Source organism: Gobius niger (assembly GCF_951799975.1).
Source record: "Gobius niger genome assembly, chromosome: 10".
Lineage (NCBI taxonomy): Eukaryota > Metazoa > Chordata > Actinopteri > Gobiiformes > Gobiidae > Gobius > Gobius niger.
Genome location: NC_136861.1, coordinates 11883801 through 12086834, shown reverse-complemented (window position 1 = coordinate 12086834; position 203034 = coordinate 11883801). Strand labels below are relative to the sequence as shown.

The 203034-nt window shown below is 40.6% G+C and overlaps 4 protein-coding genes across 4 annotated transcripts; 2 read left to right on the top strand and 2 right to left on the bottom strand.

The window, feature by feature from the left end:
• Positions 1-21040: 21040 nt before the first annotated feature.
• On the bottom strand, positions 21041-87020 carry LOC306968833 (ras-associating and dilute domain-containing protein-like). The gene is given in 16 exon segments (XM_079564370.1): positions 21041-21801; positions 23370-23509; positions 23594-23709; positions 29562-29883; positions 31733-31911; positions 43303-43447; positions 52631-52803; positions 52909-53128; positions 61229-61396; positions 61398-61569; positions 63115-63152; positions 64474-65154; positions 73662-73996; positions 82032-82267; positions 84255-84599; positions 86829-87020. Coding segments are annotated over 16 exon segments (3504 nt in total). The 5' UTR covers positions 86960-87020; the 3' UTR covers positions 21041-21698.
• A 5907-nt stretch (positions 87021-92927) lies between these two features.
• grap2a (GRB2 related adaptor protein 2a) lies at positions 92928-117857 on the top strand. The gene is made up of 8 exons (XM_079564580.1): positions 92928-93009; positions 109638-109753; positions 110237-110328; positions 111932-112051; positions 114788-114977; positions 116218-116307; positions 116396-116512; positions 117256-117857. Exons 2-8 carry the CDS (start codon positions 109676-109678, stop codon positions 117433-117435), a joined length of 867 nt encoding a protein of 288 aa, XP_079420706.1. The 5' UTR covers positions 92928-93009; positions 109638-109675; the 3' UTR covers positions 117436-117857.
• A 2523-nt stretch (positions 117858-120380) lies between these two features.
• On the top strand, positions 120381-150764 carry fam83fa (family with sequence similarity 83 member Fa). The gene is made up of 5 exons (XM_079564475.1): positions 120381-120874; positions 136050-136217; positions 141403-141524; positions 145811-146601; positions 150378-150764. Exons 1-5 carry the CDS (start codon positions 120404-120406, stop codon positions 150425-150427), a joined length of 1602 nt encoding a protein of 533 aa, XP_079420601.1. The 5' UTR covers positions 120381-120403; the 3' UTR covers positions 150428-150764.
• A 5858-nt stretch (positions 150765-156622) lies between these two features.
• LOC306968945 (cytohesin-2-like) lies at positions 156623-179544 on the bottom strand. The gene is made up of 13 exons (XM_079564535.1): positions 179498-179544; positions 175811-175872; positions 175610-175638; positions 173564-173630; positions 169073-169191; positions 167287-167367; positions 163978-164090; positions 162082-162230; positions 159197-159308; positions 159018-159094; positions 158252-158323; positions 157539-157687; positions 156623-156897 (listed from the first exon to the last, which is right to left on the bottom strand). Exons 1-13 carry the CDS (start codon positions 179535-179537, stop codon positions 156819-156821), a joined length of 1149 nt encoding a protein of 382 aa, XP_079420661.1. The 5' UTR covers positions 179538-179544; the 3' UTR covers positions 156623-156818.
• Between the last annotated feature and the right edge of the window lie 23490 nt (positions 179545-203034).

Below are 203034 nucleotides of genomic sequence, written 5' to 3'. Positions count from 1 at the left end.
TACACATATCAAGGCCAAAATCTGAGCTTTTTAGTGCTTTCTGTGTATTGCATTATATTTTGTGAAGTGCTTTGGTCAATAGCTGTTTTCATATGTGCCATATAAATAAAACAGATTGATTGATATCAGAATATATCGCAAAATCACAGAGGTCTTCGGTCTGCCTGACACGGCTGAGAGGCTCGCGCTGAATCAATGCGGCTTTGGACAGGTGACTATTGGCCGTTCGTCCATTCTCTGTTCGAGGTCAGGACGCCCCGCTGTTCCTGCACACGTCTGCGAACAAAAGGGCCGGCAACATCTGCCTCTGATGAGAGAGCAGAGCCACGAGCCGCCCACACACTCGCTGTAAACATAGACATCGACTGCGAGAGCTGCACGGACCTGCACGTGTGCTTCTAAAGGGACATGTGCACAAGGAAAGACTACACGGCTACACGGATCACTGTGAACATTTTAAACTCAGAAAGACTGAACTTTTCTCACAATATATACCTGCATACAAAACAAGTATCTTTGTGTTTTTCAGCTTTTCCTAAATTTGTCATTCACTTCACATGTTCCACCTTCTTCAATTGCTTTTGTGTCATTCATACATACATCTCTGTCTCTCTGTTGATATGAATGCTCCTGGAACTATCTTCGCCATGTGAGCAAACAGTTTTAGTTCATTTCAGATCCTGTCTTCTCAAACGTGCTCTTCCATTACTGATAATCCGTGTCTTACTTGCACAGTAAAAGAAAATATGTAGATCTGCTGGCTTCACTTGCTTAATCTGTCCTTTCCGCAGCTTTTCCATAGTCTTGTAGCGCCTTAAAACCCATTGTCAGTCTGCGTCTGATCCCCTTATCTCTGTATTCTTGGAAGTACATGGAAGACTTCACCTCTCCCAGTCTGAATTAATTCAACTTGGATAGACTCAAACAGACAAAAGAGCCATTAGAAAAAATCATTGACATATATGTATTTCTTTGCAATCAGAACCGGGCCTGTTGGTCTCTCATATGGGGCTATTGCAGAAGCCTCAGAAGCAATAGACATTGATGTATGAATGATGGATGGTTAGTATGGATGGGTAGGTTAGTGTTGAGGATGTCTTCCCTGGAGCCTGGACACTGGTGGTGGTGTGGGAGGCTGGTGAAGGATGCTGCAGGGAGAAGAAAGGTGAAGTGGATGGTGAAGGGGTGGAGGCAGGTCGCAGCACATCTGGGAAGTGGACAAGCTGGACACTGGAGACTTAAAGGAATAGGTCACTGTTTTTTACATACTGAGATATGTTCTTACCTGAGCTTAGACGAGCTTTTCTTCCACATTTCCTTCCTTCCGTCTTTCTTTCATTCTTTCTTTCATTTATTCTTTCTTTCCTCTCTTCTTTTTTTCTTTCTTTCTTTCTTTCTTTCTTTCTTTCTTTCAGTCCTTCCTTCCTTCTTTCTTTCATTCTTTCTTTCCTTCCTCTCTTGCCTTCTTGCCTTTGTTTCCTTCCTTCCATCCATTTTTCCTTCCTTCCTTCTTTCATTCCTTCCTTCATTTCTTGCCTTCTTTCCTTTCTTTCTGTCCTTCTTTCTTTCCTTCAGTCCCGCATTTAAAGAAATAGGCCACCGTTTTTACACACTGAGATATGTTCTTACCTGAGCTTAGACGAGATTTTCTTCCAAATTTCCTTCTTTCTTTCTTTCTTTCTTTCTTTCTTTCTTTCTTTCTTTCTTTCTTTCTTTCTTTCTTTCTTTCTTTCTTTCTTTCTTTCTTTCCTTCCTTCCTTCCTTCTTTCATTCTTTCTTTCCTTCCTCTCTTGCCTTCTTTCCTTTCTTTCCTTCCATCCATCTTTCCTTCCTTTCTTCTTTCTTTCATTCTTTCCTACACTTCCTTCCTTCCCTCTTTCTTTCCTTTCTTCCTTCTTTTCTTTCTTCCTTCCTTCTTTCCTTCCTTCCTTCATTTATTGCCTTCTTTACTTTCTTTTCTTCCTTCCATCTTTCCTTCCTTCCTTCTTCCTTCCATCTTTCCTTCCTTCCTTCCTTCCTTCCTTCCTTCCTTCCTTCATTTCTTGCCTTCCTTCCTTTCTTTCCTTCCTTCTTTCTTTCATTCAGTTCCCCATTTAAAGAAATAGGCCACCGTTTTTACATACTGACATATGTTCTTACCTGAGCTTAGACGAGTTGATGTGTACCTGTCTGGTCTTTGTGAGTGCCCTCAGTCACGCAAAACGACCAAAGACGTCGTTAGCATTTAGCCTCTCCTTGCATGTTTTCACATAACTGTATTTAAACAGGAAAAACGTGGAAGAGTTTAGTAGCTTCTAACTTCACTCCTGTTTGGCGATATAGGAACACAAAAAGACAGGTACGCATCAACTCGTCTAAGCTCAGGTAAGAACATATCTCAGTGTGGAAAAACGGTGGCCTGTTCCTTTAAATGTGGGAGCGAGGGCTATGATTGGCTGAGACGAGGGTGTGGCTCTGTGCTGATAGGCTGAGGTGGAGGTGTGACCCAGCCTCTTTTAAAGCTAGCTCCAGGTTCTGCTTTTGCACTGGCTTAGTCCCAGTCCATCCCATAGTCCTGACTTTATTTTTGTGTTTTCTGATTTGGACCATGTTATATAGTTATTCCTAGTCCTCCTCTTTACCTGATCCATTCCTGTTACACTTTGGTTTCGACTTTTAAGTGTTGATATTTTCCCGACTCCATCGCGCGGTACACAACAAGGACATAAACAGTCGCCTTGCTACAGTTTGGAGATGAGCGCTATTAAAATGATAAAAGTCCGTCTGTGTCCCGCGCCTAAATCACACGAAAGGCGAAGAGAGACGGGACGAGCCGGCAGACAGAAGATTACCCAGCATCCTTTGCAAATAAAGCCGCGTAGAGAGCGGACTTATCAGGCTAATACTGGCAATAACTCAGAGACTGTACATTGGCAAAAGGCAAATGCCACGGATTTATTTCCTTCCAACTCACAGCACCAAATATTGAAACGCATAACGCATGAAGTTTCATCTTTCTCCACAATAACTTGTCCGTAGTGGAAAATATGTTTATGAATGTCCAATATTAATCAACTTTCCGAGCTTTTAACCATGTGATGATGTTTTATGCCTAGAGTTGTGCTTAGGTTTCCTTCAGGTGCTCCGGGCTCCCCATTACTCAAAACATATACAATAAGCCAGGCTGAAGGATCTTTGTGAGTTAATGATTGGAGGGTTTGCACTTCTACCAAAGGGCAGCCGTAGCTATAGCTGTGGTAACCTTTTTGTCCCGCATACCCCTAAAGTCGTTGGTTTATAGTCCGAGTACCCCCTATCTCCCAACGATCTTGCCAATATTATTCCAAAGTGACCAACTAAACTAAGATTATTCAGTAATGCATAGTGTGTTGGGTTCAACATGAGGTTAAATTACTCTCAAAATGAAACCTTTTACTGAAAAACATTGAAAATCAACCCAGACTTCTTCCCTTATTTCCTTCCTTTCTTCTTCCCTTCCTTCTTCCCTTAATTTCCTTCCTTCCTTCTTTCCTCCCTTCCTTCCTTCCTTCCTTCCTTCCTTCCTTCCTTCCTTCCTTCCTTCCTTCCTTCCTTCCTTCTTTCCTTCCTTCTTTCCTTCCTTCCTTCCTTCCTTCCTTCTTTCCTTCCTTCTTTCCTTCCTTCCTTCTTTGTTCCCTTCTTTCCTTCCTTCCTTCCTTCCTTCTTTCCTTCCTTCTTTCCTTCCTTCCTTCTTTGTTCCCTTCGTTCCTTCCTTCTTTCCTTCCTTCCTTCTTTGTTCCCTTCCTTCTTTCCTTCCTTCCTTCTTTGTTCCCTTCTTTCCTTCCTTCCTTCCTTCCTTCCTTCTTTCCTTCCTTCTTTCCTTCCTTCCTTCTTTGTTCCCTTCCTTCCTTCCTTCTTTCCTTCCTTCTTTCCTTCCTTCCTTCTTTGTTCCCTTCTTTCCTTCCTTCCTTCCTTTCTTTCTTCCTTCCTTTCTTCCTTTCTTCCTTCCTTTCTTTCTTTCTTTCTTTCTTTCTTTCCTTCCTTCCTTCCTTCTTTCCTTCCCCCCCAACCATCCTCCCTTCATTTCCCTCCTTCCTTCCTTCCTCCCTCCCTTCCTTCTTTCCTTTCCTTCTTTCCTTTCCTTTCCTTCCTTCCTTCTGTCCTTCCTAACTAACAGCAAATTATGATTAGGTTCCTGGGATTTTCTGTCTCACTCATTACTGCCTTTTCAAAACTTAAATAGTCAATGAGAGCCTCACCGCTCTGATTCTGATCATTTCAGTTCTCAAATAGCCTCCAGCACAAACCAAGTAACGGTAACAACAGCTATGGTTGAATCATTATTGAAGGACTTTTGGCCTGTAAAGCTTTATTTAACAGAGCAGCACAGGGTGAAAGAGTGAAGCGCATCGAGAGACCTTCAGCCAGTTCTGCCATGCGTGCAGAAGCCTTAACCACTATCGCCTGCACTTTTTTAGCATGTTTAAACCGCTTCACTGTCCTCTTACCATAATTCATTTCCGGCGCTAATGAAAAAATTGCATCATGGCAGTAAACATCTCTCAGAGGAACATTGTGTATTAAAACCTATTACTCAGCCTTGTTCTGGCACTTCTTACTCATCTCTGCTCTTTCATCCCGTGCATTTATTAGTTTCCCTGAAAAACCACAGCGTGTTTCATCCGCTCTGAAAGGTGAATATAAAAGACCTTACACTGTCACGCTGTTCAAAGCCAGATGGACATCCTTGGTCTGGTTCATATGAATAAATGATGGTGTGGGGCCAAAGACAGAAGAGGCTTTGATTCGGCTCAGGGCGGGATGTGTCGAGACCTCAGACGACCATTTCAATCAGAGGATTCCCAACTTCAGCTGCAGATACGGAACATTTTTTGTACTGTGTATAAAAATAAATGAACAGGAATCTAATGGTTGCTTTAGCTTTACTTTGAAATATCTGGGGAAAACACATTGCAGAAGTGCCCAAGAACCAATGAAGATGAGACATTTTGTTTCCTTTAGAGGACATTACAGTCTCATTACACAGATCCTAAATTCTGTAAAGGTTTTGTTTGTTTGTTTTTTTGATTGTTTGTTTTTTTGATTGTTTGTTTGTTTGTTTGTTTGTTTGTTTGTTTGTTTGTTTGTTTGCTGCAGACATTGACTCTCAAAACGTATTGCCAACCTTATGGTCTTTTTGTTAAAGTTCTGAATGAGAAAACATAATGACCTTTTTTCAACAAATTAAAATGGCAGTAATAATTCAAGGCACCAGACACTAAAGCAATAAAACAAAACAATAAAACATAAAAAAAAGAAAAGAAAAAATTAATAAATCAATTAAACATACCCATTCACACACACTTAGAGGTTTTCTTCAAAAACATTCAGATTGTCAAGTACATTAAGAAGAGATAGTGCAGATTTACATTTCATACATTTAAAAGATATCAGATAGTTTCCTTCACGTTGTCTCTTAAACACTGTAAAAAATAGGCTTGACTTTTTTTTCCATTTGCCAGAATGAACAAAACATTTTGAAAGGCTTAATAAAGTGTTCAAAGCATAATCCGTCTGTGAGTCCTTCAGGGCAACCCCAAAAATTATATTGTCCAATGTAAGAGTGTCCTGTTATAACCGGATTTTCGAAGAGATCCAGTCCATAAAGTCCTCCCAGAATGCATTTGTGTACATGCATTGGAAGTACAATTGTTATAATCAATACCAAACCTCACTCTAAGTAACTCACTGGATGGATATATCGTTGTTGTTTTTTTCTTACTATTTTTTTTTTAATATTTAGTTCAAATCAGCAGCAGTTAATGAGTTATGTCTTTTTTATTTTACTTTTAATTCGTTTTAAAGGGACTATACAGAGTTTAAAAATGTTAAAACTAAGTATTTTCCTCCCCCTATGCTTCAACAATGTCCTAATGTGTAGAATGAGCCCAGACCTGTTCACCACAACTGCCTCTAAAATCCTGCACTGTCACTAAAAAAGGTGTTGATTCGGTCCGAAGTGTTGTCATGTACGAGCTTAATATAGAAGGTGCAGTTACACACATGACCTGAGGTGGCAGTAGTGAGCATAAAATGGAAAACTTGCATCTAGAAAAAGGAAAATACGGTATTTGACCTTGCAGTGACCCAGCGGCTGAATGAGGGGCCAGTATAGCACCTTTTTTTTCCATCACAGCGGTCTCTAGGGCGCTCCAGGATTAATTGCGTGGAGGGTTTTCACGGCTGACAGACACTCTCACTGTGATTGAAAGTAAAGGCGCCATGGTAACCACTCATACAGCTGCTGGGTCACTACAAGGTTACATAACGCACCTTTAATTACATTTTTTCATTGTATTTTGAGGTTGTGGTCCTATTGAAAGAACTGGAAATGGGTCTCCAAGTGCTGGTTGCTCACTGCTCCTGACGGGTTGACACAGCGTTGCTAAAGGACGGGTCAAATGTGCCATAACTTGCTCCTCATTCGTCAGTGTGTATCACGTGATTAATAGTAAACCTTATGTCTTGCTTTAAAAATATACATGTTAATATCAATGACTGTCAACTGTCATCTCACCATGCAATCCATCCAAGTCCCCACCGTCCGATACTTTCTGACAAAAATATTGTTGTTTACAGACTGTGAAGTGTTTTCAAACTGTGTCAGCGCCATTAAAACGACCGGACACACCAGTGGATCTGCTATAGTGGGACATCAGAGGGGCCTGTTACATAAAAATATGTAAATACTCCTGTAGCATGGATTACAACACTGAGCGGCAACACAGCACAACAAACATTGCATAAGACAGGCATGTTAATAAACCGGAACAGTGAATTAAGCAGAGATGGAAAAAAGGAATGATGTGGTGAAAAGGTGTGACACAAAACTGTTTAATGTTATACCACAAAACGTTTCAAGTAATTGTCGGAAACTGAGCCATTCAAACTACAGACTCTCAAATATGTAGTGGACATATTCAGTCAGTCTTCGGGCAAAAACTATTTCAAGTTAAGTGACTTTAGCATCGTCACTGTCGGACTTGGGAACTCCATGGCCACCGTCAGCAACGAAAAGGCAAAACGAGGCAAAACGGCGGTCACATCTCTCAAAGCACAGTAGCAATATTGGATTTAAGATGAGGCACTACGGGTGAATAGGGAAACCTTAAATTTAGATATGCTGTAGATGACCGGGATAAATATTTAAAAAAATGTATTGCAAGTTATTTGTCATTTTATGTTTTCATGTGAAAATAAGGCCTAAAAATGGATGGAGCCAGGTTGTAGGCCAGGTGTATGGTTTTTCAGAGGGGGTTTTGGATATCTTGTTTTGAAATATAACTCTGAAGGTTGATTTAGTCAGACACCAGGATTAGAGATGTTGAAATCATTACCTTTACATGTTTCGGCCGCCACCTGCAGGCCGTCATCAGAAGCATCACCGGCGTGCGGTGCCGGTGAGGTGTCACTTATCACTTATCTCTTCCTTCCGAGGCGTGGCCAGTCTGACGGTCCTGACAGGTCCGTCAGACTGGCCACGCCCCCTGCCACCCAGAGGTCTCAAGGCGACAGGGGGTCCCAGGTGTGGGACAGGAGGAACGCTCCTTCGTCACGGTTGATGGTGTCAGTGCTCAGCTTCCTGATTTCTCTGGCTTCTTTTATCCAACGCTTGAATTTGTTGGTTTCAGATCTGATGACCGATTTTCAATAAATAATAATAGTTCTTTTATTTATTTGGCTCTGCCTTGAAAGTAAGAACAGCTGAAAAGTGACATTTCTGATGACGGGCTGCAAATGACGGCCGAAACATGTAAAGGTAAAGATTCAACATCTCTAATCAAAATGTCGGACTAAATGAACCTTGAAAGTTATATTGTAACACAAGTAGACACAATGAACGTTACAAAGTTTGTTAAAAAAAAAAAAAGCATTTTTGTATGATATAAAAATAGAGATTTCACCTTGTTTTGTCACATTCAAAACTTAAATCAGTACTAAGTAACTTGTTAACTTTAATAAATCCTTTTCGTAGTCCCTCTAGGGGTAATACAAGTGTTAATGGGATGATTGGAGGGTCTTTCATCTCCCCTTGGTGTCTCTGGCCAGAGACTGCCACCGGACCGGAGCCACCAATACACACTAGTAGAATCACAAAGAAGAAGCTAGCAGGCTAACGGGCAAAGCTAGCTGCGCGTTAGCGCCACTTAAACAGTATTTGCAGCCAAGTTGGAGTGAAAAAAACTATCTCCATTGTGTAATTGATGTACAATATCCCTCTGTCCCTTTGTCTTTTCTGTCAGCGTAGTATTTACTCTCACGGACCAATCACAACTTGCTACGACACCTGCAGTGGCACTTATGGCCTCTTGGGGCAAGAGTTACTTAGTTCTGCTTTAATAAATCAGCCTAGGAATAAGATAGCCTACTAAAAAATCCCTCTGAAAAAAACCCTTCAAAATATTGTTAAGTGGAAGACTGAAAAGTTTGAAGTCTGTATGTGGAGATGTTATTGTACCAGAAAAATGCATTTTGGGGAAATTTCCCATATAAATCTATGAAGAAACATTGAATCAGTGAAATAATTATGCACATGTTATTATGAAGATCAGGTATTTTTTTTGTTTCCAGTGAAAGTTTATATGTTAAAAGACCAATTTAGCTCACATTTAAACTACACTTAGTTTTGCCAACAGGGATTTTTAGGAGTGCTTTACTTTATATCCAACCTCACTACTTAAAAAAGAAAAGAAAGTACAAGGGGGAAAAGTAACACATGTGTGAGGGGTGACAGACCTAATTTCACACATGTATCAGTCACTAATCCTCATATACTTTTCTCTGTTGTTTCATGAAACCATTGAGATGAGTGAGAGGCCTGTCGGTTTACAGAATTGCAGTCTGTCTGTTGCATAAGACGCAGCTGAACGTGATGTATGTGAGACAGAGCCATGCGCTCAAACACCACATTCAACAGGAACATGTTACATATCAATCACAGCACACATGTCGGGGTCAATGCGGTAATATACGATCATAACCAGTGTAGTTTAGATCTAGACATGAAGCACACACAGCGGTATAGGGCTCATCAAAATCACAATCTTTACTTTGGTCAATGAGACTTTGAAATCAGGTTTACAGCATTTCTTTGGCAGAAACAGCTCCTAGTTTTAGAGGAACGAGGGGAAATGTTGTTAACCAGAAGCAACTTGGACACAATGGGAAACTTTTTAGGAAAAAGATGAGGAATACGGTGTATAATTTCAGCCAAAACTGCAGCTGAATGTGTTTAAGACCAGAATTGTTTGTATTTTTGACAAACATGCAAGAAAATAGTTGAATCGAAGTCATTATTTTCCAAGAAGTTTAGATTTAAAATGACACATTAGCCAGAAAAACGATTATATTTATGGTTTTGCTAAACCTGTACCCAGCTTTCTTTAGTTTGGCCATTTTTGTGATGTTTATAGTTTCACTTCCTTATTGGACACAGAGGAAGTGACATATGAAGCCAAATCTTTTTAAACTGTTGCCGTGCCAACCATGTTAAGTAAATGGGATATGAGTGAGTCAAACTGCTGTGGGACTTACCTTTATCTATGTCACTTCCTGTCAGCAGCTTAAAAATTCAAATATAAATAGCTTTTCTGCCCAACATTTCTTCATTAAAATGGTCAGACACATGCCGCCTGGGGCCCCCTTTGAGCTCGGGGGCCCAAAGCTATTGCCTGTTTCTTTCCCCGACTGTGACGCCTCTGGTCGTACCGCTACCTCAAACATTAAGAAACTGTATCACGGTTTCTCAAGCTATTAATCACTTTCTTTCTTTACTTACTTGTATATTTTGTATATTATTCTTGAAGAGTTTGAATATGGTGGATGGGGCGGTGTTCGGCAGCGGAGACGAGCATCCAACCAGAGACGTATTAATCACTTTGACACCAAACTCCTCCACAGTAAATGTCAGAGGCCGCTGTCAACGGGAGACGAATGACAAGTATGGATTCATAAGTGAGTGATGTGTTTTCCTTAGAGTATAAACAAAAGAATATGAAACTTCAAGACCGCAGGGGAATAACCTGAGAAGTTATCGGTGTTGACGACATACTATGGCTCCAGTATTAGGGGTATGCATATGATATATAAAAAAATAAAATATTTTCTGTTCATTGTTCATGTTATGTTTTCAGGATCAGGATGGAAATAACAAGTTACAGTTAAAACAGCTTTTTTATTCAAGATTTAATTCACCTCCTTTTACCGTGTTGTTCTGTAAAAAGGCATACAAGCCAAAAAAGGGTAAGGATAACCAAGGGTAATGAAGGATGGGTAAAAAAAAAAAAAGAACAAATTCTCTCGCTTAGTGCCATATAGACACAGTTCTGCTTGTGCAATACTTGACTCTACCACTAGATGGAACTGTAGACCAACATTAACACTGGCCCTCCTCTCTGCTCATTGGGGCCAATGGAGACTAGCTTCTTTTCAGAGGTTATAATGTTTTCAATGTTAAAGGTATTTTCCCCATGAGGACAAGACAAAACCAGGACAATATTAATTTATACTCTGAGTATCCCCTGACTTGAGGATCCTGCCAAAATTCTAACAAACTGAGCAGTTTAACATAGATGATTCAGTATTTAGAAGAGTGTTATGTTCAAAATGGAGCTAGAAATACTCTCAAAGTCAAACCTTGATTGGCTCCCTGTCACTTTTCGTTCCCATTTTCAAATCCTGGTGCTGACTTTCAGATCCGTGCATGGTCAGACTCCCTCCTATATCAGAGACTCGTTATAGCCATGTACCCCCTCTGAGCCATAACAATCAAAATTAAAACAAATAAAGGCTATACTTATCTCACTTTGCATGTGATGAGTCTGACAGTTTCACAGTTTAAGTAGAATTACAGAAATTAATGCACCTTTGAACAATATTCTAATTTTCAGAGATTCACCTATGTGGTGCATATAATAAATATAAAGTCTTTTTTATCGATTGTGGACCAGCTGATTATTTGTTGTCGTACATTAAGTGACAGTTTTGCTCACCGAAAGTCAAGTTGCTGAACTGTGCGGGGTGGAAGAGAACAGACCCGTTTTGACTCCGCTTTCAGGATGAGAGTCTACGAACAGGTGCCACGATGAAGAGAATCTGTGTCACTCACTTCACCTGACGCTTGATTGAACTCTTTGACTGTCGGTCCGCAGAATGTCTTCCTGTCTCTCCCTCCGATGAGCCGCACACCTGCACATCTCTCTCTCTCTCTCCCTTTCTTTCATTCTTCCTTTCTTTCCCCTCCTCAAAGACGGGCATTAATATGTATGAGCCTATTTCTGGGCCAGATCAAAAGCTTTCGAAGCTGAGTCATGTTTCACCGAGAGCTTGTCTCTGTCTTGTGTTAAACTTCTGAGGAAAAGACCAAAAGTAAAAGTTTCATGTGTACAGCCGGTGGTTGTCATGACAAAACTGTTGTTGTACTTTGACGGGAAAAGGAGTCCTAATAATGTTGTATTATAGCAGAAGATTTACACTTATGCATCCGGTGGCCATTTTGAATACCAAAGTAGTATTATGCAGTACTACAACATGTAACAATATCTCTACTCTGGTTGAAAATGAAAGACTGATTGACAGTGGCGTTTTTATGTACTCGTAATCATTGCTCAAGAAGAAAATGGTTAAAACATGGCCCCAGAGACAAACGTTTATGTGATATAACCAGCAAATGTGGCACAGACGAAGCAGCTCAGTCTGTCGAGCTACAGCAGGATTTATTAAAGATCTGCTTCACTCCTCAGACTAAATTAACACATCAAAGAGGAAACAGAAAACCTTTCTCTGTGATTATTGCAGTTTGTCATGTCAACAGAGTCAGTGTTTAAGCTGCTCAAGACGCTAGCATGCTACTGGTTAGCAACGGTCAACCATTTCTTCGTGGCTTCAACACGATAAACACAATTGTGGCTCACGACTATGAACACTGAGGAAATACTACAGTAACAGCTCAGCTCTGACCTCTGTCACATGTTGTATCCAAGGCTAGATGTTTGGAGTGTGGTTCAGGGCTTTGTCTTTGAGAGGCTTATCGTGTTGGAGCTAAATGCTAACCGGTAGCCTGCTAACGTCTTGAGCAGCTTAAACACTGAGGTGTGACTGCTTCTCTGGGGCCATGTTTTTACTGTTATCTTCTTGAGCGATGATTAAGTGCATAAAAATTCCACTGTCAATCAGTTGTCTTTCATTTATATCCTGAGTAGAGATACTGTTACTTGTTGTAGTGCTGCATATTTCTACTTTGGTATTCAAAATGACCGCCATAACAACAAAAGTCACATGACTGAAAGCCAAAGCAAAAAGAGATATATAATAAGCTGAATAGTAGTAGTAATAGTCCAAGTTGCCAAAGTGCTCGTCTTATCAGTTGTAAAAGTGCTAAGGTACTTCCTTGTTCCTCTGTGTCCTCATTCTTCAATACCCCTGGGGCGAGTGCAGTGCAGAGGCCCATCTCCATTTCTTGAGCTATAGGCCAGGAGTGAGCGACCACTATCTGATCCACCTATGGCCCTTTGAGCCTCCGATGCAGCGCGTTTGATCTTTGAAGGAAAAACATGTAAACTCATAAATCTAAATAAACTATAGCATCAGTCTACATCAGAGCCCATACCCTTCAGACCCTCATCTTCCCTTCTAACACAATTTATAAGAATATTTGGTCAAATTTGTGCTTTTAATTCATGTATTTATCATTCATATCAACAGTAGTAGTAGCAGTACAGTGTATAATGTGATTTTGTAATCCAACTTCAGCATTGTGTGAGAGGTTTCTTCATTTCAAGAGCTGAGGCCAAAATATGCAAGCCGCCGTCCTACCCTGCGCTCGAAAAAGAAGCAGACAAAGAATAAATAAAATGAGGTATTTGCGGTGTGTGCACGTAAAGTCTATAAAGTCTATTGTGCAATAAAGCAGCTTAGTTCACCACTGGCTCTTCTTCTTCAGCAACAACTAAATGTAGAAATCTGGATTGCAAAGCCTTTGATATTATTGGATTATAGTGTAATCTTATTCAGACATAAAGGCTTGAATCGTCAGTCATAATGAATGAATCAGCGGGTTGATTTAGTGTGGGACAGAGGTGTGGCCCGTGAGGGAGAGGGGGGTAACTCTTCCTGAGCTCATTGTTTCAGATGGACAGGAAGGATGAGTCTGGACCGAAAGAAACATCAGCACACGAGTTAAGAAGGATCATGTAATATAAGAAAACTAGAAACTCCCCTCGCAAAAACAACTGAGAGGACGTTTAGTTTGAGTCCAAGGAACAATTCACTGAAAGGTCTTTAACTCCTGATGCAGTTCACAGTAAAGTGTTAGGAAGATGGATAAAAAGGTAAGAAGAACTTTTGATGAAAAAATACTCACTATGTTTCTGGTCACATGCAGTCTTAATATTACAGGTTAAACCTCTAAACCTCCGCTTTAAATGAGGACATTTTCCCCAGTTTGGCTTTAGGGAAATCCAAAAGTGACTTTACCTTTAAAATCAAAATAACAAGGATGAAAAAGCAACAAAAAAGCATCAAAATAGCGACAAAAAAGTGACAAAAAAGCAACAAAAGAGCAACCAAAATGCACCGGAAAAGCAATAGCAATTTTTTTTTAAAAAGCAACAAAAGTGGCAACAAAAACGTGACAAAAACACACCAGGAAAGCAACAAAAAAAAGTAATGAAAAAGCCCCAAAAAGTTACAAAAACACAACAAAAAAGGGAGAAAAGAGCGACAAAAACAAAACAAAAAAAAGCACAAAAAAAGTGATAAAAAAAGCAAAAAAAAATGGACAAAAACCCATAAAAAAAATAATACACAGCAAAAAAATGATGAAAGAGCGACGAAAATGTGCCAGAAAAGTAATAGTAAAATAAAAAAGCAACAAAAAGTGACGAAAACACGTCAAAAAAGTAATGAAAACGTCACAAAAAGTTACAAAAACACTACAAAAAAGTGAGAAAAGAGCGACAAAAATATGACAAAAAAAAGCACACAAAAAGTGATATAAAAAAAAAAAAACCCTGACAAAAACCAGTGAAAAAAACAAACAAACTAAAACACAACAAAAAAATGACGAAAGAGTGACAAAAATGCGCCGGAAAAGTAATAGTAAAATAAAAAAGCAACACAAACGTGACAAAAACACGTCAGAAAAGCAACAAAAAAGTAATGAAAACGCCACAAAGTTACAAAAACACAACAAAAAAGTGAGAAAAGAGTGACAAAAACATGACAAAAAAGCACCAAAAAAGTGATAAAAAAGCACAAAAAACCTGACATAAACACGTAAAAAGAAAACTGAACTAAAACAAAAATGCTCCAAACATGTGACAAAAACCTGGCAACAACGCGACCAAAAAGCTAGCATCAGATTTGTAGGCCTTAGTTTTCAAATGAGACACTGTTGCTCTACAGTCAAGAAGCTTTTAGATTTGGGTAAAGCCGAACTGGACAAAATGTGCTCAGTTCAAGTGGGAGTTAAGAGGTTAAAGGTTAAATTCAGTTTAATTTCGTGTAATTACTCGAATCACCATGTTACTTTTAGGTACCATTATTTGTTATTGTTATATATATTGTTTTCTTCCTGTGCTGTAACGTTAAGTGTAAATATTCACATTGCCACATGACATTTTTTCATTTTGGCTCAAAGTAGTAGAAAGTAAGAAGGTTCTGTAGTCACTCTTGTCCCCCTTTCTGTCCTCTCTCTCCCGTCTCTGAGTCTGAGCTGATAAGACCACACAGTGTCCCTTTGTGAGCGGAGACATGACTCCCTCAGTACCTCCCGCTTTACTTCTTCCAGATGATTGAAGCTTTCGTAAAACGCTCATTTGTCCTTTTGGAGCTTTTAACCATGCGTCTAATGTTCCCTGATCCAGCACATGAAACTTACATGTTCATTTTTTAAAAGCTGATCAAGCAAAGGACAGAAAGTTTGATTAGTGTCTGAAAAGAAATACAGGAAATAAGTGGTTTAAACTAGTACGGCCTCGAGGCCCAGGGTAACGCCTCATTTGAAAGCTAAGTCACTTTCTGTTATTGGTTATTGGTTGGCATTTTTGTTGCTTTTTTGTCAATTTTCTGTCACTTTCCTGTTTCTATTTTGTGCCTTTTTGACGCTTTTTTGCTTTTTTTTTTTAATGTGTTTTTTGTCACATTTTGTCACTTTTTTCCCTCAAGTTTTCATGTCTCTTTTGTCGCATTTTCTTCCTAATTTTTGTCTTATTTTTGTCGCTTTTTGACTCTTTTTTTCAAAACGTCTTCTAGATTTTCAAACTGGAGAAAATGTGCTCAGTTCAGGTGGGGGTTAAGAGGTTAAACATGGGGTTTAATGGTGATAATCTCAAACCATCTTAATCACTCTGTTACATGTTGTTGGCTGGAAAATGCAATATTGATCTAACACAACTTTCACTTCCTGGTTTTCATGCGATCTCCACATAAGCCCCTCCCACTCCTCTCCTCTTGTTCCCCTCAATTAAAGCAGTACTAAGTAACTTATTTACCTTAATAAATCCTTTCCGTAGTCCCTGTGGGGGTAATACAAGTGTTTATGGAATGATTGGAGGGTCTTTCATCTCCCCCTGGTGTCTCTGGCCAGAAAACCATGTTTGCAACTTGACTGCCCCCGGTGCGGAGAAAGCAATACACACTAATGGAATCACGAAGAAGAAGCTAACATGCTAACGGGCAAAGCTAACTGCGGGCTAACGTCACTTACAGTATTTACAGCCAAGTTTGAGTGAAAAAAAAATATTTACGTTGTATAATTGGATGCACAGTAACCCTCTCTCCCTTCGCCTTTCCTGTCAGCCTCGTATTTACAAGACAGTTACTTAGTAAGCTTTAAGAGAGAGAGAAAAAAACGTGTGATTTTACTTTGCGATGAAAGATATTAAGTTTGACAGAGATTATAGGACCTAGGAGTTTTTAGGAACCTTTTCGGAGTCACTGGGGAAGATTCAAAGATTACTCAAAGATGCGTGACCGGGTTAAAACACAGCTCTGGCTATGTTTTTGATGATAGAACAACACTGTAGCATGTTAAAAGCTCTAAAAAGACCATTTCGTTCAACACCGCTCTTTAAAATACTGTATTTTCCAAAAGAGTATTGTTGATGTGAGGATTAAATAAATGTATCAAACTAAATGATGGTCACAAGAAATGTTCCCACTGAAAATGGTTTCGACATCTACTTTTGGTCCAGGTTCACCTGTTGAGAAACACAAATTGAGCAGGCCACATATAAAGGTCTAAATATGACTTAAGTAAAACTGATAAAATAAGGAACAATGTAAAATGGATGGAATAATGAATTTAACAGTCCAGTTGACGAAAATGGAAACTCCTTCTACGATGGTGAACTGCGAGCCAACACAAACATGTCTTAAAATACTTCATTCAACCTTTGACATGATTTACAGTTACAGCTTCGAACTCAGGTCAAGGAAAAATCCCAGTCAATGGAAAACTGTCTGTTATTCCTGCCGTCGGCTCGCGGCTCTAAATCACCTGGAAGCTGACGAGGGGGACGTGCAAAGATGGCCGCCCCGTAAACAAACCCTGACCCCATGACGAACTCTTTGCGACCTCTGAACTCAAGTGTTGTTCCTGCGGTGACCCGTCTGGTACAATTGTTTTACATTGGGATCGTTTTTGCAACTGGAGACGGACCAGGTGTTAAAATATTCGGTGGATGTGAGGGGGCAAGAGGGGCAAGATAATGACTTGACAGCACAGTAAAGGTTTTAGCTTTAGCTTCAGGCGTTTACTGCATACCCCTTAGCTTTTGGCATGTCTGTAATAATAATGTATGTGTTGTATAGAAAATACCCCAATAGGTTTAGAGCTGGGCTGCAGAGCCAGGGTGACCAGATTTTCCACTTTAAAAACTGGGACACAAGACTGGAATATGCCGCAAGGCTTCCAAGTCCTGACAGTCCTTTCCCATGCTGAATGCTCTACATTGTGGAGATGCTAGTATTGAGATTTTTAATTGGTTTATAGTACTTGGGACAAGGCCTCGTGGAAGACCCAGGACACGCTGGGACTATGTCTCCGAGCTGGCCTGGTGTCGCCTCGGGGTCCCCCCAGAACAGCTGGAGGAGGTGTGTGTGGATCGGGAAGTTTGGGCATCTCTGCTGAGACTGCTGCCCCCGCGACCCGGCCCCGGATAAAGCGCAAGAAAATGGATGGATGGATGGATATAGTACTTGGTAATTGGCCTGAAATATAAGTGAAACATCTTATTTTGAGGACTATATGTCATGATTCGTTTTATGTTCCCCAGTTTTTGTACGGTCTTATGCCAAACCGGATGTGCGCCAGCGTCCGCCATGATAAGAAGCTTCCAAATTGGGCTGTCAGTTAGGAAGAAGTTAGGGAAAGGAGCTTCAATGCTAACTATCATAGCCACTTTAGCATAGGGACCTCTGGGGTTAAATAACCGGAGATACGGAGATACATGCCATTTGATAAGCCACCGCGCCGCCAATATCATTATTATGATCATTATTGTGGTTCATGTTTGAGTCATTAAAGTCCATGGCCAGGAGTAATATGTTTTTGTTGTACAATATAGGTGAGGGCTGTGTTTTCCGCCCTGGATAAGGACGGTCGAATTCGACAAATGCTGCTGTAGCAAAAGTTCACTAACTGCATAGAGATCTAACACTTGACTCTATGAAAGGTTAAGGATCAGGAGCTCGGGTTAGCACACAGAAGCTACATATTTGATGGTTTCAGACGCAGCCTGTGTTTTCTTGTCTTTGTCTCTAGTCCTGTGATGTGTTTTATTTTGACATGTTTGTCCTTGTGGTTTTGCTGTACTTCCCCTGTGCTGATAACCTTCCCTGCCCTGATGTGTTTCACCTGTTCCTTGTTCCTTGTGTATTTAAACCCCTTTGATTTCCCTTGTCTTTGTCAGTGTCAGTCCCAGTTCTTTTGAGTTTTGTTTCACTATTTTGTCATCTCTGGATTTTGTTATTTGGGACGTCTTCAATTATTAAACACCGCCAGTTTTTGTTGCTGTCTTGCTTTTTGGGTTTTATTTTCCTCACTCTACCTCCAACCATGACACTATATTGGTGATAAACCGGGACAACTGAGACAGAGACTGAGTAAAACTGGGACAAATCAATGGTTTTGGAGAAATCTACTGGTACATGAGACAAATGACTCAAAACTGGAACTGTCCCGGTTGAACTGGGACATCTGGTCCCCCTGCAGAGCAAAAAATCATTTTGGTTAATTATTTTAGTCATGCAGTGTGTTTTATGAGGTGGTACTGCAGTTTTAGATTATATAGGCTAGTCCTTGTTGCTTGGCCCTGTCTGATTGGTTTGGACGGCTCCGAGGTGGTCCTTGGACCTCCTGACTCTTACGGGGTTAATCCCGTAACACGTTGAGGTCACGAGGTCCCAACAAGACAAGATGAAGACGCCGACTCCAGCCCCCATTTCCCAACGATTAATGTCCCGCTTTTTCAATGTGCGTTTAGTGAATTGCATAAAAACATTACCTTTTACACACAGAATGACGTCATCTCTGTGCATAAAATGTTCTATATAGTATAAGTGTAGAGACTGGAGCTGGTTGTCACAAGAGTCCACTGCTCATCTTAGAGCAGGAGTGACAGTGAACCCCCTGTGTGGGGCAGGTTGTCACAATGAGTGGGGTTGCTTGTCCCTATTGTTATTAATGTTTATTTTGTGTGTTAACATACATTTGAGGAGGTGAATGTTATTATTTGCTTCCTGACAAACAAAGGGAAAATAGATTTTTAAATACTCGCCAATAAATGCATAATGTGTTCATCTCACTATTTTGTAGTAGTTGTTAGTTTTTTGCAAAGTACACAATGAGCTTAAAGTACAGGAAATCACCCAATATGTGCTTAACAAACGCTAATGATTAAATGAATGCTGGGTGACACGGTAGTGCAGCTAGAAGGTCCCGGGTTCGACTGCCACCTGGACAGGGCCTTTCTATGTGGAGTTTGCATGTTCTCCCATGTGTCTGCGCAGGTTTCCTCCGGTTTCCCCGACTGTTAAAAACATGTACAATAGGCCAGGATGAACAATAGTGTGTCTGAGAGTGGTGTGTTTACATGCGTGAGTCCCATGTATGTTCATTAACATGCACTGGCCCAAATAAATCAAATAAATATGGCCATAAAAACATAGACACAAAAACATAATTTCCCCATGTGACAACCAACCCCTGACCCACCTGACCATCTGACAAAAATAAAGTTTCAACTGTTCTCACAAAGCTTAGCTTGTATCGATCAGTTCAAAGATATGCTCTTTAGCTATTTACTAAACTTTAGATTTTTCCAAATGTAGTCAGCGCCAGGTTTTTAACCAAAACCATCATAGTTGGAAAATTGGCAAAACCCTCAAAAATAACAATTCCTCTCCTAATTTCAATGTTTTTGGTGCAAACGGAAGCCTATAGGGCAGGGGAATCAGGATGTTAAACTTGTTATTCAGAAACAATATCAAGTCCTTTAATAATTGTTTGCCATTGGCCGAAAACTCTAAGAAGAACTCGAAGAACCAACCCGTGTGACCAACAGCCCAGTCTCTGTTATTTTGCATCTATTTGATAAATGCTCACTCTTTTGCCAGCGCCTCGGTCTCTCCTGGGACTATTTTGTTCATAACTGTCAGTCTGCAGTTTGGTTTGCGTTTGTGTCTGCGCAGCATAAACACAGTCCATAGCATCAGGACTTAAAAGGGGATTAATGCATCTGAACAGCAGGAGGCAGCGTCTCGTGGCAGGCTTTAATCACCACTTAGTTTGAAGTTACTGAAGCAAAAATACCTCCGCAAGTTTCTTAATTGGGACATACAGCTGTTTTTGCGGTGGTTTAGGAGGGGTTGGCTGAGAACTGAAGCCAATTGGAAGCAGTGGAAAAAGAGCTAATGCTAAAGCTAACCACAGAGCAGCTATAAACAGTTTGGGGCGACCGCTGAAGTGTGCCGAACACAGACACACCCAGACTGCTGCACATCAGGGAGCCCACCCAAACACAGTACACGGACTGTTTCATGCATCAGAAAACTAAAAACGGGATAGCCCCATTTAAAATGGGACATTTCAACCAGAGCCGGTGCTGGCCTTTCTGGGGCCCTAAGCAAAAATCCACAAAAGTGCTCAGTTCAGATGGGGGTTCAGAGGTTAAACTGTATTAAAAGGACTCAAAACACCCATTTTGGTGGGTCACTTTAACTAACAAAGCAATAAATCAAACTGAGGACACTCATAGACATTATGTATGACCCAGACCCTAACCCTAAGGTTAACCCTAACCCTAACCCTAAACCCAGTTCTAACCCTAACCCTAAAACCACACCTTGACCCTCAAGCAGTCCTTGAAATAAATGAGGAACACCCAAAATGTCCTCACTTTACAAAAATATCCTCACTCTGTTGGTTAAAAACACAAACTGGTACAAGTACACACACACACACATTCTTGTACTTCTATCTTAGTGAGGACACTCATAGACATAATGTATTACCCTAACCCAGAACCCTAAACCCCTAACCTTAATCCTAACCCTAATCTAAACCCAATTCTAACACTAATCCTCACACCCAAATTGTCCTCACTGTCCAAAAATGTCCTCACTCTGTTGGATAAAAACTCAAACTGGTCCTCACATTGTCATAAGTACAAGAACACACACACAAGATCAGTAACATATAGAAAAACAATAAGATTGACCAATATTTTTTATTTTATTTTCCAAAAATACTGACAGATATAAATATTACAAACGGAATACTGGCCTCTTTGGGCTTCAAAACTGAATGTACAGCCATAAAACACAGATTTACAGGGTTAAACTGCTGCTGGCACTAATGCTATCGTCTTAACCTTAAGTCGTAGTGTAACATGCATTTGTCTGCTTAAAGTATTGCTCATAAATACACCAACACAATAATCTCTTTGCTTTGGTCACAGTTACCTCAGTTCAGCTCAAGACAGTGTTGGGGGAAGCAACCAAACCTGTATAAATGAATGGGTAGTTTGCTTTATACCCTGCCTGCAAAGTTACTTCCTTTAAACACATGAACCACAAAAAGATAAAAAAGAAGTTATTGTCGCTCTGAGGTGTGAAATTCAGCAAGAAATCGCTTATTCTAAAATTATTACTGTGCGCGACACGTCCCAAACCACAATTTGTCCCAAAGTATTTATAAATCTTTTGACACACTTCACATATTTTCTAAAACTTTCCTAAAAGCTGTGGCAGAATCTTCCTTCCTCTGCGTCGTCTTGTGCTAAATACCGAGCCACTTTTGTTTTTTTTGTAGAACGCAGCAATTTCACAAATAGGCATTTCAGTTCTGAAAGCCGACATCATTCCCACCACAGTTTATGAGCTGGAGCCAGACTCGAGTTTGTTTATGGCCCTAAAAAAAAAAAAAAAGCTGCATTTGCGAAATATGTGACTTGTATAAACTCGTCTTGACCATAATGTCTGTTTTTGGTGCTTCGAGGCGAGTTAGTGAGTTGTGCAGTCACTTGATAAGTTTGGTTTGCGAAAAAAAACATAAAGTAAGTCGTTTGTTCGTTCATCTTTGGTTGTACGATAAAAAATACTGGCTTTGGAAACACAATGAACAGTGTTTGGAAATCTTCTCCCAAATGCGTTTGTCAAAAAGAACCGCACGCCGCTCCTCAGCATTTGGTAGTAACGGTCGCTTTGTTGATTATTTTGGGGTCGATTTTGGCGACGAGAAGTTTGAGCATGTCTCCTGATGATCGGATGAGCTCTCTCCCACTGTAGGAAAAGAAGACAGAAATATATGAGCAAGAGGATATGCAAGTTAGGTAGAAGCAGAGTCATGAAAGAAGAAACATGGACTGCACTGGAGGAAGCTGTAGTTCACAAAAAATATAGAAAAAACTTTAGTGAAATATTTCGGTCTTCTTTTTAGAGAGGGGTGCCCGAGAGTGACCTACTTTTGCCACACATATGGTTAATACTAACGCTCTCCCATTCGTTCTCAATGGTAAATATGGATGCAGTACACTGTTTGACCACCAGCGTCAAATTGGGGGCGCTGTTTCACTCCTTTCCCAAAGTTAAGGAAACACTGTCTTGGTGTTTTATCAATCACAGAGCGTCGTAGCATCAACTTTTCCAGTTTTCCAACTTTTATTGCACAGGTTGTTGACATAAACAAAGGTATGTGTGAAGAATTGACTTATAAAAGAAGTAAAATGATCTAATGTGGCATTTTATTTGAGTTAACAAATGAATGAAGTAGTAGGTGCTGTAGATACAGGTGTTTTGCACTATATTGCTGCAGTTGTTGATTTTGTTCTATTTTGGCGTGCTGGATTGAAACGGGAAGTCACTTCTTGGGTGCCGTTGTTTTGATTTCATGTTATGCACAGAGTCAATTCAAGCCAAAAGCAATTAAAGGAATAGGCCACCGTTTTTACATACTGAGATATGTTCTTACCTAACCTTAGACGAGTTAATGTATACCCGTCTGGTCTTTGTCCGTGCGCTCTGTCATGCAAACGGAGCACAGCCTCTCCCACATGTCATGTAGCTCTAAAAAAGCTCACGATAGAAGCTACCAAGCTCTTCCACGTGTTCCCTATTTAAATAAAGTTACGTGAAGTGTTTTCATACAAAGTATATTTACACAGAAATGTAGCATGTCGATTTTCTAAGCAAATAAAAAGGGGTACTATATTGTGAGGCGTAATGATACGAGGAGCACAACGTCCGCGCAGTAACTCCTAAAGGTTATTGACGGAAGTGATCGGGGGAAGTCTTTAGGAGTTACTGCGCGGACGTTGTGCTCCTGTATCATTACGCCTCACAATATAGTCCCCCTTTTTATTTGCTTAGAAAATCGACATGCTACATTTCTGTGTAAATATACTTCGCATGAAAACACTTCACGTAACTTTATTTAAATAGGGAACACGTGGAAGAGCTTGGTAGCTTCTATCGTGAGCTTTTTTGGAGCTATATGACATGTGGGAGAGGCTGCGTATGTGCTCCGTTTGCGTGACAGAGCGCACGGACAAAGACCAGACGGGGATATATTAACTCGTCTAAGGTTAGGTAAGAACATATCTCAGTATGTAAAAACGGTGGCCTATTCCTTTAAGCAGCTACTCCACCCAAAACCTGCAAAGCACTGTGGTCTATACTGACCCATGTCCAGACAGTCGATGCTCATTACAACAAGGTTTAAGGTAGGAAATTTTCACGACTTTTTTTCCTCTCTTATCATTCGGATGATGTAATGCACAAACCAGGGAATAGCGAGGAGAGTCGTACACAGCCACATTGTTTTTTTAAGAGTAAGATGGTTCATGGCTCACATGTGGTAGTCCATGCCCACGAGGCTGATGCCGTTCACTGCCAGGATCCTGTCTCCGATGTTCAGTTTTTGACAGAGCGCGGCCGGAGACTCGGGCACCACCGACTTCACGTAGATCCCACTCATCTGCAGAGGGGTTTTCTGTAAGAGAGAGGAGGAGGCTTTTGTTATTCTGTATCAACCTGTTTGCCGGGATTAGCTGGTAGGTTTTGTATAGCCTCGTACCGTCCCGTCCACGAGTGCCAGCCCCAAACCGTGAGGGCCTTTCTGCAGCTCCACCGTGAACACCTCCTCAGTGTCCACCTCCTCTTCCTCCACACGCTTCTCTGAGCATCCGTTCACTGAGAATCAAAAGAAGAAACACCCGTCAGCCCAAAAATTCTTAATAATATTCATTTTCTAGCGATACAAGATGATCCTGTGGCCTTGTTCCCAGGCCAAACCACACACACACACACAGCCTGCCCCCTGCCCGTGTAGGACCGTCCCGAACAATGCCCCTCTCTCTCCAGCAGGATTCCTTTGACCAAGCCGACTGTAAATTCCCATGATGGACCTTTTCTCTCCTGACATCACCTCCACTCTGTGATTCTTGGGCTCTGGTTAAAGGATTAGCAAAATAACGCCAGTCGATGTGCCGCGCCGCCCCGGAGTGGAGGTGCAGACGTGTTCCAGAGCGCGGCCCGGAGCAGGAGCGGGGCCGCGGTTCAGCTAAAGTCTGTCTACACACAGACTGATGGACAGACAGCGTGCAGTAAGAACAAGCTGGAACAAGCTAAACTACAACAGAACTCATAAAGAGGAGACCATATGATGTATGTATACTCATGCAGGACAAACTAAACTCATCAAGCACTTTTAGCTATTTCCGCTTACCAACAGTGATTTTAACAACCTATTTTTTGACTTAAAGGTCCTACAGCTGATTTTTTTGACTACAAACAATGAAAGGGGAAGCCACAAAATTAAAATCGTCCAAACTCATTCGTAACTTTCCTAATATATTTGCAGCATCCAAATTCTTTACAGAGACAGGTTTATAGGCACATTTCACAAGGTGCAAGGTCACTTTTCAGGGTCACTTTCACAAAAATGCAAGAAAAATAGCCTGAAAGATCGTAGTTGAGTTTACAATATACTAAAGGCAAAAAAAAAGGCATTCCATTTCTTTAAGTAAAATCAGGTATAGCTCCTTTAAAGATAAACTCCTTTTTGTCAAGATTTAGTCTTAATAATTTTCTTCAATTTTAGTCTAGTTTTAGTGCGTGCAAATTTAGTTGGCTAAATCTAAGATCAATTCAGTCAACTTTGCATTCATAATATTTATTATTATCCTCGGCTTCATGGAGCTTCTCCCACAGTGACAAAGCTCAGACCTGTTCCTTTGGCGGTGAATTTACATGATATGAGGCTCTTTTAAATATCATCATGATAAGTTTTGATGACATTAGTCTTTTCATTATTATGTAGTCATATTTTAGTCAATGAATATATCTTAAAGTTTTACTCTCATAAACAACTTGAAATTTAGTTCTAGTGCAATTTTAGACAGCTTCCTTATAGGGCGGGGCATTTAATTGAAATGACAGTCTGTACTTTGGTCAATAATCGTCATGGGACGGCCATTTCTTTGGCACAAACAGTACCTAGTTTAGGACTTTTGTGTGATAAATGAGACTTGATGAAAGCATTTGACTTTGTTTGAGCTGCAGTTTGAATAAAAGATACATCTAATTTTAAAAACCAGCAAGATGTATTTAATTTACTGTGAAAAAATAAAATCGAATCAAAAATCAAGATTGATCAATTTTTCCCCCTAAATTGCCCAGCCCTACTTCCTTATATTATACCTGATTTTTTAAATTGTGTCCATCGGTATATTGTAAAGGCAGAGATAAAAGGCCTTTAAGTGAGCTACCGGGTAATTAAATTATCTATGTGTGTTGTTTTGATTTACTTTACTGTTTCTGTATTGCTTCCCGAAAGATGCAAAATGTGCTTAAACTTATCCCTAGGAAAACTTAGGAAAGGTATGAATGAGTTTGGACCAGTTTAAACTTCACACACTACTGCTATAGGTCTTTTAAATTTGTTTAGTTAAGTCTATTACATGTATATCTAAATTGGTTAATACTTTTGTAGGTGAAATGCCTTATATAGCGTAGCTGATGTAAGTCACATGTTTCTGGGCAGTTGACATTTGCTGACGTCCTTTTTACGTAACGCTCCCACAAAAAAAGGACCATTAATTTCATTTGACAGAACTTATCTCCTTAACAGGGTGCAGAAATGTGAGGTAGAGCGGCTGACTTCGGAGAGCTTTAAACACTCAAACGCATGTGTTCAAAGAGAGGCCCAGATGGTTTCAATGTAATCCTGAGGCCATTACGGCAAATGCCTTCAAATAAAGGGAAAAGTCCATTTAACAAGTGCCCATTGAAGGTAACACTATTTGATTAAGACAGAGAGTCCAGCGGCTTAGAGGCTTTTACGCGATTGGCCGAATTTGGTCAGCAGCAAGGGGCGAGCTGAACCCGTTTAATCGAGTTTGTGTTTGAAGGTTTTGCCAAAGCGGGCGGTGGTTTGCTTTTTCACACGGGCTGCTCCTCACTCCCACACGTGAAGAGGAGGAAGCCGTCCCAGAACAAAGCGGTACAGAGAGAGAGAGAGCGCGCATGCTCGGTGGGACAGTGAGAGGTAAAAGGTACATGATGTGATTGAGTTTGCATTACATCACATTCTGTCTCAGCTGTGGGTCCAAAACGCACCAATGTAAAAGGTTTTCACCAAGTGGGACAATACGGAACACGGAGCCTCAATCAATAATATGCTGATTGAAGTACTGAATAAATACTAAAGTACGAAAGCAATTCTACACCTGTCATTGTAACAGGCTCGGCTTTAGTTTTCAAACTTTTTTCCAGATTGACCTGTTAACCCCCACCTGCACATTTACTCCAGTTTGTCACTACCTAAATCTAAAAGCTTCTTGAAAAAGCCCCCAAAAAAAAGTGATACAAAAAAAAAAGAAAAAACAATAAAGTGATGGAAAAAGTGACAAAAATGTGATGAAAACACAATAAAAAGCCAAAAAACAGCAACAAAAAAAGCGATGGAAAAAGTGGCAAAAAAACGACGACAACATGGCAACAATGTGAGGAAAGCTTAGATCAGTTTTGTAAGTCTTAGCTTTCAAATGAGGCGTTACACTGGCCTTTAGGCTGTGAGCTCCAGTCGAGAAGCTTTTAAATTTGGGTAAAGACAAACTGGAGGAAATGCGCTTGGTTCAGATGGGGGTTAAGAGGTTAATATTCTAAAAGTGTTCCTTAGAAAAGGATATCAACTCAATGAAATGTTTTTGTGACCCACCAGCTACAATAAGATTGTAGCAGGGGTAAACAACGTCAGGCCCAGGAGCCAAAACTGGCCCTCCATCAAAGAACCTCTGGCCCTCAAGATGATTTAGAGGAATATTATTACACAAATCAAATGCCTGTTAAAGTAAAATGTGAAAAATACTGTCAATTCCTTTAAAATTTCGGAGAAAACTCATTTAGGCCATAATGATGCACAACACTGGCATTTGTAGAGATTGTTGCTTTACTTTGGCCAAAACTTGGAGGGTCTGGCCCTTGTTCTTGGCCCTTGTCAGGATAGGCCCTCGACCAAGCAAACTTGCCCAACCCTGGTCGACAGCATTTCAGTCTGCCTCGCATTAAAGGAGAACTCAGTGCCTTAGTACTTTATTACTAGTACTATATTTTCATCATTATACATATTATTTTTTATGTATGTTGACATTAGTCATTAATTCAGTAGATGACCTTTAAAATATTTTGAAATAGGGCTGATTACTGTTCATTTTAAACAATATTCGGTTTACAATACAGATACCTGAACAATACTTTCTTCCAATACCTATACTAAAATATTTGTCGCCTAGAACAATAAAACGTTCATTTATTCCATAACAGACAATTTAAATTAACGTATTTTCCGGACTATAAGTCACATTTTTTTTCATAGTTTGGCAGGGAGTGTGTCTTATACTCCGGAGCGACTTAAAGTCCGGAAAATACGGTATTGATTTAAGCTAAAACAACCACTTTCTTCAGTGCTGTGCCTGAACCCAACCGACATCAAAACTCCTCTCTAAAGATTGTTTTTTTTTCCAATTTGGTTCCTGTTTTTGATACCAGTAGTACCTTAACTTTTGTTTCAATATCATACTGGTATTGCTTTACGGTACCAAGCACTGCTTTTACATTACGTGGATGGCGTCTTTCCAGCAGCCCATGTAAATGTCAAGCTACAACACAAGAAACTTGCCATGACAGGTATTCAGCCTAAAGGAGCAGCTCTCTCAAATCACCTCTGTTTGAAGGTTCGTTAGGAGTTTGCGGTGGTCCCCTTTCACTCCTGCTGCCTTTCTCTCCCACCCGTGAGCTCATAAAAGGGAGGTGTCCAAAAACAACGGCCCTGGGAGAGGAAACACTCCTTCCTCTACGCACACAGTCACCGGCACTGCCTTTCCCACTTCGAATTCCTCGCTCCTGGACTCATGCCGGACGATGAAGGGACAAGAAGGAGGGGTGGGGGAGGGCGTTTTTTGTGTGTGTCTGGTGCACCGCTGACTAGACCTGGACAAGTATGCAGCGGTGCAAAAGGGTCAAGGTACTAAATGCTCGCCTTAATAGGTGCCGTCAGTCAGAAAGGCTAAATAAGGTGCTTTTTTTGGGGAGAGGTTTAGGAGAAGGAGTTGGGGCGGACATGTTGGCAGTGACAGAGCTGTGTGTCACATGAATTAGGACCTGATGTGGACAGGATGTGAGTAGCCTTTCACTTTTAAGGCGGTTTCTGTAAGAGAATGACCTGCGATGTTAAGTTTCACAGCTGTTTTTGTGGTCCAAGAAGAACAACATGAACTAAAAAATGGCAGCACTAAATCCGACCATATCAGGACTCCCACATGTGATGTCGCAAATGATAAAACATCAAAGTCAGGCTCATTATGTAAGGATCAGGACTGAAATGGATTGTGAAGCTCTTTGGGCTTCTCCTATTCTTATTTTGCTACACTAAACCTGCCAATATGTGCATTGAGAAAGATTTGCCCCGGGATGTTCACAAGCAGCAAGTCATATTTATGCTTTTTATGCAATCTGAATGACCAGATTTAATGTGTTTAATGCCACAAGTGCAATCTGTGCACTTCTGAAGGTTATTAACAAATACACAGAGGAATGATGGGAAATTTGTATGTTCGAGAAACAAATGGACACAATGGCGTCGGGGCGACAGTGGCACAGTTGGTAAAGCGGGTCGTCTCCTGATCGAAAGGTCTGGAGTTCGAATCCCAGCTCCTGAAGAAGAAGATCTGTCGTCGTGTCATTGGGCAAGACACCTCCAGTGTCTGCCTACATTGGTGTATGTATGAGACTGTTTACTTTCTGCCTAATGAAGGTAGAAAAGCACTTTATAAGTTGAGACCATTTACCGCTTTACAATGGGCAACATTTGACGGTGTCGAGCGGTATGTATTTCGCCTGCCTCGCACGTGCCGCTTGTCCGCGATCGTCAACGCAAGAAGTAAATAGTTAATAAGAAATATATATATATATATATATTTTTTTTTTAAAGAACTTAGTTTAGGCGGCAGCCCGGTGTTTTTTATGCGACCGCCTAAACAGGAAAGCGCTGAGGAAAACCCTGCAGTAGATAGAGGTAAAGATCCATAGCAGTTTGATTCACTCATTTCCCATTGACATAACATGGTTGGCACGGCAACAGTTTAAAATTGTTACCCTCGATCTATGTCGCTTCCTGTCAGTGTCCAGTAAGGAAGTGAAACTAAAAACATCATAAAAATGTCCAAACTAAAGAAAGCTGGGTACAATTGTGTCTAATGTTTCATATGCACTTTAAGGATTTAATTTCGGTCTGCCTTCCTTCCTTCCTTTGCTAAAGAATATACAAACCACTTTTTCGAACAAGGGTTCTAACCACTGTGCCACCAAGACATAAAATAAGCAGAACTGTGTGCTACTTAAGGGCACAAGTGTGTGTGCTGATTTAAAAAAAAAGAAAAAGCCGTAATCAGGCTTTTACACAACACAAAAAAACAATAGCTGTGAGATCGTAGCTGAGAAAGATTTGCAGGTTCTTAGTTGATTGTACACAAAAATATCGTTACCTCTCCTCTGCTGGTTGGCCCCCTCTCTCAGATCAGCCTCCAGCTCGGCGAGCTCCATTCCCTGGGGCGTGTTGGGCGGGGTGAGCAAACAGGAGGGGTCCAAAGCCAGGCTCTTGTGGGACACCAGGTCGGCCTGTCCCGGAAGAGCGTTCTGTATCTCCAGACTCTTGAGTTTCTGGGTAAGCTCGGCCTCGCAGCTGCTCAGGTCGGAGTGCGGGCCGCGGGGGTGACTGGGCTCCACGGGGGGGCTGCCCTGGTCCTGGCTGAGATCCGGAGGTGCCCCCAAACAGGTCTGGGTCGTAGACTGGCTGTCTGCAAGTGTCTGTAAAGAGAGTGTAAAGTCAATTATTTGCAGATGGGGAAGCCTTTTGAAAATGTATAAACGTCAACAGCAATGTTTATTTTGATGTTTAATTTGATGAGCTTATATATTTTACAACGTTGTTTTTAATATTTTAGTTGCAACATACTGGAACCGGAGTAAGCAAATTAAAAATACTACCTACACTTGTTGGCAAATTGTCCCCTGAGAATTGTAAGGTTCTATCTGACATATTTTTTTTTAAATTAAGTTCTTCACATATTCTTATCCCTGGACCCATTCTGTACACTATCCCAACTTACTATAGATATTGGTGCATTTTTGAGGTTTCCATGTTCAAAAAATAGAAGGCCTACACATTTCCGTTTTGTTCTATGAGTGGTCAAAACTTTAAACCTAAATATCTTATTTATCAGAATGCAGACAGAACTTTATGATTCCAAGGAGACGATATGCTGAACTGTGTGACAGGAAGGTCCATTTTAGCATAAGTGATAATAAAGTATTGATTGAGATAATCATCTTATGATTTAAAGCAGTAACTCATGCCCCTAGAGGCCATAAGCGCCGCTGCAGGTGTTGTAGTATGTGTTTTTTTTACTCATTAATTGTCTGTGTAAGTAAATACTACGCTGACAGGAAAGACAAAGGGAGAGAGGGATACTGTACATCCAGTTAGTTTAGTTTAGTTTAAGTGTGCAGAAGTGCACAAATTTATTTGAGCAATTTTACATTCATCTTATCTTCCAAAATTCGTACAGTGTGGATGCTCAAAATGGAGTCGGCTGAAGCAATAAGCTTATAAGTGCCGACCCCATGTTCAATTCAATGAACATTTACACAACATAATCAATTATTAGGTCTAGATCACATTGACTTTTGATGCAAGTCCTTCCTGAGCTAAACAGATACAGATGTTTAACGATACAATCATCAGTTTTAAGCTTCACACAAAATTTTCCATGAAGAGCATTTACACATAACACAGCAAGTTTTTACATTTGTACATTTTGTAGAATGGACCAAAATAAACAGAACACTTGGTAGGACGAAGTATGTCTAAAAAGAATTACTACGTCATTAATCTTACTTAATTCGAAATTAATCACAGGTATACACTGTAGTTCTTTCTGATATTGGTACCAATAGCAACACAATGGAGATCCTTTTTTTCACTCAAACTTGTAAATACTGTTTAAGTGGTGCTAGCTTGCAGCTAGCTTTGCTGATAGCATGTTCATCGTGATTCCATCAGTGTGTATTGGGGCTCCGACCCGGAGGCAGGGAAGTTGCAAATGTGGTTTTCTGGCCAGAGACACCGGGTGGAGATGAAAGATCCCCCAATCATCCCATTAACACTTGTATTACCCCCAGGATTGTACAGTGGGGAAAAAGTATTTGGTCAGTTCCCCATAGACTTTCTATTGGATACTTTTTTTCCACACTGTATTAAGGTAAAAAAGTTACTTAGTTCTTCTTTAAGGGATACTGTGCTACTTTGAGAGATGAACAGAGATAATAAAATCCCTTGTTTTGAAGGCAGAGGAGGGCACAGATCTTTTTAACAACATCCCGTGAAAGAGCAGGAAGACAGAGGGAATACTTTCAGCAAGGAGCAGGAGTTGCTCAATGAGCCTAGTATATGTGCTGTCTAAACTCAAGACTGACCACTGCATTATAGGCTATGATAGCCCTGAGCCTCAGCATGTAGCGTAATAGGAAAGCACTTTAAGTCCACCCTGGGAATTAAACAGGACCAGTGCCTTGGTAGAAGTCTGATCTTGAGTACATTTGTGATTTGATAAACAGTTGTTAGGAAGCATGAACTGTGTAATGTTTATCTTTTTACCTGTTGGACCTCCTCTGTTTCGGTCGTCTCTTTCCGTGGCAGTTCTCGGATAAACCTCTGCATCACTGAGAGCTGCTCGAACAGGCCCTGGTCCACTATGGGCTTCCCCAGCTCCAGGTTAAAGGTAGCGCTGGGCAGGATCAGCGGCGGGTGGTTGTCAAAACTCTCCAGGATGTCGGCTACGGGACAAGAGAGAAATACAAATCCAATAATAAGAATAGCAACAGTGTAAAGTTTATAGTTCTATTTCACAATTGACCAGTAATTAATTGAGCCTCCAAAGGAAATCTCTGCTCCGGTTAAAGCTGGGATAAGTAGGTTAAGACTTAATTAGAAACTGTAAATACAGGATGTGACAAATGCTGTGAGATTGGATTAATAGTTGAGGTTTTGGTCAGCGGGACGTCATCAAAGTGAGAACCACAAAAAGGACCAAACTGCAGGCACTGAGCGCACAGGCCAGGGGGGCATCAGAGGAGGGGGCTCACTGGGCAGGGCTCCACACACAAAAATTATAATAGAGTTAAAGGAATAGGCCACCATTTTTCCATACTGAGATAGGCTCTGACCTGAGCTTAGACGAGTTGCTGTTATTCCAAATAAATAAATCAAATGCTGTCCCAGTCAGAGCCGAACAGCAGAAAACGACAGTTTATTTAATCTAAATTGATTTATATAATGATGAAGAATAAAACCATTAAATATAATACAGTTATTGAAAAGAAAAGGGCCAGGATCAAAGTTGAACATTTCGGCTCTTGGTCTCCACCCCTGGTTTAGCCAATGTTTATAATCCTGAGTCATGAGCAACTTTTACTGAACCCTATTCAATCAAGTTCTTTTAGTTATATTCTTATGGGACAGAAACTACTTTCTGACGTCTTTTGTAGGACTTGATTTGTAGAAGTGGAAGAGAAGAGAGCTTGAACACTGAAATGATTGATTGGCGAGGAGTCCCGTGAAGACGTCTGGAGTTTAAAAACACAAAGGAGAACCTCTTGACATGAGCAGGTGGGAGGCAAGCGTTTGATCTCTTGAGAAGAAGATGGACTGTCATGAAGGAACAATATTTTAAGAAGGCTACTAGCTCAAAGCCTCTAAAGAAAGAAAACCTGAACTTCAAAACATGGGGCTCTCATCAAACATAAAAAGACTATTGTTTAGCCCTAAACATCCCTAATGGCACATGATACAATAGTAATTTTGAGAACTTCCGAATGTCTGTGTCCGTCAGGTCTGAACATGCACTCAGACATTGTTCAGAGTCTAGTTACTGCCAATGACAGTAAATAGAGCGAGTCGTGTTGTTGCCAAGACCTGTCAACAGAACATGAATGGGAAAACGTCATCTAAAATTACTACCTTGGGGTTTTCAGACTTTAAGAAGCAGCTGACGTCTGTCTGCGGACGTACTACTAAGGGATTAAGGAAAAGGCGCTGTTTGGAAAATGGTGTACGATGGCGTTTTCTGTCGGTAATACACGCTGTCATTTTGGAAAGGGAGGAGAGGTGACACAAAACTGACATTCGATCTGTATTCAGCATATTTTCCACTACCTGTGTACTTAATCTCAACCTATTTTACTGTGGGAACTCTGGGAATGTTCAAGGACAAGTGACCTGCAATTGTTATTTTCCAAAATGCCATATAGCAACATTCGGAAAGGGATAATAATAATCATTTTTGATTGAGGTGACAATAAAATATTCTCTCACAGGATCCTTATTCCTCATTATGTCCACAATCTGTGTACTCGATTTTACTATAGAAATTTTGTGAAAGTTCAAGTGGAATATGCCGTCAAAAGTAAGTGTGTGTCAGAAGAAGTACTACACCACTGATTACTGAGGGTCTTATTCATGTTTCAGGGTTTATATGCAAATTATGAAGCTTTTGTCATTTTCTTAAAGCCGCTATCACAAATGACAAAATAAAATGTCTTAAGTCTCTGTTCAAAAGATCAAGCTCTAAGGCAGACCTGGGCAAAATACGGATGTGGCCCACGAGATGATTCACTCCGGCCCTCAACTTGTAGAGCATAAATTCATAAGTATGGCGAAAAAAAGAGTAAGTCTCTAGCCCATTCCTGTGCGGAGTTATGATTTTTTTTATTACCAGAATGCTCACTCCAGCCACTAGGGGGCAGATTAAATAAAAATAAAAGTATAGAATTCCACAGGTCTCCAGCAGAGGGCACTGACATAATAAGAAATCAGGATATAAACACCACATTGTGTGACTTGCGAGTGGGAAATGGACAGTCTGCCCCTGGGCAGCTGTGGCTACATTAGAAGCTTACTACCACGGAGTGTGGAGTGAATGAATATTGACTACAATGAAGCAGAGACTTGTGACACAGGCTTGTAAAGTGCAATAAGTGTAGTCGTTTTTATGAGGCTACAGTCCTGTCAGGCTTATTATTATTCATTTAATGGAAAAAAAAGTCCTCAAAGTATTTTCCCAATCAAAACAATTTTTTTTTTTTGAGTTATTGTTGGTGCCCACCCCTGCTCTAAGGTGTCTCGAAAGTGACAGCAATTGGATAAGTACAGAATGTTATTACTTCAAAATAAAATTACAAATTATTGAGAGATAAAACTGATGTACAACTGCTTCAAAAGGTTACTCAGGTACATGCTGGTAACTGAGTACTACAGACCTCTGTTTATGGCAGACATTAACTTTGTCAACCATAAACTAAACAGCACATACCACCGTGTATAATATTCAGTTAACTGTGAACAACGTCTGGAATGTCAACCTTTCCATTTTAATTATTTACATGTGAGCTTTCTCCCAGGTTATAATGCTCTTCACAAACATATCCAACATCGGTGCTTTGTTTCGTCCTCGTTTACGTAATCTCTGGAATTGCCCGTCTGTCATCTCAGAACAGCTCATTTCTTCCTTCACTCCTCCAACCCGCCCACTTTAGGAAGGAAGCTGCCTCATTTCTCATTTCATCCACATTTCCTAAATATTTAAAGTATTTCCAAACACTTCTTGCCCATCAGAAAATGTAATATTGATTTAAAACAGCTTATTCACAGTCCCCCCTTCCTGTTTAGTGCAAGAGGGGACAATTTGAGCTTTTTGTGCTCTGCGTTAGAGGTGTACACAGCTCTACGTGTGTTTCTGTTGAGGGAACATCATTATAATATGGCAAAAAGCTTGAAAAATTAAAAAAACTGGAAAACTTGACTTCTTTATTAATTCTAGTTCCACATCTGAGAAACAAGGCCCTGATTGACACAGGAACTCTGGCTCCTGCCCCCATCTGAGAGCGGGACATCATCACGCTCTCAAGGCTACGCAGATTGGTTGCACCTGCTGGGACAGGAGTGCAGTGTTTTTGAACAACAAACCCATTTAGAAAGAGTCCCTGTGCTGTCCTCACTCTGAAGTTCACTATTTCACCAGCTAGACAGCCAGATAACGGTGCCACAAAATAATCAGGCTTTTCTTTCTTTCTTTCTGCTGTTTATTTGTGGAATGGCCTCTGACCATTGCTCTTTTTAAGCCGACCGTAAAACTGGAAGAAGCATACAAACATGGCATTAGCTTTGCTAAAATAACAAGTTAGCTATGCTAGCATAAAGTCACAAACGTTCAATACAAATGTCAAAACTGACATGAAATTAAACAATATAAATTATTCAACACAAAACAAACTTACGGACAAATCCTGTCCAAGCGACAACATAAAAAAAGGTCACCATCGGCTCAAGCATGGCCTGCCCTGCGTTGCGTGCAGCCATCTTGGTTTTTCTCCCAACGTAAACAAAACACTTTTCAAATGCGACCACAAGAGGGTGCTGTTGCGTAGCATATAAACTTTACTGCTCTAACTTGCACAGGGCAGAATACTCCCCGTCTGGTACAATAAAATTGTGCCACTACAAATTAAATTTTCTATTTAACATTTTCAACAAAAAATACAACAGTCTACTTATCTTCAGGTAAAAGCAAAACCATATCAGAAATAGGTCTCAAAAACACTTTTACATTTCCATCTTTTACAGTTTTCACTTCTGCTTTTCGAACCTTATTGTCCTTACTCTCAAGTGTTTTCACAACTCTTCCCATAGACCAGTCATTTCTGTGCGCGAGAGCATCTTTCAATAGAACAATGTCTCCAACGTTTATGTTCGGTTTATCGTCAGTCCATTTTCTCCTTTGCTGTAGAGTTGAAAGGTATTCACTCCTCCACTGTTTCCAAAAAGAGTCCGCCAGACACTGTACTTGCTTCCATTGCTTTGAATAGAGGTCCGGAGGTGCAAAGCTTCCTGTCGGCGCAGATACCGCATTGGTCTTTTGGGTAAGGAGCATTGCTGGAGAGAGAAGGTTTGGTTTGTCTGAATCAGTTGACACTGGTACAAGTGGTCTTGCGTTCATTATTGCCATTACTTCTGACATGAATGTACTTAACACTTCATGTGTGAGTTGGATATGAGTAGCTTTCAAAAGTATACCGTCCAGGATACGTCTTGCAACTCCAATGAGTCTCTCCCATGACCCACCCATGTGTGAGGAGTGTGGGGAGTTGAACAGCCACGTACATCCTTTCTCCTGCAGGTAAGAGTTCAGTTCAATGTCTTTGTGGTCAATTTTCAGTTCATTGCATGCTCCAATAAAATTGGTGCCTCTATCCGAGCGAAGTATTTGAGCAGGTCCATGGATGCTGAAAAATCTTCTCAATGCATTGATAAAGCTGGATGTTGACATTGATTCAATGAGCTCAATGTGCACAGCTCTTGTGGACATGCAGGTGAAAAGCACAGCCCAGCGTTTACTGTCTGCACTTCCTCCTCTGGTGCGACGTGTGGTGACCGTCCAGGGGCCAAAGACGTCCAGTCCTACACTTGTAAACGGTGGCATTGGTGACAACCTATCAATGGGTAAATCTGCCATCTTTTGCGTCTGCAGTTGTCCTCTGAGCTTACGACAGAGAACACATTTGTGTATGACAGAAGAGACGAGCCGTTTACTGCCAATAATCCAAAATCCGGCTCCTCTAAGCGCTCCTTCTGTTATATGGCGCCCTTGATGTGCTACCTTCTCATGATAGTACCTGATAAGAAGGACAGCTATGTGGTGCGCGTTTGGGATAATGAGTGGATGTTTCTCATCTTTTGTCAGATTAGCAGGTGCCAAGCGTCCTCCTATTCTGAGGAGCCCATCTTCATCTATGATGGGGTTTAACTTTTTCAGGCAGCTTTGTTTTGGAAGTGGCTGATTTGCTTTTATGCATCTGTACTCTTCTTTGAACTTTTCATTTTGTATTGTGCTGATGATAAACTTTCCTGCTTTAGATAGTTCATCTGCAGTATTGGTCTTTCTAAAACACTTCCAGCCTTTACTTTCTGTGTCTGTTTTCTTGAATGATGCCGCTACACGTTTTAGCGATGCAACAGTGCAACACAATCTCATCCAATGAGAAAATCTTTCAAAGCGACATGACGGTAACTGTGTTACTGAGGTCTTTGTTACAAAAGTCTTTACCTCAGATCTGATCTCTGTATCTGTGTCAGGGTCGATCAGAGTAAAAGTATCACAGTGAGGTGACTCTATGTTGGGTTGTGTCAAGAAAGAAGGACCACTAAACCAGTTTGTGTGAGCTAGTGTGGAAGCTGCAATTGGTCTGGTGGCGTTGTCAGCTGGATTCTCACTCGTGGCAATATAAAACCACTGTGCAGGGTGTGTGGTCTTCCTTATCCTCGTCACACGATTAGCTACATAAGTGTAAAACCTCTTTGTGTTGTTGTGTATGTAGCCAAGGACGATTTTACTATCTGTAAAAAATCTGACAGTGTCCACTTCAATGTCCAACTCATCTCTAATGAGTTCATACATCTCTACAGCTAAAACTGCTGCACATAACTCCAATCTAGGGACAGTGTGAGCGGGTCGGGGGGCTACCTTGGACTTGCCCATGATGAAACCTGTGTGCCACTGACCTTCACTGTTGAGAGCTCTCAGATACGCTACTGCTCCTATGGCCATTGTGGAGGCATCTGAGAATATGCACAGTTCTTTTCTCACAGCAGTAGCCTGAGAAAACGGGAGGTAGCACCTTGATATCTGCAGCTGCTCAAGATCTTTCAATGAATTTCTCCATTTGTTCCATTCCTCTTCTCTTTCCACAGGAAGTGGTTCATCCCAGTCCTTCTGCTCTGCAGACAGTTCACGAAGAAGGGCTTTTCCCTGCATAGTGATGGGTGAAACAAAACCTAGTGGATCGTATAAACTGTTAACCGTGGCCAAGACACCTCTCCTGGTGTATGGCTTTTGTTCGGTGGTGACATGAAAGGTAAAGCAGTCATTTTCAAGATTCCACAGTACCCCTAAGCTCCTCTGCAGGGGTATGTTGTCCAGTTCTAAATCCAAATCCTTTAGATCCTTTGCTCTCTCAGCTGCAGGAAACGCTTCCACTACTCTGTGGTCGTTGGAGGCTATTTTGTGTAGCTTTAAGTTAGACTGTGCCAACATGTTTTGTGTGTTTGTGAGTATCTCGACAGCTTCTTCTGTGGTTGCTGTGGATGCAAGTCCGTCATCCACATAAAAATGTCTCATTACGAACTGCTTTGCATCATGTCCGTGCTCTTCCTCTCCCTCGACTGCAGCGCGCCTCATACAGTGAATAGCCACAGCCGGGGAGGGACTATTTCCAAAGACATGGACCTTCATTCTGTAGTCGCAAATGCCTTTGCTGAGATCATTTTCCTCATACCACAGGAATCTCAGATGATCCCTATGGTCCTCTCTCACTTGAAAACAATAAAACATTTGTTGCACATCGGCTGAAAATGCAACAGGCTCTTTCCTAAAACGCATAAGGACGCCTAGTAGCGTGTTGTTCAGGTCGGGCCCACTTAATAAAACTTTGTTAAGGGACTGTCCTTGAAACTCCGCACTTGAGTCAAAAACCACTCTCAGCTGGTCAGGTTTTTGAGGGTGGTACACACCGAAGGATGGTAAGTACCAGTGTTCTTTGTCTAAGTCCAAAGGTGGAGCGAGCTCCGCGTGGTCATTGTCCAGCATCTTTTGCATGAACTCTGTGTATTGTCTTTTCATTTCAGGATTGCGGTCCAGTGTTTTTCTGAGGGACTGGAGGCGTTTGAGTGCTTGTTCTTTGTTACTTGGAAGCTGTGGTCTAGGAGTGCGGAATGGCAATGGCGCTACCCAGCTGTTACCTTCATTTTGATACACTTCCTTTTCCATGATGTCAATAAAGTCTTTGTCCTCTACTGACAGCGCTGGTTTGTCATCATCTTTTGTTCTGACAAAAACTGTTAGTCCCAGTTGATCAGTGCATTTGTTTTCACTGTCCTTTGGGGGGGTAGGTGTGGTGTTAGGCTGGTAGCAATAACCACTTGACTCTTTGACTTGGAATGTGTTAGGACATGGGCTGAGGTAAGAAGCACGGCCGTTCTGAAGAACATTTGTTTTGAGGACGTTCACATTAGGGGGCTTGTGTGTCTTCCCCAGGCAGGCTTCCCCAACTATAACCCAGCCTAAGTCTAAACGCTGTGCATATGGCATACAATGTGGCCCATTGATTCTCTCTCTGACTTTGTGTACCTGTATAATGTCTCTTCCCAATAGCAAAAGAATAGGTACTTGTTCTTCTACAGCAGGTATTTTATCAGCTACCTTCTGTAAGTGTGAGAACTGCATAGCAACTTGTGGAGACGGGATCTCTCTTCTGTCGTCTGGAATCATGTCACATTCAATCAGGTTTGGGAGCGGGAGCTTTACTTTACCATCCACTGACTCAATCATAAAGTTTAATGCTGTTCTGCCGACATTATCTGACAGTCCTGAGCATGTCCTGAGCTTATAAGTGTCTGAGCGTGTCTTAATATTAAAAAGCTCGAAAAACTGAGACTTAGCTAGTGACTTGTTACTTTGTTCATCTAGCACTGCGTATATCTTTCTTGCCTGTTCTCTTTTGCCATTTGGATAGACTACAACAGGGCTTATTTTTGAGCATGAGTGTGGACTATCTGCATCACCACAGACTTCTGTGCATTTGGAAACAACTGAGACACTTGCATTATCCTGTGTCTCCCCGCCGTCATCTTTGTCGGCATCAGTGCTCTCTGCTGGAGCAGGTGAAGCAGGGGGTGGACCAGGATGTAGTGCTGATAAATGTCTGTCACTGCCACAGTCTGTACACTTTGTTTCCATTCTGCAGTCCTTAGCTAAATGCCGAGTTGATCCACAGCACTTAAAGCAGATCCTGTTCTCTTTTAGGAATGACTTCCGCTCATCTATGGGTTTTGCTCTAAAGCTCTTGCACTTTCTAAGTGGGTGAGGCTTCTTATGTATTGGACATAGCTTGTCAGGGCTCTCTGATGGCTTACTGTACCCGTTTTGAACTGAACTAGTATCTGTAGGTATGTCTGTTTTGTGCACACTTATTACTTGCCTGTTATTGCCTTTGAAGCTTTTCTCTGTTTTGAAGCTTGTGTTGGCAGGAGGTGTGAGGACAAAGCTCGGGTCATTTCTTATTTTGGCTTGTTGTCTTACAAATTTTGAAAAGACACCGAAAGGGGGAAAGGCGACTCTGTGTTCCTCCTTGTACTTTGCTCCAGTTGCGATCCATTTTTCCTGCAGTCCGTAGGGTAATTTGTCCACGATGGGGTTGACTCCGCGAGCCGTGTCCAAATACGAGAGGCCTGGTAAGTATCCTCCATCTTTTGCACATTCTATTTCCTGCAGAATGTCACCAAACTCTCTTAACTTTGCGTTGTCTCTGTTACCGAGTTTAGGAAACTGTTCAATCTTTTTCAACAGTGCATTTTCCACGACTTCAGGAGACCCGTAACATTCTTCGAGTCTTTGCCACACTAGGTTTAGAGCTGCAGCTGGATTGAACACGTGGACTGAGCGGATTCGTTTGGCTTGCTGGCCAGACTCAGCTCCAAGCCATTTTATCATTAAATCTAGCTCTTCTTGAGCTGTAACATTTAAGTCTTTAATGGCATTTTGAAATGAAGCCTTCCACGCCCAATAGTTCTCTGGGTGATCGTCAAACTGCAAAAGTCCTGTACTTAACATCTCTCTTCTTGCCAGGTACCTTGTAATGTCCTGTACACCCTGTATATCTGCTGGTGTTTGAGGAGTGTCGTAGGGATACAGTTTGGGGGGATTCCGTCTCTCTCTCTGTTGTGCTTGGTGCTCCACTTTAACGTTAGCCTTTTCCACATTGTGTGAACTTTTGTTGTCTACCTCTGCATTCAAAACCATTTCAAATTCTTCACGTGCAGCTTTGTGACAGGCGAGTGGATCAATTTGTAACGTGAATCCTTCATAGCAAAAGTCTGATTGTTTTTGTACATACTCTGCTGTGCGTTGCATTGGGTTGGCGGGTGTTCCTACCAATGAGCGGCTCAGTTCAGTTTTTGCGAGTCCCTCCTCTTCATAAACTGCAACCTCTGCTTCTGCAATTGCAACAGCTTTTTGACAACTTAAAATATGTAAATTAGCTTCCAGCTCAGTTTTCTGTTTCATTATGGCTGCTTCTTTTTGTGAATACAACAACTGTGCACGCGCAGCCTCTACTCTTGCTCGTGCTTTAACTGTGGCAGAACTAGCAGATGAACGTTTGGATGTACGCGTGTGTGTAGACTTTGGTCTTGAGTCTGTGTTGCTTGCATTATCCTTGTCCTCTTTATTGTCTGCATCGTCTGTGTTGTTTACTTGTCTTGTTTCTCTTGTATCTGATGTTTCTTCCCCTTCTGGAACATCAGAGAGAGTGTCCTCTTCTGCCTGTAGGCTCATGGTTGATGTGCTGGATGGATACCCTCGTGGTTGTGCCCGCTGCGCTGATGTCCTTTTACTGTGCTGTCCTCACTCTGAAGTTCACTATTTCACCAGCTAGACAGCCAGATAACGGTGCCACAAAATAATCAGGCTTTTCTTTCTTTCTTTCTGCTGTTTATTTGTGGAATGGCCTCTGACCATTGCTCTTTTTAAGCCGACCGTAAAACTGGAAGAAGCATACAAACATGGCATTAGCTTTGCTAATAACAAGTTAGCTATGCTAGCATAAAGTCACAAACGTTCAATACAAATGTCAAAACTGACATGAAATTAAACAATATAAATTATTCAACACAAAACAAACTTACGGACAAATCCTGTCCAAGCGACAACATAAAAAAAGGTCACCATCGGCTCAAGCATGGCCTGCCCTGCGTTGCGTGCAGCCATCTTGGTTTTTCTCCCAACGTAAACAAAACACTTTTCAAATGCGACCACAAGAGGGTGCTGTTGCGTAGCATATAAACTTTACTGCTCTAACTTGCACAGGGCAGAATAGTCCCACAAAAACATCAGAGCCTCCCCCATCACCCACCTGGACTGTTTGAGGTTTGAGTTGTTCTGCCAAGACAAATAACTTTTCCATTTTACTCTATTTTAAGTCGACAAAATATCAAGTAAAGTGACAGGGCTTAAAATTCTTACAAAAGTATTATTATGGACTTTTACTACAGATCTGACCTGTTCCTGCAATGTTGTCTATGTAAGTTAGAAATGCTGTTTCCAAAAGGTAAGGATATGTAAGAGTTTCTGGCGAAGTATTTATAAACATTAAGGATGTACCGATCCGATACTGGTATCGGAGCAGATATAAATACGAAATAAGCATTGCTTCAGCCTATTCCTTTTTTGGTTGAATATTTTGTTATTGTTCCTGTTTGGAAATTGTATTGATTTAAGTGCATCAATCAATCAAAATAAACCGTTCATTCAAATGCCATATCGTATATATCCGATACTGAAGCGATACCAGTTTTGGCTCTCAACGCCCTAAAAACACAACCTTTACCACCTAAATCTAAGTGAATATGGGCACCAATATGGGAACCTGGAGAATTCAACCGCTGAGTTAGTTTTAACCTTCGCAAATGCATTTTTGATGACTGCGCAAAATTCTGCAGTTAGCAATAGTATGCTAAAGCTAACGGGAGCGTGCTACTGCTAACGAAAACTAATCAACACTGGGACAGAAACTATGATGTAAATACCTAAAGAAGCCAAATAAAATATAATAACCACTGCTGAAGCCAAGTGTTTGTATTTTAGTTTAAGAAATAAGTCATCTCACATATTTGTGATGATCATCAGATCACTTCATGTGAGTTGTTTATATTAATGTAACCTAAAGCCTCACATACCCAAGGATATTATAGTGTACAAAAGTCATCCTTGTTAAATTATTATCTTTTTGTTTAATTGCCACACATCACCAGAGATCGCACTTCTACTGCAGTTTTAATAATTCCTCAAAAAGAAACATATATTGTGTGACAGAGTTGGCGTTATGGTTCCAAGCGTAAATGAAGGTGTGGGGCACGGTTTAAACCTCTCGTAAATACATCCAGTCGAATGTTTGAATGCACTAACCACCGATCTGTGACCCTCCATGCTGAATACATGTCAATATCCTTCTATTATTATGCTTTAGTTAAAATAGTGGATGAAAATACCTGGACTCTTCATATACTCTCCATTAATCACTGTATGTTTCGTTTTCATTTGCATAACTATGAGCACCCACCTGTCCTGAGCGCGGCCTCCCTCTCCTCCCCCGTAGGGCTCCAGGCGGGGGGACAGGCCCGGCCACAGCTGTACTCCCTCAGCATGTGGTGCAGCTGGGCGGGGTTCAGAGCGGCGAATTCGGCCCTCAAAGCTGACCATGACGCCTGGATGGACATAACAAAACAACACAGGACCACATGACACAGACTTAAATAACATGGGAACATTGGATCAACAGCAGAAAGGTTACAAAGGCAGACGGGCTTTTTTTCCCACAGAGTCAACGCTCCTGTTACGTTACGGCGGTGGATCTCAAACTGTGTTCGCATGTGCCACCGCGGGAGCACGGGCTTCTGCATCTGCACTTTATTTATTTATTTAAATGAGATGTATTCATTCCTTTAAACAATGCACTGAAGTGAGGTGTTTTTGATGGTTCAGACATAGTTTCCATTAAGTTTAGAAGATGATTAGTCCAATCAACCTCTTAAACCCCACTTTGACCAGGCACATTTTTTCCAGTTCACACCCACACTCGTCATGTTGTCTTTTTGTTGTCAAGTTTTTTTGTTGCTATTTCGTCACTTTTTTCACTTCACCTTTTCGGCACTTTTTGGTTGCGTTTTTTTTCTTTTCTGTTTTTGTTCCCTTTTTGTTGGGTTTCTTCATTGCTATTTTGTCACATTTTTGTCACTTTTTTCACTTTGTTGCTTTTTGGTTCCGTTTTTATCATTGCTTTTTTTGCTCCCTTTTTTGCTGCTTTTTCTTTTTTTTTCAACTTTTCTGTTGCTTTTTTTGCTACGTCACTTTGTGGCTTTTTGTTGCATTTTTGATGCTTTTTTGTTATGTTTTTGTTGTGTTTTTGTTACGTTTTAGTTCCATTTTGGGGACTTTGGGTTTTGTAGCTTTTTTGTTATTTTTTGTCACTTTGCTTTCACTTTGTTGTCACTTTGGTTCCGTTTTTGATGTGTTTTTTTTTTCTTTTTACCTTTTTGCCACTTTTTTGTGATGTTTTTTAATGTTTTTTTCCAGAATCTTTTAGATTTCGGCAAAGCTGAACGGTTCCGGTCCATCATTGTCCCTGATTTGATCTCACGTACAGTCTTCCATCAGCTCTATGCTCCTTATATGATATGGACTGGCTGTTATGTGAAGTCATCACTGGACAATAACATGAATTTGGACGTGGACTGGACTCAATGTAAATGAGGCAAAACCGTGGTGTAGCAACATTATGGCAGAAAATAGCCAGGAAAAAATGTCAAATCTGATTTCTTCCGGCAGAGGTCTAACTGCATGTTTACACAACAAGACGCCTCTTACTTTCAGGTTTTGTTAAATCAGAAAATTGCAACCACATTGATTTCCATTTGACTGCACCTCTCCATGTTACTACTCTTTTTTTTTTTTGCCTCAATTGTTCACCAAGTGTCTTTAGAGTTTTGTGATATTCTGTTAATTTGAATCTGATGAATAGACTTGCAATAACCAGAGAAACTCTTAAAACACCAATAACCAGGTACATAAGTGGCAACATCTATCAACTCTATATGTCAGGCGCTTCCTGCACACACTCTGTAGGTTTGTGGTTGGAAACTTTGCAATCGTGCATCACCACCAGCCACAATTTAGACAAGCTAAGACCAAAATTCATCAGAAAGCACTTGGGTATAAGCTGTACTTGTAAACACTGGAGATGTGTTTCAGCCAAATGATTGTTTCCTATTACAGGCGCCATGAGGACGTTTCACCATTCAAATAATATAACTTATTTTTATTTCTTGGCACACACATTTTATCACCCGGCAACAAGCACTTAAATCACAGAAATTATCACCAGGTTAAACAGTAATCTAATCGACTTGGCTGTTTTTGAATCACCAAATGTAGACGCTCTGGCGTTAGGAAATCGGTGACTCACACGCCGGACCTATTTGTGGAAAAAATGATGTGAAAATTAAAAGATAAACACTGCCAACTCCACACGGTTCATTCAGATTGCTACGCGATGAATTGGTGGAAGTCCGATCCTGCCCAGACTGTCAGGGGCCACTATCAGAAACAGGCAGCTAAATGTTATGAAACTTATGGTATGTTTTTAAAACTAGCTTTAATTCAAATGTAAAAATATATCCGTCAACAAACATGTTATGAAAATAAGTTCTTGTGTTAGTTGAGGTTAAGGTGCCAGTCTTCTGTCAAAATATCCAGTTTAGATAAGGGTTGGACTAGTTTGGACTGGCTTATGCTGGTTTGGATTGGTTTAGATCAAGTTTGGACTGGTTTAGATCAAGTTTAAACTGGTTTAGATCAGGTTTGGACTGGTTTAGATCAAGTTTAAACCGGTTTAGATCAGGTTTGGACTGGTTTAGATCAAGTTTAAACTGGTTTAGATCAGGATTGGACTGGTTTAGATGAAGTTTAGACTGGTTTATGCTTCTTTTGACAACTTTTAGACTGGTTTAGACCAGGTATAGACTGGTTTACACTGGTTTAGACCAGCTTTAGACTGATTTTGGACAGGTAAAAAAAAGAAAAGAAAAGTTGTTTGTCTACCAAATGGTAAGAACATACTTTTTATTTTTTGATGGTTGTGGGGGCAACATTAAAGGGTTATAAGCGCACAGCAGTGAACTGAATCTGTATATATTGCAAAACTAACAATATCAGATACTTCTCCAGAACAATTCTCTACACTCCATGTCTGGACTCTGGTTCTAAACATTCTGCTGCTCCAACTCTCAAAATAGCAAACGACAAGCAAATTATAGAAAGGCCACATCCCAGTAATGCAATGTGGTGTAAATCACAGCGGTGCCAGTCGATTTTTGAAGGTCTAAATACCAGATGGAAAAGCCCAAAAAGGGCGTGTTCCCTGTTAAACAGCCACAAAATGACCTCATGACAGGAGAGGCACGACCAGGCGTCCCCAGGGACCAGCTGTAGAGGAAGTTAATACGTACTTATGACAGTAATAAGCAGCATGGTAGTGGCTGCTGTGAGTAATAGTAGCAGGAGATGTAGTAGCCAAAGTAGTAATTCTGACTGTGTTGTAGTAATGCAAATTCAACAAGTAGTGATTAACAGTTGTGTTTTGAAGAGATGAAAGTTTGTAGTTGTTGTAGTGAGTAAAAGTAGGGTCAATGACGGCCGTACCTCTGTGGGTCCAGATCCGCAGTTACAGAAGCTTTTGTTTGGACGACAAAATTTGTTTTGATCTTTGATACTTAAAGAGACACTGCGTAACATTTTGGACTATACTGTTTCCATTAGTGCAAAACATGCTTCTATACGTTGGTTAAGTGGTGATGTCACAGCTTTACTTCTGGGTCCGCAGATGTGCAAGAAACTACAAAAAACTCAATACCACAATCAATATTTCTGAAACTCAACAGAGAGTTACTGAACATACTTATTTATTAGGCCCATTAGCCAAAAATGCTCTACCTACTGCTATAAAAGTAATATTTACCAAAATTGGTACTTCCCGGTTAGCGGAAAAAATGCTAACGGCGCAGCAGCTACGCTAACTCCGGAAGTACCGACTTTAGAAAAATACTTACTTTTTTAGCAGTAGGTGCGGCATTTTTGGCTAATGAGTCTGAGAAATAAGTAGGTTCAGTAACTCTCTGTCGAGCTTCAGAAATATTGATAGTGGTATTAAAAAGATTTAAATGTTTTTTTTCTCGCATATTAGCCGGTGTCTAGGACCCGGAAGCGGAAGTCGTGACATCACACTTAAAGGTATAGCGGAGGATGTTCTATTTCCGGGTGGATCATCAAGACGATTGGTCCTAATTGTCAATCATTCTGGTGATATGTCTACATAAGGCCGTCGTGCGTGCTCGCCCCTTGTTAATTTCTGCACATGCGCACTTTCAGGCCTATGTGGGTTACGCTGTTAGCCATTCATTGCTGCTCGCAGAACGCACCGAGTCGTTTGAAAATGGCAGAGGGTCGCAAGAGAAAAAGTGTCTTCGAAGTGTATGAGAAGAAGAGAAAGGCTTCAGAAGAGAGAAACAAGACCAGAGTGTTTTTGGGAGATTCTTCAGGTACAGCGTTGCGCAGGCGCATTTTTTTTAAACGTGGAGAGGGCGGTTCTTTCCTAAAATTCGGGAAAATCCTCCTGTATACCTTTAACAAATGTATTGACCAGCTTGACACAGATTATGCTATTACTGCAGGGAATAATCAAAGAATGGAGAACTTAACCTATTTAAATCTCAAATTCTTTAGTCACATCATGGAGTTGAGCTGGAGACGTCCCCGCTCCCGGAAAAGTTACAGTCATGTCTTGTGAGCTGAGCCGCTCACAGCAAAAGCACATGTTTGTTTGTACATTTATGAAGTATTTTTCCAATGATGAAATAATCTGTCATAAAATAAATGCTAGTATTTCAATTTTATTTATAAGTAAAATTCACGCGGTGTGCCTTTAAACACTGCCTGACCAAACAAATAAAAAGTTGCTGCCAAAATAAAAAAGGTAACGCTCTAATATTTCGTCGAACCGCCTTTAGCTTTACCTACAGCAGCATTCACTGAGCCGTTGTTTCAAAAAGCTTCTGCAAAGTCATAGGATTCACTGTGACATCACGTTCACAATGTGAGCCCGATGAATCCTGCATTGTCATCTTGGAAAACGCTCATGCCATCTTGGAAGAAGAAACACACTGATAGAATAATCTGGTCATTCAGGATGTTCAGGTCGTCAGCTCATTCTTTGGGCACAAAGTGTTGCAGGACCTAGACCAGACCAACTACAGGCCTCGGTCTAGCAGTAAGAGTCGTAAGTTTCACGGTTGAACTCTCAATAGACTTTCGTAGAGACTTACAAAAGACCAAGTGTGACGTTACGTGAAACATTTCATTAGTAATAATAATAGGGTGTTGTTGGTAGTAGCTAGGAGTATGTAGTAGCATGATGATGTTGAAAATGATGTTTAATACAGTGAGTCATTGTGGATTACAGTCTGAGATAATCCAGGAGTCGCTCCTTTGAGACAGAGACAGTTCACCTACATCATAATCCTAAAGTTTATTGGGTCATATGAGGACACAGAGATGGATACTTTGATACCAGTGTAAAGGGTTTGCTTAAAGCAGTAGAAATAGCTAATAGTGGTATAACAGTAGTAACATTTTAATATCAATTTGTCAAGGTAAGGTACAAACCAAAAGAAAAAGCATGTTGTAATGTTATGACAAATGTATTACTGCAAAGGCAGCAGCTCCTATATGTCAAAACCTTGTCCCGTTCGAGTGACGTAACATTTCCCGGAGCCAGAGCCTGGAAAAGGTGTTTAATCCACCACACCTGAGCCGTTTAACGTGATGTCTGTGTTTATGGGAATTCCTCAGTGAAGTGAGCGGAGTTTCCACACGTTAACCGGATCTGAATGAGTTAATGTACACTGTGTGCTTATGGGGGATTAACCAGGCGCTTATTGTGTACAGCGACTACAGTGTAAGGTTGCAGAATATTTGGAGCTGAGGAGTATGGTTAAAGTTTTGCGGGAAAAATATCTACAGCTATGCCTATATATTTACTTATCAAAGCAAGATTCAGGTCACAGTGCATATTTTTAAGATGTCCAAGGTTTATAAACAGTTCAGGAGTGAAATATGAACTATCTTTTCAAGATAACCATGTTTTAAACATGAAGGGCCCGTTTTTCCACCTTGCACAACAACAGCATTGCTCAAGACTAAGCTGGAATCTTGATTACAAAAAGCGGTGCGCCAGAGCTTTTGCCGGTAGTCTGAGGGCGTCGCTCAGAGACAAAAGGGGCCTCGGGGGCGTGCTGAACAACGCTGACTACAACTAGCGCGTGCAGCTTCCTCTTCTTTCCATTAAAGGAATAGGCCACCGTTTTTACATACTAAAATATGTTCTTACCTCACTTTAGACGTGTTAATATATCCCCGTCTGGTCTTTGTCCGTGCGCTCTGTCACGCAAACGGAGCACATACGCAGCCTCTCCCACATGTCACATAGCTCCGAAAAAGCTCACGATAGAAGCTACCAAGCTCTTCCACGTGTTCCCTATTTAAATAAAGTTACGTGAAGTGTTTTCATGCGAAGTATATTTACACAGAAATGTAACATGTCGATTTTATAAGCAAATAAAAAGGGGGACTATATTGTGAGGCGTAATGATACGAGGAGTAAAACGTCCGCGCAGTAACTCCTAAAGACTTCCCCCGCTCACTTCCGTCAATAACCTTTAGGAGTTACTGCGCGGACGTTTTGCTCCTCGTATCATTACGCCTCACAATATAGTCCCCCTTTTTATTTGCTTATAAAATCGACATGTTACATTTCTGTGTAAATATACTTCGCATGAAAGCACTTCACATAACTTTATTTAAATAGGGAACACGTGGAAGAGCTTGGTAGCTTCTATCGTGAGCTTTTTCGGAGCTATGTGACATGTGGGAGAGGCTGCGTATGTGCTCCGTTTGCCTGGCAGAGCGCACGGACAAAGACCAGACGGGGATATATTAACACGTCTAAAGTGAGGTAAGAACATATTTTAGTATGTAAAAACGGTGGCCTATTCCTTTAAAGGTGCTATACCTGATTTTGTTCTAGTAATGGAACAAAATTTGCTTTGTCCTCCTTTAGTATGTAAAATTCAGGAATTTGCGGGAAAAAACACTGTGCCTCTAATTATAATGTAGATTTTGAACAATTTTATGAATTAGAACTAGTTTTGTAGCATTTCTGTGAAAGAGACCCTAAAAAGTGACCCAGCAAGTTGACAAATGTGCTGATAAACTTGTGCCTGTGAAGAATCGGTATGCCACAAATATGTTAGGAAATTTAGGAATGACTTTGAACCACCGCTAACTTTTAAATTCTGTGACTTCCTCTTTCATTATTTGTTATAAAAAAAAAATCAGGTATAGGGCCTTTAACATCGCACGCAGCCTCGTGCCTCTTATTAAGCGCTCGCAGGACAAACTATTTCTCCCACTGTGAGTTAAACACTGTCCAGCAGCTCCTGAATATATTGACGCTCTAGCGTTAGTATTGAAGAGCGCGGTGTGAACTCCACGACGCAGACACGTGACCAAAATACCAGTGTATGCACCACCTCCTTAACCACTCGCCCACCGCCACCCACAGTAGCGGAAAACATTCCAGTCTGGTACGGCCTGTAGGAGGTAAGGCTTGGGGAGGGACGACTGCTGTGCAAAACATCACCATGGAGTCTGACCAGCCACTTACTCCATCAGGTATGAAGCTTCACAGAGCGCCCCGTCAGCTCAAAAGTCTAGTCTACAGTCCCAAGACCCCTTGGAGATTAAATATTTACTTCTTTGCACTTAACTGGTAGTTCCAACACAAATCACTAATACAAAGGTACTGGTTTTGTTTAAATCAACAGTCACAATGTATATCTGATATTGTAAACCTGGTGCCACTTAAAGGGACAGTGCTTTTTTTATGCATTCATAGTAGAGTGAAATCCATTGCTACCCAGAATATTCGTATTATGTTTACAGTCACTTGTGGGAAAATATAAAGACTTCTGCAGCACGCCTGTAAAATATCATGAGTAATTGTGAACCCGGAAATAACACCGGTGCAAAAGACATCCCTGTGGACTCCATGGAGCATGTGAGCCATGTACAGGGAAGTTTACAGTTGAGTTATTTCAGATAAAAAAAATATGAAACTGACTAAATACTATTTTAACAAGATTTTATAAGAAAAGTTGATTTTAATGATGTTTTGCTGTACATTTTTAGAATTTGTTTTAGCTTTATTTTGAACACAACACACGACTAAATACTAATAAATCTGAGTTTAGATGATCATGTTTTGAATAATTGGCTGCACTCTCGAGGTAAGGGGTGCTTTGAGTAGAGCAGAAAGACTCAAAGGGTGGGAGACAAAAAAGATTGTGAGCCACTGCTGTAGAGAATTAAGACGATAGTGATGTCTTAGGGAAGTTAAGAATATAAGCTTGGATCACAATTAGTTATTTAGAGTGAACCAGCTCCATTATTTCTGTTTGAAAACCCCAAATCAACCTCACCACTGCCTCTTGTGTAACATACAGTTTCCCGGAGTTCTGTGGTCGGTGTCATTGTTTGGTAATCTAACTGATCCGTTTCTATTTAGTCCAATCAGATGGGAGCCGTGTTGACATGCCTGGCAGTCTGAGCGGCCCACAACGACCAACCGGGGAATCATTACACTGTTTTTGTTTGGCTCTGAATAAACAGAGTTAAATGAGCTTATTTCAGGACAAAAACACGGCATCTCGCAGATTAAAAGTAAATATTGCTAAAGCTTCAGTGACGGGAAAAATGCACAGCTAAAATATTTACATTTGGCGCAGGTCCAGATCGCTGTTTGGATTAAGACTATGCACATTTTCAAACAAAAGACACTAAATTGACTCTAAAAACATATAATTTTCAGACGTTTTTGAAACAGATGGGTGGTATCACTCAAAGGACTAGTGATGATATTTTTTGGTAAGGCCATAAGCTCAAGGAGAAGATCGCAAGTGTGGGGTTCACGCTCTTAATAAAGTGTAATATTTCATTTGGATTCTGGGCTTTGTTGGAGAGGAAAGTGCAGGGTGAGAAGCGGAAAGGTTATTATTAGCCATAGCCATTTGTCAAAAGCTTAAAACTAGACTAGAAAAGGTCAAAAACATTTTAAGTGCTACAGTTTCAGTACGCCTCCTTTGAAACACCTACAAAGGTGATTGTAAGTTTTTATCATATTTTTGTGTGGCTTATTCATTGCTTTGTTTTTGTGTTTTCGTCTCTTTTTTCCCCGTTTTTTTTGTCATGTTTTTGTTTGTTTTTCATTGCTTTTATCGTTGCTTCATTGTCGTGTTTTCGTTACGTTTTTGTCCATTTTTTGGCGTTTTTCCGGCACATTTTTGTTCTGTTTTCATCCTCGTTTAAGGCGGGGTGTAAGTGGTTAATTACACTTGTCTTTTTTTTTTTAACAGTGATTCACATTTTTATTCAGAGATAACCATATTATTACATTTTAGTGTGGAAAAAAAATGTCTGATTGATTTGTGTCTATAAACACTAAAATTACAAAACAAATGTAGTTTTTATTCTTTTAAATATGTACATTTTGAACATTCATACAATGTCTTTGCTCTTAAAACCTGCCTGTATTATTGCCTATTGCCCAGCACTATCGAGTTTCCTTCCTGAGGTCAAATAAAGTTCAGTTTTGATTGATTTACTTTCACCTCATCCAGAAACACTAGTATTACAAAGAAAACACGCGGCAGCCTTTAAACGTCCCCGTCACCCGATAAGACAAACAGGAAGGGAGCAGCGGATCCGCTCTGAGCTCTGACCTGGAGAAGGGTCTCTTTGGGCGTGGCCAGCAGATTGACAGCGGCGGACAGTTTCTGGAAGAACTCTGAGGCGACGTCGGACAAACCGATGCTCTGAGTGAAATCCATGAGCAGGTCCAGGTTGGCTCGGATCTGGACGCCCCTGGACCACTGGTAAAAGCCGACCATGGAGCCTGGAAACGAGGAAAAATTATGAAAATGTCTGCTTTTGGTGGTATTGGTTAGTCAATAGATGTAATATAAATGGAAGTATCTGCAATCATTTCGGAGCAGCTCACCTCTCTCCATGAGTGCGTTGAAGAGAGACGCGTTGATGAAGAAGAAGAGGTAGGCGCAGAGCTGCAGAGAGATGTCGGGGTGAACCTGGAAGGCCGTGAGCAGCTTCAGCGCCTCCTTCAGGACGTCCAGCACATGACGCAGCCCCTCTGGCACCTTCAGCTGACCCGTGTCTGAGAACGGGTTCCCCTCTAGCAGACCGGACAGCGCAGTGTACATGGTCTGCGGACAAAAGGCAGGCAGGAAATATTTGTATTCGTTGATATGGAAAGGTAAGACATAAGGGATGCCAGGGAATAACTTCAATAACAACAAACAGCGTGGATAGCAGCTTCATGGTCGCTTGATGAACACACGTTGAGCGCAGAACTGGTCATAACCCCTTCCACAAGGGATTATGGGATTAAAATATGGAGATTGAGGAAAAATTTCGTGTTTGACCAATGAACCCAGGAGATATAAAATGGAGCATCAGCAGCAGAAGAAATAAGAATTACTAAAAACTATTTGAAAAAAGCGGAAAACTATTCCAGGTCTGTTTTGACAATGTTGTAACATGGTTTAACCTCTTTCCCCCCGCCCTTAACCGAGTACATTTTCTCCAGTTTTACCCAAATCTAAAAGCTTCTTGACTGGAGCTTACAGACTACGAACCAGAGTAACACCTCATAAAATGCTGAGACCTCATCTCAAAGCTACGACATAGATCACAGTCAATTTTGCAAGATAAATGTCTCATTTAAAGGAACAGGCCACCGTTTTTACATACCGAGATATGTTCTTGCCTGAGCTTAGATGAGTTGATGCGTACCTGTCTGGTCTTTGTGTGTGCCCTCAGTCACGCAAAACAACCAAAGATGTTGCTAGCATTTGGCCTCTCCCAGCAAAACTCCAAACGGGGGTGAAGTTGGAAGCTACCACGCTCTTTCACAAGCACGCACAAAGACCAGACAGGTACGGATCAACTCGTCTAAGCTCAGGTAAGAACATATCACAGAATGGAAGAACTGTGTGCCCTCAGTCACGCAAAAAGACCAAAGATGTTGTTAGCATTTGGCCTCTCCCAGTATATTCCTATGGCTCCAAACGGGGTGAGGTTGGAAGCTACCACACTCTACTATGGACAGTGTATCGACTTGTCTAAGCTTAGGTAAGAACATATCTCAGTATGGAAAAACGGTGGAGTGAGAAGAAAGATAAAAACATCCTCAACTCAAATAAACTCTATCCAGTCGACAATATTTAAAAGCCTCTATACACTCAACATGACATTTCTAAATCAGGATTAATCCAAAGACGACAAACGTAGAGTCCGCACACCTTAGCTTGAGAAACACTGCTGTACCACGAGAGACTGCACAGGAAAGCACTCTCAGAATATACAGGAAATTGCGCAATGGGAAACATAAAGGTCCACTGTGTGAGTTTAGTCCTGGAGCTTGCGGTTCCAAGCTGCAATTTGAGTCATTTTAAACCGTTATGTGACACAACACGTTAGAAAAAGCTTTTGATTGCTCGGGTCAGCATTTAGCCCGAGAGGTTACACAAACATGTTTAGTTTACGAAGGAATGAAGGAAACACTGTGCCATGGAGGACTTGTTATGTTAAGTACTTGTTATTCAGTAATTTAAACGCTAATTTTGCTGGATGAAATTGTGTGTCTTGCTTAATTCATAGACTAAAAATGTGTACAGTGTAAAGTGAAAGGTGGTGGTGCACTGAAGCTGTGCGAGGCAAATTAGTATGTTGTGCCTGAAGCAGAGACAGACGCACAGCTCCTGAATGTGGCCATAATATGACACGAGAGCTGCCAATCCAAACACATTCAGCCCTCTGGAGTGGAGCTGCTGTTTGGATGTTTCAGATTCCTGCGAGGGCTGAAGATGAAGAAGACGACGCTGAAGGACGGACCGCAGGAGAGACACGCATCATCTTTGTTGTTTGTTTTAACGACGCTTATTCAATTAACCGAGATGAGCCTGGATGAGTGTGAAAAGTCTTCACATATCTCTCTGTTCACACCGAGTCTAAAACCCCAATCTTAGTTTAGTTTAGATTGTACCAATGTAGTTTATACACGAGATAGACATTTTAAACAAACCTCAAACAGTGTTGGCAAAGATAAACGACCACTATTTAAAAAGCCACATGCTCTGGTGCAGCTCTTTTGATCCTTGATGGAAGTAAACCCATAAAATGTAAATAAGTGATAAGCTGCAGTAGTACATATACATACATTGAAGCCAGAAGGAAGGCAGTGACAATATACCAGTTCAAAGTTTTCATGGAAGAACCCACAAGATCGCCCTATGCTTGCTTTTGATACGATCTAAACAGCTTCAAATAAATTTACACTAAAATTACATTTTTAATCCATTTATTTTCCATCATAACATCAACATAGAAGATGTTTGCTTTGATGAAAAAAAAAGTAATTTCTGCTCTTTGAGACTTTCTATTGGTTTGAAATGGACCGAAGTGGCTTTTTTGATCATACTATTTCAAAATAAATGCTAGTATTTTAATCTATTTCTTGGGTGAAATGTTACACAGTGTTAAAGGCTGCAGACCCTGGCACTACACTATCGTTTGATACACAATGTTTTACTACCATGTTATTGTGGATTGGCAGCAGTGTTTATTTGGTCGACTAAAATATTTTGTCATAATTTTAGTCAAGACATTTTTTGCTGACTAAAATTAGATAAAAAATAGTTTAGAAGACAAAACTATGACTACAATACAGAGACTAAAATCATAAAAACATTTAAAAAGCAAGACAAAAAGAAATCCCAATAAGTCTCTTTCATTTAATAAGTTCTTGAGCAGAATGGAAAATCACAATATGGCCGCCAGAAAGGATCCTTTAAAGGATAAAACTCTAACCAGGACTTAGAGCCTGCATAGAACAAACAATGTAATATCCCGAGATTGAACTTAAATTTACGAGACCTCAAGACACTAAACGTTTGCCTTTAATTAAAAATAGCGGTGACTTTCAAAAACACAGCCATTCACTTTGGAGTTTCATTAAATAGCTTTGAAGTATTCTCATGGCTGTAAATCTTTTTATGGGGTCAGAAAGTGCAGAATTTATCATAAAGGAGAAGCGTAAACATAATTAGAAAAAGACTTGCTGCTGACTCAAGTTTCACTGCTTTTCTTTTTGCCTCCCGCTGTGCTCATTCAGTCTTGATTTAGATCCGGTTCTTATCACTGAAATCTATGGGCTGAAGGGTCCGACAAAGATGGACTATTGTTTAAAGCGATGACATCACCTGCAGTTCACAACATGACTCAGAAAGTGACCTGGGCAAAGTGAAAGGAGGAGTGAAGTGGGCCGTAAAGCTGCATTCTTGAAGCGAAACGTCAACTGGCAGCTCACAGACGGATTATACAGACCACAGCACATTTCAGTTTTACCCAAATCTGAAAGCTTCAGGACTGGAGAGCAACAGTGTCTCATTTGAAAGCTAAGGCCTGCAAAACTGATCCTAACTTTTTGGTCACCTTGTAGCCACGTTTTTGTGACATTTTTGAAGCGTTTTTTTTGTTGTGTTTTTGTAGTTAATTTGTCATTTTTTTGTCTGTTTTTTGTCAGGGTGTTTTTCCGTGTTTTCGTCTTTTTTTGTCAGGGTTTTCCCATAAAATTTGTTGCGTTATTGTCATTTTTTGTCTGATTTTTGTCTTTTTTGGTCATGTTTTTGCCGGGGTTTTTGTGTGTTTTTGTCGGTGTTTTTTGTCACTTTTTGGTCGTCTTTATGACGCGTTTTTTGTCGTGTTTTCATAGTTTTTTGTCGTGTTTTCATATATATTTTGTTGTGTTGTCATCGTTTTTTTTATTGTGTTTGTATGTATGTATTGTATGTAACTTTTTTTTTTTTCATTGCTTTTTTGCCTTGGTCTTGCAACACATTTTTGTCGTTCTTTTGTTGCTTCTTTGTTGCGTTTGTCACTTTTTTGTCATGTTTTACTTGTGTTTTTCAACATCAAAACCTTTTGTTCACTTGTGCGATCATCAATAGAAAAATGAATTCACAAGTTTATCAAGATACTTTTCAGAAAAGCCTGAGACATTCACAACATGCACAGAATAAGTAAGTGAACCCCTGTATTAAACAGCTGGCTGCTTTCCTGTAGTTGCAGGAGTTTTTAAGAATAGAGAGAGATAAAGAATCTCTTTTTCAGGGGAGTCCTGGCCCCAGAGTAGAATCTATTGTACATGCTTTTTGTGGTAGGGGAAACCGGAGTACCCGGAGAAAACCTACGCAGACACGGGGAGAACATGCAAACTCCACACAGAAAGGCCCCGTCCAGGTGGGAATCGAACCCGGGACCTTCTAGCTGCTGCGCCACCGTGCCGCCCATTCGACGCTCACAGCGATCAGGATGAAAATCTTAGACCATTCCTCTTTACAAAACTGTTGTGAGACTCAGGCTTCCAAAAATAAATGTGAAAGTAAACTTCACAAAAAAACAAGCATCTCCACTTAATCAACACTCGTGACTCACTTCTCGTCGGAAATTAAGATTTTAAAACATCCGCCTCACTTCCTCCATTTCCTCTTGGGCATATCTCTCTTGACAGAAGTCTTCCTCTTGAAGGAAACACACACTCAATCCCCACCCAAAATATTGCACAAAACACCAAAAACTACAACAATTAGTTGCTGGCAGAGAGAAAGAAAGATAAGAGAGTGGACAGCTTTGCCTACTTTCCTTTAACATCACAAGTCTGCATCAAAATAACAAGAGACATATATAACAAATGCTCTAATGCCAATATAGAGTATGAACGGTTTGGTAAAACAGTTCAATCATATCATTATCTGCTTTATTGTTCTGTGTTTTATCTTTAGTTGAAGCACTTTGGTCTTTCTTTGTGCCTTTGGGCTGGATGGACTGTGTCAGACGCTTTTCATGGAGGAGTTGGACGTGGGAAAGTCACATAAACTTTTCTTCTGGGTGTTGTCGTGTGGGCAGTAAAATAAAGATGTGTCTGCGTTAGTATCCGCTCACACCACAGAGCAGAGCACATTTACAAACAACTATTCCCCTTTGTAACGCTGTGTGGAGAACACTGAATGATTCCTGCCTGATTTCATATCATTAGCTGGACTTATGGATTTCCTTACTTTTACTTTACCGCTTGTGATTGCTACCAATACAGTAAAAGTTAAATATAGTAAACAATGCAGCACTTTTACCCACAGCTTTGCTACTGTCTATAATCTAACATCTGCGTGTTGTCAGTGAAGGCGTAATGAGTACAGTATTAGCGGCTTAATAATCAGCTGTGCACAGTCAAGCATTTAGGCGACGACAGAAAAAGTCACAGTTGTAAAGTTGCGGTGCGGCTTAATTTGGCTGCATAAAATGGCTGGAATGCAAATTGCAGTCACGCGGTTCGGTGTTAGTTTTACGCTTTAACTAGGAAGTAAAGTGTTGACCTTAATTTAAAGTCCCGCTGAGATTCAGAATGTCTTTTACAGGGGAGTCCCTAAACAAGCGCTTGTTATTGTTTATTTCTTAGATTTTCACCGGATGTTTTAGGGAAACAGCTGTATACAAAGCAGGATGGGGTGAGTGCAACAGCAGGTCCGGATAAATAAAAACAGGGTTCTTTGAGGACAAAACCCGTAGGAACATGAAACAGCAGTCTGATGGTTTAAGTTCATACGACACATTAGATACAGTTTTTTTTGCTAAAACATACAATTATATTTAAGATTTTGCTATAAAATGTACCAAGCTTTCTTTAGTTTGACATTTTTTGTGATGTTTTACTTCCTTGTTCGACACTGACAGGAAGTGACATAGATAGAGGCAATCAAATTTAGACTGTTGCCGTGCCAACCATGTTAAAACGCAACTTCATCTGAATCTCCAGCTGAAATAACAACAGATAAAAGGCCAACAACAGTTTTACACCTAATTCGAACAATATAACTCACCATTTCTCCAGGTAAAATGAACATATTTTTTATATTTGAAATAAGCCTTCATTGTGTATGGAAACATATTTTCATTATTAAAGGCAGAAAAGCATTACTGATGAAAATCCAGAGTAGATGTAATGTTTCTTTGTGATCAGATGTTTAAAAAGATCCTTGTAGTCGGCTCTACAGCAGGTTAAAATCAGCTCAATCCCATCATAGTGAATAGGGCTAAAGTTCCGTTTGACCCGGAAGTAGAGCAATTACATCATTACTTAACAAACGTATGGGAAATGAGTCAAACTGCTGTGGAACTTTACCTCTATGTCACTTCCTGTCAATAACTTTTCTTCCCAACCGTTCTTAAATTACTGCTTCACCGATCTACCGACTACGATCAGCCTAACCAGAAGTTTTGACTTTATTAATATTGTTTTGGCTAGTGCTATTGGCACTACTCAAACTCTATCAAATCCAGCAGTGAGTCCAGCTTCAGAAAATTCCCCTCTTTCCTTAAACTTTCTCAGCGTTAAAACTTTCAACAAAGCACCGTTGCCGCGGGAGACGAGATTGTGCGTGTTTGTGCAGCAGAGGGCCAGAGCGTCTCCCAGGTCTGTATCTCCCAGACCTTTCCTGAGAACGAGGCTGTTTCCAGAAGCGTATTGTGTTTTTGCGTCTGGACGTTTCTCAATCAAAACAGAAGACGGTGTTTACACAGGCTGCTATCCGCTCGGAGGATGGGAGACGTCGAGGGTTTATCAGTCTGCTGTGTGGGGCAGGGGAATCCAAACTGGACTCTTCATGGGGTAAAACATCACGTTGTTGTAGCAGCCCAACCCAGTTTATTCCCAGTCTAAGTTTCACAGTGTAAAATGTCAACACCTGCAACAACAACGAATTGAACTATTGTTGGTTGGAGCGCCTTCTGCAGGCAGCAGTGGGAATCGAAGCTAACGGGATGCAGACAAATCAGTGGCATCATGTTAGCCGCAGTTGTGATGGTTTATGGACTTTGAAATGCAGAGGATACATCTGTGTTTTATCTTTTACGCAAAAAAAATCCATTCAATACAAAGCGAAATGCTTCAGAAGTAGAGGTGGGCAATACAGCATATCGTCTAGAACAGGGGTTCCCAAACTTTTTTGGCTGGGACACCAAAATTGACACCAAAACAACTCGGGGACCCCCATTGTATAAAGTTGTTGCCTCACATTTTATAATCAAGTTAAAATGTATCTAACAGGTTATTTTGAGTAATTGAATGGATTTCACTAGTTATAGGCTGATTTACACAAAAAAATGACTAAGAACAGTAGCATTTTTCTTTTTGTTTAACCTTGAAATCATCTGGGGACCCCCACCCAAGGCCTCATGACCCCCCAAAGGGTCCCGACCCCCACTTTGGGAACCGCTGGTCTACAAGATGATATTGGAAATGCGGTTTGGATGGTATGCAAACTTACAATATTGAGTTTTATCTCCAATTTCAAGAAAAGGGGAACATTTGTAGATAAAAAAAAAAATGAAAAAGAAAAAAATGAAAAGGGGGAAAAATTGGGGGGAAATGGGAAAGAAGTTATAATGAAAAAAAAAGTTTAAATCTGGGAATATTGGGCAAATGGGGAATGCATTTTTTTCCATTGTGTTATAAATAACTAATTCCATCTGCTCACTCCTCCCGTTTGCCATAATAACCACGTTCGAGAGGGAATCTATGGCGGATTTACAGACTCCTCCTACCCTGCTGGGAAGAAGTATGTTCCTAAAAAGGACATGGCCGGGATTTTCATCGTAGACCCGGCCCTCGCGTGACGTGTAGTTCGGTGCCATTAGCTCGAATGCTAACGGTCTGTCAATCAAAATCCAGCCCTCATAAGAGTAAGAGATTTCTAAAATGTTCCTCACGATTACCAGCCTGGTTTCTTTCACTGTATATAACCCAGCCCTATCGCAGGAGGAATATCTAGCATTAGAGAGTTCCAGAAAATTAGAAACCAGTTGCTTAAAACGTCTGTAAAGTGCAATGCTTTCTGATGGAGAACTAGCCTGTTTTGCCGCCCATATATGAAGGAACTGCAGCACTGGCGTCGTGGTCGTAAAGTAGGGCAACCAGCAGCCATTGGTTAGGACTTTGAGTGACAGAAGAATGTAAATTCATGTGAAATACTTTTTTTTCTCCACATATTTCTGATAGTTTGCAAAAATCAATATCGCTCAGCCCTATTCAGAAGTAGAAGAAACGACCACATGTGTGAATGAAGCCAAATACGACTCTAGGTACAGCATGTTTCTGACGAGGAAACAACATTATGAAATGGACAAAAGCTGAAAAAGTCGATCTTGCATTATGCTGTTTGTCTCCTGTAACAAGTGTCAGTGCTAACCTTTGTGATGTAGTAGACCGACTGCTGAAAGGTGAACATGATGACCTCCTCCAACACCGTCATGGCCTCCTCACAGGCTGCACGAGTGGACGCCATCTCAGAGTCCAGGACGGCTGAAACAACACACTCATTATCAACCCAAACATTAGCATCATTACGCATTGGAGAACAGGCTGTATTTTCCTTTACCTTGGTCGGCCTGGTGTTTGAACGGCAGAAGCTGTGGGACGTCGTGTTGGATAAAATGCAGGAGTTCGATGGAGTTGGCCATCCACAAAACAAGAGGACGCAGACCTGGGATCAGAGACTCAGCGCTGAGCTGCGGCTCTGCTTCACCGTCACTGGAACAATCAAACAGCCAGTGTCACACATAATGAAATCTACTTTCATTTAAACTGCAGGATAGATACTGTACTTTTCATAGGATAGCACTTCTAACACTCAATTGCCTCTTCTTTGGTCGGGAATCTATTACAGTGACAGCTCTCTTGCAGGCTTCTACTCTGAACAGCGACTTAAAGGTGCACTGTGGAACTTTTTATGTGAAAAAAAACCCTTTTTATTAGTGTGTATCTGACTTTTTAGTGACCAGTGGTTAGCATTAAGCCTTACTTTCAATCACAGTGGCCTCTATGACGCTCCAGGCTCAATTGTTTTTACAGTTTCTGGTAGGTTATCACTGCTGATGGACCCTCTCACAAGAAAACCTACAAAACAATTGCTCCTAGAGCGTTGTGATTGAAAGTAAAGACACCGTGCCGACCACTCATACAGCCATAGGGTCACTAAAAGGTCAATTACGCACAAATATCAAGTTTGCAAAAAAAGTTGCATAATGCATCTTTAAACTGCAACATAGATACTTTTACTTTCACTCAATTGCCTCTTGTTTTAGTTAGACTTAAAGCTTATCCCAATTTAAAGTGACAGTCAGTTTACAATGTAATACTGATGATCATACTAAATATCTCTATATTTTTTTCTTAAGTCCCTCCCTTTGATGAAGTCAGCAACTATATCCCAGGCCATCACTTTGACCAACGAGACGAGCCTTCCTGGGAACCGCCCGGTCTGGTCCAATCAGGAAAAGGGAGCTGGATCCTTTACTTATGAAAGTTAGTTCTCGTTCTCGTCAATTAGCAAACTAGGAGAGGCTTTCTGGTCCAATCAGAAGAGGAGAGGTGGAACTTGACTGTTTCGTGTCAAATTCCACTCTAACTCTATCCTCATCTTACAGACTATCCCTTTAATTGAAGTGTGTTTTTACTTGTTTATTCAAAGTTAACGGTCCGTCCATACAGTAAAACTATTGTATATAGCTTTACTATGGCTCTCGGTGTAAACAGTCATTTAAGACAATAAAGCAATATCTAAAAAATATCAAATAAAAATGCGAGAGGTCAGAGTTCAGTGTCCTCAAGGAGCTAAAGGGAAAGCAGTGGGAGGCATGGCAGGGAAGGGAGAGTTCAGCTTCCTGTCAGCCAGCCGGACAAGGCTTGGAGACTCCTAAAGAGAGCACACTGAAGGAGATTGTATTTGCTTTACATTGAATTATAAGGAACTAAATATGAATCCCCTGAAAATATCCATTAAGTTTTACATCTTACATGGTGGAGCAGTGAGGTACCAGTTCGCCCCAAAAGCCTGCTTACCTCAATGCCCTCTTCCCTCCCTAAAATTACCCCTCGTGATCCCGCGAAACAATAGTAAACCACAAGAATACAGCAAATCTCAGAGAAAGTGTATTGTTTGGCTGAAGAGAATTGCATGTAAAACCACAGCGCACTGAGACGGCGAGGTGTAAAGTGTCCCCCCCCCCTCCTTTATCCTTGCACCGGGACATTGTTGTGTATTTCTGGGACATTTCTTGTGGTCGCTCTACTCACGTTTCTGGTTGGATCGCCGCGAGCTCCTTTGTCTTGTCCTAAAACGTGCAAAGACACAATAAAAGAAAACGATCAATTTCAACTTCAAGCGTCTTTCGGTGCATACACCCTTGATGGCACATTTGATTACAGCACATTATTCAAAGCACAAAGGGCAAATTTGGCAGGGACTAGATAACAGTTAACAGGTCGGCGCACAAAAGAGACCCTGTAAGCTGCGTTCACGTGACCTCACGTCCTAAAGACCTTATAGTTTGACATCGAGACTGAATTCTTTAAAACAATGTATCTTTTGATTTTCAAAACACAGATGTTTTGACTTGGTTTACGGTAAATCTCTGTAACAGAGCCACACAACATGAGAAGATGTGTGACATTTGATAACTGTCCTGATTGGATTGATATTTTCCTACACATTTCATGAAACGCAGTAGCTACGGGATAAAATGGAATTTAAAGGTACATCATGCAACTTTTAATGCAAAAATAAAGTTGACATTTGTGTGTGTTTGACCTTGTAGTGACCTAGTAGCTGTATGAGTGCTCAGCATGGCGCCTTTACTTTCGATCACAGGGGTCTCTACAACGCTCCAGGATCAGTTGTTTTGTAGGTTTCCAGGTCAGTAGTGAAAACCTTCCAAACAATAGATCCTGGAGCGTCCGAGAAACCACTGTGATGGAAAGTAAAGACGCCATGCTGACCACTCATACATCTGCTGGGTCACTACAAGGTCAAATACACACAAATATCAACTTTATTTTTTTTCATATAAAAAGTTGCATAATGCAACTTTAAACTGACCTTTTGCACTTTTTTAACATTACGATGTGTTTTTGTGAAAAAATGAATCTCAGTCACATTTGGGTATTGCAACTCCTAATATTCCCAATTTGCTACAATGAGTCATTGGAGATGACTGCAGCATTAGCTAATGCTAATGCCAACACAGAAGCACAGACTACCCACTGAAACTACATTTCTTGTAGACATTGATTAAATACGTTAGAAGAGAAACATACTTGGATTTACATATTAAATATTGGGAACAGGAATGATGTGACACATTTGCCCCCCCTCTCCAAATGTACACAAACAGTTCATAAAGTAAAGAGAGAGTCACTGATTGATTTTGATCATGGGAAAGTCTCTTCTGAATGTAACAACTTCTTGATTGTGACGTCATTGGACTGAACCATTAATATGTGGAGAGAAATAAGATTTTTTTTAATACTAAAAATAGAAAAATAATGAGATCCCTTAGTGGACAATCGGGGTGAATCCCCCATAGAGTTACAGACGTCCCATGCCCTCCATCCGAATGATGATTGTTGTGAACACAAAAAAGGGTTCATGCTTACCCACATAACTTGCTGGATTTGACCAGCTATCCGGAGGAGCAGTTTCCTCAAATGCGCCAGCTCGAACGCCGACGCCGAATGCTGGATGCACAGGCTTAGCAAGAAAGCCGGGGTTAATTTAGGTTCGCTTCCACTGGGGTCTAACAAAGTCAAAATCTTTTCTACGATCAGCTCTTCCTGGTCCAACCCGTAGCTCAGCGCCGCCTCCGTCCCTTCCAAATCCCTCCAATGCGGCGCTGACGGTTTGCTCTGCAGTTTTTCGGAGGGATCGCAGGAAAAGCAGGAGGTTTTCGGGTCGGCGTTGGGGCAGAGTTTGGTCATCCAGGGAGGGGTCTGCGAGGAGGCGGCGGAGCTCGTCGGGTCTTTGAACATGAACAAATAGTGTTTCCCCAACCCGACCAGATCACCGGGGCTTAGTTCGACCTCGTCTTTGAGAAGGGAGCCGTTTCGAGAGACCGGAGCTCCGTGCAAAGGTTTGAGCATGGTGGCGGTCTTTTTGGGTTCCCCCGGCGAAGAGGAGCCGGTGCAGTCCAGGCGCCTCACGCAGCAGTGCTGGGGCAGGACGTCCGGGGCGAATAAGAGGATGTCCACTTTCAGTCTCTCCTCGTCCTCGCCGTTACTGTGCTCACGGCAACAGCCAAAGATGGTGGTGGTCCCGCTCATCAGGTAGATCACGAAATCCTGCGGAAACAAAGACTCATTAGCAAAAGCATTTGTTTGTTTACCCATGTGTGTAAATGGACCTTTTTCCCTTTGTCCTGCATGTGCACTCACAAGTAGCCCACACTTACAGTACATTCATCCTGGCCCTTCAGGGAACTTGCTCATGAGGGCCAATAGATTTGCAAATTGTGTTTCATAATCAAAATTCAGTTCACAGCGCATTTTAAAAAGGTTCAGCAGCCTCACTATTTCAGAGAAGATCAAACCATTTCCTGCTGACTGAGGCAAAAAACTCGCAGCACTTTTGTAGAAGTAAAAACTACAATTTTAATAAGTCATTACAAAATTAAAAAAAACGCTGTAGGCAGAATAATTTTACTTTGTTGGCGTAATTTCAGCACACTATTGCTTTTGGAACATTCTAACAGGCTTTGTGGAGAGACACGTTGCAAAAAAGGGTTTTGTTGAATATAGGATGTTAAATTGACACGTGTTATAAGATAGTTTCAGAGATAAACTAGCGCCTAAACAGAAATGTAGAATAATGTTAAGTAAATGTTGTTGGGTTGTCATCGTGGTAGTGCCAATAATGTAGGAATTGGTCGACCTAAATGTCTGTTTTATATACTTACGACTAAGCCTCCAAGTTCGATATATTGAGGTGGGAAACTATCGCGATAAACAATATTATTGAACATCTTATAATGCCAGAGAAACTAACGCTAAAACTTATAAATGACAGTTAAAGGAACAGGCCACCATTTATCCATACTGAGATATGTTCTTGCCTGAGCTTAGATGAGTTGTGTACCTGTCTGGTTGTTGTGCGTCCCCTCAGTCACGCAAAATGACCAAAGATGTTGTTAGCATTTGGCCTCTCCCAATGTATTCCTATAGCTCCAAACGGGGGTAAAGTTAGAGGCTACCACGCTCTTCCACGGGCACACACAAAGACCAGACAGGTAGGTATCAACTTGTCTAAGCTCAGGTAAGAACATCTCACAGTATGGAAGAACTGTGTGCCCTCAGTCAAGCAAAAAGACCAAAGACGTTGTTAGCATTTGGCCTCTCCCAGTGTATTCCTATGGCTCCAAACGGGGGTGAAGTTAGAAGTGACCACGCTCTTCCACGGGCACACACAAAGACCAGACAGGTACGCATCAACTTATCTAAGCTCAGGTAAGAACATATCTCAGTGTATAAAAACAGTGGCCTGTTCCTTTAAGCTTTGTTCGAAAAGTACTTGATCTTAAAATATCCCACAATGAAAATGAAATACAATGAGACACAATGTATTACATTAGAAAAATTGGGTAAAACTGCAAATAAATGCACTGACAATAACTGTTTATCTGCCATTTATTGAATGAAAGTCGATAAACCTGTAGCAATTATCATGACAGCCCTATTTTTAATGCAAAACAATAAAGATAATGTCACTTTGTAGTATTAGAATTTAGTTTAAACTTCTTTAAAGTCACATTGTGGAACATTCCAGGTTATACAGTGAGTTTCTGAGCCACAACAGCATCAAAACTCTCATAAAAGTCTAAACATAATCAAGTAATTTATGCAAGTGTAAAACTAAAGTATGGAAGATGACCAAAGGTATTCTAGCAGACTCATGTTTGTCTTCACCCCTCACTAAGTCTTTCCTGACCCCCAGACGTCCCTGTTGGGAAACGCTGATTGAGAGGTACTGTGAGCTGGCTCTCTGCCACTTAAGCAAATTATCTCGAGAACAATCGGTCAAAAATGTAAACTTTTGTCCAACTTGTGACATAACTGGGATTGAGTTGAGTGAGAAACACGCTGTGGCCCCACGTGCGTCCTAATCTCTGGAGGCAGGTTCTCCCCTCTTTAGTTTCCTTATGCAACGTTTTGGCGCGGCCCCAGCGGCGCAGCTCGTGTGTAAACAGAGGCTGCGGGAGCTGAGAGGGAACAGGCCGCACTGACGGGAGGAGATTAGGAGAGAGAGATGCCAGTCACCTCCGGGTCGACTTTAAGACCATTACTGAGGGATGATAGCGCGGGGGATGCCAGGCCGACGCACGGCACACGAGAGTGAATGGAGCGCTGTGGAGTGTACTGTCTGCACGGAAGAGGTCATTAAAAAATAAAGCACAAAAATCACAATCAAATCAGATCGAGTTCGGTTGCCAGTCGTTTTGAAACTTTCCCACAAAGCACCTCCATATTTGACCTTTCACTTGCCATCAGGCTGAGATCAAAATCAAATCATTACTAATCCTTGTTTTTATTAATTCATTTTGATTCATGATTTAAAGTAAGACAGGCTTTAATACTTGTTTAATTATGGATGGAGAACATCTGTGGAAAGTACTATTCTTAGATTCATTTACACGAAGTGGACACTGAATGAAGAAAAGTTGGGAAATAAGTTATTTTTATCCAGTTTTTTTGACCGCGACATGGATAGAGAGGACAGTTCCATAGAGCTCTGACTCATTCATTTCTCATAAAACATTGTTGGCATGGCAACAGTTAGAAATGGAAACCTCTACATATGTCACTTCCTGCCCCTGTCCAATAAGGAAGTGAAACAATAAACCACATGTCAAACCAGGGAAAAACGAGTAAAAAATTGACTAAATGCACTTTATACTGCTAAGTGGTGGTGATTGGGGAGGCTTTAAGAGCCCTAAATAGTAAATGACCTCACCTTATATAGCACTTTTCTACCTTTATCAGGCCCAAAGCACTTTACAGTAAGGAACCAGTCACCCATTAACTCTCTCATTCATACACCAATGTACGCAGACACTGGAGGGAAGGTGGGTGAAGTGTCTTGACCAAGGACACAACGACAGTGTGCATTTGCGGGAGCTCGGATGACGGCCAGTTTCACACTCATTCATACATAGGCAGTGAAGTGTCTTATGTAAGGGCTAAGGAACTGTATACATTACCAGCAGAGAGGGTGGAACTATCAACCTACTGGTTGGTGATAAACCATTAGCAGAATATGCTGTCAATGGTCGCTAACAAAACTGTTTTTGATTTGGAACAGAACCCAAGCAAGAGTAAACATGCACACTGCTTGACCAAAAAATAAAGACGCAAGCAGGTCTTCTCAAACTGTTCAGCAACATTATGAGTCCAAAGAATGAGCTGACGACCTGAACATCCTGAATGACCAGGTTATTCCATCAATGGATTTCTTCTTCCCTAATTCCCTAATGGCACGGGCATATTCCAAGATGACAGTGCTAGGATTCATCAAGCTCACATTGTGAAAGTGTCCAGATCTTAATCCCATTGAGAATCTTTGGGATCTGCTGGAGAAGACTTTGCGCAGTGGTCGCATTCTCCCATCATCAATACAAGATGCAACCCTGGCTCTTCTGTCAATGCAGAAGCTTATTGAAACAACGCCACAGCGAACCCGTGCTGTAATCAAAGCTAAATGTGGTCCAACCAAATATTAGAGTCTGGCTTTAAGTGCTGTAAGAGAATCCCTACTTCCTTTACAATGTCCAATGCATACACTGGTACTCATAATAATGCATTTTTGAGTATATATACCTAGTAGTTTCTTATATTACCACTAAATCATACTACTCTGATACAAAAAAAATCGTTACTAATTAAACAGCAAAGCATCTATCCCTATGCTTAGGAGTTTCTAATACTACTTTTTGTGTTAATAACTGTCTGCTAATCGATTTTGACAACCTTAATTTGAAGTATTCAGAGGCACTGTAGCTCAAGCACCACTGATTTTTAGCTCCATTTTTTTGTGTGTCACTCGTCCCTGCTGTCCCTCTGCCTGCTGCGATTTAGCCTTTACTCATCACACAGTTGCATCAGTTCAGATTAGGAAGGACTGTCCCCGAGCACTGTGCTGTCCCCGCCATCCTGCCCACTCAGCGTTTCCACGGCAGCGGCTCAGACAAACACCGCTTCCTGTTCCTGGAAACTAAAGCCACAGCCGCACAGTCTCTGGGCACTGTCAAAAATCACTCAAAACAAGCTCAAACAAAAGGCAAAAACAGTGGTCCAGGCTCAGGTACAGAATTATTATCGAACTGAAATAGCAAGTTTGATGGTTGCAATTGGAAAATCATAAAAGCCCCAGTTATTTAGGTAATATAATGGATGTTTCTGAACATAGCTTGGAAATGTTGGGAATTTTGAACGATGCTACCCATTAATTATGTTTTTGATCCATGAAACATGCATTTGAGTGATGACCCGAGCAAGAAGGGTGAGGAGCATATCGTCAAGTCAAAACAACACAACTTTCCTAAACCTACATTCTGCTTCGTTCTCTTTGTAATAAGTTGTGGGACAAACGGCAAAGTTTTATATAATAGTTTGTTTAATCCCACTGTCATTGGTTAAATTCACTTGTCTCTAACTCAGATCATGTCAAACACTGACAAATACTGTACACGGAGTGGGCGGGGCCTGTGTCGGAGCTGCATTAAACTGAACAGACCTACTATAGACTTTTATAATATAATATTGTAATACCCCCTCCTGGAACCGCCACCTTAACGTGGTGGAGGGGTTTGAGCACCCGAAGGATCCTGGGAGCTCTGTTGTCAGGGGCTCCGTGCCCCAGGTAGGGTCTCTCATGGCAAACAGGTCCTAGGTGACGGGTCAGACAAAGAGCAGTTCAGAAGCCCATTATGAGAGACCAACAGGCCCAGTTAGAACCGTGAGGCCGTCCTTCCATGGACCCACCACCTGCAGGAGGAGCCATAGGGGCTGATGCAATGTGATTTGGGCAGCTGCCCCCACAACCCGGAAACGGAAAAGTGGAAGAAAATGGATGGATGGATGGCTATTGTAATACCGCACATACTCTATTCCATTTCCAAACTCTCTTCTTCGTATTGGCCACAACCTAAAGCACTATGTATTTTAGTGTATACCTTTCAAATCAGATTTTTATGCTTCAGATGATATCTGTCTATAAAGACCCAACCTTCAGTTGTGTTAATTCCCATATTATCGTGGAAAATTCTCAACGTTGAAAACTCCCGGAATTTTGCAACCCTACTTTTGGGTACCTGAGCATTAGTATTTTAGGTTTGGTAATTATGTCTGCATAAAGAAAAGATAGTCAGAAGAAAGTAATGGGCTGGTCAGGATTTTGAAATAGCCACGAGCGTCAAGCCTTGACTTTAGCTAAAGTTAAGGCTTGCAAATCAAATGGCACAGTGATTAACACACTTTCATGGCAGAACAGCTCAGAACAGGTCCAGTGGTGGTGGATTATGGGCTTTAAAATGTAAAGTTGATGAAAATGACAGTTTTGTGTTCTCTCTATGATGCAACAAAATCCAGGAGAAAAAGTTCGAAGCGCTTCAGCAGAAGAAGAAACATGTCCTTAAAACTGTGCGAATGAAGTGAAATACAACTCCAGGTATGTTTTTGAAGAGGGAAAGTCGATTTTTCATGACACATCCCCTTTAAAATATGCACTGTGAGCTGAAAATGCATTGGAAAATCATTGAACACTTTTCCGACTCCTCCTCTGCTGGTTATTTGTTTGTTTGCACGGCCGCGCTCCAGGAATAGTGTCTGCGGTGATCCTGCTCAGTCGCTCTTTAATCAGGGTTATCTCAGTGTTTTGGCCTCTCGCTTCCTCCTGTGACGGGACAGTGACTCCTCTCAGTGGGGCGTGCTGACTGACGAGCCAAAACGTGTGAGGTGGAACTGTTTTTCTGGACTCGGGGACAAAGAGTCACCTGTTCTGGTTCGTGATGGGACATTTTTACACACTAAAAATCTCTTATTAAGTAGGTCTTTATTCAGAGGTGGGGAAGTTTGTTCTGGTAGTTGGCTGGGGTTTACTTTTCAAGTTAAGTTGGGGTAGTTCACAATAAATTGGTTGATTCATGATCATTATTAGGCTGTACAAAAGATAGAGACACTGTTATAGTAAAAATGAAAAATTCAACTGATAAAGAAGACAAAAAAGTTCCTCATTTATCTGATATAATCTCTGTCTCATTTGCTCAGTGCATTTCTGTATTTGTTACTTATTCTGCTTAAGAGTTTGTGATTCTTAGTGGTCGGCATGGCGTCTATACTTTCAATCACTGTGGTCTCTACAACGCTCCAGGATCAATTGTTTTGTAGGTTTTCTGGTGAGAGGGTCCGTCTGCAGAGAAAACCTTCCAAGCAATTGATCCTGGAGCGTCCTAGAAATCACAGTGATGGAAAGTATAGATGCTAGGGGTGGGCGATATGACAAAAATAGAATATCACGTTTTTTTTTAATCATAAACTCCCGATTTCGATTTTATCATGATTTTTTCTTATAGTAACCAGAACTTAAAAGACTTAGAACTACAGCAAACTAACTGTATACATAAAAAACACAATAAAACAAGCAAAATAGTAACACTAATTTTTGGTAAAGGCTTGTTGTTTATGTTGCTGTTTGGCATCTTTTCTGAGAGGTCGCTCTGTCGCTGTCTGACCCTTTCACAATAAGAGTCTTCCTAAAGCGCTAACATACAGTGACTTTTATTGTGTAAAAGGCAAACCAGAATCAGTTCCATACCGTAAGTTATTACTTGACCAAGTATTTCACCAAAGTTGGAGAAGTCTTATATTTTCGAAGACATGGATAAACATTTGTGAACACGGTCCAGGATTTAAATGAGACAAACGAGACGATGCAGCGCCTGACAGAACTGAAAGGATGAAGGACACACTCGCTACTTCGTACATGTGCCAGGTACATAAATAAACACACACTGGGATCTAGGCAGAGCAGCGGCGTTACGGGGGAAAGACATAAATACTGCTGAAATAGCGACAGAACGCTGTGTTTAAAGCTCTAGATTGAGGAGTCTGGTCGTAAACACGCACTGTCGATGAGGCTCGCTGCTACATGCTCGCATTAGCGTCCATCATTGCGTAGCAGAAAGTTAGCGGGGTGAGTTTGCTTCTCTGACAGTGAAAAGAGTGATCTGTGCTGAAGTGCTTAAAACCGGAATAAAACGATCCCACAAAAACAACAGATCGTCAGTTCTGGAGATCGTAAGACGGTCTAATATCGTCATATCGCCCAGCCCTAATAGACGCCATGTTGACCACTCATACAGCCACTGCACCATTACAAGGTCAATTACGCACTACTTTTTCCCACATAAAAACTTGCATAATGCACCTTTAAGAAGTGATTATAAGGCAGACCATCAAAGAAGTCGAAATATCGAAATCCAATTAACTTAATGCATGCTGATATTGTAATAGCAGTTGGAATTTAGGCCAAGTGTTTTTCGTTCTGATGACAGCAGGGTTTTAAAGGGCTGCTCTCTGACTGGGATTTAGCCACTACACAAGGGGCTTAATCTAAGACAGTCAATCCAACACCTCCTGCGCCTCCTGTTTACAACATAATCTCCTGCAGGCTGCTCGATGCCAACAAACTCAACATTCATAGTAGCTTTCCCTGCACAAAGACAAGCTAATCAAACTCTTGTGCACAAAGTTGGTTGGAATACGATTGTGACAAGAGGCATAGTCTGCCTCCTTCATTAGTTCTTAAAATGCCCTGTGTATCTCAAAAACAAATAAATATAGACAAGACAGACCTTCATTCAACACACTCAAACCAAAAGGTGTAATTTTATTTCTTCAAACTCCAAACAATGGATCGTCCTACAGGTGTAGAATTTTACCCAGCAAAAAAAAAAAAAATTATGACAGATATTTGAATCATTGAAAAGTACTCCATACATGTACAAACCAACATGAGCCTTTGCTGTGAGCGGCTCAGCTCTCCTAAGACATGACTGTAACTTCACCGGGAGTGGGGACGTCTCCAGCTCGTCTCCATGGAGATGTCGACAACAATCAGCAGAATTTGAGACTTAAACAGGTTAAGTTCTCATCCAAATTCCATTCTTTGATTACCCACTGCAGTAATGTGTCGAGCTGGTCATTAGAAGCATATTTTTTACTGATGGCAACAGTATAGTCCAAAATGTTACGCAGTGTCCCTTTAAGCTACTTCGTTTTTCAACAAAATATAATTAACATGATGAAAAAATTAAGGAAATTCTCTCCGGATTGATATTCTTTGGCATGTTTAATAGTGAATTTTAAGCGTATGAGTCAGAGTTCTTTTTATTGTCAACTTTTCTCCAGAAATGTGGCACTTCACTGGTGTAAAACAATGATTAAATGATTTCTTTTAGAGGTATCAATAGGAAATTTTAAACTTCTGCTGTACTTTTCTTTCATGTTTTGTTTTCATATGAAATAAATGTATGCATAAAACTGCCAACATTGTCTATATTTTCAGCAATGGAATCTAAATTATGGATAGAAAAGAACGTTAAAATATTCTTAAGTACAAGACTGGAGAGTTTGGAAGCTGTAGTTGCTAATAATGTGGAGATGTTGTTGCTAAACCTTTGCAGCGCATGTAAAACATATCTCTGACTTTTTCTTTGGTGCTGCCTCTCTGAGAAATGAGGACTTTAATAGACGACATTGCAGATTTAAATAAATGCATGCAGTTGTAGAGCCTTTACCTGTCTGTGGTTGTAGCCCTGCAGCAGGAGGAAGTAGGGGAAGTCGAACGGCGGGTGGATGGAGTACTGCGTGGTGTTATCGTCGCTGCTCTCCGTCTCCTCTTTCTCCAAACCCAGCCTGAGCACGTCTTTGTCGGCCTCGGCCTCGGGGTCCTCTCTGAGCGCCGCTGAGCTCTGCTGAGCCCTGAGCGCCTCTTTCCCCATGGTAGAAACATCCATGTCGCTCAGGCTCCTCCACAGGCCCAGCCCCTCCGCCTCCTCCACGCTGCCGTCCACGAACAGGGAGGCCACGCGCGAGCGGCTCCTCTGCATCTGCCGGACCTGCGCGTTTAGACCTGTGTGGGGAAAATACAAAGAGGGTTATTTAATACATTTGCTTTAAAATTTAAAAAATCAAGCAAGAGCAGTTGTATTGTACCAATTACCATTTTTTTCACAAGTGCAAGGTCTGAAAATACTAAATCAAAAATAAGGGCAGAGCAACTTGTTTTGTTGTTATATTATGCAGTGTTCATTTTGACAACACATTTTAATTTAGTTTTAGTCTTAGTCTTTTGACGAAAATATAATTAAATTTTAGTCGAGATTTAGTCAAAAAACAAAAATCAATTTTAGTCTAGTTTTAGTTGACTACAATTGCAAGCTAATTTAAACAATTCAAGACAAATTTAGCCAACTTTAGATATATAATATTCATTATAATCATATTTAATCAAGGTCCTCGGCTTCATGGAGCTGCTCCTACATGAACAAAGCTCAGAGCTGCTCCTTTGGCAGAGAATTTACATGATATGAGGCTCTTTCAGACGGTCAATAGAAGTTTGGATGATTTTAGTCTCTCCCTTTCATTTTTATTTAGACTTATTTTAGTCGACCAAAATATCTGGGCGTTTTAGTCATAGTTTTAGTCTCATGAAAAACTTTTAATTTAGTTTTAGTCCAATTTTAGTCGTCAAAAATATCACTTTGACTAAAATTAAGACTAAATATTTTAGTCGATGAAATTAACACTGAAATTATGATTCAAACTTTTTTTCTGTTAATTACAGCTTTTCTTCCATGGGACGGCCCAGTGAAGCAATGTTTAGCTCTTTCACTTCACAGCAAGACGGTCCTGGTTCTCCTCATGTCTGTGTAGGTTTCCTTCTCCTGACTCCACATCTGGAGATGGGTCCTTGGGCGCTGTCGAGGCTGCCCACTGCTCCTTACCAATTGCCCCAGCACAGAAGACAAATTTTCCACTGGGAATCAATAAAGTACACCTAAGATATTCCAAGATGGCGATGCCAAGAGTCATTGGGCTCAACCTATGAAAGAGTAAGGGTTGACCTCACGGGTACTTTTTTTAAGGATTTGAAATTAATTCGCTCTTTGAAAGAAAAGGTGTTTAGCGAATATAATGTTTATGCCATAAGAATGCCTTTGTTTTTGCTGTAAAAGAGTGGGAGCATAAGACCCCATAATATGTATTACCCAGACCATAACCCCACTGACAATCTGTGAGTTGTGCTGGAGAAGCTTTGCACAGGGGTCTGACTCTCTTGATCCCGGAGAGAAACCATTGCAACACTGGACATAAATGAACCTTGTGACATTGTGTCTTATCAAACCAATGCCATTATCAAAGCTAAAGGCAGTGCGAGAAAATATCAGCGTGTGTGACATGTTTTTGGTGCCAACTATTCTGGACGGGCCAAGCAGTGGTTTTTATTGTTTTTTTAATGCTTGTGCAAATACCATTAGTGTTCAAACACGCACAAACCATGGCCTCAGACCAGGTTCCCACCAAAAAAACGATATGAACTTATCTGGGCTGCTCCGGTATCAGGAGCCCAAAGCCCTGGCCTGATTTCAAATGTAACAAACTCAGAGGAAACAGAGGAAACAGAGGAGGGAAAGTGCACAGTGGCCACTTCTTTAGTGATACAGGCCTGGAAGATTAAACAAATACAAATTGAGAATAAAAAAGGAGGAGCAATATTGGTTGTGAAAATTGCATTAATTCGATATTTTTTCCCCCAAAATTGTGGAGCCCTTGTGGCACAGTGCAGAGTCAAACTGTGTGAATGGCAGCACAAACACCAGTGGGTTGTATGGGGGGCATTAGGCTCAGGAATGTCCCGGGATCCCAGTCAGACCGGCGGCTCTTATCAGCGCTGGGAACAGAGGCTTTTAACACTGACCAAAGTGACACAGCAGCTAAACCGAGGTGAGACAAGTACAACACAACAAGCAAATACCAATACCTGAACGATACCAATACTAAAAAATGTGTCATCGGGAGCCAGAAAACAGAACGATAAAGTGAATTAATTCCATTATTGGCTCTTTTTTTACATTTGTAATATCATTTATATTATCATTTTTAACCAAGTAACTTCCAGTAACCTTTTAGCCCCCGCTTTAACCAAGCACATTTTCTCAAGTTCAATTTCAACCAAATCTAAAAGCAACAAAACAGGAGACAAAAACGCAACCACAGAGGCGAGAAAAACGCAGTAAAAGAGGTGACAAAAAAATGACAAAAACGTGACAAAATAGCACCAAAATACAAAAAAGTGACAACAAGGCGCCGACAAAAATCTCAGTTTTGTAGGTCCTAGTTTTTAAATGAGTCAGTGCACTAACCTATAGGCCCTAAGACTTGGGTAAAACTGAACTGGAGAAAAAATATATAAAAGGTAAACAAAGAGGCATCAAAACTTGAAAAAATAATTTCGACACTTTTCTTTTTTCAATACCAGTAGTACCTAAACCTTTTTTTAAGATACCATACTGGTATCGTTTAATGGTACCCAGCCCTTGCTTTCTCATCAAAAACACACCTGGAGTTGTGTTTCGAGCCGTTTGTGCATCTTTCAGTAGTCTTTGAATGTTCCCCTGAGGCTGTTCTCAGCAGCGCGACGACAGCTCCCAAAAACTCCTCCTGAGGTCCTACATATCCAGGAAATGAGTCACCGCTCGATCCCTTGCTCAGCTTAAAGGAACTATACCTGATTTTTTTTCTAGTCATGTCTTTTCTAGACATTGGCTTTGTCCTCCTTAGCAAATCAGTTTTATGTGGGAAAAAAATACTGCGCTTCTAACAGTGTTAATTTCGTCGAATAAAATATTTTGTCTTAATTTTAGTCAAAGTGTTATTTTTGACGACTAAATTTGGACTAAAACTAAATCAAAAGTTTTTCATGAGACTAAAACTATGACTAAAATGTCCAGATATTTTAGTCGACTAAATTAAGTCTAAATAAAAATGAAAGGGAGAGACTAAAATCATCCAAAGTTCTATTGACCGTCTGAAAGAGCCTCAGATCATGTAAATTCTCTGCCAAAGCAGCAGCTCTGAGCTTTGTTCATGTGGAGCAGCTCCATGAAGCAGAGGAACAAGATTAAAGGAATAGGCCACCGTTTTTACATACTAAGATATGTTCTTACCTCACTTTAGACGTGTTAATATATCCCCGTCTGGTCTTTGTCAGTGCGCTCTGCCAGGCAAACGGAGCACATACGCAGCCTCTCCCACATGTCCTATAGCTCCAAAAAAGCTCACGATAGAAGCTACCAAGCTCTTCCACGTGTTCCCTATTTAAATAAAGTTACGTGAAGTGTTTTCATGCGAAGTATATTTACACAGAAATGTAGCATGTCGATTTTATAAGCAAATAAAAAGGGGGACTATATTGTGAGGCGTAATGATACGAGGAGCACAGCGTCCGCGTAGTAATTCCTAAAGACTTCCCCCGCTCACTTCCGTCAATAACCTTTAGGAGTTACTGCGCGGACGTTTTACTCCTCGTATCATTACGCCTCACAATATAGTCCCCCTTTTTATTTGCTTATAAAATCGACATGCTACATTTCTGGGTAAATATACTTCACGTAACTTTATTTAAATAGGGAACACGTGGAAGAGCTTGGTAGCTTCTATCGTGAGCTTTTTTGGAGCTATGTGACATGGGAGAGGCTGCGTATGTGCTCCGTTTGCGTGACAGAGCGCACGGACAAAGACCAGACGGGGATATATTAACACGACTAAAGTGAGGTAAGAACATATCTTAGTATGTAAAAACGGTGGCCTATTCCTTTAAATATGATTTAAATTCGTCTTAAATTTAGTCAGCTAAATTTACTTGCAATTTTAGTCGACTAAAACTAGACTATAATCAAATTACATTTTCGTCAAAAGACTAAGACTAAAACTAAATTAAAATATGTTGTCAAAATTAACACTGGCCTCTAATCATAAAGCCATTGGAACGATTTTATGATCTTGCATCTCTGTTGAAGTGAACCTGAAAAGTGACCCTGTTTGTGAAATGTGCCTTTAAACTAGGGCTGAACGATAAGGACAAAATTTCACATCTCAATATTTATGCTAGATCTCAATATGATATAACTACAGGATCTATGAAAACCAAGCCTTTTTCAGAAAAATAAAAACATCATTATACAAAAGAGAGCAGTCTTGAATGTTCATATCTCGATATCGATACGATAACGATGTATCTTTCAGCCCCACTCTAAACCTGTCCCTGTGAAGAAGTGGGATGCTACAAATACGTGAGGAAAGTTAGGAAGGAGTTTGGGCCACAACTATTACTTTAATTTAGTGGCTTCCTCCTTCATTCAACAACCAGGCCTTTAATATCTTACTTTTTACTGAAACAGCTGCACAGCGAAGGGGAGCAGGAGGAGGTTTATGTGGAGATCACGCAGAGGATCCAGAAATTAATGTAGTGGATATTTAGTTTCAGCTGAAGTCTTAGATTAATATGGTATTTTATAACCAACAAAGTACAAGACAGTGAAAAAGATTAGTTTGGGGTTGTTATCAAAATCCAAAGCAAAAAAAGTGGCAAAAAAGCGACAAAAATGTGCCGGAAAAGCAACAACGACACAATAAAAAAGCGACAAAACTATTAAAGGAATAGGCCACCGTTTTTACATACTGAAATATGCTCTTACCTCACTTTAGCCAAGTTAATATATCCCCGTCTGGTCTTTGTCCGTGCGCTCTGCCAGGCAAACGGAGCACATACGCAGCCTCTCCCACATGTCACATAGCTCCAAAAAAGCTCACGATAGAAGCTACCAAGCTCTTCCACGTGTTCCCTACTTAAATAAAGTTACGTGAAGTGTTTTCATGCGAAGTATATTTACACAGAAATGTAACGTGTCGATTTTATAAGCAAATAAAAAGGGGGACTATATTGTGAGGCGTAATGATACGAGGAGCACAGCGTCCGCGCAGTAACTCCTAAAGACTTCCCCCGCTCACTTCCGTCAATAACCTTTAGGAGTTACTGCGCGGACGTTTTGCTCCTCGTATCATTACGCCTCACAATATAGTCCCCCTCTTTATTTGCTTATAAAATCGACATGCTACATTTCTGTGTAAATATACTTCGCATGAAAACACTTCACGTAACTTTATTTAAATAGGGAACACGTGGAAGAGCTTGGTAGCTTCTATCGTGAGCTTTTTCGGAGCTATGTGACATGTGGGAGAGGCTGCGTATTTGCTCCGTTTGCGTGACAGAGCGCACGGACAAAGACCAGACGGGGATATATTAACTCGACTAAAGTGAGGTAAGAACATATTTTAGTATGTAAAAACGGTGGCCTATTCCTTTAACTTAAGAGTGACGAAAAAAGTGAGAAAACCGTGACGAGAACACAACAAAAAAGGCACACAAAAGGCACACAAAAACACAACAGAAATTAAAAATACATGCACATTTCCAAAATGTGACAAAAACATGGCAAAAAAGTATCTAAAAAAATCGCAAAAAGCAACAAAAACACGATTACAAAGTGATGAAAAAGCAACAAAAACATTCAACAAGAAAGCCACGAAAGAGCGACAAAAATACGATGAAAAAGTTACGATGTAGGTCCTAGCTTTCAAATGAGATGTTACACCGACCTATAGTCTATAAGCTCCAGTCGAGAAGCTTTTAGATTTGGGTAAAGCTGAACTGGAGAAAATGGGATTGGTTAAGGCGGAGGGTTAAGAGGTTAAGATAAATGTAACACTTTCTAGAAACTAAAAAGTGCTCAATAGAGCCCAATAAAAGCTGCAATTAAAAGATAAGATTCTGGGTCTCCACTGCGGCCTTTGTGTCTCTCTGACCTCTGACCTCTGCCTGTGCCTGACGTCTGCCCAGCCTGAGCGGGTGATAAGGCGAACAATGACGACTGTTGGGCTGCAATATAAGACACAAGGACACCCCAGCACCAGCGCCCACACTGAGTGATTGATTACAGGGACGCTCACTGATCACTGACAGCTTTAGGTGGAGGAAACGTAAAATTCAGAGGCCGAGGTCTGACGTGGAATATCACTCAATATCGATTCTTGAACCCTTTATATATATAATTTAGAGGTATTGATTTGAAACGTTAGATTACTGATATAAATATGAGAAAAAATACATATTGCAAGTTTTCTGTCATTTTATAAAAGGACATGTTATGCATAAAAATGGGCAAAATTTCATTCATTATTTTGACTGAAGCTAAATAATGAATAGGGGATTTAAGATCTTGTTTAGTTTTTTATAACCTTTTAAACATCCCCTTAACTGAGTGAATTTTCTTCAGTTCAAATCTAAAGCTTCTGGATTAGAGTTTACAACCTATAGGCCAGTGTCACGCCCCATTTGAAAGCTAAGACCTACAAAACTGATCTAAACTGATCTTTTTCCTTGCATTGCCTTCTTGTCGCCACCTTTTTCACTTTCTTTTTCATCTCACTTTGCCACTATTTAGTTGAGTTTTTGTCACTTTTTTGTCGTTTCATCTTTTTTTTTTTTTGTTGTTACATTTTTTGTTGATTTTTGTTGTGCCTTTGTTATTGTGTTTGTTACATTTTTACTACACCTATTTTTTTGTTGCGTTTTCATCCTCATTTTCTTTTCGTTTCTATTTTTTCAAGAAGCTTTTAAATAATAGGTAAAGCCAAACTGGAGAAAATGTGCTTAGTTCAGGCGGGGGTTAAGAGGTTAATAAGCTAGTAATTAGTGAAAAAAATCTGATCCAATTTTGACATGCTTTGGCGGTTCAAAGCCCAATTGATCAGGCAGGGAATTGCGTATAAACCTCTTATTAACCGCTGAGCCGAGCACATTTTCTCCTGTTCGGCCAAATCTAAAAACGTATAGAAAAAATGTCAAAAGAGCGACAAAATGAGATGAAAACAAGGAGGAAAATGCAACAAAAGAGTGAGAAAAACGTGACAAAAATGTGGTGAAATGCAACAAAAAAGTAAAAAAAGGAATAACAGAAAAGTGATGGAAAAGTGAAATAATGTGTGACGAAAATGCAGCCAAAAAGCAACAAAAGAGCAGATCAGAAAAGTGAGAAAAAGCAATGAAAATGTGGCAAAATTTGATGAAAACGCAATAAAAAAAGCAATGAAAACAAAAGTCCAAAAAGTGACGACAACGCAGAAACAACTCGAGGAAAATGATCTGTTTCGACAAGTTTTGTAGGTCTTAGCTTTCAAATGAGTCCTTCCTCTTGCCTATAGGGTGCAACCTTTTTAGATTTGGAAAAAGCAGAACTGGAGAAAATGCACTTGGTTAAGGTTAAGATTTTGCTAAAGATTGTACCCAGCTTTCTTTAGTTTGGCCATTTTTGTTATGTTTACAGTTTCACTTCCTTATTGGACACCAACAGGAAGTGACATAGATGAAGGCAAATATTTTTAAACTGTTGCCGTGCCAACCATGTTAAGTCAATGGGAAATGAGTCAAACTGCTGTGGAGCCCTAGCTCTGTGTCACTTCATGTCAGCAGCTTAATTTTTTTTTTTTTTTAACTATTTCTGTCCAACATTTCTTCATTAAAAGGGACTATACAGAGTTTAAAAAATGATAAAACTAAGCATTTTCATTGTTACTTTGGGTCCGAAGTGCCGTCATGCACGAGCTTAATATAGAAGCTGCAGTTACATGTATGACCTGAGGTGGCACTAGTGAGCATAAAATGACCAACTTGCATTTAGTCTCTAAAATTCCTGCTTCACTGAAATGAAATGATAATTATGCAACTGATGGTATACTTCTAAAAAAGTCATATTTTCAAAGGCATTAAATCCTGTCATATGCACTTTAAGTTATTTCTGGGTCTCACTAACGGACAAAACTTCCTAAAATAAGCATTTCAAAGGGTAAGTTTTGTCTTTTTATTACTCTGACATTAAAACTAAGATGTTAAGAGAGAAAATTCGCTATACATTTCAACATTGAACACTGCGTGAAAAATGTATGTTTTCACCTGGCATGTCTCACCTTAAACCCCCATCCACAAAGAGTTAAGAGTAAAAAAGCATGTAGTAAAGTTTGCGATCGCCTATAACAGGACAACCCACCTGCCGTGACCGTGTCTCTGTTCTTGCGGCTCTGCTCCTCCACACTGGCTCTCCGCTGCATCTCGAAGCGTCGGGAAAAGCCCTCTTTAGGTTTCCACAGGGACTGCAGCACCAGGGGCTTCTCATTGTCCCCCACCACGCGAAAGCACTCCCTCTTCCACTGGTGATCCGCCCCCGTCTGACCAATCACGTCACACAGCACGTAGTCGCCGGGGTCTTCCTTCTCCAAGCAGTACCTGGAGGACAAGACATGTAGTTAAAGCATGCAGAATCTTCAGATGACTTCAGGATTGGTAAAAGGCAGGAAATTGATCAATTCTAGATGCCACAGTCCAGTATCCGGACTATGAAACTCACAATCATTTGCAAATAGATTTTAATCATTTCAATAAGGATGAAATGAGAATGTGCCATTATTATTATTTTCTTGTGAGCACCTTGTTGTTTCTGATATTCACATGACTGTCCGGTGGATTTTTTTCTTGTATCAGTGAAATCAAAAGTAACAATTCTTCGTTTCGCAGGCATGAAACTGAAGTCATGTGGACAAAACAACACAAAATCTGCACACTGTCATTTTGATGTAATTTATGCTCACTCAGAGTGATAAAACCTTTTTTTTTCTCAGCTCATGACATGTTTTGGAGACTTTGTAGATCAGGTTTTGTGAGTCACATGACAAAAACGGCCCAAATCAATACGCAAATATGCTCAGTATGAATCTATAAAAGATTGTAGATGATTGTATGTGATAGTATTTGTGTCCAATTTCTCACCAAGAAGCAAGACAAAAAAACCACCTCGTCGGATGTGAGAAACTCCACCCTGCAAACACTGACCTCGCCTGTTTGATCTGTCCGGCAGCAGACAGAGAGCAGCAACACGAGTGGCTGCTGTTGCTTTTATCAATGCAGTGCGGTTTGAGATGTGCCATTTCGTTTTCGAGGGCGGCCAAAGCAGATGAGACTAAGATAGAGCTTAGAACTTAGAACTTTTATTCTTGTTCAGCTTATTAAATTTATCAAATTTAATCATATCGTGACTATTACATCAAAATACGTATCAAACCGTGACTTAAGTGAATCGTTGCACCCCTATCCGCCACCATGTTGGATAATTTTTCAACAAAGTCAAACTGAACTGAAATCATAAAGCTATTAACTGCTCATTTATTCTGCCTTTCTCACTTTTTTACTGTTGAATAAGCCAAATCAGCATTGTCAGTACGCATGCATGGTAATGTTCCGGTCAAAGTTCACAACTACCCACATCATCATAGTCATAGTAGAACAACCGACTATTTAGTGACGATTATGTTGCTTAAAGGGGCTAGATGCAAGTTAGCCATTTTATACTCACTACTGCCACCTCAGGTCTTATGCGTCACTGCAGTTCTATATTAAGCTCGTGCATGACGGCGCTTCAGACCCGAATTAACACCTTTTTGACTGGCAGTGCAGGATTTTAGAAACAGTTGTGGTGAACAGGTCTGAGCTCATTCAACATATTAGTACATGGCTAGAACATGTGGGGGGAGGAAAATACTTAGCTTTAACATTTTTAAACTCTGTATAGTCCCTTTAAAGTGGTTTTACGGCGATATGCCAGGCTCGCATTCATTCTCCATTGCAGTGCGACTGTCCACATGGGTTTAATCAGCCTATGGAAGAGTTTTTCTCGATTCAAGAGTGCAATAAAGGAACCTCAGTGTTGTATATGGAGCCACCAGACGCACTCATTACATTTCCTACTGAATTGAATTTATTTGTATGTGATAAATAAGTTCATATTCCACCAGAAAATGGCTAAAAAGAGTGAAAAATGTTGTTTCCCAAAAGATTCTATTTTCCCCCTCGGCGAGGCCACGCCCCCTTCTATGACGAGATGCCGTCTGTATCTATGACGCTGACTGTCCTGCGCTACCATGGAGATCAGCTGCGATACGTCAAGTCAACATAATAGTTATTCAAATATCCGTTCGGTAGTTTCAGCCCTAATACTGCGACAATGCAAGCCTGGTGTAAGAATCCTCGGTTGCTCCTCCTTGATTTAGTTCAAACAATGTCAAACTTCAAGGCTTAAAAGCGCCGTACAACACTTGAAACCCGACGCTTTGAACACCTACTCTCACAATGGCATCAGAAGTGGTTCACATTGTCCGGGCTGAGTCCTCTTTGTGTGAGGCCCTGAGTAATGGCGCTGTCACGCTGCCAGTCCACTCACCTCTCGAGCGCCTCCTTCACCAGCTCCTTGGCATCCGACTGAACCGTGGCCAGCACACTCTTGTAGTGGGTCCCTTGGCAGATATCGCTGCCGAAAATCTTCAGAATCCCCGGCGCGGATTTCTGATGGGACAGCTCGGACGGGTCGTTGTCCGGGGCGCGCAGGTCTCCGCTCAGGCTGCCGCTGTCGGAGGCGTTGCCCCACCGAGACGTCCTGTCCCGGAGGTTGGGGCTGTGGTTGAAGACACTGGAGAGGCGGTTGTTGTGGCGGCGGATTTTGCTCTTGGCGGGCTGCCGCACCCCCACGCTCTCCGAGGAGCGGACCGTGCTGTCAGACTGGGTGGATCTTCACGGGACAGGGAGAGAGAAGACGGCATAGGTTACGACTAGGCCTGTCATGATAACAAAATCTAAAGTTTGATATATTGAGGCAGGAAACTATCGCGATAAACAATATTACTGAAGACCTTTTAACACCACAGAAACATGATGAGATGCAAGTTGGTCATTGTATGCTCACTACTGCCACCTCAGGTCTTACGCGTAACTGCAGTCTCTATATAAAGCTCATGCATGACTGTACTTCAGACTCGAAGTAACAACTTTTTGAGTGACAGTGCAGGATTTTAGAGGCAGTTGTGGTGGACAGGTCTGGGCTCATTCTACACATAAAATACTAAGATTTAACATTTTTAAACTCCGTATAGTCCCTTTAAAGCTTAAAAAATATAGCTAACCTCTTAACCCCCACCTGAACCGAGCACAGCTTTAACCAAATCTAAAAGCTTCTTGAAAGCAGAGTCAAAATAGCAAAAAAAAAAAGATGAAAGCGAGAATGAAAAGGTCACAAAACCCGACAAAAAAAGTGACAAAAAAGCATTGAATATGAAACAAAAAAGAAGCCACAAAAGAGCAATGAAAAAGTGACATAAAAGTGATGAAAAAGTGTCACAAACATGATAGGAAAAGTGATGAAAAAGTGACAAACAATGTGGCAAAAACGCGGCAACAAGGTGAGGAAAAAAAATCCTTCTAGATCAGTTTGGTAGGTCTTAGCTTTCAAATGAGGCGTTACTCTAGCCTATAGGAAGCAACCTTTTAGATTTGGATAAAGATGAACTGGAGAAAATGCACTTGGTTATGGCGGGGGTTAAGAGGTTCTGTTTGAATAAGAGGTTCTGTTTGAAAAGTACTTCATCTTGAAATATCCTGCAATGAACAGGAAATACAATACAATAAGACATCGAACCCTAACAATTAGAATATCCAAGCCGTGTTCTATTCAATGTGGAGTTCTCCTTGTGTTTGCATCGGTTCTGTGCAGTAGGTTCTTCTCCAGGACCAGGAGAAGTCCTTTGAAACTGAGATTCTGACATTTCATTGGGACTTTCCTGGTTAAATAGAGGCAAAATATCCCTGTGACCAAAAGCGTGAGAAGAAGCGGTTCCTGTTTCTCTTCTTGATCCAATATTACAGTAAATGAATAGGGTAGTTCCAAGATCGGTCACTCTTCACAAACGAGACTAAACATGTCATGTAAGTTCCCACACAGTGCTTCTAGTACATTTACTCTGCGGTATAGTGTTCGGGAATGTGACGTCATATCGCTAAGTGTTAAGGGATTAGCAGCAATTGTAAACTAATGGAGATTTTAAAGGTTAAAATACTGGAGTAATTGCTCACATTAAAACACTTGGACACCACAGTGTGTTACCAGCAGTAACTCTGCAGCTAACGGAGCTGTTCCACGGCTTTTTTCTCTACTTTTTATACTGTTTTTAGCTAATGTTAGTCAATGGAAATGTATGCTAACAGCTGCAAAGATGGTGGATCTCCATGGTAACTGTAACTCTATAGGGCTCAGACTCTACGATTTCAAACTTTACTCATTTTAATTTGAGATTATTTCATTTGTCCTTAAGTAATGTTCTTATAATGAGTGATTTTCTTTTCTAGTTAAGTCATGTTTACATCTAGTTTAGGCATAATTCAGTCCAATTTAGGGCAACATTAGACCTTTTTAGATCCAGTTTGTCCTTACTTGATCGTGAAAAGGCCACGGTTACCATGGAGATCCGCCGAGTTGGCAGCTGTTAGCATACATTTTCCATAGACTAAACTAAAAACGGTATAAAAAGCGAAGAATGCAGTGAAGTCATTAATGGTAAATACATCTAACCCACTGTGGTGTCCAAGCGTTTTAATGTGAAGAATAACGCCAGTATTTTATCTTTTAAAATCTCTATTAGTTTATTATTGCTGCTAATCACGTGATTCTTAGCGATATGACATCACGATCAAGAACACGCTTATGGTTTCTGTCTAAAAGCTTTATTTTTATTTTTTAAATAAATGTGTACAACTCCACTACCCGCAGCAAGCAGAGTACATGTTATAAATTTTATCCAAATTAATATTAAAATACGAGATTTTGCTGGAATTTCCCGGTGTCCACCTGTTGCCCACTGCTGCAGCTTTAGCGGCGCGCTTTGAAATGCTTTCTTCTCGCAGTCGACAAAATGAAGTTCAACGCACAGTTTTCACGAGTAGCGCCAAAAACGCAGCAGGTACTTACTGCAGGGATCCATTGCTGGGTTTCCTCCCGAGTTTGGCGAGGCGCCTCTTCGGGGAGCGGATCAACAAACCCACGGAAAGGTTCAGACTCTGCTTGTTATTCACGGGACTGCTTCTGTCCTCCGAAATCATTGTTGCTTTCCTTTTAATTCGTGAATTCAAACATGACAAAAAACAGGTTCAAATATCATCCTCTCTGGTTTGCGTAAAAAAAAAGAAAAAAGTTTTGCGGGTTAAAAGTTTAAAAGATAAAACAAATGATCGTGTTCCTCTTGATTGTGATGCTATAAATCCACGTGAATCCGACAGTATGCGCGTCACTTCTTCATGATAAATATCCAAATTGAAGTTTCTCCTCTGCGTAAGAAGAAGAAACCGCCGCGTCCTTTACGCACGTAGCCTCCACGTCTGCCGCTAACAGCACAAGGAGAACGAGATCTGAAAGAGGCATGTTCTTATCCCCACGCTGACCTTCTGACAGAGAAATCCGCTAAATCCCAAAGCGTGGATCACAGCGGTCTGAATGAGGGACCTGTTGCCGCGGAGGAGACGCCAGCTGGAGGCGCGGCCATGCGGGCTGCGTCACGAGGAGGGGCGAGCGAGGGCAGGCCACGCCCATGAGAGGAGCGAAAAATGTGTACTCGAGTAGCTTTACTTTGAAGTACTTTTACTCAAGAAGAAGGAAAAAGTGAGGAACAAAAAATGTACTAAAGTAAGAGTAAAAAAGTAAGTAATAAATAAGTTTAAGGTCTGTCTTATGTGTCGTATTTGCAGCTTCAAGATATTTACTCACTGTGGAACGAGTAACTTTTTTTTTTTTACCCAAGTAAGAGACATTCTATTATTACTCAAGTAGAAGCAAGAAGTAACCAATGGTAAAACTACTCTACTAAAAGTAAGGCATATAAATAAGATAAGATGATCCTTTTATTAATCTCACATTTCACTTGTTACATCAGCTCTCATTAACCTCTTAACTCCCGCCTGAACCGAGAGCATTTTCTCCAGTTCAGCTTTACCCAAATCCTGTAGGCCTGTAGGCAACACCTCATTTTGAAAGCTAAGACCTACAAAACTAAATTGATCTTTTTCCTCACATAGTCAGATTTTTTTTTTCATCACTTTTTTTGTTGGGCAGTCATCTCATTTTTTGTGACTTTTCTGTCACTTTTTCGTCAAATTCTTCGCATTTCTTTGTCAAATTCTTATCACTTTTTTGTCAATTTTTTGTCACTTTTCCGTCAATTTTTTCTCCATTTTCCGTCAAATCTTTCTCACTTTTTTGTCAAATTTTTTGTCCATTTTTGTCATTTTTTGGTACATTTTTTGTACATTTTTTGTCACTTTTTCGTCAATTTTTTCTCACTTTTTTCACATTTTCATCCTTGTTTTCGTCTCTGTTTTGTTGCTATTTTCACACCTTTTTTCCAGAAAGCTTTTGGATTGGGGTAAAGCTGGAGAAAATGTGCTCGGTTCAGGTGGGAGTGAAGGGGTTAAACACTAGGGCTGGGACAAAATATCGGATCGGATTTGGATCGCAATACTTTCTGCTGCAATACCAAGTTTCGCAATACTTTCAATACTTGTGTTTGGAGGCATGTTTATCCTGCACTCCTTTGTTTTCCAGTATGATAAACTTGGGGCTTTGGACACATGACTTTTTCTTTTTACAAATTTTAAGGTAAACATAATACAGATCATAATTACTTTTTGTATCGCAATACGTATCGGATCGGCCCCCGAGTATCGTGATACGTATCGGATCGTGACAAAAGTGGATCGTCCCAGCCCTATTGAACACTCAGGTTGTGCAAAGTAGACGGGAAATGTGCAAACAATAAAATAGTAAATAGAAGTCTTATATACAATGACTAAAACAACTTGAAGAGGCAAAAAGTACTTTACTTACTTACTGTGCTACTTAACTTTTGATATTCTTGAGTAAATTCAAAAGGTTTATCAAGTACATGCAGAGCACTACTCGCCTCTGGAGGTGCATGAAGGTTTATGCTGCTGTCTACAATGGGAAAATAAGACCAAAATTATATTGGAAAAAATAGAAAGATAGATTTGAAAATATAGCTATGTCTGATTTATTCTTACTGCTCACTACATCAGGAGTAGGTAAGGCAAGGCAACTTTATTTATACCTCACATTTCATACACAAGGCAACTAAATGCGCCTCAATGGTAACGTCAGGACCGGGAGCCAAATCCGACCCTCCGGCACAGAACCTCTGGCCCTCAAGACATTAATGAGATATTATTACACCAATCAGAGAGCACTTCAACATTTTTAGAGAAAATTTGTAATTTTGTAGGTCATATATTATGTACAACAGTGGCATTTGTAGAAAGTGGTGCTTTACTTTGGCCTAAAATCGGCAATTTTGGCCCTTGGTCTTTTTTACACTGAAGAATATTGGTTCACCCACCAAGCAAACTTGTCTACCCCTTGTCTATACAGAAAGAAATATTCTCTAGAAGCCTGATTGCTCTAATCCTTTTAAAGTATGCCGTTTTTTATTTCTAATTGATCATGGACGTGGCTAATCCATGCAATTTATACATCAAGATCTCCACCTGGTGGTCACCAGCGGTATTTACAAGCATATGTTGGGAAATCTTTGCAAATACTGACTTTTTTTTAGACCTTTTATGCCCCTAAAGTTGCAATATCACAAGCTATTTAATATTTATTCAAATTATATTTTTCCCCAAGATGGTCCCAGTTTTTTCATGTCATTCATCGTTATGGGTGAACCTACATTTACTTCCTTAGTTTACATGGCTTTTGAGTGTAATCTTATGTATTTTAACAAATATAAAGCAATAAAAATCGCTTTTTGTACAAATGGTACACTAGATAAACCTTGCCTTGCCTTTTAACTTTAGATTCACCGCCTCCTTTGTCTGAGTTCCAAAAATTCTAACCTAAGATCATGAAAATTTCTGAGTGAAATTTTCAACATAACCATTTGCATTAAATCAGAAACTTGACATATTGTCATCGTATAAGAAGAATCAAGAATAGAACAAAATTCAAGCGCTCTTCCAGGACACAAACTCTCTGTTTTGTGGTTAGAGATGGCGGATGTTTGGCGCCTCACCTGCAGCTGCGACACTCTGCTCAGGCCACAACACATTTAGGTCATGCAACAAGCTCCTCTCTGCAAAACTGCCTCGCTATGTGAAAGTGAACACGTCGTGCCAGTTGAGAAATCATGATGGCATGTACCCAAATGATATAGAATTGGACAGATCTGATTGCAATCGAGCTTAGAGTTGTCTCATCAAAACTGTCATAGTATTGGAATTACTGGAATTATGCTAATAAACCCAGAGATTTTAGATATGGAGTGCACATGACAGGAATAGGAAACTAGGAATTATGTTCTGGCTTCTGTAAATCTAACAAATCTTGTGCATTTTGCTGATTATTTTCAGTATTTGATCCTAAACTCTGTGCAATATATGTCAAACCAAGGACTGAAATGTGTGTAATATGCCAATGAAAAATGGGAGATCTTAATGTTTCACACTTCTGTGAAATCTGTGATGCATATATTCTTGTGTCAAGCTGGCTATTTTTACTCCTAACTGGTCTGTAATATGCTGCGATTTTTTGCTATCTCACTGTTAAAGATATTACGATTTAGAGAAATTGAGAAGAAGAAAAAAAAGGCCTAATTGTTGATAGCGCTATGACAGGTTTTTGGAGACTCGAGGAATCACTAGTAGCCCTGAGTTTTGAGAACGGAGGCTTCAAGTTTCAAGTTTAATGGTTTTGTATAGCCCAATATCACAACAGAAATCGCCTCACAGGGCTGCACCAAACATTAAGGCAATAAAACAGAGCAATAAATATGACAATTAAAAGTTCAGGTGAATCCAGGCAAATATAATGTCCAATAGGAGGTAACGACGAGCGGCTTCTGGTTGGCCGATATAGAACGACAGCGTCTTGGACATAGTTTGTGTTTAAATTTGATTCTAAACTCATCAGGAAGCCAGTGGAGAGACTTTAGCACAGGTGTAATGTGTTTTCTTCTCCTTGTAAGCGTTAACAATTTTGCAGCTGCATTTTGAACTTATTGAAAACTTCTTAGGGAACTTTAAGGACACGCTGCTTGCAGGCAGTTACATCAGTCCAGCCTTGATGAAACAAATATGTTGTTCCGCATCACTCTTAAATAAGTTGTTTTGTATTTTAGTAATGTTGCGCACGTGGAAAAAAAAAATGCTGTTTTACAGGCCTGGTTTATATGTGCTTTTATGGCTTTTACGCAGAACTATGCCTATCTAATTTATCCGTCTGACCTGGTTTCATTGATAAGTACAGCTGTGTGTCGTCTGAATAGCAGTGGAAATTTATATTGTAATTTCAGATTACGATACCTAATGGAAATAGCCTTTACCAGACCCTCGTACTCATTTCGTACAAGGGTCTGGACTTTCACAACTGAGCTCCGTTATCAGGTGGGAGGGATGAACTCCTTTGAAACGATTGGATCTGATTTATGCTATGCGCCCGAGTGAGTGAAGCAGCTATCATAACTCTACCATAACTCTATCATAACTCTATCATAACTCTATCATAACTCTATCATAACTCCATCATAGCTCTATCATAACTCCATCATAACTCTATCATAACTCTATCATAACTCCATCATATCTCTATCATAACTCTATCATAACTCTATCATAACTCTATCATAACTCTATCATAACTCCATCATAACTCTATCATAACTCTATCATAACTCTATCATAACTCCATCATAGCTCTATCATAACTCTATCATAACTCTATCATAACTCCATCATAGCTCTATCATAACTCTATCATAACTCTATCATAGCTCTATCATAACTCTATCATAACTCCATCATAGCTCTATCATAACTCTATCATAGCTCTATCATAGCTCTATTATAACTCTATCATAACTCTATCATAACTCTATCATAACTCTATCATAACTCTATCATAACTCCATCATAACTCTATCATAACTCTATCATAACTCTATCATAACTCTATCATAACTCCATCATAGCTCTATCATAACTCTATCATAACTCTATCATAACTCTATCATAACTCCATCATAGCTCTATCATAGCTCTATCATAACTCTATCATAACTCTATCATAACTCTATCATAACTCTATCATAGCTCTATCATAACTCTATCATAGCTCTATCATAACTCCATCATAGCTCTATCATAACTCTATCATAACTCCATCATAGCTCTATCATAACTCTACCATAACGCCATCATAGCTCTATCATAACTCTATCATAACTCCATCATAGCTCTATCATAACTCTACCATAACCCTATCATAACTCCATCATAACTCTATCATAACTCTTGGGAGCATTCCTTGCGCATTCCAAGGCTTCAATTTTAATTTCTGGATATTTGGGAGCCGAGCCAGAACGGATTGAAAAGCTTCCATTACTTTCGTATCCGCCGCCATGGCCAAACTACAACCAGCGGCTCAAATGCTTGACGTCACCAACAACACCCGCCTCCCCCGCTCGCTGAATGGTAGGTTGAAATTCAGCCGATGTAACGCAGCCACTGAGATCAGACCCAGACGTACATGTAGGGAAATTATAATTGACCGGAGTTTACGGATGGGTAAGGCCATGTTATAATGGAAATATTGCACAATCTAAATAAAATTGGCCCGAGCACTGAACCCTGTGGCACCCCATAGCACACTTTCAAAGACTGTTGGTTTACAGTAACAAATTGGTACCTATCAGATAAGTAAGATTTAAACCAAGAGAGGGCTTATTCCACTGGGAAATGTTGCAACGCGAGCAGTAACCAAATACGCAGCTATGGCACGCACCGGTGTTTTATTTTGAAGAGTCGACAGGAAGCGATCTCATCCCGTCTGTGTTGCCTTTACGCATGTATCGCTTTGATCGAGGCGGCAAAGTCTTCAGTTCGTTCTGCATCTCGTGCACTGTGCAGACAGGAGCAACGTGCCTCTCGTGTCCCGCATATTTGGCAACACATCTGAGCACAGCGGGAGTTGTAAATATTTTGTGACAGACGTTTTTTGCTCCAATTGTGTCAAAATGATGCGACCTGTTCTACTCTGCGGCCGAAATAGGGAATAAACCAACGGGGTGCGTTAATAGAGGTGCGAAAAGGTAAGACAAATGCATATTCATTTATAGAGACAGAATGGTGGATATACAACTCATTTACGTCCCTATAAACATACAAGGTTCTCTCTGATATTTTTAATTTCACATATCCACATATTATTGTTCCTGGACTCATTGTGTACACTATGTCAAAGTTTTGTAGATTTTAATGCATTTTTTAGGTTAATATGAGCAAAAGGATATTACCCATGTCCATGTCATTCTGTGAGCGGTCAAAACTTTAACCTCTTAACCCCCGCCTTAACTGAGCACATCCTCTCCAGTTTGGCTTTACTCAAATCCAAAAGCTTCTTAAAAAAAATAATGACTTAATAGTGACAAAAATGAGATGAAAACGAGAATGAAAAAGAAAAAAAACCCCTGCAAAACAAAGAATAGTGGTTTAGTGACAAAAAAGCGATGAAGTGACGGAAATGTGACAAAAATTGGACGAAAAAGCGACAAACGACACAACAGAGTAACGTAAAAGTGGCAACAAAATGACAAAAAAGCAGTGAAAAGAAATGACTACAAAAACATAAGGAAAAAGATCAGCTTAAATGTGTTTTGTAGGTCTTAGCTTTCAAATGAGACGTTACACTGGCCTATAGGCTGTAAACCTTTAGATTTGGGTAAAGCTGAACTGGATCAAATGCACTTGGTCAAGGTGGGGTTAAGAGGTTAAGCCTAAATATCTCAGAACTACTCAGAATGCGTATATAAAGGGTGGTCCTTCAGCAACAGGTGGTGAGCCTCTATACTGTGTTTTGTTCATTTATGTATCGTAATATGATATTACAATAATAAAAATTCAAAACTAAATCTCCAAAAAATGTTTGAAATCATCTACTACTTTGTTACATGATTATATAAACTGAATTTGTGCACACACTTAAAAAACATGCTGGACAATAAGTCTGCCTTTCAGTTTCGGCTTTAAGTACAGGATAGGATTAAAACTGCATTTTGTAATGTCATTTTTGTAATTTTTGTAATTTTTTGTAAAGTAATGATTTAGTTCACAGTGCAGGCATATTTGAAAGAAGTTTCAAATGTGCCTGCCTCTCAAAAACTTGAGAGGAAACTAAAATATGAACTGGTCGAGAAGCTCACACATTTCAGAACATGAGCTTGCATGTTTTTTACCCGATAATCCCAATGGAGACCGACTGTTTTGTTGTTTTCAGATTATAAATTTCAATTTGTTTTCTGTACACACATCTTGCTCCGTTATCGTCCAAATTGGAAATATTAACTTCTTTCACCAGGAAATTCAGGCTTGATGTGAATTAATGATTAACTTCTGACTGGCACTGCCTTTATCCGAGCATGTTCTTGTCCACTGTTTGAGTTGGTATTATAGCATTTGAATCACTCTGCGTTTGGGGAAGTTGTTTCAAAAGTGCTGTGGAAGGAGGAAGGGGTTCACATGGGGTCAGGAAACACGAAGGAAACATGCAACCCATGAATGTAGTGACTAAAATAAGTAGCGTGTTGGCTGGTGGTCAAATCATGAAGTTCAGTCAGTCTTTCCTATGAGTAGAAGTAAAGTCGACCCTTTAACTGCTGGAAATAATGTTTCTTTTGGCTTTACACAGTGTTCATAAACAATATAGTTTAAAGGCGTTTTAACTGTAGTGGAATCAAATTTCAGTTACGCCCATCAGTATAAGCTGACATTTATGGGGAAATGACCTTTGTCTGTTTAGCATACGGAGGAGGCTGGACAGTATTGCTTCCTGAAGGTTGAATATAATTATGAAATCATCTCTGTGAAGAATCAAGATGTTAGAAATATGTTTGGAAAAGTACTTTGGACTCAAACTAAGTAACAATTTATGCGCTCCCTCTTTCAATGCTTGTAAACAAAATAAAGTCAGGTATAGGGGCCTTAACTACATTAAAAAGGACACTCAGATATTGATGAAAGTAATCTGAGGGCCAGGTCATGTTTAGAGACACGCTGCTGGAGAGCTGGATGCGGCCCCGGGTCTGACGCTGCAGTGCTTCCCCGAGCGGCCTGAACAGACCTCTTCCCTCTGTTCATCCTCAAAATCACACTTATCGGTGGTCAAAGTACTTGATACTGCAGTATTTGCTGTAGAAAGTACTTAAGTTTAACCACAGGGCAGGGACAAATCCACTACTTACTTGTTTGACGATTAGGGCTGCAACTAACTTTAACTAACTATTTTGGTAATCGATTAATCTGAAGACGATTTTTACGAGTAAAGGCACTATGCCTGATTTTATTTCTAGAACTGGAACACGATTATTGTTTTCCTCCTTTAAAGGGACTATATGGAGTTTCAAAATTTAAAACTAAGTATTTTCCTCCCCCTACATGTTCCAGCCATGTCCTAATGTGTAGAATGAGCTCAGACCTGTTCACCACAACTGCCTCTAAAATCCTGCACTGTCACTCAAAAAGTTGTTACTTTGGGTCCGAAGTGCCGTCATACACGAGATTCATAACTCTGACATGGGGAAAAAAACATAGACATATTTAATTGACTCCGTCTCCTCACTCCCATGTTTGAAAGGGAACCCATGGTGGATTTACAGACTCCTCCTACCCTGCTCTGACAGAGCATGTTCCTAAAAAGGGCATGAGGGCGGGATCTTCACAGTAGACTCGGCCCTCACCTGACGCTTAGTTCGATCATTAGCGCTAATGCTAATGGCCTGTCAATCAAAGTCCGGCCCTCATTAGTTTGCAAGATTTCTAAAAAGTTCCTAACCCAGCGTTATCACAGGAGCAATATCTAGCTGTAGAAAGTTCCAAAAACTTACAAACCAGGCTTTACAGTTGCTTAAATCGTGTGTAAAGTGCAATGCTTTCTAATGGAAAACTATCTTGTTTTGCACATATGGAGGAGCTGCAGCAATGGCGGACAATGTCGGCCCCTAGCGTCGCGGTCATAAAGCAGAGCAACCTGCGGCCATTGGAGAAAACATGATCCATTTAATTACAAAGCATTTGTCTCAATTCGATGAACTCTCTCTGACAATGACCCTGAAAAGTGGCCCTGCAAGTTGTGAAATGTGCCCATAGACTCATCCCTGCGAAGAAAATTGTTCTTGCATAAAGCAAAGGGGCGTCGCTTTAGGACGTGTTGATATAGTAAACTTACTGCTTTTATAGAAATGTAAACACAAATTCTACTCAAGTATTGATCCTCCGAAGCAGTACTTAAGTCAATTTACTTTATGGCTGACCACCTCTGCTTCTATTGAATACTGTCTAATAATTGAAGGGAAATAGTCCTGAAAACTCTTCCTTCTACATGATACTTTAGAGTTCAGAGCTTTGGTGGTATGAAGTTCCCTGTGGGGCTGTGGTCCTCGCTCTTACAGTTGGTGTGTGAGTGTGTGTGAATGGGCAGAGCTCAGTGTGAGCAGGTGCAGAAAACAGGCTGTTGCAGACGAGCAGCTGCAGTTTTCTGATCAAATACAGTTTGCAATCGGAAGTTAGGATTAAAACAGGTCTTTGGAGTAGGTGAAGTAAGTTTGCTTTATAGTGACTTCTAACTTGTCAGGATTAATGTTTAATTTCTTTAGGAAAGGGATCAGTTCTGCAGAATCAGATAAAGATAAAGAGGGAGTTCAGTTTGGCAGGCAAAAATATTAGTTGTACTTTAACTTGGAAATGTTTTACTCATGTTTTAGGAAGTAGGAAGTAATTCAAACATCCCATAAGCAAGTGAAGAAAAGTATTAACCTCTTACCCCTGCCTGAAACGACTTTGCCCAAATCTAAAAGCTTCTCAACTGGAGAGCAACAGTGTAATGCCTCATTTGAAAGCTAAGACCTACAAAAGTGAGGTCACATTTTTTGTCAAATGGTCATTGCATTTTTCTCACTTTTTTTTTTTTTACATTTTTGTCACGTTTTGTCAATATTTTGTCACTTTTTGTCACTTTTTGTTGACTTTTCATTGCTTTTTCGTTGCTTTTTTTCAATTGCTTTTTTGTCACTGGTTTGTTGCGTTTTTCATCCTATTTTGGTCACTTTTTCATCACTTTTTTGTTGCTTTTTTTGTTGCTTTTTTGCTGTAATTTCATCACGTCTTTGGGGGGATTTCTTGTTGCTTTTTTTTTCCATTGTTTTTTTTTTGTCCCGTTTTTGTTTCTGTTTTTGTTGCTTTTTGTTTCAAGTTTCAAGTTGAATGGTTTTGTATAGCCCAATATCACAACAGAAGTCGCCTCACAGGGCTGCACCAAACATTAAGGCAATAAAACAGAGCAATAAATATGACAATTGTTGCGTTTTCATCCTCGTTTGCATCCCTAATCTGAGGTTGTTGTTTTTTTCAGGTTTTCAGGTTTTTCAGGTTCAGGTGGGGGTTCGGAGTTTAATCAAGTGCTGAGAAACAAAATATGAACAAAATGCAGATTAAATCCTCCTCCTCTTGTCATTTGTGGCATAAACTTCCAAACACAAAACATTTACTGAGGCAAGAACATTGTTACTTTCAAAATGATGCAATTCCTTCATGAAGGTCAAATACGCACATGTAAAGTACGACCCACCGCTGATATTTCACATTGACACAACAGATGAAACAGATTCCATTTCTTTCCCTCGTGTATTTATTTGCTTCAAAAACCTTTGCGTAAAATCCGACTTGGAGTTCACACAGGAGAACTCGGTGCCAATGTGAGTTATCGAGCATAGAGAGTTGGAGATTCCTGTGTTACTGGATTTCACATTTATCATGTTGTAATGTAATGTTCTGAAGAGCTTAAAGTGCTCTTTTCCACCTGCTGATGTCACGAGGTGGTGCTTCCTCTGTGAGTCACCACAATGGCTTATAATTTCACCGCTCAAATTGCCCCTAATACAAGTCATTTCATACTATTGGCTGTTTGTTCTTGTATTTCAGTCCTCATAAACGGCTTCACTCACTTCAGTAACAGCAGAGGACGAGTCCAAGCCTTTTGTTTGGAATTACAGGTGAAGGACTGAATAGACACAATTCTACAAACTTTTTTTTTTTTTCACTCCTTGAGCTCTATGGATGATCGTAACTATGGCTGATCACATATTTTATGTGCTTTAGTCGTGTTTTTGTCGCTCTTTTGCAAGTTATTTTTGTTGTGGGTTTTTTTTTCATCACTTTTTGTCTCGTTATTATCCTTTTTCATCACTTTTTTGTCTCGGTTTTGTTGCTCTTTTGCAAGTATTTTTGTTGTTTTTTCCCTCTTTTTTAATCACTTTTTTGCCATTTTTTGTCATTTATTCATCACTTTTTTTTCTTGTTTTGTCATCTTTTCATCACTTTCTTGTCTCGTTTTTGTCACTTTTTCATCACTCTTTTGTCTCGTTTTTGTCGCTCTTTTGCAAGTATTTATTATTTTTTTTCCCTCTTTTTTAATCACTTTTTTGCCATTTTTTGTCATTTATTCATCACTTTTTTGTATAATTTTTGTCACTTTTTCATCACTCTTTTGCCAGTTTTTTACTTTTCGATTTGGGTAAAGCACAAACTGGGGACAGTGTGCTCGGTTCATGTGGGGGTGAAGAGGTTAAGGCAAGATAAACATCTCACTTTTAACGTCAGAGTAGAAAAAAAAAAAAAGGGGGAAAAATTCACCTTTTGCGATGCTTCGTTTTTGATGTTTTGTTCGCTAGTGAGCCGGAGCCGGAAATAACTCTAACATTGCGGCGCACCGACCGGTTTCCCGCACGCATTCATTCTCAAATATTCACATGTTTGGTATACACGTGTAGCACGGATGGCGACCGAGATGACGCTGTAATCCAGATATGGTCATTTTCTTTCTGGTAAACAGCTCGGTTTTGTCTAAAGACGTTCTTTTCACTCTTGCAACAATAGAGCTCTATACTGCATAAGGGTTGGCAGTTGGTAGAGTGGGTCGTCTCGTGATCGGAAGGTTGCGGGTTCGAATCCCAGCTCCTGAAGGTGCCCCCTGTCGTTGTGTCCTTGGGCAAGACACTTCACCCGCCTTGCCTCCAGTGTCTGCGCTTTGGGCCTGATAAAGGTAGAAAAGCGCTATATAAGTTGAGTCCATTTACCATTTTTACCATATAAACAAAGCGACTATCCTTTTTTTCTACAGATTTGTTTTCACTTATAGAAAGCTTATTAACTTCTTAACCCCGCGCCTTAACCAAGCACTTTTTCTCCAATTGGGCTTTACCTAAATCTGATTGGGTAAGAGTCAAAATAGCGGTGAAAAAGAGACAAAAAAGCAATAAAAAAAAGATGTGGGGAAAAAAAGCAACGGAGAAGGCGACACAAAACGCGCCAAAAAGTGACGACAACGTGGGAACAATGCAAGGAATAATCTTAGCTGAGTTTTGTAAGTCTTAGCTTTCAAATGAGGCTCCAGTCGAGAAGCTTTTAGATTTGGGTAAGGCCGAACTAGAGCAAAAAAAAACAACAGATTTTCAACCAAATAAAACCTTACTTTTAAACCTCGCTCTGTCCATTATTTAGATTTTGTAGCAATTCTGGACATTTTTATTTTTATATGTTCAATAACATAAAACTTGCAATGCACATTTGTCCTCATAAATATATCAGCAAAATATCTCTAATTTCAAAATGTTTCCCCTGTTCAAGTCTCGCTTTAAGACAGTTGTGTAACTTTGCGACTTTGGCGTCACTCTGGAGCCGAGATGATGTTTCAACACAAAAGTGACTCGAGTTTCCTGTTGAAACTTCACTGTTTTACACATTTGTGCAGATTGTGATCGACACGTTGAGAACAAAAAACATCTGAAGTGTGGCTGTTTGGAGGTCACGGCAGTTCAATGTTGAATACTAAAAATGTCTCAAATCATAATTTAAATGTTTTCCACTAAACCTAATGGAATATTCATAAAAAGGGCATGTTTTACTGTCAAGCCGCATTATATTCTCTTTTTTTATTTTTGGAGTGTTGGGAAATATGAAATGTTTATTCAAAACAGTAAATACAGTCAAGTTTATTCCTGGCAGGATCCATTTATGTTGCTGAATTTATCCGACCACTAAACGGTCAGAAGATGCTTTTTTTTTTGCTGCGTTTTCATCCTCATTTACGTCTCGCTATTTTGAAGCGTTTTTGTTGTGTTTTTGTATTTCTTTCACTCTTGTGATGCTTTTTTGCTGCATTTTATGTTCTGCTCTTAAAGAGTGGGCTGAAGCAGTAAGCTCATGAGCACCAAACCCCAAACTCAATGCAATAATAAAAGTACATTTCTCAATGGCACAAAAAGAACAAAACTTCGACAAGGAAACAACAGCAAAAACATGGATTATGTGCATTATCTGATAATAGAATGACAGATTTCAAGATGGCTTGTACATGAAAGGAATATTTCAGGAGTTTTCACATGGGCCCTCATTTCCTAGTTATCCAGAGTGTTGTTGATTTCTGGAGATATTTTTTTCTTAAATTCATGCAGTTCATATATTTGAAGAGCTTAGGCTAGCGCATTTCTATGGTATCAGTTACCCTGCATTAAAAACAGTCTGACCCGCTCCACAGTGCACCTGAGGTAAATCACCACCAGACTAACCATATAAATGTCTGTGTCGATAGAATCATTATCACTGTTTTGCATTGTAATTCATGTGATGCAAGGTCAGTTATATTCAAAAAATTATTCTATCGACACAGACATTTATATGGTTTGTCTGGCGTTATAAGTGATTTGCCTCAGGTGCACTGTGGAGCGGGTCAGACTGTTTTTAATGCAGGCTAGCTGATACCATAGGAATGCGCTAGCCTTGCACTAGCCTAGCGCCACGAAACTCTTCAAATATAAGGACTGCATGAATTACAAAAAAAATATCTTCAGAAATCAACAACACTCTGGATAACTAGGAAATGAGGCCCTATGTCGAAAATCCTGAGATATCCCTTTAAGTAAGATTAACTTCACTGAAACTCATGTACTGTATACATTCCTGAGAAGGAGCAATGCTTTCTGGGAGAGAGTCGCGGCTAAAGACGTGACAAAACCTCCGGGCCCTTTTTCTCTAAATGAGGTTTTCTTTTCACTCTTGCAACAATGCCTCAACTTCAGATGCTCCACAGAATCGAGGTAGTTTTTCAGAGAGTTTTCTTTTATATGTAGTTCTTAGCTTTATTTATAGAGCTTTGAATTAAAAACAAGGCGAATATACTTTTTTATTTACAGATTTTTATGGCTTATAGATAACTCGGTTCCGGTGGGAGTTAAAGCAGTACTAAGTAACGTCTTTACCTTAATAAATCCTTTCCGTAGTCCCTGTGGGGGTAATACAAGTGTTAATGGGATGATTGGAGGGTCTTTCATCTCTCCCTGGTGTCTCTGGCCAGAAAACCATGTTTGGAACTTGACTGCCACCGGACCAGAGCCACCAATACACGCTAATAGAATCACGAAGAAGAAGCTAACAGGCTAACGGGCAAAGCTAACTGCGGGGTAGCCTCATTTTAAACAGTATTTACAGCCAAGTTTGACTGAAAAAAAATATTTCCATTGTGTAATTGGATGTACAATATCCCTCTCTCCCTTCGCCTTTTCTGTCAGCGTAGTATTTCCTCTCCAAGACAATTAATAAGTTAAAAAATCGTAACAGTTGCGCTTATGGCCTCTAGGGGCAAGAGTTACTTACCGGTAGTACTTCTTTAAGAGGATAATGATGACTGGCATTGCGATTTACAGAATTAAGATTTGCGTTTTATGTTTTCAGTCAAGATTCAGGGCTTAACACATTGATACTGGAGAGAAAACTGAAATATCACCAAACTCACACAAGACCAGCCCACATTATAGAGCAGATTTGATACAGAAACAGCCCAATGGACCTTTCTTTCTTTCGGACATCATATCGCTAAAATAATTTGCGGACTTTGTGGGTTTCTTTGTGACCATTCTCCATTCTGATTCACCTTGTAACTCCGGCACTGAACAGGCTGCAGCAACACAACAGCGTGTGCTTACTTCCCCGTTAGTTCTGGGGTCATCACATTTTAGACGAGTGTTTGACAGAGCTGCGGCTGATGAAGGAAACCGCTGTCATCGCAGACACTCTCACGTCCTGTTAAAGACACGCCATACAATATATGAGGCTGCAATTATACAGTTAAAGTAATGTCGCCTGAAATCTGGAGAGTTCCCTGGAGTTTAGACTGGTCCGATATGAAAATTTTCTGCCGATACCGATATCCGATATTTGCCTCACTGGTGTGGCCGATATCCGATATTTGCCGATATTTATTTCAACGTTAAAAATCAATAGAAAGGCTTACTCAAATGTGGTAAAGTTTGTAAATTGTTCCATTATTGGAATGTCTTATGCTTATGCCTGGGACACATCTCACACACCAGGATGAAACAATCCTTTTTATTAGAAAAACATTAAAAAGACCAATTGCAATGTTGGAGTGAAATGTCATTTTGTTTTTGGCTAAATATCTACTCAGACCTACTTATTATTATACTTTCACCCATGTCCTCTATTAATGGGAAACACTGACACTGGGAATATGCTAGGCTACTATTTATTGCATTTTTTATTAAAATATGTAGCCTACCATGTTGTTTAAGCTACATGTTTTAACTTTAAACAAATCTGATAAAGGACACACTGCTCTGTATGAAGCTTTGGAGTTGGAAATATCATAATGTCACTTTAACAGCACCTTATATGAACTTATGAGGCCAGACTGAATATTTAGAGTTGGTTTAGAGCTGGCAAAAAGCAAACAGTAGATTTACAAGATTAGCATGAGCTCTGATCTGCTTTGTTTTCAATGATAAATGTGCGAACGATCGCAAATGCGTCTAATTAAATATGCGCGAAAATGCGACATAACGCCTCGTTTTCACGGGTCATTAACATGACAAAAGTGGGCAGAGTAAACGTGAATACTGACATTATCATCACTGTAGTTAGACCTACATGATGACAGAAAGGTCATGTTTACGTGTTGTAGCCTATAGCCTGTTAGCAGCTATGCTAGCGCTAACAAACAAAGTTATAAATCTGGCGTCAGGACGGAGAAACTTTTGCAAAACTCACGTCAGATGTAGCGACAAATAATCCATCAGAAAATGATTCCTGTTAATCCTGACTCAGAATCATGTCCATGGGGCAGTTTTGGTCCAGTTTGTTGCAGCAGTAACTTGTGGCTCTGCATCTCTGGTGTCCAAGTGTCCGCTCCACTTTGTTTAAACTTAGTAAAAACATACTTTCTTTTGGAGACGTGTGAATTTATGCTGGAGGTTCTTTATTTTTAGGAGCCACTGTTTATTTTAGATCATTTGAATAAATTGTTGCCCCAGTCAGGTCAGTTTAGCCGTCTACACTGCTGCTGCATTCAGGTGCGCTATGACATTACGGTGTAGTAAATAATTAAAAAAAAAAAAAATATCGGCCGATATAATTTACCATATCGGACCGATACCGATATGGGGGAAAATGACAAATATCGGCCGATAATATCGGCGGCGCCGATATATCGGCCATCCCTAGTTCTTAAATGCATGAGGTTCTGGTATGAGTTTAGCCTTTCGTATCCGTCGTCATCTCTGAAAACACCACACGAGCTGCAACAGGCATGAAATATAATGTAGCCCAATTTGCCTCACACGCAGAAAAACAGGGGAAATACGAATAAAAGCACAGACAATAAATACTGAGACCAAGAAATGCATCGTTTTTCTGTTATTTATGGAACGACAAATACATGATGGTCAAGGGCAGTGGTTCTCAACAGCTGGGCCGGGACCCAAAGTGGGTCACAGCAGGTTGGGGGTGGGCCAAATTGTATTGCATATGGTTATACCAATATAATTTTTTCATATCGTTTTCATTTTTGATATCGGTGTGGACACGATATAATTTAAGTTATGCTCAGCCCCATCAGAGCAGCATAAACTCTGACAGGACACAGTAAAATGAAATGAAGGCATCGGCGTAAGGCTGGAGTTTTGAAGGAATTTGTCCGTTGTAAATGACACCGTTTAATAATTCGTTATTGTGATGTTTCTTTTATATATCGTAACATAGATTTTAGGCCATAGTGCCCTGCATGAGTCACAGGACTATTTCAACGGGGTCACAATCCTCTTAAGTTAAAGGAGTTATCCTTGATTTTTTTTAATTTTCTGTATTGGAATAAAATTCGTTTTGTCCTTTAGTATATGGTAAAAGCCAACATTTATCTCTCAGGTCTCTCAGGTCTCTCAGGTCGGCTGATCAGCTCCTCCTCAGCGCCCCAAAGACCGAACGAAAGCTCAGAGGGGATCGGGCTTTTGCGGTGGCTGCACCAAAATTATGGAACGAGTTGCCCTTGCACATAAGACAGGTTTCTTCTGTGCCTGTTTTTAAATCTGTTCTTAAAACGCACTTGTTCACTTTGGCTTTGAACACAGCTTGAGTTTTTTGACATTTTACCAGATTTTATTCATTTGTATTCGATGCACCTTTTCTATTGTATTTTATGTTATGTTTGACCTTTGTAGCACTTTGGTCAACTCAGTTGTTTTAAAGTGCATTATAAATAAAGTTGCCATTGCCATTGCCATTTATCCAAAAAACACTGGTTTTATAGCCTTTTAAACAGTCATAAAATGTCAGGCTAGTAGGTATATTTTACAGTGACAGTTTTCCTCCCTGAAAGTTGTTTAAACTCAGTCCTTATGACGAATGTTGATGGTGTAAATGCATTAGGAAAGTCTGTGTCTTTGTACAATCAGGTATACCTCCTCATGATGTGGAGCCAGGCTGGTGGTCAGAAACACCTGGCTGGGGGATTCACCTATTGCACATGTTTTTACCACTAACCTACATGGGGAGAACATGCAAACTCCACACAGAAAGGCCCCGTCCAGGTGGGAATCGAACCCGAGACCTTTGAGCTGTGAGGCGCTAACCGGTATGCCACCACCGTGCTGTCCCGTTAATGTCACTGCTGCATATACAGTGGGGGAAAAAAGTATTTGGTCAGTTCCCCATAGACTTTCGTTTGTATTTTGGCCAAATACTGTACACTGCAGCGCTTTCCTATTTAGGCAACCGCCCAAACAACACTGGGCGGCCGCCTTCACGCTCTTCTTCAGAACTAACTCACACATTTCCTGGGGGAAACCCTGCACTAGTTTGCAATATTGACCTAGCAAAACTCTGCAAGGAAATATAGAATTTTGATATTCTTTACTAAAACTGCATCAAATTGTATTGTTTCTCAGCTTTTCTCAGTTCACAAGCACTAGTTTTGAATGCAGTTGCTGAAGGAAGCTCATATTTGTATAATTATAATCATATATATATAAAGATAGTGTTTAAGCAGGAGTGGGATTATACATATACATATTATACATTGGCATAACAAGGCTTCACCCTGAAGATGAATACAGTATAGTATAATAATCAATTGTTTTCTGGTAAACAAACACAGACTCAAATTGAGTAAAGATGAAGAAAATGTCAGAGAGCAGAATTAGCAGTGAGAGCCTCCATTGGAATGGGAGTGTATTTGTAAAGCACTTTTTCCCATGACACAAGTCACCCAGAGCGTCTCACATTAGTGTCAGAGATTTGTTCTACATTCACTCCACACTCGGTGGTGCTAATCGACAGATATACAGTAGCTTCAGTTTGCCCTGACTGACAGAAGCACGGCTGCCACACCACCATTCACTCACACACATCATTCGTCCCTATTGTACATGTTGAATATTGAACATGCAAACTCCACACAAAAAGGCCCCGTCCAGATGGGAAATGAACCCGGGACCCTCTAGCTGCTGCCCATTCTCCATCAACATGTCCTCCAGTGTCCTGCCTTTGCTTTATGATGTAAACAGTAAAAAAAAAATAATAATTCATTCACAGTCAAGCGATTAATTGATGAATTGTTATTGTAAAAATTAATCGGTTACCATAGTAATCGTCAGTTACAGCCCTAATAAAGTATAGATACAGATGGCATCTCGTCGTAGAAGGGGGCGTGGCTTCGCCGAGGGGGAAAATAGCATCTTTAGAGAAACACTATTTTCACTCTTTTTAGCCATTTTCTGGTGAAATATGAACTTTTTTATCACACGTATATAAAGTCAAGTGTAAATCGGGTCCATATGGATATTTTCTCACAGCAGATTGTTCAGTAGAAGTGAAAAAACGGCAGTTGTAGCTCGCACTAGCTAGCCGTTAGCATTAGCACGATGCTAACATGAAGCATTCTGTTAGCATTCTCCGTTATTATGTATTTATGGGCTGTTGAACCACTTTGCTCCTCCCCATGTCTTCGTATCTTTATTTAGTAGATAACCATTTTTATAATTCAGCATTTGTTAAAGTAGTTTTTGAATAATTAGAGAAAGTTCAGATTTTTCTCCAAATTGTTTTCCCTCTTAACTGTTTTCACACATGACCATATATGGACGATTCCAGAGATGTCGTCTGTATCTATCAACTACTTGAAAGTACTGTTTTAGCTTTAACTATAGCTGTGTGCGAGTCGGCTGGTTTTATTTAAAGATTATGGTTAACACTGAGCAGCAGGGAAATACCGTCTTCCTGATTTCGAAATCGGTCACAAATATAGTTTTCCCGTAGCTTTAGTCTCATTTTCACATGGTGCTTCATTTTGTTTATTTTTAGGGCCCGGCTGATAATGAGAAATATCAGCTGTCAGACAAACGCTTGCTCATATGGCCCATTCACAGTTAATTCATTCACACTTTTTACAGAACGTGATACTTATTCTTCAGTATACAGATGTGTGGTGAGGACTGAGGAACTATCTTTACTGAACATGTGTCCTGGATCAGTTTAAACTTAAAAGTCAGAAAAACTTGCATCACTTTAGATTTTAACATGCCACATAGTATGATCATAATTAGCAGTTGTTATGTTTGAACTGTTAGTGAAAAAAAACCCAGCTAATTTATATTTTCCGATATTGGTGTTGACCTACAGGATCTTATGTTGGTGGAGCTTTATTCTTTATTAAAAACTATTTCAAAATGGCACAGTGCTGGACTGAACTGTGCACAGAGGAATTGAGACTTATAAAGCTATTATTCCAAGGGCCGGTGTGCAAACTCTTGCTTCTGCTTTGGATTCCTGATGTGTTACAATCGGTTCATAACGTGCTGGACACTTACTATTATTGGGACTAAACCTCTTAACTTCCACCTTAACCGAGCACCTTTTCTGGTAGCACTCTATTTTACAGTTCCCTTGATACATTGTACCTAACTAAATTTAGTACAATGTAATGGGCTTTGTAACAATATGTAATAAGTTTTACCTATGGGTTAGATGCACAATGGAATAATATGTATTTGTAGTTTGTAGGTAACTCTAACCTTAAGCCCAAACCCTAAGAGTCTTGTGTCCTATTACATTATGTACTTACAAAGTACTAATACAAGTTATTCCATTGTGTATGAACTACATAGGCACAAGTTATTACAGATTACAGCACATTACATTGTAGTACATTTAGTTAAGCTTCTTGAACAAAGTGTTGAAATAGCGACAAAAACGAGGCTAAAAAAGTGACAAAGCTGCAAAAGAGCGACCAATGATGAAAAGGCAAAAAAAAAGTTAGAAAAAATGCAATGAAACAGCAGAAAGAAGCAACAGAAGAGCAACAGTAACACAACACTCATGATCAGTTTTGTAGGTCTTAGCTTTCAAATGAGGCGTCACACTGGCCTATAGTCTGCAAGCTGCAGTTGAGAAGCTTTAGATTTGGGTAAAGCTGAACTGAAGAAGGTGGTGGGGGGCAAAAGAATTTTAGTCTCAATCTGGGTTGTTGTCAACTGTACAAAATATTAGATTTTTTCACTACTGCCACCTCAGGTCATACGTGTAACTGCACCTTCTATATTAAGCTTGTGCATGACGGCACTTCGGATCCGAATTAACACCTTTTTGAGTGACAGTGCAGGTCTGAGCTCATTCTACACATTAGGACATTGTTGAAACATGTAGGGGGAGGAAAATACTTAAGTTTAACATTTTTAAACTCTGTATAGTCCCTTTAAATATGATGTTTTAGGCTCCTTTTCCAACACTCCAAAGAAAGTCCTGGATGGATCATGGCATACCTGTGTATTAGCATTATACAAATATGTAATGCTCACATAAATGGGCAGCGGGACTTTCAGCTGTATAATGACTGAAGTGAAAACAGTCTGAAAGTCAGAGTCATGAGCACAGAGATTCTTTTCTTCCCGTCTGACCGTGGTTTTCCCCCAACGCTTTACAAACAAAACTGTTTTATAAAGGCTGATTGTCCCTTATGTGTTAGATCTGTGCATGTTTTATTCATTCATTTATTTATTTACTGCCACATTAGAAAGATTACGCACAATTAATAATGAAAAGAGTGGGGGGAAAGCAACAGGGAAGTTTAATCACTGGTAAATGTCACCACCAAGGCTGAGTTAGAGGAAACTAACCTTGAGACGAAAAGCTCAGGGGGAACTCGAGTCAAAGCAGGTTGGGAACCACTGGTCGCTTTTTGTTTCATTTCTGTCTTGTGCAAAACAAACCAAAGATACTCGTTATGTAATTGCACTAAGTCTGTGCGTGTGAGCAAATGTTTTGTAGGCTTTGTATTGCACGGTGTGTGTGATTGGAAAAAAACATATTATTATTATAGGACTTTTGTAGTACTACATTAGTGCATTTCACTGGCATGTATGTGGAGGTGGGTAGAGTAGCCAAAATATTTACTCATGTGAAAGTTAAAAAAAAGTAGTAGAAAATGTTACTTTAATAGTGTTCCATCCATTCCAAGATCTGGTCCGTCAGATGGATGAAAGCCGACAAAAATAAAGACTTTTTAACTCTAAATGTGAAGGGGTGGGAAGGAGGGCATGGAGTTCAGCTTCCCGATGGCTTTGTGTATGAAACTGTTCTTCAGTCGACTGGAACTGACCCGTAGATTCCGCAATCTCATAACCTTGAAGAGACTGTGTGATGGTGCGAAGGGTCCCTGGTGATTCTTACGGCTTTGCGGGTGAGACGGGTGCAGTACATGTCCTTAATGGCGGGGAGAGCGGCTCCGCAGATCTTCTCAGCTGCCCTCAGGATGCGCTGGAGGCTCCTTCGGCAGGAGGCAGTGCTGGTGCCGTGCCACACAGTGATGGAGCTGGTCAGGATGCTCTCTATAGTCCCTCTGTAGAAGAACCACACAGTGATGGAGCTGGTCAGGATGCTCTCTATTGTCCCTCTGTAGAAGAACCACACAGTGATGGAGCTGGTCAGGATGCTCTCTATTGTCCCTCTGTAGAAGAACCACACAGTGATGGAGCTGGTCAGGATGCTCTCTATTGTCCCTCTGTAGAAGTTGCACATAACAGAGGCTGGGACTCTGGCTCTTCTCTACTTGTGGAGAAAGTAGAGACGCTGATTGCTTTTCTTGACCAGTGATGTAGTGTGCATGGTCCAGGAGAGCTTCTCTGTGATGTGCACACCCAGGAACTTAGTGCTGGTCACCCTCTCCACAGCAGCACCATTGATTGTTAGAGGAGCATGCTGGACCCGCGCTCTTCGAAAGTCCACAACAATCTCTTGAGAAATGAGCTCTGATAAATCGAAAAATAATGAAATATGGACCTCTTTCATGTCTTGTGTCACGTTGTGGACTCTCCTCTCTGTCCCCCAGAGTCCGTCCTGCTGCTGTTGGTTTTTTGGGAGTTTTCGATGGAGGCCAGAGGAAAGTACGACTTCAGCGCCACAGATGAAGACGAGCTCAGCTTCAGGAAAGGAGACATTCTCAAGGTGCGTAAATTCACAACCACACACAGATTAGTGATTTCACATTCAGGATAAGAGTCTGCATTATACAGCAAACAGACGGCTTTTTTATTGATATCATTCAGCAGGAACACATTTGAATGACTTTCACTGGAAAAAATGCCATCTTATCTCAGATTAAGTGCTTAAAAGGTGCAGGAATTGAGACGATTTATGCCGATTTTGAGTAGGTTTTGACTGTGTTGAGATAAGATTGCCAATGGAACAAGCATTAATATGAGCTTGATAAGACAAACCAAATTTAAATGCGGCCATTAAGATGTAAGAAAAAATGTACAAAAAAACATGCTTATTCCATTGGCAATAAGATCCAAGTCTGCTTAAAACCAGCACTATTTCAAGCACTTTTAATCCGTTTTTATCTAAGCCAAGACGACATTTTTCCATCCAGTTTTTATATGTACCATGTCCTGAGGGTGAAGCCCGGTGTTGTGTGCTCATGTCCAGATACTGAGTCGCCAGGACGAGTGGTACAAGGCCGAGATAAACGGACATGAAGGGTTTGTGCCGCAGAATTACATCGAGATCAACACTCCCAGGTTTGGCCATAACAACAAACTGTACTGTCTGCATTCATTTATCTTAAAGTGATAGTATGTAAGTTTGAGGAAAGATGGAGTGAAATTTGAAAGTAAACAACAACTCCCCTCTTTAACCAGAAAGCCCTTCTTTGTTTGTAAAATGAGGAACGGAATTTAAGTAAAGTACCAAGCTCCTCCCCCACCTCTCCTGATTGGTCCTGACAGGCTGGTTCACAGGAAAAGCTCGTCTCATTGGTCAACGTGGGAGGATACTAGACTATGATTAGTTGCTGAGATCCGGGAAGGAAAAAAAATACAAAAAATACAAAAAATAACATATATATCTTATTACTTACTTAGCATCAAAAAGAAAGACCAGGTGATCAATTTTGCACATTTTATAAAATTTGTAATACATTTAGACTTCCAGACTATCACTTTAAGCCCCCTTTTTGTCAAAGTCCTATGAGAAAGGGATTTTCCAGTTCACTAGGTTGTCCTCTGATGTCACCAACAATCTTACGGCTTTCAATTCTTTTAAGAGGAGAAAAGTGACGCTTCAGTGGGTGGAATTAGTAGTACAGAAGGTCAGGTGCGGTTCAGGATCAAAATGAATAAGGAGGCACAAAAAGGCAAAGAATCCGAGGCACTTCGATACCTTAAAAGTCCTTTATGCCGATACATTTCGGTCGCGTTCAACCATCTTCAGGGCATACGAAGTAAAATTGTGGCTCAGGTGTGCTTAAAAAGCCGCCCAGTCATGTGGTATTACATTAGGGATCGGGCCGATACCACATGCTTGTACTCATACTCGTCCTCATTCATCAGGTGCCGATACCAGAAGAAAAATAGCAACAAACTGGAGAATTCTTCAGTGGAAATACAATATTCCACATAGAGCTGACTTTATTACAGACTGCGCTCTCTACATCAGAGTCTGTGCTGGATTTAACCAGAGCTAAATGTTAGTGCTGCAGCGTGGAGTCTGCAGTGTTTACAACATACAGGCTAAAGTTGCAGAGCTGAAGTAAAGACGAAAAGAGACCATTTAAGTAACCATCTGAATACTATTGTTAAATAAAAATTGATAAATGAATAAAGCACATGCATTGAGGAGCTTTTGGACATGTGCTGTTCTGTTTATGATGGACAATGCAATAAAAATAATAAATAATATTGAATAAAAATAGATAAATAAAATGGCATCTGTTCAATTTTGATTTGATAACTTCTCTTAAAAATGTAGCCCACTGCACTCAAGGAAATGTAAATAAGTAAATTAATTAATTACTAACCAATCTGCTGTGAAAAAGCCAGTCTATTTACCGTCTATTCATAGAAAGTCTGTTGAAGAAAATGCCTTGTACTCGTATCGGTATTTGGTATTGGCAAGTACTTAAATCAAAGTACTCTCTCTTTTCTTTTACAAAGACTTTACTCTCCAAAAAAGTGGAGAATTAGGTATAGGGCTGTAATTTTAATTTGAGATTTGTTTTGATCCTCTGTGATAAGTTTTGAAAGTTACCGACACTAATCGCGGCTTCATATTGCCTCATATCGTGCAGCCCTGTTTTAGATTCGGCCACAGAGACTGTCTCGTGTTTATAAATATTCGTTTCAGGTGGTATCAGGAGAGCGCCAATCGCAGCATGGCGGAGGAGCTGCTCCGGCTCAGGGACGTGGGGGAGTTTGTGATCCGCGGCTGCCAGAGCTCCCCGGGCGAGTTCTCCATCTCCGTCAAGTCAGTCCCTTTTATCAACTTGTTTATGTCCTTTATAGATTTTACTGCTGCAAAAGCTCAGTTTCTGCAGCTCAGAGACAAAGACCCAAGGTTGTGCAAACGGAGGAATCAATAATGTTTTAGTTAAGCTGGGAAATGTTGGTGTTTGTGGGGGCATTTTTAGGTGCATCTCCCTTTCTTATGTGTTCCTCTTTTGTCCAATTGTCACAAAACGTTTCAGAATTGCGCAAAAAGCAAGATCGAGTTACTGGTATTGACAAAGCAGCTCTACCACTACTACTACAAAGATTCTCATAATTTCGTGTCGTTGCAGCAGTTCTTCCGACTTGCCCACGGATTTCGCACTGTACCGCACGCATTTCTGGTTTCATTTTGTTCAAGTTTGGAGAGTTCCTGCTTCTCGCCTTTTTGCAGATAGCGGCACCGCGAGGTCTGACTCATCTGTCGCTGTTGCAAACTGTGCAAAAATGACACACACACACACGCGCGCCGGGTTCAGGAGTGTCGGGAGGACGTTGCATAAACTTGCATTCTAACATTTTGACAACATTGCTTCACAATAAAGTGGCTCAAGTTGAGTTTGAAACATTCTCAAGTCAGAGTATGAAAGTATTAGTCGGCTTTGTGGTTACTGCTGTCGCTTGGATCAGTTCCTGAATCGAGTGGAGGCTTCCTGTGCTGATGTTGTGTCTTCCCCAGGTCTCGATGGGTTTTCTCATGACCTGACACTTTGCTCACATGCAGAGGACACATTTCTTTTATTTGTATGGCACTTTTCACATGGCTTCACAAGGGACATCATTCATTCACTCCAATGCTAAGCTATGTATGTTCTGTATGTAACCACAGCTGCCTGAATCCAGAATCCACGCATATTTAAAAGCCCTGTACTTGATTTTTGTTTTGCTTACAAACAATGTAAAACTGTAAGTGAGACTTGGCCTTCCTCAGGCAAAATGCTAAATGCCTAGCTGGCACTTTTTTTTTTGCAAGTTTGGCAGTGTGCATTTCTTCTACTTAAGTAAGAGTAAGATTATTTCATGGTATTGTTACTCCTGCTTGAGTACAGAGGGGAGCATTTTTACTCATTTTAGCAACTACACTTCTCAGAGTAGTTCAAACAATACTTTTTACTTCTGGTAAAATTATTTTGAAGTAACGGCACTCTTGAGTAAAACAATTTATTGCACTTCCCTCTGTGAGTTTGCCTTTAAAGGAACAGGCCACCGTTCTTCCATACTGAGATATGTTCTTACCAGAGCTTAGACGAGTTCATACGTACCTGTCTGGTCTTTGTGCCCGTGGAAGAGCGTGGTAGCTTCAAACTTCACTCCCGTTTGGAGCTATAAGAGTACATTGGGAGAGGCCAAATGCTTATTGCGTGACTGGGCGCACGCACAAAGACCAGACAGGTACACATCAACTCGTCTAAGCTCAGGTAACAACATATCTCAGTGTGTAAAAATGGTGGTCTGTTCCTTTAACATGTTTAAATTGAACTCATCGTTCAAGCCCTTAGGAGTAGGCCTGTCCCGATTACATATTTGAAGTTTGATATATTGAGGCAGGAAAGTATCGCGATAAGCGATTTTATTGACTCTAACGATACTAGATACTGTCAAACCTTTGTTCTAAAAGTGCATAATCATGTCCTAAAATACCACAAGACTTAAAAATAGTGCTCAAGACAGAGCGAATCTAAAAAAGATTTAAAAATGCATATAACTGAAAGTATTATATCTACACTCTTGCCTCTTACTGCAATTGATTAATTTTATGTTGATGTGTTTATTGATTGTATTTGTTTTCTTATATTTATGCCGCTGTGAAGCACTTTGAATTGCCTTGTGTATGAATTGTTCTCTACAAATAAACTTGCCTTGCCAAACAAGCTGCAATAAACAGGAAATAGAATGTAACTCAATTTGCTTCAGTTACAAATCAAAGTTTTGCAAAGAAAGAATAGGGGGGAAATGCTAAGAAATGTACAGACGATAAATATCGAGTCCAAAAATGTATCGTTTATCTGTTATTTATTGAACGATAAGTCGATATAGCAATTAGCAATCGTGACAGCCCTACTTAGGAGCCGAGGTCTGGAGAGATGAGTTTCTAAGCATGTTCACAACTTTTCACAGCAAAGTGGAGCTTTACTGTCGCGATAATGCTAATGGGAAGCTTGTTAGTTCAGAATCTAATCGCTTTACGTTTAGATGCAGAGCAAAGTGCAGCACGGGGTCTCTTTTTCACAGATTTCTGATTTTGCAATATACAATACAATACCACAAAACAATACTAAGCCAATTTCACTCCACTGCTAGGAAGTAAATCAGGTGCAGAGCGTTTACTCCGGAGCAGGTGCAAGTTGCATGACTAAATAAACAAACACTGACGAACGTTGGAGGCTTTTCAACAATGAATGCACTCTTTCATGTTTCACACCTCGCCCACTTGTTCACAACCACAAACACGTCTGCGCTTCTGGAGAGACCGTGAAAGGAAATGCCATAATGCAGTTTTAGATTTGACCAGCAGAGGGCACTCCAGATAAGGAAATAGCAAACAATGTGACTGTGAGCAAATAGGTTGTAAAAAAACAAGATTATTTGTTTTTTATGTGTGTTTCCGCATGAATTTGGCTCTACACATAATCTGTCCTCGTCTTGCCTTGTGACTTTCCAGCATCGGCTTTAACAAACATTTCATTAATCTTGAATTTCTCCCTTTTGTGTTCAGACACGAGAATGACGTCCAGCATTTCAAAGTGATGCGGGACAACAAGGGCCAGTACTTCCTGTGGTCGGAGAAGTTCACGTCTTTGAACAAACTGGTGGAGTTTTACAAAACCTCCACCATCTCCAAAACCAGAGAGATTTACCTCAACGACGGCAGCCCGGGCGCTCGCAGCACGCCCAACGCCCAACCGGTCAGAGCATGTCCACTGTCCACTGTTATTATAGCGTCTGATGAGATCAGGGCTGAGTGCAAGGCTTTTGATTCGACTGCTGCTCAGAAAGACTGTCAGTAGTTCGTCATACTTCTCCTAATGTGTAGAACATATCTGCTTTATAGGCTATTTAATCCCACAACTGTTTGCAGTAGATTTGTCATGATGCAAAACATAATTACTCATAATGTGCACTTCCAACGTCCATTTATTATGCATGCGTCTCATAACACGGTTAAAGGCCGTTCCTCCACAAAGATGCAACACCTGCTGCACTAATGCTGCGTTCCACTTGATCTCAGAGGTCAGAATTTCCGAGCTCCATCCAGGAAATTTCAACTGGAACGTGCACCAGCCCCGTAATTGCGAAGCTCAGAATCACCTAACCCGAGAAGGATTATTTATAGATGGCTGCGCCCTACGTGACATGTAGCTGAAATAAAAAGTAAAGTTTCAGTAGACCATGTTATTTGGTAGATGTTTTCCCAAATATACTTGTTAAATGTCAGTGTGATAGATCAGCTTTTCTGCTCTGTTGCTTATGTCTCAATTAACAGTTAAAAAGAAATTCTAAAACTAGTGGTGAAAGATCACTGTATTTACTCTGAGGCATCACTGCAACTGATTTTGCATCCGCTTTCTGTGCTTTAAAATGAGCCACAAAGTTGCACCGTCCATACTGATGTTTCCGAATCTGAAATGCAGCATAACTACTACAGTTCGATCGATTTGAGTGAAGTGACTGTTTTATAAAACAAAGTCAAGATTTAAAGGCACACTGCGTAGAATTTTGCTTATAAATAAAATTTAAATACTAGCATTTATTTTATGATAGATCATTTCATCATTGGAAAATTACCTCATAATTGTACAAACAAACATGTATTTTTGCTGTGAGCGGCTCAGCTCTCTAAGACATAACTGTAACTTTACCAGGAGAGGGGACGTCTCCAGCTTGTCTCCATGGAGATGTGACTAAAGTCAGCAGAATTTGAGATCTAAATAGGTTAGGTCCTCATCCAAATCCATTCTTTGATTATTCCCTGCAATAATAGCATATTCTGTGTCGAGCTGGTCAATAGGAGCATGTTTTTTTGCACTAATGGCAACAGTATAGTCCAAAATGTTAAGCTGTGTCCCTTTAATTTATGATATAAAAACATAGTACGATGGAGAACAAAATATAACTCTGTCGATCCATTGTGTCTCTTTGTCACAGATAAAAAGAGGAAGTCTCCCAGAGACTCGTAGCTCTCCTTCCCCCAACTGCACATCTCCGAGAAGAGCGTCTGACCAGTCCCACCCTCAGGTGCCTCTCCCGACATTATAGCTGACATCACATCAGCCACTGCAGACAGATGTGTTTACTCATGTTGTTTTGGTGTTTGGTTTTGCAGACGGGACGTATCGCTCTGGAGGAGCGTGCCAACACCATCGGCCACACGGCGCGCAGTAACAGTCCCATCAGTGCAGCGCTGCCCAGACGTCCGTCTGAACCACTACCACCTCCTCAGGTGCCTTTACCGCAAATACAGACCAAGTTACTAGTGTTAACTACCACTAACATGGTAATAAACAACTACATATGAGGAACGGCGCAATCAAAACACTGCTATTCATGTTATTTCTCCTCTTGTGAAATGTTCTATATAACAACAGCAAAAAAGACAAATTTGACCCCCATTCCACAAATCTTACTGTATTATTAAGCCCATCCACCCTCTCCAGACTCGAGAGATGCTCTTTGTCAGCGTCATAGTAATTCTCGAAGTATTTGCTTTATTAAAGTGGACCTATCAAGACTTTGTTGAACTTTGAACCCTGTTATAAACAAAGACAAAGACAGACCTTAGTACTTCACTACATTCACGCAGTTATGAATAATCCTCGAGCAAAGCTGTTAAATTGAACTGCTTCTTCTTATACGGTGTCAGAGCTCCGTTCTGTACTTCCCCAAACTGTCCTCCAAATTATATCTTCTGAGTCGCTCTAACTGTGTTTATTGTGCCGTGCAGCAACTGTAAACCAAGCTGTGAATCAAAACTGGAAGTTGGTTAGTAATTCCTCCAGCTGCCAACAGGAGGCGCCCCAATCAAAGAATTCACCTCATATCTAGCGCCTGTTTTTATTATTACTATTTAATTCTTACAGACATAATTTCAAATTCTAAAAGGTTTGTAATGATGACGTAAAGGTTAATGTTTTTGCGCCCCACATGCATGACTCACTAATGACAGTGATGTGTTTTCTCCCACAGCGAGCCGCCCCTCCGCAGGTGAGGGCCTTGTACGACTTCGCGGCTGAAGAGGCCGACGAGCTGGCGTTTAAGGCCGGAGACATTATTGAGGTCCTGGACCGCAGCGACCCCTCCTGGTGGAAGGGGAAACTGCGGGGCAAGAGTGGCCTGTTCCCGGCGAACTACACCGAGGTGCTGTGACAAAGGAAAGCCAGAATTCCCAGAGGCCACGAACACACCGGCATCGAGCAGCTTTGCAGCATGTGAAATATGTGACTCCTGTGGTATTCATCAGACTGGGGCTATAGCGCTGTGAGCCGGGCTGGTGTCACACCGGTGTCAAGGCTGTAGGAGCAACAATGTGCCTTCATTTATATAGAAACCCCGGAGAAATGGGACAAAAGAGGGATGTAAAAAGAAGATAAAAAGGTTTAATTTTTATATCAGGGATCAGATGATGTCAACACATTCTATGGAGCCTATAGCACAGCACATTTAATAAAATCTGAACATTTCTTTCATTCTGGGTGTTTTTATTGGTAAAAAAAATACCTTTAAGAACATTTTACTGTGAGAAACTCCCCCTCCTCTGACCTGACAGGACTTGTTAATTATTGCTCAGGGAACAAAGTTAAAAATGAATTAATTATTTTACCGGTAAAGCAATATTTCAACACCAACAACATTTCAAAAGAGCTAATAAGTAGTTTACATATATTCTAAGTAGTTTTCAGAGTCAACATACAGGAAATAACATTTTCTGAGCTGGTTTTGCGACAGTTTAGTTGATCTTGTGGAACTTTAAACCTCAAATGTTCAAGAGTGTGGCCTTAAAGGGATATTTCAGGATTTTTGACATAGGGCCTCATTTCCTAGTTATCCAGAGTGTTGTTGATTTCTGGAGATATTTTTTTGGTAATTCATGCAGTTCTTATCTTTGAAGAGTTTCGTGGCGCTAGGCTAATGCAAGGCTAGCACAGTTCTACGATATCTGCTAGCCTGCATTAAAAACAGTCTAACCCGCTCCACAGTGCACCTGAGGCAAATCACTTAAAACGCCAGACTAACCATATAAATGTCTGTGTCGAGTAATTTTAACCATTTTGTATTTAAAATACCTTATATTTGAGCAGCATCAGCTTCGTGTTTGTATAAGCTATGCGGCGGCGGAGTGATCTGCTAGAAAATAGTCCCTCAAAATGCGATCATTCATGTGATGCAAAGTCAGTTATATTCCAAAAATTATTCTATCGACACAGACATTTATATGGTTAGTCTGACGTTATAAGTGATTTGCCTCAGGTGCTCTGTGGAGCGGGTCAGACTGTTTTTAATGCAGGCTAGCTGATACCATAGAAATGTGCTAGCCTAGCACACGCCTAGTGCCAGGTAACTCTTCAAATATAAGTGCTTGAATTACAAAAAAAATATCTCCAGAAATCAGCAACACTCTGGATAACTAGGAAATGAGGCCCTATGTCAAAAATCCTGAAATATCCCTTTAAGACGACAATTGAACACTTGGGTTTGGTGTCAGGATCATGGATCAGGGCTCATGTTCATCTTCAAATCAAACATGGATACTGTTAAACAATACGGCAAAGTTGTCCAGTTGTACAAAAAGTAAAATGCAACTTCTCTCTCTCCCTATTATTTATTGAACTTTTTGCACAAACAATGGGGCCTATATAGTGTGACTTGCATTGCTGGCATTTGTGTGAACTGAAGTTGACAGGTTAAATGAGCTTCACAAGTACATGCTGCAGCCATTATTGGCACAGGAACTATGAACAGCACGATGCCTTTCAAAATAAAGACTTATGTTTAACAAACACGTTTCCTGACTGCTCTATTTCAAAGGCTCACTTAATAAGCTTTTCAATTGTTCATTACTTTTAATGTCTAGTTTAGTTTATACATTATGTAAATTATCTGCTTCTTCTTTGCATCAGACTTAATTTGATTATCTGTTTGAGGGAATGCGTTCCCTTTTCTCTCAGTTGAACCCAGTAAAGAGTTTAAATTAAGAGTGTAAGGAGTGTTTTTGTTACTGTTTTAGCCGTTCCCCCAAAACCGTGAACTGCTGATTTACAAAGTACACAATGAATGGTTTCAAGTTCTGTAACGGTGGCTAAACCATGGGCCAAGCATTCATTCAGCTCGAGTTTGAGAGAAAACAGAGTAGACACAATGAAGACTTTGTCTCACTGTTTGCAGAACTTATGAACAAGAGAAAGTCAACAGCAGTGGATCAAACAACTTTTATGTCGAGTTCCAGTGACAGAAAAACAGGTTTTGAGGCAACAGGCAGTTTTTATTCTACTTTTGTAACATGTAGGCCCGATACTGTGGGCTGCAACTACTAACAGCCGACTTCAAAACATTGCTGCAAAAGTATTTACTCATAATTTTAATGATTATTTAATTGTTTGGAAGGTTTTCTCTGCTGACGTACCCTCTCACTAGAAAACCTACAAAATAAGTGGTTCTGTAGTGTTGTCCAGGGCACAGCCCAGTGTAAAGGTTGCTAGTGTACTCTGCACTGTGGCCGTAACACAGGCAGTGTGTGCATATCTGCAAAGCAGTAATCTCACACCAAGCCTTGGCCCGAGTCGCCATCATTAGGCATGGTCTGTTCATCTGGAGGGTTTGTGAAGGGCCTTTTGATTAAAGTAACAATACCTCTTGACAAAGTTCATAATCAGGGCCTTTATATCTGGAAATACCACTGGAAAGCAAGACTCAAATGTCATTTTGTTCTATTGTATGTCATTTGACTCATTGTTTGTAGAAATGTCTGGGACTCATCGGTTCCTCAGAAATGATGAATATGCTTCAGACACCAGAATTACAGAAATCTGAAAAATCAAAGGCTGAATGTTACAACTATGGGCACTAAATCACCAAGTGCCAGTAAAGTTACAGTCGATCTGAGCAGCCGTTTTATTGGTATATGCAATGATGAAAATCTGAAATCAAAATAAATTCTTGTATCCATTGAGTTCAAATTGTATGACGCTTTTATTCTGAAAAGCGTAGACAGGAAGTCTTCTGCTGTCTGTTGCGGTGACAGAGCGGACCCGCCCCCTTTGCTACCTGAGCTCCTCGCGCACCTGGCGCACAGGTAGACGCTTCCAGCTCGACACAGGAGCTGAACCAGCGCGAGGCCATGGCGGAGTCCCAGCTCGCGGTGATGGATGATGAGCACGTGAACGAGAAGGTCCCGGAGTCCAGACCGGAGTTTTACTACAGCGAGGAGCAGCGCGCGGCGCTCGAGCAGCTCGTGCGAAACGGCGACAGTGCGTTCAAGATGCGCCTCAAAGAAGACAACACCAAAGACTTCCTGTCCGCGCGAGAGGTCAAGACTGTGCTGAACACCTTCCAGGAGTACGAGACGGACAGCGACAGCGAGGCCACAGAAGAGCGCACCAAGGGCTCGAGCAGCGCGGACTCCGGGGTGCACTCCACCTACTGGCCGCAGATGTCCGACACTGAGGTCCCCGCGCTGGACATCGGCTGGCCCGGGAGCAGTGGCCTGTACAAGGGGGTCACACGCGTGCACGTGTACACGCACCCGCCCAAAGAGCCCGGGCCGCACATCAAGCAGGTGGTCCGCAAACTCATCCAGGAGGCGCACAAGGTACGACAGCAGCATCTCATGTGACACGGTCATGTTTTCATATTAGCCTTCATCAGTGCTGTGGTGTTTCACACAGCCACATTCAGACATCAACACTGTCATGGGGATTATCACGATATCTCTGTGGACCATATGAGTGATTTTGATCAAGTAGCTAATTACTTATTGACTATTTATTGCACATAAGATAAATCTCAACAAAGTTTCTTCATTTAGGGGCTTTTTTAACCCCAGGCTTGTCATTACAACGCAAGTTATGTTATTACACTATTTACCTCATGGCAAAATATAATAAAACCAGAATTTCTCCTGGGTTTCTTGTAAACCAGGACTGAAGAAATTCTGAACTTGGTCTAAACCAAGTAGAATAAATTAAGTAGAATAAAATAAACCTGTCCTAGATCGTACTCATCATGCTCTGATCATGCTCTGAACTAAACCAACACCAAACCGAGCCTGAGCTGCATCGAAACTGGCAGTAAATGAACTAAACCAGAACACAAAGTGCTCAAATTGTTGCCATCCCACAACATGAAACCCCCGGTGCAGTCCCAGTTTAAACAGAAACCACCTTTGGAAACGCGACGTGAGCCTTATCTGCTCCTTCTCACACTCACTGACCCACTTTAGCCAATAGCCGCCAATTGTCTGAAACAGTGAGTCTGGGGTCATGTGACTCTTCTAGAGCGAGAGCAGAGATAGTGCCAAGATCCCGGGATATCTGTCATGGAATGTAATTGGATATAAGTGATTTACTCAAGTCAAGGAAGCTTTTGTAGTATCCCAGCACGTTGTGGAAGTCGTAGGTCGCAGTTGCCATAGTAGTAAAGCTGTATGAATGCCTTTTGGATGTACTGATTTTGTAAAATGTATTAATTTTGGTGGGAAAGAACAGATAGAATAGAACACTGTGGTTGTAATAGCATTAACAGCAGTAGTGGTTGTAGTCGTCGCAGTAATTGTGTCGCATCACATACACTTGTGTAATTTTCTTTTCATTTTCTATCATTTCTTTGTGCTGGGAGGGAAGTGTCTTAGGTCAGGGTTTCAGCGGGGCATTAAAAGTCATGAAATTAATTTTGCCCAAATCAAGGCCTTAAAGGAACAGTTCTTCCATGCCATTAAAAAGCATCAAATTAGACTCAAACTGGCATTAAATGTAAAATATTGGAAAATTATGACATTGATCAACACTTTCTAGTGTTTAAGTTCATCGAAAATACCAAAAATGATGGTCTACAACAGACAGTTTGGGTGGAAATTGACCGAATTTTTGACCTAACCCACCTTTTGTCCAATTCTCCACTGTTTATTACGCAAATCTGATTTTTTTTTTCTGCATTTGTGGCATTAAAATATAGTATTTGGGTACTAAAAAGCATTAAATTTGACTTGCTGTTAGTGCTGTCTCAGGATCCTTGCTATCTAAAGAACATATTGTTTTCTGTGTCAGTTTTGATACCAGTAGCACCTTAATCTTTTTAAGATAAGATTGGACTGTATTGATCCCACAGTGGAGACACTCAATTGTTTTCCCGATACCATACTGTTTTACTATATCCAGTACCCAGCCTGAAATTGTACTCTTCTAGCATATTACTGTAGTATTTTGGAGACTGCCGTGAATAGATAACAAGTAGGTGTATGCATTTGCAGTAATAGAAAGAAGTATAAAAGTGACATGGCAGTACACAATTAATATCTTTCAATTCTGCAAGTCTATGTTCATTTTTTCTTGTATTTAGCAACAGTTTTACTTCTTCGTGTCGATAAAAAAACGCTTTACAAAATCCTTGAACTTGAACTAACTGCAGGTTTCATTGTTTCCCCACCTCTGCCATCGTACACACATAATGTTCTATAGGAACCGGTATATAAGAAGGTAAATTTAATATTTGCCCTTGGCTGCTTTACAACCGTTGAATGCAAAGTCTATTTGAAATGCGTCATCCTCTCATCTCTCAAACACAGCCCATGCAAATACTTACTCAGCACTAGCAGGTATTGATACGGGCGAGTCATGGCAGGCTCCATACGCACCCGACCCATGCCACGTTTAGGAAAAGCCACCTGAAGGAAGTCACGGCTCCAAATAAGGTCTTGGATTTGTCGAGGCAAGAAGCTGTTGAAGTAAGAACCAGCTCGAAGCCAAAACCTATTAAAATGAAAAGGCTATTCTTGTCACAAGCCCACAGGCAAGTGTTGAGTGATCAGGCAAGCTGCTGGAGCTACTATGTCTCTGCTGTGTTTGTTTTTAAAAGGACAGGTTAGAATAATATGGTAGCTAGTTCAACAATTCAACAACAGGACTGACTCACTCACTCACTATTTTACAGCCAGTCCATCCAACTCATTATAGGAATTAACCTCAGAAAGGAAATATGTATTGTTCAAGGTTGTAGCACTAATTTTCGCATGTAATCTGTAGCTTAAACTTATATGACATTAATAGACAACATAAATTCATTACGTACAAGCTAACTCATTCACCTTTGGCACATTTTCTACTGGCGTGATGCTAGGCCTGTCATAACAAATTTGAAGTTCGATATATTGAGGCAGGAAAGTATCGCGATAAACGATATTATTGACTCTAGCGATACTGTCAACTCTCAGGCATAAAAATGACAGCAAATCTTTGTTCTAAAAGTGCATAAACAGATCCTAATACCACACAAGCTGCAATAAACAGTTTCAGTTTGAAATCAAAGTTTTACAAAGAAAAGATATGGGGGATGCTAATAAATGTACAGACGATAAATATCGAGCCCAGAAATGTATCGTTTATCTTTTATTTATCGAACAGTTGAGTCGATGTAGTAATTATTGTGACAGGCCTCAGTTTTCTAATTTTGTTTCTAATGATGATAATGGCTTACACTTGTATTGCGCTCTTCAAGCCTGTGTTGTCAAGTTTCTCAAAGCGCCACACTGTTGTCATTCATCAGCCCCTCTGACCACCAACCACTCACTCTCTCATTCATTCTGGCCTATTGTACCGTAAAAAAATGCCTAATGAAGAAAAAAACAACAGATTGTGTAGGCGTACGGTTTGCTAATGTAACACATTGACGTTTAGCTACATGTAGGATAAATGTAAACGTCACATAAATAGTTCAGATAACTATAGCATAAAGAACAAACCAAACTCTCCATCTCACTCAAAATCACTAAATCCATTGAAATCTTCATCCTCTGTTTCACTTCTGAGCAGTCGCCATGGCAATGACCTGGGCACGGAGGCGTAACTGCACCGTTGACAAGCCTCTCCCGGCAGCACGTTGTTCAAGCTCTCATTTGTGAACTCGTTCCTCTAAATGTGGCAATCGAGCTTTTAGCCCGTGATTAGCTTTGTTTGTTTTCTTCCCTGTGGTTTAAAGAGTAACCTCTGCTTTTCGCTCACTCCAAACTTTCTTTCTGCTGCTCGATTAGCCTGCAGTGCCCTCTAGTGGCATGTGCAGTTAAATATTTGAATTAAAGCATTTTTAAATCACATATTAGTCACTCCGGGGTATATGATGCACCCCCATTCCAAACTATGAAAAAAAGTGTGACAAATAGTCTGGACATTACGGTACATGCTTTAGTGGTGGGGAAACCAATTCGGACACAGGGGGGAACATGGAAACAATCCCTCCGAGGATCAAACCTGGGACCTTCTACACTGCGTTCCAAATTATTATGCAAATGACATTTTTCTAAGATTTTCTAAATTGTCAACTCAAATGAGAGTCAGCATAATTTTCAAGTCTTTCACTGGTCGAGGATCATTTAAATGTGGTGGGAAAAAATTCCTAGTGATAACAGTATTTTTTTCAAAAATAAATATAGTAAAAACCTCAAAATCCACTGTTCCAAATTATTATGCAACTCATCGTTTCAATACATTTTAAAGCTTGTAGTTAACTGAAAATGGTCATTTATTGTATTTGTAGCATTAGGAGGTCATATTTACTGAAATCAAAAGCTATTTCAATCAAAAAAATATTAACAGGTCAAGTTATATTTTACCATAGGAGCCCTTGTGTGATAGCAGCTTAAAAATTCTTAAATCCATTAAAATTGTGAGTTTTTGGACAGTTTCTGCTTGGATTTCTTTGCAGGATGTTAGAATAGCCTCCCAGAGCTGCCGTTTGGATGAAAACTGCCTCCCGCCCTCATAGAAGTGTTTTTTGTTGAGGCTCCAAAGGTTCTCAATAGGGTTGAGGTCAGGGGAGGAGGGGGTCCACATCATGAGTTTCTCTCCTTTTTTGCCCATAGCAGCCAGTGATGTAGAGGTATTCTTTACAGCAGGACATGGTGCGTTGTCATGCATGAAGAGGATTTTGTTCGGGAAAGCACGGCTCTTCTTTTTGTAGCATAGAAGACAGTGGTCAGTCAGAAACTCCACATATTTTTCAAAGGTCATTTTCACACCTTCAGGGAGCCTAAAAGGGCCTAAAGGGACCGACCAGCTCTCTCACCATGATTCTGACCCAAAACATGACTCCGCCACCTCCTTACTGACGTCACAGCCTTGTTGGGACATTGTGGCCCTTCACCAACTATCCACTACTCCATTGATCTGACCATCCAGGGTTACACCACCTCATCAGTGAACAAGACTGTTTGAAAATGAGTCCTCATGTATTCCTGAGCCACTGCAGCCGTTTATGTTCATCAGCATTCAATTAACCGTTTAGGGGAGGCCCGGATAGAAGGTTTATGCACAACTGCACCAGCAGCTTCAAATACCTGTTTGCTGCTTTGTGGCATCTGTTCTCTTAATCTGATGTATTTGTCTGGCAGAAACCGTCCATATTGTGCCATTATCTGCACAAACCCGAGTGTGTCTAAATCAACCACAAATCTCTTATCAGTTCAATGATTACACTTAATCTTTCATGAAATATCGAAGGTTTTCGTACCTAGACCAAGGCATTCAACTATTTCATGCTTTTCATCAGCAGAAAGACCCTTTTTCTTTCCCATATTGCTTGAAAATGATGATCTGCTTAATAAAGTGGAACACCCTTTTCAGCAGTTTTTCCCTTAACTGGGCTTAACCTGAAAACTAATCATCCCAGGTCTCTGAGATTAATGTCAGTGATTCATAGAGCCCCAAGACACGATACCATCCATGAGTTTCATTATTATTTTTTATTTTTTTACCTTTTTGACACAAAAATATAATTTGCATAATAATTTGGAACGCAGTGTAGCTGTGAAGCACAAGCACTAGCTGCTGTTCCACCGTGCTGCCCACACAAGTAATTGTTCTTCTAGACATCATCGCCCACATCTGCAAACATGTCGACTGTGTGATCTTGTCTGACTCAGGACGTGTTTCTGTCGATCAGTGCACAGTCGGTTCGACAGCTGTCTGACTGAATTGTCCTGCTTAGTTACACCGGAGCAACTGTCTCGTCATGTTTTCTCCGTTTCAGTTTTTAATTGCCAACCGGGAAATACCCAGTGGATTTTGAAGTACTTTTGTACTATTTATAGCTCCTCTGGTTCTTTCTTTCAACAATTGCTTTGCAAACAACACATGCTGTTGTTCCATTGCCAGTAGTATTTCTGATCTTGATTTGCAACTTGTTTTTCTGGTTCTAACATCTGATGGGACTTAACAGCTTTGGCCCTTTTGAAGAAGAGAATTGGATGATTCTCGAAACATCGGGCAACTATTTAAAAAAATGTCCAGTTGAATCGATTAAGCTTTCTGTGTTTTTCTGGTTCATTTTCAGTCATCGAAGTTTGAGCCTAGTTTGTCGTGATGTAGCTGTGCAGGACCTGCTGTAGTCCATTTTACAACATAACCAGGTCCCTAATATTTAACCTGATGTAGTTTTATTGTCCCCACAGGGAAATGTTTCCTCTTCATTCGCCGCTCGGGCACTTTACCTGCCTACAGCGGCTGAATAATAGCCTTTTGTTCTCAGGAGCTTTATGGAGTGACTTGTGTTCCCACAGCCTAAACTGAACTGCCCTGAAGGCCCAGGTTGGAGTCGCCTGGTCCCCCACCAGGCGACTCCAACCTGGGGCCACCTTTGCGACGGGTCTGGAAGCGATCCATCTGGTACCAGCTTCATAAATGAGGAGCCAAAAATGAATTTAATGAATACAATAATGTCACAGAATACTGAATACTTGCTTTAAAATGTATTGTGTAATTTATTCTGTTACTCTGAATAGATGTAGGTGAGCGTTAGGAGGAGAACATAGCGAGATGTTTTTGGTTGATTTTAATACCCAGATCAAACCCACCCAGCCACAAAGGTGATAAGTGTTTCTTAGTCCATGGTAAATAATTACTCCTCAAACATGGGCACGCGATTCCTGAGGTGGTGCGAAAACAAAAATAACTGCATGTGTGAACCAGTTCACCCATAATTATCCTAATTAACTTATTATGCCTTCATGCAGACAGTCTGTAAATCTGTCATTGAGTATTACAGCAAATAGATTCAGGGATGATCTATTTTCCCGGAAGAGTTTCTTTATTAAATTCTCCAGTAACAAAGGAAGTTCTAGACTTTCTTCATGAAACTTTAGACTTGTGATATAATTGTCATTCCATTGCCTGAATTCTTTGTCACACAGAACTTAAGATCATTTGTCATTTGCATAAAGCTCATTTAAAACGTCTACTCAGTTTCACGCTGCAGTTGGGCAGGTCTAGGTTCAGCAAGAACGATGTTCCCAAAGAAAGAGATCAGCCGACTGTCTGGACGTCCTGAATGATCAGGTTACTCCATCAATGGATTTATTTTCACCTTCTTTGCAATTGAGAATCTTTGTAGTGTGCTGGAGAAGGCTTTGCACAGTGGTCACACTCTCCCATCATCAATACAACATCTTGGTTAAATATAAATGTAACACTGGATCTTTTGGCATTGCAGAAGCTTTTTGAAACAATCCCACAGCAAATGCATATTGTTATGAAAACAATGACGTCCAACGAGATGTTGACCTTTTTTTTTATTTGTTAGAAAATGCACAGGGTTCGGAGGAGAGTTGTCACACACATGCAGGGTTGGGCAAGTTACTTAAAATGTTTAATATATTATATATTAGTGATTACAGCTTTAAAAATGTAGTTTGTGTTACATACTACTGTTTCAAAAATGCAGCTGAGTTACACTAGTACTTTGAGTTACTTTTGAGTTACTTTTTGCAAAATATAAACTAAAAATAGTAATAAAGCCACAGAGAATAAGGGCAGTTAGAGATTTCCCCATTCTCTCGTGTTTTGTTTTGATGACATTGACTACAGACTGCAGGTCTTATACTGCAGCTCTTTAACCTCCAACTTGATTTGGTGCTGCATTTTATTTAGGGGGAGTTTGGCGTTCATAAATTTAAATGCTCTGCTGACTCAAGTTGCTTGAATTGTAATAATATATTAGTCATTACAATTCAAGTAACTTGAGTTACCAGAGCATTCCCGTACTGTGTAAGTAATATGTTTTATTCCTTAGTTACTAAAAGAAGTAATATATTTTTGTAACTCGTTACTTTTGTAATACGTAACCCCCAAAACTGCACATATGAGGGTAAAGTAAAAGAAGATATAGATGAAAATATAGCTGGATGTTTGGCTTTTGACACTTTTGACTTGCAGTTATTTCACCTTTTCATGTCGACCACACTGACATGAACATACGCATAACATTTTAGGTGTCGTTATCCATACTCGTCCACTCACTTTTCCATCTACTTTTTAAATAACTACATTTCTGGGGAATTTCCTGTGGAAACTTTTGAAAAAGGCTTGTTCCGAGTAAAGCCTGTGGCATTAGCCTTAACCGCCTCGTCATTAGATCTCGGTCTCAACACGTGCGCTTTAAATGTCACTCACATCCAGACTTGTACTTGTACTTGTTCTCGTAATTTTGTACTTGTATTTTTGTACTAAACCAGGACTGAGGTCTGAAGACTGTGCTGATCTGACCTCTCAGGCATGTGCCCTGTGCAGCTGGAGAGGAAAGATACAAAACGTGCTCAGGAAGATAAGATCTGTTCAGAGTGACTTTTCTTGTTCTGTCAAATTCAAACACACAGTACACAATATAATGAGACCTTCACTTCACTGAGTTAGGAAATAATAAATTAATACATTATTTATCATTTATCATTATCATTTATATTTTACCTTTGTACTTAATGCTACCTAAACGAATCCTTGAAGATGCTTTTATACCTATTCTCATTCTCATTCTTATTACTGGACTCAAAATAAACAGATCATGGGTTCCAATCCCAGCACTGACAGCCTAAAAAATCACCCAAAAAAATAATCACATTGTTTTTTGTTTAATAGGTTGAATCCCCATTGACTGCTAGTCTGTCAAAGTTATACAATTACATAACTTACAATAGAGAATAAGATTAAACACGATTTTATAACACTTCTTTGAGTGTTTTTATCTTAAGTTAATGGCTAGCACAAAATTAAGATGCCCAAGTGCCCAAGTGTGAGTTAGCCACATAATGACCGGTCAGTCTGTCTTGAGTGTACATTTTTTGTTTTTTTAAAGTGATATTCAGTAAGACGTAAATGTTTTACAAATTTAATTGAATGCGTATAAGTGACTGCCTGGGCCTGCAATTTGATATAGTGAAGGTAATGTTAAAGCAGTACTAAGTAATTTGTTTACATGAATAAATCCTTGTCGTGGTCCCTTTGGGGGTAATACAAGTGTTAATGGGATGATTGGGGGGTCTTTCATCCCCCGGTGTCTCTGGCCAGAAAACCACACTTGCAACTTCCCTGCCTACGGGTCGGAGTCACCAATACACACTAATGGAATCACAAAGAAGAAGCTAACAGGCTAACTGTGGGCTAGCGCCACTTAAACAGTATTTACAGCCAAGTTTGAGTGAAGAAAAATAATCTCCATTGTGTTATTGAATGTACAATATCCCTCTCTCCCTTTGTCTTTTCTGTCAGCGTAGTATTTACTCTCACAGACAATTAATGAGTAAATAAAAAACTCAACTTGCTTCGACACCTGCAGTGGCGCTTATGGCCTCTAGGAGCATGAGTTACTTGGTACTGCTTTAAGAAATAACACTTTTTCTAAAATCCCTCCCTCATTTTGACCAATGAGACGAGCTTTCCTGGGAACTGGTCTTTTCCCTCTTTTCCAAATAAGTTGAGACCATTGACCACTTTAACATTTTCAAATAAAGTCTTCTTCCTTCTTTTCTTGTCAATCATTTTGCAATCTTACAGTCCATCACTTCAATTATTGTTATTATTATTTTTTATTTAACTTGTTAGCTTTGAGATACAAGACAAAGAACTCCACCTTTAACGAACACAGCCCGGAAATTGTCTTTACATCCAACATGTTCTCAGGATGTTCTGCCAGCTCTGCAAGTCGAAAAGTGAATCAAGCTTTTTAAGCCCTCGACACAATGAAGCCTATTACTCACACAGCAGTATGGCCTGAATGCCCACACGCAGCAGCAGGATTACATGTAAAATGAGCAGTGATTAAAGCCTAAGTGGTTTTAAATAAGGCTGCTTACTGTGAAGGGAAAGCTAAGTGAAAGTCTTATAGGTGACTGTAAAATGTCATATTGTCGCTTCTGAAAAAAAAAAATCAATGAAACCACATTTTAGGCCAGAGATGAAGATTATGCTTTTGTGCAGACACGAATTACTTGAAAAAACATTTAGGTTTGTTGTGGCAAGTGCATTATTCCGATAAATCGGCTGTATACATTACTAATACGTTCTGCAAACAAATTGTAGCCCTGGCATCCGGTGCAGTTCAGATGTGCATCTCTGAGCTTGATAGGTGTCATTGTGCTCCCTGTCAGGGTGAAATACAGCAGAGTGAAGGTTTCTGGGATAGGTGCCAACAGTTTAAGGAAATGAATGGTATGTCACATGCGCGATGAAGTTTCCACTGCGGGCTGTAAAAGATCGAATGACGGGCAAAGGTTGTGGGTGTTTTGTGAAAGATTACATTTTATTTGTTACGATTTGACTGTGCTTCTCCAAACTGGTTTGCGCTGGTTACAGAGGTGGCATAGGTCTCTTACAATGGTGGATCGGGTTTATCGAGGGGGCGTTCTGCTTTTTGGAATGATCTCGAACACATTGTTATCACGATCTCGCACTTTGTTGGTTAGAAAGTGAGATATTGATCTAAAACATAGACTGTAAATATAATGGACGTCTCCTCCTCCCCGTTTACCACAATGACCACGCTCGAGGGGGAAATCATGGCAGGTTTACCGACGCCCCCTCCCGAGAGGCATGTTCCTAAAAAGGGCATCAGGGCGGGATCTTCACTGTAGACCCGGCCCTTGTGTGGCGTGTAGCTCGCGCAGCTACAATGCTAACAGTCCGACCCTCATTAGAACGAGATTTTGAAACCAGCCTGGTCTCTTTAATTGTAACTAACCCAACGTTATCACAGGAGGAATATCTAGCTGTAGATAGTTCCAAAAAAATTGGGACCAGGCTTTAAAGTTGTTTTTAACGTGTCTAAAGTCCAATGCTTTCCAATGGGGGACTAGCACCATATGGAGGTATTACAGCAATGGCGGCCCCTAGTGTCACTGTCAAAAAGCAGAGCAGCCAACGGCCATTGATCTAAAACAGCTGAAACTAAATCCAGTTGTTTCACTTCCTGGTTTTCACAGGGTCTCACCGTAAGTCAACCCGCCCCCCCTCCTCTTGCTCCCCATCACTAAGCAGCTGTTTCTATGAAGAGAGAACAAAAATAGACTGTGTGGCCCGTGTGGCTGTAGCAAAGCTATGGCGAGTGTTTTTTCTTTGCGCACTTTCTTTTTCATCTCACTTTTGCCACCATTTTGTTGAGTTTTTGTCACTTTTTTGACACACCTATATCGCTTTGTCACATTTTTGCTGTTCTTTTGTGACTTTTTGGAGGAAATGTGCTCAGGTGGGGGTTAAGAGGTTAATATTTGCACAGAACCATTAGGTAGAATAAGGTTATGAGTTGAAAAGTCGGTCATAAATTCAGGTTAATAATGAAATTATCTGAGCCGTTACTGGATAATGATATACCTGACGCGCTGACATTTTAATTGCCAGAACAGGTTTGGCCGTCGACAGTAAACACATTGGCTAATAGGCTTTTTAAATGATGAGGCCTTTTGTGTTTGTAGTTGCCTCGAATGGGAGCGGCTGATCCCTTTTAACGGTTCAGGGATTTCAAAACCGGCTCAAGAGGAACTTCCCTGGTTTTTAAATACGAAGCGTCGTGTGCGAACTCCTGCAGCGCTCACTGTCCGGGCCTGTCCGACGTGTCGGGCGAGATATTCAAATCACGCCGCTTTCAAAAAGAGCTGAGTCGGCAGAAGAAGAAATCAATCATTTAGCTCGTCCAAAACAAAACAATAAAGCAGATTTAGGTCACAGTGTTCGTACTTGTGTAAAACATTGGGTTTTGCCTCATGAAGGACAAACAATTACATGGTCACAAAAAGATTGACTTTAAAAAAAATAAAATATAAAGCACTTTCACCAAAACTTACTTGAGTTCTAGTAATTATCTTTTTTCTCAACAAGTGCTGAGGAAAAATCAAGCTTGTTTGTAAAACTGAAAATCTCCTGCACACTGACAAATTTGTTAAAGTGAGATTTTATTTACAAGTGGAACTTTTCAGCAACTAGGCTTTCGGCCTAGGAACGAAATCCAAAATGTCAAGGTGCCAAAACGTTGCACTTGAAATAAAATCTCACCTTTTTTCTTTTTATGTGTAAAAATAATTCCAAAGTAATGTTGTGCTTGAGTACAGTGGAGAGTACTTTTTGAAGTAACTACGGTTCTAGGAGTGTTAACACTTTTTGGGTAAGTGATATTATTTTGAAGTTACAATGTGAAGTTGAAGTAAAACACTGTGAGTAAATCTTAAATAGACACAAATTACATGAGTGAGTAGGTAAATGCTTTTATGTGTCATTGTACAACAAAATACTGCCACTGTTTTTGGAGATCGAGGAAACCGTAGCACCTGGAGGAAACCTGGCTGGCTTCAGTCTCCTCTGACCCTCTGAAACGGTGCAGCGCCTCCCCGGTTTGTCCCTGTTTCAGAGCGTGGTGTCCTGCACTGGTCAGCTCCACCTCCTCCTCCTTCTTCCTTCTGCGCAGCTCCCTCCGCTCCACAACAGTCTTTCACCATCTTCTGGGAAGACCGTAGCAGATAATCTGTTTTATTCTCCAGTGAACGTCCATTAGCCAGAACAATATGAGGCATGTGTGGTTTAGCTGTGAGTCTCGTCTGGATACCTCCTTGTTTGTCTCTTCCTTGTTTCCTGTAGCTCCTCTTGTGACGCTTCCACTGTGCTGCAGGTGTGGGGGCTCTTGGTGCCTCTTCAATATTTCAGAAGAAGAAATTTGTAGGTCGCAAATGGGTATAGCTGATAAGCTGCTGTTTACATTTTAAAGCTGCATTCAGGACCGTTATGGACTCTGTGCAGTAAAAAAAAATAAAAATCCACACATGCAGTTTGCAGAAAAGGGAAAAAAATGCAGCTGTACAGAGAGAGAGAGAGAGGGAGGTTGAGACATACAGTATGAAAATGAATCAAAGTTTAATAAATAAATGAATTTTGTATAGCCCAACATCACAGTTGCCTCCCAGGGCAGCACCAAGTATTGAAGCAATGAAACAAAACAATTAACAAGACAATGTGTAACGTTCAGGTAAACGTAGTGTCCAAATAAGCATCGACAGAAAAAACGTTCTTGTATATTCGAAATTGTTTTGTTTTCTTTGGAAATATCACAATCGTCATGATTTTTGTCTGTTTATTATCAAAACGAATCAGTCTTTCTCAAAATGAGTTTCTCAAATGAAATGTTCTCCTTGTAGGCCTTTTTTCCTCACGTGTATTTGAGTAATTATTCGGGTCACTTCTTTTTACTTCTACTTATTTTAACCTCTCACAGGAGTTAATATTTCAGCTGCTTTACCCACCTTGACTTGACCAAACATATTCTATCCAAGTAAGACTGCAATAGGTTAAATTAAGGTAACTCAAATCTCTCGTGTCAATGGGGACAGAATGACGCATTGTTAGATCAATCTGTGGTATGTAAATGACTGCAGATCTGATAAAACCACCATTGTTTTTTATTTGCATACAGAAGTGTGTAACCGCAACGCCCACAGAAATGTCTGGGGAGATTGATTTGCCTATTGAGGGTTGTTGACGGTACATCGAGTAAAACGCTGTTATCTTCTCACCCTACTTTACGCTTGTTATGACACAAACGAGATAAAAGACGGTGCTGTGGAAGTCAATGACACGACACGTCTGACCCCGAGCTACTGTTTACTGCTGCGGAGGTTCTGTTACTGTTAGAGATGCACCGATCCAGCTTTTTTGCTTCCGATACCGACACTGGGGGTTTGAGTATCTGCTGATATCCGATATTACCAGGAGTTTCTTAAAAGAGGCTTTTCTCTGAGTGAAAAAGTGAATGGTCCTTTTATCTCCATTGTGAGATCCAGTAAGCCTGATCTTTTCTTGTGATGCTACAGATCAATTATCAACATTTAAAGGAACAGGCCACAGTTTTTCCATACTGAGATCTGTTCTTACCTGAGCTTAGACGAGTTAATGCGTACCTGTCTGGTCTTTGTGCCTGTGAAAGAGTGTGGTCGCTTCCAACTTCACCCCCGTTTGGAGCTATAGGAATATACTGGGAGAGGCCAAATGCTAACAACATCTTTGGTCGTTGTGTGTGACTGAGAGCATGCACAAAGACCAGTCAGGTACGCATCAACTCGTCTAAACTCAGGTAAAAACATATCTCAGTATGTAAAAACGATGGCCTGATCCTTTAACAAGGATCACTGGACTTTTCACGCTAAATATCATATCAATATAAACAATCATTACAGCTTGTGCATTAATCTTTAAAGGGACTATATGGAGTTTAAAAATGTTTTCTTCCCCCTACATGTTCCAACGTTGTCCTAATGTGCAGAATGAACCCAGACCTGTTCACCACAACTGCCTCTAAAATCCTGCACTGTCACTCAAAACGGTGTCACTTCGGGTCCAAATTGCCGTCATGCACGAGCTTTATATAGAAGGTGCAGTTACACATATGACCTGAGGTGGCAGTAGTGAGTATAAAATGACTAACTTGCGTCTAGCCCCTTTAACAGCATTTCATAAACCTAAATACAAACACTTAGCCAGTCCAGCAGTGGCCAAATTATTTAATTTAGGCCACTTTAGGTATTTCATTCTGATCCAGCCTTGATTAGTTACCGCTAGCATTAGCATGTTACCGCTAGCGATCAAAAATACATTGGCGGAGGTTGAAACGAACTCAGCGATTGAATCCTCCAGGTTCTGCCTTTTTAAAATTAGGTGCATATTCACACTGAGATTTAGTTGGTGAAAGTTGTGTTTTTAAAATAGTCAGAGCCAAAACAGGTATTGGTTCAGTATTGGATATTTGTAGCCGATATTGTATTAATTCATCAGCTCCGATATCAGTGTCAGAGCGGTGCATCCCTAGTTACTGTAGCACACATTTATAGTTGTTTATACTTTATACGTGCTTTGACAAGGAAAGTTCTGTTACTTTTAAACCCTTGGTGCAAAAAGACAATATTTAACATTATACAGGCAGATAACAAATGCATAGTGTCTGCATACACTGGTGTATGAACAAGACTGGGGCGGTTAATGTTTGTGGAAAAAGTTCTGTATAAATCAAGGCTATTTTTATATGGAGAAGGGGAGAGTTCAGCTTCCTGACAGCCTTGTGGATGAAGCGGTTCTTCTCTCACTCAGACCTGCCATGCCAGGTCCATACCACCAGTCGGCATATTTGAGATTAAATTATTATCTGTGTATGAAAACAGTGTTGTTTGAAGAAATGCTTTTGTCTGAATGTTTCTAAGCAGAACTGTATCTGATGAATTCAAGCCTAAACTCAAATTAAAAAGTGTCTGAACAATAATTTTAGTCAAGCTAGTGTTTTGCTGACTAAAATTTGACTAAGAATAATTTGAAAGTAGTTCTTGATGATTAAAACTATGTCTGAAATGTTTATAGGTATTTTTGTGATGAAGACTAGTCTAAATGTCTAAACCAGAGCCTTAACCAGAACTAAAAAGAACCAAAACAATCTTCTGTTGGGTCGACCTATAACCTCTCCTCCCTCCCCGCTGTCTGCTGTAGGTGGTGGCGATAGTGATGGACCTCCTCACTGACCTGCAGATCCTTCAGGACCTGTTGGACGCCTCCTCTCGGCGCTCAGTGGCCGTTTACGTCGTCCTGGACGCGAGCGGGGTACCTCACTTCCTCGACATGTGCTCCCGGCTCCAGATCAGCGCCGTTCATCTGCGGGTAAGACACGCAGAGACACATTTACAGAGACCACCGTGTTCAAGTTTACAGTGATATTGTGGGGTGGCTAACTGTGCATTGAAAGAAGATACGATTTAGCTGTTAAAAAGTTCACTGCCTGACCAAGAGCCATCTGGATTTAACTGCAGTTGGACAGGTCTAGGTACACAGAGTCCAGATCTTAAGTCAACGGAGAATCTTTGGGATAATGCTGCAGGCTCTTTTGGATCTTTTGACATTGCAGATACTTATTGAAACAATGCCAAAGTAAACGCTAAAGTCGATCCAATTAAATATCAGAGCGTGTGTATGCTACGTATGTAGCTTCAGTTTCCCCTGGGCAAACTGGACTGCACACATCTGTGCCAATGGTCCCTCTGACCACCACCTTTCATTCACACACACATCGTTCATCCTGGCCTATTAGTTCTGCAGACGACGATGTCATAAATCACTCTCCTTGGGTTATCACTATCAACCATAGGCTACCTACAAACTCTTGTGCAAATGTATACAATATCCTTTATCTAACCAGGAAAGTCCCACTGAGATCAAGAATCTCATTTCCAGGAGCGTCCTGGCCCTAAATGGGAACAACATAAAAAAAACAATTACAACAGCATTAACACAACTCTTAAAACCTTGTGGGCCGTTTGTCCTTGGATGCACCTTTTATGAAAAAGGTGTTCAAACTCATCGTGGACCACATAAAAGTGTTTTCGCTTTGGAGGACAGCAGTACATGCACCAGAGGTTTTAACCACCTTACCTTTATTCAGGCTTAAAACATTACCGTAAGCCTGAATTATTAAACTTTAATTAAAAAGTAGAACCTCTGGAGATGTGTTCCTGCCAACTCTGCAAGACGCCTGAAGGCCAACAAAAATGGATCTGAGGGCCGTATTTGTCCCCCGGGCCGCTCTTCATGCTTCATGCAAACGTCATCCCAAACAAATGCATAGTGTTTGTTTATGAGTCACAGTCACACGTCTGAGCTGATAACTCCATACAACAGAACACTGTGAGGATAAGAACCTCTCGATAGCAGTTCATAGTTTTATTGACTTAATAACGAATAGAATAATAAACAGAAACTACTACTACTACTACTCACATCAGCCTTATTCATTTAGGCCTATCTCCATATTTCATAATGACCTGTGAACATATATTGTAAATCACATTGACACTGATCTAAACTCGAGCACCTGCTGCTGAAGCCACATGTTATTCTATCTGTATCGGGACGCCGTCTGCACTTTAGCTGAGGCTGACCTGGCTGTGTCACCTGATCAGGCTCTAAATAGGCCTTTTCACTGCTCTCTTTTACTCGCGCTGACAAATGCACATTCATACACTCAAAAAACAGGTCCCGAGAGGAATGAGAAACTTTACCCACGACAAGGCGACAAAAACTGTTGAGTGCTTCTGGTAATAATAGGTCGTTTCCGTTGGTTATGACAAGTTAGCAAGGAAGTGAGTTGTAAGAAGACAATTTTTGACATTTATTCATTCATTCTGCCTTGGGTATTTATTGCACTTTGCAATTTGAATGAAAGTAAGTTTGGAAAAATATAACATTGTAGTGATTAGTAGTGGTAGTTATGAAAATCCATTGTGTATGGATTGTAATGGATTTCCAAAGAGCAGCATCTTCAAAACATAAAACAAAAACACATGAAAAACAATCACACTTTTGAAATTCAATTAAATTTACTCATGATTAATCCATGTTCGTTTTTATGTCAAGATCAAATTTATTTATAAAGCACATTTACAAAACAATCATCACTGCCCCAAAGTGCTGTACAGGTACAAAGTGCACAGTACAAAAATATTGGCTTTCATTAAAGAAAACCAGAACACAACAATACATGAAACAAGATAAGAAAAGTGCACAAATAAACAGTAAAAATATGAAAAAACTTGTGTTTAAAGTCTGTGCAAAGAGATGCGTCTTTAATAGAGTTTTGAAACTCTAGACTGAAGTAGCCTGTCTAATGTTTAGAGGGAGAGAGTTCCACAGTTTATGTAACGATTATATTCATTATTAATACCAGGCTGACATAAAACGCTTTCATTTAAATGGACTCAAGATACAGGAGTGCGTTGGTTCAAAACTCATGATACGAATAATCCAGGATTAAATAGCCAGGCTGATTATGTTTTAAAGAGACTAGACGAGTTTAAAAATGTCGAAATTGTGTATTTTCTACTAGGGTTGGGTCATATCGTATTGTTACGCGACATAATTTTTTGTATCGCTGTGGAGTATAATTTATGTTCACCTCAGCTCCATCAGAGCAGCATAAACACTGACTGTGTCGAACACGGGGGCAGTAAAATGAAGGCTGTAAATTGCTTGAGTAGATCATAATTGTGAGGAAATGAGTGTAGTGCTAAATAAAAAGAGTAAACTATCAGATCAATCTTCCCAATAAGCGTAAGCCTGGGATTTTGAAGTAATTTGTCCGTTGTCAATTATATCGTCAAATTTAAGTAGTTTAAGTAATTTCTGTTTCTGAGAGTGCTCCATCCACAAGGCTGCCAGGAAGCTGAACTCTCCCCTTCTCTGTATTAAAATAGCCTTGATTTATTCAGCGCTTTTTCACATTAACCACCCCAGTCTTATTCATACACCAGTATATGCAGACACTATGCATTTGTTTTTTCTCTGTATAATGTTGAACTTTCTGTAATTTCTGTTTATATATTGGGATAGAGATTTTAGGCCAAGTTGCCCAGCTCTATTTTCTACCCCCTACTTGCTCCGGTATTGTCCTAATGTGTAGAATGAGCCCAGACCTGTTCACCACAACTGCCGCTAAAATCCTGCACTGTCACTCAAAAAGTTATTACTTTGGACGCAAGTAGCATCATGTACGAGCTTAATATAGAAACTGCAGTTACGTGTAAGACCTGAGGTGGCAGTAGTGAGCATAAAAATTACAACTTCCATCAAGCTCCTTTTAATTAAGTGTAAATTCAAGCATTCAGCAGCCCTGGCAACAGACTTATTCTTTAATTATAGGCTGCAGGAAACTTAGATACATGTTGTTCCTGTGAAAACAAAAAGCACCTTTGTCTGCATACATTTGTAGCCTAATAAATGTCAAACTTGTGAAGCATAACTGGCTCCATGTCACTTGTCGTCTTTCCAAGTCTCTTCCCTCTGAGCAAACAAGGATCAGGTGTTGGCCACTTACCCAGAAGGCGTCACTGCCGTTTGTGTCGGCGTGTCTGTGATCGATGACACAGTGACAAACGTTTATTTAGCAGTAAAGCAGCTTAAATCAAAGAACAAACTTAACTAGAAATGCAATGGCTGCGCCATTGCGATTGACTGCGGAAATGCGGGAAGCGAACGCAGAAATTGCATAAACTCTTCAAATTGCATAATCAAATTGGCATAAACTGGTAAAATGCATAAAATGTCATGTTGCATAAACTGTATAAACTGCATAAAGTGGTAAAATGCATGAATGGGTTAATTTGCATAAATTATGTAAATTGCATAAACTCTTTAAAATTCAAAAATCCTAAATGCCATAAACTCTTAAGTTGCATAAATGCTTTAAAATGCATAAACTGGTTAAATCCCACAAAGTGGTTACTTTGCATACATTGTTAATATTGCATAAACTTTTATATTCCATAAACTGGTCAAACTGTTGAAATGGCCTCAGTGCTTGATTGGCAGAAGCTGCACAAATGGCTGAAAGGCCTGGAGTCTCCCCATTGGCTGGATTCCCCCATACACACCAATGCAAAAATTTCAAACTCTCGTATAAAAAAACTGGAAAACTGCAGAAGGCCAATTTTTTCTCAAAACCCACAAGTTGCAGAAGCTGAACCTGCACAAAGTGCAGAAATTGCATAAAATGCAGAAAAAAGTGCAGAAAAGCATGGATTTGCGGCAGCCCCATTATAAGTCAATGGGAAAAATCTCCGACATTTTGGCCGATTGCGGAAAAAACGTAAGTTGCAGAAGTCCCAAAAGTAATAGCACCCTTCTCCTCAACATGCGGAACATTTTGATGCATAACTTGCATAAATTGCACAAAGCATGAAGGTGCTGAAAGCTCTAGAAAATCGGGAAAAAGATGGAAGAGGAATAATAATAAAGTACATGAAAACCAATAATTGACTGCGGAAGAATTCCGCAGTCAATCAATTATGCCATTTAGACTTATTTTGACGAAGAGTGAGAATTCAAGTAGTGATAGAAATGTGAATAGTTTCAATACTGGTGGTAAAAAAGTAGTCCTTGTAGTAATAGAAGTAGGCTCTGTAGTGGCCGTGGCATTATAGGAGATCACTTTGAATTTTGGACTACAGATGAAAATTTAGTCAAAGAATTCTCTTCAACTTTAGTATAGTTTTAGTTTATGACAATTGCATGCAAATCCAGAATACATTTACTCAACTTTCATTCATAATTCATAATCATAAATGAATATAATCTTATTTAATCAAGGCCCACTGCTTCCTGGAGCTTCTCCAACAGGGACAAGGGACCAGTTCCCTTTTTTTTAGCAGTGAATTTAAATGAATTGAGGCTCTTTCAAAAAAAAGCATTAAAAAAAGCCACAAAATCTCCACAAAACAGGTTTGCTTTGCATGACAAGAAAGCGGCAAAAACACAGCAAAACAGGCGACAAAGAAGCAACAAAAAGCGGACAAACCAGCACCAAAAATCCGATGAAAAAGTGAGGAGAAATCTTCGATCAGTTTTAAAGGCCTTAGCTTTCAAATGAGACGCTATGCTGGCCTGAAGGCTGTAAACTCCAGTGGAGAAGCTTTTGGGTAAAGCTGAACTGGAGGAAGTGTGTTTGGTTAAGGCAGGGGGTTAAGAGGTTAACTCCTTTTTAATTTATTTCTAATCCGATTTTAGTGAGTAAAAATATTACTTTGACTAATAATTGACTAGTAATAGTTAGTGATAGGTGTTGTAGCAGGTGAAGTAGCGCCAGTAGGAGATCGGAAGTGTTTGCTGACTGGTCTCGAACAGTCATTGAAGTGGTAACCATAGCAACAGTGGTAGAATTGGTTGGTGGTAATAATGGGTGGTAATAATATTTTTACACAATACCTCATGAAACCTTGATCTTGTGCTTAGTTGCTGTCGTGCTTGGATGTGCATTGAAGTTTTCTGAAGTACTGAAGTATTTGTTCTCTCCTGACAGAACCTGCGAGTGCGTCTGGTCCGGGGCTCTGGTCTGGCCCTGTCCTATGGGAAGCTGCCCGGGGCTCTCAGCTCCAAGTACATGCTCGTGGACGGAGAAAGGGTCATGTTCGGCTCGTACAGGTGAGCAACAACAAAGAAATCAATCAATACTCACATTATTAACAAACGCACTGCCTGCCCAAAAACAAAGTCGCCACCTGGATTTAACTGCCGAACTCTGATCTGGGGTTTAGCAACACGATGAACCCAAAGACTGAGATCAGCTGGATATCCATATGTGGGCGGCAAAACAAGCTAGTTTTCCATTAGAAAGCATTGCACTTTAGACACATTCTAAACAACTGTAAGTAAAGCCTGGTGCCTCATTTTTAAAAACTTTCTACAGCTAGATATTGGTCCTGTGTTAACGCTGGCTTAGTTAGCTAATGAGGGCCGGATTTGATTGACAGGCCGTTAGCATTAGAGCTAATGGCGCAGGCGTGGCTACGACCGAAGTACGCGCCCTGCGAAGGTCAAGTCTACAGTGAAGATCCCGCCCTTATGCCCTTTTTAGGAACATGCTCCGTCACAGCTGGGTAGGAGGAGTCTGTCATGTATTCCCCCTCGAACATAGTTATTATGGTAAACGGGGAGGAGTGAGGAGACGCAGTCTATTATTTCTACATTCTATGCATGCCGTCAATATTTGGGTTTAGGTCAATATTCCGGTTTCTGAAACATTTGGAAGAACCCGTTTTCATGTGTGAGCAGACAGAGTTACTCCTGTATACATGGTCATTGTAAATATATTCTCGTCAATATTCTTGTCTTTCACTACACAAATTAAGTAATCGGTTTCCTCCCTTTGCTCCAAAAGTGTGGTGCTGTGCTGTGTTAATGTTTCTTCTTCTTCTTTAGTTTATTGGCGGGTAGCACATGGCCGTGCGCAACCGGGTTATTGCTAATATCCCAATTATGAAAGAGTTTTTGACTGCATGTAAACGTAATCGTTGCCAGGCTCACATTGTGAAAGAGTGTTTCACCACAGAGTCCAGATCTTAACACCATTAAGGATCTTTCGGATGTGCTGGAGACAGCTTCAGGCAGTGGTCACACTCTCCCATCATCAATGCAAGATCTTGGCGAACAATTAATGCAACCTTGGATCTTTTGAAAGCGCAGATTGCTTATTGAGACAATGCAATAGGGAATAGTGTGGTAATCAGAGCTAAAGGCGGCCCGGCAATCTTTGGTCAGACAGTGAGGACTGGAAATATCTCACAGGACACTCCATCTTCAAGCAAGGGTTTATTTGTTTATTTTTAGCAAGTTGATATTAATGAAAACACATACGGTTAGCTCCTTTGACATTCCAGGGTGTTGACACAACTATCATCAGCGAGGTCTTGTCCAAAGCCGATTTGAATGTTTGGGACACAGTCAGACGACAGATAAATCCATTGTGTTGGTCCAGAGACACATGAGTCAGGGTTGCAGGTTGTCACCTTGAGTCTCGATTCTTTATAATGGGAGAAAACAGCCATGCATCAGAGCTGTCCGCTAAAATGTCACTCCAGCGTTTGAAACAAGAAAACATGGCCCGACAGAAAGGTCGTTGTAGGGCATGTCAGCCGTGTTTGCAGAGATTTGCTGAATAAGTTTAATGGAAAATCATCTGAAAGCAGCATTTGCTTCATTTAATACTTACCAAGGACACCTAAACAATCTTTTTAAGAGTGGGTATTAAGCTTTGTGCAGGTATCTGGTAATAATCTCATCTTTATCACTATCTTGCACGATGTTGGTAATGCAGGATTGATCAAAGAAAGCTAAGAAAGTAAAAGCTTAGCAGGAGATCGAGAGGTAGGTAGGAAAAAGAGGAGCTTTTTCAGGGGATGTCGCCTTGGGGCTAACAATGTCCACAGGAGAAGATTCAAAGATTACTCAAAGAGGTGCGAGGGGGTTAAAACACAACTCCAGGTGCTTTTTGTAACATGGCAAAAAGCTCTAAAGTTGACATTGCGTAGTACCACTCCTTTAAACTCTTACCCCCCCGCCTGAATCGAGCGTATTTTCTCCAGTTTGGCTTCATCCAAGCTTAAGAAAAAAAACATCAAAAACTTGACAAAAAAGCAATGAAAAAGCAAAAAAAAATCGGCAAAAACCAACAAAAAAGTGCCATGACAACGTGACGAAAACACAGTAAAGCAACAAAAGAGCAAAACAAACATCGTGCTGGAAAAGCAACAAAAAAAGTGACAAAAAAGTGGCAACTATAATATAAAAAAAGTGCCATAAAAATGTGGTTAAAACGCAATAAAGCAACAAAAGTGTAATAAAAAACGTGCCGAAAACACGACTAAAAATCGTCAGAAACACTTTGTGACAAAAAAGTGAGGGTCGAGCAGCTTTTAGATTTGGGTAAAGCCAAACTGGAGAAAATGGGGAGGGGGGTGTAAGAGGTAAACAGGATATGTAGTCAGAGACCTCAATATTACAATTAATTAATTTAGTCCTAGAGGGCACCCTATTGTACATGTTTTTAGTGGTAACAATAGCACCCAGAGTAAACCATATACAAATAATAATCAAAAAAGACAAATCTGAGTCGTATCTGTTGACATTATGAGCCGTTTCTTTTACGTGTAGCTTTAAAAAGAATGAGCCAAATAAACGTTATGCTTCATGGTTACTCATTTATATTCACTGTCCTCGTACAACCTCGCACTGGCCACTCTAAAGAAATAGTTTGAAAGGCTTTTGTCGTAAATTTTTTATTACCAAGGTTCTCCAAAGAGAGCCGGTGACCGTGGCATTGGACGAATTCTGAAATGATGATTGGACTGTAAAGCTTTGGTCCTTTTGTTGGAAGTTTTACAGATTTTACCAAGATTGACCGTGCCTTGCTCTCTTCTGCGCTTAAAAAGAGCAGACCAATTTGACAAAAAATGATATTCATATTTTGGATAAAGAAAAAATGCTCTGATGGGTCTTGGTATCTAACTAGGTTTTTTGAAGGATTCTAGCAATGGTCACAACATTGTTCGGTCATCAGAAACTGAACTGGACCCACTCATGAATCTTTGAGTGAACTTTGAATATTCTCCTCCTCAGGGCATGTAGGGCTGTCTCCTCCTGAGGTCCTACATATCCAGGGAACGCTTTCCTCACCTCTCGATCTCTTGCTAAATGTAATCCTTTCATTGCAGCCACATGAGCAGGGGGTGGGAGGGGCTTATGGTGGGATTATATAAAAATCAGGAAGTGGAGCTACTAAATAATTTGTTTCAGTTTTAAATCAATATTGCACTGTCTAATCAACAAAGTGTAAGATCGGGATATAGATGTGTTTGGGATTAGAGATGCACCGATCCAGCTTTTTTGCTTCCGATACCGATATCGATACAGGGGGTTTGAGCGAGAGAGAGATTAACTTAAAAGTGTCTTTCTCTGAGTGAAATAATCAATTGTCCTTTTTTCTCCATTTTGAGATAAGTAAAAGTCGCGTTGTTTCTTGCAAACGAGATGTTGTCAATTTATTAATAAACTGTAATGAATAACATTACACAAGAATTACTTACTACATTAAATAAACAACTCACATTAAAAAATATATTTAGCAGCATTTCATAAACTAAAATACAAACACTTGGCCGCTCCAGCAGTGGTTAGTTTATTTTAGTATTACTTTAGGTGATCCATAGCTGCAGCTAGCTTTAGCATTCTGTTGCTGGTCACGGCATTTTGCGTGGTGACCAAAAATATGTTTGCAGAGGTTAAAACTCAGCGACTGAACTCTCCAGGTTCTAAGATTTAAAATGACATACAGCCTGCTCATATTCACTGAGATTTAGTCGGTGAAAGTTGTGCTTTTAAAGCGGTGAGAGCCAAAACAGGTATCGCTTCAGTATCAGATATTTGTAGCCAACGATGCATTTTTTCCCGTATCGACCCCGTTGTCTGATACGGTGCATCCCTATTTGAGATCATGACCAAATAATCATGAGAAATTGATGCTATTGCATGTTCTCAACGCATCTGCATAAAAGTCACATAATCCATCGATCCATTTTCTTCCACTTGTCCGTTCCCGGGTCGTCACAGTGCACCAGCCCCTATGGCTCCTCCTAGAGGTGGTGGGTCCACAGAAGGACGGCCTCCCGATTCTCAGGCCTGTTGGTCTCATAAGGGGCTTCTGAACCGCTCTTTGTCTGACCCATCACCTTGGACTTGTTTGCCATGGGAGACCCAGGGGCCCGAAGACCCTGACAACAGAGCTCCCAGGATCATTCGGGTGCTCAAACCTCTCCACCACGTTAAGGTGGCGGTTCTGGGAGGGGAGGTCACATAATTAAATGAAATATTAATAATTAGAGAAGTCCTACTTAACAGTTTGGCCCTTATTGCAACTGTCTTTTCTCTTGCAGTTTCACCTGGAGTTCGTCCCGCATGGACCGGAACACCATCACCGTCATGTCGGGGCAGGTGGTGGACGTGTTCGACCAGGATTTCCGGGAGCTCTACGCCATTTCTGAACAAGTGGACCTTTATCGAGAGTTCAACATCACCAAACCGCCCATCGCCGTCCACGTGAAGACGCCGAAAATCCAACCCATAAGACCAATCCCCGTCACTACGTCGCGATTCCAGGTCTCAGTCGGCGACACGAAGAAGATGGATCTTAAAGTCCCTGCGCATAAATACCACAACCCCAAATATTCGTTAGTTTTCGGAAATGCCACCGGCCTGACGAGTTCCCTCCAGGACTTAACGAGCATGAAAGACTCGGTACTGAGCGGGTCGACGCAAAGAAGCGATTTGCAAAGTAGCCCTGTCCATGTTAAGAAGGACACGAAAGTGGAAAAGCAAGAGTCTCAAAGCCCGGTGTCGAACGCCGACACGGACGAGGAGGACTTGAAGCCGAATTTGAAGAAGCACCACTCCAAGAAGCAGCTGCCGTCGATCAAGAACTTGCTGAAGAAGAACGCCCACAATACGCCAGAGACTATAGACGAAGGGGTGGTGACGCAGCACAGCCCGGTTCACAATGGCAAAGTGCCGATGGTGGACGCCAATGGAGTCGCGGGGAGCGAGACAGAGGACGGATTTGAGATTTTAGAGAAGCCTGGGCTGCTGAAGAACAAGAGCAAGAAGGCGGGGAAGATAGGGCACACAAGAAGTCAGTCCATGCAGGCCCTCAACGCTGGACCAGAAGACGGTATGAAGGATTTTTTCTACTATGTTCCAAAGCTCTTCTTTCATTGTACTCTTTCTCACATAAAAAAGCAGTTCTGATGATCATGGAGTTCTGGATATGTCATTCGAAAGAGATGTTAAGAACAAAAGCATGAATTATACCCGAATATCCGCAGCCATTAACTACAAACGTCAGGAGTTCAAATCTGTTTTACAAACTTCTACTCACAACAATGTTAACACTAGGTTTTATTTTGAAACCTATGTAAACGGTTGACTCATTCATTTTAAATATACTCCAAGCTATTTTGTCTTGGCAGGAGATCTTCGTTCACTCGCAAAGCCAAAATGTCATTAACCAAACATGCAGAACCAGTGGAGCTTCAGCACATTCAAACAGGCCTGAGCTTGATCATTGTATACGCAGTAATCATTAATGAGTTGGCTTATGCTCCGAGGGGCACCTGGCCAGATCACAACAAAGATCTCCTCTTTATCGTTTATTATACATTAGCTTGCAAACATGCCATTATCTTTATTATGATTTGCTCTCATGTAGGTTTACCATTTATAGGTGAACTTTCAGGATGACTAGGACTAAAGACTGTAAATTCCAGGTCTTGGTAAACTTCAGGACTCAACCAAGTCTAAACCAGTTTCAAATCAGAACTGCAAGTCTTAACTCCTTTCACCAAATCCCGATGAACCCGACTAAAAGTGAATAAGGCGACGGGGGCGATGGTGGCGCAGTTAATAGAGCGGGTCGTCTCATGATGGAAAGGTCGTGGGTTCGAATCCCAGGTCCTGCAGGTGCACACTGTCATTGTGTCCTCGGGCAAGACACTTCATCCACCTTGCCTCCAGTGTCTGCGTACATCGGTGTATGAATGACAGTAAATGGGTGACTGGTTCCAGGCTGTAAAGCGCTTTGGGCCTAATGGAGGTAGAAAAGCGCCATATAAGAACATTAACTATGGCCAGATTTAATTTGAATCGATTTTCCCTTGAATAGTGCGATAGTGATTAAAAAAAAGCTAATTAATCGGAGTGTTGGCTCGAGCCCTCTGGGGAGAAAAGTTACAGCGTGGCATAAACTAGATATAAAACATCTTTTGCACATCTTTCCTTGTACTGCATGCCTTCCAAACAAATATTTAGTGTTTTTTTTTGTCAATGGTCAATGGTGGCAGCCATGTTGTTTCCTGTCAAAGGCCTGATTGGCCGTGGTCGTGCATCATTACGCACATGGCAACAAGGGGGGTTCAATTCTCAATGTGAATATTCATATTTTTACTAGAGCATCAAGGCAGAGTTTCTGCTATTGTGAGGGGATGTTGCCTACAGCATTAGTTCTTCTGAGAATGTCGTCATATTTAAGTCAGATAGGTACTGCGTGATAATCCTTAAAGGAATAGGCCACAGTTTTTACATACTGAGATTTGTTCTTACCTTAGCTTAGACAAGTTCATTTGTACCTGTCTGGTCTTCACCCGTGCCTTAATCACGTAAACACAGCACAGACGGCGCTAGCATTTGGCCTCTCCTCCTCTCCACTATAACTCCAAACAAGGTGAAGATAGAAGCTAACAAGCTCTTCCAGGTTTTCCCTATTTAAATATGACTACACAAAATTAAACAATGTGGATTTTCTAAGTGGATAAACAGGGGAACTATATTGTAAGGCGTAATAATACCAGGAGTAGTTTGAAATCCGTGCAGTAAAGTGAAGATATTACTGCATCTCATTCCCAGTATGTAAAAACTGTGGCCTCTTCCTTTAACTGAATCGAAACTCAATCAAATTGAATCATGAATCGTATCGGGCCCTTGTGAATCGAATCAAACCGTTTTGGGAAATTCGAATCGATACCCAGCCCTACCATTAACCATTTTTTATTAGAAGTCACATCTAAACCAGTTTTAAAGTTCTTTCTAAATGCATTTATTAGTTGAGCTCATGCCTGTCGGCATAAGGTGCAACTGTGAGAGTGAAAACAAAACCACTCTTAGTCACACGTCAGCCACACCGCATCGGGGGAAAAACGGGTCTAAACCAGAGCACAAACATGACAGGCTTTGTTCATGACTCACAATTTGTTTCTCTCTCCAACCGAAGTGTGATTATGAGGCAGAAAATGAATGTTTTTTTCCCCAAATAGTTTTAATTTAATAATACTATTTCTCTGTTCTGTGAATTGACAAACATTTCTGGAGATTGTAGGAGTTTCAGTCATCATTAACTATATTCAATTTAGTTTTAGTGTAATTTTATTCAGCAAAAAAATGGCTTTGTATGAAATAATGACCTAAATGAGGAGAAAATGAGTATAGAACATAATCTAAACCAGCACCTAAACCAGGATTATTTCCCTCTCTTTGAGTAAGTGCTACAGGTGGGACTGAAAACGAAAACAAGGCCACGCGTCAGCTCTGAGTCACGACTGCAGAGAAGTCACATGGTTCAGTCACGTCATTTTCCAAAACTGAAGATCATAAACAGGCAGGAAAGATTAGGAGGAAAGGGGAGTCGTAGGTGTGGGTGATGACTAACATTTCGAGGTTTTATAATGTTGTGTAAATAGGACTAAACATGATCAAGGATGTTTTCGTTTTATTGACTGATTACGCATCATCTTTAACTTTTAAAGCCTCGCCCAGTTTTAAATGAAAGGCTGTTGATTTCTGTGGAAGTTAATAGAGTAAAAAAAAAAATGAGGTGTTTCCAAACTTCCCAGGCCACATCTCCTCTAAATAAAACAACATATCCATTACCGTTAAACCTCTTAACCCCCACCTGAACCGAGCGTGCTTTCTCCAGTTTGGCTTTACTCAAATGTGAAAGCTTCTTGAACAATAAAAGCAACAAAATCATGCCAAAAACGTGGCAAAAACGCAAAAAGCAACAAAAGTCACAAAAGAGCGACAAAAACATGCAAAAAAAAAAAAACATGACAAAAAAGATACAAAGCCACGACAAATATGCTTAAAAAATAAATTTAAAAATGCTGCAACGTGACCAAAAAAAGTTACGTTAAATCTTGTAGGTCTTTGCTTTCAAATGAGGCTTCGCGTTCCAATTGAGAAGCTTTTAGATTTGAACTGGAGAACATGCACACTCTGTTCAGGTTAACAATTTTTATATAGTGATTTTCTGTACACTCAAAGGTGCTTTACGTTCACATTTACGCTCACTCCACACAATGTCTGTGTCCATAGAATAATTTTAACCATTTTGCATTTAAAATACCTTATATTTGAGCAGCATCAGCTTCGTGGTTGTATAAACTACGCAGCGGCGGAGTGATCTGCTAGAAAATAGTCCCTCAAAATGCGAACATTCATGTGATGCAAAGTCAGTTATATTCCAAAAATGAATCCATCGACACAGACATTTATATGGTTAGTCTGGTGTTATAAGTGATTTGCCTCAGGTGCACTGTGGAGCGGATCAGATTGTTTATAATGCAGGGTAACTGATACCGTAGAAATGCACTAGCCTAGCACCATGTAACTCTTCAAATATAAGAACTGCATGAATTACAAAAAAAAATATCTCCAGAAATCAGCAACACTCTGGATAACTAAGAAATGAGGCCCTATGTCAAAAATCCTGAAATATCCCTTTAACCCTCTGCAAAAGTACAGATCTTTAATAGATTTTCTAACATGGAAGAGCTCTTATCACGGTCTTATAAATCAGACATTGCAACATAGTCCTGTTATCTGTTACTCGGTGGAACAGGAACAAGTGGTTTGATGTTCGCGTGCAACGGTCTAATCATGTGTCTCCATCTCCAGGTTTGAAAAGTCGAAGAAGAACTCAGAAGAAGAACTGTATCCAGCAGTGAGGCGTTTATCCTGGATCGTATGAAGATAAACCGCGGCTGACGGTAGCGGCGCCGCTTTACCGGAGACCAGACTGTTTACGGCCCTTGTGCCTTTGGGCGCGGCACTCTGTCGCATGTCTCCAAGCCATGTGACCTTTATCTGAACTGAAAGAGAAAAGCGCATCTGCAAAGAGAGAATGTATGCCATTGTTTCCCATGCCTTTTGTACTAAGTTATTCTCGTTCGAAATGTTTTCTCTCATGTTTAATGATGTAACTTTTGAGTGCGTTGTGAGCGGAGAGCAGTGGTTAGCGCGCTCGCCTCACTGCAGGAAGGTCCTGGGTTCGATTCCCGAGGCCAGGCTTGAGTCTGCGTTGTGTTACGACTTTTTACACACACAAAAAAACAGCTAAAAAAAATGGAACCGGAAAAATGAGGCGTCTGTTGATCAGTGTTAATGTCGGCTAAAATATTTTGTCAAAACTTAAGTGGAAGTGACAGTTTTAAAGACTAAAATGAAACTGAACCTAATTTAAAACCAGTTATTGTGCCGTGGGCGCAGTGGTTAGCGCTCGTGCTTCACAGCTAGAAGGTCCCGGGTTCGATTCCCACCTGAACCTGGGGCCTTTCTTTGTGGAGTTTGCATGTTCTCCCCGTGTCCCCGGTTTCCTCCAGGTACTCCGGTTTCCCCTACCATTAAAAACATGTACAATAGATTCCTCTCTGGAGCCAGGACTCCCCTGAAAAAGAGATTCTTAAGCTCAGTGGGACTATCCTGGTTTAATAAAGGTCAATAAAATAAAATAAAATAAAGTTATTGATGAATAAGATAAGATAAGATAAGATGATACTTTATTGATCTCACAGATGGAGAAATTGCATTCGAAAGAGCAATGAGTAACATAGTCAGATCGCTTCATGGACTAAAAAGGACTGAACTTCCTTTGACACAGTTTGAAAGAGCCTTGTTTCTTTTAAATGTAAAACCCAAAAGAACAGGTTTACTGCTGTGTTCATGTGGGAAAAGCAGAACAATGTGATTGAATATGTTTTAATACAAAAAATACTGTATAAATGTAAAGTTGACCAAATTGATGTCAGATTAAGTCGACTGAATTTAGTAGAAACGAAGAAAACTGGACTAAAACTAAACAGAATTGACTGTGCATAACTTCAACAACGCTGCCCAAGAGTGACTTCCTGTTTCAATCCAGCACGCCAAAATAAAAGCACAGCTCGTCTCATTGGTTAGTTCAGCAGGTACTATAATATAATATTATAATATATATAATTAAATCCATACATTTTAGGGTTTTTTTTTCTGTTGAAAGTTGAACTAATGAACAAGATGGTGCTTTTATTTTGGCGTGCTGGATCGAAACAGGAAGTCACTCTTGAAAGACATTACATTTTGTCAAAAGAACAACAACTAAAACAGAATAAAATATGTTTTCAAAATTAACACTGGAAAAATGTGGGGGGAAAAATGCATTTTGACTAAATTGCCTGAGAAATTAAATTTTTCCCAAATAAATCTGTGGCGAACTGAATCAGTGCAACAATTTCTGTACTTCCAGGTGAACGTTTTAGTAAAGAGCGATAACTGAAAACCAAAACCTGAACATTTATGAAAATAGGATAAAATATCTGCAGTGTCACCTCTTTAAACATGAACAACCCATGAACTTTTTAATAGTGAGCGGCAGGACAGTGACCCACAGGCGCTTCCACGGAGTCGGACTGAATGACTTTGCGGTCGACAGGTGAGTGGCGGTTACCGTGGCGACAGGAAAAGTGATCAGGCGTGGTTTGGGGGCGGTGTCGCCTTACCTGGGACCCTTCGAAACACAATAAGACAGCACTGTACGCGCCGTGAATTATGCAGGGCAGCGAGAGGGATTATTAACGTGATCTGATCTGCACTTGAGAGGTGTTTAAGAAAGGCCGGAATAAACGGATAAAATGTGAATCTTTTGGACAACTTGAGATGTAAATAGTTTTATAGCAATGAGAATAAAATACTTTGAAGAAATTTTAACCTGTCTCGAACCTTTATTTATTATTTAATAAGTCCATCCCAGTCAGAGTCGCTAAACAAAATGTAAGTATGTTATCATGGAGGAAGCTTTATTTAAACAAACATCAAGAAATATCAGCCAGACAATGAAAGTTTTTAAATCTCAAATCTTTTGATGGACAAATAGACCCTAGAGAGTTCGGGATAATATCGCTATAAACATCATGGGATTTGCAGCAATAATAAACCAATGGAGATTTTAAATGGTGGTGCTCAAATTGCCTCCTATACACGGTTAGAGATATACAAGTAAGGGATAATGCACTCGGAGGTGTCCATTATCAGAAATAACTGGATGAGTCCAGTTATTTCTGATCATGGACACCATTATCAGGATGAGTCCAGTTATTTCTGATAATGGACACCTCAGAGTGCATTATCCCGCTTATACCATGGTCCCACAAACTGAAACTGTTCATCTGGGCCTGTTTGCTTTTTTAAAGTCCCGGGCAGGAGTTATTTCACTTTTTAAGCTTTTTTTTACCTGAAGCTAGTTCCAGCCCAATTGTTTATCGTTGCTATAGAAACGCCTGCAGTTGAGTGATGTAGACCCTTTAACTTACATCATCAGTGACATCAGCTGGAGGCAGGAAGTGATCAAGAGAAATAAGATTAAACTAAAACTAGCGATTATATGTGTACAACTTGCACCTTAAGCCACAACAGGACCACAGTTTTAGGTGAAGACTTTACTTTTTAACGGACACCCTCCAGCCAATCAGAATCGAGTATTCATCCAGTAGCAATAATAAACAAATGGAGATTTTAAAAGGTAAAATATTGGAGTTATTGTTCACATTATAACACTGAGTTGGATGTATTTACCAGTTGTGACTCAACAGCTAATGGAGTTGTTCCCTGGCTTTCCCCCCTATTTTTATACAGAAAGTAGAGAACAAAAAGCATACAATAAGTGGAGAAAAAAGCCGTGGAAAAACTCCATTAGCTGCTGAGTCAGAACTGGTAAATACGTCCAACTCACTGTCCAAGTGTTATAATCGGAAAGTACCCTTGAAACATTGTACCTAATGTAATGTGTTCTGTAACAATGCATAATAACTTGTACCTATGGGTTAGATACACAATGGAATAATATGTATTAGTAGTTTGTAGGTACATAATGTAATAAGACATAACTCTAGCCCTAACTTTAACCGTATCCCGTGTATCCTATTACATTATGTACCCACAAAGTGCTAATACAAGTTATTCCATTATGTATCTAGGTACAAGTTATTACAGATTGTTACAGAGCACATTACGTTGTACTAAATTTAGTTGGGTACAATGTATCAAGGGTACTGTAAAATAAAGTGATACATCCTAAATCCTTTAAAATCTCCATTAGTTTATTATTGCTGCAAATCCCATGATGTTTAGCGATTTAACATGATGATCCTGAACTCTATAGGGAAATTTACGCACTAACCGCTGTGCCTCCGAGCCACCATGTATTAATATGTTTTATGTGTATAGGAGGCTATTTGAGTACCGCAATGATTAAAACATATCTGGTGAAGTTGTCTGACTCCAAAAACACAGAGAAGCACCATCTCGTGACATCAGGTGGAGATGTGTGAGTTGAGGTGTTGAGGAGGGAGAGCGTGCACACTCAGGAAACTCTCCTTAATGCTTGTTATAGGGAGGAACCAGCATCGCGAGAGTTAAAATGCATCTTTCTGTTTTACTGCAACACCCGAGCGTAAAACTGCAATGTTTTCGCTCAGATCTACTCCCAGGAAGCGCTAACCCCATAACCACAAGTCACTATCACACACACGAACACTGTCAACGCAGGAAACGCACAGGAAAGGCCATATCTGATCTCAAAATGTTTTTCAATGCATTGCACAGTATTGCACCGTCTCTCGATTCCTGTTAAATAAAAGGCCCCAAGTCCAAGGGGAGTCGTCTAGCGCCATCTGGTGGAGCTAAGAACACAAGAGACTCACACGATATTAGAATACTTTTATTAATACTGCTTATGTAGACTTTAAATATACATAGAATCATTTAAATACTGTACAGTTAAAGAGCTTTATACAGAATATAAAATGTGAAAAAAAAAAGATAGCTTGTATTGGTAGATGAATGAGTCGGGTAAGAGCAACGCTGCACCGCTAACCCATCAAAAATGTTCACAGGTGCCAGTTGAAACACATCTGATGTTTGTGAAGGCTCCCAGTCATCCAGGGATTATCCATCGCTGTGGTTGAGGACGTTTCTGAAGATAGAAGGGAAATGTCGTCTACTAAAACATCAGGTCCAGTCGAAGATATTTGAGAAGCTCTACAAAAATGTACCCATAGACTGTGAAAAACATAGATGAAGCATTGCTATTAGCTGTGGAAAGCCTATTAGGAAATGAGGGCAGGATCCGGACGTTCTGTGCTGTAACAGACTCTCATGAAAACATTTCTGTCCTTCTTTAAGTCATTGTTGTCCACGTGTTTGTCTTAAGACACGCTCCATCATCCTATTCCTTTCCTTTTATTTTAATTTTAGCTCTATACGTTTGTTAAGTGGTGACGTCACAGCTTTACTTCCGTGAGAAAACTACAAAAAACTCTTTAATACCACAGTCAATATTTCTGAAACTCAACAGAAAGTTACTGAACATCCTTATTAATCAATCCCAGTAGCCAAAAATTCTGTACCTACTGCTATAAAAGTAATATTTACGAAAATCGGTACATCCGGTTTAGCTGAGATAAATGCTAACGGTGCAGCAGCTTCGCTAACCCCGGAAGTACTGACTTAAATAATACTTTTTTAGCAGTAGGTGCGGCATTTTTGGCTAATGAGTTGAGTTGAGTTTCAGAAATATTGATTGTTGTATTAAAGACTTTTTAATGTTTTTTTTCTTGCATATTATTATTATTCCGGTATGCTAGGACCCAGAAGCGAACGTTGTGACGTCACACTTAACAAACGTATTCCAAATATAGAAACTGGCTCCAAAATCCCAGCCAAATTGCTAGCATAAATGAGCTTCAGTTAGCTCGTGCTAGACCAGTGGTTCTCAACTGAAATCGGCGTCAGGATCCACCATTACCATAGAATGACGAGCCGTGACCCAAAACAAAATTACATTTCTTATACGTAATGAGAAATATTGTATTTTCCTTAAAAAATATGCTAAAAAGCCGAAATCTTGAACAGTCATTTTAAAGTCTCAGGTAGTGTTTTTATACTTAAAGGTGCATCATGCGACTTTTTATGTGGATAAAAAAAGTTGATATTTGTGTGAATTTGACCTTGTTGTGACCCAGCGGCTGTTAGCGTGATCAGCTTTCCATCACAGTGGTCTCTACAACGCCCCAGAATCAATTGTCTGGAAAGTTTTCCCTGCTGACAGACCCTCTCACCTGAAAACCTACAAAACAATTGATCCTGGAGCGTTGTAGAGACCACCGTGATCAAAAGAAAAGGCACCATGTTGACCACTCATACAGCCACTGGGTCACTACATGGTAAAATATATACAAATTATACAAATATAAACTTTTTTTTTTCACATAAAAAGTTGTTTAATGCACCTTTTAAAGATGTTTTTTTTTCTGGTAAAGGCTCGCCACCCACTGATCCACCAGTTGAGAAATACTGTGCTAGTCATTTCAATTCTACAGTTAACCACAAAACTGCACGCCCCCACAAAACATTACAATAATTACCAATAATCATGAATTTCAACAGAATGAAACTGACTGTAAGTGTTTTCTGCAACATGTTCTCCTTCAACATTCAGTTTTGGTACATATTTACTATTAAATTTGTGATTTTTCCTTTTTCCTGAACTGTCAGAGGGTCGACAGTTCCGGGTTAGTCCCGTTTCGTACAGACTCACGTTTCATGGCACTTCGGTTTGCGTCTTTAAGCCTTCAAGCAAGTTTTCAGCATTCTGGAAAACTCACCCAGATAGTATTTCGCTTCTTTATGCCAATTCCTCCATATCTGTTGCACCTTCATGATGTTTTAGTATAATTGAGTCAAGTTTGTGATTAAACCCAAGTGTACTGCGTCAGCCTCTCAGTGCGGCACCTACGAGGTTGTTTTTGTCTTAATTTAGAAGTAACAGAGGTGACTATACGACTGACCCTAGATGACCCTAACTGGATAGACGTTGATCAGGCGGATGGTAACATGGAAGGACAAAGTGTGCATAGTCATCATGTTTTTGACACCGCTTCATAATAGGCGTTTAACAGCTTCTCACAGCCAACACAAAACAGTTCAGCCCTTTTGTGTTCGAAGTGTCAGTTCCTCTTTGGCACTTCTTATTGTAAAAAGTCTAGACTTAGTAAACTGTAGGTCGCGGTTTCCCGGATCTCCTTCTCACAATGCAGTGTGTGAGATCACTTTCCTTTTTCTGACCAAGACTAAGTCGTAAAAAGGGTCCTTGGTGATGCTGGCCCTGTGAACAGAGAGAGAACGACACGTATCATTTAGTTTGACTTAATAGATCATTTCCATGGTGTAGCTTTATTATATGTCCAGCAACAGATATCCACCTGTTCGTAAACCACAAATGAGTGATTCAAATAAGTGAATATCTAGAGACGCTAGTAGGGATGTGCCGATCCAATATTCATTATCGATATCGGTAGCCGATTCGGACATTTTGAGAGGATCAGGTCGGACCGGATTTGATGACTGGATCGGGTCCGATACAAAACACGGTCATGAATCTGTAGATCCAGGACCACAGATTCACGGCCTTCATGCTATCGCTAAGCTAGGCTACTATCGCTAACCTGCCGCTAACACCTGCTTCCTTAAAACCTTCTCATCTAAAATTCAAAGCTAAAGCCAAAACTTCTTGCATGTTTATTAAAAAAAAAGCCAACTGGTGAAACTACTTTAATATCCATAGGCTATAATACATAATGATGTATATTATATAAAAATATAATACAAAAAGACGGGTCGTATCGGCCAGCATGAAGTGTCAAAATATCGGGTCGGATCGGAAGCTCAAAAAAGCGGATTGGCACATCCCTAGATGCTGGTGTGTGTCATATCCTGAATTCATGTTTTCGTGTTTTTATTTCTGACCTTATGGCCTGTATCCAGCTGTCTCGCTCCTCGACGCTGGATGCGCTGAGTTTGTACGACTGGTGTTTGCCCTGCACCACGCGGCCCCGGTGCTCCATCTTACACGCCTTCACCTTCTGCCCTTTAGCACTGAGCAGCTCCAGGCAGAACTGGAGAAAACAACAATGGTAACACTTTATAATGATGACACCTTATTCAGCCTTAAAGAGACTATACAGAGTTTAAAATCATTAAAACCAAGTATTATCCTCCCCCTACTCAGACCTGTTCACTGTCACTCAAAAAGGTGTTAATTCGGGTCCGAAGTGCCGTCATGCACGAGCTTAATATAGAAGCTGCAGCTACACATAAGACCTGAGGTGGCAGTAGTGAGTATAAATTGACCAACTTGCATCTAGCCCCTTTAATAATGAATTAACACTTAGTTCATCATGAACACTTCATTAGTTAAGTGTGACTAACTACATAACTATTACAGTTAATGCCAAACTCATAATGAATAGTTATTCACATACAAGATAGATAATATTATGGGAATAATGGCACATAGCGTAATGTATTGGTGTTATTCTAATTATTGCTTATTCTAATAGACTAATCTACCAAAACCGTCTCTACTTGATTTTCAAAAGTTTCCCCACATAGTGTATATTTAAACCAGGGTCGGGCCTTTAGAAGAGACTCTTGAATGATAAATGATAAAGGAGTTTTACCGGTTTGCTGGTGTCAGGCAGCTCTCGCACACACAGGTTTTCCAGTGGGATGATGCCAATGGGGTCTTTGTCCTGGAAGAAAACAGACGTCATACACAGAATAAATGAATTGATCAACACAATACTGTAATATCTTTAGATATTCTGAAGTAATGTAAAAAATAATGCTACATTTTTGGGAGCTTAAGTTTTCAGATTGAGATGATTTTTGGACATTTATTTTTCTGTAGATTACTGATGTATTGCAAGTTGTCTTTATATACGTATAAAAATAAAAATAAAATAAATAAATAAATATATATATATATATATATATATATATATATATATATATATATATATATACACAAAACTTTAAAATTGAAAAGAGCCAAGTAAACTAGTGTGTACATGTGATTTTTGTTGTTATGGTGGCCATTTTGAAGTAGAATTATGCAGTACTACAACATGTAACAATATCTCTACTCAGGATGAAAATGAAAGACAACTGATTGACAGTGGCATTTGTATGTACTTGTATTCATTGCTCAAGAAGACAACAGTCAAAACACAGCCCAGGAGACACACGAGATATTGTTACATGTTGTAGTACTGCATAATGCTACTTCAGAATTCAAAATGGCCGCCGGAACTATGCGTGATTGGAAACGCATGTACATGAGGGGAAAAAAATAAAGAGTAAGAATTTTGAGAAGAACTGGCCAAAAACCCGAGGAAGAAAAGCTTAACCTGCAGTGTCTCCAATATTGTTTTTATTGCAACTTACTGTTGTGTATTTGAAGTAGTACAAGCAGCTGTCCGTCAAAATGAACCACCGCCGTTTCCATGTTTTTACTCGTCCACCTAAAGATGACCATGATAAAACCAAACATTAAGAGACTTTGTGCTTTGTAAAAAAAAAAAACACACCGAGTCTGGTATAAATGTGTGTTGTTTGTTGATTACCGATCTTGAGGAGCCAGCCCTCTCTGTCGGGGTTAAAAAAGGTCAGCGTGAGGTCGTTCCCATCGTCCTCTGGGATTTTGAACGGTTCACTGCGGATGCTCGCGTACAGTTTCTGCGGGAATAAAAACAAATACAAACATTACGCCAAGTACGAGGGGAAACCTGGGTCTAGTCCTGTGGGATCTCGTCCTCGGGCAAGACACTACGTCCAATCTGCTTTTGTAGAAATGGCCTGGAGTTTATACTTTTTATGTACATACTGTATGTGTGCTACATGTTTGAGCTTATTTTTGCTGTGATCTTTTTGTCTTCATAAAAAACACACTTTTTACTCTTTCAACAGTTTTCCAGATCTGTGTTTAATATTTAGTTTTTGTTAGCGAGAATTCCTCAAAGCTGCATCAATGTAGAGAACAGTCCAAGTATGTTTTTGATGAGGTTTATTTTTCCACAGCTTTAGAGGCCGCTCTGCTGGAGGTAAGTGCATGGAGTGCATGATGCAGTGACTTTGAGTGTCTCTTAAAGCGCTCGTGGAAATGGCTGATGGCTGTTAGAGAGCACTCAGTTAGAGATTTCATGAAGTAATTGAACTTGAGAAGTGTATTAATTAAAACCAAGTGAAATGTCTGTGCAATGTGTGAAATGTCTGTCCTCGTTTATATCGCGCTGCCTCGTATGACGGGCTAAAATAAACTCTATCAGGTCAAATGAAAACTTTATTTATCCCCTCGTTTGTCCGTGTCCTGAGCCAGTCCTGCTATAGCGCGGGTCGATGTCTATGGTCTGCACTCAGCCGAAACAAAAGCACGTGTTCACCCCTTGACCCTCACCTTAACCGAGTGCATTTTCTCCAGTTCGGCTTTACCTAAATCTAAAAGCTTCTCCACTAGGCCAGAGTAATGCCTCATTTTATAGCTTAGAGGGGTGTCCAAACTTTGTTTTCACTGAGGGCCACATACAGAAAAATATGCAAACAACTGGGCAGCGCTCAGTAGAGCTCAGATATATAACTTCACCTCTTTTGTATTAAAGGGACGATACGGAGTTTAAAATGTTTAAAATTATGTATTTTCCTTCCCCTACATGTTCCAGCAATGTTCTAATGTGTAGAATGAGCCCAGACCTGTTCACCACAACTGCCTCTAAAATCCTGCACTGTCTCAAAAACGTGTTGCTTCGGGTCCGAATTGCCGTCATGCACGAGCTTAATATAAAAGGTGCAGTTACACGAATGACCTGAGGTGGCAGCAGTGAGTATAAAATGGCTAACTTGTATCTAGCCACTAAAATCTTAAAAACAGCCAATATCACAGCTTTCTACAAATTGATTTTCATTTATTGTATAAATATTCAATTAAAGCAAAAAAATACAAATAATCGATTATATTTTTAGAATTTGCAGCGGGCCAATTAAAAGCGGGCTGCGGGCTGCAGTTGGCCCGCGGGCCGTAGTTTGGACACCCCTTGCTTAGACCTACTACGCTGACTGTAACTTTATTGTTCCTTTACGATGTTTTCGCCGTTTTGCTTTTTGCGCTTTTGTCAAATTTTCGTAACTTTTTTGTCACTATCTTGTGGTATTTTTTTTTGCTTCTTCATCACTCTTTAGTTGTATTTTTTGTTGATTTTCCATTGTGTTATTGTTGCTTCTCAGGCCCACTTTTTTGTAGCGCTTACATCCCCATTTTTTTCGTTTTTGTCACTATTCTAGCATTTTTGTTCAAGGTTAAGGTGGGGGTAAAGAGGTTAATGAACATACATGGGACTCATGCATGTAAACACACCACGGCAGATTATAGCTATGGGCTAATTTCCATCCTTTTCCTCCCACTCGCACTCTCAGACCCCACTGTCACTCAGACTGACTTATTTTTAGTTGCAGGGGAAACCTACGCAGACACAGGGAGAACTTGCAAACAAAACTTTGCATAACCACATTTAAATCTACCCAGGTTTTGTCACTCATTTCTATACTGCTTTTGCTCTAACTTTGCTCATTAGCGCCACCCACTGCCAGACGTCCATACTTTTGTTTTCAAGTTCAAGTAAGTTATGACAACAAAACTTGGAAGTACTTTTCCACCTTTGCTCATTCATAATAAGTATTCCTGTAAACACATGGTTTACAGGCCCGAGGGTGATATATTCATCCATATGTCTCAGTGTTACTTAAATAACCATGAACTGTGAGAGTGTAGGAGTGTGATGTGACTCGGAGAGAAGCACAATAGGCAAACCCTCCAAGCAACACGATTAAAAACATGACTGAACACGTCTACATGAGGAAAAACAGGAGTAAAGTCTTAACCCCCGTCTGAACCAAATCTACAAGGTTACAACCTACAGCGTAATGCATTTACAAAACCCATTTAAACTGATCTTTATCCTTGTGTTGTTGCCGCGTTGTACATTTCTTTTCATTTCTTTTCTGTTGCTCTTTTGTGTCATTTTTGTCACATTCTTGTCATCCTTCATTGTCATCCTTCATAGTCATCTTTCATTATATTTTTGTCACATTTTTGTCACTGTTTCATCGCTTCTATGTCACAGTTTCTTCACATTTTTCTCTCATTTTTCTCACATTTCGTCAAATTTTTGTCATATTTTTGTCACTGTTTCATCACTTCTATGTCACAGTTTCTTCACATTTTTCTCTCATTTTTCTCACATTTCGTCAAATTTTTGTCATATTTTTGTCACTGTTTCATCACTTCTTTGTCACATTTTCATCACATTTTTCTCACTTTTCGTTGCCCCATTGTTGCATTTTCATCCTGGTTTTTATCTCATATTTGGTCACTTTTTTGTCACTTTTTTCAAGGAGCTTTTAGATTTGGATAAAGCCAAAAAAAGAAAATTCTAAACCGGCTCTAAAGCAGACTGACCGTGAGCAGCTCGCTGGGCAGGTCCTCCCCGTTGTTGATGCCTCGGTTCATGGATATAAAGTACTGCAGGCTGGGCTTCTCCTTCACGTTTGGGTTGTGGAGGCTGGTGTTGAGCATGATGATGGCGAAGGACAGGATGTAGCACGTGTCTAGAGTATAACAAGTCAGAGAAAATACATTACGTTACGTTGGCAAAGGCGATGGACTTTTACAACTGTAAGTCATGAAATACGTGATATTTTTAGCTGTAGATGTTAGAACACAGTTATTTGTGCTGTACAGTTGTGTTGAAGAAGCATTTAATACAGTGTTTATTTTGTCTATTAAACTATGTCGTCATAAGTTTAGCAACAGTAATATTTCTGCTGACAAAATCTCTTAACCCCAACCTGAACCTACAGCACATTTTCTCCAGTTTGGCTTTACCCAAATCTAAAAGCTTCCTGGTAAAAATGGTCAAAATAGCGACGAAAATTAGACAGAAATAACAAATGCAACAAAAGTGCGATAAAAAAGGGACAAAAAAGCGATTAAAAAGTGACAAAATGTGACGAAAAATAAGATGGAAACGTGACAAAAAAGCCAAAGAAAGAGCAACAGAAAAGAGACAGAAAAGTGATGAAAAAAGAGACAAAAATATGACAAAAATATGTGGAGAAAAAAAAAATCCAACAAAAAAGATGTGAAAAAAGTGGCAAGAATGCAGCAAATGAGGCGTTGTACTGGGGCTCTAACCTTTTAGATTTGGGTAAAGCTGAACTTGAGAAAATGTGCCCCGTACTTCTTTTGGGACGAAGGTTCAGGTTGCCAAAGTGCAAATACAATAGATTAAAAGTCATTTTGTCCTCGGTTTGTGAATGAGAATGTGGAGAAGAATTAAATTTCTTATTATTCATTCTTTCATTTCTACTTTAAGTACCTCTAAAACTCTTAAGGTGCAGCCAATTATTTTGAAAATTATTCAGATCTATTGGTATTTACACACACGCAAAACACTATGAAATTCAGACTTTTCACTCTTTACCCCCAGATTAATCAGCTTAATTCAGCTTTACCCAAATCTAAAAGGCCAGTGTATTGGCTCAAAACTTATCGAACTTATCTTTTTAACAATTTTTTTTTACTTTGCTTTTTTGTCACATTTTTATTACTTTTTGTTGCGTTTTCATCACATTTTGCCACATTTCTTAAATCATTTTTTTGTGATTTTTTCGTGACTTTTTCTTCTTAGTTTTTTTGTTGCTTTTTGGTCTCTTTTGAATACATTTTTTGTCACTTTCTCATCACTTTTTTGTGGCTTTTCTTTTGTGTTTTCATATTATTATTATTTTTTTTCCGGCAAATTTTTGTCACTTTTTAAAATTATTTTTTCGGGAGTTTTTCATCTTTTTTTTGTTACTTTTTGGTCACTTTCTGTCACTTTTTTTTTCCTCTTTTGAGGCTTTAATGTGACGTTTGCCACACATTTCTGTCACTGTTTCATCCTTGTTATTTTGACGCTTTTTTCAAGAAGCTTTTAGATTTGGGTAAAGCCAAACTGGAGAAAATGTGCTCAGTTCAGGTGGGGGTTAAGAGGTTAAGCACTCTTCAGTTTTTAATTTTTTTATGTAAAATATTTCCAAGTAAATAAATATTGAAAGAAATGTTCCCTGCAAAACGCATTGAGATATAATAATAGTCTCCAATTAGCCTGAAACTTTGTCAGTAGCAGTGGGCGACCGCGGTGCAACGCCCAGGGAACCGTCTCCTGATCTTGTGCCAGGATCTTGCTCAGGATTAAAAACAAAAGCCGGATTAGCCTACTGTGGGTGTGTGAGGTTTAATGATCCTCTCTGCGGCTTTACCTGCCATTATGCAAACCTTTTGAAAACGAATAAGCCTGTGGATGGCACAAACCTGTGGACTGGAAGACGCCGGGGTTACAGAGACAGTATCGAGTGGCAAACGCTTCCATCATGCGGTCGATCTTCTGAGCTTCTCCCGGGAGGCGGAAACTCCACAGGAACTGCCTATGCAAAGAAAGGCGAGAACATTTGCATAAAATAGACGTCGTTTATCATCAAAAGACCTGGATCCTTGCAGGGCGTCGAGAGTGTTGAGATGTCTAAGCCTTAATTTGAATTTCAGAATGTGCCGATAAGAAGAGACTGACTGAACCAGGCCTGAACATGGAGACAAGCAGGACCAAACCCAGACTAAACAAGCACCAAGTCTGGACTAAATAAAGACTAAGCTATTGTTGATGGACGGTTACCAACACCCCTCATGGGGCTTAACAAGCAAAAACCTCCAGAGACTTTATAACATATGTATATTTGGTGGCCCTCAGGCTTCTTGTTGGATTGACACACATAACCAGAAATGACACCTTTGTAGCAAGTTTACAATTCTGCCACCTCTAAAACTGACATTTTATTGTGAAACAGAGCTGGCATTGAGGTTCCAAGTCTAAGTAAAGGAGTGAGGCACGGTTTGAACCTCTCTTCAATGCCCCCAGTTGACTGTTGCACTGCACTGAGCTCCGATCTGCGAACGTCGATGCTGTAAACACTTCATAATGTGGCCCTTGATTAAAAGATTGGACAACCCTGCTTTACAGAGCATGAAACATGAGGGAAAATGCATTTTAGCAACACAAAATCACCTTACACCACAAAGCCCTGCTCTCTGTTGGCCAAACAATTTCACAATAACCCAACAATATTATTTAAAGGGACTATATGGAATCTAAAAATGCTACAAAAAAGTATCCTCCTCCCCCTACATGTTCCAGCCATGTCCTAATGTGTAGCCTCATGATCACATGTGAATAGAAATGATAACATATCAAGTGTATGTCTGCTGTGTGGACTCGGGCCTTGAACAGGGCCTTATTTTCTTTCTTTTAGATAAAGATAAAGGCAATCTCTGGGGAAAGATTTCTCAGATGTCCATAGCAACGGTGCAGCCAATGCAAGGTGTGAGACTGGAGAGCAAGGAGAAAACAGAGAAACTCTTAAGGCCTATTCATACTCCACAAGACGCGAGAACTTTGTTCTCGCACCCAGAGCTGCGAGAACAAAATGACGTCATTTTGTTCTCGCAGCTCCTGTTCGGCAGCTCTGGCTGACACTTTGGCCCAGCAGAACTTTGTTCGGCAAGGCTGCGAGAACTCTGGCTGTGATTGGCTGGATTTTTAGTGGGCGGAGTTATTTTGGCGGAAGCGGGAAGCGAGAATCCAATGTTTACGTCCTAACACCGGTGCGGAAAACGGAGACAACATGGATAGTTTTGCGGCACCGCTCGCGGCAGTAAAATACTTCGCTGAAGGATTACACGGACACGCAAATGGCAACAAAGTCCTGGGGAGAAACACGCGGACATTTTGGGCGAGGACGAAGAGGAAACAGAAGAGCCTGGCGCTGCCTGCGTGAAAGAGGCGAGTGATAAAGAAAAAAAAAAAGTGGTTCAGGCTTGTGGACGGAGGAATACCAAGCTTGTACATCATAGACCCTTTCGTCAAACACCGGGAAACGTCACCAACATGTTCAGTGAAGGTTCTTGGATGGACAAAACCTGTACTGAGCTACACGGACGTGAAACTATTAGATATTATGAGACTTGTTCTTCTCCTCTGCTCTGTTTCATTCAGACCGTGTTGGCTTGGCGGTTTTATTGTGATTGCACAACATCACTTTTGAATGAAATAAATAAAATGAAATGAAACAACATGGTTTTACCGAGTGACACGTTTTCTAACATAATAAACTAGCGTGAGATGTGGCTAAACATGAAGTCAATCTTCAAAATGTTTTCAATATCGTGACTGATACATTTTATAATAGTTTGAAGTCAAATGGCTTGTTTTATTTCGGTCATTCCTTGTTTGTTTTGGATGCGGAAAAAGGGGGCGTGGCAGTTCGGCAGAAACACGTCTTGTGGAGTATGAAATGTCAGAGCCCAGACGAACTTTGTTCTCGTTCTTTTTGCCTCAAGAACAAGAACAAAGTTCTCGTGTCTTGTGGAGTATGCAGAGGCCTTTATGAGGTTCGGACCAAGCAAGGTCAGGAGGAAATCGCTTCATAAAGCTCATGCCTCAATAAGACCACCGTGTTCTTTGTTTTTTTCCAATGATCTTTTTTTTTTTTAAAGTAGAAGAGAAGGGAAACAAATTACAAGAAAAAGGAGAGAAAAACAAACAACTCACAAATATATAAACTAAAAGAGAGACCTTTAAAATAGTCACACAATGAGATACATCTATATTTTTGGACATACGATGCATAAAAATTGTAATAAACACTATGTAAAGAAAAGACAGTGAGGCTGGTCAGGGTTTTGAATTGGCCTCGAGTGCCCTCTGCAGGCAGTAACGAGAACAACACGTTATAAAACACTTACCGCACGCTAGAAAATCGTGAAAAAATCATTAAATAAAATGTGTGTGCAACAGTGTAATGCCTCATTTGAAAGCGACTTTTTTGTCACATTGATGCCGCATTGTTGTCACATTTTTTAAGCGTTTTTGTCAGGTTTTTTGCTGCTTTTTAGTTGTGTTTTTGGCTCTTTCTGTCACATTTTTGTTGTGTTTTAGTCCCGTTTTTGTCGCATTTTCGCTGCGTTTGTTGTCACTTTTGTGTAGCTTTTCCATTGCTTTCTTGTCGTGTTTTCATCCTTGTTTTTGACAGTATTTGAGGCTTTCTTTTCTTAAAGGGACTATAAGGAGTTTAAAAATGTTAAAATTATGTATTTCCCAGACCTGTTCACCACAACTGCCTCTAAAATCCTGCACTGTCACTCAAAACAATGTTACTTCGGGTTCGAATTACCGTCATGCACGAGCTTAATATAGAAGGTGCAGGTACATGTATGACCTGAGGTGGCAGTAGTGAGTATGAAATGGCCAACTTGCATCTAGCCCCTTTAAGCTTGGGTAAAGCCAAATTTGTTCTGTTCAGGTCAGGGTTAAGGGGTTAAACATGTACTTAAAATGAACTACAAGCATAAAGTATGTGTGTGAAGGCTCTTGTTCGTCCAGGAAGTATTCATCTTCTTCTGACCACAAGAGCGAAGAAGAAGCTTCTTAACTCCAAACCCAGTCCAGTCGATGATTTAAGCTTCACGCCGATACAAGCGTAAAATGACCCAAACCCATTTTACTATTTTGAACAACTTTGACCTTGTCTGTCATTGCGTGCAGTGATGTACAATTTCTGTCATACTGACCTCAAAGCCTGCACCAGATTCAGGTCGGAGAACTCGTGCAGAGCCACAAAGGCCCTCAGCACCGCCAGATGCATTTCCTCTCTGCAACAAGAGCAACACAACAACATAATGATATGAAAGACAAGACTGAAGCAAACAAAAGACTCCTGTGTAGAAGCCGGACAAAGACGCATCGCCCACAGTCTCACACAGGCTCATCAGGGGCTGGAGGAAAACTGACAATATGATTCACAGGCTGAATGTGGAAGAGAGTGGCTGCACTCGGGAGAGAGAATGTTATGAAAAGGCCAAACAACAGGCCAATATTACACAAAACTGACCTTTTTAACCGTGTTGACCTCTCATGGAAAAACATCCTGTGTTTTGCGTCATTCATTTAAAGCTATAAATGATTTCATCCGTTATATGGAATAGATACAGCTCTGTTTCCGCAAATGTATTTACCATTTAAAATAATAAATTAATAGAAGTGTTAATGGGATGGTCGGGGGGTCTTTCATCTCCCCCTGGTGTCTCTGGCCAGAAAACCACAATTGCAACTTCCCTGCACCGGGTCAGAGATGCACTACACACTAATAGAATCACACAGAAGAAGCTAACAGGCTAACGGGCAAAGCTAACTGCGGGCTCGCGCCACTAAAACAGTATTTTTTAGTTACCTCCAATTATCTCCATTGTGTAGTTGGATTAATGAGTAAACATTAATGAGTAAAAAAAAACATGCAACTTGCTACGTCACCTGCAGTGGCGCTTATGGCCTCTAGGGGCAAGAGTTACTTAGTTCTGCTTTAAAGCTGAAAGTTGCAAGTCATTTGGAAATCTGTTAGTTTTCAAAGCTTTAAAGCATTAGGAATGAAAAAATGTTCCCCTTGTGAACATGTCTATGAATTGTGATATTTATAAATTCCTTTCACCTAATCCAGTCCAATCCACCTTTATTTGTAAAGCACATTTTACCAAGACAAAGTCTCCAAAGTGCTGCACAAAGTTAGCCTGGCGTTAGTCTAGACTAGGCTAGACTAAAATCACAAGTGATATTTAGTCTGGGGACCACCAATTCACCAATTCATTTTCTCGTAGGAGAGGTGTGGTTTATGATCGTCCATAGTCGTTTATTGGGCGATACGGAAAAAAAAAAAAGTCTATCATGCGTCTGCACGTAGCCATAGCCAATCGTATCATCGTGTCCGATAACGTATGACGTACCCGCTGTAAACTTTCGAGCTAAACTATTTAGAACAAGGTCTAAAGCTTCATCGAAAAATAGCGTTGCGTCTGCTGCTGTCATGTTTGATCCGTAAATTAACTTTTTTTTTTTTATCCATAAATAAACTACAAGCTTCCGTATATATCGAATAGCTTGTTATCGTCTTGTCGTTCCTCCTCGTTCTGTGATTGGTTCCCAAATCCATGCGAAAATTTCGGCCATGGTCCCCAGGCTGTTGTGCAGTTCGATAATGATTCGAGCACACACAGTAGCATGGCGTTGGCGTTAGTACAAATTAGCACAAATGACAAAAAACAATACAAGCATATGTAACCATCAAAAAATAAAATGTATAAAATACATTAAACATAAAATGAATGAAAGACAGACGACACAATCCCTATGCCAGGTTAAACGGCAATGTATTAAAGTGTGCTTTTCAACAAGACTTAAAAGCATCAACAGAGGGCGCTGTTCTAAAGGGAGAAGGAAGAACGTCCCAAAGTTTGTGGCCAACATCTGAATTCCCAGTGTCATCAGTGTCTTTTCTCAGCAATAGCATTTGGACACATACTGTACCTCTCTCCTAAGAAGTTGCCGATCGCCGTCTTGTTGAGTCCCTCCTCTTTGTAGAGAAACTCCGCCACGGGTTCAGGGCTCCACTCCAGGAGATCGCTCTCCACCAGGAACTGTATGCCCTACAAGAAGAAATGGAGATGGGTTTTTACCTTGGAGATCAATATTTAAAAGGTCAATCTGGGTATAGTCAAACGCGAGTCAAACGTTTTGTTTGAGCTTAAGGCTTGGACCATGATACTACACTGACCATTCTCTGCCAGTGTTGTACATCAGATATGACTTAATAAAGAGACTATGGGTCTTTCCCATGATTTTGTTTGAAAGAATAGACTAATAGTAATAATAATACATCAAAGTTGTTTAGCGCTTTTTTGGACACTCAAAGACGCTTTACATGTGGAAAAAACAAAACAAAAAAGGGGGTTTAGGAAAAAGCTAGTTTGAACAGGTGGGTTTTGAGGACTGATTTGAAGGTTGGTAGTGAGTCAGAGTTTCTAATGGGCTGTGGGAGTGAGTTCCAGAGGGTGGCAGCGGTGATGGCGAAGGCTCGGTCCCCCAAGGTCCACGGTTAGTGTGGGTGATGGGAGTGAGGCGGTTGGAGTCGGCTGAGCGGAGACGGTGGGTGGGTTGGTGTTGTAGGAGCTCGGTGAGGCAGGGCGGGGCCAGGTTATGGAGGGATTTGTAGGTGAGGAGGAGGAGCTTGTACTGAATACGATATTGAACGGGGAGCCAGTGGAGCTGCTGGAGGACGGGGGTGATGTGTTCTCTGGACCGGGTGTGGGTGAGGAGGCGGGCAGCAGAGTTCTGGATGTATTGCAGTTTTTGGAGGTGAGTGGTGGGAAGTCCGTAGAGGAGGCTATTGCAGCAGTTGACTAATTGTCAATATTTAAAGAGGTATTTGACCTCTGCTGTGCGTAAAGAAAAATAGGCAGGAGTCTGGTGTGTACTGATATGCAAGTTATGCCTTAGAGCAAAGGTTGTGCTTCATGACCGTACAGCATGACCGAATATGATAAATAGCAATTTTATTTTATTCTCTAACACTCGACGGACAGATTTTGCCCCCCAGCCTTACATTGCTTATACCTTTGATGTAGACCTACTTGATGATTAAACCAAAGCTCGAATATACTGGAGGTTTTGCTTCAAATATTGAATCTGATGAAAAAAAATTAATGTATATATTACTTTGATTAACAATGACTATTGCGGAACATTAAACACTTAAAGCTGCCCTCAGCCATACCCTGTATAAATAAGCAAGTAAGTAAGTGCATTATTTGTCATTGTACAGCCGTATATAGGAGGGATGGATCGGTGTGGCGTTGGCGGTGATGCAGTCGCTGTATCGGACTGTTGTAGTGAAGAGGGAGCTGAGTCGGGGGGCAAAGCTCTCGATTTACTGATCGATCTATGTTCCCACCCTCACCTATGGTCATTAGATCTGGGTATTGACCGGAAGGACAAGATCGAGAGAACAAGCGGCTGAAATGAGTTTCATTCGCAGGGTGGCTGAGTGCACCCACCCTGGATCAGTCTGGGCATATCTATGTTGAGACTACTGCCTCCATGACCCAGCCCCAGATAAAGTGTAAGAAAATGAATGAATGGATGGATGGATGGATGGATGGATGGATGGATGGATGGATGGATGGATGGATGGATCTTTTGGAGGTTGGGGAAACCAGAGCACCCAGAAGTGCTCCTCTGATTCTCTGAAACTGTGCAGCAAACCCATGTCTATTGCTAAACAGGTTGTACAGTCTCTTGTCTTGTGTCATTTGGAATACTGTCCTGTCATTTAGTTGTCTTATTCCCAAAGAAATCTTCACAAACTTCAAGTGGCACAAAACAGGGCAGCCAGGCCTGTCCGTCAGTGTTCCTACTGATCCAATATGGCACTAGAGTATTCACACCTGTCTTGGCTTACAGTGAACAACAAAATTAAACTAAGACAAATCTTACAAATGTGGAATTCAATATTTAAAAAAAAACAGCCACAGTTCTTTTCTGAGCAGCTAGTGTTTGTAGAAAGCAGCCAACGACATGTCACTAGACGGGCACTAAAAACTTCCTCGTCCCAAAACCCTGAAGTCTCCTTTACGTGAGTAGATGGAGTAGTGAACCCTGCTCTCCCTCACCTGGTTTTCCCCCTCACCCATGCCCCTCACTCCAACTTCCTGCCTTAGTGATGCGTTCAAAGAAACAAAGGGAAATATCATTATTCTTGAGCAAGGCACTTCACCTGCCTTGCCTCGAGAGTCTGCCTGCAACGTCTTCTGAAGGAGAGTGTTTGTAAATGCAAAATTAGCCTACGGTTACAATCCGGCATTGCGTGTTTACGTGCGTTTGTCTCACATGATTTCATTAACATTCGCCGCCCCGACCAAATAAACAAAATAAAAGTAATTTGGCAATTTGCTGGTAGTGCCTAAGGGCGTCGGGAAATTAATGATACAACAAGAAGCTTTCCGCCACACACCATCTATTTAGAGAGCAATGTCTCCCTTAAAAATGCTCATCCAGTCAACACATGGAGAGAATGATCAAGTTAATAACCGTCCCGGACAGGCTGGCAAAATCTAATGAATACTTAATGTGGCGCCGCTGCCTTCATCTCAGAGGGGGGTTCACGGCCAAAACTTGACACTTCCGTCCCTCATCCCGGGCATGATCGAGAGGACGTCGCAGCAATTACATCTGAAACACTCGGCGCCCCTCTCGGGTCTCCTCCTCGCATCTCACTCTCATTTGGTTAATTGGTGTCAGAAAATGAGCCTGTACCTACATACTGAGGAGGACGCGGCGAAGCACTGGGGTGGTTTTTGGCCTCGTTTCAGGGAACAGGATGTGGCTTTTCTCAATCTCACTCGACGAGATGCGACAAGTTGCATTTCCTCATATGAGACAACGAGAAGGCGGCCAGATTGCAGAAGATGTGCTGACTTAGTGATGACCTTTAAATCCACAAGGACTTTGGGCGATAGCACATGTAAACCTTCAACTCACTGACCCGGGATATCTGTTTCCATTGCTTGAGGTTTGAGGTTTTGCTTCATGAGAAATTTAGACAGTCCTGCAGTACGACTCAGTATTTATAATAACAGTAATTATTCAAGTCACTTTTTGTTTAAGAACTTGTACTTCTTAGACGTGTTTTGTTCTAATTCAACTGTGAAAAAAATCTATGCATCACTGGCTGGAGGATTAACCAGCTGTACAAGTTTTGGGTAGTTGGGGGAAAATAGAGCGTTCAGACGAAACCCACCGACACACACGGAGATAATGCAAACTCCACACAAGAATTGTCTGGGAATAGTGTCTTTCACAGTATAATAGATTGATGGAAAACATCATGGGGTGTAAACTCAAGCCAGTCAAACAAGCGCTCATTGTGCATGGGTGTCTTTTGGTCTGAGTCGCTTCGATAGGCAGTCTTCGAAATGTTTCTGCTATAAAACATGTTCAAACGTTGTAGGAAGTAAGCACTATGCAGTAGGTGGCGGCATGCATCTTGGTTTGGCTCGAAGTCCGCCATTAAGCGGAAAGAAGAAGAAGGAACTAGGCACTGCTGTTGGGGCTGTTCCTCCTGTTGTACCAGGGGTACATCAGAAACGAGCAGACTGGTAAGAAGTCTGAGCTCATGTGCGTCAGCTTCCGCCATGACAAGAAGCATCCAAATAGGGCTGTCAGAGAGGAAGGAGGTAGGGAAGTGCCTCACTTCACACCTCTGGAGGTTCCTCACCGGCGGTTACGAGCGAAGGGCCATCCCATAAGCCACTGCGTCGCCAAGTCCGGTAACCTGTTTGTCTACTTCCTAACTGCATAGGGATCTAACAGTTGACCTTATCACGTGACAAGGGTTAGGAGCTATGATACAGGACATACTTATTTGAGGAATTCAGACACAACCCAGATATCCAGACCGGTTGCCAGAGGGAACATTTTTTGTCCCATTTCCAAAGATCCGCAACAACATGACACAATTGGAAAGTGAATGGGCCAAACAAAAAAAAGACAAGGCAAAGCAGTGGCAATAATCATGTGGACGAGAGGCTTTCAGTGTGTGGAGCAGATAACGGGTAGCAGGTAAATTTGATCACTGCATTTTTTCGGTTGGAAAGGTCCTATGTCTAAGAATGACGAGCTGATACTAGCAACGCTGTCAGATGTGGAGGTATCTAGGAAGCAACAACGATGCAAACACCCCAGCTGAAAATCAACAACATGCCCGCCCAAACAAAGTGCAAAAACACGGAGAAGACTCATCATTACAAGATCCTGCGGCTCCGCTCATTTACAACAAAATTGTGTATGATGCACATGCCCTGCATGTTAGTCAGCAGGCACGCATGTAAATGTGGTTTGTTTGTCTAGCCTTGTGACGTCAACTATAAAGTTGGCTAATGAACCCACATCCTTCTCACCTTCACTCTTTCTTCTCTGCCAACTCTGCCCTTCGAGATTACAACTGAGATTACATTTACATACCTTTTTAGGGCCCATGTTGAATTTCTTTTTTCCTTGCAAAAAAGTTTGATTCCTCAGGACATTTTTACTGCAAAAAAAAAAAAAAAAAAAATTATTAAGAGAAACACTGCACTATATGATTCCTAGTTTTCTGCTCCTGAAAGTGACTTCTGTAAATGGGCCAAGTGCAGTTTAGAACTGTGGTTCTCAAACTTTAACACAATTATCCAGCTAAGGATTTTAAATAAATGAATAAATCAGTGCAGTCCAATCAAAAGCAGGACAGTAAAATGACTTCATTGCAGGGGAAGGTAAGTTTGCTGTTGGTCGACATAGTTACTAACCCCCACATGGAACATTTTGGAGTATTTTAACAGGGACATTTTTCTCGAAACCATCTGAAGGGCTAGAGGGCTTCGTTGTTGAAGGGTCAGATTTGGCTCCTGGGCCTGATGTTGCCTGTCCCTGGTACTGGGTCTGAACTGTGTAGAATGACATTGCTCACTCCTCTCCATTTACATTAATTACTCCATTTGAGAGAGAATCCATAATGCTCAGAGCTCAGTCTCTTCCCACAGAGCAAAAAAAAAAAGGGCAAACAATTACATTTAGCCCAAAGCTAAAATGTAAAAAAGAGAGAAGAAGGAGAAAACTGTATTTTTCAGACACAACTTTGAAGTTGTTTTGGCACGTGTCGAGTCCCCATTGGTCTCCAGGTTTTTGCAAACCTTCTGGAGTCACCATTACGCTCATTAAACTCATTTACACCATTATGTCCACGGCCCGTTTTAGCTCGGTCTGCCATAATGATAGGAATTAGATTGAATTGATGGTTTACACCTGTCCGCCATGCCGTCTCTACGGCAGGAAGGCGAAGAGATTCTATTTCATTTGGAATTTCAGTGCACAGACATGGAGCAACAAGTGGCCTCCTGTTACGGGCTTCGGCCCTGTAATCATTTTTTTTCTTCCCGTTCTTCTCTGCTGGACGAATGTGACTTCGATCGGGTTTCCACACTGCTCATACTCAAAATGTGCGAGCTAAAGACGGGTCTCTCCACCGTGACTGCGCATCAAGACTCATCACACGGCCCTGTTGTGTGCAGACCTGAATACTTAATTAGGCACTGCACTCTGAAGGGAATGAAGACATAAAGCGTAGTCTTTTAGTTGCTTTATTGTATAAGTGCGGACCACCAACATGCCGCTCTCCGAGGCTCAACTATAATCTCAACATGCGGCTCATACGCTCGTATATTGCATTTTTAACTCAAAACCTAAGCTGGCATTACTTGTTTACATGCGATTAAAAGCCTACATTATTAAATGACGGAATAAAGACGTACGGACAATGAGGTGTTAGCCACTAGGGGGTGGTATCGCAGCGATGTCAGCACCCTGCTATGAGGTCCAATAAGAAGTGCTTTTCTGTCCCATTGTTATAATCAGGTTTAAACCGGGGCAGGTTTAATACAAGTTTATTAAAGCAGTACTAAGTAACTTGGTAATTGGTAATAGGCTACAAGTGTTGATGGGATGATTGGGGGTTCTTTCATCTCCCTCTGGTGTCTCTGGCCAGGGTAGGAGGCCCCAATACACACTAATGGAATCCTGAAGAAGAAGCTAACAGGCTAACGTGCAAAGCTAACGGTGGGCTATAGCGCCACTTAAACAGTATTTACAGCCAAGTTTGAGTGAAAAAAAAATATCTCCATTGTGTAATTGGATGTACAATATCCCTCTGTCCCTATGTCTTTTCTGTCAGCGTAGTATTTACTCTCACGGACAATTAATGAGTAAAAAACCGTAACATGCTGCGTCACCTGCAGTGGTGACCCTAGGGGCAAGAGTTACTTAGTACTGCTTTAAACTAACACAAGTAGAGGACCTTGAGTACTGAAGCACCATAGTTTGAAAAGGCTCCTTTGTTGCTGGAGAACATTTGGCGTTCTCTGAACGGCATTACACATAGTTCAACTCGAAACTTTTTCCATTCACATTGTCGCACTTCAAATTGGACAAAAGGCTTTGCTGACTCATCCATGAGTACTCTAAGAATACACTTACTCTTCCACGTCCACATTTGCTGTCAGCTTCTATGTGAGGAGAGAGAGAGAGACAGAGAGAAATGCAAGGTTTATTTTCAATAAATCATGACTAGAAAATACACAGCTTTAAAGCATGTTGAAAGAAATTAGCACTAAGAGCCCAAGGCAAAACAACATTTGCATATATTAGCATACAGAGACCGCGCTGGGCCTGTTGTACCTGCATGTCATTCTTTGGCTCGGAGCAGTGAAGGTTGGACGTCTTTTGGAGCCTTCTCTCGGCTGCAAGGGAGTGAAATAAAAATGTTAAAAATGTCAAAAAACCTGGGCCAGCTTTGACTCAATGGGGAGTGATCGTGACAAGTGTCTCGCCCAAAACGCCCACACCGGGGCTCAGGCAAGTTAAAATAAGAAAGTGCAACAGACAGGTGGGAAACTTTATATTGTTTGCCAAAAGGGTGAAGAGATGTCAGTTTTTGCTCTGGTAAAGATTTGGACCCTGATAAAACAGGATAAATACAGGAAAAATACAGGAAATAGGATATTGATTAACTATGGGCATCACGTTATGAAAGTGAGACATCGTTTTCACACATGGATTGGTCACCACAGAGTCCAGATCTGAACCCCATTGAGAATCTTTGGGACGTGCTGGAGAAGGCTTTGCGCAGTGGTCACACTCTCCCATCATCTATGCAAGATCAGGGTGGAATATTAATGCAACACTGGATCTTTTGACATTACAAAAGCTTTCTGAAATGATGCCACAGCAAAAGGTAACCATCATTTTGTGCATCATTTTTGGGATTATTTCAGATCAGGGGTGTCAAACTCATTTTGCGTCACAGGCCGAAATTCAGCTCCCACGGCGGGTCGTGGGCCGCATATAATAGAGAATTTTTTTCCAATAAATGAATAATAATAAGCTGTGATTGTGTCAAAGCCCCAACTTGACTGTAGCTTCATTAATAATAACGGCTTACACTTGTACTGCACTTTACAAGACTGTGTCACAAGCTCCTCAAAGTACTACATAGTAGTCATTATTCATTCACTCCACACTCGGTGGTGGTAAACTGTTATTGAAGCCACCGCCGCCCTGGGGCAGACTTTCCATTTACCACGTGGCTATATAATGTGTTGTTCATATCCTGAGCTCTTATTATGTCAGTGCCCTCTGCTGGACACGTGTGGAACTCTTTCCTTTTTTTAATTTAATGCCCCCTAGTGGCTAGAATGAGCATGCTGGTAATTGTTTAAAAAATCATAACTCTGTACAGGGATGGGCTAGAAACTTAGTTGTTTTTTTTACATACACTGGAATTTATGGGGGCCCGATTAAATCATCTCACGGACTGGATCAGGCCCGCATGTTTGACACCCCTTTTTAGATGGTATGTCTACCCGCCAATCCTGTGGCAGTGACAGCAGCTAGTTTGGAGTGCGGATATAAGAATAGTAAAATGGGAACTTTCTTTTAGATAAAATCAAATGTATTCAAATAAAATAAAAAAATGTGACATTGTAATTTTGTTTTTCCACATCATGTACCGACATTGGATATTTGTTACTGTACTCAACAGATGGCACTTCTACAAAACTAAAGTTGTGTACATTTGATTAAAAACTTGACTATATTTTCATGGCACTGAAACAGAACAGATAATGAAAAACACTATGTTGAACTTTTTCAATGGCACTAATCAATAGGCCATACCGCCTTTGCTATGCCCAATCCCGTCAGATCTTGGAAGCTAAGCAGGGAAGGGCCTGGTCGGTACTTGGATGGGAGACCGTTTGGTAACACCAGGAAGCCTGGGGTGAATGTGGTGTGTGAGTGAGTGGTTGGTGGTGGTCGGAGGGGCCGATGGCGCAGACTGGTTGCCTCGCTTCCGTCAGTTTACCCCAGGGCAGCTGTGGCTACAACAGTAGCTTATCACCACCGAGTATGGAGTGAATGAATAATGACGACAATGTAGCGCTTTGAGAAACTTGTTAATACAGGCTTGTAAAGCGCATTACAAGTGTAAGGCATTATTATTATTATTATTATTATTATTATTATTATTATTATTAATCTGTTTTCGCAAATGAACTCTTTTGTGTGGTACTCGTATGTCCAGTAGGTTAGATTTAACCGTCCGGTAACTAATCACAGCCTGCTACATATTGTTCTTCACAATCACCTCTCAATCCAGACACTTCATCATCAATAATCTCTTCACTATAGGTGAAGGGGTACAGGAGGAAACAGGACGTTGGCAGGAGGGGACACAAGTTTGAATTGGGAGTAGGTGGAAAATCTGGGCCTTTCACTGCCTCTGCTGCAGAGCAAAGCCAGACCATGAGAGCTCACAGCACTGACTAACTAAAAAGGTCAAATTCAACCAGATACCACTGAAGAGCAATAAATAAAGCACAATCTAACAAACCATTGTCCACTCAGGTCTTAGTCACTCATTATGGAGAAAGGTCCATGCATTGTGATTTCCAGAATCAAGGTATAATTAATATTAATGATTCACCAAAGTAATATAGGGCAGTACAGAGACAATGCAATAATCGTGCTGCTGTTTACTCAGGTCTCAGCACCTGTAGGCTTAACAGTAACACTTTATTGTACACTACCCTTGATACAATGTAATGTGCTATGTAACAATATGTAATAACTTGTATCTACAGGTTACTATGGAATAATGTGTATTCTGGTGGTACATAATGTAATAAGACATAAGATCCAAACTCAAACCCTAACCTTAAACCCTAACCCTAAAGGTCTTATTACATTATGTACCTGCAAAGTACTAATACACTGCATTCCATTGTGAATGTACTGCATAGGTACAAGTTATTACACACTGCTACACATTACATTGTACTAAATGTAGTTGGGCACAATGCATCAAGGTAGTGTAAAATAAAGTGTTACCGGCTTTACCAATTTAGAAGGACCAGAACCAAGCTATTATTCTACAAAAAAGTCATATCCTGATGAGATAAAATTACTGGAATTGAGAATATTTTATCCTAATATGAATCATTTTGACTTGCAAAGTAGAAAAATCTGTAAATTAAATTTGCACTTAAGATAAGAAAAAGACATGTTTCAAATGAATCATCTACTTTTAAGTACAGCAAGATCTTTTTCTTGTTTTATGTGTAAAAATACCTGTTCCATTGGTTGATTATCATACTTACTTTGGGCAAATATCTAGATTACTTTTAGTAATGTAACCTTTAAACTATGCCAAATAAGCTTTGTGAATCTCCACTCGTAACTAGCCTATTTTTTTCCTAGTGCCAAGCCTGTTATTTCTTTTGGGCCTCTTCGTTTTGTTCGCTGCAATTTAATTTTGTAATTGCTCACAACTTTAACCAAACATTCACACAACCTGGTTTTAAGCAAGACTCATTGATGAATTGATTTTAAACCCAGCAATTTTAATTTGTATCCCTGCTGCTAAATAAAGACCACTTTTAGTCATTTTATAAAGTCTTAAAGTCTCATTGCATTAAGCCACAAAAGGACAATTTAACTATTCTGGCAGTTCAGGACAATCTGTTAAACTGTTTAGTATCACAAGTGATCAGTTACTGCAACCCACGGCAACATCTGTCTACATTTTGTAAAACACACTATGGATTAAAAATTATATTAAGAATGAAAGAAAAACTAACTTCTGCAAGTTTGTAAAGTTAAATGACGTTCAATGATATGTGATTAAAGGGAATTAGACTATAAAGACAACAAAATGACTAGAGCTTTCAAATATCAACAAACATTTATTGGCACCACGTATAATTCTTAAGTAATTAATATAGAAATGCTTCAATCTGCTCATTTTCATTTTAAATGTTTCACAAAATCAATTTTTTGTGTTTCGGGCGATGTAAGAAATAAACCTACCTTTTCCCCAGAGGAAGCTGTCTTTTCGCCGCACTGCCATGTTGCTGCACAGACTGAAGTGAACAGGAAGTGGCTGCAGAGGCGTATGAACTATACTTACTCAGAGCTACAGGGTTATTTTAAATACTGGTATATATCATGCAGCTGAACAGATGAAACGCAAATGTATTTAAGAATCACTTCACAAAACAAAATCAATACAGTTAAAGTCAGAATGGTGATGGCGCAGTAAATGTGAAAAGGTGTTTATTTATTTACTGTGTTGTAATGTTGTGAGTGTCTTGTATTTCTAAACCAGTGACAAAATGATTGTCTCCAATGTCATGTTTAGAACAATATCCACATGTTCATGATTAACCCCCGACTGAACTGGACACATTTTCTACAGTTTGGCTTTACCCAAATCTAAAAGCTTCTTCAACAAAGTGTCAAAGCAGTCAAAAAAGCAATGGAAACGTGACAAAAAAGTGTCCAAAAAAGCGTAAAAAAGCAACAAAAAAGCAACAAAAAAGTGACAAAAAAGTGGCAAAAAAGTGTAAAAAAAACAACAAAAATACGCCGAAAAAATGACAAGAAAGTGTCAAAAAGGCAACAAAAATGTGATGAAAAGCAATGAAAAGAGTCAAAAAGCAACAGAAGAGGGATGAAGAAAAAAGTCAAAAAAGTGACGGCAACACAGCAATAGGTTTAAAGAGTTGTCACCTTTTTCAGGTGAAACTCTGCAATGAACAAGTGAGTTCAATCATGTGCATCAAACGGAAAAGGCTCAATCAATCAATTTTTTTTATTTTTTTTTAATTCAAAATCATTACTTTCATTGCACTGAAAAAGAAGCTTTGTGGACACCAAATACCAAAGCCTTTACAAAAACCTCCATCAAAGGTCCACTGTTAGGCGACAGTAACACTTCAGTTTCACTTCTGCTTGACAGCCCCCTCTAGTGGCCCCTCCCTCTACCCCCACACATTAACATAACACTTTGTGGAGTCAGGGGAAAGTATTTTTAGACTTGACAATGAGAAATAAAAGGCTCTTCTAAGGCTCTGTGCAGAAACAAAGTACTCAACATTGCCAGTATTGTATGGGTGATTTGTACCTTATTCATCAGATTCTGACTAAAGGCTCTTTTAGTCAAACTGTGACTAAAATGGTTTGCCTCTTTTCGTCACATATTGACTGTTATGGCAATCTTTGAAGGTAATTTGCCATACTAAGCAGCCTGGGCTGTAGCCTTAGCTTGACGTGTGCTTTTTGGTAAAACAAAAATAAATGGAATGTCCAGACTTACAGGATACTGAAGAGGTTTGGCTTTAATATATTTTAGTCCAAGTTCCACTAGTACACATCTTGACAGAGGTCCATAGTTCCACAGTTTTCCACAGGTTTCCACAGCACATAGCACAGTCAAAAAACTGTTGGGCCTAAAACCCAGGCCAGCTTCCACACCACTAAGGGTTCCCCCACCTGTCCATTTAATGTACTGCACGGCACCTGGCTCCACCCAAACACACAAAACATAAATATAGCTGATGCCTTTAAAACAAAACAACTTAGGAATATCATATTTTAGCAATTTTAAAAGGAAACTAAAACGGCCTTCACAAACCCGGCCCCTAATTATAAGGTAAACTTATAATTACCATAAACAACATAAATACATTACATTTCTGAATGTCCTTAATAGCAATTCTGGTATTGCGTCATTTCAGTTCATGTCTGCGACTTCAGTACAAGGCACAGTTTATCCACTGGTCTTTCAAGTATACTTGTTTTTGTCTTCACCAGTACTCGTCGAACTAGTCCTTTTTCATCTGTAATTGCTTTTAGTATTCTTCCAAGCAACCAGGAATTTCTTGGTGCGTTTTCATCTAGAATGAGCACAATGTCATCTGTAACAAGATTTTGTCTTGTTTTGATCCATTTTTGTCGCTGTTGAAGGCTCGGCAGGTACTCTCTTACCCACCGCTTCCAAAAGAGGTCCGCCATGTATTGGGTTTGCTTCCATCTACGCCGTGAGTAGGAATCATTGATGCTGAACAGACCTGGAGGCAGTAATGGTTGTTTCTTTAATAGCAGCAGGTGGTTCGGCGTGAGGGGCTCCAAGTCATTTGGATCATCAGAAGGTGTGGTTATTGGTCTGTCATTAATTACAGCTTCAACTTCACAGAAGAGTGTCTGCAGACATTCGTCATCCATAGTTTGTTGTTGAAGGACAGACTTGAGGATTTTTTTTACCAGCTTTACTTGGCTTTCCCATATGCCACCAAAATGTGCTCCAGCAGGAGGGTTAAAGATCCACTGAATCCCTCTGTTTGACAGCATATTTTGTATTTTTTCTTTATCCATTTTACGTAGCGATTCACGTAGCTCTCTTTCAGCTCCCACCATGTTTGTGCCATTATCAGATCGGATAAGCTCCACTTGCCCCCTTCTGCACATGAAACGTCTGAGTCCGTTTATGTGTGGCAGCACGGGTGGATAAGGTGGTAGAAATTAAACATAATATACTTAAAAATAACTAAGACCAACAACGCCAGCTTGAATAAACAAGCACTAAAGGACACACAGGTTCGTAATTGAGTAAGAGGCATAGACAGTTCCATTAAGAAAATACAGTATTTCTTTTATTTACTTTGTATTAGGTTCAATAAATTATTTCGTTTCATTTTGTTTCCTCATATCCAGTACCATAAAAACATACAGTTCACAATCTCACGTTGATTTGACAAACGTGGGCACCATCGTTCATTTAGTTTATGGAAGTGCGCCAATGGGTTGACCACAGGGAAGGAAACAAACCAGGCAACAAAGGTACACAGCAGGAGGACAAAAGGCGAGAAGGCGAGACAGCCATGGTGTTGGGGTGTAGATCTATTCAAAAAAAGGAAAGTTAGGCTACGAAATAATCACGTTTACCACGGCCTTGATCAAAACAAACACGTACCTCCTCCGAGCGCAGAGGCACGCGCTGTCAGGACAACCGGAGGAACACACACGGACAAAAGCTAGGCCATCGGCCACCATAGCCAGCCTCTGTACACCGCGGCGCAGGCCGGAGCTAAAATTGATACAATCGCCTGATCAACAACTAGTAAGATACAATAGTTATGATAAAGAGAGCTATACTGATTACCTGTGAGCCGCCCGCAGCTAACGCTCCGTGACTACCCGGAAGAGGGACGGTGAGGCGGCGTATGTGGGGGCGGTAACAGTGAAAGCAGAGGACGGTAAAGCTAAAGCAGGGGCTATTTATATTTTAGGGCTGGCGCCATCTAGTGGCAAGTCCAGCCTGCTACATTTGCATGAATCAGTGTCCATTGAATGGGCAACTTCAATGTGCAGAGCTCGGGTTGTCAAACATGTAAACAACATGCCGTACCTTTTGACGAGGCTTCTTCCTCTTTTTACTTCATACGGTCCAAAGTAATCAACTCCCACGCTTGTAAAAGGTGGTTTGTCAGGGAGCAGTCTTTCCAATGGAAGATCAGACATTTTTTGCTCTTGGACTTTGGCATGATGTTTTCTGCATGTAACACAATGAGACAGGAGCTTTCTGATTGCTGAATTTGCAGCAGGAACCCAGTAGCGCTGACGAAGGCGAGAGAGCATGTAATTACGCCCAGAGTGTCCTGTTTTTTCATGTATGTTCTGTAGTAATAGTGATGTAACATGGTGGCGTTTTGGAAGTATAACAGGATGCTTTTCTTCCTCTGGCATTGCAGATCGACCAAGACGCCCGCCTACCCTTAGAACATTGTCCTGCAGAACAGGGTCAAGCTTGTAAATTGAGCTTTTTCTTGACACCTCTGTGTTACCACTTTGCAAAGTAAGGATTTCTTCTTTGAAAGTAGAGAGCTGACTGTAGCGAATAATCTCTTTTTCTGCTCTTTTTACACACATTTGTTGCATCTTTGATTGTAGCAATTCTGTTAGAAACAAATGTCTTCAATCTCAGTTCATCATTCGCAATATATTTTAACACTGCTGTGCTATCTGTCCAGAAGGCAGAGGGTAGAAGTTTGAGTGTAAGCTCTCTTCTCAATGTTTTGTCCATATTGACAGCCAGTACAGCTGCTGTTACTTCCATGCGTGGGATAGTGATTGATTTACGCGGCGCAACCCTGGACTTCCCCATCATGAATGCACAGTGAACATGTCCCTTTTCATTTGTTAATTTCAAGTAGGACACCGTTCCATATCCACTTTCACTGGCATCTGAAAAGTGGTTGAGCTGAGCAGATGTGATCTGTCCAAAGTTTTCAGGTTTGATACATCTTGGTATTCTAAAGTTGCATAGTTCAGACAACTGACTCAGCCAATCAGACCACACGTGTGCAAGGTGTGGTGGTAGGTCTTCATCCCAGGATAGTTTATCTTTGGATAACCTTTGCAAAATGTTCTTAGCAGGGAGGACTACTGGAGAAAGGAAGCCCAGAGGGTCGTATATTGAGCTCACGATTGACAGGACTCCTCTTCTTGTATCTGGTTTTTGTTTTATACTGACACTGAATGTGAATGTGTCTGAATTTTCACACCAGAGTACCCCTAGAGCTCTTTCGACTGGAAATGCATCTTTAGTGAGATCGAGAGTCCTTATTTCTTTGGCTCTTTCAAGTTCAGGGATAGTTTGTAGTAGAGCACGACTGTTGCTAGTCCAGTTGTTGAGAGTAAATCCTCCTGATGCACATAGTTTAGTGAGATTTTCTCTGAGTGAGATTGCATCATTCTCACTTTTTACTGATTTCAAGCAGTCGTCCACATAAAAATTTCTCATCACTGTGCCCACAATTTCGGGTGATGAATTTGTCTTATTATCTTCTGCAGTTTTTCGAAGGGCAAAATTGGCGCAACTGGCAGATGAAGTGGCCCCAAAGAGGTGAACAACCATTTTGTATTCTGTGAGTGGCTGTGAGAGGTCCCCTTCTGGCCACCACAGGAATCGCAATAAGTCAGTGTCTTCTTCAGGAACCCTGACCTGATGGTACATTGCTTCAATGTCTGCCATTACTGCCACATTTTCCTCTCTAAAACGAGTGAGTACTCCAACAACCGAGTTAGTGAGGTCCGGACCTTGCATAAGTTCTTTGTTGAGAGATACACCCTGAAAGCTAGCACCACAATCAAATACAACACGAAGTTTTTTCTTTTGTGGATGATATACACCATGGTGTGGTATATACCAAAGCTTTCCATCTTCTCTGCGTAGCTGTGACTCTTGAACTTTAACAGCATATCCTTTTTTCACCATATCTCCCATGTACTCTGTGTACTCTTTGTGAAATTGACTGTTTTTGCTTAGCTTTTTCTTTAACGTTAGGGCACGTTGAACTGCCGTCTCTCTGTTGTTTGGCATGTTCAAGTCCTTTTCTCTAATTGGCAGTTTGATGTAATAATGTCCATTTTTATGGTGAGCAGAACTTGAAACAGAATGTAAAAACTTCCCATCTTCTGTGGACATTTCAGTTTTTTCATCATTGTCATGTTCAGGAAAGTCTGCCTTATATTGCTGCATCAACATGTTTTCAACATTGGTTAGAGATATTCTGTTGGACATTATCATTTCCTTGTCATCATGATCTCTTATAGGCCCATTCACAATCCAACCCAACATTGATTTTATAGCATATGGGCCATCATCTTTACTGTTTACCACTTTCCATGGTTCAAAAGCTTCATACACATCGTTACCAATGAGCAGTCCAATTTCCGCATCAATTTGTGGCAAAGTAACTTCTTTGAGGTACTGCCATTTCTCAATGTCTCTTTTGCAGGGTATGTTCTCCCTTTCAACAGGTATGCTTTCTTGTATGTACAGCTTGGGAATAGTGATGTATTTGTTCTCATTAATCCCACTGACTTCCAAATTCTTTATGTCACTGCATTCAGTTTGTAATGTTGAGTTAATAGTTTTCAACACAATCATTCCCTTTGTCTTTTGTCCACAAAGGTGTAACTGCTCTGCCAGAGCTTCAGTGCAAAAAGATGCAGAGCTTCCTGAGTCCAAAAATGCATATGTTTGTATTGTTTTGTTCCCTTTTAGTGATTTAACATTGACAGGAAGTATTGAAAGGACACAGTTGTCCCCGGCCCCATCAGAGACAGTTGCAACTTGATTTGCGTTTATCAAAGCCTGAGAGGACCTTTGTTCTGTACCTTTGAGGTCTGTTTGGCAACCTGCATTCACTTGTTTTCCACCTTTATGTATGTGTAACAGTTTTGGATGCTCCATAGAACACACTGAGCATCTTAGTTTCTTTTTGCAATCTTTTGCCATATGTCCCTGTATTAGGCAACTAAAACAGAGTCCCACCTTTTTCATAAAGTCCAACTTAGTTTGATGCAATTCCCCTCCAAACCTGTAACAGTCTAGTAGGGCATGTCCTTTTTTGCAAAACAAACATGGCTTAGTTAGAGCTACATCTTGAGATTGTGGAACAGGGTGGTTTGTTTGAGTCTGTGGGGAGGTCAAAGTTGTGGCAAAGCTACTTGCATTTGATTTTTCCTTTTTTGACAAATGCTCAGAAAGGACTGGTCTTTCTCTTGTTTTCCAGCTGGAGTAACTTGTAAGTGTCCAAATACGGGGTCATTCACTATTTTTGCCTCACGTATGATATATGAGACCAGATCCACAAACTTCACCCGCCTTTTGTGCTTTTCTGTTATCTCGTATGCACATGTTCTCCACTTATCTCTTGTCCTGTATGGAAGCTTGGATATAACTGCCCTCATATTGGTTGGGCTATCAAGCTCGTCCATATAGTCCACATCTTGCATTGTGTTCTGGCAAGAAACCAGGAATAATGAGAAACTGTTTAGCGCTTTTGCATCCTCAGCTTTGATATTTGGCCAGTTGTAAAGCTTTTCCAATAAACCAGTGGCAATTGTTAAAGGCAAGGCAAGTTTATTTGTAGAGCACAATTCATACACAAGGCAATTCAAAGTGCTTCACAGTTGAAAACAAATAGAATCAATAAAAACATCAACATAAAATTTATCAATTACAGTAAAAGGCGAGAGTGCAGATAAAATACTTTCAGTCATATGCATTGGTAAAAAGAACTGTTTTCAGCCTGGATTTGAACATTGTCAGAGTTGAGGCCTGTCTCACATCCTCGTGAAGACTGTTCCAGATTTTAGCTGCATGAAACTGAAATGCAGCCTCACCGTGTTTATTATTGACTCTGGGAACCACCAGGAGGCCCCTCCCTGAAGTTCTCAGGGCCCGAGATGGTTCATACGGCTCTAACATGTCAGAGATGTACTTTGGAGCTAAACCATGAAAAGACTTGTACACGAGCAGAGCTGTTTTAAAGTCTATTCTCTGAGTGACAGGAAGCCAGTGCAGAGACCGGAGCACTGGACTAATATGGTCATATTTCCTGGTTCTTGTCAGGACTCGAGCAGCAGCGTTCTGGATGTACTGTAGCTGTCTGATAGCTCGTTTAGAGAGGCCAGTGAGTAGGCCGTTACAGTAGTCTAACCTGCTGGAGACAAATGCATGGATAAGTCTCTCTAAGTCTGGTTTTGACACTATTCCTCTGATCTTAGCAATGTTTTTCAGATGGTAAAAAGCTGCTGATGTTATTGCTTTGATGTGGCTGTTTAAGTTCAGGTCTGAGTCCATGATCACTCCTAGATTTCTAACCTGATTTTTTGGTCTTAGAGAGAGAGACTCAAGGTGACTGATAACACTGTGTCTTTGTGCCTGTGGGCCAAAAACAATGATCTCAGTTTTGTCTGAGTTTAGTTGGAGAAAGTTGTTTTGCATCCACAAACTGATCTGTTGGATGCAGTGACAGAGTGTATCTACAGGCCCATGTTCACCAGCCGTCAGTGACACGTAGATTTGAGTGTCATCTGCATAGTTGTGGTACGACACATTGTTGCTGTTTATTAGCTGACCCAATGGAAGCATGTACAAGTTGAATAAGAGGGGTCCCAAGATTGACCCCTGGGGGACTCCACAGGTCATGGCAATTTTGTCTGAGACACAGTTGCCAATTTCAACAAAGTACGTCCTGTCCTCGAGATAGGACTTAAACCAGTTTAGAGCAGTACCAGAGATTCCCACCCAGTTTTCTAGCCTGTGAAGTAAGATCCCGTGGTCCACTGTGTCAAAGGCAGCGCTCAGGTCCAGCAGAACTAAAACTGAGACCTTACCTGCGTTGGTGTTCATGCGGATATCATTTGTCACCTTGATCAGAGCTGTCTCAGTGCTGTGGTGGGGCCTAAAGCCTGACTGGAAAGTATCAAACACATTGTTAGACAGGAGAAAGTAAGTGAGCTGCTGATATACTACTTTCTCTAGGACTTTTCCTAAGAATGGCAGGTTTGATATGGGCCGGTAGTTGTTCATTACCTTGGCATCAAGGCTGCTCTTTTTTAGAAGAGGCTTAATGACTGCTGTTTTCAAGGCCTTTGGAAATGCTCCAGTCTGGAGTGAGATGTTAACTAACTGAGCAAGTTGTGATAACAAGCTGGTCAGCACAGACTTCAGAAATCTAGTGGGTAATTCATCAAGGCAGCATGTACATGAACTCAGACCAGAGATAACCTCTTCGATTGTTTTGTCAGTAACAGGTGTGAAATGTGTCAGCTCAAGGTGTTTATCTGGTGGCAGAGTTTCTTTTTGTGTTGTGGAATTTATGGCATTTTTAATGCTTTGGACTTTGTCATAGAAAAATATTGCAAACTCATTACACTTAGATGTCGAGATTAGTTCTAGGGGCAGTGAAACTGGAGGGTTAGTTAATCTGTTTACTGTGGAAAACAGAACACGAGAATTGTTTCTGCAGTTTGAGATGATTGTAGAGAAGTACTTCTCCCTTGCTCCACGCAAAATCTGGTTGAACACACAAAGCACTTCTTTGTAAACCTCAAAATGAACCTGGAGCTTTGACTTGCGCCATTTCCGTTCGGCTTTTCGGCACTCCCTTTTCTGTGCCCTGACCGAAACTTCACTTCTCCAAGGTGCCTTTTGCCTATTGTTAACCATTTTAGCCTTGACAGGAGCAATAGTATCCAAAACATTTAAGACCCTTGATGTGTAAGAGTCCAACAGATTATCAACATTAGAACATGGGGCATTTTCAAATCTGATCATCTCCATAAACTGTGTCCGTGTTGTATCATTTATGTGTCTTCTTTGAATAACTCCAGGCCCGACCACTGGTTTAGGTGTAACACACAGGTCAAAGAAGACACAAAAATGATCAGATAATGCAACATTAACAACATTCACATTTGATATATTAACACCTTTTGTAATAACTAGATCTAGAGTGTGGCCTTTGTTGTGAGTCGCCTCACTCACGTGCTGAGTTAAACCAAACATTTCAAGGACAGCACTGAGTTCTTTTGCATGCCTGTCGTTGGTCACATCCACATGCACATTAAAATCACCTGAAATTACTAAACAATCGAAATCAATGCATATAAATGACAGTAATTGAGTAAAATCTTCAATAAAACAGTTCTGTGGTGGTTTGTAAATAGTCATATAAAGTATGGAAGATTGTTTTATCTCAATTTTGAATGACACATACTCAAACGATGGAAAAACCCCAAATGACAATTTTTGCAGGAGTAAATTGTCCTTGAATATGGCACAAACACCCCCACCCCTCTGGTTTTGGCGTGTTTCAGACACAAAATTGAAGTGAGATGGACTACACTCAATCAAAACTGCATTACCAGTGTTTTTGTCTAGCCATGTTTCAGTTAAAAACATAAAATCTAGATTATGAGAGGAAATAAAACTATTTATTAAAAAGGACTTGTTTTTTAGCGATCTGACATTGAGTACAGCATGTTTGAGATTTATCTGTGTTTGAGTGGGTGGAATCTAAAGGATGTCCATAATGTTCTTCCAATAGAGACATTGCATGTACATAACCAACGCGTTCAGGCATGTGTTGGCAACTCTTCACTAAAGTTTGTGGTTCTCCCCTTGTGTATTGCTCTAAAAAGTGCAGTTTATCAGTGTTGTTGTTTGTTTTTGAATCAACAACAAGTCTGAATGCCTTAATGAAAGATCTGAAACTGAGCGGGTCACCTGTAAACACAGGTATATCACGTCTGGGGAGTTGTGTTGTTTGTTGTTGTGTTACCAGAGTTTTAGATATTTTGGTTTGTTCTCTCATAATGTTCACAAGCTCTCTTTTGTAGTCAACATCCTCATTGATCAACCTAGAGGTTGTTGTGGGATATGGCGTTTTGGGCCTGGCACCAGTAGCTTGGATTACTGGCTGAGGTCTGTGTTCTGGTGCAGGTGGAGGTGCTGCAGCATTGTCCTCATAGTTTGTTACTGACACCACACTTGCATTTGATTCCAGGTCATCAAAAACATCTCCTGTATCTGCATATGCATACCCCTCGTACACTTTAAGTTTTGCATCTGACATTGCAAGAGCTGTTTGAATCTGAAGTTCCTCCTTTTCTATAGCAAGAGCGGCCTCCTTTAATGCAATTGTTTTCTTATGTTGTATAGCAGCTGCTTGTGCTGCCAAAGCTGCCCTCTTTACCTCCTCTTTTAGTCGTATTGAGGAGGATGTTGAGCAGATGGAGCGCCTGCTTTTGAAGGAAAGTGAGACTGAGGGGGCTGTAGGGCGTGGCTCATTGGATGCCAGCACCAAAGGTAACCCTTCATTGTCCTTGAGCAATACATCCTTTTGTTCCTGGAGAATTAACTCAGTTTGTTGGAGTGCAAGTATAGGTTTGGTGTCTGAAATTATTTCTTTAGTGATAATTTCCTTTTGTTCCATTTGGTTTTGTTCCACATTTTCATTCTTTTCATCCACAGGTTTATTTGACAGAAGCCACGAATGCATTTGCTTCTTGAATTCCACAAGATCTTCAAGTTTCGGTAGAAACCAACTTTCCTGGTCCACTGGGTGTTCATCTTTGTTTAAGTATTTCAGAACAGACAAGTTTATTTGTTTGAACACCACAAGATGTGCTTCAAAGTCTTTAAATCGTTCTTGTATTTCATCATAAGGTGGATCATCGTTCAATAGTTCGTCTGTAACTCTTAATTTTGCTTGCAATTGTTTATACTTGCTTCTCCTTCCATTGATGTAGTAGGTCAACTTTGCCTCGATGGCCTTGTCAGTGAGCTTTGGCTCCCTCTTGTGGACATATCCCGCCACGTCCACTTCTGAAGTTGTACCAGCCATTTAACATTTGAGTTAATCCAACAGTCAGAATAATCCAGAATCCAGAGGTGCATCCACACAGCAGAACTCAACGTCGATGGATGGACAGACGCTTCTGTGTTCAAAAGAAATGGGATTTAGTCCGATGGTATACCAAGGGCCTCAAACACAGTGGTTGGAAACAAATAGTCCATGACGAAAGCAATCCACAACATCGTTCATAAATGTTCCAGTGGGTACATGGTAATCCTTGAACGTGCACAAGTTTTTTGACCAATTATTATGGCAATCTTTGAAGGTAATTTGCCATACTAAGCAGCCTGGGCTGTAGCCTTAGCTTGACGTGTGCTTTTTGGTAAAACAAAAATAAATGGAATGTCCAGACTTACAGGATACTGAAGAGGTTTGGCTTTAATATATTTTAGTCCAAGTTCTACTAGTACATATCTTGACAGAGGTCCATAGTTCCACAGTTTTCCACAGGTTTCCACAGCACATAGCACAGTCAAAAAACTGTTGGGCCTAAAACCCAGGCCAGCTTCCACACCACTAAGGGTTCCCCCACCTGTCCATTTAATGTACTGCACGGCACCTGGCTCCACCCAAACACACAAAACATAAATATAGCTGATGCCTTTAAAACAAAACAACTTAGGAATATCATATTTTAGCAATTTTAAAAGGAAACTAAAACGGCCTTCACATTGACTGTTTGGGTCAACAAATCCTAATATAATGCAAACTTCACGAATCCGTCTCATTTTTTGATGGTACAAAATTCGATGGGAAAGGAGTTCCAGAGATATGGACCTGCCACAGTCAAAGCTGAGGTTCTGCTCTGCTGATGGGCTGGTGAGGGCCAGAGTCTCACACAAATGGATGGAACAGAAAACAACAGAAGTTTGTACGGAATTCTGAAAGAGACCAGGAGCCGGTGCAGGGAGTCCAGGATAATATTCTATTCTCTCCAAGTTGCAACCTGTGTTTCAGGCCTGATAGAGTCCAAAGTACAGAGCGTTACAGTGGTCCAATCATGAGCTGATGAATGGGATTTCACTGTTCGCAGTTGCTGAGGAAAGGCTTTACTTTTGCGAGAATTCAAAGCTGAAGTGTCCAAATGTTCTCCGGGTTTCTGATTGCATTGTTATGTTGAGGGAGCGAGGAGTGAAGACAAGGAGCAGTGCTGAGTTCTAAGGACGCCCTGAGCAAGTTTTATCTCCAATGCTGACCACCATGGTTTAGAATGAAATTCTACATAGTACACAGTACACTTTACAGAGTAAGAATGAGTGGGACTTTTCATTCATTCTTGCACATATATATTCTTCATTGTTAAACACTATTCAAATCCTCCAATATTTTTTCATTAAATCATTGTCAATGATTTCAGCCTCGAAGTGAGTTATTGCTTTGAGAATTTCACAGCATAAGAGTTCATATTTACCTACATTCAACTCATTTATCTTCATTCAGAAAATACTTTGAAGTTCAACCCAAACCAAGAACAGACGTAAGAGACGATGAGTTTGCTCAAAAATGATGACGTATAATTGGGCTGTTTATGCACTCTGAACACTCACTTCTGTATTTGAGACAACGCAATCGTAGCGACCACACAGATTTACAGCTGATCGATTTAAACTCAGACATGGTTTAAAGTTCAGTTTGTTGTAAATTCCACAGTCTTGGATGTTTGTAAGAAACGAAAAAGGCAGATTAGCCAAACAGGTCTGATTTCTGGAACTTCTGGAGGTGACTGTTTTGTCTCTGGACAAAATAAACTGAGTGGCAAATCTTGTGAGAAAATTACATTACTGCACAAGAGTCCATCTTGTGCTGCTCTCGCCGATCTGTTTGAAAACCGAACCACCAGAGGTCTGTGCCAGGCAGGTGCCAGTATTACCATGAGAAGGCGGGTGTAACATTTTCTGACAAGAAGCACTTTTATGATACTGATTAATATCACGGCAAAGACGAGAAAGCACGAGGTATGATCAAACCGACCTTAAAGGGACTATGCGGAGTTTAAAAAATGTTAAAACTAAGTATTTTCCTCCCCCTACATGTGCCATGTCCTAATGTGTAGAATGAGCTCAGACCTGTTCGCCACAACTGCCTCTAAAATCCTGCACTGTCACTCAAAAAGGTGTTAATTTGGGTCCGAAGTGCCGTCATGCACGAGCTTAATATAGAAGGTGCAGTTATGCATAAGACCTGAGGTGGCAGTAGTGAGCATAAAATGACTAACTTACATATAGCCCCTTTAAAAACATGTGACATTTATCAAAGCTAAATATTTAGATTTGTGATTGGTTATTCTCAGACTTTGCTTTGTTTGGATAAAACAAGACACGCTTGATCCAATCAGCAGCAAACGTTCACCCTGTCCGGATTTGTGCTGGAGGATCCCAGATGAGCTCAGTAATGTATATTCATCTGGCTGGAACTGAGTGGCTCAGGTGCTGGAATATTGATACATTTTATTATTGCTTTCTGAAAGCATACATTTCTAATGCTTTCCAAGCTTAGCAATCTATGCTTCACAAGAATAACATCGCAGGGGTTGAAGCGGATTGCCTTTTAGTCCATGTTTGTTTAATCGTTTGATTAAAAAGTGAACCTTTGTGGCTGAGGGAGTCTTACTCGTGTAGCCGCGGGGCATGGGTCAAACGCTGCAAAGAGAAGTGCGGGTGTCCTTGGCATGACTGCATTCATCAACACGAGTGAGGAACCAAGTGGCCTCTCATGTGTTCAAGAGATATGAAAAAGAAAGATAAGAAATGAACACATTTTCATAGGAACTGAGCCCTCTGCCCTTACAGACAGTTGCTATCATTTTTTTGTTGTTATATTTGCTGCTCAAATATAAGGTATTTTAAATGCAAAATGGTTAAAATTACTCTATCGACACACACATCGAACGGAGGAACCCTGCATTCTGGAATCTGAGGACTGGACGGTCTGCGATCTTGGCCCGTCTGCTGAGGGATCCTTCGGCCCTGGGTCTCTATAGCCTGTCCGTCCATGGGAATGGATCTCTCCTTCTGTGGTTCTCCCCAAGGTTTCTCTTTTCTCCTGCCGGGTTTTTGAGTTTTTCCTTGCCGTGCTGGAGAGTCTAAGGACGGGGGACGCCCGCGCCGCTCGTCGCTACCTCCTATTGGACATTATATTTGCCTGGATTCACCTGAACTTTTAATTGTCATATTTATTGCTCTGTTTTATTGCCTTAATGTTTGGTGCAGCTGTGAGGAAACTTCTGTTGTGATATTGGACTATACAAAACCATTAAACCTGAAACTTGAAACATTTATATGGTTAGTCTGGCGTTATAAGTGATTTACCTCAGGTGCACTGTGGAGCGGCTCAGACTGTTTTTAATGCAGTGTAGCTGATACCATAGAAATGTGCTAGCCTTGCACTAGCCTAGCGCCACGAAACCCTTTCTAATATCTCCAGAAATCAGCAACACTCTGGATAACTAGGAAATGAGGCCCTAGGTCAAAAATCCTGAAATATCCCTTTAACTCACCGAAAGCATTATTCAATGGCTGGCTTTACGCGCACAAATTCAGCAGCTGAAGCTCACGTTGCCGGCCTAAGCAGTGACAGCCCTTGCTTCCTATTCAGCCGTGCAGCGGGTGACGTCATAGGTGAGAGGTCGATCGGGCTGCGTAACGAACCCTCCTCCGTGCCCTCTCTCACCTCATCAGCCATACGTGCAGGAGCAAAAAGGGCTACCCTGTCACTCTCATTTAACCGGCTTTGGCAATTTAAATCCTCTGTACGTGCTTTAAAATGTGGCAGAATTGGAAATAAAGCAAACTGAACTGAATTTGAATGTTGTTTATGTGGGTTTCTGCTCCCCGTTCTCAACCAAAAACATGCAAACTTATCTGATCCTCGAGATGATACTCCAGACCAAACCTGGCTCTGGGCCCCCATGCCGTGCACTGCCATCGCCCACCGCTCCTGACAGGTTTTCCCAGCAGCTTTGAAGAATGGGTTGAATTCAGAATAGGAAAGTTTCCTTATGGATACAATCAAAACTTTTGCATACAGTCATTGCCCCTCTGGTGTCAGACTGGGTGAGAAACTGCTGAGTTAGTTCCCTCTCGCACTCGTCACTGTGACTGCTGAGCTGCTCCGAATACAGTGACTCATTTTCAGCCATTTTGTTTCTCTTCTCCCACGAATTTTCAAGGATTAGTTCTCATCATCTTTGAACAATAACTGTTGATGTTTTAGAGCAAAGGTTTAAATCTGATGTTCGTGACCTATGAAATAGATTTGAGGCCTGTGAAAAGCGTTTAGTCCTGACTCTGGGACCAACAGAGGACAAATACCCCCCGAGGTTCACATGGCTATAACACCTAAAGACTTTTGACTTTTTCTTTTTTTTTTAGATTCTAGAGAGAGACAGATTCAAGGTGACTGCAAACAATTGATTTCAGCTTATCTTCCTCGAACAGCATTTTCAGATTCCATTTTGTCTTCCTTCTTGTGTTAAATTCATGCATTTAATGTGTTTTTTTTGCTTTTTCAAACTTCAATTCTCAAGTGTTCAGTTATAACATCCCTACAGCATTTTCTAATGGCAGTAAAAAATAGCGCTCGCTGAGACTGCTGTCCCCGCGACCCGGCCCCGGATAAAGAGGAAGAAAATGGATGGATAGATGGATGGCGTCCTTTATGAGCACTATGATTACTTCTCGAGTGCCTTGTATGTTCAAAGCTGGAACCATAATTACCAAAGGTCCTTGTGAAGCTGATGGTCGACCTATTTGAGCTATTTGTGTCATGATTTTATCTTTCAAAACAAAGGTCCAGCACCTAGGAGAGCCTGTCCGTACAATTCAGGCCTTTTCAAACTCGGGACCACGAGGTTATTTGGCCCGGACCCCACAGCGCCTCTGCACTGTGCATTGGTATAAGTAAGGGCGGCGTATAAAGAGCCGCACAGTCAAGATTATTGTATCAAAATCATTGAATAAAGATAGTATTGTAATTGATATTCTTCGAAATTGGTAAGAAAATATTGCAGTGATCTGGCGAAATCTAAACGTGACGAAATATGAAGAAAAAGTTATTTTAGAAAAGTCAATCATGTACATGATAAAGAACTGAGTAATGTACATTTAAACCAGTCCCTTTGTCTTACAACAACATCCTTGAGTGTCCCGTCACAGGACTGCTTTTAACTCTTGATATTTTTTTTAAATATACATATTATGCGTTTTTTGCTCATGGTAAGATACACTCTGATGATTAAATAATAATATTTACTAATGGATTTTAAATGTTTTACTATTTATGTCGCCATGGCGACGTGAAAACAGGAAGTGACCTCCCTCTCTCCTGGTGCAGCTGAATTGTTTGCCTTTTTCAGCGAACCATGTTGTTTTTCTAGATACTTTTGTACATCTTTACCGTGTTTTTGTGGAGGTTTGGTGGATTTGTTTACTTTGAGAGTCCAAAATGGTCCTGAAGAAAGCAGCTTTTTGAAGGTAAACAAACTGCTAGCTTATCAGCTAAACCCATTCGAGATCTACAAACACCTTCTTCTGAGACACTGAACAGTGAAGAGGCACCAAGAGCCCCCACACCTGCAGCACGGTGGAGGCGTCACAAGAGGAGCTACAGGAAACAACAAAAGGGACCAACGAGGAGATGGTGATAGACTGTGGAGGGAGCTGTGCAGGAGGAAGAGGAAGGACGAGGTGGAGCTGACCAGTGCAGGACACCACGCTCTGAGACGGGGACAAGCCCAGGAGGCGGTGCACCGTTTCAGATGATCAGAGGAGACAGAGGGCAGCTACAGTTTCTCCATCCTCCAAGGTCATGCGGGTGGAGTGGCTGAAGGACAACGAGATCATCGACCCGGCCGAGGACAGGAACTTCTACATCACCGTGGACACAACCTGATCATCAAGCAGGCGCGTCTGTCCCACACGGCCAACTACACCTGTGTGGCCAAGAACATCGTGGCCAAGCGCAAGAGCTCCACCGCCGTGGTCATCGTCTACGGATTTCCCATCAACCAGTGCTCCTCCTGTGACCAAAACAGTGAAGATGGCGGCCGCGACACAACGATCTTTCACCAAAGAAAAAAAAAGAGTGGTGCGCACTGAATGGGTGCTGCTGCCGGATGCTCTCTCATCGAATGCAATTTCCCCATCTGTGAGATCAATAAAGTACCATCTTATCTTATCTTATCTTTAAAGGGGCTAGATGCAAGTTGGCAATTTTTACTCACTACTGCCACCTCAGGTCAAATGTGTACCTGCACCTTCTATATTAACTTGACAGCAATTCGGACCCGAAATAACAACTTTTCGAGTGACAGGATTTTAGAGGCAGTTGTGGTGAACAGGTCTGAGCTCACTCTACACATTATAGGACATGGCTGGAACATGTAGGGGGAGGAAAATACATAATCTTAACATTGTTTTAGTCCGTGTAGTCCCTTTAAAGCTACACCGTGTAGAATTATACCCAATAAATTAAATTTGAATACGAGCATTTGTTTTATGACAGATATTTTCATCATTGGAAAATACCTCATGAATGAAGAAGCAAACATGTGCTTTTGCTGTGAGCGGCTCAGCTCTCCTCAGACATGACTGTAACTTTACCGGGAGTGGAGACGTCTCCAGCTCGTCTCCATGGAGATGTGACTTGAGTCAGCAGAATTTCAGGTTTAAATAGTTTAGGTTCTCATCCAGATCCATTCTTTGATTACCCACTGCACAAACAGACGTTTCTGTGTTGAGCTGGTCACTAGGAGCATGTTTTGTACTGATGGCAACATTATGGTAAATGGTAAATGGTCTCAACTTATATAGCGCTTTTCCACCTACATTAGGCACTCAAAGCGCTTTACAGCAAGGATCCACTCACCCATTCATACTCTCATTCATACACCAATGTACGCAGACACTGGGGGCAATGTGGGTGAAGTGTCTTGCCCAAGGACACAACGACAATGTGCACTTTCAGGAGGTGGGATTCGAACCCCTGACCTTCCGATCATGAGACGACCCTCTCTACCATCTGCGCCACTGTCGCCCCATTATATTCCAATATGTTACGCAGTGTGCCTTTAAATGTTCACAGTTTTAGTGCAATACAAAATACATTTTTCTCATCTTTGACTTGTGTGAATTTTATTTTTCTGACCTTTTGATTTAAAGTGTGAGAACCCCTTAAATAGTTGATGATGCACGACAGTGATTTGGATTGTGCAGAAGGTTTATGCCAAAGCCACTCCTCACCATTACCAAACCGGCTCTTTTGAAAGCCTTTTTCTAACTGTTCGAGTCAAATCTAATTTCTGAAAAGAGACAGATCTTTTTCTGTATGTTTTTTGCACAAATGATCCACACAAGCAGCGACAAGTGGCAGTTTTTTTCTGCATGAAAAATGACTTGGCAAGGCAGTCATAGCCTCTTTTCATTCATTGTAGAAAGTTATACAAGCGGTTAGAGCTCGTGCCTCACAGATCGAAGGTCATGGGTTTGATTCCCACCTGGACGGGGCCTCTCAGCGTGGAGTTTGCATGTGGCAGTAGTGCCATTTCGATTCTCAGTATGTACTTTACAAGTGATAGAAGTGAAATATTTCTGACCTACAGTTCGTTGCGTCATGGTTCTTGCTAAAGAAATCGCGTAACCCCAAAAGACAGAGCGACTGTGCAAGATGTCGTACCATACAGTACAATATTACATTGGACACGCTGAAAAATGTGTTTGACCTGATGCACGATTCAAAAAACCTATTACCTATAATGTCGAAGCATTTATGTTTTCTATGGAACCAATTGGAAAATGGCAGGAACATATCAGAGCAAGTTGCATAACAGACTTGTGGGATTTGTCCTTCAGTTCAAGCTCACAGCAGTGAGTGTCACAGAAAAGAATGCGCTCTCTCAAACAGTTTTCATTCCCGACTCAAAAGAGAAAGGTTAACGGTCAATGTCACACTGAGAAACCATTATAACAGCAGCTTAGCAGATGCAATGTTTGCCACAGATTTAACAGAAGTTATTGTGGCTTAAGTGATCCTCATTCAAATCCTTTTAATCAAATGTTCCCATAAACCTTTAAGACATTATACCAGATTTTATTCCCTTACAAACAATGAAAGTGGAAGCCCCAAAATTAGAACGTTATTGCGATCCTAACATATTTTTAGCATCCCAATCCTTTACAGGGACGAGTTATCGGCACATTTCACAACTTGCCGGGTCATTTTTCTGGGTCACTGTCACAGAAATGCTAGAAAGCTGTAACTGATACAAATTTTATATAATTAGATGCTGATGGTGTTTTTCCTTTAAATGTCTGAGTTAAAACAGTTCCACTGTGCAGGAGTGCAGGGCAGGAGGGGAACATAATGACCTCAATTCAGGCCCTGCCCCCTGTGTGAGAACCACTAACCACTAAGCCACTGTGAGACTGGGATTTAGGACGACATTAGTCTATTTACCTCACTTTTTAAAAGGGCAAATGGTCCCATTCTCTCACCTCTGGTCCCTGACCCCCAGTTTGTGAACTGCTGATTTAAAACTAACTGACACCTGCACCTGACGGCTATTTCTGTCTTACTACTGAGAGAATTAGCCTGTGACTAGCCCAATTCGTTTTAGCACATTCACATTCAGAGAACCAGAGTTACTGTTACCGTGTGGATTCAATTCCTCTTTTAGACAAAAAGGCCACGTGGAACGGATTTACTCTCGTCTATTCGCCAAACCACTGTCCTAATGCTCCGCTAGAGACAATAAGAAGAGAGTTTAAAGAGTGTGTGGCCGATGCCCCGAGTCTGCGCAGAGAAAACATGAGAGCAGCGCCCGGGACACGGGTGACAAGCAGTCTCGCATGAGGCGAAGTGAACACTGGGAGACAGACGGCCGAGCGGGAACACGAGCAGAGAAGCACTCGCGCTTTGGAAGTGACAAGGGGAAGGCGGTCGGTCTCTCCTGCTCATTCACTTCAGCAGACTGCTCCGTTTTGGTGTAATATGTGGCAAAGCAGGCGGAGAGTGAGTGAGCGCTGTCAACAAAGAGCCTGTCCCCGTAACAACGCGTTGATTAATCGGTGAAACAACACCGTAGTTTGACTGAGATGCGGAGCCCTTGTGTCAGTTCGCGTATAGGAAAAACTGGCTCTGGATATAATTAATCACACACTCTAATAAAAGTAAATGTACCAGTAGGCCACCGTTCTCTTGGAAAGTGTCACCGTGCACAGGGAGAAAAGTCCCGTGTTTCCAGTGCAGATGGCTCTTCAAATGCGCTTGGTGCAGCTGCAGCTTTTAAACCAGTGCGGCCAATAAAAAAAAATAAAAAAATCTCAATGAATGTTGTTGTTGCGGCTTATATTCAGGTGTGCTCAATAGTCCGGAATTTACGGTACTAAACATACTTAATTCGGGCGTTCTGCTCTCCCAAAATTTCATCCGATGGGCGGGGGAGCGACTGAATTTTGCGGGGGAAATATGTGTAACAATAGTCTTCGCAAGTTCCGGTTCTGCTGGAGGGTTTTCCTTTGCTCTGCTTGCTTCATCTTCTGCTAAGAGAGGAATACAATTCTGTAGCTGATATTTTATGATGCCGACTTCGACTGTTCCGACTCCCTACATTTGGGGCTCGTACCTCCCGCCTCCCCTCCTGCCTTCAGCGGACACTTTTAGCGGACACTTTTAGCGGACACTTTTTCGCTTGATGTGACTGCTCTGTTAGAGATAGATTTTTGAGAAGGAAGATTCAAATGTTTCCATGATCCAGCTGGCGATTGTAATAAGCTAACGGGGCTAACCTGGAATAACCATTGTCCACTGGCACAAATAATCGTCCTTTGTTCGGACATATGGGCTGGATATGTGCGTAAATACTAGGGAGATCCTTGCGTAGATCGTGTATATAGCTATAGTTGAAGATCCATAGGACATGGCAGTAACAAAGGACTAGTTAGAACCAAAACAGCAGTTATTTTTCAGTCAAGAGCTCCTTCCTGCTTCAGAACACATTCAAAATCACTCGCCCCTGAAATCAATCAGTGGTTTTGTGTAGCCCAATATTACAACAGGAGTTCCCTCACAGGGCTGCACAAACCATTAAGGCAATAAAACAGAACAGAAAAGTCTCCATCGCCTTCAGTCTGAATACAGTATAATAGCAGCAGGACGTGCGCTAGGACTCGAACGTTTTTTATCACAGCGCCGCTCAGTGGTTAAAATTTTGGGAGAGCAGAACGCCCGAATTAAACAGCCTTATACTCACAATGAAGTGCCCCCTGCTGTCACATTTCAACACTGACACATTTTACAGTTAAGCATCATACACGGGATTATAGAAAACACATTTTTAAAAAACGGCGGTGCATATCGGCCAGAAAAGAAAAAAGAAAGACCCATACTGGAAAAAAAGTAAAACCCATATTGGTCGACCTCTAAAGTTGACCCTCCAGTGGTCGCCCACTGTTGTAAGAGCTCAGTGGAATTCAAAGAGAACAAAACGTACTTGTAGTAGTTCGGACTTAAAATGTATCAAAAAAGAAAGCTATGATTGTCAGATGGAAAACTTCACAAGCAATTTCTGGAAAACACAGGTGTACAGTGCGAACTAAATGATGGATAATTGCCTAAATAAACACTGCCTTTTTGTTGAGCGCCTTGTTGGCAGCTGTATATGATTACAAGCCACTAAATAAGCAGTACACGCCGCTACCAGGCAAACCAGGAGGAGAGCGAGATGCGGTGAATAATTTCTTGATGCAAAAACCTTTGAAATATTGAACATATCCAACTGGGATCTGGTTAAAGCAGTGATGCACTCATCATTGGATGTATGTAAAGTAAACATTTTAAAACATTCATACAAACGTCAGGAGACTTGGGCACTATTGCAGTACGAGTGGACAGAATACAAATGTTGTACCATTTTAACTCTATATCGTACAGTTTTAGACGCAGATTCTAAAGGTTCATTTATGCTCCCATACATACAAAATCTGTGTGTTCCAAGTGTAGTTACTGTCACTGCACTTATGGTTCTAAATGTTTATAATGTCCAGCATGCGTTGTTGAAAGTTACCACCAGAGGGCACAGGAAAATTGACTCAAAAAAGGAGATGAAGAGTTTGGACCAAAACAATATGGCGCCACCTGCAAAGTTTTTTTTTACTCCACACTTACTGAAGTATTTAAGAACATTATGGGGTGTTTCCGCTGACCATATACCCGGTCTGATCAGGAATACGTTTTGGGTCCGACCTCAGGCTGTGGCCAAAGTGCGCTGAACCGAGACTAATCGGATGAGAGCGAGGACAGCCCTCACTATTAACATGCAGGTCATATGCATTTCATACCGCTGTTAAAAAAGGTGATTTTTGCTGAGGTTAGCATTTAGTCGCTGTTAGCGCAACTTCAGCTGGTGTTAACATGTTGCTTACCTTCGTAGTTGTCTTTTAGCTGCTTCTCACCCCACCAAAAGGGAGCATTTGCCACCATTGCTCTCTTTACATGCGCAGCAGCAGCGCAACATGATTAATGCAGAAGGGAAGGGGGAAAAAATACCAGCATGAAATAATGCGGGTCTAGTATGAGCCCTGTTTTCAAATCTGTTCACTCCACTTTTCTTTGCATTTCACTACAGTTTAAACAAAAGGGGCTATGATGAATAAAATAGAGCAGAGTGTGCGTCCCCCCTATCCCGCACTCAGCTGTGGCAGTGGGCGGAGCAGACAGGCTCCTGTTGCTCTGAGCCTTTCCTCCATGAATTCATGGATGAAATACAACCTTGAAAAAGGATACAAGAACAGAAGATATGACGGTCGCCTTATGTCATTGCTGCTTCGACCACCGGTTCAACAGCTTTGTAAGTCCTAAAAATCTACGTTGCAAGAAAGCAATGAACGCAAACGCGCAGCAAGTCTCAGGCGATCTAAATGCACCTGAAGCATTTGTCAAATCAGAGTAGCAGAGAAAAGAGACTCAGACACAGCACGGAAGAAGCCGAGCTGTGGCCCACCTCTTCCAAGTGGGCCAAAGTCCGGGACCGAGCTGGACCTGGGCACGGTTTGATTGCGCTCATGCTATGTAACAGGATTTAATTTTCTTTAAAAAATACATCTAATATTCAAATCATATGCATTGCCTTTCTTGCGGTGGTACTACTTCTTGGCGTAGGGATATGAGTTCACATATAAAAGTCTCTGTAAGACGTTACGGGCTGTTCTATTAATTGTTCCGAGAAAAAAAAGATTCCGCTGGAGCTATTTCCTCTCCGTGTGCTGTTTACCCACGACCTTTGGACTGGTAACACCGATCAGAACACTACAACTATACGTGTTACACTACACAAATGAATTGCGCTGAAGGGACTTT

Bases quoted from the DNA above. Each gene is read 5' to 3' on its own strand.
- grap2a (XM_079564580.1), top strand. From the start codon at position 109,676: ATGGAGGCCAGAGGAAAGTACGACTTCAGCGCCACAGATGAAGACGAG. The intron at 110,329-111,931 runs GTTTGGCCATAA...TATTCGTTTCAG, and splicing joins ATCGAGATCAACACTCCCAG to GTGGTATCAGGAGAGCGCCA. The intron at 116,513-117,255 runs GTGCCTTTACCG...TTTCTCCCACAG, and splicing joins AACCACTACCACCTCCTCAG to CGAGCCGCCCCTCCGCAGGT.
- fam83fa (XM_079564475.1), top strand. From the start codon at position 120,404: ATGGCGGAGTCCCAGCTCGCGGTGATGGATGATGAGCACGTGAACGAG. The intron at 120,875-136,049 runs GTACGACAGCAG...TGTCTGCTGTAG, and splicing joins TCATCCAGGAGGCGCACAAG to GTGGTGGCGATAGTGATGGA. The intron at 136,218-141,402 runs GTAAGACACGCA...CTCTCCTGACAG, and splicing joins TCAGCGCCGTTCATCTGCGG to AACCTGCGAGTGCGTCTGGT.
- LOC306968945 (XM_079564535.1), bottom strand. From the start codon at position 179,537: ATGGCAGTGCGGCGAAAAGACAGCTTCCTCTGGGGAAAAG. The intron at 159,309-162,081 runs GTCAGTCTGCTT...TTATTCCCGCAG, and splicing joins TGCCCAGCGAGCTGCTCACG to AAACTGTACGCGAGCATCCG. The intron at 157,688-158,251 runs GTAAAACTCCTT...TGTTTTCTCCAG, and splicing joins TGCCTGACACCAGCAAACCG to TTCTGCCTGGAGCTGCTCAG.